The sequence below is a fragment of the Oreochromis niloticus genome, linkage group LG9 (assembly GCF_001858045.2).
Source record: "Oreochromis niloticus isolate F11D_XX linkage group LG9, O_niloticus_UMD_NMBU, whole genome shotgun sequence".
NCBI lineage: Eukaryota > Metazoa > Chordata > Actinopteri > Cichliformes > Cichlidae > Oreochromis > Oreochromis niloticus.
Window position 1 is genome coordinate 29140790 of NC_031974.2, and position 259468 is coordinate 29400257.

General features: G+C 41.0%; 5 protein-coding genes, 2 long non-coding RNA genes and 1 pseudogene across 15 annotated transcripts; 4 read left to right on the forward strand and 4 right to left on the reverse strand.

Moving 5' to 3' along the window:
- Window positions 1-4560: 4560 nt before the first annotated feature.
- On the forward strand, window positions 4561-6864 carry LOC112847958 (uncharacterized). The gene is made up of 2 exons (XM_025910614.1): window positions 4561-6543; window positions 6674-6864. The coding sequence occupies exon 1, from the start codon at window positions 4751-4753 to the stop codon at window positions 6290-6292; it is 1542 nt and encodes a 513-aa protein (XP_025766399.1). The 5' UTR covers window positions 4561-4750; the 3' UTR covers window positions 6293-6543; window positions 6674-6864.
- A 6518-nt stretch (window positions 6865-13382) lies between these two features.
- Window positions 13383-14474, forward strand: LOC112847767 (uncharacterized). The gene is made up of 2 exons (XR_003221530.1): window positions 13383-13475; window positions 14229-14474. It is a non-coding gene; the product is annotated as an uncharacterized LOC112847767 (long non-coding RNA).
- A 779-nt stretch (window positions 14475-15253) lies between these two features.
- odad2 (outer dynein arm docking complex subunit 2) lies at window positions 15254-40251 on the reverse strand. 4 transcript variants are annotated; one of them, XM_019363436.2, is made up of 22 exons: window positions 40126-40251; window positions 39237-39484; window positions 38736-38893; window positions 38144-38348; window positions 37880-37986; window positions 37292-37428; window positions 36963-37076; window positions 28140-28267; window positions 27541-27672; window positions 27265-27396; window positions 26984-27137; window positions 26402-26548; window positions 25859-26068; window positions 24753-24986; window positions 22437-22547; window positions 22171-22325; window positions 19308-19488; window positions 19148-19209; window positions 18402-18516; window positions 16652-16840; window positions 16219-16440; window positions 15254-15620 (listed from the first exon to the last, which is right to left on the reverse strand). In XM_019363436.2, exons 2-22 carry the CDS (start codon window positions 39458-39460, stop codon window positions 15495-15497), a joined length of 3243 nt encoding a protein of 1080 aa, XP_019218981.1. In that variant the 5' UTR covers window positions 39461-39484; window positions 40126-40251; the 3' UTR covers window positions 15254-15494. The 4 variants fall into 4 exon arrangements, with proteins under 4 accessions (XP_019218981.1, XP_005471707.1, XP_005471708.1 ...); XM_005471650.4 differs by having other exon boundaries at window positions 28140-28270; XM_005471651.4 differs by having other exon boundaries at window positions 28140-28270; window positions 39237-39478; window positions 40126-40227.
- Window positions 30255-32671, reverse strand: LOC102080643 (katanin p60 ATPase-containing subunit A1-like; annotated as a pseudogene).
- Window positions 40252-42779: 2528 nt separating the features above from the next.
- On the reverse strand, window positions 42780-108332 carry mpp7a (MAGUK p55 scaffold protein 7a). 3 transcript variants are annotated; one of them, XM_025910181.1, is made up of 20 exons: window positions 108042-108332; window positions 78632-78779; window positions 72100-72218; window positions 68448-68525; window positions 67354-67434; window positions 65160-65291; window positions 64913-64994; window positions 61710-61795; window positions 61140-61214; window positions 60653-60849; window positions 60050-60114; window positions 56796-56816; window positions 56669-56683; window positions 55880-55912; window positions 53023-53193; window positions 52464-52544; window positions 51146-51239; window positions 50175-50283; window positions 48385-48528; window positions 42780-44967 (listed from the first exon to the last, which is right to left on the reverse strand). In XM_025910181.1, exons 2-20 carry the CDS (start codon window positions 78666-78668, stop codon window positions 44788-44790), a joined length of 1800 nt encoding a protein of 599 aa, XP_025765966.1. In that variant the 5' UTR covers window positions 78669-78779; window positions 108042-108332; the 3' UTR covers window positions 42780-44787. The 3 variants fall into 3 exon arrangements, with proteins under 3 accessions (XP_025765966.1, XP_025765967.1, XP_019218483.1); XM_025910182.1 differs by lacking the exon at window positions 56669-56683; XM_019362938.1 differs by lacking the exons at window positions 55880-55912; window positions 56669-56683; window positions 56796-56816 and having other exon boundaries at window positions 108042-108330.
- Window positions 108333-108549: 217 nt separating this feature from the next.
- On the forward strand, window positions 108550-134113 carry waca (WW domain containing adaptor with coiled-coil a). Of its 4 annotated transcripts, none has more exons than XM_005471654.4 (14): window positions 108550-108659; window positions 108861-108915; window positions 110742-110772; window positions 111582-111774; window positions 118668-118759; window positions 119427-119542; window positions 119641-119756; window positions 125307-125558; window positions 128777-128899; window positions 129078-129229; window positions 129561-129685; window positions 132138-132333; window positions 132418-132545; window positions 132634-134113. In XM_005471654.4, the coding sequence occupies exons 1-14, from the start codon at window positions 108644-108646 to the stop codon at window positions 132701-132703; spliced, it is 1665 nt and encodes a 554-aa protein (XP_005471711.2). In that variant the 5' UTR covers window positions 108550-108643; the 3' UTR covers window positions 132704-134113. The 4 variants fall into 4 exon arrangements, with proteins under 4 accessions (XP_005471711.2, XP_019218486.1, XP_005471710.1 ...); XM_019362941.2 differs by having other exon boundaries at window positions 129081-129229; XM_005471653.4 differs by lacking the exons at window positions 108550-108659; window positions 108861-108915 and adding an exon at window positions 110300-110539.
- Window positions 134114-144966: 10853 nt separating this feature from the next.
- On the forward strand, window positions 144967-149578 carry bambia (BMP and activin membrane-bound inhibitor (Xenopus laevis) homolog a). Its single transcript, XM_003450243.5, has 3 exons — window positions 144967-145537; window positions 147331-147609; window positions 148461-149578. The coding sequence occupies exons 1-3, from the start codon at window positions 145462-145464 to the stop codon at window positions 148874-148876; spliced, it is 771 nt and encodes a 256-aa protein (XP_003450291.1). The 5' UTR covers window positions 144967-145461; the 3' UTR covers window positions 148877-149578.
- Window positions 149579-186797: 37219 nt separating this feature from the next.
- Window positions 186798-191726, reverse strand: LOC112847753 (uncharacterized). Its single transcript, XR_003221515.1, has 3 exons — window positions 191409-191726; window positions 187748-187849; window positions 186798-187291 (listed from the first exon to the last, which is right to left on the reverse strand). It is a non-coding gene; the product is annotated as an uncharacterized LOC112847753 (long non-coding RNA).
- Between the last annotated feature and the right edge of the window lie 67742 nt (window positions 191727-259468).

A 259468-nucleotide genomic window follows, 5' to 3' on the forward strand; every position in this document is an offset into this window, starting at 1 on the left:
TGATTTAATTTGATTTGATTTGAAAAATGAAGCCAAAACGTCTCTATCGCCCCCTGGTGTCTGGCTGCGGTATAGGTCATAAACCCCGCCTCCTCCATGTTAGCGGATGGGACGGGGTCAGACTAAAATAAATTTATTGTCCTCAGATAATTGTATTCCAAAGATTTTTTCTTTTGTTATCAATAGTTCTCATCATGCTGATTGATGTCCAAGGGGTCTCCTTTCCCATAAGTTTGATTCTAATTCCTACCGCGGTGATGTTAAATTGGGATGAAACGTCATCATAGCAGCTTTGACTGGCAGCTGCAGTCACGGAGAAACTTGCGTATCTCTGTTCGGGAATAGCAGATAGAGCGTAGGCTCTGAGAGGAAGGCCAGCGTTTACGCTACGAAAACACGACCGCCTGTTTTAACCTGACAGCCTGAGGTGTTCTTCAGTAAACTGGACTACCCGACAGAAGGACCCGAGGCCCCGCTGCACTTTTTCGGTAAGTTAAACGTGTTTGTAAGATAATCCGTAACTACCGTCCTTAGCTAGCTCCTGAGACCTAGTTAGCTAAAATGAGCACTCGGCTGTCAGGGTTCGTTTAGCTAATCTGTGCAGGTGAATGAATTTACTAAAGAAATCAAGAGAAACGCCCCGGGCTACTCAGTCACTAATTACTGTTACTGTACTTTTATTACAAGTATTATACTGTAAAAGCAACAGGCTGCACTCTGCTTCAGCTCCTGTGCAGAGCTGAATATCAAATATGTGCAAACAACAGCATGTTTTCAATCTCTTGCCACATCTGTAAAGACAGTAACATCTTTTTTAAAAGCTTGTACTTCAGTAACTCCTCATTAATCAGGAAGTGTGGATTAAAGTACTCTAGTGTACTGTAATACTGAAAAAAAATGTAAGAGAAGAACATCAGATCCCGAGTGTGTGAGGACAGAAGAATCAGCTTTATTTCAATTTTGAGGGATAAAATTTATATCTGAGTTTGATGGTTCTGTTCTCTTTGTGATTACAGGAGCTGCCCTCAGATTCAGACGTCAGCACCACCCAGTGACAGCAGACAGATCATCCAACATGTTCACATGCTAACTGCAAAATGAACTGATGAAAACAGTGCGAAGGTTAAAGTACCACACGTGCTGTAGTGAAAGCTGCAGCTTTATTGATAAAGTTAAAGACAAAAAAACAAAAGGATTAATCACTCGTGTAACAGTGTCACTATATATCAGCATTAACAGGACCTCAGTTTGGTGTTTCACAAAGCTGCTGATCTCAGACCTGCACAGCTTCTGCTTTAAACACTTGATGTACTCAGCTGCATGAAGAGCATATGAGATTTTCTCTGGCACAATTAAATAAAACCTGATGAAGGTCAAAGGTCGTCACTTGTATGTTGAACTACAAACTTGTCATCTGGAATTCTTTCACAGTTTTCTGCAGATAGTGTGTTGTTTACCATAAAGTGATTCAGAGTTATTCATACCAGAGTAACCAGAGAGGATCATATATTTTTAAATATATAACTTTCTACAGGACTGAATATAATATCTTTATGTAAAAGTCCGGAGCCTCTGGGGAGTATCCGAGTATTTATAACATTACACAAACCAAAGGTCTCCATCACAGTATTCATGAAATGGTGGATTTATCCATCTCCTGGATCGGGCCTACGGATGAGTGCTGAAGATTTCCCTGTGAGGGAGCTGCTGGTGAAGATCATGAGTCCTGCTTGATCAATGCGATGAGCTTCTGTCTTCCTGGGGCTCGTTCTTCGTACCTCACTAAGTAAGTTAGCCGGATTTGAATGTTGACGATTTCGCGTGATCTTGGATCGTTCGGTTCTCCGAAGCTCATCTGGGACTTGCTGTCATAGCAACAGATCCGTAAGCGTAAACCTGCTCGGGAGCAGGTTTACTTTATGTAAACAGGATTAGATCGCGGCCACTCAGGTATGTCCGCTGCAGTTATATGAAAGCAACAGCGATATTTCGCCACTGTTTTACCATAAATAAATATTATCAATGTAACTAAAGATAATGCAGCATTTGATTCTTTTATTGATTTCATACAGATACATACAGGTCATTTCCGGAAAAAAGGGAAATGTACTATTAATCATTCTATTACATGTAGTAGATCATGTCAGATGTAATTCATATTTTAGAGTAGTAATAGTAAATTACTACGTGCAATCAAGATGAGAGACCACGACTATAAAAGCGAAAGTGGATTTGGGAAGTCTGTCGCAGCCATGTCCTGTCCGTTTGTACGCGAGCAAGGAAGGTGCAAGATTGATAAGGAGAGTTTACAGAATTTAGCGTATATTGCGGGATAGACAGGATCCTTTAGCTCAGCGCGACGGTGTGCTCATAGAGAGATATCGATTCTCCCGTGAGGGTATTATTTACTTTCTTCCTCTCTCTCTCTCTCTCTCTCTCTCTCCCTCCATATATATATATATATATATATATATATATATATATATATATATATATATATAAATATATATATATATATATAAATATATATATATATATATATAAATATATATATATATATATATATATAAATATATATATATATATATATATATATAATATATATATATATATATATATATATATATAATATATATATATATATATATATATATATATATATATATATATATATATATATATATATATATATATATATATATATATATACTGTACTGTATATACTTACTCCCGACTTACTGTGCATGCTTCAGTCACCCCTTGCATGGGAACAGGTAAAAGTGATGGAGTGTTATGTCAAACTACACACAAAAAAACCCACAATGTCAATAAATGTCACAGTACAAAAAGGGGTGTGACAAGGGGGTGCAGGACCACCACCTGTCTTTATTTGCTCTGCCCTTTTCTTGGTTGCTGTTATAAACAAACAAACAGATTATTTCAGGGTCTCTTGTCATAGACTAAAAGCAATATAAGTGATAAATATTACCATTCTGTGGAATATTCTTATATTTCACTTTTACTTTTTCCCATGTTCTAGTGGGTCCTGTTGTGGCTCTAATGTGAAAGAGGATATGATGTAATATAATATAATGTGGTATAATATAATATCACATGATATAATGTAATATCATGGATCACTTACGAGTTTAATTTGTCAGCAACTTTCTGCCAGCCCTCTCTCCTTGCTTTTGCAGCCTTTGCAGTGTTCCCCTGCGTTTTAATTAAACTCTGAAACTCCTGATATCCCTCAATCAAGAGTTCTTGGTCTGCTGCCGTGAAATACTGTGCGCGCTCCTTCGACATCTTCGCCGACCAATCACAGGGTTGCCGATCAATGTTTCTACTATCGATGCGTAGCCCCTTTTAAGCCACCCAGTGATCTCAGATTACTTCATCCAGCTATACTAATCGTCAACAACAGGTGTGTTCGGAGAACCGGATTAGCGAGCTCAAAGTTAGCGCGATGATTTGATCTTGGATGTGTCATTTGATCTTGGATGTAGTAAGCGAGGTACGAAGAACGGGCCCCTGGTGTTTCTTAAATGATGCCTCTCTCAGTGGGTCAACAGAACTTCTGGCACAGGACAGCTGTGATGAAAGAAAGGGAAGAAGTTTCTCTAAACCTCTGGACCCAGGAAACCCAGCTTAGTCCTGATGGTCTCCCTCACTAGTTTCTCCCCAGGGTGAATGTAGCTGTTGATATAATATGGACTCTATTATTAAATGAAAAGAACAAATCAGACTACATTACTGAAACGTTCTGCTGCTGTTTTTAAAGTTTCCATGTTACCAGGATGTAGAGGGCTCTGAAGACTTAAACAGTTTTAGATCCATTACACTCACAGTCTTATGTTAAAATCTCAAAGGACAGCATTATATTTTTGATATTAACAGTAACTCTGGGCTTCTGTAGAGTGTGCAGATGATCTCATCGCTGTCTAAAAATGGATTAAAAAAAAAACATAAGAAGTGCTGAATCCTTCAATAATACAGACTATTAGAGTAGCAGGTGTGTAGCATCGCTAACTACCTAGCAACAAGCCTCCAACACAGTGCGTATGCTAGCGGCTAATCTAGCTAACAAATTAACAACAGAGTGATTTTAGAACTATAAGATGATAAGCTGTGTTTCTTTTTTTATAACAGTGACATGGTTGTATTTACCTTGATTAAAGGAGTCGTCAGTTGCGGTAAAACAACAAAAAAACTCGAGCAGCCGGGCTACGTAAAAAGTGTAGGGGGGCGTGTTTGCGGTCATGTCCAGCGGGTGTGTGGGCGGGAGCGTTACACGGTCGCTCCACCTCAAGTCACTACTGCGCAGACTCTGGCTCCAAACTTGCAAGATGGCAGCCTCCACATTGGCTTCATTTTTGCACAATGGGAGGAGGCGGTGTCGCGTCGTCCATGTTTTCTACAGTCAATGTTCTGCGCACTCAGCCAGAGACGCGTGTAGCGGTTGCTAGGCAACAGTTTCTCCTTTTTTCTTTGAGGGTGGGCGGGGTTAAACGCAGATCAAAGGGGTGATGTCACAGGCAAGGCCCTTAAGGCAATGTCTTAAATACCCATCAATAGCCTGACACACACGCTGCTTGTGTTTAGTTCAAATGCATTTACTCGCCTAAAGCCTTCAAAATTGCTTCTATTAACAGAATTTCAAACCGATTTCAAACACACCTTTAAAATTCAAATTATAACTTTAAGAAAAATACCTAGAATAAATTTCACGAAACAAAGACACACAACAAAAATGAAACATAAAAATAAAATGAAAAATAAAAAAGCCAGTGGTAATCTGGACAATTGCAAAACTGATGACACAGCAAGTGCTGTGAAATCACTTGTGGGCCAGTTGTTCGACAACATTACACCTGAGCAGTGGGACGAGTTTCTGTTAGGTCGCCCAGACAAGGTCACCACAAAACAGCTCATTACATTTGTAGGAAACATGGTGAACCTGTGCCCGCAGTCGACAGCTGCAAATCAGGGGTCTTCCCAGGGCACCCCTGCACTTGACGTCTCCTCTTCCACTGCTGGCAGAAAAACAGTCGAGCCAAGGAAGACTGCATGTGGCAGTGGGTTCAAGAAAAAACTTAAAAACCTGTGGAAGTGCCTTGGACAGTCAAGTTCTGTCAGCTCCGCAGACGGAGTTGAACGCGCCATAGAAAATCCAATCATTGTGCCATCTTGTGCCGTTCCTAAGGATTACGCCGTACACTCAGTCATTGACGGTGTAATTTTACAAGCCGAAAAAGCAGCGCACCTCCCTGCTGAAACTTACAAGAAACAAATGTTTGACAAACTCTGGCCTGAAGTGGAGTCTAAAGATGTTGAAATCGCAGAAAATGTGGAAACGGTCATTTTCTCTGACATCTGTAAGGAGCTGGCTATTCCAGAGCATGCTGTTTTCGCCGCCATGGTTTTAGACCAAAAACACCAAGAAACGATCGTTTCTACATTCAAAAAACACCTGGTGCCGTCATATGAAAATACATCTAGTTCTGTAAAAGCAGAAACTCCCGCTGTGGAAAAAACTAAAAACCCACAGAAATCCTCTGTTAAACATGAAAGCAGCGTGCCGGCTGAAAACAACTCTGAGGATAAAATATGGCTGAGCACACTGATTCAAACTGTGCTTTCACAGTTGACTAAAATATCAGTGTCCCCCTCTTCTGACTCTCTGCATGAACGTTTGTTGGAGAAGGTCTGGGCTGAAATCCAGAACATTAAAGTGCCTTTAGGCCCAGAAGTGCTGGAAAAGGTTGCCAAGGACATTTTCAGTGATCTAAATGAAAAAGTAACAGCTTTAGACGAAACACTGATTGACACCACAGTTTTTTTAGTATTCAAACAACGTCTATTGGCATTAACAGACACGTGTCAAGTTCAATCACGTGAAAAAGAAGAAGAATACAGGCTTTCTGTGGAAATCTGTATTGAGGACGTGGTTAGGCGTGTTCTTGGGAAGGAAGGCGTTTGCATCCCCTTAGACAGGCTTGAAGCCATCCAAAACCGGTTTACCACTGTAGTCTGGGCAGAAATCAAAGAAGAATATGTTAAAGTCCCATTGGAGAACTTTAAAAACCTCAGCAAGTTGGTTTACAAATCTCTTTGCAAAGAGTGGCCAGAGTTCATTCTCACGGTTATGCAGTTACAAAAGCCAATAGTTGAGGAAACAATCGTGGAAGTGTTCAAAAACCACGTAGCAAAATTATCTAAAAAACCGGGTTGGATGCGCCGGTTTTTCTCGTCTGCACGCAATTTGTTTTTGTTGGAGCAGAAGACAAAATAAGGTTTCTGTAGGGGAATCAACTGAAAAACATTTCTTAAAAACTAATTGGAGCCATTTTTAAAATCACAATGGCTCTTTAATCCATCGAGTCATTTATGAAAATCAGCTGACCGGTCGCGACAGATGGCCGTCCCCTCACTGAGCCCGGTTCTGTCGGAGGTTTCTTTCTCTTAAAAGAAAGTTTTTCCTCCCCACTGTCGCCAAGTGCTTGCTCAGAGGGGTGTGTCTGTTGGGGTTTTCTTTTTAACACTGTAAGGTACCAAACCTTACAGTAATGCATTGTAAGGTTACCTTACAGTGTATTACTGTAAGGAAACCTTACAGTGTTAAAAAGAAAACCCCAACAGACAGGTAAGGTAAGGTAAGGTAAGGTAAGGTAAGGTAAGGTACCAAACCTTACAGTAATGCATTGTAAGGTTACCTTACAGTGTATTACTGTAAGGAAACCTTACAGTGTGAAAAGACCATCATTTCATTTCATTTCCCTTACAGACTGAAGTGAACTGAATTGAACTGACAACATAACTAATTCAGCACTTCAAATTAACATTAATAAAAATGTTTAAATTTCATGCCCTGATTTCTGTTTGTTTTCATTGTCTGTTAGTTGAACAAATACATTCATACCAACTTCGTGTTTCATTTAAATGTGTAACCTATTTTTAAACCTTTCAAAAATCTGATGTGATATTTTGTATTTTGACTTATTTCAAAACACACATTGATTCATGTGTGGAGGAAGACAATTTAACATTTTTTAAAGGAGGGAAAAGAAAAGAGCCAGCTGAGTCTATTATTGTTACCAGACAAGAATGTATCTGTACCAAATTTTGAAATATTAAATCCAAGAAATTTAAATCATTTGACAAAGTGATTAAGTGAAGCATTTTGGATCTACTCAGTTTTGAATGATGAGATTTTACTTAGTTGTTAAAAGCCAGAATTGTGATTTAAATCATAATTCAATTCATCTCCCAGCTCTGTGATTATTACTGTTATAGGATTGTTAAAAGTATACTCATCACTTCTAGTAGCACAACAATAAACTGTGAAAAATGAATGAATAACATTGTTAAACTGGATATGGCAATTTTGTTTGTGTTGAGCTTATTCCTTGGTCATTTGGTGAAGACAGGATACAGAGCCAGAGGGCTCTGTGTGAACCTGTGATGACACAAGTGCTGATATTAAATTGTGCATTTTTATTTTACTATGAATGACAAACAGGAAGTTGGTACATGCAAGAATGAAATGTCCCCAGTAAATAGAACAGAATAGCCCTTTTGTCACGGTACTGGCTTAACCATCATACATCCTCTCTGTGCTGTGTGTGTTTCCTCCATGCTCCCTGTATTTTGGAATTCTCTTCCCAGTTTTGTTTTCTGCCTTTATGGTTTGAGTTTCATGTTTGAGTTTTTGGTTTTGTTTTCTGTATTAGTGTAAGAGTTTTCCAGCAATAAAGCTGCCGTTTTGAGTTTACTCCCTATGTCCTGGGCTGTGCCTTCCACACAGCAAACGTGACACCTTTACTGTCATTGTACACGTACAACGAAAGTGTGGATGCTCCACACCAACTGAAGGAATAAAATATTCATTGTAAGACAGCAGGAATTAAAAAAAAAAAAAACCAGAAATGTATACAAAAGGAGAGAGGGGCACACATTTCACTGTAAAATCTAATCCAACGTACGTCCACACGTACCCGGGTATTTTTGAAAACGCAGATTTTTCTATGCGTTTGCACCTTTCGTCCACACGTAAACGGCGTTTTCGGTCACTAAAAACAGAGATTTTTAAAAACGCCTGCCAGGGTGGATATTTTCGAAAACTCCGTTTTTGCATTTACGTGTGGACGAGGGAAACGGAGAAAACGCAGCGTCGAAGGTGTGCGCCTTTTTTGACGTCACACTGTGCGCCACGTTATTGTTTCGGTCAAATGAATTTCTACAATACTGTTACTGTTAATTTTACTCTCTGCAGTGTTTAAATGCTTACATATACACACACAGTTACTGTCCCTCCACACATAGGAGTCGGTTCTGCTTCTATGCCCCATCTTTGTTTACGCTTTCCCACCCAGGCTTCTAGACTTCTGATTGGCCAACATTTCTACACGGTTAGGAATATATCGCCACCTGTTGCTTTGGCATGCTCCTAGCAGCGTTTTCCTTCATTTCTGCGTTTACGTGTGAACGGGATTATTTTTTAAAATGCAAACGGAAAGTCTCCGTTTTCAAAAATACCCGTGTACGTGTAACGTGCCCGGGTATTTTTTGAAAACGCAGATTTTTCTATGCGTTTGCATATTTCGTCCACGCGTAAACGGCGTTTTCGGTCACTAAAAACGGAGATTTTTAAAAACTCCTGCCAGGGTGGAGATTTTCGAAAACTCTGTTTTTGCGTTTATGTGTGGACGAGGAAAACGGAGAAAGCGCAGCGTCAAAGGTGTGCGCCTTTTTTTCACGTCACACTGTGCGCCAAGTTATTGTTTCGGTGAAATGAATTTCTACAATGGCGGACTTAGACAAATTACTGTTACTGTTAATTTTACTCTCTGCAGTGTTTAAATGCTTACATATACACACACAGTTACTGTCCCTCCACACACAGGACTCAGTTCTGCTTCTATGCCCCATCTTTGTTTACTCTTTCCCACCCAGGCTTCTAGACTTCTGATTGGCCAACATTTCTACACGGTTAGGAATATATCGCCACCTGCTGCTTTGGCATGTTCCTGGCAGCGTTTTCCTTCGTTTTTGGTTTTTGCGTGTGGACGGGATTTTTTTTAAAAACGAAAACGGAAAATCTCCGTTTTCAAAAATACCCGTGTACGTGTGGACATAGCCTAAGTTAGGACAACTTAGACATTGCATGTACACAGTAATAAGAATAACCTGATTATTCGCAATACCAATTGTATACCCACTAAACATCAATTGCTACTAAATTGAAAGAAAACATTTTTTGCTTACACAAATTAGATGCAACTAAATCACATTATGTTTTTTTCTCATATTTATAGTACAACACTTAATATAAACATTGCAAGTATGATTCAAAAAGAATTAACAACACTTCTTGTAATGGAGTTAAATCCAACTTTTATTTTCAAAACAAAAAAGTATATCAGCCAACAGACTGGACACTGTTCTGCTGCACAACAAACAATATATTGCCACTATTAGAGCTTGTGATATTTCACTATATTTTAAATATATACAGTGGCAGTGGATGTCCTGGTGTCCTGCAAGAGCAAAAAAATAAATAAATAAATAAAACATTCTTTATAACACCAACTTATTTGATATGAATACTTATGCCATCTATTAGACTTAATTATTTTAAGATTGTCATTTGTACAAAGTCATGTGACCATTACTTTTAATTGTCCTAATATGGTTGTCATTTTGCAGAAAGTGCTAGGCGATTAGAAGCTTTATTTTCAGCTTTAGAAGTGCAGACATAAGGTGTAGGAAGCTGTCTCCACAACCACAAGTTCCTGTTTTTACAAGTTTAGCAGGACTGCTACTTCTGCCTTTGTACATGTTGGGGTGTTAAAAGGTCATGCTCTAAATGAAGTGACTAGCGATGTCGTTGAGAGGTCATGTTTCATGTAAGGTGTGTCAGGAAGTGACACACACACACTTTGCTTACACATGCTTGACTTAAAACTGTCACATGGTTAACTGAATTATGTGTAACCTCTGTTGTCAATAAAAGACTGAGGCGGACGCAGAGGTAGTCGGAGTTGCTGGGATAGGCAAGTGGAAGCACTGCCCTCCTGTGGTGTCTGTGTGGTTGCTTTCAATAACAGTTTCTGTTTATCAGCAAGGTTGACTTAAACCTAACACCATCCCTCCATTTTCTTCCACTTATCTGCAGCTGGGTCATGGAGGCTAGCAGCCTAAGCAGAGAAACCCAGAGCTCCCTCTCTCCAGCCACCTCCTCCAGCTTATCCAAGAGAATTCTAGCGTGTCCTGGAAAATGCCTAGGAGGCATCCTTGTCAGATGACCGAACCACTTGGCTCAATCTTACGTTCCCCTCTTTCCTCATTTGTGAACAAGACCCTTCTCAGTGTGGGGCAGTAACGTATCACTGACACAGATTGGGCACTCCATCCGTTTCTGTAGTCAAATGGACATGTCCATCTCAAAGTGGTAATCTATACTGAAAACTATGGCCAATAAGAACTAGGTTTTAGTTCCAGGGGGTCATTATGAAACCATAAGTAGGCTTTTAAAGCCAAGTACAAGTGTAGTATATCTTACTGAGGTTTTGTATATTTGGAAAAGGCAGAATAAAAGGCAGGAGACAAGTAAAAATCTGCAGCAATTCTGATATTCCAGTGTTTTAATACGCTAATGTAAGTTAGCTACTAAATTATCGTGTCATGGTGACATCGGAGATTTGAAAAGACTGAATGTTATTGTCATCATCTGGAAATATGCCTTATGCCTTAACGGCATTTCTACCTCTGTGCTTATAATTATGTTGAATTAGGTTGATTATGATTATGTTAAACGGCAATGACCTAAAATTACTGTAAAAAGGTATTCCAATGAAAATCAATGCCTTGATAAACTGCACGCAGGATGATCTTTGTTAGGAAAATGGCTAATTTATGATTACTTAAATGAGGCAAAGTATACTCAATTTGGTCTTTATTAGAACATAGAAAGTGTTTGAAAATTTAACAGTGTTTTCTGAAAACCCTCTCTCGTCTGATCATTTCCTGATAACATTTAAATTTACAATAATTGATTACACAGTTGTGAGGAGTAGATTTCTTCACAGTAGATGTCTTTCTAAAAGTGCTGTAACTAAGTTTAAGAATATAATCCACCCACTGTTATCATCTTCAATGCCCCATACCAACACAGAGCAGAGCAGCTACCTGAACACTACTCTAACAGAGGTCGTTTATTTTGTTAATAATTTTATCTCCTCACTGCGTACGACTGGTGAGTAGAGCTACAACAGCAACTCATAAAAGATCGCTAAAGTGAAATTACACAAGATGAAAAATGACAATATATGAAATTGCTATGAATTCATTATCATGTGGGCCCTTAAATGAAAGTCTTTCTCTGAGTCTGCTTTTCCTGAGCTGTAAAGTCTCACCTGTAGCTCCAGGTCTTATGAACCTGTACATGTCAGTGTGGTGCGGTGCTGCATTTCTACTTTTATCTCACAAAAAAGCTGCTCTCACTGTAATGTAACATACTTTAATCTAACCTCAAAGTCATGTTCTACAAATATTTTCCTTGTAATCCAGATCACTATGAACATCTTAAAGGATATTACTTTTTTTTTTCTCCTGAATTGCCCCTATGTGTTACACATCTCACTGTCTATCCCTTTTTTTGCTTTTTAGCCTGACCTGTCTCCCTGTATCATATGTATGGTCAGCTAGGTCTGTCATTTTAGCTGCAGGCAACTGCAACCGACAAATAAAGCTTATCCTTATCCTTATATCTGACACTTAAAATATCAGGAGGAGGGAAGGAAATCCTCAGATTTGTCACAGTGTCCCCGTGTCTCTCCTGTGGAACAAGTGTGGAACAAGTGTGCATATTTTACAGAAGGAGTGCTGAGACATACATCAGAGGATGTCAAGTAAATAATGTTAGTACACCGATTTCTCTGATGAATTTAAATTCCAAATATTAAAAAAGCGTGCTGATAGAGTTTACCTAAAGCAGACCGATGCATCATTAAAGTGCAGCTTTACAAACAAAACAACAGAAGCACTTGTGCAGACTCATTATGAACAAATATAGAATAGAATAGAATAGAATAGAATAGAATACCCCTTTATTGTCATTGTACATATACAACGAATTTGTGAGTCCTCCACACTAACTGTTCCAGAATAAAACATTATTTTGTAGACAGCAGGAATAAGTAGCAAACAACAGAAATATATACAGCCAAGAGGGATATATACAAGACAAGAGAAAACCCCACATTAGTAAACATCATATTCATTGATGTGCAAAGGTATGCGTCAGGAAATGAACATAAGTAAAACTGTGAAGAATGCGTGCAGACAGCAGATCAATTATGAGTACAGTGGATAAATAAATGTTATGTGACTCGTGTGCATTAATGCAGTAAACTTCAATTCTATTGTATTTTTAATTTCTAGTTGAATACTGAACTCTGTCCTGACAAGAGAAGCACCTTTGAGCTTTCATCATTAACCTGGCGCTAATTCCGCGCAGCAAAAGCACCGAAACAAAACACCCAAGTAGTATTTTTAAGTTCCAACCTGTGTCACCATTTTGACATTTAGTTTTCTATATGGGGTTATAATTGATAATAAAGAGCCATGCAAACTCGGCTCAGATCATTAAAAGTTAAGTAAACAAGTTGTATACATGTTTATCTTCCTCTACATCATCCCTGTCCCGAGTCTCAGTAACGCGGCTCCATTCCTGCTGCAGTAAATCACTGTGAGCGCAGTTACCTGTCCCGGGTCCTTCCTGCGTCTCTCTGCTGTGTAGAGCAATAATCCTGTTTCCAGTCACCCATTCCCTGCTCACACGTTCCCCTCCTGAGATCCTGAGCTCAAACCGCACGGACGACCGTCTCCTCCTCCGCTTTATCGAGCCTCCTGCGCCGCGCTGCCCGGGACTCTGAATATCTCACCCTGCTCATGTTTCCTAGTACACAGCCTGAGACTGTGATGGCTTACGCCTGTTCTGGGGCCGGGGCCAGCAAAGGGAAGGAGAGGGAGGGGAGGCATCACGCTGCAAAAAGTAGGCTGTCTAAATCACGAATCCACGGTGGCGTCTGAAATGTTACTCAGAGTTGTCAGGTTGTGAAAACACCCTTTGGCTGGTATTTTAATAGCCTTCTGTTTGGAACATAATACTGCAAAGCAATATTATAACTAGTCATTAGTGAAGCCTGAGTAATTATAATGATAAATTAGTGGATGTGTGCAGATTCTCTTCAGTCTTTTCCCGAAAGTAAGCGCAAAAACTGTGAAAGCAGAACAGAAAAGCATGACTAAAGCCAAATGAGCAGATATTATTCCATGTGTCATGTGCTGGTTTGTAAAAAAAAACAACGCAGCACCTTGGTTGGGTCATATACATGTAGTGTCACAGCGGTACAAAGGATGTGCAAAATGTGGGATTTTTCTAAAGGCAGAAAAACTCCAAATACTGCAACAAGGTCAGTCATTATGGTTTCTTTTCTTTAGCTCCTGCAAGATGTAGAATGAGTCTAACCCACTGTCTGCTACAGACACTTTACAGTGCAATAAACCTGTTGTGGATGCTTGTAAAGACTGTATCATGTTTTATCCTTGCAAGATCACACTTGGGTCCTAAATGGTCCTGTGTCAAGAGATTTTGTCCCCTTCTAGCAACCACTTAGTGCACTTTTGTATACAGCTGCCTATCAGTGTATCAGACCATCAAGGTCTAATGTTTTCCTCGTAATAAGAGTTATTCCATCAGATTCAGCACAAAGCTGAATCACCCATGTGTTCCTTTGGGGTTTATCCAAGGTAGTTAGTTATTCGAAGGACGTGACTAAGCAGCAAGAGCCATATGAAGGGTTCGAGCCCTGTGTAATTATTGTTTGTTTGTGTTTATTTACATTTAATGGGGGAAGTTAACTTTTACTAACAGCATGTGCAAACATACCATCAATGGCCCAGTCATGTTGCTCGTCTTATAGAGTGTATAGTTTGACTTCTCACCTGATGTGAACTCAAGTTACCTCCTATGACCTTGTCAATGTTGTCTAAATTTGTGGCTCAGCACAGACTTCACTGGGAAAGTTTGGAGGCTTGTAAATGGCATCTCTTTTTTCTCAATCCCTAATATTAATATACATCATAATATATAATCTGCTAATATTATTAATATTAGTAAGTAATCTTAATTCCTAAAAATATTATTGATATGTTTATTGTGGCAGGGGTGTGGTCTCTGGCTCCGCTGCAGTGGGCTCAAGGGGCTCAGCTATGAAGGTTGATGGGACAAGTGGACATGATCGCATAAATGAGGTCTCCTTCCTTTGAGTGACGCCGGGGACCTGAGACGAGAGAGCATGGAGTCTGGACTCAGCTGCAAAGCTGACTGCCAGGAAAAAGACCACAGTGCAAAACCACAAAGGAACATTTCTGTGCTCTAAATAAATGAAACCAACTAGGTATTCAAACTATGTGTGGGGTCAAGATCTTTCCCCGGTAATATTACTAATTAATGTTAATATTGACCTACATTTATATGCTTTCCTAAATGGAATTAACAAACTGCCTCTGTCATGTTAGTAATTACCGGCAGCTGAATATGATCTCCTAGTTTTTAACCTTGCTCTAAATTGCGCAGGTCACTGTGCATGTGTTTAGAAAACAGCACAACTTTTGTAAATCACCAAAACTAACCACACCTATCAGCACTATTTAGAGATTTTGCTCCCTGATTTTAGTAAATCTGGCCTCAAGTGTTTCAATTCTCATCAGGCTAGATTGTCACTGTTCTTTGGCTGCTTCAACATTACCGTAATTTACCGCACTGGTTCCAGAAATGTTAAGTCAGATGCTTTTTCCAGACAGTTCACTTCTGACACAGATCGAATCCCCAGACACCATCATGGCTACTACCTGTGTGGTACTTAGTGGGGTCTCCTGGGAGGTGATGGAGCTGACAAAACCTCTCAGATCCAGTTCAGGTCCACCCCAACTGTATATGTGTCCCTTCCTCTGTTTGTTGTCAAATGCTGCATTGGAAGCACTTGACTAGTATTGTCTACCACCCTATGGCAAGTCACACCACCTCCCTAGTAAAACATGCTTTAAAGTTTTTTTTTCTCAAAACAAACATATTTTCTTCTTAAATCGGTCCAAATACTCTGTTGTAGGCACCTGAACTTTAAAGTTGGAACTCAGGATCAAAGTTCCCTGCTAAAATGGAAACAAGAACGCAAACAAATACACACTCATCGATCAAGGTAAAACAGTTTATTCAAAACCAAGAGATAGAACATATCTGAAAGACAGTTCAGTGAACAGTTTTGCTATTCAAGGGGAGAGTGTAGGTATTTTGTTTTTTCTGACAATTAAATGGTCCAAACTAAATTTGATAAACCTGGAAAAACACAGTTCTTAAAAGTAACACATTACATAACTGCGCTGATCATTTTTGTATAGTCCCTCTTGCATAACCAGGGGTGTTGCTGTGATCAGTTTCTAAAAGTGAATAACTCAGCGTTCCTGTTAGCCATGTACAGTAGTCGGATGCTGCGCACACAGCCGGCAGCAGCTTCCTGAAGCTCCTCGTCATCGGATCCCATCATGTGGATCAGTGGCTGTGGAAGTATACAGGACAGAGCTGACAACCAGCAGAAGAATGTATTCCTAACAAATCTCATTTACTAAAGAGTGTTTCTCAAAACTGAATTAAAACACCACAAAAACATCAAACTTCGAAGCATGAAATGCATTATAATACACCACTCCACACATCGGTGTTGTTAGTTAAAAACACAAAACATGAAGTGAGCCAGCCTATGGGTGAAAACGCTGTGAACTTACAGGATAAGTCCAGTTAAAATCTAAAAAACTGCTGTTCTTCTTCTACTTATAACCACATTATTTTGTGGAAAAAGTCAAAAGCAGCCTGCTCAGTGTCGAGGAGTGTGAGTAAAACATTTGCCCTCCAGTTTCATGTGATTTAAGTCCAAAAATACATTATGGAGTAGTGTTGCAACTCTTAAGTGGTACATTAATAAGGGCAAACATAGAGACAGATTAAAAAGGGTGTTATTTCTTGAATTGGCACATATGTAACACCCATTTTTTAAAATCTAATACAAATTTAAGTCTAAATGGAGGACACAAAAAAGCAATTTGAATGTGACTGAACTTTGGAGTCAGAAATCTAGGTACCACAGCACTGTAACTGACCTGAACTACTTCTTTTTCGTGCATGGTAATACAGTTGTTGGGATTTCTCGACAGCTGATACAGGGCCATGGCTGTGCTCCGCTGGACCGAGCCTTCTTTCGACTTAAGGTAACGCACAAGTGGTGCCACAGCTCCAGCCTCACCAAATGATGCCCTATTGCTGCCCCACATGCAGCACTGCGCGATGGCATCAGCAAGATGGTGACGGAGCCTGTCATCAGTCTGGAGAGAAATAGGACGGTATTGAATCGTGGAGAGCATTTCTTTTACATTGCCCAGAACAAGTTGTATCTACTAACACACTCCTCATTAGCTGGATTCACACAGCAGTGAGTGGTTACAGAGCACCTAAACTCAGCGTAAAGACAGTATATGAATACTGACAACAACACTAAAACCCTGTTGTTTTTCTCCAGCAGTGAGGTGTTCTTACTGTGTTAGTCAGCTTGGCCAGCGATGGGACGACCCCGAAATCAGTGAGGATTGCCAGATTCTCCTCGTCTTTGGCTATTTTGCAGATGGCAGCACAAATACTTGCCAGCACCTCATTGTTTGTTGAGCTCAGCAATTTAACAATCAGTTGGAATCCACCGATGAGCGAGCGTGCCGTTTCTCCTGCATCCTAGAGTCAAAAAGTCTGTTATTGGCTGCAAACGAACACAGAAGATGATCAAGAGGGGAGCAGTCCAATGAATCTAGTCCAGTGAATAAAAGAAGAGATGCAGACTGGGACATTTGAGAATCGCAGACAAAACAAAGGAAAATAAGTACTAACAAAGCCCAACCCTGTTTCCAGAAAATATCAGGATGCTTTTAAAAATGTAAATAAAAACAGAATGCAAGCATTTACAAATCATTTAAAGAGAAATTATCAAATGCTGAAACTCAAACTTGAAACTTAATTCATGAGTTGAGAAGTGGGTAACAAGAAATTGGAAAATTTATGTTATCTTTAAAAAAACATCTTTAAAAAATTATTAGTTCATAAAAACTTGGTTCACTGCTTGATTAGGTATAAAAACAAAATCCCAAAGATGCTGTCTTAAGATGGGCACGGACTGACCTCTTAACAACAGAATAACATTTATCAACATGAAACTAAAGCATCTAATATCAACCTGGGTAAAAGCACCGGATGGTCCCTTTCTTCTTTAGTCTACAGGACGTGGTGCTTGTTTTGACCTGCTTTAACCTGCAGTTGTGGGTAAGACTGTGAAATGTGTTCAGAGACAATGATTTTTGGAAGTGTTCCTGAGGCCATTCAGTCCACAATAGAATCATGCTTGTTTTTAGTGCAGTGCAGTTCAATCTAGAGCCCAAATTTCACAAGAACTGATATTCAGCCTTGTCGCTAACACAATTTCTCCAGATTCTCGAACTGTACTGTAGATAAAAGTCAATTTCAAGGTTAAGAAGGTTAAGAAGGATTATTCTGAAATTGCTCCAATTGCTCCTTTATAGATTGTTAAACATCTGCCCATCTCAACTAATGGGAAACTCTAAACTCTTTTTATACCCAATCATGTTACATTTTTTCAATCAATCAATCAATCAATCAATCAATCAATCAATCAATCAATCAACCAACCATACCCAGTCCATAAATCACTGGGTATGGACACAGTGGGTACATCTATATTAAATTTACAGCATATCATAAGTTTATATGCTTTCTATGCGTTTAACATGTCATGGTTACAAATGAATATAATGTTATTCTGTGCATGTTTGCTGCTCTGTCCTCTGGGCTACAGGCACCCCAACTGTGTGCCTCTGGAGCTAGAAGTATGTTGAGAGAAGATTTGAGCTGGGAAATCAGAAGCCATGCCACAGGATATTACTCAGTCTTTCTCCCCGCCTGCTTCCCAATTCACCAGTCCCTTTGTGCCAAGGAAGCTTCTCTGCTTCATATTAGCCCAAGGTTCATGTAAGCCTCTTCTGACACAGCTCTGCCCCTGCTAACCTCCCAGCAGCAGCAGGTTGAAGGAAGAGCTTAGGAGACAAGCTTGATGATATAAGATGGCTTCTGTTTTGTGAGAGGGATAACCCTTTATTCTGTAATAACATGAACACTGCAGAACTCTTTGATTTAGAGGATAAATATGTGCTTCACTTCACAGAAACAGGAGAGACGCAAGAAGCAGTTTTAAGTCACAGAGAACTAAAGAAATAGAAATACGTACCTCTGCATTCTCAGTGCATGCACAAAGAGCCCAAGCAGCACTAGACTGAACATCTGCACTGGGGTTTTTTAGCAGCGACCACACCAGACGGATTCCATCAAGCTGGTCAATGATTCTGAAGAGAGAGAAAGACATGAAAGTGTTGTGAGAAAGGAGGGAATGAAAGAAAAGAATGAACAACCAAATAAACAAATGTAACACATTTTGCCCACTGTGTGAAACTCCCCACAGTAACTGGCTATATTTTATCATACTGACAATTTTTTTATTGGGCTTTTGATTCCAAACACATGTAATGGGTTCATTGTTAGTTAGCATTAATAGACGTGAATTCTGACATTAAGTTGTATTTAGGTTTAGGTATGTTAGTCTGACCAGCTCAGCTCCTAACAGTGACCGCAGGCCTATAGTAAAACACTGGGAATTAAACCACAACCACATCTAACACAGCAGGTACAATAAACAAAGCTTTTAAAACCTGTCATTAAGCTGGGGATAAAAGCGTAACCTACCTGCATAATTACCAATTTAAAAAACAGGAGATTTCTTGAAGCATCAATGCACGACCAGTTAATGATACCGTGTTTAGATCCTAGACTTGATGTCATTCTTTTGTAAAACTGCATGACCATATTGTCGAGAATATGTGAGTGTGTGAATATATGAGTCAGACACATCACATTTTAACAGGCAGTTTGCCTTGTGCAAATTGTACTTGTGATGTACAGAAAGCGACAGAGACTTACACCATGTTATCCTTATTTGTAGCACAGGCACCCACTGCTTTGGTAACATTCACAAGCAGCGCCTGGTTAGATTACAGGAAGATGAATCAGTACAGGATCAAGTTTTAAACATGGCATCACCCTTAATGCAAAAAAAATCAAAAATCAAAAATCTATATACCTGGTTTGGGCTTGTGAGCAACTTAACTAGTGGTTTGATGCCTCCAAACTCACGGATGGCAGCCTTGTTAGCAGGTATCTGGGCAAATTCTCCCAGGGCTCCTACAACATTGACCAAGACTTCTTCGGGCTGATCAGTTAGCAGACTAACCAAGATCTCCAAGGCTTTGTACTCCTGAAACCTTTAAGGAAAGAAGACAAAACTGGGGTTGTATGATATTAACTAATCACTTCATATAATTTAGCAATTAGTTATGTTAACCAAAGAATGTGAAACAACACTAAGTGTTTACTAGGTTGTGCTAGACTGGGAACTGTAAACATTTGTGCCATCACTGGCAGCAAAAATGTTCACAGATGAAAAGTCAGGGGATGAATAAAGTACTTCTTATCTCACTTTTTAATCCATTCAATAGTCTGAACCATGTCTGGACCACGGTGTGAAGTGGTTTGAACAACAGACGGATAACTATCACTATGTCTAGAACCCCATGCAGGGCATACTATTCAAACTTATTTAACATGGCCTTAGTTGCCGTGCATCTGCAAGACACACTGCAACCCACCTCTACTCACCTTCTCCTTTCATGCCGTTTCTGACTAAATCCAGCATGAAATACGAGGAAAATACATGCATATCCACAATGGGAAGAAAACCAAGTCAACAATAAATGCAAAATGTAAACAGCTAGCACACTGTGTGGCTCCAGTTTTGCCTTTTAACTGCACCATGGAATCAATGTCTGTATTATCATTAATCAAGAAAATGGCTAATATGCGCTGCTGTCCAGACCATGTAAATCATCAGTCACAGAAAAGAAAAAACATCCTGTTGTCTGCAGTGGGCCACAGGGTCTCATTTGACCATGAACTTAATGAAGGAAAAGAGAAGAAAGTCGACTCTGCCTCTCATTACTCCTGTAGCAAAACATATTCCAAAATGATTTTCATTTCAGTACGCCACTCAGCCTGTGACTGATTCTGAAATGAGCACATGCCCCTAAAACCCTGTTACCATTTACGGCCTTTCCTTTTTGACAGTAATGGCTCTGTCGCTTCATTCCAAGCTTTTGCCTGACCTAGGCATTTTAAGTGATTCAAATAAGCCTGAGAGAGTACGATAAAACAGATCCACTTACACATTCAAGTGGGCATTAAAAAGATTTGCTGTGCATCATGCTGGTTTCCTGGTGGCCAATTTCACCTTCATTAACATTCAACTGTGCATGTCATCCAAAAAACACAATATAACACAACACACGGGAACCAAACCACAAAATAAGAGAACTCTGTCAACCTTTGTGACAAGTTAAAGTTAGAAGGAGGACAACCAACGTGTTTTTTAGTGTTTGTAGTGTCACTAAATGTGCTTTACATAAGATTAATGGCATCATTTCTTCTCCCATGGAGGTTATGTATTTGAAAGTGTTTGTGTGTGTGTGTACATGCATGTCATTCTTTCTGTAAACACTAAAAATTGTTTTTATAATCCTAATAAAAATGTCTAAGGGTGTAGAGTGGGGTCATGCTTACCATCCATTAAAGTTTGGCTAACATCCTCCGAGGTCTCGAAAGTTGAGTTGATGATTTATTGGTCAAAAATTGGTAAAAAGCTTCAAGTGTAGTGTGTATTGTCAACATACAGAAAGTACCGTACAAAGACCTATTTAAAACTATGTCCGTTACTGCCATTGTTTGTATTGATAACAGCATATAAGAGATTCTAAATATCACATTACTTTGGACCTCTCACCTCTCTTTCAAGATCAAATGCTCATAAAATGTCTTTTATGTTGTAAACTGCTTAAAATTCTACTGCCATTGTTTGTAGGGGAACATTTAGGAAGTGATACTGGTATATGGGAATTCTAAATATTACTTTATAGTTTACATCCAAATATCATGTAACATTTGACCTCTGACCTCACTTAAAGAACAAAGAAAACGATATGATTATATACAAAATACAATACTGTTTCCTTGAAAGTAAATTCTGCCCAGAGAGTGAGCTGCCTTGGCTGAGGTTTGCACTGTCTGGGCGCTTCTTCTGTTAGTATCATCATTATTATTATTATTATTATCGGTAGCAGGATAACTGTTTTATAGTGTGACAATTCATTAAGTAAGGCAGAGACCCTGTACTGACAGCAAGTGTTTTAAGCTGCTAAATTACTGATGGCCAGTTAAGCTTTCATTGTGTCAGTTATGACATATGAAGTGCAGAAAGCCTTGTGAGTGCTACTGAACCCTTTTTCTTATTATTTTTAGAATACCACTGAAATCTGAACTACACATAAGAAAAAAGGCATTTTCTCACCTCAGGAAAAAGCTTTCAACTTCATATAGTATTTTTTTTTTTATCATAGCAATTATGTGACGTCTATGCAATCAGCATCCACACTGATCCTTTTGTTTAGCAGTGGAAAAAACTGAAATCTTACATAAAAGATCAGAGTTGACAGAATCCATACAAAACAAAACAGCTGGTTGTGAATGGCTGAAAACCTCTATAAAAATAACATGTGTTGATGGTATAATGTCCCTCATGCACAGAAGTCAGCAGGATGCGTTTTATATCCACCGCTGCTACTCATGTGTTCACAAACTGCTGTTAACAACATCATCCTGGCAGACATATGTTCCAAAAGGCATGGGCATATGTGGATGATTCAGTGTTTTACTGCTATCAATCTATTTCATCAAGTGATTAGTCGAAGTCATACTAATCTGTTACATATAATAACAAACACACAATGTATCTAAAAAGCTATGACTACAATGTTCTCTGTATCTCTTTTATTTTCTGTATTAAAATCTGTGTGTGTTAATGAGTGGTACTGCTCTGTTGTGTGAGGTATTCATACTTAGTTACATTCTCCTGGCTTATGGAACACTTCCATATTGCACCGGTAGCAGCAGCCAGAAGTTGCTTGTTATCTGCTTTGTGCAGCAGTGAGACCAGTGGCTGCAGACCTTTATACTTGCGCACCAGGTCACGGGTTTGCTTGTCCTCTGCACACTGCAGAGCAAAAGAGAGAAGTGAGAGCTATGTTAATATTGTTATAGAACTCTTTTAGTCCACATCCTTTATTCTCCAATGGATCCAAGACACAGACAAGAAACAAGGTACCTTAAAGATAGCACTGGCACAGTGCATTTGTAGCTCATCGTTGTCACTGCTTAGGTTTCTGACCAAATCTTTGATCATGCCTAAAGTCTGAATGTCAGTCCTGTAGCTCTCCTGCAGTGACACAAGAATAAACAGATCACATAACCATGAATGAATCCATTGGGCTGAAGTTTTGAACTTTATCTTGACTTTTATTATCATTACCTCAGCTCAGTCAAGCCCCCTGCCACTCAAAAATATATTTTTAACCTTATATCACTGGTTGTTTTACCTTCACTGTCTAGGCTGTTAGATGTGTAGCATTTAATAGAAGAACAGTGTTATAAGCCAATTTGGCACCAAAAGATACCTCAACTCACTATTTTGAGTTTCCACAAAATGGAAACTTGTCCGCCACACATTTTTCAATCCTTTTACATTAACATTAGAGGAGAATCTATAAAAGTTAGTGGAAATATCATATCCAACAATGAATCATTTGTTTTTTCATTGTTTTTTTTGTTTGTTTGTTTTTGCTAGTCACCAAATTTTTGTCAGAAGTTAAATATAATTTTAATCTTGTATTGTCCATTCATGTCCATTTGGTATCCTAGTAAATATTCACAGCAGTAGGACAACACTGACTGGTAATAAACTGTGGACAGTGAGAGAAAGACTAAGGGAACACTTTACCCTGCCTAGGAAAGGTTTTTCCAGGCCTAGAGAGGGTTCTCGAGAAAGAGCACCTGGTGGCTGGATGCAGCCCGAAGAGAAGACATCGGCCTGCTCTCCTGTAGGTCCATCACCCACAGGAGGTGCTGTAGGGTTAGGCTCAGTGTGTCTCAGGTACCAGCCAAGAGTGAAGGCCATGGTGGCCCGATTCCCGGCTATTGAGGCTGGCGACTGGGTCCCAGCCTCCCAGTCTCCTCTCTAGTGGTGAAGGAGCCTGAACTAGTGTGTGAGGTCGAGAAATACCGGCTAGATATAGTCGGTCTCACCTCAACACATAGCTCAACATATGGAAACAGTCTCCTAGAGAATGACTGGACTCTGTTCTAATCTAGAATTGCCTTCAATGGGAGGTGGTGGGCTGCAGTGGACATCCTTGAATTGGAGTTTTAATTAGTGGACAAGAGCGTTTGATCCCTGCGCCTGCAAGCCAGGGAACAGGTCCTGGATGTTGTTTGCGCTTGGAGTACCCAGTGTACCCAGAGTATCCACCCTTCTTGGAGTCGCTGGGTGATGTGCTTGACAGTGCTCTGTCTGGAGCTTCTGTTTTCCTACTACGAGACTTCCACACTCATGCCCAGTGAATTCCTTGCTACTTCCTTGCTACTAAACATCCCACAGTCAACTATTAGTAGCATTAGCTCAAGAACAGTGCATAGAGAGCTTCATGGAGTTTGGTGGATGAGGGATTGTGGTGTGGGGTTGTTTTTCAGGACTTGGGATTGGCCCCTTAGTTCCAGTAGAAGGAACTTAAAAATTTTCAGCATACCAAAGCATTTCTGACAAGCTCATGCTTCCAACTTTGTGGGGAGAGTTAAGGAAAGAATGGCAATAAGTCAGAATTGTTTTGTGCTCCTCCGGGGCGCTCCTATGTCACACATTTTGTTCACAATCTTTAAGAACAGAATTTGTATGAACAACCAAGTATCGGAAAGTTTCCAGCTTCGTGGCCCCCAGAATCTCATGTGGTCTTGCTGGCTGCAGGTGGTGGTCTCCAGCTCACACTGGAGCAATTCAAAGTCAAGCATGAACCAGTGGATATGAGAATTAACACCTACAAGTCTAAGGCCATGGCCATCAGCAGGAATAGGGTAAATATTTTGACCCCTCTAGGTAAGGGGCTCGTTGCTGCCCCAAGTGGAGGGGGTTCTTGTTCCCTTGATTGAGGGAATACAGGAGCAGAAGACTGACAAACAGATTACGGCTGCTGTACTCGTCCGTTGTGGTCAAGAGAAAGCTAAGTGTGAAAGCAAAGCTGTCGATTTACCGGTCAATCTACGTCCCTGCCCTCACCTATGGTCAAAAGCTTTGAAACTAGCAGAAAACCAGGAGAAACTAAAAACTAAACATTTTTAAACAACAAAAAAAACCATGTAAATAAGAAAGTTAACTCTGAAACTAAATTGAATTTTTAAAAGAGTTAAAATGAAATAAAAATAAAAACTAATTAAAAAAATGCAAAACTATTATCAGTTCTGTAAATGTATTTACAATAAAAAAGATTTACTAGCATTGTAATTTAATAAATATTATTTGCAGTATATTTTTTTACACTTTTAATAGATATTTTAATTTGACAACTTGTTGTCAATCCTAGGCCCCTCTTACCTCTGATGCACATTCCTGTAGGGTGCCAACCACTGGAATAAGCATTTTCTGAAGTGGAGACTTGAGCAGGCGTCCCAGCAGAGGGATACCCCCAGCCTTACGAATGGCCTTCTTGTTCTTGGTGCTCCTACTGCAGCTCCATAATGCTAAAGCCCCACAACAGGCCACCTCTATATCCTCCTCCTGGCTGGGAGTCAGGCTGGCTAAATTAGGAAGGCAGTCCAGCAGCTTTACCTGATTGGAGATATAGACACCCCCAAACTTACATGTAGATAAACACACAGATAAAGCTGTGTGCAGACAAGCAAACACACTCTAATCTGATGATCTCTACATACAAGATCTGTGAGCCTAACACAAATTCAAGAACTAAACTCAAAAATTTAGTTGCTAGATTTGGGTAATAATTAATGGTTCCAGATGGAAATTTTTGGTCATGATGGGTGGAATTAAAGTTCTGTTACTAGAATGTTTCATTCAGAGAGGATGTAAACACCAGAGACAGTAGGAGTGGAAAACTGTCAGGATAGATGTTGATGTTAGGCCTGAAAAGTCCAGTGTGACCATTTATAGCCATCATTCTGTGTTCATTTGATTTGGGGTTGAACAAAATAAACAAGACATGGCGGCTAGATTAGGAAGGCAGTCCAGTCAAAGATCCCTTCATCAATAATCACGAATGCAGGTCAGAGGATGTAGGAGACATTCTATCTGGTACCCAGCACCCACTTTCTAATTTAAAAAAAATGATGACCACTATCAGGCATCTACTGTGTAAAAAGGGAACATAATCCTTTGCTTCAAGGAAGCCAAAACAACAACAAAAATTTTACCCTTTGAACTATGTTAATATATGGATTTCATCAGAATAAAACTCAAGGTTTTCACGTTTTCTGAGGTTATTACAAAAAAGTACTACATCATAAACAAGCTGACCTGTGTTTTCAAGGAAAATCTGCCACTGTTGGACATTTTTCATTATTACCAGTACAGAAAAATCAGGTTAAAATCTGCAATGTTTTTTCCTGCTGCATTCCTCACTATGGGATTTTAGAGCTTGAGCCATGTCACACTCTGAACTTACATTTTACTGTGCTTACACTCACCAATTTATTGATACCACCATATAACCTGACATTTCTTCTTGCTCTGCGGAACTTGGCCACGTTAGCGATGGTCTCAGCAGCTAAGGCCTTCAGTTCCTTAACTGGTGAGTCCAGGATCTTCACTATGCTCTGCACACCTCTCATGTCAACAATAACTCGACGGATTTGTGAGTTGTGGCTGATGGTTCTCAGTATTTTTAGAGATCCGATCTAATCACAAGAACACACATTAATATTAAATATAACCAGTTAAAAATTATGTTTGTTTTATGATAAAGAAACTTATGCCTACAAAAGGTCTCTAGTAGCCAAAAAAGTAGCTAAACTTTCGACTAAAAGTAGATAAAATGTTTCAGTACAACCAAGTTCAAAAGCACCAACACACACATCTCATTAGGAAGGCTATAGAATAATTGCTACCCCATTGTTTAGACAGCATGCTTTCTACCTTGCACTCATGTTTCTGAAACTAAAACACAAGCTGGCACCAGCTCTGTTCATGCCAGCAGGCCATGCAGGTCCAACTTTGCCATGGATACTTACTTCGCATTTGTGTTCATCTGTATCCAGCAAGTTAAGGAGGACTTTAAGGGCACCTGTGTCCTGGATAGCCATTTGGCATGACTCCTGCATCAAATTAAAGTCCATCATGGCACAAAGAGTGTGAACAGTGACAATCTGGTCACCATCCTGAAACAATAATTTCAAACACAAATGAATTAAAAAGTAGGAGAGGAGGAAATAACATTAAGAATTCTATATTCTCTCATACTGCTCTTCCCTCTTACTCTGTTGTTTCTTTTCATAATGCTACGCATGCTGGAGCTGTTTCATTAATGCCACAGCCTTGTACTGTAAGTGTTTAGCGTTGTGCTGGTTAACACTGATAGAAAAAAAATGATTTGCTGAATTCCTGGTGTTCAGTTTGGCTCATGGTAGGTTTCACCATCTAATGTTAATGATATTATAAAATGACTACTGGGCAAACTCTATAAATAACTGTGCTGTGTGGCATCCAGACACAGACACACACATACACACACACACACACACACACACACACACACAAAGATGTTTATTTGAAATCTGAGTTTGCTTCTGTTGTGCAGAGTGAACTTATCATACCTTGAGATACTTGACCAGTTTCTGGATTTGCCAGTATTCAGAGGGCAGGTCTGTGTTAGTCTCTGGATGGCGATATGGCTGCTCCTCTTCCTCTTCACTCTCAGTGGAGCTCTCACTGAAAGGTTCCCCTGGCAGGGCTCCTGCTGATGTCTTCCTAAAATACAAAAGACCAGCTTCTGACTTTTTAATTAGACATACAATCAAATCCCTATATGTCTAACCTCTTGGTTGAATTTACCCCAATTGCAGATCTAGAGGAAACTCTTTAAAGGAAAACTTACAGTTTCTGGGAAGACACGTGTCCAGGTGAAGAAGATGCAGATAATTCTGCTTTCGTCTTGCTCTTGGCTCTTTGTCTTAGATTTTTGTGCTCATCTTCAGAACTCTTAAGGGTTTTATTTTCCTCTGTTTTACTATAATGAGGTGAAATAAGAGTCATTATGGCTGCTTCATGGCTACAATCAGATCCCTTGCACTTCTAACTTCTGCTTAGTTTAATTTACCCCAGCTGCAGAGCAAGAAGGAACCCTTGTAGGTTTTGACAAAAGATATCTTACCGTTTTTGGGAGGACATGTGTCCAGGTGAAGAAGATGCAGAGAATTCTGCTTTTATTTTGCTCTTGGCTCCTTGTCTAAGACTTTTTTTCTCCTCTTCAGAACTCTTATGGCCTTTATTTTCCTCTGTTTTACTGTAATGATGTGAAATAAGACTAATTATACCTACTTCTATTTTGAGATGGTCATTTTTCTGGCATAATCATTATTTAACAATTCAGGACAGGGTTCAGCATTTTTTAAGCAATTAAGAATAAAAAGACTTTTATCTTGAGCCATTTTCTCCTCAGATGGGTACAAATATCCTAAGGTAAAGCTGCAACAGCTCAGCCCATGCTAGATCTATTTATCAATCAAAGACCATATGTGATAGATCTTTTGGGGATTCTTTTCTCATACTTATTCCTAAGTTTTGTGTTTAGCAGAGAGCAAAGAGGGTTTCCCTTGAATTTCTAAACCATATAACCATGTTTTTATAACATCTGACTGCTAGCAGATACACTGAGCACATGTATTAAAGACTTGGCATCATGATCATCAAAGTTCATCTGCTCTTCAAGAAGAATACCTGCAATGCAATAAGTGAGGAATCATCACATACCCACATGTAGACAAGATACCACTTGGTCTTGGTTCATATATGTTCCTACGTGTTGTGTGCAGCTCAAGCTGTAGTTGCTCATTCACAGTCTTTTCCTTTTTTGTTGATAGTTCTTGAACTGCAGAATCCTGCTGGTAAGGGGGAAAGCAAGAAGGTGAAGAATGAGTGTAAATACCTCTTCAAATTTGCAACAAAACAAGCGAAATTTGACTGTAAAGTGCTTTGTAATCTGACTGTAAATTTCTCAAATTCTTGCTTATATAAAAAAAAGCTATTCTGATTAATCTGATTAGCATTTCTTTGACTTCTTGTCAATCAGTCTGCTGTATTTTCCATCCATTTTTGCACTGATTTGTTTTTATTTCAAACTCTATGTCTGACAAAGTGTTGGTCATGCCACTCATAGAAGATAAAAACCAAAAAAAGAGTAAAAAGTTATAATTAAAAACACAAAATTGAAATAAGAGCCCTTTCTCAACAATATATGGACTTATTTATTTGGGCTGTGTTCGTGCATGAGCTAGAGCCAAGCATGCCCAATTGCTTTTTTCATTGGCTTGTGTTTTATAAAACACAAAGTGCTATTGGAAACATATGTCAATATACAAACCCACAGTTTGACTTTACTAGGCTAACCAACTTTCTCCAATTCTACTATATGAGAAATGGACAAATTCGTACTTGTCTGCCTGGAACTCAAAAGTACTACAGGAAATTAGCCCTGTTGTTCTCAGCCAACTTTGGTGGTTTCTCCCATTGAGACTTGGGGATGTCTAGTCCATATGCGGCACAGATGTTTTCTATACACAATGTCAGCTACCTGGTTGTGCCTCTTAGTGCATACAGTCCCAACTTGCATCACAAAAATCCTGCGCCTACATAGTGAGTAGTTTCTGGGGCACCTTTGCGCATACTGTAGCTTGGGTCCTGTCAGCTATGGCAGACTCCTGCTTCTATGGATCTAGTGCTTAGGGCCTGTTCTTGTGCTTCCACAATCAGAGGCTCTGTGCTGTCCTTTTTTTAATTTTTGTTTTTGTTTTTGCTTCTAGCCTTTATTTGGACAGATGCAGTGAAGAGAGACAGGAAAGCGGGGAGAGAGAGAGATGGGTCGGACTCAGATCCTTCTTCCTGATCTACAATCCAGGATACTCACTCCGTGTTTCATCCTTGTGACTCTGACATTCACTAATCCTTACGCTCCCTCTTTCACGGACTTCAGGTGGAGACCTCAATGCACTGTAAGGAGTTTTTTATGTCTCGACATCAATGCCACCTATCACCTCCTGTGGCCAGCTTATTATTCCATCAGTACATATGCCCTATCAGTGTAACCCATATCAACTACACCCTGTCACGTGACCCACATCAGCTGATTTGAGGTCCCTCTCCTGATTTGCTCCTTCCATGTCGCGGCAACTATGAAAACCGGCTGTGGAGGGATACTTCCGGGTTCGACTCCTGCTGTGGCTGTAAGCTTATGGCGTTTAGAACGGCGTTGGAAAACAAAGCGTTTTCTCCCCTCAATTCATCTATAAACTCATTTCACCTCAGCGGTAAGTGTCCTTAATATCTACCAAAAACAACCTTTTAGTTGTCAGTAACCAGTCGATCGTTTTTGCAATTAAAAAATGATTTTGTTCGGCGGCGTTCCCACTGCGAGCAGAACTCCGGTTCAAAAACCGCTGTTTTTGAACACTTTTATTTACTTAAGCACTTTAATGGGCTTACTTTGAAACAAAGTGCAATTGAATGATTATTGTTATGTGTTGTGTTGCCTTGAATTCGGCTATGCTGTCTGTTAGACAGTTGTTTTTCTTTATTGTTGTTTTTGCATTTGTTTGTAGCGAACGCTACTGGAATGTATAGATTAAGCTACGTAGCCAAGATGATTATTAATTTAACTGTTGTACATTTGTTGATGATAATGATGATGATTCATGATTCGCATTGTTGCATAGACTTGCAGAAAAATGTATTTGTTTACCGGTAAACTGAATTGAACTTGATGTGCTAATGGACATTTTTCTGGCCTACAGGTCAGGGTTTTTTTTCCCCCTTTGAATTGATCTTCTTCATATTGAAGTGGCGAGCCAGTAGGACCATTCTTTGTTTTTTCCCCTCTTTTCCCCCACTTTGCCGTCTTTGGATTACGGACATATTTCCCCATTGTATGAAGCTGGACCCTAAGGAGGAATACCTTAAAAGTGAACTTTAAAAAGAAAAGGACCAAAAAGGACTCTTAACAAAAGGACTCTTGCACAGAAAATCACAGCAATTGATTTATTATTTAATTGTGGGCATTTATTTATGTTGTGTGTTGTATTAATTATTTTGTTCCATTTCCCCTTTCCCCCATTTATTCAATATATTTTTGGTACAAGATATTGCAGTCTTTGGTCTCGTCATTCACACCATCTAGGCTCCATAAAGAACTATTTCTTCTGCGCGTCAGTCAATAAACTCATCCATTGCAATAAAACTAGCCCTTAAATAACTTTGCGTTACACGTGGCGAGCCAGCCAGGAGCCTGATGTGTGAATGAGTGTTTTTTGTGTTATTTGATGTAATTGAATATTTGGTATTTTCTGTGGTTTTGATAAGGTCCCCGACAAGAAAAAAATGAAGTTTATTCAGGAAAGTGGGGTCAATATTGCACATTCTGTCATTGTTTCTGGTGCCACAAACACTGAGAAAGATGAGGAAATTCTTGATTATTTGAAACAATACGGTCGTATACAAAAGGTTATTTTCGTGGATGACTTAAATAGCGTGTTTTACAAAAACCTGATCGTTGAATACATTGATAGTTCTGCGTTAACTGCTCTTAATCCATTTTTCCCGTATACTCATCAGTCAAAGAATTACTCTGCTTTGACTTTTTGTGTAAAATCGCTTGCCGCGGAATGCACAGCCACAGCAGGAGTCCAGACCCCTGCAGATTACCTTGGCGAGCTCAAGCAACTTGCACGCCGCAGCAGCAGGGATTTTCCAGATATTCTGAGGGAAATGATGGGACAAATCAGTGAGCATCTGGAAGGAATGGAACAGGACAGTGACTTAGAAGAGGGAGCCTCAGTCCAAATTGTGGAGCCTGCACCATCTCTGCCTGGCCAGCAGGGGTCGTTGTCTGGACACTCCGCAATCCCTGAGACAGCTACCAGCAATCCCTCACCTGACCAACAGGGGTCACTGCCACAGCCACAAAGATTTTCACTGTCGCAGACTGAAATGAACCCCCCGGAAATACAAAAGGTAGTGGTGGAGCATGTCGTAAAAACAGACACCGTACCTGCATTCAGACTTCGTCCTTTCTCTGGGAAGATTCCCAAACCAGCCAACGAAACTGATTATGAGACCTGGAGATCTCACATTGAACTGCTGTTGGCAGATCCAAATTTAGCACCTCTACAGATCACTCGTCGCATCCTTGAAAGTTTGCTACCTCCGGCAGCAGATGTTGTAAAAGGGCTGGGCTCAAACACAATTCCATCCATCTATTTAAAAGTGTTGGATTCTGCTTTTGCCACAGTACAAGATGGAGAGGAGTTGTTTGCTCAATTCCTGAATACATTACAGGATCCAGGTGAGAAACCCTCTGCGGCTGCACATTGAGTCAATTTCATCAATGAAGATTGTGGTGGGAGCATAAAAACGTGCCATTTCAAAGAGAAGGCGAACTAGTTTCTCAGACTCTCCTCTGTACTTAGAGGTCAGAGTTGATGAGGAAACATTGAAGAACGTGGTTCTACATTCGGTAGTGACTGCTTTAGCCAGAAGTGTTTTCCCCGTGCCAGGAGGTCCCACCATAAGCGCACCCTTCCAGGGTCGTCTAATTCCTTTAAAAAACGCTGGCATCCACATCGGCAACACAACTGCTTCTTTCAGCAGTTTTTTTGCATCTTCCAAGTCTGCGATGTCATCCCATTTAATATTTGGATTTTGAGATATAATATCCCCCTCCAGAGCTTCCACGAGGTCTTTATCATATCCTGCCCCATCAAACCTCTATGCTTCTTTCTCCTGGACATCTGATTTATTCTTATCATCCTTTGCTTTGCCAGCCGCCTCCTTTGGTTCCTTCTTTTCTTTGCCCTTGGAAGGTCTGCCTCTGTTGCCGTTGGCCCCTTGGGGCAGGTGTCTCTGCTGGGCCTTCACAGCCACGCTCAGGCGGTTGTTTGCAGGTTTGCTGTCTTTATGGGGGTTGGTAGGACGTCTGACAGGACAGGGAGAGTGTCTCTGTTCCACATGCAAAGGTCTCATTTCAAAATCATCGTGGTTACTGGGTTTAACAGGAGCCGTGTCCAACTGAAAGTTCCCCAGAGTTGACATTATGTCCTGAACTTGTTGATTCTCTTCGATGATTTCCTGCCACAGCTGCTGCCACCTCTGCTGGAAACTGCTGTCTCGCACCGTGTACGCATATTTTTTGATTTGTTCAAGCAGCCCATGATAGAGAACACTGGCTGAGCTGTAGTTTCCCAGCAAGGCATATTCACGGGCCAGTTTCAGATTCTCACTAATTTGTCCCATCATTTCCCTCAGAATATCTGGAAAATCCCTGCCGCTGCGGCATGCAAGTTGCTTGAGCTCGCCGAGGTAATCTGGAGGGGTCTGGACTCCTGCTGTGGCTTGCCGCAGAATGCTATCAATCTGTCAATCCTTTCCGTGTCCGGGCCGGGTGAGGTTTCCCGTGTTGTGTCAAATTAAGCCGCAGGCTCCACTCCTGGTGGAATGCAATGTCCAAACATAAAACTGTTCAAAAAGAGTTATAAAAATATGATATTCTCGAACTATAAAGAAAAGGAAAATATTGAAATTAAGTGAATGTCTCTATTTTAAAAAAAAAAATAAAAATTCATGATGTAATATTATAGTATAAAGTATATCAGAAATCTGTTCACTATTTCTATTACAAATTATATCAGTAAGGAAGCTGACTAAATATTAACTGATAATTTATGGCAACAGGGTGGGATTAAATAAGTGTTTACTTCTTCCCACTCCCTTTCAACATGTAAATTAATCAGAATGGTTTTTTGTTTTTTTTTGGATGTATTTTGTATAGTATTTTTTTTTTCTTTCTCTCTCTTATTTTCTTTTCTAAATGTACCTGTATATTGTTCACATGTTGAAATAAAAATTACCAACCAACCAACCAACCAACCAAAAACCACCAATAAACAACTTAAACATAAAAAAATCACAAAGAAAAAAACAATACAGTATCCGCATCTGAACCAAAGAGTAAAACAGTGAAATGTGGATTATTAAATATTAGGTCTCTCTCCTCCAAGTCTCTGTTAGTACATGACTTAATAATTGATCAGCAAATCGATTTACTCTGCCTTACAGAAAACTGGTTACAACAGGATGATTATGTTAGTTTAAACGAATCAACACCCCCGAGTCATTCTAACTACCAGAAATCTCGAAGCACAGGCAGAGGGGGCGGTGTGGCAGCAATTTTTCACACCAGCCTATTAATCAACGAAAGACCAAGACAGACTTTTAATTCATTTGAAAGCCTGATGCTTAGCCTTGTCCACCCCAGCTGTAAAACTCAGAAACCAGTCTTACTTGTTATCATACATCGTCCACCTGGGCCTTACACAGAGTTTCTGTCTGCTTTCTCAGACTTTTTATCTGATTTAGTGCTCAGCTCAGATAAAATAATTATTGTGGGTGATTTTAACATTCATGTAGATGGTAAAAATGACAGCTTCAACATGGCATTTAATCTGTTATTAGACTCAATTGGCTTCTCTCAAAATGTAAAAGAACCCACCCACCACTTTAATCACACTCTAGATCTTGTTTTAACATATGGCATAGAAACTGAACATTTAACAGTGTTTCCTGAAAACCCTCTCCTGTCTGATCATTTCCTGATAACATTTACATTTACAATAATTGATTACACAGCAGTGGGGAGTAGACTTTATCAAAGTAGATGTCTTTCTGAAAGCGCTGTAACTAAGTTTAAGAATATAATCCACCCATTGTTATCATCTTCAATGCCCTGTACCAACACAGAGCAGAGCAGCTACCTGAATGCTATGCCAACAGAGGTCGATTATCTAGTTAATAATTTTACCTCCTCACTGCGTACGACTCTGGATACTGTAGCTCCGGTGAAAACTAAGGCCTCAAATCAGAAGTACCTGACTCCGTGGTATAATTCTCAAACACGTAGCCTAAAGCAGATAACTCGCAAGCTGGAGAGGAAATGGCGTGTCACAAATTTAGAAGACCATCATTTAGCCTGGAGAAATAGTTTGTTGCTTTATAAGAAAGCCCTCCGCAAAGCCAGAACATCTTACTATTCATGACTGATTGAAGAAAATAAGAACAACCCTAGGTTTCTCTTCAGCACTGTAGCCAGGCTGACAAAAAGTCAGAGCTCTGTTGAGCCAACCATCCCTTTAACGCTAACTAGTAATGACTTCATGAACTTCTTCACAAATAAAATTTTAATCATTAGAAAAAAAATTACCAATTATCATCCCACAGATGTAATATTATCTACAGCTACTTTTAGTACCATTGATATTCATTTAGACTCTTTTTCTCCAATTGAGCTTTCTGAGTTAACTTCAATAATTACTTCCTCCACACCATCAACGTGTCTTTTAGACCCCATTCCTACAAAACTGCTCAAAGAAGTCCTGCCATTAATTAATGCTTCAATCTTAAATATGATCAACCTATCTCTAATAATCGGCTATGTACCACAGGCCTTCAAGGTGGCTGTAGTTAAACCTTTACTTAAAAAGCCATCTCTAGACCCAGCAGTCTTAGCTAATTATAGGCCAATCTCCAACCTTCCTTTCATATCAGAAATCCTTGAAAGAGTAGTTGTCAAACAGCTAACAGATCATCTGCAGAGGAATGGCTTATTGAAGAGTTTCAGTCAGGTTTCAGAGCTCATCACAGCACAGAAACAGCTTTAGTGAAGGTTACAAATGATCTTCTTATGGCCTCTGACAGTGGACTCATCTCTGTGCTTGTCCTGCTAGACCTTAGTGCAGCGTTCGATACTGTTGACCATAATATTCTTTTAGCGTGATTAGAGCACGCTGTAGGTATTTCAGGTACTGCACTGCAGTGGTTTGTATCATATCTATCTAATAGACTCCAATTCGTGCATGTAAATGGAGAGTCCTCTTCACACACTAAGGTCAATTATGGTGTTCCACAGGGTTCAGTGCTAGGACCAATTCTGTTTACATTATACATGCTTCCCTTAGGCAGCATCATTAGAAAACATGCTTCACTGCTATGCTGATGACACCCAGCTCTATCTGTCCATGAAGCCAGATAACACACACCAATTAGTTAAACTGCAGGAATGTCTTAAAGACATAAAGTACAATAACCTCAGTTTTATCTTAATTCAGATAAAACTGAGGTTATTGTACTCAATTCAATTCAATTCAATTCAATTTTATTTATATAGCGCCAAATCACAACAGAAGTCGCCTCAAGGCGCTTTATATTGTACAGTAGATCGCACAATAATACATACAGAGAAAAACCCAACAATCATATGACCCCTATGAGCAAGCACTCTGGCGGCAGTGGGAAGGAAAAACTCCCTTTTAACAGGAAGAAACCTCCAGCAGAACCAGGCTCAGGGAGGGGCGGCCATCTGCTGCGACCGGTTGGGGTGAGAGAAGGAAGACACTTGTGCAACATCTCTAAAATTAGAAATTTCCTGTCTCAGAGTGACGCTGAAAAACTAGTTCATGCATTTATTACTTCCAGGCTGGACTACTGTAATTTATTATTATCAGGATGTCCTAAAAACTCACTGAAAAGCCTTCAGCTAATCCAAAATGCTGCAGCAAGAGTACTGACAGGGACTAGAAAGAGAGAGCATATTTCTCCTGTTTTGGCTTCCCTTCATTGGCTCCCAGTTAAATCCAGAATTGAATTCAAAATCCTGCTCCTCACATACAAGGTCTTAAATAATCAGGCCCCATCTTATCTTAAGGACCTTGTAGTACCATATCACCCTATTAGAGCACTTCGCTCTCGCTCTGCAGGCCTACTTGCTGTTCCTAGAGTATTTAAAAATAGAATGGGAGGGAGAGCCTTCAGTTTTCAGGCCCCTCTTCTGTGGAACCAGCTTCCAGTTTGGAAGTCTGTCGGGAGACAGACACTATCTCTACTTTCAAGATTAGGCTTAAAACTTTCCTTTTTGCTAAAGCTTATAGTTAGGGCTGGACCAGGTGACCCTGAATCCTCCCTTAGTTATGCTGCAATAGACGTAGGCTGCCGGGGGATTCCCATGATGCATTGAGTTTTTCCTTTCCAGTCACCTTTCTCACTCACTACGTGTAGACCTCTCTGCATTGAATCATATCTGTTATTAATCTCTGTCTCTCTTCCACAGCATGTCTTTATCCTGTTTTCCTGAGAGTAGTACAACATGCTAATAAAACTGGGAGTTGGTGCAGACTATTGACTGATTAGCAAAGTCTGATAAAAAGTAAAAAAACTGGATCTGACAACTAAGGGACACTGCAGGTTCATATACTAACAACTGCTCAATCACTGAAGTCATGTCCAGAAGCATACTCTGCTTTGCTGTCTATTTGGTCTTTAATGAAATTTTAGCCTGGATTACAGAATCCCAACTCTGTGTACAAATATGAATCACACAGCATCAGCCATAAAATCACAGGATTAGAGAGAAGGTGCTAGTCCATAAGACAAAGAGGCATTTGAGAACCCACACACTTTTGCTTTGAGAGTTATAATTCACAGCAAAAAAAGACACGCCTTAATGTGTTTATGTTAATTGCTATTATTCTACTCTACCTGGTTTATTTTCTCAGCAAAATGTGGAGATCTACTCTTCAGAAGTGTTACCAGGTCTTCATAAGTATCACTTGTTTGCTCATATCCATTCTCCTCCCCCTCCTGTTTTATGCCCTGTGAAAACAAAGTTAAATTAAGTTTTTTTATTCCAAAAACCACAATTTATTGTGGCTCACATGTCAGCTGTTGTTAGTTGAAGTTACAGTTGAGCTGAGGTTAGAACATATCTGAAAGCTTGTGTGAAAATATGATTATGTTTTAAATCATATTTACATAGAAATATAAAAGATCACAATGTGAACCAAAGTGCCTTTCACTCCTAGTCTTACCCCATTGAGAAAAATCCCAGCAGTGCTGCAGGTAATGTGGAGGGTTTCAGTGTCACAGGGCTCAATCACAAGGTAGCAAATGTCACCCTGCACCTGTCTCCACAGTGGGGCACGATAGCCATTTGAAAATTCAAAGTCTAAAAACAAAAAAAAGAAAGCCAACTTAATAGCCTTGGAAATGGTTAAAGGTACAGTCAGTTGATTTTTGAGTTTAATTCACAGAAAAAAAGAATTCAGCTTCAAGCCTCGTCTCCTGAACTCAAGTCAGGGCTCTAACCAGGGTTCATACGCATTTTTGAGTGTCAAATTCAAGCACTTTTTAAGCACTTTCAAGGTCCATTTTCAAGCTTTTCCAGCACATTACCAAAGGAAAAAGAATGCATGTTTCTATTTGCATCACCTCAGTAAGACCATGTAAAAAAAAAAAAAAAAACATTCTTAGGTCGACTTAAATGTACTTTGTTGTAGGGCTGGGCCATATCATACCGTTCACGGTATAATGTTGGGGCAACGATAAGAAAATGAAGTATCGCGATAGAACATGGGTAAAATGCGCATGCGCGTTTGAAATGTGGAACTGATTCAAACCTGATGTGTATCGCAGCGACTTCAACAGCCCTTTATCCCCTCCACCGCAGAACACTTGAAGGATTTCCACTTCATTCTTCACTGCTTTGGGGTTCAGCCTCACTTGTCTTTTGTGAATATTAAGGAAAACAAAACAATAATTCATTAGTAGTTACTTTTTTCAATATGCTTCACAGTCCAATCAGATAGGCTGTTTCAAATGTGCTTGAACATGCCTAAATGGAAATATTGTGGAGGATTGATGGAATACAAAAAAGCACCCACTCTGATATGTCTTTAAGAAGCGTGTCAAGGATCTGTTTGTCCATGTCTTGGAACAACTGAAACAGTTTGACCTTGACCTCCAAGTCCTTAGATAAGCCTTCCTCCTTCGTCCTGTCTACCACACTTACTGCATCGTCATGGGCTTCTATCACCAGGTCAGAGGCAAAGCTCCTACCAAGAATCTTAACCAGGGGCTCTCTGTTTTCTGAACAACAAAAGAGGGGAGGTTTAGCAATTCAAATTCAAATGCTATGAGTTGGATTCATTCTGAACTACAAAAACAGCTGGCTTTGACTGTACTTTGTTTCTTTTCAAAACTAAGCTAATATTATCTCTTCATAATAAATCCACTGGCAGTATGAAATAAGTATTACTGTATTCATCATGTGTCCATCTGTTAAAGAAATATATATTAGTTCATCTCTTGTTGGCAGTGGCCCTAAAGTAAATGCATATCTGTAAAGAATTACCAATGGCAGCATAATTGGATGGCTGTACAGAGTAACAAGGAGGACAAACAAATTAAGTCTGTGGGTTATGGAGGAATGCTGGTGGTTGGACTGCTTGGGATGCAAATTGGACTCAAATTTACCTTCTAGACATGCCCGAACCTCCGCCAGCTTCTTATCATGTGCCAGATGAAGCAGTTTAGAGAGCTGGCTGAAGCTGCGTACATAAACAGTCGGTGGAGAGAGCTGCAACAGTGGATGGCCCTCACTATCTCTTTCGTGGGACTGAACATCTGAGTCACTGAGTAGGAAATAAAACAAAACAGAAACTTTAATTGCCTGAAATGGTTAATGGAGATCTGAGTCTTCATTTTTGTACTTTTCCAGGTCCATACTATGAGACACAAAGGAAACCACACACTTAAAGTAGAGCAGACATTCTGATGAAATACAGTGGAACGTTCTCAATCTTACTGAAGCTGAAAAACAAATTAATTACGGTCCACATACAGCTTTGAGTATGTCTAAGGTAAAATACATTTGGACACAGCATATCCTGCAGCATTTGGTGACAGCATATCCTGCACAGACACATAATACTGAGAGCCAGCCAGCTGCCCGCCTCATGATTACGGTAGACCAACCTGATGTCGTAGTCTGTTTTGAAATCAGATGCCACTAAAGTGGTACTCCACTGGAGGGGCTCCTCAAACACATGTTCAGCTTCCTGTGGGTATTGGGACCTAAAGTGCTCCACAAAGTGCAGGATTTCTTTCAACAAGGACTCATTCATCGGTGTGGACACCAGCTTGGCAGTACTGGAGCTGACCATGGTCCACTGGGCAGCCCTGGTCAATGATATCCCCATCGCTGTGTCTGGGATACTCTAAAACTTAACATTAACAACAGAACCATTTGAAACAGCCTTTTAAGTCTTGGTTTGCTTGTTGGATATGACAGGAAATGAATAAATATTTCTGGATGGATTCATGGATATTTTAAAAAGAAGACAGAAGCTTGCACTAGTATCATGATGGCCATAATGGGTCATCAAAATAAATAAAATAATAAATAAAAATGGCAGCCTATGGTTCACATGTATTCTGGAAGCAAACATGCACTATATACACTATATAATCCCCTCCCTCCTCCCATCATTATTATAGCTGAATAAAATCTAGAGAGACAGACTCTTACGTCTGTGTTAGCTGCAGAACTTTAACAAAAGAAAGACATATCCAACAATCAAAACTCGCTAGAGGACAGGAATATAATAACAAGTAATGTATTATAATAACGGCGTTAACGAAACCCGTGAAGAGCATCAGCACACTTTTTTGGGACAGAAGTGACTACAGTTAAGCGTATTTTTATGCTACCGAGTCCCGTTATTAGAAAAGCCGATGGTCTTCAGCTAATATTAGGTACAACAACTGAAACCACACTCAGATATTCCTCATTAATTAACCTTGAAGCAAGTCTCTTCCACTGACTGTCATGAAGTTATGACTATCTGTTCGAGTACAAACTCACCGTGTATTTTAACTTGCTTTACAAAACCTTTACTGGTAGCTAGTCATCCACAGTGTCCATAGAAACAGCACCACTATCGGCTCTGGTAATTGCCCCTCCCATTTTCGTTGCCATGACACTGATAAACGAAACGGCAAGCGAGTGAAGTCAAAACTCACAAAACCAATTGCTTCAGTTGACAGATGACAGTAGAAAACGGCTTTTTTATATAGAAAAGGAGAAGAAGAAGAAGAAGAAGAAGAAAGATATTTCGAGGGTGTCAAGTGTTATTGTCACTTATTACTGAAGTTGGCAAGCTGTTCAGCTGCTGGTGAACATGTTAGGAGCCTGCAAGACAAGCCATGTCCTGCGACCCTATCACTTACTGTACTATTTTGTTATTTTAATGATCACAGAGGTGTGGTAAACTTTTCACGGATAATACTTGTGTTTAGTAAGTGTCATAAACCAGTAAACCAGTAAAATAAAAAGCTATGAAAAGTTCAGGATTAGCCTGTGGAAGGTTGGTATGTAACAAATGAGATAATTATAAAAATCACTCTTCTGTGTGATAGTTTGCATGTCAGAGATGTATGAAAACACAGCTGGTCAGATGATCACATTTAGGTCCTTGGTGATCTCATGTGTGTTGGGAAATAATTTATGATTGTGATTTTTTCATGAAGTTATGGCTATTGTCCCACATGTGTACATGCACACAATTCTTAAAGGAAAAACTTATAAACAGCTGGATGTGAAAGGATACATTCATTGATTGAATGCCGGGGCGATCGTGGCTCAAGAGTTGGCAGTTTGTCTTGTAATCGGAAGATTGCTGGTTCGAGCCCCAGCTCGGACAGTCTCGGTCGTTGTGTCATTGGGCAAGACACTTCACCTCCCGCCTACTGGTGTTGGCCAGAGGGGCCGATGGCGCGATATGGCAGCCTCGCCTCTGTCAGTCTGCCCCAGGGCAGCTGTGACTACAACAGTAGCTTGCCTCCACCAGTGTGTGAATGAATAGGGGAATTGTATAGCGCTTTGAGGGTCTCGAAAAGCGCTATATAAAAGCAATACGTTATTATTGATGACTGTTCTTCACAAACTATGGCTGTTTGTTCATTTCAGATCATTTAAGCTACCGTTGTAACTTTCTTTCTCCTAGTAGGGCCAGACTACATTACAACATCTACACTGCATGCTACATTTGTTTCTTGCCAGACAGCGAGAAAAGTAGCAAGAGAATGGGGGTTTAGGTTCAGTAAACGTTCACTTAGTTCAATTCTTATCAAACCTGCAAGCAAATGGTTTAGTGTTAGTTTCCCCGATTCCTGTTCAAACCACAGTCGTTGTGGTATCTGTTCTATAACAAACCCAACGCCCTACGTAGATGGCCGAAACTGAGGTAAGAGGGTTTAGACACAGTATCGTGGGTAGGGTGTTACATTTATCTCAAGAAGAAGATGGAGAAGAACACAACCCAGGGCAAGATGCATCGTCTTCAGATGAAGAAGCTAAACGAGAAACTTTTTTGTCGAAAAATGACATTATAACATGGTCCTCATCACCATAAAACAACCAGGGCAGAATAAACATGTCATAATGACTGCACCACTTCTTTCAGTGGTGCTAGTTTCAGTCATTGTGCAAAAGTACTGTTTATAAGGTTGGGAAAATCCTGCAGTCAGCTGAGACTGAAGTCGTCACTTAGAGGAGGGACAAAATATTCCTCCCACCGAAGATGCTACGTCCAGATGAACGGAACTTTTTGGGATTTACTTACTTGGATGTTTGAACATTCATCAAGACATAGCTGCCATAACAGAGGTGTGGGACAAGTGGGTAAAGGTTCTTCAGATTTTAGATTTTTAGGGAGGTTGGATCACTTTTTGACCCTAGGCGTGTACAGGACATGAGGACAACAGGAGAGCTAGAGTGTCTTCCTTAAAAGATGCAAAGCACCGGACCACTTGTGGTATTAACATTTTAAGAGAAAATTTGGTCAAATACACTTACTTAGCATCTCCTAAACCCATCACTGTGCAAGCTTTAGACAGCCTGGAGGTGCTGTTGCCAGTACATCTCTGCATATTAAAAATGAGTCACTGACCTTGATTGCTTTTGGAGGGGAAAAACTTATTTGCCCATTTATTTACTCCTGCGTTTAGCCTTGGGAGCGTGGAGGGTTAGTGCCACATTACTGTATGTGAAAGCAGCCTTTTTGTCTCCCCCTTTAATCTATTATCCTAATTATGAAGCAGGAATGAGTGAAAGACATCAGCAGCAATGTGTGGACTAACTGAGTAAGTGCCATTACCTTCTCCTCCTCTTACCCCACCGGTGGGGGAAGAGGAGTTAATGCCCAACACCATTAACTCTCCTTTGCTCTGCTCTACTCTCAAAGTGAGCACCATGGAAGGGACAAAATGTTTGGGATAAGTCAACCTGATTTTGATCTGTAAAGGATTTCTTTTGAACATCACGCGGAGGGCGGCTAAATCCTCTTCTTAAGAGCCCCCCTTTTACCAGCTCCACTGACTCCACCTGTTCATTACCTTTATTCACAAAATATGCAACATTTTGCTAAAGAGAAGTAGGGATTGTGCTAGTTAACATAATGTTGCCTTCACTCTTTGCTTGGATAAAAACATATATGAATTAATTTGGGGACATTGCAATTACAAGTTTAGTCGTATTTTCTTTAATAAAAAAATGCAGCAGTTATCAAGAATAATGTAAATTCATACAATGTGCCACTTAAACAGTATATCATTTACAGGGAGACATTAAAAAGGTATTTTCTGGAGACTGTACAAATGTGACTTTGATCTGTAAGATGGGCAGCAGGGGGGTGGGGGGGGGGGGGGGTAGAAAAACAGAATAAACAAAAAGACAAAAAATGTTGGGACAAAGTAAAGCAGACAAGAGTGTTAAAGACATTAAATTGTATTACATCAGAGCAGTATAACCATTCATGTTTACACTTAAAAAAAGGACACAAATCTAGTTTGTATATATCACAGTTGGTGGAAAGGGCGAAATAAATGATGCACAATTTGGAAAAATACAACCTGAGCTGGACGTTCAGCAGTGTAAGAGAGTATTCTTAGAGTACAGAAAAAAGAATAAATATAGAGTTTAAGGAATCATTTAGACAGTTTGGATAATATGCTTAATGCTTTTTTTTTTTTACTGAGACTTTGAAAGACTGATAGCACTCTTAGAGTTTTAAATGCAGCTAGAGATTGGAGGCAATCAGCTGAGCAAGCACAAAAAGTAAGTGATGAATTCAAAATGTTTTCAATATGAACTAACTGTTATTAATAGGGATGAACAATATACTAAAATCACAAGTTCAGAAAGACTAGCAGACATAGGCTAGCTCCTCCTAATTGTTTCCAATCTCCAACTATCCTAGCGCTCTACCTCCATGTACAGAGGACAACTTAACCATTTGCTTGTATTTTGTCATATACTAAGCAGATATTAAACACTGCTAAATATGCAAAATATTGAGGCCATCTCTGGGAGGCAGTGCTTACGAGCACTAGTTTCAGTTTGCAGAGGCTAAGTGAGGGGAAACCAATCAGAAGAAAGTATACTTTTAAGGAGCAGGAAGTTAAAAAAACACAACAGCACAACGCATAAATCAATAAATATGTTTTTTTTGTGAATTCTGGTGAATAAAAATGTAGCTGGAATTATAGTCTCCCCTTAATTTAAAGGACCTCAGCTTGTCCCAGAATCAACAAGAGAGCAAAATCTGGAGCTAGGAGAATTGTAGCAGTGGTGATAATAGAGCCAAATAAAGCCAAATAGAGCTGACAGAGCCAAAAAACAAAACTGGGGTGATGAACAAAAAAATGATAGATTGAGAGAAAAAAATGCTTCTAGTAAAAAGAGGCTGTCACAGAGATGGCTACAGCTAAGATCATGTTAACGTCATAAATGTATATAAAATGCATAAAAAGGACTACAAGCAGATATTAGAAAATATATTAATTTCTTTTAAATAAAACTACACTTATTGCCCTTTCTCAAAAGTGTACCTGACAGTGTTTTGCTTGGAATAACAGTCATGGAAGAGTTTAGATGTACAAAAGTCTAGTAAGACAGAAGGCAAGTATGTTTTCCTTTCTCCTCTTTTCCCTGGTGCTGTGCTCTATTACAGACAAACACATGTAAGTTGTCCACGAAGAAGAAATACATCAATCCCTTTGGTTTCTAATGGTCTAATGTTATAAAACCACTAAAGGAGTCCTGTTTGGCCGGATTACTGATGTGCTGGCAGGACTGCTGGTGCTACGGTGGTCCAAGCTCGCTCCACATTCCGGTTTGGACCAAGGAGCTCCAAGTTGTGGCCATGGTTGTGTGACCCAGACTGAGACCCTGATCAATTTCCAAGTCTTAGATTCTGGAAAGAAGCCTGCAGCCACAACCCGATCACATCTGGTCAGACCTGGAGCTTCCAGACCACAGCTGAGGTCTAAATCCAACCTGATCCCAGGCAGAAGCTTATTTTTAGCTCGATGCAGTTCAGGTATGGCGACACAGCAGCCAGGCACTGTTTTATTCCTGATTTACTTCCCAACACCGTCCGTGGCAAATATTTTTTTTAAAAGATAGAAAACCTGCATATTTTTGTCAAAGCGCTTCCCTTTTCTCCTTTTACAGTCAGTATGTCTCTCAGGAGTGAGTCCAGCTGACTGGAATCCAGTGTGTCTCTGTCTCCACTTTCTTTAGTGCCAACTGCAGCTCACTGAAGGCAACATCGAGGTCATCGTTGACTATAACCATCTCAAAGAGATGGCTGTACTGAGTCTCCATTGTCTGGGCCGTGTTCACCATCTCCTGAAAGTCTTCCTCCTGGGAAAAGAGGGAAGAGACAAAATAGATGGAAGTTAAAAACACAAAACAGATAAAAGCAGAGACCCTGAAAGGAGCATTTAATACAGTCTATCTGCTGCAAAGACAAAACACTTGTCATAGTAAACAAGAAGGGAAATAAAGTCACATGCTGTAAACACAAATTGCATAAACACAAAGCACCAGATATAAACTCCCAAAGACATGGCACCCACACATGAAACCTGGCACAGACCACGCACTAAAACTTGACCTAAGGAATTTTAATTGTTTCCTGCCCCAAATACACATGGTCATCCAAAATGAAATATTCTGAAAACATGCCAAAGTAAAATCTGACAAAACCTGACATGGTACAGATTTGGTTTTCAGTCTGCAATTGTTTTATATTTGAAGGCATCTGCCTGGAAGCAGTAATGATATGGTTCAGAGCTGTGGATTCAGTCCTGGATCTGACTTAATTTGATATTAATGTCCAATTGGATGGCAGGAAGCTACATAAAATCTTTACCTCCTAACATGGATGCTCGCACAGAAATACTTAAGTGCATGTAGAGTTTTCCAAGGCAATATGAAAACCAGCCATGCAGTGTAAAGAAGAAACCACGTACTTATTGTGAGGAACACTAAAATAACTTATTTTATCATATTGATGCATTTTCTATCATCCACGTAAGTAAATCTCCAAAAGTTGATTCTGTTCATTTGGACGTAGTGTTTTCAGTGGGAGAAACGTTTCGTCAGTCACTTGGATGACTGACGAAACATTTCTCCCACTGAAAGAACTTATTTTATCATTTTGGAAGTAAATACTGCATCATAATGGATTAGCTGTGTTGCTGTGACAGTCAGCAAAGCCTTGTCTGGTTTTCTGCCCAGCTGTCTACCATGTATCTGCCTCACAAGTGACCACAGTGCCCAGTGCCAGAAATACAACCCCCTTGACCTGTCCTAAACAAACCTGGGAAACTGTGTGCAGGTTATATGCATCCCTGTGTCTGTCTCCAGGTAAAAAGAACATTAATAACAGGAGGAAGCTGTTTAAGAAACAGCAAGGTGGGTTTGGAAGATGGATAGAAAATCAGAGAACTTAACAAGAAAAGATTGGTTTAGGACGATGCCTCTTCTGGAGGACCAAACTTGAGAAAAAGCACACCCGGGACTCGTTTATCCCCATTAGGTGGCCTAATTTCCACATGAAGTTATGTAGCATTTTGTGCCTGTTTAAGTACTTTGTCACAGCATAGATAAATTTCATTGCACAGCAACAAAATACTGAGTCATATTTTAAGTGAATGTTCCCTCTGTTTTAATTGTAATTCTTTTATTTGTAGTCTTTATACATTTGTTGCTTTTGCCTTACAGGACTATAAATCTTTACCCATTTCAGTGGCATGAAGCAGCACATGTCAGCCTTATTATCTTCTTTTAAAACCAACACATTGACCACGTTCTCTGCTGGACACCTGCTTTGTTGTTCCAATAAAACCCACCTGTCTTTGCATTTTAAAAAAGTGTCAGAAACCAAACAGATTTCCTCAAATCACTTTGAAATGCCTGTGGTTGTTTCAGATTGGGTGCCAGTTTCTATGCTAACCACATTGCAGCTGGGATTTTGCATTACATCAGATTGTTTTGCTTGTTTTCACATCACGCTTCCAGCCAGCTCGACTGAAACAATGAGACGACTGTTCCTCAGCCTTTATCATTAAAGCAGACCTGTCTCTTGCAAAGAAAAATACAGCTGGCGGTGGATTGAAAATGTCTGGGACGACTTGCCCAACAACAGCTTCCCTTTCTTTAATAGTAAATGTGAGATGGGTTTGGTTTTGTCAGTGTACATGAACATTTACACAGAAACTTTGTTTGCTACCTGGTTGAAATACAGCCCCCTGTCACACAGCTTTATAGAGGTATATTTGTATTACATGAGAGAATAACAGAAGCTAATAAAGGGACATTAAAACTGCAACAGACTGTTCACAACCAGATTGCTTCTGACAACTAAAGCTTATTGTTCTCAAGACCCACTGGGAAATAAGGAGCAGACTGAGACAGAATTATGTTTACCTGTGTGAATAGTATAAGCTGACGCTGTGTCTGTATCAAGGTTTAACAAGCTGACCTTCAACCATATATTAGCTGCATGTTCTAGTTGAAAGTGTATTGTACTCTAGCATTTTCCTCAACACTTATTACCCATAAATGCACTAAATTACGCCTCAATAAGTCGGATCCTATTGTATTTTGTGTGAATATGACTTGACTAACTATCAGCTCTGGGCATGTATGTTGTAACTTTTTTAAACAGAGTAACGTTTGACCTTCTGATTTGACGTTTGAGTTAAAGGTAAATCAACAGGTGAATCAGGTAAATCAATCCATGTGGAAATGAAACCACTGGTTATCGACTGATGACAAATTAGCTTTTTATTAGCTTTCAAAAGTTTTCTACATTCATAAACAATAACACCTTTGGCTCAGATGTCTGCTGGCTATACCAGAAGCCCTGAAATATTGCCAGTTGTTCTACAGAAGCCAACTAAAGTCCCGTGACTGTATCACTGCAGATTGCATGTGTGTGACTGGTAGTTCATCACAGCATAATTGCCAGAGACTGCTTATTTTCAGGTCATTTCAGATTGGGTCTGACTATTACCAGGTTTTTGTACTATTGTACTATTTGTACAATATGTACCAGTTTGTAATTTCGCTATGGTCCATTCTGGTGTGGGTATAGAGTTGACAGAGCTATGACTAGACATGTATCAGTGGAGTCATCAACTGATGTGGAATTAAGATCAGCTAATCTGCTGATCTGCTGGCATTGCAGCTGAGTTTGACTCCTGTCTGAAGTAATGCTATGCTTCATTTGACAACTTTAAGTAGGTTTAACTGCTATATTAGCTCAACCAGAGCTGTTGAAACTGAAGAGAAATATTTTTATTTCACAGTATCACGTGAACCATGCTTGAATGAAATGTACAGGATTGTATTTGTTCCTTGTTGGTCTTCAGAACGGCCATTTGGCCAAAGGCTGCACTTTGAAAACATCTGTTTGAATCAATCAAGCACCATGATGTACCTCAGGCAAAAAATACATCAGAACAAATCACATAAAACAGGTTGCGATAAGGTCGTGCGGACAGAGAGAAAAATACATTTAAACCCGACCCAGTCCTAGTTACACAGTAACAATTTCCTCTTGCTTTTCTATCTCAACTTAAGAAGGGAGGTAATATCTGATTAACATACCATATAAACTATCAGCCATGTACAACCCACACACTAGAAATGCTTAGCTACACAGTAGATGTTTAGTAATTCCCTGTCAGTGTCACCAGGAGGACTCTGTATTAAGCTCTTCAAATCTAAGCTTCAAATTTCAAAGTTTGAAGTTAAAGAATAAGTTTTTACCGTGAAGGGTTTGGTGGAGTCCTTGTCGTCTTTGCCTGATATAATTTGGGTTTTCTTTCTGGTCTCTCTCAGTCTGTCGACGGTCGGGGGCTTCACGAACACGACGAAAGGTTTAAACTCTGCTGTTCGAAGATGCTTTATTAGCTGAAAAGAATAAAAGCGGATGCAGAGAAAAAGGAGTTAGGCATTTGGCAGCACATTAAGACGTAATCACAAAGTGTGTCACATATGGTATAAACAGACTGTGAGAAAATGAATAGACAAAACTTTTAAAAATATAATCCTGTAAAAAAAGGTTGCCAATTCATGGTCCACTCCTAATAGTAATATTATGTGAATTATGGGGTTGTCACAAAGTCCTGTTTGACAGATTGAGTCTGCTGATTCCCAATCGAGGAGATATTAAAAATTAAAGTTTTTTGTCTATTTTTAAGCAAAAACATTTTCTGCCTTAAGTTAATCAAACATGAAAAGTGGAAGGTTTTTCTTCCCTTCTTCTCATTGTAAACCAAATACATTTCGGTTTTGCTGTAGAGAAAAGAATTAAATCTTAAATTACCTTTTAACTTATTGACCTCTCTAGAATGAAGAAGTGTTTGCATAAATGACTTATTAGTTGGACAGAACAATTAATAATGATCACAGAGCACATGACTTTCCATCATTCTGAGTAAATCTAGAACTGTGAAATCATGTTTATAGTTTTTGCCATTTAAAAATGACTCACAAACACCAATCTCAGGGATAAAAATTACACACACACTAACTCATCACAGCTTTTAGATTCTTTTGCAAGATAGTTGAGGATATATATGTTTTTATTTATGCCTGATCTTTGTGTCTGTCTCTTCTTTGTGGTGATAGTTTTCTGAAATAATATGCCAATCTGGTACCTCAAGGGCCTTTCACATAGGATGTGGCAAGTGCAGAGCTGCACTCTGAAACCCATTTGTTTCTATTGCTTGTGCCACTCAATAACAGTTTTAAAGAGCAAGTGCGCCGGTGAGAGTACTCTTGCATGCCAGGGTCAACATTCAACTGGGTTAAACTTGGTTAAACTTTGACCCCTGCGACGTACCTTCGCACGACCAATAGAAACAAAACCTACAGCCCTGCTAAGTTCAACCACACAATGAATGAAAACATGGAGGAAAAGTTGATTGTGTGTGTTTCCGAGTTCAACAAATTTCATGACACAAGTTTACATGCATACTGAGACTTTGGGAGGAAACAACACACTTTTCACTAGTGTTCACTAGTGGGGACAGTGCCAAAGCTTTCTTTTTTATGGATGAGAAATAGCAGGTCCATCGAGTTTACAGAGAGTTCATGCAAAAAAAACGATGTACAAGAGCGCAACAACCAGTGCAAGACAAATTTTAGGCCACTCGCTCCAGCTCGCAGTATGTGTGTCCAACGTGAAAGGCCCTTCAGAGGTATGAGAGAGATGAGATTTGATTAGAGGTGGTGTCTGGTGTCTGGTTCTGGCATGATCATCTGACCTTCTTGCTATGCTAATAGCAGTGGGTCAAGACCCACAACTCACAACAAGACGGATAAAAAAAACTTAATGGAGAGGCAGCAGCAGAACCACTGGGAAACATAGCTTCCATCATTCACTCAGTTGGTCAATAACTGAGAAATGGCATTACTATGGAGGTTTATGGTGACATAAGCCAAAGAGGAAATCTTCAGATAAAGTAACAAGGCAATCTGCTTCTGAGATAGGTAGTTGCCAAAACAGGCTAAGAATACAGTACAGGGATGGTGAGAAAGAATGTGTCACTCACATGAGGCTGGACATCCAGCAGGCACACTTTTTTCTTTGAGAGGATTGAGCGTATCGAGTCCAAACTTGTGCCGTAGTAATTCCCTTTGTACTCGCCATACTCAATGAACCTGAGACATGAAAAGAAGAGTGATGAGAAAAAGCACGAACGCACATCTTTGTTTGATCATGATCATTTTTGTGTGCGCATGGACAAAGTTTCAAATAATTATGTCAGTTTTTAGAAGAGTAATTACTCTGAGTTAAAGCCTCAGGCCTTGTACCTGAGCTAAAAGAGGTTCTTTTAGACTGATGAGACAAGGATTATTTACATATATTATCCAAGAAAGAAAATATAGAACTTGAAATGAGCATCAGGAGGACATTTTTAAACTAGTTTACATGAAACAAACAAACCTTTCACTTTTCCACTTTCTTAAACTATGTAAATTTGTTCTTTTAAGATTTTTTTTAATATATCCTCATATGAGCAGGATTTTTTTTTATTTTATTTATTTATTTATTTTTTAAACAGCAACTTTCAACTTTCATTTTTATAATTAATTTTCTACAATCACTGATTTCTGAGATTAGAGTTTTGAGAAATAGTGATGAACCAAAACCATTCATAGTCATTCTCTCCTTTGTAGTAAACATTAAAGAAAGGCTGTTTGAAATAGAGATGTACAAACATATAATCTATACACAGCAGGATATCCAGAACAGTGAAAAAGTACTTTTGTTTTAGAAAGAGGACGATATGATCTACTTGTGGATGTAAACTTTTCTAATTATTATCAGTGGTAATTTTCAGTGACTACTAAAAGAATATGTTTAAAATTTATTTGGCAGAATGGATGTACAGACAGACAACAGCAAATTAAAACCAGCATAACGTCTAAGGTGTTTGGCCAGAGTATGAATATCAATTGTTCATCTCTGCCGTATAAAGTCTGAATGTGTGTTGTGATTGAATTCATCAGTTTTGCTTACTTGTTGTTGTGAATGTCCGTATCAAAGAGCTGTTTGGAGATGAAGTGGTAATCCACACCATCGGTCTCCTGGTTCTTCTTGGGCCGACTGGTGTCTGAGTGAAAGAAGATGAAGATGGAAAGAGGGGGAGAGTGATTGCCTTAAACCCAGACTGTCTGACTCACTGCTGGGGCAGAGACCATCTGAACTGAGCCCCTCTTATTACCAACAGCTGAAGTCTAAAACGCAGCACAATGGGTCATGTCATTGCAATGAATAGTGCAATACTCCTTGTGTTTCTCCCACAACTTTATCTTACAGCAACAAGCAGAGAGACAGAGAGAGAGCTGGTGGTCTCCAAAGCTCCGGTTTTCAAATTAACAAAAAGGGGCAACACTTTCAGGCTTAACCCGAAACAACAGCAAGTGTTAAACATATCCATGTGTCCATTGGCAGCAAACATTCAAAAAGAGCGAGACGAGATACTTTCCGATTCTCTTTCCTCTCAATGAGAGCCAGGACCTGTGCCATACGTTTCCTATACGGGTCTGAATCAGACTGTCTGGGCTGTATTAAACAACAGCAGCACAGGTCACATTTGAGAACAATTAACAGGCTGTGTGGAAAAAAAAAGGCCACGCCAATGGGATTTTAATACCAGGGGCATTTCAAATGTCAGACTTTGCCTGGGGAAAGACAATAACGTCATAAAACTTGGTTATAAAAGTTTTTTCTTCAATAATTAAAAAAATCTCTCTATGTAAAGAAATATTTTGAATAGTGAGAAGAGTGAGAATAATACAGCCAGGTTTTTATTACATTTTATTTTATTTCATTTCATTATTCAAGATAAAGCACAGAAAAGAAGAAAGATAGAAACTTTAGTTTTGGCACACAAATGTTTAAAGGTTTCTTTGGGATGAAACAAAGAGAAAAGAGATGGGTAGTTGGTTGGAAACACCACATTTAATGGTCAGTGAATTAATATCAAGGCCAGGAGGGTGTCTGGCTCACTTGTAAACCTGTGTGTGAGCCTGTGGAGGAACCCAAACAGTCTTCAGTTCACTCCAAATCCATTTGCCAATACACAGCAGATCGAAAACTGGTCTGGAAAAAGGTTTATTGTGGACGGAAAGTATAAAACACACATTCACACATACGCAGAGATGAGAACGAAGAAATATGCAGAGAGAAAGACAAATGGACTATACTGTTCAGCCAACGTTTGGTGGGCTTAAATCAGAAAAGTGAACTTTTTTCCTTTTTTTTTTTTAAATTCAACCTTTATTTACACAGGTAGTCACATTGACACCCAACGACTCTTTTACAACAAACTTACGTGGAATGGTCACACTGAAGTGCTGGGGGTCAGAGATCAACAGTTTCTTCTTCAGTTCACTCAAGCCGACACCCGTGGGTCCTACACACAAACATCTAATTATAAACTCAGCCAAACTCCTCATCACGTTATTATCACATCCATAACATGATATGAGACATTCAAACTATCTTTCCTCTGTACTTGGTGGTTAGAGTCGCCGCAGAAAACACATTTTTCATCTTAACTCAAGACCTCAAACACTAATGATGAGAATATTAATTCAAATGTCTAATAGGATCAAATGATGAACTAAAGTCACTTATTTTTCTGCAAAAATAAATTTCTGGTTATTCTTATTCACTTCTTAGGAACAGATGATAGAGAAACATAATATTCAGCTTCTCTCTTGTAGAGCTGGGCCACCTTTGTTGTTTCTGTCGTCTCTTTGTGACACTGAGCTTGGAGGTGAGGATTTTCATTCAATTCTGTATCCTTCATGATGCCACATATAACAGCAACAGTGTGTGAGGTAAGCAGCGACATCAGAGTTTGAGAACTTAAATTTCTCTTTACTCACCTACTAGGACCACCAGCCTGTGTTTGTCTCCCCTTTGCCTGCGGTACGGGATGACTTCCTCGTACGTGGGCACGTCAGCCATGTCGTACATTTCACTCTTCTTCGCCTCGTACATGGACTTGGTAGTCTTTCTGTCTCTCCTGCTGAGACGAAAGCTTCTCCTGAACCCAGCTGGAGGTCAGCATGAGCCAAAAGAGGAGACAGAAGAAACAGATTAATCAATACAAAAAAAGAAAAGTCTTTGTCAGTAGTGTGTCTATGAGGGTGTGTAAAATCCAGCACAACCATATGTACACATACAAATACTGTGGACTTCAATTTATAGTTGTTTCAGGGTCTTGGCAAACACCTCCACACAAACATTACTCACATTTTCCCCAGGTGACATCAAACAGAGCTGAAAACTCAAAAAGCATCATAGGTCTATCATCATCCAAAATACAGTCCCTTCCTCCTCTTGCACCCACTGACACACTCACTAAAATAACACAGGTAACTAATTACACAACAACAACAACAACAACAACAACAACTATCCTGTCTTCCATACCAATGGAAACTGTATTACACAGAGAGGATGAAAATGAATGTGCTCCAAATATTAGAACAAGTCAGGTCTGGGTAAATGAAGCTTGCTCATTTGTTATGGAAAGCCTCATAAGATGATCCAAACACGATCAAGTTACTAAGAAGAAAGGAATTGGCACAAAGTTCTGATATCTACTTTGATGCAAAGCCCCTTCAGTAAAGTAGAAGTGCAAAAAGGTGAAGGAAAAAGATGAGCATATTTAACACAAGCTGAGACGACACACACTTACACACAGATACATACAGGAAGTGACTTTACTTCCACACATAAACAGAAAAATGAAAACCGAAAGTTGGTATAAAGATTGAAATCAGTGAATGAATCTAAGCGTCATCAGCTTAAATGTAAATTAATCTCTACACTTGATGTAACCTAACACTGACCACCACAGCTGCTCTGTGTCAGTCCAACACGGAGCTTTACTGTGAATTCACCACATTAATGCAAGCTAACCTGTTTATTCTGCAAACATGATACTATAAAAACACAAAGTTAGTATACTCACACAATGAAAATAGATCATTTGTCAAAACACATCATATACAGATGTGATATGTGATTAAAAATTATGACATGTAACCTTTAAATCTGCAGGTCATCAAATGTCCCAGAGCAGGCATCAGCTTTAAAAATAATCTCTATTCTTTCTCTCCTGTCCTGTCTTTCTTATCTTTCTCTGTCTCTGAGTGAAGTTAGCTCTCTTTCTTTTCTCTCCTTGTGAAATACAGCAGCTGGACCTTTAACTAGCAACACACTGTGAGACAAACGGCACACAAACAGTTCGAGTCTGCTGATGTTTGTTGAGCTGATAGAAATGTTGTAGAAACATTATGTTGTGAAGCAAGGTTACTCCCTTTATACTCATTCCTCTTCTGTAACGCTAGCTACAAGCTGACTAAAACATACAGACAAACGCACTTTTTCCGACTCAATTTCACCTGATACTGTTAAACCTAAAGTAACGAGCCTGTTTTAAAAATGATATTTGTGCAAAAATGTAGAGAATAAATGTAAATACTCAGGTAAAGTACAGATACCTGAAGGTTCTACTTAAGTACAATAACCAAGTAGCCTCTAAACAGTGCTTACTAAAGAGATTTCATTCTCAAGTTTGCTGGCTGTAAAATCAGGAATCTGTTCATCCCAAAGTAGTGCTTAAGAATCACTCTGGCAATGGACCTTACAGACGTTGCATCATTGAGAGGCATGGAGAGAAAACAAACCAAAAACTAAGGACAACAACTGCCAGCCCCCTCCCACTCCTTTATTTCCCCATGCAACCTCAGTAGCATTGCAAAAGCATCTGTAAGTTCTAAGATTTCAAACTTTTAGGGACAGGCCAACTTTAAATCATACAACCACATCCAACAGGCTTAAAAGCCATGCAGCAAGTACTCTCATAGAGAAGATGTTTTTATAAATTATTATTTTTTACTTCTTCTCCTGAGGTTCTCTCATTTCATTTAAACCTCGTTCTTGGCTGCTGGACTCAAGGTACTGGACTTTTTTGGGCAAAAAAATTGAATAATGTTTGGCAGAATTCAGCTTTGGGAGTGACCCTGATTGAGCCTGGCAGACATGACTCAAATGTAGCATTTATAAACTTGCGTGTGCTCTGGATATCCTGTGAAATCTGGAGTCTAAATGCTGTAATGTGCAAATGACAGTGGTAATAAAAACATGATGGGAAACATTTTCTGTACAACACAGGGAATTGGAAGCAGCTCTCTGGAACGGGTTGCAGAACCAAAGTGGGCCATGGTAATTGTCATTAAGTTTGACTGGAACCACATCAACAAGACCGGCCTTCATCCGGACCTCCACAATACAGCGAAGCACACAAACCTTCCTTTTAAGCCAACTCCAACCAGAACCTCTCAAAGAAGTCCTCAGACCCACAGCAGAGGCAGAACAGGATAACTACATACTGCAAATCCATGACATGATCTGCCAGTGCACTCATGCTGTCAGCAAGGGAGCACAAATAGCACAGCATAGTGAGAAAGTACAAAACTATTAAAGTCCAAGTGAATTATTTGCCCCACAAGTGCTCTGTGAGTTAGAAGAACAGGTCAAAGATATGAACAACTGTTCCGTCCCATGAAACATGTATGACTTAATAGTTCTTAAAAGATGATATATGAAGGATTCATGGAGAATAAACAAAACTTTAGTACTTGGCCACTGTCCTCACATTTATTGTAACAGTGAAATGACCACATCTGGCGGGAAGAGAAGGCAAGAAGACAAAAGAAGACAATCTCTCACCTAGGTGAAATCCACCACTATAATCAGCATCCTCTGGTGATGAAAAGAAACAAAGAAGCCAAAAGAGAACCACAACATCAAGTTAAAGAGAATAGTCAGAAATGAGCTGTGACCCTCTAAATATGATAAAGGGAAAAGGGAAAAACACACAGGTGCTGTTAGAGTGGTCAGAGTGGTTTGGGGTAAATTTTGGTTGAATTACATTTTAAAGTTTGTTCGTTCTTTTTAAATATTGGCCTTTTGCCCAGAATGACAGCCACGCATGTAGAGGTAAATTCAAGGACAGGTTCAATATAACCTCCATCTAGTGAGCAGCTAAAGTTGGCCAAAATAAACAAAAATGCTCTTTTTTACTTTACAGAACTAACAATATTGAAAAATGTTGATGATCCAAGCTAACTGACTAAGCCCAATTTAGCCTTACAGGCCACTACATTCTTGGCTGTGGTGTTGGATGATTCTTGGAGACAGTGAATCACTTTGTGCTGTGACTGAGTCCAACAAATATTACTTGTGACGGGATGATTCTCAAAAATGATGTCCACATTTATGAAAATGAGTCGGGGAAAGATGAGGCTTTGTAAAATGTTAAAGTCAATAAAATCTACGAGGAATCATTGAGTGTGACAACTAATGTTACTCTTAAATAGTGAATAGCTTTAATGGGTCAATTGGGGAGATGAGGTAAGAGGAAGTCCTCATTACACACAAATAGCATGAAGGGGAACCAATCACAGATGGTTTGGTTAGTAAAGTCCTACTCAGTGGAGGATGTCAGAAAAGTAGTACCTTCAATCTCTTCAGCTTTGAGTGCAAGAGAAGCAAGGAATGGAAATTAGGTAATACTAAACAAAATATTAGATTAGGAAAAAAAACATAACTCAGGGATGAGGAAGAAATATAAGAAAAAACCTACCAAACTCTACTGTCACATCATCTTAGAAAAGCAGAGCAAAAGACAACAGAGAGAACATTATAAAACATTTTAAAGCTGAGTGCCACATCCACAAACATCCTATGCAGATTCAATTCAGTCGTCTTGATGCACTCTCAATCATCCAGGAAAGTAAATCTCCAAAAAGTTGATTCTGTTCATCTGGACGTAGCGTTTTGTGGGAGAAACGTTTCGTCACTCATCCAAGTGACAAAGTTTGACTCTCATCATCCACTGGAGCATAAACTGGGTGTCATCAGGATGCTACAACACAGAGTGAACACCATCCCCACAGACACAGCGGCCAGGGAGGCAGAAGGACAGCACATCAAGAAGGCCCTGAGTAAATGTGGTTATCCCAGCTGGACTTTTGTCAAAGCTGGAAAGACACCTAAAGAAAGCTCCAGCCGATCCAGGAGAGAAGGACAACCGCTGCCCAAACGAAAACCTGTAGTGATCCCATATGTGTCAGGAGTATCGGAGCAGTTGAGACGCATTTTTTCTAAACACCGGGTCTCTGTGGCTTTTAAACCCCAAAACACGCTGCGCCATAAACTGGTCCACCCCAAGGATCGGGTCCCCCGACACAAACAGAGTAACATAGTGTACGCTGTTAAGTGCCAGGAGGATTGCCAGGATTTATACATCGGGGAAACCAAACAACCTCTGGCGAAGCGGATGGCACAACACAGAAGAGCCACCTCGTTAGGCCAGGACTCTGCAGTTTATTTACACCTACAGGCCAGTGGACACTCTTTCAAGGATGAGGATGTACACATCTTGTGATTGCAGCCATTCCCCAGCTCTCTGTGAATGGTACTCATGGCCATTGATCAGTGGTCTTTGGTCAGTGGTTGTTGATCAATGGTCATGAGAATTTGCATAATTAGATTAAGGAACTGACCTCCCAGCCCATTGTTCCTTCAGTGGGCTGGTTTCAGTCATTATGCAAATGTACTGTTTATAAGATTGGGGAAACCTGCAGTCAGCTGAGACTGAAGAAGTCACTTGGATGAGTGACGAAACGTTTCTCCCACAAAACGCTATGTCCAGATGAACAGATTCAACTTTTTGGAGATTCAATTCAGTCATTTCTCACAAAACACTGAAAAAGCTAACAATTCTATCTATTCAGTTTTGTAATGTTTGTGAAAAATACTGAGCTTGACCACTACACAGTAACTCCCAGTATCACTCTAATGTTATCACTAGTTTAACTATCTACGTTTAAAATAATAAAATAATTTGACAAAACAATCCTAACTCAAGTTCCACTTAGTTCTGAAACACTCATCAGGTCTTCCTGAGAGGAAGTTGCAGTACACTTAGCTGTCATGACATAAATTGATGGAACTCATTGAGGAAATCTTATCCTTAACTTCTTTCTTTTTTAAGGTTGGGTTTAAAAAGAACACTTACAGAAACCCTTCATAAGCCATGCTGCTACTAAAAGGTTACGAAAACATCAGTAAGTGGAGGTTGAGTTCAGGTTTTATGAGAATATAACAAACTTTTACTTTCTATTTGCTCCTATTTTGATAGAAAATATGTATATCCATTGTTACCTAGTGATACACAATCTGAGGTACATGTCTGTGGTGCAGTCACTATTTACAGGGGGGAAAAAAGCCATTTAGATTCATAAGCCTCCAAATGATTGATATTGTAATACTGATAGTCCTCTGTACCTAAGTATTTAACAGTATGAAGCTCACCTTACATCACTGCATTCATTTTCCAGAGTGCACCACAGCTCAGGGAGCTGTTCAGCATGTTCAGAATTAATGTCTAACCAAAACAACAACGACCTATCTGTGCAAGGTTGTTTCAGGCTAGACGCATCAGGCACGAGAGCGGCAACTGTCCTGAAGTGTGTGTACCTTTATCTGACATCTTGTTTCAAATGTTAGTGTTCAGGTCAGTTTTCCCACTGATGTTGCCCTCTTCCTGCTCTAATGTGGCATCTTAAGTTGGGACAGCAACCTCAAAATGTGGTTTTAAGAAGAATGAGAATTACGGTACTGTGAATAAGAGTTTAGTCACATTTAATGATCTAATTTAGTTGAAACTAAACCTTAAAGAAAGAATGTGATGACAACTGCCATAAAGATGTATGATTAGTCAACCTTTATCAAGTCCATGTGTGAGCTGCCAGGTATGTTTACATTGGAAAAATCTGGGTTATAATGTAATAATACTGTAATACTATTTGTCTTCATTTTCTCTTCCAAATAAATCCGGCAGTGATGAGAAGGAGTTGAACTCTGCAGTTGGAGTCAATCACGGACAATTGCTGAATAACAGGCCGCCATCAAAACTATCCTTGTTATTACCCTCATCTTCATCACCCCAAGAGTATAAGTGATTATGCAAATTAGAAGCCAGGCAGCCAAGTGACAATACCAGTTCACATGAACTTGTCTTTTATCTTTGCTATCTGCATTATGCACAGCTTTTAGAAAAATCAATCAGTTATCTCTTTAGCTAGAGTAACAGCCAGAGGGCAAACCCTCTCCTACTTCATATTAAAGCTCCTGCATAACTTAATTCAATTCAATTTTATTTATATAGCGCTAAATCACAACAGCAGTGGGCTCAAGGCACTTTATATTGTAAGGTAAACCCTACAATAATACATACAGAGAAAACCCAACAATCATATGACCCCCTATGAGCAAGCACTTTGGCAACAATGGGAAGGAAAAACTCCCTTTTAACAGGAAGAAACCTCTGGCAGAACCAGGTTTAGGGATGGGCGGCCATCTGCCGTGACCGGTTGGGGAGAACGAAGGAAGACAGGAGAAAAGACATGCTGTGGACTTAGTGGACAAATGGTAAATGGTAAATGGCCAAAGCGCTTTACACATCCAGTCATCCACCCATTCATACACACATTCACACACACATACACACAAAGAGGCTGTAGGAGACACATGGAACAGAGTCTGGATAGAAATTCAGAGGGAGAAACATTGAGCAGACAGGAAGGAAAATGAAAACAAAGATAAATCTAAAATGCTTCTTCAGACGACCAGCGTGAACTATACAACTACACGAAAGGCTCCAGTTGTGGAATCAAGCAGAAGGATGAGCCTGTTTCAGAAATGAACTCCACAAACTGTACCGACCAGCATTCCTCACTTTTGCCATTCTTCTCTTCATCCCATCCACCTGTTAAAGAGAACCGTCTTGTTGTGGTTTATTAGTCGCTAACACAGCAAATAATATATGCTTACATGATCGTCTAGTAGAGCTCCTCAGGGACGAAACAGTCGTAACAGGTCGCTGAAATGCAAGTCTCCTGAAAGCAAAAAGATGGATAAAGAAAGAAGAAAAAGGAAAGAACAGAAAAATGAAAACCATCAGTTTTCATGGCCACTCTGGGAATAAAAAACACTCTGGTATGCTACAGAAACCCTACTCTACAATATCCTTCATTTCTATTCTGTCAGCTGAGACTGGTGAAATCAAAGATTGAGGAGGTGAAGAACAGAACATCTTTCTATTGACAAAAGTGGATGAATAAACCTGAATATAAAATGTTCTACTTGATCCCTTACTCTTCACCCTTCCTCTTTCTGCCCGAGCCTCCTGAGTTCTGTGTAGGTCTGGTGTGTGTTTTCCATCCACTTGCAGTTCAATGTGGATCAGTACCAGTGCTATCATTTTCTGCCATTACTCACTTTGGGCCTGAAAATGTGTGGAAACCCAGACTACTTTGGCCGAGTGAAGCAAGAATACATGGAGTAAAGAGGGAGAGAAAGGAGATGGAACATCTACAACAGTGACAGCACTGAAGCCAATAAGGTCAGCCTTGTAAACAGGCAGGTGTTTCTCACCTCTCCTGGAACTGTTTGGATGGTATTAAGCCAGCACGTGGATTTGTGTCACCCTCGTGTTTGGCCTGCCACCAGGTTGCATCATCTTGGCTCATGATCTGTAGGATGCAACCCTTCTTGAAGGCCAAACCAGCTTCCTTACATGGGATGGTGTTGTCATCTTTTGGGTCGTAGTCAAAGAGCGCCTTCACAAACATCTGTACATCATCATGAGGGAAAGGCAGAAAAACAAAGAGGAGGATTGAAGACACAACAGGAACAAGTTCACTATTTTGTATATAAAATATGTTTTCTTTCTAAAACATTGTCATCATGGTTAAAGGTGATTCACCAAAGCTCAGAGTGATTATTCTCAAAAGATCACAGCAATTGATGGTAAACGCTGCAAGTGATGGGCAAGATGGTCTTTCAATGACTTTCCACTATCAAAGGGTCTAAATCACTTAACAAGTGGATAAACCAAATAACCGAGAAAGACAGGACCTACCTGTGGCTCCTTGATAGATGCCTCTTCCTTTGCACCAGGGACAACTTTAAAGGTAATGGCTCCTTGTGACTGTGCCTAAATAATGTAGGAACAGAAGTTGGAGTAATTTTAAAGGATAGTCTTCCTATCCTTTCAAGTATTTTACAAGATACCTAATCTAGTTACAGTGACATAACATCAAGCATTGATTTTTCAACAAAGGAAGGTTCAGTGGGATAGTATAACTATTCTTGACAGAATTAGGGAGTACAGGGCAGGGGTGTAAAGGAGGAGTGTTGAGAGCTCAAAGACCTTTGTGTCTGAGAAGGCCTTAAGAGTTTAAGATCCCAGGCTCATGACAGAGCTCATTTGGGCCTGTGACCAAAGCTGCGTGGAGGAACTACACATCATCGACCTCATCCACAAAGACCCTGTGTCTCAATGCATGTGATCCATCGGCCAATGGGAGGCCTGGGTCGTGGATGAGTTGATAAGGGGAGGTTTCTGTCATTATAAACAAAGGCTAGTACCAAGGGAGTGGAGCTGAAAAACCCTCAGTCTCACAAATGTCCATAGAAAGACAAGACTTACCAGAATACGAATGATTTCCTCTGGTTTCTTGTCGTCCACAGGGATTCCATTGACCTCCTTCAGTTCATCCCCTACATGAATTAAGCCTGCCACACATAAACAGACGTTGCTAATTTGCAGTCATTCTGGTATTCTATTATTTTAACGCCCTAATGTAAGCGAGGTACTAAATTCTGTGCAATTCAATTCAATTCAATTCAATTTTATTTATATAGCGCCAAATCACAACAGAAGTCACCTCAAGGCGCTTTATATTGTACAGTAGATCGCACAATAATAAAATGCCAATATATTCCACACTACAGACTTGTATGGCTCTTTTCCACTAGTATCTACAGTGGCTTGCAAAAGTATTCGGCCCCCTTGAACTTTCCCACATTTTGTCACATTAGAGCCACGAATCAATTTTATTGGAATTCCACGTGGTGTACACTTGAGAAGTGGAACGAAAATCATACATGATTCCAAACATTTTTTACAAATAAATAACTGAAAAGTGGGGTGTGCGTAATTATTCAGCCCCCTTTGGTCTGAGTGCAGTCAGTTGCCCATAGACATTGCCTGATGAGTGCTAATGACTAAATAGAGCGCACCTGTGTGTAATCTAATGTCAGTACAAATACAGCTGCTCTGTGACGGCCTCAGAGGTTGTCTAAGAGAATATTGGGAGCAACAACACCATGAAGTCCAAAGAACACACCAGACAGGTCAGGGATAAAGTTATTGAGAAATTTAAAGCAGGCTTAGGCTACAAAAAGATTTCCCAAGCCTTGAACATCCCACGGAGCACTGTTCAAGCGATCATTCAGAAATGGAAGGAGCATGGCACAACTGTAAACCTACCAAGACAAGGCCGTCCACCTAAACTCACAGGCCGAACAAGGAGAGCGCTGATCAGAAATGCAGCCAAGAGGCCCATGGTGACTCTGGACGAGCTGCAGAGATCTACAGCTCAGGTGGGGGAATCTGTCCATAGGACAACTATTAGTCGTGGACTGCACAAAGTTGGCCTTTATGGAAGAGTGGCAAGAAGAAAGCCATTGTTAACAGAAAACCATAAGAAGTCCCGTTTGCAGTTTGCCACAAGCCATGTGGGGGACACAGCAAACATGTGGAAGAAGGTGCTCTGGTCAGATGAGACCAAAATGGAACTTTTTGGCCAAAATGCAAAACGCTATGTGTGGCGGAAAACTAACACTGCACATCACTCTGAACACACCATCCCCACTGTCAAATATGGTGGTGGCAGCATCATGCTCTGGGGGTGCTTCTCTTCAGCAGGGACAGGGAAGATGGTCAGAATTGATGGGAAGATGGATGGAGCTTTGGCTCCACCTCTTGGAGTCTGCAAAAGACTTGAGACTGGGGCGGAGGTTCACCTTCCAGCAGGACAACAACCCTAAACATAAAGCCAGGGCAACAATGGAATGGTTTAAAACAAAACATATCCATGTGTTAGAATGGGTTAGGTTAAAGTCCAGATCTAAATCCAATCGAGAATCTGTGGCAAGATCTGAAAACTGCTGTTCACAAACCCTGTCCATCTAATCTGACTGAGCTGGAGCTGTTTTGCAAAGAAGAATGGGCAACGATTTCAGTCTCTAGATGTGCAAAGCTGGTAGAGACATACCTTAAAAGACTGGCAGCTGCAATTGCAGCAAATGGTGGTTCTACAAAGTATTGACTCAGGGGGCTGAATAATTACACACACCCCACTTTTCAGTTATTTATTTGTAAAAAATGTTTGGAATCATGTATGATTTTCGTTCCACTTCTCACGTGTACACCACTTTGTATTGGTCTTTCACGTGGAATTCCAATAAAATTGATTCATGTTTGTGGCTGTAATGTGGAAAAGTTCAAGGGGGCCAAATACTTTTGCAAGCCACTGTACTTTGCTCATCTTGACTTGACTCTGTTTTTTAGGGTTTTCTATTAGGTGGCAGCACCTGATACCTACTAGAGCGGTCGTTCTGAGCAACCTGAGTTGATCTGAAACTGTGATGTCAACAGACTCCATGTCACCATGTGATGCCAGTCAATTATGTCACTTGATGAGTCATGAGAGTGATTCCTTCACAAACATCAAAACTGCCCTTTTTGAAACACGGCATCCAGGGAAATGGGTGCAGAAAAACCAACAGTGTGATCGGACAGGTATACCAACGCCTCCATGTCCACTGTTGTGTGCTGGGTTTGTGTTGTATACAAATGACATCATGGGACTTTCAACTGAGTTGCTATAACGACCCTATGTAAACTGAGGTGCTACTCTGCTGCACTGCGGAGGACAAGAGGAAACTGCAGCGGGTGGTGAGGGCAGCAGAGCGGGCAATCGGTACTTCACTAACCCCCCTCAGAGACATCTATACTGGCAGACTTCAGCAGAAAGCCAGCATCATCATCAAAGACCCCACGCACCCTGGACACTCACTTTTTTCCCCCCTTCCCTCTGGTAAACGCTACAGGTCCATCAGGTCGAAGACAAACAGACTCAACAGAAGTTTTTACCCACAGGCTGTCAAACATGCCCTACCTCCACCCTGATTGGAGGATAACTGCACTGCCAACACTCATGGACATTACACCTTATTTATAAATCGTATTTCTGTTTATACTTCAATGCAACCAACACCCTTACCTCTTTAAACTGTATTTATTATAACATTATTTAGTATAGTTCCAACAGCACCCCCCCACTCAATGTGCAATATCATCCCCCCCCACACACTCAATGTGCAATATCACTGATCACACTGCACCTCTCAATGCACCTGCTAGTTAGATGGCATGTATGTGTATGTATATAGATGTAAGCGTGTATGTGGAAATGTGTGTGTGTATGCATGTACGGATGCAAATATGTATATATACATATATGTATGTAGGTGCGTGTATGTTTGCAGGTGTATGTATAACTTGTACATATCTTTCTTGTGTAAATGTAAATTTGTCTGTTATTGTGTAAATACTTACGCTCTTGTGTACTCCACACACATGGAGAGATGCCAAACTGCCTTTCACTGTTCTTGTAACAGTGACAATAAAAAGCTATTCTATTCTATTCAGTGACAGAAAATGACCGAAAACCAAGTAGAATTGAGTCAAGCAGGTACTGGTAGGAACACACACACACACACACACACACACACACACACACACACACACACTCTTATAAAAGAGAGAAAAAGGCTGCAACCAACCACTTCTGTCAGCTGGCCCTCCCTTCATGATCCGGGCCACAATGATGGCACCTGTGCTCTCATCACGTCTTATTGTTGCTCCCTTTAAAAGAAGAATAGTCATTATAACAGCATTTCTACCTCTATGACATTATAATGTACAAGTCAAACAGCAATGACCTAAAATTACTGTAAAAGGTATTCAGATGAAAATTAAGGCCTAGAGACAGATAGATACTGCACACAGGATGATTGTTAAGTTACTTACCAGTGGCTCCTTGTTCTTGACCAATCTTATGATTTTCACAGAATCTTCATCATCATCGATGTCTTCAGGCAGCGGAGGTAGTTCTGGGTCATACTTCTTTTGGGCAACTGCATCGTGGACAGACAGGAGGCTCTAGAAAAAGGAGAAAATAGGATTTATGGGAGGAAACACATAACAGGCAAGGGTTATCTGTCAAGCCATGAAGGCCTCAACTTTACCCCAGTCCACTTAGCTAAATAAAGTATGGCCATGCATGCTATTAAGAGTCCGATCTATCACTTCCCTTTTTAAGCAGGACAGAAAAACTGCAGACTGCAGGGAGGATGGTTATGAATTGGGTTGTCTCCCTCATGTGCTGGGTGATGGATTTGAAAGCATTCAAGGCCAAAGCTTGTAGATGAACAAGCGTTAATTGCCATTAGGCCCGTGCTCTCCCTCCATACATCTCTCTGATTAAAGGCAACCCAGGCTCGCCCTGCACCATTGCTCAGCAGGAGCTGCAAGTGGAAGGGAAGGTGGTGGTGGTGGGGGGGGGCAATGTGACCACCACAAAATCAGCACTTTGCAGGGTAAGGTGGTGAAGACTCAAAAGCGATATTCTCCACTGTTCACCAGCAGGCTCAAAGTGATGAAGTTCTCAGCTCAGATATTTCACACTTTCACGAGCAGACATAAAAAGAGACGGGACACAGACGAGAATGATGCCATTCATGAGACATTCATTCAAGTATTTAAAAACTGCGGGTCCGGACCAAGATGCAGCTGGACGTGTGGTGCTTTTTCCGTGGTTCAGGATGGGGGAAAAAAGTGAGAAAAACATCTTCCAACCAAAGTGCCAGACAAAAGTAGAGGGGTGGAGAGCAAGAGAAACAGGCAAGAAAGAGAAGGATATGGTGAGAAGAGAACCAGTGTGTTTTATGACATGGGAGCATGCTGCAGTACAGCATTCAAGATGTTGCTAACTGGGAGCAGATGAGAGGAAGAGACACAACTGGAGCTATGTGAGCAATCTTTGGAAGGCAAAGAGTCTGTGTTACCTTATTATAACTATAAAGAATAATTTCTTTCGATCAAGAGAATCCCAAATGAATAACATATGTAAAGAAAATCTCACAGCCAGGAAAATCTTTAAAAACGGTTGGTTTTAATCCTACTTCAGAGATAAAATGCCACTCCTCTCCAGGTTGTCTTCTTTGACTTGTGCTGCTACACCATCTGCCAAAATGCACCAGCCAGCAATGGAGGAAGCAGTAGCAGAAAGAACATTTTCCATTGTTTGGTGGGGAATTGCTTGGCTTACCCCATTCTGCACTGGAGCTGAGAGACCACTGCGCAACTACAACAGCAATTATATGTGTTAGGTGCAGGGGAAAAAACATAGTAATGAGCCTAATGAGTACCGGTTTGATGGAGGTGTGTGTGGAGTTGCTGATTCTATGTCTAACATATGTGCTGCCTGGTGAGATATGTGTCTGTACCTATAGCACCTGTAAAATCACATGCTCCACACTTGTGTCTTTGAACAGATTAATGTAGTTGGTTCTTAATGTGTTTGGAGAATTTAGGAAATGAATCATAATTACCAGCTCAGACATTGAAAAATCCACGTCTGGGAACCACCATCTCTTGAATCCCTGCTGTTTGACACTGATAGGTATTGAATATTTGCATGTACTGTAAGGTGTGTGTGTGTGTGTGTGTGTGTGTTATGTTGGGGGAGAACTAGAGAGCTGTTGTTTCTGGCAGAGCCCAAACAAGGATGACGACAGCGCATTAAAAACGGAGCCTGTCCAACTCTGCTTCTATCCTGCCGTCGTGAAGGCAGCTCTGTCTGGCTGAGACACCTGGAGGCCCTGATGGATGGCCCCAGTTATGCATTAGAAAATAAAAATGTGTAAATTTATTTTGTAGCTGTCTGCATCTGGCTCACGAGGTCAGCAACGGCAGCCAAGAAAACAAGACAAGGCCTGGATCTAACAGACGTGTTATTTTGTGTACAGCACGATGATTGTAACGGTTTAATGTGGCTGCTGTGCAAACAGCAAAGATCCAGAGCCAGAATTGCCAAATGCTTTGCTGTTTTTGGATGGAATAATACAATCCTCCACAAAGAGAATATGTGGTTTTAGTTTTTTAAAATCTACTCAGTACAAAATAAGCAAATCCAGCCATGAAGAACAGAAGCCAAACTCACCTTTACATGTGGGTTTGCCAGCAGTTTAAGAAGCTCTTTGACATCCTGACTGGCTGATTTGCCTTCCAGCTCATCAGACACCTGAAAAAAGTCAAGGACACAATGTTCACACAAATGTGCTCGACCATTAAGCATGCTTCTCTTTTTCAGGAGTGCATGTGAACATTCAAGATGTTTTACTGGCTTTATGCTTCAAGATGAAGACAACAGCAGTCTGCAGGACAAAATCACTGGTACAGGTTTGTAATTTACAGTTCAACTCTGCAAGGTGTGCCTTGTGTCAGTAATGAATAGGGGACTTGCATTTAGACAAATAAACATACTAGTTATGCTTTATTAAAGAAGATATGTTGGTGTATCTTCTATTTGTATCGTATTGTATTAACACTTAAAAAAGCAGCTCTTTCAGTTCCAGGATTTATCTGCAGCTTCATCTTGTCTTAAATTAGCTAAGGCCACGCTCCTCCATCTGTGCTCTGATTTATGGAAGATCCTCCTGGACGTGGTTGGAGTGTGGAAAAGAGCAGCAAGCCGTCCCACACAGTAAAAACTGACATGAAAGCCACTTGACACTGATGAACCCTTTCTCTGTGTTTGTATTTTTCCTATCTGACCCTGCAGGAATAAAATGCAGACCAGTGCTCTCTGATGGCACCAAGTGGTCTGTCCAAGTAACAGCAGAGTTTGTATGAAGATGTTTGGAAGTCAGCCACAAGAGGAAAAGGGTTTTCCAACAGGGAGAAGGATACAAGTTAGCCTAGCCATAACAATCATACAGTTTTAGATCAGTGGCCATCACTTGAACTATTTATTGATGATGTGGTGTGTCTCGTTTCCTTACACCAACAGTGTTAGCCATGCTGGTTTCACTGGAGCACTGGCAGTCACTTGCTGGGAGTTCTAGACAGTGCGGCCGGGGCCAGACGGGGGTTGAAGTGTCATTTGTCATTTAATGTTCGTCAATAAATTAAGCCTCCATTAACCGAAACCCATCTAGACAGACACTGTTTACCAAAGGTTGCTTTAATCGATTCATTTGCCTCCCAGCCAATAAAAAGATCAATCAGTTTAAACAAGTTTTTTAAAACACTTACGACACGTGCCAGAGGAGCAGCTCCTTCCAGGATGGGGACGGGCTTGCTCTCTTCATAGTGCTGCAGCCGTTCGTGAATCTGAAAGGACAGATTGTATTCATTAGTAAGGCAGAGATAGTAGTCAGCACATGTGGAAGAAAAAGCGTACATGCTAGAAGCCATGTGCACGTCTCCAAACACAGATGTAAGAAAACATGTACAACCTCCATCAGCACCATTTTATACATGCACAGAGTTCATTAAATCATGTCCTTAAATACCAAAAGCACACACAAAGATCTTTCACTCCCTCGATCCTCTAAGTATTTCAGTTAGCTTAGCCACTGCACAAACAATCCAGTTTTCCACCATGCATTCGATATGTCCCAGTGGCCCCGTGATGATTCCAAATCATTTCAACAGTCTGGTGAAATTGGCTAAACATTTCCTTATCAGCCTCAGTGCTGTGACTGCACAGTGTTGAGAGACAGAGCTGCGTCTGAGACAGAGTTGCTAAAATGGAAAGTAAGCCTGACTCTTGCGTTCACTCATTTATATACGCAAAACCACTTCATCACTGAAAAACCGATATGTGGAGCAGAGATGGAATAATTTATATACACACAAAGCACACATTCACACCCACGCACACATCGTCAAAGGCACAGTTCCACACTTGTGCTCCGGCCTACGCACACACAGACTCACAAAAAACACTACAGATATCTCATTTGTGATTTAAAAGCAGCTGCGCAGGAATGCGTTGACAGCCTACAGGCTGCTGTCAGGTCCCATCAGGGAACAGAGAGGGACAGCTTTTCTCCCAGCAGCCACTCCTGCATCTCTCCTTCCTCAGGCCCAGCATGGTGAAGGGGATCTGGGCCATGGGTCTGACTGATAGCTGGGCCCCAAGCCTGGAGCTTCCAGCTGGATGTCCTAGAAAGCATTCCAGGAGGATGGTGGAACAGAGGAGCCTCTGGCTGAGGAGAGAGTGACAGAGACGCTCTGGGCCACTTCTATATCTAAAGGGCCAAATCCACACACGCAGGAGTGCGCACACACACACACACACACACACACACACACACACACACACACACACAGCAGTGACAAAGTGTGACAGAAAATCACTCAGCAGGACAGAAAAAGACAAGAAAAGCAGTTTGTTTGCTGTCACACTGAACAGCTACAGATGCTGTGTGCAATTAAAACATCTGTTTTAGGAATGTTAGACATAGTTTTTACTCCTCACAACACAACTGATTATGTTATAAAGCTAGACGGTAGCAGTACTGTAAATACGGAGGAAAGCTCGTCAGAGTCAGTTGAATGTTCTGACACAATCACTGGACGGTATTTGTCCTCAATGTTTTCGGCCCTGGCAATAGCTCTGATTAGCAACAACATGAGCAGCGTTTGTAGATGAGTTGATTTGAGTCTCTTCAAGCTGTCATCTGTCTTCGATAATCACCAGGGACCAGCACCAAAATCCAAAACATGATGTCATTCAAAAACATTACCCAAACACCAAATGTCACCCATCAAAATGCACTTTTATAACTTTCCAGTGAAGAAAACGCGATGCAACGACGTGTGAAATGTCTTTACATCGTCTCTCCCCATCAAGATTCCAGTTTAAATCTTGGCCTTAAACAGCTACAGCCATTTCAGCTGGACTTATCCACACAGTCTGCCGAGATAAATCACAGCCTGTTAGGACTCTGTCTTGGCCAGCACAACAGTCATGTTTCAAGGTCAGCTTAGAAGTTCAAATCCTGCATAAAGCCGTTATTACTCAGCAATAAAACTCGGTGCATTGGGCATGCTGTGGACGTAAAAAAATTTTCCCCCTATGGACATGCTGATATATGTTAGGACTGCTGTTGATGCTTCGGTAACAATTTAGTGTTGGTGGTATGATGCACACATGACAACCTGTCATGTTGTAAACTTTTTTAGACCCCCAGTTATCTCAGAATAAATCCTGAGATAACTGGGGGGTCAAATCACACTATAACAGTATATAAAACAGTGCTGACTGCATCTTGTGAACATCATCTATAAGCCCTAACATTATGGCTAACTAGTTTTATTTTTCTTTCCACTGAGGTATTCGTTTTTACTAATCTGTCACTAGTTAGCTAACATGAACTAATGTAATGTTAAGGGTCAGGGTTGCACACTTTGGAGACCTTTCAAAATACCTGAAGACATAAAACAGTATTTAAGCAGGCTTAAGACCTCTGCCCAGAAAACTTCACATCACACCCTTTACAAGCTGAACATCTTTTTCAAAGTGACCTGGAGCAAAACCCTGCGACAGACTGGCGACCTGTCCAGGGTGTACCCTGCCTCTCGCCCTAAGACAGCTGGGATAGGCTCCACAGTCCCCCTGCAACCCTGAAAAGGATAAGCAGCAGAGAATGGATGGATGGAGGGGTGGATGGATGGACCTGGAGTAATGGCTGTGGGATCACTCGAGAGATTTTCCTTGATTACCAATACAGACATTTGAATGATAGAATAGGGACTGGTGGACCTGTAGCTTTCTTCTTGTTTTAATTGTCCCTCCAGTGTGCTAGACATGGTTCAAAACGTTTCTCAGTAGTCAACAGCATACTGAGACCTGTCTGCTGCAATATCGAGTTTCCTTCTTCCTTCCCCTGTCCCTATCATAACCTTGCATTTGGCTTCATCTATCATCATCTAGCCCCTTTTGGCTCATTTCAGAGGTGCTTGTTTGTGGACAACGTGCTTGATCCAGTAACTCTGGGCTGCAGTCGACCACTGAACTTTAATGAAAATATTTGGAAGGTAGCCTAAATACAAAGTAAGACAGTGCAAGGAAGGGGATATATTTTGGATTCAAGTGAGGCTTTCAAGCTATAAATAAACACCTGGCTCGTGTCATGAGAATATTTTCTAGCAACAAACAGATACAAATAAAAGCTGAGAGATGATATCGGACAATATTTCTTTCATCTCTGTAACATAATCGGATTAGGAGGGATGTGAGACGTCCCGACCATCTGGTGAGTACAGGTGAGGAGAGACAGAAAGAGCATATGTCTGGTTTAAGTCTTCATGTTGGTCTGAACTTCTTTCTCGTCTCTCTCTCCATCTGTAACACCTCCTCCTCTGGACCGTCTCTCTCCTTCCAGACAGAGTGACCAATAACTGGCTTTAATTACCCAGAATGGAAAGCTGATATGCAGGAAAACTACCCCATGCTTGGGGGAAAAAATTGTTCTCTATTTAACAACAAAAATCAAAGAAAGATTTCAGAGAAACCTTTGCCCCAATCTCTACAGCTATCTAGTTTAACAGGCAGTAACCAAACCACAGGCCCCTTCCTGCTGGTAGAGGAAGGAATTAGAAGATCTGGGCAGGTAGACGGGGCAATAGGCTCCGTAATGCATGAATAATAATTGCTTTGGAGGCAGGGGGGGCTCCTCTTTTCAAGACTTTATTTGACTAATTTAGTTGTCTGCCTTCTTGGCAATACACTTTGCATACAATCTACATGTGCAATTAAAGCTAGGCTTAGTTAAACTGAGGTATTCATATGTATAGCACTTAAATGAAATTACGTAAGTGTTTTAAGTGTATTTAAGAGTTATGAGTGCTCATTATATGTAGGCACAATTCCTATAACTCTATTTGTTTGTTTTACCTTAACAAGTGAGTGGAGACTTCTCTCTCCAAACATATCCTGAAGGAAGGTGTTGTCCTCAGAGCAGTTGACATGAGGTTGCAGCTGGGATGGCAGGGCCGCCAGCAGCTCATACAGACCTGCAGCAGGAAAGAGGAAGCAGGGGGTCAGTGTGGTAGTGGGAGGTGTGAGTTGTTGCATGCACAGCAAAAGACACAAGTGCTGTATGTGTGCATGAATACATATAAACCCAACACACACAGAGTCAGGCAGAAAGCAGATGCACACATAAAAACAAAACACACAAAGTCCTGTACTAGTGCCTTTAGGAAGGAGTACATACTTACACAGACTAGAGCTCTAATTATAATCTGTGGATGCTCTCCCTTTTCCCTCCATGCTGATTCTATTACACATTAAAAAAAAACAAGAACAAAAATGTATGGTTGAAACTTCTACGAGCGACAAAACAGACGATGATATCCCTCGCTTGCTTGCCACTGGAAAGAAGAGGAAACATAAAGGCAATAAACTATTTCCCTCCTCCGGCCTTTACTTCTTGCTTTTGTTCCAGCCCTTCCTGTTGTTTGAGGGACGCTTCTGTCCATGATTAGAAACAACTGAAAAAAAACAGGGAACGAAGAATCCCACTTCTTTTTTGATTAGTTAAAAAGTTCAATATGAAACTTATTTTTAAATAAAACAGACGGCACATGTGCACACATCTTCGCTGTCCGTAAACACTCCATTTACTAAACCATTTCAGCAACTGAATCTGAAGTAAGTGAAATGAACAGACGTTGCATTAATCCAGGTCTATGTGAGCCATGCACAGGTCATCACTATTGCATGTGTAAGGTTTGTTGGTTACAGTGTGAGACGCAGGCCTCATGGAACAAGAGGCCCGTGGCTAAATCTGAATCCTCTCAGAACAACATGCTGAAATCCACGAGGCCTTTCAGGGTTTTACTCACCCAGCTTATAAAAAGAATGAAGATTTCAAATTCAATTTAAAGAGAATCAGACTGGGGAGCTGATGGTTTCAAGATTAAGCAGGGGGGAGGTGAAGAGCACAAAACCAGTGAGTGAGTGGGGTTACATCCAAACACAACACAGTCTCGGAGCACAGCTGATGGAGAGTGGTAGCAGATACTTGTTTGCTGATCACTTCTCGTCCTCAGCGTGGCTGTGATCCACCAAACTAGGTGATGCATTAAAGGTCAGGCTTATACTGAATGCAGTCAAGCTGTATCAAAGACCCCTTCACTAATTCTCCAGAAAAGGCCCCCCAGTTTCAGACTCCACTAACACAACCACACGGTGCTTGAAAGCCTTTGAACTAACACTGATCACGTGAAGAAGTTCTAAACATATCTACAGCAGAGCCACTGAAACGTCAAAACAAAGACAAGTGGCTTGGCTACCTCTCTGAGAGTGTCTTTCATCAGAGCACAGGGCAACAGAGAGAAAGGAGAGAGAAAAAAAGAAACTCACCACAGACAGAAGCAGAGTAAGTCAGAGCTGAAAATGACTGATTGATGGTTGACGTTGACTGCTGCTGAGCGACTGACTGAACTAGGTTCTGACCAGGTTAGAGTCAGTGTGTGCTGGCAGCTCTGAACGTTTTGTGGGAGAGCTGATGTCATGCTCTCCTGCTGCTGCGGCACCAGGATACATCAATATGATATCCTGCCCTTTTCTCTAAACCCCAACACGATTCCTGTGCAGTATTAGCGCCTCATACCTCACCGTTTCTCTGGTGAAGAAAACCATACAACAAAAGAGGGGGGAAGAGAGACCAAGAGAGCTTTTACACATAATGATGCAGGCCAGATGCAGGTTCTGGAGTCCTCATCACCAGAAAGTTTGCTTTGTAGCTAACAAAAGCCGACTGAGGGCAGCTGGCCCTCTCAATCATTTACAACTTGGAACTCTCTACAGAACATCTCACATAATATATTCAAAAAAGGATTTAAAGAGACATGGGATGAGGTGATGGGTGTAGAAAGGGCTGCTAAGGGAGCCCACTTCCCTCTCTATACTGATCTTCTTACAAAAAGACAAACTGACGAAAATGAACTTGTTTGAATACAGGAAATGAACGCTGGGTTTTGACTTTCTCCCAGGTGCTCAGTAAATTATTGACCCTCCTCAATATATGGGGGGGTTTCCGAGGTTTGCCAGACTGCTGGGTGAATAGTGTTGTGACAACATATTTCAAACACTGCCTTCTGAACATGTCTGAGAGCCATGTTGACTAATCCACTTGAGGCTTGATTTACCTTCCTATTCTCCAGTTGCGAGAGGAGGAAAGACGGCCTCAAGCAACAGCTTTACTGACAAAGCAGTAGACTTGATAGTAAAAAATACTTATTTGAATTTTTCTTTTGCCAAACTCGCTGAAAATAATGGTTTTCAGTGAACTTTGATAAAAGAAATTACAGAAGAGGATGTACTGATGGATAACACAATGCCAAAATGTGTAACTGAATTCAGTTTAAGTTCAGTTATGTTTATGTCATCTTAAGGCACTTTATATCGTAAGAAAAGGGAGAAAGAGCCAAAGCAACAGGACAGTACCCTGTAAGCAAATATTTGGTGACAGTGGTGAGAAAAATAATCTTTTATAACAGTCAGAGACCACAGGCAAAGCCAGGATCAGAAAGGAGCAGCTATCTGCAGATTAAAGATTTAAGTCTACTTGTTCATCCTGAAGTCTCCAGCCTCAAATCAACACCTCCAACAGATCACTCCACCAGAAAAGTGCAATCACACTGAAGAGCGTGAATTTTTGTCAGGCATGTGTTTGGTGTTTTGCTGACATATTTGACATGCTTTGAGTATAAATGTGGGAACAGGGTGACAGCAAAAGTTGCAGACTGATGGATTTGGATGGAAAATCTCAAAAACCCATTAGGACTCTGTTATTTGTCACTATGATCTGCCAGTTTAATAAGCCAGAGATGGCAGGTGACATACAAGGATGTGTGCTGCATACAAATTCAGGAAAATACAAATCAAAGCGCAAACATTTTTAATGAAATGTATCTACAAATTGAAGTTTACAGACATACTTACAGTTTTTAGAGGTTAACATTTTTCAAGTCATTCAATTTATATGAATTATTATATAAACAATGTCTTGGCTTTTTGGCAACAAATCATAGGTATGGAAAATGTCATTTTTTTCCCCATTCATCAAGTCAGGAACTCCCTTTAAAAAACACACGTTAGTAATTTAATGTGTGTGACACCATCCCTACCATATTGTCTGTTTTTTTTCATCATTCTTTTAAAGTCAGGTGTCACAGTGTAACCAAAAGTACCATATTCTTTATTTCCTCCTGAAGTTTAGCTTAGATTCATTTCTCTTACCTCTGAACAAATCCATGGAAGTGCTTGTTTGTATAAGCCTTTGTGTTGTTGAACCTAACTTCCTTTACTCTATGTCCTCTTTGTCTATGTGTTATTGTCTGAGTTTATTCTCTCCTTTTTTTTTCAGTTGCTGCCTCTTTCATTTTAAATGTTGGTTCCTCTTTGTGGTTTCACTTTTAAAGATAGATTTGGCAGAAATGAGTTTCATTCTAATTAAGGATGGGAATCAATAACCAGTTCTTGTAGAGAAACAGTTCCCAGTAGTCCAAGTCCTTGGAACCGTTAGTATGTTTGCCTATCGATTCCACTTATCCACTTGCACTTGCTCTACAATCAGCTGGTGTTAAAGTGCAAATGATATCCAGGACAGAAACAACTGTGTTATGCTCCTAACACAACTTTGCTCTTTGCAACCATCTGCATGGACAACATGCTAATGCTAAGCTAGCCAAGAACCTAAAGTGATGTTAATGTGTTAATAGACCTCTCTGCATCGAATCATATCTGTTATTAATCTCTGTTTCTCTTCCACAGCATGTCTTTCATCCTGTTTTTCTTCTTTCACCCCAACCGGTCGCAGCAGATGGCCCCGCCCCTCCCTGAGCCTGGTTCTACCGGAGGTTTCTTCCTGTTAAAAGGGAGTTTTTCCTTTCCACTGTCGCCAAAGAGCTTGCTCATAGGGGGTCATATGATTGTTGGGTTTTTTTCTGTATTTATTATTGTGCGATCTACTGTACAATATAAAGCGCCTTGAGGCGACTTTTGTTGTGATTTGGCGCTATATAAATAAAATTGAATTGAATTGAATTGAATTGAATGTTAAAGCTGAGTGAATTCCACCCCCAGAGCCTGAACTTCAACAGATTACAAACAGATGAGCACAAACCTTTGAGCACACAGCCTGTAATTAATTTGCACAAATGTGATTTCTCTGAGATCCTACTTAACAATGGTGACAACAGCTAATATTGATAAATGGAATCAGAATCAATAAATTCTGATCAGTTCCCATCCATACTTCCAAGGATGGCTGGGCTGTCCCTTAGAGACAGGGTGAGGAGCTTGGAGTAGAGCAGCTGCTCCTCCACATTTAAAGGAGTCAGATTAATAAGAGATCTGACTAGGATGCCTTCTGGATGCCTGCTAGATGAAGCATTCTGGGCATGTCCTACCATGAGGTAACCCCAGAGCAGACCAAGGATTTGCTGGAGAGATTATATCTGTTGATTGGCTCTGTTGAAGTCTTGGTGTCCCCCAGATGAGCCTAATTTTTCTGACTAAAGATAAGGCAGCCAGGGTGAGGGAAGTCTGGGCTTCTCTGCTCAGGCTTCTGCCCCCGTGACCTTAACTAGGACACAGGGTGATTGATAGATGGATGAATGTTGTTCATCCTTCCAGTGGTAGGAAATTGTGATGGCGTAATACATTGCTAAGGGTGCAACAAATCTCAGCATACCACAAACCTTTCTCCCCATGCCATAACTGCCTTTCACTTTAGTTTATCTTAGTTTCTCATTTCTTCTCTCTCGTGCTTGGCCTCTCACTCGCCACACGATTCTGCAGAGTTTCATCATCATCATTTTTGTGGCTTATTTGTGGTAGCAGAGCAACCTTTAAAACCAGGGCATGTCAAATCTAAAACTACATTGCAGAAAGGAAATTCAATAAAATATTATCTATCATATGTCTTCCAGCTGGAAGTACAGATTGTAGTGAAACAGATTAAACTACAGTGGCGCACCAGCAGTCATCATATTTTTTAACATGTTATTTCCTTGTTACATTTTGAAGCTGTAGTTTCAAGTCATAGCTGATCTAAAAATATATTTGTCAATTAAATGTTTGCTTTTTTCTTGAAAACTATGAATTCTTTTTCCATCATCCTCACAGAACCTTGGCTCCTAAATCAACAGCTTTATTATGATACTAGGAGTAATACTACCGGTATTCTGTGCAAACGTTGGTAGAATGCCGGTTACTCCCTATGGCAGGCTAACCACAAGCATTTGTGTCTCCTCCCAACCTGTAACACAACATTCATAATGTTCATTAGGTTTCACCTGCTCACACAACTTCATGGGACCATCAAGGGGGAAAAGCAGAGGAGATGGGCTGAAGGAATCTTTACGTGTTTTATTTGGAAACCTGAACCCTTGCCAGTAATTGCCCAAAATGACTACAAATTTCCAGAACAATGGGACCTTTGGTTACTGGTAAACAGACTGATTCTTATATAGCGCTTTTCTACTTTCCCAGAGTACTCAAAGCAATCTTCTATACTTCAGTGCTGTTTAGCTAACATTCACACACATCCACACTCCGATGGATGCATTGGAGAGCAACTGGGGGTTAGTATCTTGCTCAAGGATATTTGGCATGCAGACTAGGGGGAGCCAGGGCTTGAACCACCAACCTTCCAATCAGTAGCTGACCTGCTCTACCACCTGAGCTACAGCCACCCTGTTACTCTGTTACAAATCTGGACACAGAAACACACACGCTCTTTATCCATCAGCGTAGCGTCATGTCTTTCCTCCTTTTTGTCCTCATGCTGTTCGGAGCTTGTCGGGTCAAGACCTCTGTGTGTGCGTGCACAGTGATGTAGCCGCCCATTAAGCCGGTCTGAGAGGAGGAAAGCGTTCCTGAGGGGAGAGGTGGTGATTTCTGCCAGCTGTCTCAGTGATGACAAGCCTGACATGTTCCTCATTCTGACATCACACACACGCACTCCTCACAACTGGAAGGCGAGAGCACGGTGTATGTATTTTAACATCATTTTGCTCCATGTTGTTAAACTGTAAATTCACAGCAGTATGCTTTTCATTTGGCTGGGCACAAAATGGAGTGAAAATAGACTTTGGTTTATTTTCCAACCACAGTTTTACATGGTCCACTCGAGTCAAGAAAAAGTACCCTGAGGCACACGAAGAGTAATTCTTTTCTACCTTGAAATTAAATTTGGGCTCCCCTTAAAGTGGTGGGCGCACCAGGCTATACTGACATTTAAATAAAGATGTATTCATTTTTCAGCTGAGGTCAGACTTGCATTCATACTCTTCTATTTGTATGCTGTGGAGCCACATAATAGCATGAATCAAATAAGTCCTTTTGCAATTTCTTCTAAAAGACACATATTAGTAGTGTTGGTGATGGTGTTCCTCGCCTGAGGGTCCGTTACCTGGCTCGTGGCCGGCTCCGGTGGCCAGGGCAGGCATGTCTCCTGCCGGCTGCTTCCTGGTTCTCCTCAGACTGTGGAAAATGGCGTCAGGAGCTCCTCGGAAGCAATCTCCAGCTGAATCTAAGGATGGGCTTTATACCATAGAGCCCTGCAAGAGAACAAGAATTTTGAGCCTACTTGTGGCAGAATAGATATATATGTCTGAGTATGTGTTTAGGGATTACACTGGCATCTGTAACCATGGATATAAATATATATTATACCAGCAAAGCATATATTTTTCTCTGTAGGTGAGCCAGTGCATGTGTGTTAACGGTGTGTTCACAATTTACATCTGGTGTTTACAACGCATTACTTTTTCTGCTGCGACTTTTCAGCTTATATATAACCCTGAATCACAACATAAGGAAACCAAGCAGCTAATGTACATCATTGTGGACAACACAATGCTCATTTTTGCTCATTTCCAACTCCGTGTCTTTATTCTTGGATTCTATCGAAGTAGTTTTCCATGATCAAACTAATCCTTTTTTTCTCCTTCTGTTCATCCTCTACATGAGTTCAAGTTTCAGCTACCTTACCCCAACCTTTAATGAATTATATTTATATAAGCTGTATCACAGTAACAGTCACATCAAGGCGCTTATTGTAAACTAAACACCCTACAAGAATAGAGAGAAAACCCCGACAATCAGACAACACCGTATCAGAAAGCACTTGGTGTCAGTGGGAACTACAAACTTTAACAGGAAGAAAAGCTCCAGCTGTGTACGAACACATGTAGAGTTTGAGCCTATGTAGCAAAATAGTACCAATCATGAAAAGTCTTAAGGTATGTTGCACTGCCTTTTTCTTCATTTTTTGTTGCGTCTAAAGGGGAATGACCACATTCTGAACTGTTAGTGTCTGTTTAGACCACAAGAAAATCTGATGGTCATGGGAGGAGTAAAGAGACACCTTGCCATGTTGATAAAGGTCAAGCTCTGCTTAGTTGCAATGAGCTGTCCCTCCATGTATCCATGTAAAGCCTGACATCTCCGAATGGTTCTCCCACCATCTACTGGGAACTGTTGCAACTGCAGGGAGTGTTCACCTTAAAAAACCCAGCTGGGGTGCAACCTGAAGCACTTTTCCTCAACAAAACACCTGTATGTGTGTAAGTCAGAAGATCTTGTCTGCATGCAAGAAAACACATCTGGGTGATGGAAATGTTTACAGACTGTTATTCTTCTTCTATTTTCAAAAACAAGCCTTTCTGCTGGACCTGCGGGGCGAATCGGTGGAACAATCTGAATCTCAGCTGGATGTTGATGAAGTTAGAGAGAGAAACAGTCAGGAGGTGAATGACTTACAGAGAAAAACACTTGAGTGCCTGAAACTTCGCACTGCCTATCAAGAAATGTAAAGTCTGTTTCAAGTTTAAAACTTGAAGATAGTTTCATTATTTAATCTTTAGCTTCTTCTCCTCTTTCTTGAGCAGACAGGACATTGGAAAATCACTGCTCAAAGCAAATGGCCAAAAGGCATCAAGAACTACATCAGGTAAAGAAACAGGAGAAAAACATGTCATCCTCTGAATGCTTTCTCAGGGTTCAGTGGGTGAAATGCCGTCTCCATCTGGGCCTGACAGGAAGAGCAACAACAGGACACAAGAGAGGTCAACTTTGCCAACAAAGGTCAACGCCATTGAATCCTCCCCAGGCACCCATTGGGATGTTGGATTTTCTGTCTGTCCTGTTCTTCCCACATCCAGTAACAGCGAGGCCAGCTACTGGCACTGGATTTTACTGGGCCACCATGAATGACACTCGTCTCCACTGCGTAACTGATGACCATCCAAAACCAGCCCTGTCACACCTGCTCTGGTTACAGCTCAAAGGAGCAGTTAGCTCCAAAGTTATCCAGCAGCTCCAGTGTCTGCTGATCAGCTTCAGCCGGATGGGTTTATCTACACTGGTCCTTAGCGATATGACAGAAAATCTATTCAGCAGCCTGTGCAACACATGCTCATTTTACCAACACCATTCTGTCAGATAGATTGAAGAAATTCATCTTGTGACATTTAAATCAAAGTAATCACTGCAGTGATTACAAATTTGATGAAAATATTTAATGTTAGCTTTCAGATTTGACACTTAGACACTCAATCCTACTAGATGTTTTAGTCAGTACCAAATATATATTAAAAGGATAAAACTGTTTGAGGTCTGTGTGATCATTGGTGATCCCTTAACCCTTTACCTCCAACTATCATCTAAATCCACTGCATAGTTTTTGCAGCATCCAAGGCCACAGACTTGCTGAGGTATTAAATTTGCAGACAGTAATCAACAGCTGCATGTTGAAGGGTACATTATGTTGTTTTTGCTTGCTCTTGTGTGTTCCCATAAAGGTCAGTTATGGTAGCAGACATCACACAATCTTCCAGTCCATAAAAAGAGGTTTCCAAATATTTGTCCTGTGATGATGTTTAGAGGAGGGAGGTTCTGCTACAGAGACTGAAGATGAGAGATGTACAAGCTCATGGGTTTAAAACGAGGTATAAGCTGTGCTTTTTATGGAAAACTGTGGTTGCTTCAAGTCAGTATGATGTAGAGTAGCTGAAATACAAATTGATTTCTTTCTTCACAGTTGCCCCAATACCAACACCCCAAACCACCACAATGTGCAAAGTCAGACAGACAGAAGTAGATAGAGTTACAGCCGATGCACACAAGCATACATGACACACTTGTAAGAGCATAATTGCAGCTTAACCAGCTGTGGTAAAAACGAACATTCATTTACACACAGTGGAACTCCATTTCAATGAGCTGTGCATAATTGCAGTGTATTAAAGCGTGGTCTTTGGGAATTTTCATCCACATGACATTCTGAAATGGAAAGAAAGAAATTGAGAAATCCTCCTGATGGCAGCCCTCTGCTGTTTTCTGGTTCTTCTGTGGAAAAACACATTGTTGAATAATGTCTTTCTCCTGCCTCGCTGCGGCCCTGCCAAAGTGTCACCACGTCCATTCCTATTAAGCATGAGGCGTGTGACGTTGGCGGGACAGGGTTGAGTTTTCTGGAGTGTGCCATGCGTCTTCTGCTTAATAGCCGCTAGCTTTATGAGGGATCCGGGCTGTTTAAAATAAGACTTGGCGGTACCTGGCACGGTTTGTGTTCCTGGAAGGACTAACTGCTATGGAGGAGGAGAGGAGCAGTAATAACAATGAGCAACAGGAAGAAGTCCATGCATGCGTATGGAAACAGATTAGCAAATGTGGAATATCGATGTAAACCAAGATGTAGAAGACTTCATATCAACAAGGGTGGTGTCCTTGTAAGCGGTTAATGGGATATTGTGAAAAGTGAGCTCTCATCTCTCGGGCTCAGGTGGGATTTTTTTGACAGCTCAGACAGAATCAGCACTCAACCATGTGTTCCTCACGATTGTCCAGTTTTTCCACATAAAATACTTCTGTGTATGTGTATGTACACACATGAACACACACACACACACACACACACACACACACACACGCACACGCACACGCACGCACACGCACACACACGCACGCCAAGAAAATCAATATACAACTCCCTACTGTATTCAATATTTCCTGTAGAAAACTACACTAAAGGTTTTGCAGCTGCACTCCAAAATGTAACACTTCCCATGTAATTTCAACTTAATAAAAGCTCATAGTAACAGGGTTATCGTATCAATCAGTATGAACTGTACAAATACTGATAGAAAGTGACAAAAGAACAAACAAAGTCACTTCGTCTACACAAAAATCATTTGACCACAGACACCTTCATGAGCACATGATTGAATACACGTGCAGGGCAAAAACAGGTTCAGTAAGCCAACCAGCCAAAATCTGGTCTAACCAATGACAAAGATGTACTACACAAGGTAACAAATCAAGAAGAAATGGCCTAAAGCTCTGCAGGGACTTACCAGATCACCTTCTTCCTTCAACAGAAACAGCTTTGTACACAGCAGCAGACACTCAGACGTGCACAAAAACACTAGAGCCTCCCATACAGGATGATACCCACCCACCAGGTGTGTCAGCTCACCTGGAAAGACCTGAAACTCGAGTTCCTCCTGCCTAAGGGTTGACTGTGCTCCACCCTCTTTTACTTTACACTACGACTCAATAGTAAACAGACAGAAAGGGTGTTAACCAGTTTGACCCCGGCACAAAAAAAAAAATCCAAGTCTTATCTTGGTGTCTTTCTCCGAAACTGGAAACCTTTATTTGACTTTGATTTTACACACAGCCTTGATTCCGTTTGGCTAAACATGCTTTTAAGTATACTATAGAGACATGTCAATCAAACTATATTTCCTTTTGTCATACACAACTGTAACTCCAAAAAGGTCCAGATAAAGTGCTTAGTAAACACAATACAGCATAGATGTCATTTCAAAACGTAATAACAACAAATAACCACTAGATGGTGCAATCAGCTCACTAAATATTTTCACTGCTCAGCCACCAGGAGCAAAAACTACTTTGGAGAATAGCTGACAGCTTACATTTACATTGTTGCTCAGTGTGTGTATTTTTGTGTGTGTGTGAGTGTCCCCATCATGACCTCAAGATGTGCCTCAGTGTGCCAGTAAATACAGGGATCAGTAATCTCATCCACTGCCTGCCAGGCAGGGCCCCATTATTCCTCCACAGAGGAGACAGTTTTGTACTTGATGCTCATTTAGTTAAGGTGGCCAACAAAGACACAAAATTATAATGTTTTTTAATAAATCAGATTACAATGGATTTGGAGAAGGAAAAAAAGGAATTAATTAAGAGTATTGTAGCGCAATAATTTTGCAAGACTTGATCAAGTTGCCAGTTGTACACATTATCTGAGCTTTTTTCATTGAACACATTTAATTCAACCCTGATCTGCCAAAGAGGCAATATAAAGAAAGCCAACTCTGAGCTTGACAAAACCAGATAAAGGGTCATTTCAAGCAGAATATTCTTTTTCAAACACAGCTTTGCAGATGCATGGCCAAAAATCCTTGATATGGCTTTTCCAGGTGCATTAATGTACCATTTGCCATTTGCCTCCAAGTACACTGAATGGGGACATCTATTACCTGCATAACCTTCTTACTAAGTTCAAACTAACAGATAATGATAATAAATGGGAGATTAATTGTCCATAATAATACAACAGGACTGCTATAATCCACAGTGTGTTTCTTTGTCCACAAACTTATCGTAGATCATCAGGGGTTGAACAACCAAACTTTTCCCACAGGTACATCTTAGGCTCCTGAAGGTTCTTATCTATATCAGATATTATTATATCATTATTTCACCTAGCACCCACTTAGCAACAAGCATAGCAACACAAAATACAAAGCAAAAGCATTGTATTTTTTTTTTCATGACATTCATCTACTTTATATCCGTATAAAATATCTGTATAAAATAATGCATTTTTAGCATATGAACTCTTTTTTATGTCATTTTGTTCTGGTTGGAATGCATTTTCATAGACATTCATTAAGGGCAGGGATTAGACAGCTGCTCCACACATCGCATATAGGATGATCTCTGTCTCATGTAGGATCAGTGGCGAGGCTTTCACACCTAAGAACAGTATAAGAATTGTCAAACACATCAAAACTGGTTTAGGAACTGATAATCAAGCTAGCATTAAGCTTCTGGAATGGCCTTTCTAAAGCCCTGACATCAAGCCTACCAAAGATTTGTGGAATGGCAGGAAGCAAACTAATTTATGTACTCTTTACCAATTTTGCTGAGAAGAGTGGTCAAATATATAGCCAGAATAATGCCAGAAGCTGGCTGATGCCCCGAAAAGCATTTGGTTAAGGCTCAACTTGCTAAGGGACATTAAATTTCTCTGCTTGGAGGCTGCTGCCCCCAACACCTGGTACCGAATACATGGTAGAAAATGGATGAATGGATACTTTTGACGATGTGATTACAGAAACCCCCCCCCCCCCAAAAAATCAAACTTGTCTGCCTAATTCTTACTTTAAAGTCATTAAAGATGTATGCTGTACCATCATTCCAACCTAGAGAAAGAACTGCCGAAAGAAATTAAAACCCCCAAATTACTATTACATATATGCCCACGATGAGTACATGTCAACTTTTGATTACAGTTCTATCTTAAAGACCTCATAGCATCAAATTATCTCAACTGAGCCCTCCCTGAACATGTTCACTTCCTGTTTAAAGTGAGTTCTTTCTCCCCCGTGTTTGCTTATAGGAGAGTGTCTGCTTGTTGGGGTTTTCTCACTAATATTGTAGGACATTTACATCACAAGCCCCTTGAGGTGGCCGTTGTTGTTAATTGATGCTGCATAAATTAAGCTTTACTGAAAAGAACTGTGTGTTACTGTGTGTTAAAGCTAATAAATATTTTAGCAGAAGAAAAAAATAATTTGTCCCATGAAACCTGAAAGATATGGTCCAAGTCTTGTGCAGTCTAATTGCAGTCTAATCAAAAAAATCTTTTTTTTTGATGACATTCACATGTTCAACATACTTTACATACTCCTAACAGAAGAAAGAGTAATTGCCGTATCATAAAGCCTATAAACAATGACTCATTAAAAATACAAATATACATTTGTTTCAAATGCTCCAGCGTACTGTCAGCTACTTGCTGGTCCTTAACACCTCCTCCTCCACCTCTTTGTTCTCCTCCTGTCACTCCCCTCTGGTTCCCATGCAGACATAGCAGATCTTTGTCTGTCTCTGACCCATTAACAAGGAGAGGAGGCCACAGCGACTATCAGTTGCCATTGACACATTCCACTTTCTCTCTCTCACACACACACACACACGCACACGCATGCACACACCTACTGTGTAAAACGTTGAACCAGTCATTAACCAATTACATTGATCCTAGACATCACATGGAGAACAAAAAGGCAAAGGATGGATAGAGCGGGAGTGGTGGTGCAGAGAAAAGAGGAGTAAAACACACTTTGCTTAATCAGATAATATCATTGATTTGAGTACTTCACTTAAGCCCCACAGGACTCAAAGTCCCTGAATGAAATTGTGTTTCTTTATAGTGAGAGAGATGCTAATGCATGACTCTTCTGCGCACACACACACACACACACACACACACACACACACACGCACACACGCACACCCCCCCATTCATTAGATGAACAAATAAAATAAACCTACAGTGAGAGGCACAGAGAGAGAACAGCAGGTAGCCATAAGCCTCTCTAATCTCTATGTCCTTCCAAATGCCAATGTTGCCGGGTAACCTACATCCTCACCAGATATTACCGGAGTTAAGTGCTCTACCTGGAGTGCACTGGTGGTGAGGAGGGGGTGAGAGAGAGAGATATACAGATAGAATAAAGAAAAGAGAGAGAACAAGAGAGTTTGACAGACAGATGGGATGAAGCCGATAAGAAAGCAGGAATGCGGCCTGCAGAAAGTTAAGTTAAAGTATGGTCTGCCTACTTTTCATGCATGTTGACACACACGCCCACCCACTGTGTGTATTTAACATATGAGTTAACAAAGCTGCAGTGGAAAGTGGAAGCGAGCCCATTAACACGTGCATAATTAATACATGTAGAAATCAAGAGGAAAGAGCAACAATGAGGAGAATATAAAAGAATATCACCTAAATAAAGGTAGATAACTAAAAAAAAGAAGTGTAGCATTTACTCATCCCAATGACACCAGCTGTATCCCACGGTCCTAGCTGCACTCTAATGGTGTTTGGCCCATTTTAGCTAAAAATAACTGTCACTGCCACTATAAATAATCCCTCGTAGTATCAACAAGCATTTGTGGTAAAATTCTAGGCACAAAGCAAGCCATGCCAAGACAACTTCAGAGCAAAGATAACTTGGGGTCGATAATATCGCTGCAGATACATTTACAGCCGTACAGGTCCATCTGTAAGGCTGCAGTAATTTGGATGGGTGTTTCATCCATTTAATAGGAATTCTGTCATAAACCAGAGGCCTGGAAAGTTTTCTTTATATGTAAGAGTTTACAGAATTGGAGAAATTTTGTCTAATGTTGTTGTCGTTAGCGACAAAAAGGTTCCTGCTTCAAACTTCCTGGTCAGTCGAGACTTTCCTGTGTGTTGTTTGTATGTCCTTGCAGGTTCCTCCTATAGTCCACACAGACATGCATTTCAAGTTAACCCTGGTGTAAAACCTGGTGTTTTTAATCATGTGACAATTTTTTTGGGGGGGGGGGGAAATCACGCTGATGATGTGGAAGTCTAAAATCTCACAAAAAACTGTATGTATCAAATATGGTGTTAAGGGGTTATATGATCTATGAACATTTTTATAGATTTTATATTTATGAGTTTGTTTTAGTAATGGTGTTTGTAGCATCTTACATATAACTGTTGTAATAATAAATTAATTAATTAATTAATTAATCAATCAAAAAAATACAGAGACATATAGATAAATAGAGATTTGACTGTTGATCCATGGCACCCAGCACTAATGTCCACATGTAAAAAATTCACTGTATTTTAAAAGCACCGAGACTCCAGCATGCAGTCTCTGTAGTTGCACCACTCAAACAAAAAACAGAAGAAATTAGTCAGAAGTCTGAAAACCTGGTAATTTTTGAGGACTTACAGCTTGACTAAAATCAAAGACATTAGTAGACAGCTGCATGGATTAAAACTGCAGCTGACGCAGGTCAGAGCTAGAGCTGGTAAGGTCATGCCACTGCAGTAACAAATATCACCACCATCGTGCTCAGGAGATGGAGAGATAAACACTTAAGTGATGGTTTGCGTGATGAGCTCAAAACTCCCACAATTCACTTAGAAAGTCATAAACCCAGAGTCCCTCTGAGCAGGTAGACATCTGCCTGCTCGTAGATTACAAAACTGCCATGTAAGTGAACGTCCGCTCTAAAAATAGGGCTTTTATTTCATTAATCCCCAGAGGTGGACTTTTTGGAAATGTTGCCTTTTAACTTGATAGTACAAAAATATCCTGAGCTTCGCAGACTCAAATGCAACTGTAACAGGATAATTTTTCATTTCGGGCTGGTTCAATAACTCCAGGTTACTGACTCTGGTGTCATTCTCTTGAAGACACAGCATTATAGCACATTCTGTCCCAATGCAAAAAGAAATTCCTTAGAATACTGTGAGCAATTCTTTTATAGCATACTGAGATGCATACGCTAAATTGACCAACAATAAAAACAACACTTAATCTCATTTTGTGATTTATCATCATAATGTTGATCACCTGCCACATGACTAAACACTACTAAAACTGTCTTTAATCTTTTTATGTTGTCACTATTTATCTACTCTGATAACAGAGCAGGATCCAAGTCCACCTCTCACAGTATAACAGGTGCTGTGAGGGTGGAGGCAAGAATAGAAGCTGGCACGCCAAGGGAATAACAACGGAAGATATATGGCCGCAGCAATCCTTGCTGCGAAACATCACTTGTAGCGACTGATAATCTGAGGGCTAAGCAGCTTATGTTGGAAAACTAACATTACTAGATGCCACCCAGCTGGTGGTGGAGCAAGAGTTGGTCAAAAACTGGACCCCAGAGTGAAAAGCACACGGCTGTGTGTCCAGAGCTCTGCTTTACTGCAAGTAAACAAAGATATTCAAGAAAAAAATAATCAAAACACATCTGAGAGGAATGTGTTGTGTAGCCATGTAACCACATCAGTGGTTTACAGTCACAAAACAAAAACTATTCACAGACTCCTTTAAACAGGAAGAAATGTGTTTTAACCACACACCAACAGCAGTTTTAACTAGAAGCTGTTATTATCTCAACTTTTCATCTATCTGGAGAGGGGGGGGGGGGGTTACCATGCCACCCACTGGAGCCACTTCCTCCAATAAGCCTCCACAGTTTGGCTATGGTCTTGCCCCCTCCGTGACACAAACACAGGTTTAAATCAGCCGGGGTGACAGTCATCCTACGTGCGTCCAACATAGTTTCTAACTGCCAAGGAAAGTCCAAACCACTGAGGAACCTCAAAGCTGCCAAATCCTCATTTCTACTCTCTCTGCGTGTCACACAGAAGCTATTCAAGGAACCAAACTAAAGGATGTCAGGTCAGCACTCCTGCCATGTGGTGGGGATTGTTTCTCAGAGCAGATAAAGATACACTGTTTGCAATAAGTTAGCTGTCCAGTGAAGGCATGAGTTGTAAAGTGAAATTTTAATCAGAAGTATTCAGAAGTAATCAAAAACTGTACAAATTTGAAACATGAGCTTCCAAAGATGTGCGACTAATGCCTCATCCATTCAGTGTTAACGGCTTCTGGGAATTCATTTGAAAAGGTAGGATGTACCTGAGCTTCCAGAAAACATTCCCAGAAAGATTTCTCAGTCTTAATAACAGCTTTGATGATGTTTACAACTCAAATGTGAGATTAGGAATACTCCGGTAGAGGCGCGGGAGATTTAGCAGGCCGTTTGCAACTGTTTATTTAAATGTTTCAACAACAGCTATGTTAACTCACTCACCATGTGAGCACGTCTGTTTCTATGGTTTTGTAATGGGTTCTTTTTGTTAAGGCACTTTCTGCCATGCTCCACTTTAGAAGACAGAAGCTTACATCCAACATGACAATTTATATCAATCAGTATTTCAATCATACATGTTTCCTTTTGAGATCCACACTCCACCTACAGTAACAGTAGGCATCAGCACTTATGACCTAAATGCATATTTAACTTGTTTCTGTGTTCTGCTGGTGCAGACTTAACATTATGAGTTCACTAGAGTTTAGTGCCCTGTAAACATAAAAATGTATTCAAATATCTGGTTCCTGGCTACAGGGAAATAATAACTTCTTTTTTAAAATACCACTGGAATTTGCAAAGAGACAAATAAAACCAGCTTTGACTAAAACCCAGAGTGCTTCTTTGCGCAAACGGGGGTTAAAAAGTCAGAAAACACACCAAACTCTTCTCCATCACCATGAGGAACAGGAGGCAGTTTCCTCCACCTCTGCCTCCTGTTAGTCATTTGTCCACTCACCCCCTCTGTGATCCCTTTCAGAGTAATGAAGCAAGGCCTCCAGATGACCCAGACCTAACACTGAAAATGAAGCAGCAGAGACCTACACTAAGTTCAGTAATAAATAGGAGGCTGTACAGAGTTCTTCACAGCAAACACAAACACATGGCAGATACTTTCCCATCTTAAAAGACGAAAGGTGGAAAAACCTGACTTTTCTTTCAAGATAAAAGCTGGCAGGAATTCAGCTTTCATATTTAGCTTTCACATATTATACAAAAACTATAAAATTGTTCTTGGTTAACCACAGAGTATATTTCCTTAAAAGTCCTGTGATACATATAGTTATGTAAAAACCTAGCACAGAAAGTATTTGATAAACCAGCAACATTTAATATGGAGACTGTAGGCAATGAAGCATGACTTTGTCAGCTAAGCTCTGCTACATGTTTCATTGCCTCATCAGGTGAAACTCTACACTGTTCCCACATTGAACAATGAAACATGAGAACGTCTGTCAAGCGCGCGTGTGTGCATGTGTGTCTGACAACATCATTATCAATTCATCGTGACAATGGATGTTGAGAGACACGCTGGGAAAACTAGCCTGCTGAGAGAACCGGATCATCACCAATAAGACAGGAAAGGATTTAGATGTGCGGGCTGTACACAGAATCCCTTTCCTCTCACGTTCATAATTTACCACAAGCCCAGTGCATAAACACACAATCTTTATAACGAACTGTCCCACGGTTAGGACACATCCTACATCTGGTAGATGAAGGCTCTTGAACTTTCATGATACAAGAATAAATCAATTCACAATAATGCTAATTGTGTTTATACAAAGCATTGGTCCCAAACCGTAATTCCCACTGTGAGGAAGAGACTGAGAATCGTTCCATAATGTTTGAGGTTGTCCAGCCTCAACTTGTAAATTTAGTAAACTTACTGAATTGGTATTAATGTGAGAGTCACAGGCTACTGAATACGCTGTTATTTATAGTGTCCCCTTTTCTCCTCTGTTATTCTTTGTGCTCCTTTTTTACTGCACATGCACACGTTGTGTGTGGAGCAGAGTTGACAAGAGGCAGACGAAGTGAAATACTATTAATGGAGTTGGCGACAACACGCAAGTGCAGTAAAAGCTTCCAAACAAGCGTTACAATGAGCATACTGAGAGTGAAAGTGAGTGAATGCAGGAGGGAGAGAGAATGAGAAACATGGTCTCCATCTGAGCTATTTGGTTGTATCAACACAGTTTATGCTAAAATTAAAGATTACTGCAAACAGACAAATAAAAGCTGTTGGTGTAGCTGGAATTAAATACCCCCATGCTGCTGTCACCTTGCTACATTAGCTCTCTTGCTAGCAGCCCATGTGCTGCTGCTGATGTGTCTCATGTGACAAGACTTAACAGTGACATCTGAGGCAATTTTTCATCTCAGAATCAAATCAATATCCAATCCAGTTATCAGATCACTTTCACCTATCGACTTTTTGGTCAGTATCTTCTCCCCCTTAATGGGCAGACAAATCTCAACGAAACTTTGCACGAACATTGTCACACATACAGCGATTAGTAACGTTTACATCAATTGTGCTAATATTATATAAATATTGTTAATATTATCTAAAAATAGCAAGCTGTTCCACCCTTTTCTGTGTTAAACACTTCAGGCTTTGAATATGCACGATAAACTGTCATATTTCAATATGTAGCTTCCAAACGTGGACATCCAGCTACAGTTCATTTTAAGAAGATTAAAATGATTTAATATGCTGAAAATCCTAGCTTTTTATGCCTGCTTACTGTCCCAATCAAAAGTTTAAGATCAATTAAAAAAATGGTAGACAGTAGATCCTCTACATGCGGCTGTCTTCACCACTTGGAGAAATGTTCCCACTCACCTCATGGAAATGCCGCAATGAATTTTTGAAGTGATCAACAATAACGGTGGAGCTACTCATTACTGAGTTCATGTTTGGAACTTTGATTTTTGTTTTGGGGGATTTACAGGTTTTTTGGTTGGTTTTTTTTAGGTGTGGTCCTAAACTTTTGATCAGCTGTAAAACAGCCTGTTCCAGCTTAAGCGTTGTTTTCAATTAATTGGATGCTCAAAAAATGTTTTGTCTCACTCTCATTTCTTCATGTTGCATGTTGAAGCTCTACCTGGAACCTTGCTAAGATCCAACCATGCAAAATATGATTTTCTTTGCCATTTTTCAAGTGGTTTTGAACTTTTGATTGGGACTGTAATTCATTTAGATTAAATGGAGACTGTGACGGATGTCGTTAACCTGGAGACAACATAGCCCACAATTTCAGTCCAATAAGATTTTATTTAGTTGTCCCTAAACGGTGAATACAGAGCATAACCAAAAAACATGACATGTTGTACACAGCAGTAACCCTGTTGAGGTTGACTCTGCTTTATTTCATACCAGATGGACAAAGTCTGATCGAGCAGATGGACAAAGGTGGTGAGATGGTGTGCGGGAAGCTTTGGTGGCAGAAAATACTGTATTAAACCAAAGCTGCTCCTCTGGGGGCAGCAAAACAACTGTCAGCCAGGCTGCCACGATCAGGGTAGTACCACCAGGGCAACAAGCAACTCGCTCTTAGTATAACATGGAAAATGAAAATGCACTGTAGACAGACAACGCAAAAACAAAATCAAAAACAAACAAACAAAAAAAACTCACCTAAAATGCTACTGTGTGTGCCACCACGTGAGTCCAATCCTTCCAGCAGGTCACGTTTTCAAAATGATATCATCACCAATACATCAGACATGAGCAGATGGCACAGATCTATAGAATCAATTGTGCTGTGTCATAAAATATCCACGGGCAGAAGCTTAACCTTGGAGACTGCAAATGCAGCTTTTTCCACTGCAGGGCGGCGTCTCACACAGACACTGGCTGTGAGAATGAGAGTATCACCATAGCCATCCCCTGGCAGAGTGACAGCAGCCATAATGGAGTGTCAGCAATCAGCACCTTCCAAATTACCAACACACACAGGTCAACCTGCGGTTTAATACAGCATGTGTGCATGGGGGTGAGTGCATGGGGGCGCCAAGGCTTACTGTCTCACTAAATCTTCTTTGCTCTGATGTCTCAGGCTGATAGAGACCATCACAGATTTTGGCTGTAATAGTTGGGAGTTTCCTACAGATTTACATTTTGCTTAGCTGGCGACAGCATTACTTTAGAGCAGATGAAGCAGTACCATCCTGAAGCGACCAGCTTTGGTCCATGAAAGTGGTGTTCAGGTACTTCTTACAATGGAACAAGATGTTTTTTGCAGATGAATGATACTGAGTGCAGACAGAATAACGACATGGCCTGAAAGCCGGTTTCTAGTCATAAAACGAGACTAACTGCAAAAATAAAAGTCTCCAAGAATGTATCATTGCATATGGCAATGGTCCTCCAGATGGATTAAAAAAAAAAAAAAAAAAAAAAAATGTAGTAACATGATTTGTCACTTTACTTGGGCAGGCCCATCAAAGTTAAGTCAATGTGTGGGAAAACACTGGTTTTGTAAATTAATTGACAATTCATATATAAGGTGATGTGAGATATAAATGTAATAATTACAACAATGTAGATCAGGGGTCTCAAACTTGCGACCCAGGGGTCACTTGCAGCCCATGTCATCCCTGCTTGTGGCCCGTATATTCACGTGAATGCAGTTTGGCCCTTGAAGTTACTTTTTTTGTTAGGGAGGATTTGTTTGTTGTTGATTGCAATGCTAAAATAAGTTCTTTAAAAAGCAAAAAATGATTTAATATGAAGGCAATATGAGCAGGAAGCACAAACATGTTGAGGGATTGGCTGTGTTAGTTCAGTGAGAGAGTTATTTGTAAAAAAACAAAAAAAACCCCAACAATTTTCACTAGCAGTCATAAAACTAACGTGTACACTTACATCTGCATTTTTATTTTGTCAAATATGAACAAAATGATAGCAGAACTGCTGCCATGTGTCTGGCCAGAAAGAGAGGACCAATTTATTTATTTGGTAGTTCAACGAAAGGCTTCAGTTAGTTAAGAGTGAGAAGAAAAAAAAAAAAAAAATTGCGTTCATGTAGGCAGTTTTGTCTGGTTATACAATATTTGAAATTTTTATAAAACAAACAAAACACTACATTTTGGAAGCGTTTTCTTGTTTGTTTGTTTATAATACTTGAAGACTAAAGTGGCCCTCCAATGAGATGAAAGTGCCAGCAGTGGCCCACGGCTCATTTAGGTTTGAGACCCCTGATGTAGAAAAGTGATTTCCAGGTAATCTCCATCCAGTTAAAGCAATGCAGTAACTCCTTGTTCATTTGGAACTTCAGAGCAGGACTGGTGGTTAAAACAATAATGGTAATGACTTTGTATGTATGTATGTGTGTATGTGTGTATGTGTGTATGTGTGTGTGTGTGGCGGGGGATCTTAACAACTATTTGGCTCTACAAAACATTTGATTCATTAGACTCAAGATCAGACATGATGTATCAGTTGATGTTGAATCAATTCACACATGTGCTTGTGCAGGTTTAGCAGAAACATTTTTTTTTTTTTTTTTTGAAATAGTAACATGCTTTAGGCAATGGCCGAACAATGCCAAATTAAACACATTTTTAGAAACCATGACCTCTAATTTTGGTATCACCTCAGATTGCCGAGAGCTTTTAATCTGCGGGACGGAAACCAGAGACCGCCGTGTATTTCAACATAAGCCTCTGTTTACAATGAATGTCTTGCTGCTGGTACTTCAGAACTGAATGAGAACAAAACCAAAACCGGGCGAGTTCTTACACGCAATTAGGAGCTAGACTCAAAGTCACTGTTGGGATTAAGGAGATAGACAAACAGGGGTATTCACATAGAATTTAGCTTCTGGTGCTGGGAAAGTGAGAGAATTCACCTGAGGCAGTGAACAGGGGAAACAGACCGGTGCAGCAGTGCAGCAGCTGAAGTCAGGGTGGTGGGTCAGAAGGCCTCCTGCACTAATTAACACATTCCTCGACATTCATGTTATGCAGTACGGGAAAATATTAGACTGATAAATGAAAAACAGCAGTGTTTATGACCTCTATTTTTCCTGGCAACGCAACAGATTTTGCCTTTGGTTACTGCAAATGAAAGAGGTGGTATAAGCAGGGAGAACAATGCCTCAATTGATTATCAGAGTGGTGCCCCAACTCTAAACATGACTCACCTCATTTAAAACCACAAGTCTTTCAGAGACCAAACTAACATCATGTTCGGGGGACTTTGACTCTCTCACTGATGTGCTTGAACTAAAGATTCAGACCATATATTCAGTGTTCCTGTGAGAATTAATCGGAAATAATCAGCTGCAGCTTCCTTCAGTGTCCTGTCACTGAGCCGTCTGAGCTGAGAGACAATAATGATCCCTTTTGCCTACGACAGCCGTTCTAAGTGGCTAAGCAGCACCTGTCAGCACCCTGCTAATCAGGTACACAGAGAATCCAACACACATATCTCCATTAATTTCTCCCAACCCTTTTCATCCCACTCTCTGAAGTGCTCTCATCCCCACACTCCTCCACATTCCACACACACAATGACGTACAGCCGGCACTTCCTCCTCCACTCTAGCAAAATGGGATCAGTTTCCATCGCAGCCTGGCTCCCATCGTCCTGTTGCTTTGTTACTGAAATCGGAGCTGTGTGGATACAGGTTACTAAGTCTACAATTATAAAAGAAAAAGGTTTCTCAAGGATTCAAAAAAAGCTTTACAAAAGGTTTCTACATGCTGTAAGCATGTTTTACTGTGAACTCAGAGAGGATTGTGTGATTAGGTGTAGGTCCTTTCTACCTTTCAGATTAAGTTACAAGGTTAGAGGGTTAAATTGAACTGAACGTGTAAACACTTATCCTGCCTGCTGAAGGGAATTCAACCTGTCTTGGCCTTAGTAATTAAACATGGTCTCTGTTCTAATCCTTAGTTTATCTTCCTTTGCGTTAATTCTTAGTTCTTGTCCTGCTTAGTTTTATGAGTGTTTTCTCAATAAGAAGGAAAACTGTCATTTGGTTACATCATTGGCCCCTCTCTATTCCCCTTCTTTGTTCCTTTCCTGTCCTCGTTATTGTCTTGATTGAGTTCACTTGTGTCTGATTGTCCCTTTAACTGTTATATGTAATAAGCCGTTTTTCCCCTCAGTCTTTGTCAGTTCAATAGACCTCATTCACTAATGTGTGCATAGAAATGTTGTTATTGGCAAAAAAAATAAGTGCATAAGCAAACTTACTGTCAGATTCATGAAATGCGCTCACTGGCCGATTTTGTGCCTGCCAATAATGGATATATTAGTGAATCAGCATAATTCTAAACCAACAGGATAGGGCAATCAGCATATTTTCACGTCTCCATTTCACTGTATGAGCAAACATATTTACCTCAAGGTGAAGGAAAGAAAGTGGCAGTGATGTTGTAAGAGAGAAGCCTGTTAAGGCAAGACAGCAGGAGAAAGACCAACTGAAGAAATTTAGACAATAGTGTCCTAGGAGGAAGCCACAAAAGGAACAGCTTTCCAAAGCTTCCAAATAAAAAGCAAAGCTCGGGCTCAGAGTCTGAGGAGGACAAGAAGGTCCAAGGTGGACAAGGGGGATCTGATCTGTCAACCAAATAAGAGAAAGTTACTAAAAAACATCCATATTCTGGGATATTCTGGACATCTGTGATAGTAGGTGAGGACAATAAACAAGGTTGGAAGTCAGTTTTAATGAAAGATAAGATTCTTGTTGCACATGGTCTGAGGCAGTTTTAAATCAGTTTGTAGAATATGAACAAATTAAGGTGTGAAAATAACGATGAATCGTAGATTAAACTCAGATTTGTGCATATCGACTGTGAATGAGACCCACTGTGTTTTATAGAATTCCTGCTGTTGCTTCCTAATTAGATTCCTAATGTCTGATGTTTATAGTTTTAGGCCTGTGATTGTTTGGTCAAAGTATAACATTTCCTGTTGACCACCCAACTGCCAGTTTATTTTGTATCTGCATATTAGTTCTTTCTATGAACTTCATCAGAGATGTCTGATAGGTACCAGTGGTTATTCTGTTCAAAAATGCAACTAAAATTGTGTTGAGCTGTGCTGGTGTATCACTGCTTTTTCTCATTCGACACACAAACCTTGTATTAGTGAAACCACATTTTGGGCTTTACTGGGAAACAAGTCATGCACAAATAAGAAGGAAAACTACCCAGTTCATGAACTCTGAGAATGCTAAACAAACAAATAAAACCACTTTCCAACTAAAGTTGGTATCAGCTGGCACACACCAAAGAGAGAAACCAACCTTGAAACTTTACTTTGGATCCAACATATTCAAACCATCTAACCACATATTTCTCCAAGTGCAAATGGGAGTTGCTATCACTGCAAACCTCTGACACATGTTGAATGTTTCTAGATAAAGATTTTTCTTGGAAATAACCTCATCCTTTGGCTGAAAAAGTCCAGATAATGGAATAGTGGAGGAGTACCTGGCCGTTATCTTTACTATAAATGCAAAGCTGAGAGAAGTTGCCTGGGTGGTGAACATGGCAGACCTCGTTGTATCTAGCTGAAACTTTTGTTTTAAAAATGAAAACCTAAAAAACCATTGACAGTCTCAGCGAGGCAGTGGACTGCTGAGTGCCACCAGTGATGATCCCTAATTCTATGGATGCTGGCCAGGCTAGATGTTCTAATACCTCGTTACACAACGAGCCATTGACTTCACCCATTCACACTCCCGTCTGTTCAAATCACATAGATGGACTAAAGCATTTTCTAAGCCTTATTAGGCTTCCCCAGCTTTAAAAGAACTGTTAGGGATGAAAGAGGATGTGTGTGAATCAATGGTGAAAGTCAAAAGCTTAATGATGTGGCAAAGGGCCTGCTTGGTGTCTGCACCCGGAATTTCCCACGTTTTATTGTGCAGAACAAGAGTGCACTACACAGAGTACACACTGCTGTCACAGATGTTATTGACAAGAAAAGAGCACACTGATGAGTGACCTTTAACACGCAAGCAAATTTACCAAAGTGTGCACAATACACTTGGTGATGCATACACACAGTTACTCACAAGCACTTTCACAGTTGCTTAGACACTCCTTAGTGTTTACTGATGTTGCTCTGCAGTCTAAATACCAGCAGCTCTGTTGAAGCTTTGAAAACTCAGCCCTATCTAAGGTCTGGGAAAATGTAAAAAGCACAGTTTTCTAACTAAGATTCTGATTAGATATAGAACTTTGGAGTGTCATGTATCATGCGAAGATACATGGAATAATGAGTTACAGGCAGCTGTAGTCATTGGCTGTGTACTAGGCCCCATCTACACTAACTGGAGTCACTGAACTGCTTTTCAACACTGTGTTTAATGTTAGTGCCTAATGACATTTTATTAGTGTAATAATTTGATAAATAGTATGACTTGCAGTGATGTTGTTACTAATGAATGATTATGTTACTTAGTCCTAATTAGCACCAATAGATGTCCTAATGTTTGTTTTAGTACACTTTATTGATGATAACTTCTACCATCTGGTGCAAATATGGTAAGATCTGGTTCCAAAAAACCAGCAGCAAAAATGCCAAGCTGCTGTGAGTCTCGAAACCAGGAGGTGATGTCACAGTAGTTCCTGTCATTTTTTATATCGACTCTATGGTCTACACACCTCTCCTCTATCAGTAGCTACTGTTTTCTGTTCCCTTAATACAGTTTTCAATCCAGCACCATTAGGAACTTGAATGAACTTTTCCAGTTAAGGAAATAAAGAAAGGAAATAAACAAAAGTGGTGTAAGTAACAACATACCTGAAATATCACAGGTCATAGCATTTTTTCACACTGCAGTTTGGTTTGTTGAAGTAGAAGCATAGTCAGCTGGATGTGGTTACAACGTTCACACATTTGAGTGCTGTTAGCGTTAGAACCCAGCCGTCACTGAAACCACTGAAAGTGTAGTCAAAACCAGTAAAACTAAAACAATCCTTTCCAGCATCTGTCTCACAGGTTTCTCATTTGATGGGGTTTCTACTGAAATACATTAAAGGTACTAATGAAGGAGGACACATGTTTAGGTTGTTGTTGTGAAAAGATTTCTTTAATACTTAAAATCTTATTGATATCCATCTTAACTGATACCAGTGCCATTACTGATTTTGCCTATAGGTCAGAGAAAGGGACGTAAATTGGATTCAACAAAATACGCTTAAAATGAACAGAGCGGGATCTCATCTGTTTAACTAATCAGATAAAGACTATTTTTGTCAGTTTTTCACAATTTCAGAGACAAAGTTTTAGGTGATTTGTATCTCAGTTTAAAAAAAGCCAACTTTCATCTGTTTAAACATTTTGGAAGCTTAACTTGTACAAAGTTCCCTTCTCTGCCAGCATCTGGAGGTCATCAAGAGAAAGGAAGGACGAACTTTTGCATTCTTGATCAAATACTAACTCTATAATCCAGTCTGTTCATAGAGATCAAGTTACAGCTTCATATTTATTTGTCAACACCCCAAAAAAATTGCATCACTAAATTAATTGGGACGACAGATTAATAAGTGACCAAAACATCTCCAGTAAATTCTTTTATTCTCCTTTAACAGTTACTTCACATAAACCTAACTGAGAACTAAAGCAGCTCTTCTTATATGCATATCATAGTCTTGTCTTGTTAACTGCTTCTGAGAATCTTGGGTTGAGGTGTATTGTTGGTAAATGTATCCCTGGCAGATTTCCTTATTATGTTTTGGAGATTTAACTTCACTGTCCTCCTGTATTAAAAAAGAATGAAAGAAAAAACCAAGCTGTTCTACAGTGGCTCACTGGCACACAATACTCCTCTGTTCACTGGATGCCAAATGGTCCAGTCATCACCCTTCATGCCACACCAACCCCTCTTTCGCTGTCTCTCAGGATTTTTCTCTGTCTTTCCCTGTGACAGAAGCTGCTGCTGATGGTCAGTCAGATTAGCTGAAGAGGCAACTCGAAAACAGACAAATAAAGAGCTGCTTTGTGTCTGTCTGGTGCCAATGACCCCGGAAATAAGAGAGGAAACTGAGTGGGCAGAGAAAGAGCCATTATAATGACCAACTGTTAAAGGTTGGGTTTGCAGGGAAAACTGGCAGTACCTGGGTCAGTACGATGTCCAATCATATACCTTTATTTTAATGTGCATCTCATGTTGTTGCAGAGGTTCTCAAATGATGGATCAAGGCACACTGGCGCACCATGCTGTTAGTCCAGCCACTTTGCATTAGTCATACATTACTACAATAAAAAAACTGTCCAGATAGTAATAAACACAAATGTAACTTCACTTTTAAAATGATTACTGTGTTTGCATTTATTTCCCAGAAGAGGAAAGTTGTATTTCTTAAAAATGTTTTCTAAAAAGCCTCTGACACAGGACACTAAACTCCATTAGGCAGTCACTGGGTGGTTGGAAATATTAAAGACTGTAATTAATAAGAAAATATGCGAGGGTGGAATTTTAGCTGACTGCTAGCATGAAAAAACCCCTTCAAAACTGAGGCAAACTTTTCTGTATGCATTCAGATAGAAAACTTGGCTAATACTAACATGGAATAAATGCCAAGCATCCCTCCTTAAAGAAACCTGGCCTACTTCAAAAGAGCATGCAATCTGTAATCCGTTTGGGAGGTCACAAATCTATTCACTACCCATGGGTCTACCTTAACACCACTGTGCTGCTATACAAGTACTTCTGAATAGAAAGCTGAAATACAGAAACAAGTTAAGGAGAGCTCAAGTGATGTAGTATAATATCAATCAAAACTCTTTGAACAAGTTGCATTATCATAAAGCAACCATGTGACCCAAACCCTATCCCCACGCTGCACATCTATTCAAACTCTATTCAAATCTAAATAGACTAACAGCTGCATTATGGTGCCGCCAGAGAGAGTCAACTGCCCCAACACACGGTGCTCCATGAACACCACACGCCTGCTGTTATCAACTGACAATCCAAAGCAAACTATAAATATCATACTTTGATTTCACTAGAGCAAAAAAAAGAAAAGAAAATACAGTCAAAGGTTACTCAGCAATTAGTGGTGAGCTAAGTTAGCGGTGCTTTGATATGAGGGTTCTGTGTCACAGGCGGCAGGGAGTGCTTACAGCTGTTTACATTTTAGGATGGTTCCCAAAAACCCCCCCAAAAAACCAACCTCATTTCAGCTGGTAGAAATGTTAGGCTGAGGCAGTCATTCCTGCTGGTTTGAATCATGTATGCAATGTGAAGGCAGTTTAGGTTCAATGTGGCAAAATTTGTTTAGATAACAGCAGCATGAAACAACAATGTATTAGTATTGGAAAACAAAGGGACATTTGACAAACGGACATGGGTGAAATTTACCAAACAACACTGCAGAAAACAACAGAAGCATACAATGTCACAAGAAACACGTTGTACATGCAGGAAGCTACAGTTCATATCAACCCAGAACAGTCATTAAAACACTGTAGCAGTCACAGCTGTAGTCACAAAACTCAGTGCTAAATAATTTAGTTGGACATTTCCGTAGCGTTTTTTTTCCAAGTCCTACTGTGGTGCGTATAACATGTAGGTTTTCCTATTGACTATTTGCTTGTGTAATCCTTATATTGAGAAAGAATTAGGGTTATTTTCTCTCCAGGTCTCACCAAACCTTCTCTCATAAAAAAAAGACTAACAGAGCTCAGAGTGTAGCACACTGCCCTGCTGGTTTAAATAGTTTATAATCCAATCCCTTTGTCTGCCATTATTTAGACTGAATAGCCTTTATCATGTGGGTCATCAAAGAGTAAAGATTGCATAATTAATAGTCCTATTAGACTCTTGTGAAGGGTTTATTCACAGTCAAATTGCCCTAATTGTGTTCAATGAGCAACAAGGGAGTAGACACACACAGAGTGGGGCTAGTGGGCTAAAGATGAATGAATGAATGCCTGTCTGACACAGGCAGACACAAACACACACACAGAAGCCTGAGAACATGCTTTCCAGCTCAGAGACAAAAACATGCATTCACACACACACACACACACACACACACACACACACACACACACACCTCCAAAGATTTACATGTAGTGGCGTGTAGTTGAGATTGCTACCCCTGCAGCCAGAAGTAGGTGGCAGGAGACAACAGCAACAAGTGTTGAGAACTACAGCTCACACTACTTGAGACACCCCACACACAAAAGAGGGGGGATTTACCCATGAAAACCAGCATTGCTTTCTGGAAAGGGTCCCTGCCAACTGACAGAAAACAGGCAACAGGAGAAAAAGAAGAGAAAAAACCTCTTAGCCTAATCAGCACCATTCTGGAGGTCTGTGCAAGATGCCACCCACAGTCACAGAGAGCACACCCAAGTACTAAGTCCCCTGCCACTCATCACATCAATGATTACAATGCAGCAAGGTCAAGAAGGTGAAGACATCTTGAGTGACATCAAAAAATGAAACATGCTTTACTTAAATGCAGCGATCCACTACAGAATGAATAGCTTTAGTTCTAGCAGGCCAATAGCAGCCCACATCAAGGGATACCCTAACTCATTCCCTTCTTCAAGTCAATTGGTGAAGCACATACAGGTCACATGATTTAAACTGTTATTTTAGCCTTTCCACAACTGCTGCAAGTCTGCAAACTTCTTTGCAACCTATCTCACCTCATGCTGTTTAATATAAATGATCGGCAGCTAAGAAAACAAGAGCAGTTGTAGGGGAACTCAGATTCCTTGCCAGAAAGCCCAAGGTAGCAGAAAAAAGGAAATACATTAACATTAAGTTCACTTAATCTCTTTAAAAGTGACCTTGCTCTACAGGACCCTTCACCATGTAAAAAAAAAAAAGAAAAAAAAAAAGAAGGCGATGTTTTAGGAAAAGAAGTCATGTTCACTTGTGTTATCTGTGTTATCTGATGCTCTCACAGCAGCAAGCAAGGAAGATTGTGCTGACATCAGTGTGTTATGGCGTGTTGCATCATAAATGGTGTTACATTACCCTTACATTAATTAAATCAAATGCTCAAGTTACCGTCAAGTTGCCATTGCTGTTAGAGGTAAAGGCAAGCAAGGAAATCATGGGTCACAGGACAAATGTTTGGTAACTAAGGGCTCCAAACACTCTAAATATCATGGCCATTAATACAGCAGTGGATACTCATCACTGACAGTTGACGAAGATCCTGTCATGCTGATGGTGTAAACTTGAAGCCTTCAGGTCAAATAGCAAAAACAAAAGTCTTCCTATTCAGATCCACAAAAGTCATTAAGTTCACATTTAAAGAGAGTTACATAAACTGCATTTGCTGTGATTTATTTAACTAAACCACCAACAAGCGCACAGTTTAGGCTGTTTTAGTTCTATTTGCCCCGAGCGCACTGAATAATTCATGGCGCTGCCATAAGCGGAACAGGCGTAGTAACATTAAGCAGGGGCCACGCATGGAAAACGCTCATCAATAAAACATTGTTTGACAAATAAGCCTGACATCACTTAAGGGTACCCTCTTCTGCGTCTAGCCTTCACTGACTGCACACAAGTTTACAGACATGCATCATGTCTTTACATGACTGTGCGACATTGTCTTTGAACTAATTATAAAAGAAAACCATGTATGTAGAATTTACCGTACATATTCCTGTTAGCGCAAAGGCTTTAAATGCAAATCAAATTAGGTAAGAGATGTAGCTGAACAGGAATGCAACTAAGCACGTGCATGTCTTAATTGCGTAAGCCCTAAATGAGAAGAAAACAGCATCCCACAACAAGATATCACTTTCCTACTAATCATGTTTAGACCTTTACACAGTAGCACATGGCTTGACATTCTCCCTTAGGAGAATTATTTTCTCCACTTATTTTCACTAAGTGCTGTCATTCATTCAGTCTCTGTTTTCTCCATCAAAAAAATGGGCCACAGTGAGTAAGGAGGGCTGCATGCCTGCACAGTGAGCGCAGCGTTTCATGTACACAGGCTGGAATGTGATGCAGTTGACCATCGGTGTCTGATAGCTGGCATCTGCTAGGTGGGCTCATTCCACCGCAGCACAGCAGAGGCTTAGGTGGTACTGAGAGAAACTCTACACCTCTGCAAGGCAGGGAGGGGCATGAGAACACAGCATCACTAATGCTCATCAACCATGACCCCTGCAAGGGACCCCGACGAGCACATCAGTTTAATGTATCCATCTGGGATTGGCAGAGCGGCAGAAGGCTCACAAGTCCACTGCAAACTCACAGATTACAGAAAGGTTGTCACTATAGACAGACCATGGATGAATGGTGTAATGAAAGAATGACTGGGGTGGGTGGGTGGATGGATGGATGGATGGATGGATCGATGGAGAGATTGGTGCATCATTGGATAACCTGTTCTCAGTATACATGCTGCTTGGATCATTACAACAACAGCAGTGATGTAGTAAGAACAGACTGAGTCAGAGAGGATCACTTCCACTGATGTCAGAATCGTTGATCTAGTTCCTGGAAGCTCGCTTTAACAATCTCATCACTTCTCAGCTGTCAATTTCACAACATGGGTTGCAACATGTGTGATCAAAATGTGCTTTATAAGACCCTTGACAAATCTACATGTGAGGTGTAAAAATATTTTGATCAGTCTGGCTTCAGACTGTATAAATGGATTAAGCTAGTGAAACAACATACTTGTATTCATATTTCATATGATTCCAAGTTTAGCAAATGGCTGGCTGTAAAGTAGGTTTGCCACGAGGCAGTGCTTGAAGACCTGAGCGAAGAGAACGCAGCGCTTGATGAAGAACAGTACTGCTGAAACACAATGACTTTTAAAAGAATCTACAATAACACCATGTCTTTCTTATGATTCTGTGGATTTTTTAGTCTTGTGCTTCACTTCAGTGCCAGAGGAGCTGCACACTGTACTCCAAAGATTCACAATTAGCGGACACCTGCCTACTGCTTGAATTAGACTTCATTTATTAGCTTTCATATTAAATATAAGCAATTCTTGGAGGTGTTTAAGAAGAAAACATTTGTGAAACACTAATAAACTTATTTTCCCAGCGTTTCTCTTCCAAGTCAAATGCTTACAGCTGTGCTTAGACTGGTGTATGAGCACAGCTGCTCAGACTTCCTTCTCCCATGACACCAGGCTTCTGCTCGGGGGATGCTGAGATGTTTCCAAGCCAGCTGAGAGACACAGTATATCCTGACTCTGCCCAAGGGTCTGTTTCCTCTTTGGCCATGTCTGAAACACCTCACACGCTGACCTTGTGATTCTATCTCAGATGGGAAACTTGTCAGCCTTGCCTTCGCAAATGGCGCCGTACGACAAGGGTGATGCAACATCCGCTGCTGCGAGCTAGATTTTGGTGTCATTTTAGCCTGTCGTGCACCTCTCAGTTTTTTGTAAGCACATGTAGGTTCTGCGGCTGCTTTTACTAACATTTTATTGCTCCACAAGTACAGAAGCTTGTGGATTCACAGATTATACAGAGGACAATATTGCAACAGTTTGAAAAAAATGAGACTTTGCTTCAAGTTTTAACTTATTCTCATTGTACAGCAGCGCTGACATGAAGGTTTTGTCTGAGTAGTGACACCTAGTGTTCAGGAAAATACTGCAGAAAGTAACCACGCCCTCAGTGCTGGTAGAACTGCTACAGAAATGTGGCGACATGTGTGTTGCAACACAGCCTAACAACAGGTATAACGGGTCCATAAGTGTGAGTCCAGGCAGGCATAAGTGTCTTTCAGTTGCTAACATTAGCTCATGGGCAGAGATAAAGCTCAGATTTTAAACTGACCAATCAAATTGACAGCTTTGCTTCAAGGCTCAGCTCTCTCCTCATAAAATCTGAATAGAATATGCAGATGCTGCACCAATCCATCTGTCCACTCTTTCCCCCACTTGTGAACAAGATTCCAGGATACTTAAAAACCTGCAGCATTAACAACAGGCCCAGGACCCCATTCTCCTGAAGCATCTCCCACAGGACACCCAAGAGAGTCACAGATACATGAGAGATATAGAGTGGTCAGGCAAACTCCAATGAACTGTCTTCACACAAGGCAATTTCCCATGACTCTGAGAGATGATAGTAATCCAAACTAATACTTGGATTAAGAGTCTTAAACCACTGTATCCCACCCACCCTTAAGCTCCAAGAAAATAGCCTCCCTGCTGACAAGGAGTTCCGAACCAAATCTCAGCTTTGTCTCCGGCCGTGGGCACCGCACTGAGCTGCTGATAGGTTTCTCATCAACATAGACCAGGCTGCTGTAGGGACAGGAAGCGTTTGTCTCTGTCAGCAGGTTGCCACGGTGAATTCTGGGAGTTAAGCCTTGTACGCATAGCATTCTTAGTTCCCACATCTCCCTCCCCCAGCTCAGTGACCATCCACGCCAGGAACAAAACCCTGGGAATGCGAGCTATGCGGAGCTGCAGCTCGGAGACACCTGTTCAGGCAACCAACACGGGTCAAACTCTCCTACACGGAGCCTCGTCTGAGTCACAGCATTTGACTCCACCCTAACCTCCGCTGCTCCCATATACACACTCCAGAGAACTATGTGCACAAAAAACAAAAGAAAATCATCTGGCAGCAGGCATTTGTACAGTCAATTTCCAGGATGCAAACATTTGTACCTTGACCCCTTCAATCATCACCTGAACCCACTAACCATGACAAACCTGATTTAATGAAACCCTCTGTCATGATGCCCGACTGCTGACCTCAAAAACAAGCTGGAGTAATGAACTTGACTAAAATACTTACAAAGTCTCCTGAGAGACTTTTCCTGCCCATTTGGAATGCAGACTAAAGGCCTCCTACCTTTTTCTAGACCAGATTTTTAAAAAAAACACAATAACAAAAAAACTGGGTTATTCCCAGTGAGAGCACAATAGGTGGCCAAAAAAAACTGTAGATTAAACCACACAGAGGAATGTCAGCTCTTCAGAAAGTCCCCTCAGTGGCAGTGAACCATGAGAAAAAGAAGGTCATCCTCTTACCATCTTTTTTTCCTTTTCACTCTCAGCCAAAGCACCACAATGTGGTAAAAGGATACGAACAAAATCACTACTGAGTGATGGGACACAGTTCAGGCACTTTACCTGCCAGCAAGCAGTGAGAGGTTTATTTGGAATAAGGCCACCTAGACATTGATTTAAATTTGGAAAATCCTTGAATTCAATGGGATGTTTGCCAGTGAAGTCCAGCTTTCTTTTTAATGAACTGTTTCCTCCAAACATCACTGCACTTCCTCTTTTACATGACAGCCACATCTGCAGTCAGTGGTTATGAATTTAACTTTCAAGGGAATGAGTGACTCAGAGGAATGAGAGGAATTGAAAACAACAGCTTAATTCAGCAAATTATACTGGTGTCTTGGGTCCCTTTGACTTTTGGCCACTTCAAGAAACCCATTATAGGAAGATACTTTCACTTCTGGACTATCAGGCACTCTTAAGTAAAGATGCACAAAGGGTGTGAGCTATAATTATATGAAGGCAGAGCAATAAGGATTATGAAGGAATTGTGTGAGACAAAACACACACACACACCTGCCTGATCATGATTATGCACATTCAAAATATGCAAAACCAGTGGCGGAGCTGGGAGGCGGTGGCAGCTGGCCAAGTGCTGAGTCTCCCGGTGTGGCAGCCCAGTCAGAGGCTTGGCGATGTCAGCCAGTGTCAAGCTCCGTGTCACCATACTTGACTTCGCAGGGCATAAGGGCTCTGTATTCCCTCTGTCCACACTACAAGGCGTGGATAGAGGGAGAAGGAGCTTTACATTGTAGGTGTGTGTGCTTGTGGAAAGGTTGCATTTATGCTTGCTTTGTGTGTATTTTACCAGGTTGGACTACCTGTGTCGTGTCATTAGGTTGTACATGTAGCCGTGCATGTTGCTATCACTAATAACAACTTATTACGGTCATTTCGAAACATTGTTGTGGGCCCTGCAACACAGCTGCGTTCACTTCCCCACGGAAACCCCACACGAGAAAAGCCGTCAGGTGAAATTTTTATTTTACTACTAAAAAGGCGATATTAGGAAAGAATTTCACATTTCAATGCGCATATAATGTCGGAAGAAGGGGACGAGGTTAACATTTCTTTCGAATAAATCAATTTTACCGTGTAAAATTTGGCACAAGTCCCACTTGTATATTTTGTAGGTTGGTAACAACTGAAGTTCGCTGTTAGGTTAGCGCATACAAAGCAACTCCACCTCTACTATACTGTCACACGGCTAGTCTTGCTACCTATAGCCTTACGCATTTCCCCATGGAACCACTGCAATATCCAAGGCAGCTTTTATTTTAAATACAAATATGTTAGTTTGTTTTCATTGTTCTGACAGCTGTGAGGATAAATAACGTGATGGTTCTACTCACTCGGAGTTCGGAGTTGAATGGCCACGGTGTAGCTACTCCACTGGTTCTTTGGAGGGCAAAACTTTTCACTGGTTTTGTTTCCCACTTTCAAAACCGTCTGTTCTCTCCTTTGTAGACCCCTTAACTCATCCCCGCTCTCTGCGGTGTTTGCTGAGCTTTCAAAACGTTACGCCTCAGCAGACAGTGCCACTCTCCAAGAATCGTAAAGTGCTCTGTCAAGGGGCTGACTTGGAAGCGGTTTGTATATTTAGACACAGCGTTAGCGGGAGGGCGTGCAACAACACAGAGCTGCTCTCAGATCTGTGCCGCGCGGGGCTTTCACCACTCAGGCAACCCCATTCGCTCGTTCATTGGTCAGTGTTCTATCGAGGCGTGTCCAGAGATTCATTCTACATTTTAATTGGCTTGTTTTTGTTGTCCGTCATCCACAAATGCCTTGTAAACTTGCCTTTCCGTAGTAAGCAAGGAGGCACAATTACAATTAAAAATCAGGTCGGTGAGGAAATATGTTCATGGACAAATAGATGGGAAATTTACAGAAGTGCGTCCAAAGCAAAGGTTATTTGTGCCAATTTAATCATAAGGAGTGAACGTCTTGATGCATGTTCAATCATCCAGGTAAGTAAATCTCCAAAGGTTGATTCTGTTCATCTGGACATAAGGAGTGAAGTAATTCATTTTCATTTATCGAACAGTAGCATAGTCGGACTTTTTTGTTTTGTTTTGCTTCGAGCCGTTAATGTTTTGTCTAATGTTTTGCCAGTTTTTATTCCCTGGATCTCAGTGAAACAGTTTGTAATCTGTATCTTTTTTAAATAGCTGGAAAAGAAATCAGAACTAGAAAAACCACAACCCAACAGAATCTAGTGTTCAGGTGAGTTTTTGTACCTTTCGTACTAGAGCCATAAAAGTGGTGTGATACCTCCCCCCTACCGGCCACATTAAGATAGAAAGCAACAAGCTGCCCAATGACGGGCCAGAAGTGATTTGATTTATTTCTGCTTTATTCTTAAAACAAATAAACAAATACGTAAATAAATATATTAATTAATTAATGGAATTTGAATATAGCTCAGAGACATCATACACATGGACACACGCAACACTGGGCGTGTGTGAACAAGTTGCTGAAATATGCTAACAATAGAAACACCCCCTGTTTGTGGCCTCTTGTCCCCACATTAAATTGCACTGTGAGCCAAAATGCTTAACTGCAGCTTCTTTTGTCCTCGGGCTTGGGATATGTTGTGGGCTGCATTGTCTGGGAACAATGGACTCCTGCAGCCCCCTTGTGACAGCTACTCAGACTTTAATACAACCTGGTCAAACTCTGTGTTGGGAACGTAGTACGCGTTTATAATTCAGTTCATAACGATTCCTTTGGGGATTTATATATTTATGTTTGGATTTGTTTTTTTTATCATTACTATATCCCTTTCATAAATTTTTAACAGACAGATTTTTTAAAAAGTTGACTGAAAGCAGAATAGTACAGTAATAAAAAATGGCCCCTGTTTCATTTGTTAATCTTACAAAGGAAAGTCTGTCATTCAAAATCTTCCCAGTCGTTTGTGGTATACCATAAACCGTGTTTTAGATAGTGCAGTTTTACTGATTGCTGACGCTTTGATGAATATTACCTGCGATGTCAAAGTACAACCACTAGATGTCAGGAGAGAACAAGTCACTGGTTCTCAGATCTGTAAACATGATATTTATATTCATAATCGTTTATTCAGTATGGAGGACCACAAGAGCCACGCGCATCAAATCCAAATTCTGGGTAGAAAATATCCGATGCAGCAACCCAGATTAACGTTTTTGCAAGTTTTGAGGGGACTCCAGTCGCTTTGTGGCCCGGATGTTGCCATAGAAAGGGGGTGTGTGTAGTTGCAGCGGTTGCAGCTAGGTTGCCAGGTCTGCAAAAAAAATTGAAGTTAATGTATACTCGTCATTTTTCCAAATACTTATCAGTGACGTCATAGTGCTGGCACACGAGGTGATTTTAATGCGCCATTAAAACATTTATGTGTAAGTTTTACATATCCAAATTCGGTAATGTAAAAGTAAAATTAACAGTATGAGCTTAACAAATATATGTACATGACAGAGAGCAACAAAAACTCACACATATAATGTTATTAGCATGACTGGGTAAACATTTTCTGACTTCACGAAGGCGTGCTCCTAGTGGTGGATTTGGCCTATCTGGCAACCCCGGTCTCAGCTCAGCTTCTCTGCTACGTTTGCTCGGCTGTTAGAGACACGGCTGTGAGCCAGAGTGGGAGATGGACTGAGTGAGGGCGCTCTTTCGACCAGTGCAGCCGATTTAGCATTGCAATACCCAGAAGCTAGGCTGAAAAATAACTGGCGATTTCAGGTCGCTGAATCAACACGAAAACATAGTGCAGTTATCAGTCTTTCACATCCCACTCCAATCACACTAACACGGCATTGATGGTAATGTATGCAAGGAAACAACCGAGACTCGGCGATGGGTAAACACCTCCTTTTAACCCTACTTATTCAGATTTTTTTTTCCTTTTCCTCATAGCTACGCTTTGACAATCCGCCATTTTTACTGAAACCAAAATAACTGTGTGGAAACTTGTATCCCTCACTCGCTGCGGGGCTTTCACCGATTTCTGAACATTGACATTTGAAGCTTAAAATTCACAACTGGTTCCTTTTTCTTTGCAGGTGCGACCGAAGAGATTCTCAGCCCTATCAGGTACTTGTTAGCCAAGCGTCTCCTGCTAGCTTGCTAGCAGCAAATAAGATTAAAATGGACACTCTAATGCAGGCTTCTGGAGAGCACAACAGGCCCCAGTCAGTGCGGAAAATAACACAAAAAGTAGAAAGGTTTGCTTAAAACCTCCATTGAAGCCCTGTAAATGTATCCTAACGTTAGCATTGCTAGTAAAGACTTGACAGAGTGAACATATTCGTCGAAGTCGGCTGTTTTGGAAAAGGTACGGGCGAGTTTTATTACAGCTGAAAGCTAATGATAGCTTGTTACTGTTAGCTTGCTTGCTAGCCAGTCCGATTAGGGCCTGACCGCAATCTGTCATTTTAAGGATATAGCCAGTTAAGCTTCCTTAATATCAAAGTGCTTGACATTTATACAGCAAACCAGTGTATTCACTACCTAATTCAAATTGCGATAGCCAAGTGAAATGGCGAGCTAATACTCGTAGGTCGGATAAAATGTTGTTTACTTCGTCATTTAACATGTGTTAGTTTGCATGCATACGTTGTTATGAGCAGAAATACGGGCTAAATTAACGTGGCTGTTAAATATAAGCTTATAGAAGGGGCGAAGTCGATAAATAAGCTGCTCAATTTATACATATGTATTTCCTCGTGCTAATTAATTTCTGCATCATTGAAACTATGAATGAAATGACATGACAGTACTTTAAAGAGCTGAGGACTGTACTCACCATGGCTGCTTTTAGAAACCTGCTAATGGTGATAACAGAAGCGTAGATCTATTTTAAGTGTGAGGTTTTTAGTAAGGCATTTGATTTGTGTTTACAGACTCTCAAATACTCATCCAAGAGCCATCCAGGAGGGGACCACCGGCATGACAAGATGCGAGACTCTTCAGACATCACCCCTCCCTGCAAGATGCTCAGGAGGTCTGACAGCCCTGAAAACAAGCACATCGACAGCACGGGGCACAGTAGAGCAAAGGGTGTCCACACGCACCGGGCCAGAGACAGGGATGGAGGTGAGAGCGGGGAATAAAATGAGTTTAGAAAGAAATAAAGCTGCTCTCTTTAATTACTCCAGAAACAGGTGCTCTTTCTCTTAGTGAGGCGCTGTTTTGTTTTTTTGTTTTTCTTACAACTGAGTGCTTCAGTATTTAAACTGCACCTGTCAGTTTTACACCGTGGGTGATCCGGCCATGGTAGTTTTTGAACAAACAAATTTAAACTAAACGCGTTGTTAAGCTGTCGCTATGTGTTTTAATTTTAACCACTGAGCATTAGTCTCTGCAGTTTGCATTTGATTGAATGAATGGTTATCGTGGTTTCCAACCTCACAGGTAGATGTTCTGTGAGTACAGTTAAAATTGAGACCAGAGTAAGACCACACTCTGCACAGACATTCAAGTCTTGAAGGACACGTTTTGTGGAGGCGAATAACTCCTTTTGTTGCCTCACCTTGGTCAACTGCTAATTTTAACAAGATTATTTCAGTACAGTTTTGTCAAAGTGGACTTTTTGGTAAACTTTGAGTAACTGGCACGCAAGCAGTTGAATCCATGCATGGAGTATTGTGGTGTTTTGAGCTCCTTTTCAGACATGCTCTCCTCTCTGGAATCTGAGTGTCAGCTGTCCTGGTCACTTTTCTGCAAAAAGTCACTACAGCAATCTAATACTACTCGAACACTAGTAACAGCGCCACAAGTTTGCATGCAAGCAGCCACGTGATGGATAGGTTCTCACAATATAAGGACAGCACGCGTCTTTCTTTTCCAGATGAAAACAGCTGTTTGCTAACTAGTCTGACCTTTAGGCATTGGCCACATTTCATTACATTCCAGCACCAAAGATCCATTTTGCATGTTTTTAAGTGTAGGAAGTGTATCCATACCCCTACAAACTGTGTGTCTTGTCTTTCCCTCATTGTTTGCTCTGCAATTTTAGTTATTTGAAATGTTTCTAAAATGCCGTTTCATGAAGTCTTTACTTTGACGAAGACAAATGCATTGACAGTTTAGGTTAACAAGATTCCCCATCATGAACCACAGAGCCAAAAATTCAGTGCAGGATTACAGGTGCTCCAATTAGATTTCTGCATATAAAGCATTTCTAATGTGGGAGAATCCACAATGACAGCAGTCTAATAATGTTCAGCCCAATGTTTGAAACAGTGCAAAATGACTAGCCTGGAGCACTGCAGAGATGCACCGACATCCAATCTGAACAGCAACACCTGGTCTGCTTTCTCTTTTTCTCTCTCTGTAAGACTGTAGTCTCCTACAGGCAAAGATGTGAAATTGAAAGCATTCAGACAAGGACTGCTAGCTGAAAATTTACATTTACAGCTGGCAAGGAACTCGCTCAGAAAACAGCAACTCAACACTTGAAAGGACAGTGTATGTTCTCAGTGAAGCTGATGGTAAGGCTTTGAATCCTTTGGCTTCTCAAATGGATAATGCTAACATTATTAGCGCTCCATACCAGTTAAATCTGATAAACATTCTAACCAAACTTGCCTTAAAAATTGCTTTAAAGTGTCATCTGCCCTTTTCATCTCTGCTCCTGTCCTACTCTCCACCTGAAACCTTGTTTCCTAAACTAAAGTTAGGGTTTTAACACTCAAAAACGTGCATAAACAATGTCCAGAATTTCCAGATATTGTTGCAGTTACTGATTTTTAAGCAAAAAAGAAATGCTACCCTTCCATCTGTGGACAGCTGACAACAAGCCGGTTAAACAACAACAACAGCTGGTTATAAACCAAGTTATGATAGCTGATGTTTGAGTGTCCTAAACATCGCACTTTGCCTCTGATAAATAGTTTGATCACATTCGCAAATCTTATGAGTGAATTGTTGGCCTCAAAGAAAGTTTCATTGAAACCAGCTAATAGCAGTGTTACTCTCACTAAAATGCTTACTGATGGAAAAGTTTTGGCGATCCTCAACAACTCACCTCAGTATCTCTGTCATCCATCAGAGGTGAGCTTCACTGAATCATCAACTCGTATCGTAATCCTTTCACAAACTTTTACAGCCTCAGAGTAAATAGTTGTGGACACTTCTTACTTAGCATTGTGAGGGTTAGTAGAAAGAACCAGTCCAAATTAGTAAAATGATGTGACAACGCGCAGATGTGTTAACTCAAAGAAAAATAGCTCACTGGACAGTTTGTTTGTATTTTTTTTTCTCCTATAGAAAGTCTAAATTTTGGTTATGGTTTCTGTTTCTGTGTTGTAGCAGTTTTTGTGTTCAGTTAGATATGATTTTGTCTCTGTCCCGTGGTTGAGTCAACACTTTTAATATGTCGATGGGGCATACTGACATGTTGGAGGTTTCAGTAAGGGAATACAATCGGTCTTAACTCCAGTATGATTTTTCCTTATTTGCAATTTCTTCTGAATAGCTGTGTCGCAGTATTGTTATATTATTTACTGAAATCATCTGTTTAGCAGATATGAACTTAATGCACAAATTCATCTTGCTTTTTCTGCCAGATTTCACTGGAATTGTGTATAAAAACAGTTGTCTTGGAGATTTCTATGTGTGAACTGTGATGCAAACCATTATCCTTCAGGTTGCATTATTTACACATCTGCAGAATCGGATAAGCTTTTTCAAAATGACTATTGCCTTCAGTTGCACATTAATTACTTCTAGTAACTCTGATACTGTGATCTTCACACAAGTGGTGCTCTTAGAGCGGCAGTTTAAAAGCTGTAATGAAAATGAAAAACTGCAATGCTGTAGAAAACAGAGGACCAGAGAAATGCAACAAGTTGCAGTTGATGCATGAACTGTATTGTAACTATTATAACTACTATTATAGGTACTCTCTATAATGACAAACTAGCCAAATATTAAAATGCAGGCTCTTTGTAAAGAAAACCTTATGCATTACATATCACTTGATATACTGTTGTCATGTCACTTATGGCAGTGTACAGAATGCCACGTAAGTACTATTAAGTATAATTTGTGGTCCTGCAAATGTGTCTCGCCTGTGTAAGCGTTCCTGTTTAGATGGCGAACTTGCTCCCATCCAGTCCTCCAAAACGCATAACTGGAGGACAAAGACCTATGTAGCCATCAAACCAGTTGATTGGTTGAAGAGTGGGCAGGAGTAGGAAAGGCAGTGAGAGTGTAATTCACCAAATCCTCAAAGATCAAATAATACAGCAAGAAAAACACCAACACAAGACTGTCCACGGGCCCATTTTTGTACACTGTGTCCATCAACAACAAACACTTTCTACAGGTAGAAGCCAGTCTGTAACTGGCAGAGGACTGCCTTTTTGCTACCTCCACTCAAACATAAAATTAGTGTTCTGTCAGTGTGGTGGGAGTGTCTAAAGAAGTGGCAGCATCCATGTAAAAGTGCCTCATGTCTGAATGAAAAGGCATTTAGAAATGCATGTGAGGGTTAAACATAGCTGTACATTAGTGAATCATGCGTTTACACTTGTAGTGTTATATTACTGTAACTTTCATATTACTAAGTTGATGAAATTTGGGGCTACCCTTGACCTGAAGAAGTGTCTGTCTACAGACTAGGAATGCCTTGATAGCAGAAATCTGGTACTCTCTATAACAAAATCAATCAGTGAAATTAATTTATTTCAAATGTGAAATTTTTAAACAAATTGAAAGATGTGATGTTCATTAAAATGCGATGTTGTGCCACAGAGGGCTGTACAGGGGTGACCTGACTGCATGTATCTATTCTGATTTATTTAATTGTTAAATGATTTAGTCCTTTATGGTGACAGAATTAGAAATGACTTCTTTCTTTCTTTTAATATACATATATGCTTAAGAAATATTCAATTTGTGTAGTTTCTTCAGGTCAGTGTAGCTAATTAATAACCAAAGGTGTCTCTTGTGTGCTTCATGTCCCAGTGATGTCCCATACCTGCTGTTTGGTGAGAATGATTCCTCAGTAAAGCATTTCATCTTTCTGGGCTTTCTGCTGTTTATTGTGGAATTACTGTATCCATGTCTAAGCAAGCTTGCAGAATAACAAGTAGATAAAAAATGCTGCCTGTTCTGTCATAATTGCTTTGACAGTGTTGGGTATTGAAAGCTATTTTTATTCTAGTTCTGGTTGGTTTGTAAAAATCAAACTGGATTTGTTAATCTTAGAGACATTTGTTGCTGCTATGGAACTATTTTTATGGTCGCTCATGCGGAAGTCGTTGCTTTAGTTGAAGATCCCTCATTAGACTTGGATTCTTTGAGTTGCGCTTTTTTCTTTTGTACATTTATTTTGTAACAAAAAAAAGGGTTCATGGTTAAGATGAGAATCCCAGTAGTTCAGCTCCTTGGAATTGTTAGTCTGCCTGCCTATTGATTTTTTCTTATCTGTTCCACTTGCATTACAATCAGCTGATTTTAGTTTGTGTCCGAGAGAAGCAAAATAGTGGCACAGTCCTCAGCATGTATATGGACATTACTTTTATTGCACCAAAGCACAATAGTGAAGTGCAAACTGCATCCAAGACAGAAACAACTGCATTATGCTGCTAACACAACTTTGACTTTTTGCAAGCACCTGCAGACACAGCTAATGCTAAGCTAGCGAAGAACCCAGAATGACGTTAAAGCTGAGTAAATGCTGACCCCAGCCTAGCAAACAGACATTGAACTTCAACAGCTAACAAAGGGATGAGGAGTGAGGCTACAGCCTGTTTCTACCTGTTCATATTTCCAAAGTAGAATCACTGTAGCGATCGCTTTAAGTCTCTTTGTGCTGGTTTTCATGTTTGCTTTGGGTTGCAAGCTTTGTGTTGATACATAAATAGTAAGAGAAAGATCATATATGCGTCCTCATAAAGACAGGGATTTGTACTGGTATGTGGGACTGTAGCCTCAGGTTTAAATTGTTTGATGGTAATTTTGAGATGAAGGGTTTCAGGTCATTTTACAGAGAAACAAAGTATTGTAATGTTGTGAAACTAATCACTTTCTTTAGTGAGTGATGTGTAATGGAGTACTTTTTTAAGTGATGACTGATCACAACAAAGAGGGGAAAAAGCCCAATGCTCCAACATGCACAAACATTTGATCACACAGGATGAAATTAATTTTGCACGAGCAGATGAGTTGACATTTCTTGACTTGGAGGAAAGAGCCAAGGAGGAAGAAAACCCCACCTTAGCCAATTACATAACTACCCGAAGATGTCAGTGAAGCTGACGATGTCCTCTTACACGTTGGTGACAGACATTAACTGCAGGTGCTTTGGTGAATTTGGCTTTCAGGCCACAGTACACTCTTTAGGTTTCAGATAGTTTGTGTTTGACCAGCTGTTTTGTCAGATTAGATGTGTGGCTAGCTTTGTACTCGAAATGTTCCAGAAAGCATTGTGTGTATGGGGGAGGTTTTTAAAAAATGTTTTTGTCTTCAACATTGAGAGAGATAACATGGTCTTGCGCTTGTTCTTCCTCAAACCCGGATATGCTCTGGTACTGAATTTGGTACAGATTGAGTTCATGTAAACTGATACTCAGTTGATCCGACAGTGTAATTTTGACAGAAAATTTAGATGTAGTTTAGTCATAATTTAGGATTCTAAATTCTTTGTTTTAGTTCACTAAATATCATAAGATTATCGTAGACTAAATCTAAAGTTGATTCAGTTGACTGAAATATATCCTGTTTTCAACCAGTGAACGTTACTCCACATGTTCACTCCGTTAACTCGTCCCGCCTCTCTACACAACTTAATTCTGATTGGCTCCCATCTCTCCAGATCATTTTCATCTCGTTTTTATTCGTCAACAAAAGTGTCAATATATCTCTTCATAGTTTTTGACCTCATGCATTAATTTTTATTTAATTATCATCTTTTTTACAGTACAATTGGGCAACTTTTGAAGGTATTTGGCAGGTGGGGTTTTGGTGGGAGGAGGGTATGTATAGTGTCGGGCATTGAGGCACCAGCTCAGGATCCCAGTATCTGTTTAATATGTCTGTTTTGGATATTCAGCCTTCAGTTGCATCCACATTGCATTGGACCTGAGAGGTCCAGTGAAATGATATAAACTGCTTTTCAGTCAGTTGTCCAGTTGCTTTTGAGCATCTGTAAATAAGAGACTATGGGTGTAATTTCTAAATGGATAAAGAGTGTTAGTATGGGATGGGACTGATCTGTCTGACCAGCCGTATGTCACAAAATTATCCTGGAAATATGCTCAAATTATTTCTTGGGTTGTAAACCTAAGATGCTAGTCAGCTTTTCTAATAAAAATTATTAAATGAGATGATTTACAAGCTAGTAAAGTTTATAAGCTGAAACTTTCATTTTGCACCAGTAGCACACTGTAGTGATGCCTGTGTGTCCACCGCTAGAGAATCTAGTCTATACAGAGCGATGCTCACTGAGTCATTCATCTCCTTATGCTGCATGTGCAGAAACAATAATCACCAGAGGCCTTTCTGTCACGCATACCTTGCCTGCTGTTCTGCCTCACTGACATATAGTTATATCACCAAAGCAGTTTAAAAATGTTATGGCATATTATCTCAAAATGCACACTCTTGTAGCATCCAATAATAGCTTGGTAAAGATGAAAGAGTTCATATCCAAAAGCAGGTTCGCTGTTTCCATCGGATTGTTGTACTTGTTCTGTTACCTGTTGAAGTGTTGGCTGTCTTCAAATGTATCAAGTAGGCAGATTAATTCTCAGATTTTTAAGCTTGTAATTATTTGATAGGCCAGCTGGAATAAATTATACACTGTTACATTAATGGAGCTTACTTGTTAAAGTACAACCTGGAAGTTAAGTTGGCCGAGAGAACATTGATGCTTGCCACAGACTGCTTCATCCAGGCACTCAGTGATGCCACTGAACTTTGTTTGTTTTTTGTGTGTTACTCATGGATCTCTCCCTCTGCTGTGCTGTGTTTCATTGCAGGGACCAGTTATTCTCCACAGGAAAATTCTCACAATCACAGTTCCCTTCATAGCTCCAACTCACATTCTAACCCCAGCAAGACCTCAGACACAGTAAGTATCGCCTCTTCCTTAACACAGGAAGCTATAACGGCCTAAAGTCTGTCTATCCTGTGCAATAGACTGAATTGTTTCCTGGCAGCAGCACCTGCTGATGTGTCTTTCACAGGTGTAAAAAGTAGTGTTGTTTTTTGGTACTTGCATTTAATCTAAGTTCCCCTATGACATTCTTAAAGCACATGTCACACATAAATCAGGGTAATCCTCCTCTTACACTCATATACTTGTGCTTTTATTTGAAGTTGTTTCTGCTTTGCTTTTCTCTCAGTGATATGTAAACTTCAAGTTTCTGCTCTTTTCTATCTGTTTGCCTCCATAATATTGAATTAAATTGTTAGGTTATTTCTAAATGTTGGAAATGAAGAAGAAAAAAAAACTTCAGTGACAATACAGCAATGTTTTAAAAAGCAACCCTTTTCAGCCTGATGCCTTAACAGCCAAAGCTGTCTCTAGAATGAGTCTTCCTTCTTCTTACAAAGCCGCTCTGCAAACAGCCTTCCTAGGCTTTCTGCTTTCACCCCAATATCTCTTGTACATTTCAGATTGTATTACAAGCTCTTGCATCAGAACCTGCCAACACACACACACACACACACACACACACACACTCTTTCATTCTGTCTCATTGGCTTCATGTTCCTAAATATATATTTCTTTTCAGCCTTATGAACCTGGTGATGACTGGTCAGAGCACATCAGTTCCTCTGGAAAGAAATACTATTACAACTGCAGGACAGAAGTGTCCCAGTGGGAGAAGCCCAAAGAATGGCTGGAGAGGTAGCTAAAAGTATTTCATTATATAGGCTGGACTTTGTCCCAGTATTGTCACATAAAGAATGCATGCATGGTTAATTTGTATTGTATGCGTTTCATAGAGAACAGAGGCAAAAAGAGGCAACAAAGACTGCTGTTGTCAACAGTTTTCCAAAGGACAGGGACTACAGAAGGGAGGCTATGCAAGCATCGGCAGCCCCTGGCTTTACTGGACCTAGTAAGTGTTCCACACACTATTAAATCATGCACTGTTCTAATTGGGTCTGCTATTTATGATCATACTATGTCAAAACTGCTTTTACTTTTTGTGTGCGTGTTTGTTTCTTTGCTTGGCATGGCAGATGTTTATGAGTAACAGTCCTTCTACACAGCTAAATAAAATACATTTAAAGATTATTACTGGTTCATCAGTAATGATAGTGTTGAGGTGCTCTCTGGTGGATCAATGCTAAGGAACTCTTTACCAAGCTACTGAGACTCCAAATGACTGAACAGTGTTGCTGAGGTTTTATGTTGTGTACTGTGGCAGTGAGCTAAAGCTAATTGAGTTCAAAGCTATTAATTTCTGCTGTGAAGTTAAGGGAACACATCTCAGTTTATCTAATTATAGTTGTTATTTTGACATTCTGTCTGTTCAACCAAGTCGGGTCGAGTCTGTTGTAGTCAGTTTGACACCAGATCATTACATTTCACAGAATTATTGACTGTGATTTGATCATAGTAATTTATCTGCAAAATCACTGCATTGTTTTCCTACTGGATAATATGATACGCATTTTTTACAATATTTGGGACTACTTTCTGAGCAGAATTCTAGAGGGAGCTGAAGAACTCCCATGGCAATCCTGTACAATCGTTCTATTTTGTTTGGATGGCAAAAGTTGACAAAGCGCTTTGTGTTTAATATCACTTGGTAAAATGGTTTAATGGTTTTTATTTCAACTAATTTACTAGTGAATGAAATGGGAGATAAAAATCAGTCTAATCACCAAATTTTATGAGTAGTAAATTGAGCACAGTGAGATGGAGTGTCCATTAGAACCACGTTCTAATAATCACATTCTTCAGTAACATGCATATTTTAAATGCTGTTGTGTGTAGGGCTGTGCGATATGACGAAATATATCTGATGACAATATGAAAACATCTATTGTTTCATATTATACGCCATCGTTTGTTTCGTGGTGTTGCAAATTACACTGTTTACTGCAATTTTTTTTTTTTTTTTTTTTTCCTCTACCACCCACACAAGAATCACGTGAAAGAGTATGGAGAGAGTTTACGGATGAGAAGCAAAAGAGAACCGTCAGGTGCTCAAAATAAACCTTTGAATCAAACGTTAGAACAGCCTTTTCCCCGCAGCACGCCATGTAATAAATACTCACAAAGAAAATGGCAGCCTTTACAACTTACATCTGAAAATATATAGTTTCATGCATCGGTCAAAACACTCGACTCCAGGTACACGACGCCCAGCTGAAAACGCTTCACAAGTCGAGTTGCCTGAGATTCACAGAATTTACAGAAAAAGCACTATTTTGTGATATATATCAGCCAAAGATATATAAAATCTCATATCGTTATTGGAATATGATATTTTGGTCAAATCACACAGCCCTAATTGTGCATCTAAAATATTATGGACTTTATGCTGTGCGCACATGCAGTATCAGTATGGCTGTAGGGTCTCTAGCTGTGCTAATTCTAGCAGCCTTCTTTTGTTTCAGGTTAGTGTCCACATGATTGTGCTGAATGTGTGCGTGTTGCTTTGTTTGAATGGACACAGTGTCAGAATATTCTGTTTCCCACTGGTCCATCTGACTTTTTAGCTTCTAAATGATCTTTTATGCTCACAAGTTCCCATCATAGCTACACTGGTGCTGCCATCTGCTGGGGCTGCAGCTGCAGCTAGTCGCTGTATAGCATCTTAGATCCAGAGATCAGGCACTAATAAAATATATTTAGGTTAACAGACTGCAGTTTCTCTTGTCAAGTATCAGGGGCAGCAGTACTAAATCGAGTAGTCAGCTACTCACAAACATCCATGATAAATATGTATTTGAGCACCGGAAAAACAGGGACTGTGAAGAGATCTTACGCTAGAGATGCTGGAACTACAGCCACATCTATACAGTTGTGTTACAGAGTGAAGTATCAAACAGTCTTTGGCTGATTACACTGCCTCACAGAGAGACCCAAACCCAACATCAGGGAAGGTTTTTATTTTGTATGAGGCTGTTTTGCAGAACTAGAGCTGCTGGTGAACCCAAATAATTTCATCTTTGCACACTAATCATCGATCCATTTTCTTTACTGCTTATTCGGTTCAGTTTCGTGTGAGGGCTGGAGCCTATCACAACAGTTCTGGAGCAAAAGGCAGGGTACAGGAAAGCTCACCGGTCTCTTACAGGTCTAACGCAGAGGCAGAGACAACCATTAGTGCTCACATTCATACCTACAGCTAGTTTCGAATCAGCAGTTGCCTCTGATGGGTGAAACTCCACGCAGGACACCAGGACGTCCTTCTGTGAGGCCAAAGTCGTGACCACTGCATGACTGTTTGTGCACACTTTAAATTTGAAATGCAGATATGAATAAGATCCGCAAAGTTTAAAGAGGTTTTTTTAAAATACTTGTTCACCATCATGTGAGATTTTGTGTTCTTTAAAAATCACAATCACACAATCTGTTACCGAGTCTGCCTATTGTCCCCGTGTTATTGGCTTATTTCTCAATGACACAGAAAACATATCTGCGTGTAGATGGAAATAGTTATTTGAGTGGGCCGTTCCTGGTGCTGTGTGTTTGAACAATCTGATAAAAGATTTCCTGGAGCGTGGTTGTCTTCTATTATTGTGATAGGAATTTAAGCAAGGCTGCTACAAGCTAGTTCCAGGCAAAATGTTGCTGAGCGTTTGTCAGTAGTAATCTTCTGAAAAGTAAACAAGCATGTAATGAAGTGGTGTACTGAGAAAAGGATGTCATTTATCATGAATAACCTGTTTCTGAATATCTAATAACCACTCCTTATACTGCTTCCTGATTAACAGAGGAGTACGTGACATACCTGACAGATATGTTCATTAAATCTTTCTGATTTACAGAAACGCAAAGTTATGTTGTGTAATATGTTAACATTTTCTAACCGTCCACAGACACCCAGTAGGCGGTAATTGCTGCTATATTTAAAGCGTGGTGATCACACACTTGCTCAATGCAAAAATTGCCTCCTGGAAGTTTTTGTCTTTACCTGGACAAAACTAACAGGCTGTAATAAAGCAATTATATGAAGGATGCTTACAGCTTCTAAAAATGAACAAACAAGCATTCATAACATACACGCTTAAAAAATCAAAGTGAACAACATGTGACATTAGGCTTGCCTGTCATTGCTTCTGGATGGGTTGTGAATTCTGATATTTGTCAGACAAAAACAGAGGTTTCCATATTGGTGCTTATCAGCCACAGGTCTCCACAGCACTACGCTCACTAATCACAAGCTTTCAGTCTATGAACGTCTGTATATCACTCTCACCACCTTTATAAAACTGTGAAAATGAAAGCGGAATCTCCTTTTAGTGCTTTACAAGGTAGTTATAGTTGAAGCGTGTTGAACCAGTTTATAATGATGCAGACTAAATTGGTCAAATAAAATGACAAAAATGAACCTACACAAGCCCTAATACAGTGCTGATCAAAACTTAAAGACCACTTGAAAAATGGCAAAAAAATCATATTTGCATGGTTGGATCTTAACAAGGTTCCAAGTAGAGCTTCAACATGCAACAAGAAGAAATGAGAGTGAGACAAAACATTTTTTGAGCATCCAATTTATTGAAAACAACACTTAAACCTGAAACGGGCTGTTTTACAGCTGATCAAAAGTTTAGGACCCCATGCCTTTAAAAGGCCAAATCTGTGCAGAAATGTGCATTTCATTGTCATTTTCAGTCATGACGTTCTGATGGCAAAGGGGAAAAAAAACTTTCCCTCTTTGAATGTTTTCGGGTTGTTGAACTGCCTAAGTAGGGTCTCTCGCAGTACGCCATCGCTGTTGAGGTGGGGTGCAGTAGACGGTCATGTGGAATTTCTTAAATGATCCTGAGGGTTATGGAACAGGACTGTGATTGGGACTGTATGAACACATGAAAGCATCATATAGTGGCATGCATCACTACAGCCGTCCATGTTACTAGTATTGTGTATTAGGGTTGGGCGATATGCAAAAATTTTCCAACCAATAATCGACGATGGGCTACATTTGAGCATTCGCAGACTTTTTGATAGGCGGAGCAATGTAATCATGCACGGACTGATTTGCGCGTTTACAACACAGGAGTCCAAACATGGACAACTAATTTCCCCCAAAAATTAGGGCTGTCAGCATTAACGCGGTCATCACGGTTAAAATTTTTCACGCGCTCAACCCATCTGGAGCGCAGAATGAACAAACTTTGGACAAACTGCCCGAAAAGCATTGACAGAGACATTTCAGGGATTTTGACTCAGTCTGCACTCCAGATGGGTTAATTGTTAATTGCGTTAGTCATGATGACGGCGCGTTAACGCTGACAGCACTAAAAAAAATATCAAGTTGCCCATTTGGGATGAAAGAGGTAAACTTAAGGATGTAACCAAAGCGGTGTGCCACTTGTGCAGATGTGTAGTGCGAGCAAAGTACTCAAACACAACCACAACTAACTTAAATACAGGCCATTACCAACTTGCATGAGCATGTACATGTCCACCATCCGGCTGAGTATGCTAGGCTATCACCAACTTCTGCAGCTTCATCAACAAGCATTTGGGCGCACTCTGAGGAGGGTGAATTTGCTCGCAGATGAAAGAGGGTGCTGTTAAAACAGCGCTTTTGTGGGGGGTTTTTGTTTTGGTTTTTTTGCTGTTGACTGCTTCTATTAGCTCCATCATTATTAGCAAACTTACTCATTTGCAAATAAATAAATAAATAAATAGCTATTGTAAAACGATCGCCGATGGGCTCAGCCTATCGTCGATAGTCGATATATTCGTCCAATCACCCAATCCTATTGTATATTAGTAATGCAAATGTACCATTCAGGGCTGATATTGGTCACGGTTCTTCTTTTCCTTCGTAGTCTTTCAAAAAGACAGTTATTAAAATTATTATTGTGATCATTTTTACTACGTTTGCAACCATAAAGGAAGTTAACGTCTCACTTTGTGAAACGTTTAACATAAACAACTAAATGACAAAAATTAGATTCTGAATTCTTGTTTTCAGATCAAGAAAAAATACGATGAATCATAAGGGTTCAGTTTTGTTTTGCCCCGTTTATGGGCAGTCATACTGTAACCAGTCATGCACAGGCCTCTGAAGGTGTTGGCATAGTGCTTGTGCTTCCATTGAAACACAATCTATAAGATCCAGCTGGAACAGCAGAAAGTCTTGTAAAGCCTGATCAAATGCCACAACACTGATTTAAAGTACTAAGACCAGAAACAGAACCACATGCAGCATTTACAATGCTGACTGCTTGACCAGGTGTCTCATTTGCAGGGATGTGTTAAATGTTGAAGCAATCACAGAGGCTTGTTTGCATTTATTGGCATATCAACCTGTGCTGGAAAGTGAACGATAGTTCCTGCACAGGGCTTTTTCAGATGAATGTTGTTTGGTTTTTTTAGCATAAGGTTTTGTTTTATGTTGGACCATAAATTATTGGAGGAAATGGATTTTGGACTTCCACTTTTGATGAAACTGCATCTATATCTTTTTGCTCCACAGAGTCGTCCCAGGTGGAAAAGCCTGCAGCAGCACTTGCCACCCAGTCTCAGTCGTCATCTGGCTCTGGGAGCTTGAATCCGTCATCAGGCCCACCTGGATCGTCGGCGTCTACAGTACCCGTGTCTCCAGTCCTTCAATCCCCAGCTCCTCCGCTCCTCCAGGACCCCACCCTGCTTCGACAGCTTCTCCCAGCACTTCAGACTGCCCTGCAGCTCAACAACGCCAGTGTGGACATGGCAAAAATCAACGAAGGTAAGAAGAAATATATTTAAGATCCACTTGACATATTCAACTTGTCCACATTCAGCTTGCAGCAAAGACGGTGATTGATGGCCACTGGTTACAAGAAGGCACTTGAAATTATTAACTACTGTTATCAGCTTCTGTTCTGACACCGTTGTTAGAGGCTTTGACATAATCTGTCCTGTTAGTCTGAGCACAGTAGAGTCCTAACTCGACATCGTCAGCGCGGTGCTGTTTGCATAGCTGATGTCTGGATGAACCTCACAGGGTTTGCTAGATGAGAACATGTCATCTGACCATGTGACACTGAAAGGAAAGATTCAGCTGTCAGAGTGGGATGAGATGCATTCATTGTAAAATGGGAACGACAGCACAGACTTTTCTAAGTCTAGAATGTGTTGTAATGTACCAGATGGCTGCTAGATGTCCTTAGAAGTCATCCTGCTTCAGTTTGATAGACTCTGTCATGTCCAAGATTCCAGAGTCGGGATGAAGATGATGGAAAGGGTTTCAATGTTTACCAGTGTGAGTCACTGTGGTACCAGCTCATGGTGTAAACCCTGGCATAGTAGTGGGAACTTCAATAAAAAAAAATTCCCCCCTCACCCCTGCGGGCAGTCTTTATCCTTCAAGCTCGGGTCCTCTACCAGAGGCCTGGGAGCTTGAGGGTCCTTTGCTGTTCCTAGGACTGCGCGCTTCTGGACAGAGATCTCGGATGTTGTTCCTTGGATCTGCTGGAGCTACTCGCCTAGCTTTGGGGGTCACTGCACTGAGTGCTCAGATTACCACTGGGACCACTGTTACCTTCACCCTCCACATCCTCTCAAGCTCTTCTCTGAGCCCTTGGTACTTCTCCAGCTTCTTGTGTTCCTTCTTCCTGATATTGCTGTCATTCAGTATCGCTATGTCTAGCACTATGGACATCTTCCTATGCTTGTCTACCACTACTATGTCTGGTTGGTTAGCCATCAGTATTTCATCCGTCTGTATCTGGAAGTTCCACAGGATCTTAGCTTAGCTTATTTTCAACCACCCTAGGGGGTGGTCTCCCATTTTGACCTCCAGACTTCCAGGCCATACTCGGCACAGATGGTTCTGTATTCTACGCCGGCCACTTGGTTATGGCGTACCATGTATGCCCTGCCTGCTAGCATCATGCACCCTGCTGTTATGTGCTGGATTGTGTCAGGGGCACCTTGGGTCTTGTCTGTTGTGGTAGACCCTAGCCTCTATGGATCTTGTGCTCAGAGCTTGTTCCTGTGCTGCCATGATTAGTGCCTCTGTGCTGTCTTTCAGTCCAGCTTTGTCCAGGCACTGGTAGGATTTCTGGATGTCAGCCACTTCCTCTATTTGCTGGTAATACATACTATGCAGGGGCCTGTCCTTCCATGATGGTTCTCCTGTTGCCCCTCTCTCTCGGGTTTCTGCTGCCTGAGGTATTCACTGAGCACGCGGTCAGTTAGGGCCATCTTCCTGATGTATTCGTAGGTGTTCGTTATCTCATCCTCGACTGTGGTACTGACACTCACCAGTCTTCCTTCAGTTTAGCATACAGCCTCAGGGTGCTGAAGTTGGGGTGAAACCCTCCGTGCATGGTCAGGAGCTTCCTGGTCTTGATGTCAGTGGCTTCTGAGGTTGTGTAGAGAATTTTTGATCAATAATTCAAATGTCTCTGGTAGCAGGTTATGAGTGGGGTGTATTTGTAGCAGCATAATAACTTTGGCTAAGGTACTTTTTATGTATGTATATAGGGCTGGGCTATATCATACCGTTCACGGTAATACCGGTGTAATTTTGGGCAACAATAGGAAAATGAAATATCGCGATAGAATATGGGTAAAACGCGCATGCGCAGTGCCTATGTTTACATACGCACATGGCGGCGACGCAGAATGAGAAGAGCGAAAGTGGATCGTTAAATGAAACGGATGAACCAGAATTGGTTTGTAAAAATGCTGCAACTTCAGTGGTGTGGAACTGGTTTAGCTTTCGTCCGTCAGATACACAACAAAGCACTATTTTTGGTTGAGCATGCTAGCGGGCCGTCGTTATTACCGTGTTGTTTGGAAAATACGGCACACTTAAAATCAATCCTTTGATTTTTCTGAAAATCGACAGTGCCCCTTATAATCCCGTGTGCCTTATGTATGAATTCTGGTTGTGTTTACTGACCTCGAAACGATTTTATGTGGTACACGGCGCTCAAAAATCTGTCAAATGTTTTAGTACGACTTTGCTAAGCTACGAACCCGCACCGCTTGATGGATTGTCGGAGCATTACGGCTATCGTAGGCAGGAGCCTCGCGGAGTGATACGTACTGCGCTTCAACATAATATTACCGTATTGTGTGTGTATAACCTCTTTTTAAGTTTTGTGGATATTATACATGGTTATGCTGAGGATATGTCGGCCAATTTCCACTGGAAATGCCTTTTGGTTAAACTGTCAGCAAGGAATTTGCACTGTTAAATTTTTATCTAACTTTAATGCACATAAAAAACAGCTGCTTGTTTAAGTGAAAATACATTGATGGGGTCTTTTGCACTAATAAAGTTGTGGAGTTATAAAGTATTTTGTCTAGTGTCAATTATATCGTCAGTTATATCGTTATCGCAAATTTTCAAATGTATATCGTGATAAATATTTTTGGTCATATCGCCCTGCTCTATATGTATATCAAATTTCCCTGTTGCCTTCTGTTACAAATGTATGTGAATGAGCTATATATGACGAGAGAGCAGTGTGGGTCTGAAGATTTAAGATTTTTCCCTCTCCTTATGTGTGACATCTCATTTACAAACTTGCAAGAGAAAAATATTTTTATATGTATTTAAAGACAAAAAAGGAACAAATGAGGGCCTGTTATGTCCTCGCATTTATATTCTGACAGGTGGGTTTCACTCTTCAGAGATGCCGTTGACAATCAAAGCAGCAGACATATGGACATGCATACTGTGTCGTATTGCACAGCATAGAGTTGATCTCGGTTAATGAACAGGATCACTTGTGCTGAATAACACTGATCACCACCATATCCCCACCAGAAACATCTCTGTAAACACACAACTGATAGGCTCTGCTTTTGTTTCTAATTTCTAAACCAGTTTATAGGAGACATATCTGAGTTTTGACTGTCAGACTTACTGCAGTGCAGTACCTAAACTATTCTTGTAGCAGGACTCGTGTCATCAGTTCTAACCGCGTGTCCATTTGCTTTTCTCTGTAGTTCTCACAGCTGCCGTCACACAAGCGTCATTACAGTCTATGCTTCATAAGATCCTCACTGCTGGACCGTCAGCTTTCAATATCACTACTATCCTCTCTCAAGCTGCTCAACTCTCCAACCAAGGTAAATGAAGCGCATACACAAGTGTTTCTATACCACCACTGTATGCTTATGTCGTCTCTTATGTGTGCTGTGAAATGACTGCGTCGGCTTCCTGTGTGTTTCCTGTGAGGTACTTAGAAGTTGTATTTGAAGTTGTTTTGATCCCCTAGACTGACTTTGTTGTTTTGTTTATGTCTAGCAGCTCAGCAGTCGAACCAGTCACCAATGTCATTAACATCAGACGCCTCATCGCCAAGGTCCTATGTGTCTCCGAGGATCAGCACACCACAGACCAACGCTGGTCCTCTAAAGCCCCTCCTCAACACGCAGCCTGTCATCACACAGCCAAAAGTAAGATAGTATAATAGTAGGCAGGTACTGAAAACTCCCAACTTAGTGAATATTGAATATTTCCCAAGGAAAATAAAAGTTCAGAGGAGAAAAAAAAATCAATAGTTTGCAATTATGATCATGAAATGCTTTCCGAAGAATGTTAAGCATTTGTACAGGTCTGTACAAAGTCTTTTGAATTTATTAAATATCCACCTACAGTCACGAGTGACACTGGCAGTCTGTTTCATGTATTGTTTGTGAGATAGACGGACATGCTTCAGATTGAGCCATTGTGTATAGCAGTAGTCTGTTCCAGTGAAATGACGTGCTGTTTGTCTTGTTGTTTTAGGTAAGCACGCCATCAGCAAAGCAGGCATCTCACCCCCAGGCCACATCCCAGCAGCCCCTCTCCAGCGATAAGCAGCACAGTTATGATGCGACCACATCTTCCCCACGCACCCTCCAGCGCCAAGGGTCAGTGTCTGAACAAGAGTTCATTTTATAAATCTCACTTTTTTGGGGGGGAGGGGGGTTGCTTGAAATTATGACATGAATGATGAGTAGGTGAGCTCTCAGAGAAACAAGGGATGTTTTTTGGGTTCAGGTGTCAATATGTGTGAGTTCATGACGCTTGGGTTGTCCCTTCTTGAGGGCAGAATTGGTTAAAAGTAATTAAGACACATCTTGTTAGAGTCATATTAATCTCTGGGCACTGATTTCATCTACATCTGCTATCAGAGAGTGGAAATTCTGCATTAGCGAAAATACACTCGCACTCAAAAGCTGTTTTCAGTTTTCATTTTGTGGTGTTGTTGCGCCCTCTGCTGGCTGTTGATGGAACAGTGAGTTGCTCTTTGATTCATTTCTAGGTCTTGATTTATTTTGTGCAACAGTCCTTTGATTGGAGGTGTTCATTACTGCTGTGAAGTGTATTTAGTGTTGGTGTGAACAGGTTTGAACATGACTTTCCTCTGAGCTTATCTCTTGTACATGGAGAGTCTTATTCAAAATCCAATTCCGAAAGTCAGAATCTGAGATCTGAGTTAATGCTAATGGAAAAGGGGCTTAAGCTTAATTCAAAACCTCCCAGTTTACAGAACCGTCCAACTTTGATGTCAGCTTGTTATGCTCAGCTTCTATTGTATTTTATATTTTTTATTTTTGCCCTGACATTGCCTCTTACTGGTTTAGGGGGGGAGAGGATTTTAGTTTTTTGTTTTTGTTTGTAAACAATAATATTCTGTTATCTGACATTGTTATAAATTAACGCTGACATATATCCATGGTAACATACTGAGTTTAGAGTGCAGCAGAGCAAAGTAAATATAGTTCAACATATTTATCCCATTTTTGTGCAGAATCTCAGGGGCCTTGAAACCATATTTTCATGTCACAGTCTCGCGTGAATCAGGCAATCAAGTGGACGAATTCAGTTTTTTGGGGGGGAGATCCATCACTCACTCCATCAGAAGTACTGCTTCACATCACTCTAGAGAGCTATTTTTGTACAAATTACCCAAAGTAAATTGCAGTGGCTTTAAATGCCTATTTGGGTAGAGTTACTTTTATGCCATGTCAAGCTGCTTCTTTTACTTAAAACAACAACAGAGTTGGCCAATCTGTCAGACTGTACTTCTGTTTTTTATCACGGCCCACCAAGGAGGCCCCAACCCACACTTTGGGAACTACTGTACTAGCATTATGAGTTAGCAAGTAGGGCTGTTCGATAACGATACATATTGGATGACGATATAAAAACGTCTATCGTTTCATTTTACGCTATCATTTGTTTCATGGTGTCGCAAAATAAACTGTTTACGGCAATATTTTTTCATCGTTTTGATGGTCACTGTAGTGGCTATATTAATTTCTTAAAGTTCTCTCTTTCTCTTATATTTAATATAACCACACTATGGACGGACAAGCGCCTGTTTTTATGCGTTGTCGTTAGCAACAACGACGGTAAAACTATCGCGTGTCCGCTTGTTTATTTTCCACATAAACCTTTCGCAATAAAGCTCAAGATCCTGTTGAGACTTTTCAAAATAAACTGAATCACGTGAAGGGGTATGCAGAGTATTTACGGATGCGAAGTAAAAAAGAGCCGCCAGGTGCTAAAAAATAAACCTTACACTCAAACGTTGGAACAGGCTTTTCCCCGCAGCACGCTGTGTAATAAATACTCACAAAGAAAACGGCGGCCGTTACAACCTATGTCTAAAAATGTTTCATGCATCGGTCAAAACACTCGACTCCAGGTACACGACGCCCAGCTGGAAACACTTCATGCAAGTCGAGCTGCCGGAGATTCACAGAATTTATAGAAAATGTTACATTTTTGTGATTTATATCGTTATCGGGACGAAAGATGTCTTATATCAGGATATGAGATTTTGGTCATATCGCACAGCCCTATTAGCAAGTTCAAATTACAGGCTGTTGACAGTGTTTCTTGCTCGAGTCAGTGTGCTTTGTGTTTATTGTGTTGTGTATTTAAAGTGCACATTAACACCAAGCAGAACAATTACATTTGTTGTACTTGGACCCTGGCAAACACATTCCAGGACAGCTGACCATCAGGCTGTTGCAAATCAGCACAGAACCAGATAGATCTGGCCTGACATCAGTCCGCTGCCTGCATGCTGCTCACAAGTGTCAAACAAAGGCCTGAAAATCTCACACTGCACACACAAGTGTGCAGTGTGAAGAAAGCTGGCACATTAATGTGCCAGCTTTCTTCTAGATCACCGTACTATGTTGATCTATCGATTGTAACTATAATACAGATAACTGAGACATCTTGTGAAACTCACGTTACCACGTTCAGCATTCTACCTCAGAGGGCTGTTGTAAACAGGATGATTGTCACATGTCAGTTTGTTCATGCACATCGCTCACATTCTCCCCAACACTGTGCTCACTGCAGCAGTCAGAGGAGTCCCTCCCCAGGTCCCAACCACGTCGCCTCCAGCAGCAGCAACGCCTCCAACTCGGCCTCCGCTCCCCCTGCCCCCTCAGCAGCCCGACCCTCCTGCTCCTTCACCCCCACCTTGGCTGCCCACTTCAACGAGAACCTTATCAAACACGTGCAGGGATGGCCCGCCGAACACGCAGAGAAGCAGGTCTGTACCACTGGCATTTCTACAGGTTTTGGCTACATCTTCATGAAAGCATCATTCAAATGATTTTCGTCTTAACTCTCACAGGCATCAAGACTACGTGAAGAAGCTCACACCATGGGCAGCATCTGCATGTCCGAGAACTGCACCGAGCTCAAAAACCTGCGGTCTTTGGTCAGAGTCTGTGAAATACAAGCAACATTGCGTGAGCAGAGGTGAGGGTCTGTGTTTTAGAAGAGTCCCTGTTAATGATGTAAAACACACCTGCACATAACTCATTGTTCTCTGCTTTTCTCCCCACAGGATACTGTTTCTGAGACAGCAAATCAAAGAACTTGAAAAGCTGAAGAATCAGAATTCTTTTATGGTCTGAGAACTTCTGATTTGCAAGTCGGAGCAGGTGTCGGAGAAGAGTGGGGGAGGGTGGGGGTGGGGAGACCCATTGCACATAGTCGGAAGCTGGAGGGAGAACGGGTTGTTCAATTCCTCTTGAGCCCAGTCTTAACAAACACATACACATATATGCACACGCACACACACACACACACACACACACACACACACACACACACACACACACACACACACACAGGAGCTGTAGTCAGGTTTGCTTTGGACCGTTGGGCTGGGAATCCAAGAGGGAGAAAGGAAGAGCTGTTGTGGGAGGATGAGGGGAAGGGGGGAGGGCAATTTACAAGACTTTGTTTTGTAAAAACCCGTGGCTGGCGGGTGGACGGGGAGGGGATGTAGATTTCTTGTAGATGTTATTATCTATGTTGTAAATATGTTTTGTAGATTGAAGCCATGGAAAGCCATGCCTATCAAAGCTTTTGACATCCAGACTAATCAACGCCTAGGCGGCTACATTCATTAGCTAGCCTTTTCCTTCATGTTAACTCGTCTGCAGACTTTACAGCTTCATTTTGTCAGTTCATAGATCGCTGAACCACTGAGCATGTGTGACCTGTGTGGAAACAGAGGAGGATGTTTGAAGCCATTTATTTACACAGAAGCCTAGCATAAAGCATAACACACTGTCGTCGATGTAGTTTGGGTTTTATTTTATTTTTTTTCTTCAAATCTACTCTGTCTAGATTCTCTTCCTTCCACCCTCTCGTGGTGAACTGTAACATGTACTTAGGCGTGGCAGACATCCCCTCTGTGTGGGTCTGTGCTTCCAGTGGTTCACTGATTCGTTTTGCAGCTTTCTGGTGGCCCTGCATTTCCCAGTCTGAAAATAAACAGTGCCTGATGGTGTGATGAGTGAGTGATGGGAAGAAAAAAAAAAAAAAAAAGAAAGACATGATGGCGTGCTGCTTTGGACCATTCCCGCTCCACTCCCCTGGCCTCTGCCCTGCCTCACCTCCTCCTGAGACATCACACCCCTCCTTTTTTTCTCCCCCACCCTCCCGCTGTTTCTGTTCCTGGTTTTTTTACATTCAGGTGTCATCACTGGTTCATTCCTTTGTACAGTTGCTAACAGCAGTGCAGTTTTAAGTAAACATAAGAAAAGGGTTTATTTATAAAGAGTTGTTGTGGTGAGAGCTAAATCACAACAATATTCACACTTATTTTTTTGTTTGTTTGTTTGTTTTGGTTTTTTGTTTTGTTTGTTTTTTTTTCTCTCTTCCCCATAGCACCCAAGGTTAGGAGATGTATCACAACTGCGAGCGGGTCAGAGGCAGGCGGGTGGGTGTGTATGTGGAGCACCTCTTGAGTTAGCGCAGGGTAACAAGAGGTCAAATGTGAAATGTATGTATTGTAATAAACATGTTAAACTAAAGCGAGCACTGGTTATTTCCTTGGAGTGTTAGGTTTGGTTCATTTGCTAGTGCCTTGTTGAAAGTCTTAAGCCTCATTCACCTGCTGAACCCACTTTGTTTTTTTTTGTTTTTTTTAAATCCCAAAAAGATGATCTTCAACAAGCATGTGACGCACACACTCGATTTTCTGGCACGTCCCCGTCCTCCCCTGCCCTGCCCCCCTCTCGTTTGTTTGCTTCCCACTGTTGAAGAGCAGGGTCCTCAGTTGCAAAGGCCTGTTTATTTCTCCCACCATAACTATCTATTGATAAATGAACTGCACCACACATTCAGTAAAAGGTGACCACATTGCTTTGTATATTGTTTCCTGAAGTATATTGACAAATGAAATAAAATATGCCTCTCCAGGGCCATGTTGTTCTTGGGTTTTTGATGGTGCTGCAAGCTTATTTTTTTTTCTCCTTTCATTTAACTCTGATGTGAAACGCCTGATGGTTAAGTAAACATGTAAACTGGGATGAGCTGTGCCTGTCTCATTTTGGTCAGTGATTGAGCCGAATTAACAACCCGCTGTGGCTGCGGCTCACAGTAGATGCTCTTAAATACCTCTGCAATCAAACACCAGTCAATTGCAAACTGGAGCTCAGCAACAAGATCACCAGTCAGCTGTGTGGTCTCTGATCCCATCTTGTGCTTTTATTTCTTTCATTCTTGCGGTCATTGCCCAACACATGGAAAAGCTAAATCAGTTGATCAAATATGTGACATAAAGTCAACCACATCAATAGGATTTTTTTTTTTTGGGGGGGGGGCAACGTCTATTGTAACTGTGTAAAATGTTGAAGGTTGGTAATCTGGGATACTACAATATTGATAATAATTAAAAACAAACAAAAAACCCCCCTGAAAATGTAACTGAGGACCAGTCCAAGAGCAGGATTTTAACTCTTCAGTAAATATTGGACTTTCTGTGGTGGATAATGCCTGAACCACCTCAGCTGGCTACTTTTGATGTGGAGGAGCAGCTTTCCTCTGCCCCTCCTGGATGTTCCAACTTCTCACCCTATTTCTACGCGGGAGGCTAGCCATGGAGAAAGATCATTTCTGCCGTATGTATCCGTGGTGTCGTTCTTGCGGTCATTGCCCAAAGCTCACGACCATAGGTGAGGGTAAGGACATACCTCAACTGGACCACTGGATACCATGAGGACCATGGCCTCAGACTTGGAGGTGCTGATTTTCATTCCCGCTGCTTCCCACTCGGCTGCGAACAGTGTGAGCTAGAGGTGACCACCTAATGAAGTCAATAGAACCACATCATCTGCGAAAAGCAGAGAGGAGACTAATAGACCATCCAAGTGGAAGCCTTGCACCACTTGGTTCTGCCTAGAAATCTTATTGTTGACTATGCAGACCAAGCTCTTCCAATAGTTTTATAAGAATGGCTCCCTTAGAATAACACCCCTTACTCCCGAAGAAGCTAGCACAGGACACTCCAAGAGACCACAAATCGTGTGTAGACTTGTTGGGCAAACTCTCATGCACCCTCAAGTATCCTCCAGTAGGTAAAGAGCTGGTCTAGTGTTCTGTGGCTGGGACAAAAACCCCATTGTTCCTTCTGAATCAGAGGTTTGACTAGCAGACGTACTCTCCTTTCCAGCACCCTGGCATAGATATTTCAGAAGCGGCTTAGGAGTGTGATTCCCCTATAGATGATGTTCTTCTCATGCCCAGACTCTGCTTCCTCTATGGTAGATCTGCCAGTGTGATTAAGGATGTCCTCGAGGTATTCCTTTCACAGCCTGACAATATCCTCAGTCAAAGTCAGCAGCGCTCCACCCGCACAGTCCAGGTAGAGGACAGGTTTTCCCACCGGAGTCACCTGAGGGTTTGCCAGAATTTCGTCGAGGCAGTCCCAAAGTCTTTCTACATGGCCTCTCCATCCATAACCTGTTGGGAGGCTACAAGGGTCCGAGACCCTGGTGGGTCAATCTCCAACTACCAAGACACGGAACATCACAAAAGTCTTTCCTGTAATCTTTTAAAGTGCTTAGCAATAGCAGGCTTTCTGAGGATCTTTCATCATTTTTCTTTATACATTGTCTGAATTTTCCATTCATTTTCAGTTATGTTCTTGGCGGTTTTTAGAGGATTTTTTTAAAGCCCCTTTAACACTTACTTCAGAATCATTCGAGCAATAAATACCAACAATAACCAAAGTCTAATAGTCATAAAACAATATTTTTACACCAACAAAGCAATTCCCAAAGAGCTATTAGCTGAACACTTGGCAAGTGCAAGATGAGAAGAAGTGGCAGGCCTAAAAACGCTAACTACAAAAGATGAACAGTCATGACCTTAAGAAACAGGAAAATATCCAGCAAGAACCTGACACAGGAACTTCAATTCTTTCATCTACTGTTCACTGAAGCCTCATCAGTAATGGTCTCAGTGGAAGAGTGGCTGCCAAGAAGCTGTTTTAAGGAAGGGAAAGAGGAAGGAAAGGCCAAGTTATGCCATCTTGCACATCAGTTCTTTGGGAGTAACTGACATTTGTGATTAAAATTGTCATGAATATGTATGGAGGGGGTCAGGAAAGAGGTACAACAATCTGTAAAACAAGGGTGGAGGCTCTTCCATGGCGTTGGGGATCCTGACAAAATTTATGAAATTATAAACACAGAAAAATCTGATTTTGATCCACCAGTTAATACCATGTGGAAAACATCTGAGTGGCAACAGCTTCATTTTTCAGCATGACAATGATCCTTAACACTGCCAATACAGTTAAACCATACCTGGACACAATAAACACACAATAGAACACTATCAGTCATGGACTGGCTTCCCTAAAGCCTGGATATCAACACTGTTGAAGTGGTGCTGGATCATCTTGGCAGAGAAAAGAACAAAAGGCAAAGAAGAGCTTTGCATGTCCTTTGAGAAGGCTGGAGAGCTCTTCATGAGGACTACATAAAAACATGCCAGCCTGCCCAAAGGGCTTCAGGGTGTTCTGAAGAATAAAGAGGTCATACCAAATACTGACTTTGAATTCATTCAGATTCAGAACTGAAAACAAGTTTGTTTTTTTGCTTTGTTTTGTTTTTTTTGTGTTATTTGTTCCAATATATGTTTACAATGTTTAATAAAACGCTGCACCTATTTCCTATTTTTCTATAAAAACAAAGAAATGAGGAATGACTCCAGACTTTGTGCCTTGCTTAGTTTGGACTTACTGCTGAAGCTCTAAGCTGCCTGCAGAGGGCAGCATCTGCTTTCTCATCTCGTTATTAAAAGCAGAGTGTGACGGCTCAGAGATCCTCTTTTGTCATAACCAATAAATTTTTTATGCATCTAAAATTATTCTTGTTTTATTGACAGGAAGACAACTCTGTTTCAACATCAAAGAAAGCTATTTTCTCATGAAATAACCCACCCTTTGAATTTCCTGCATATTTTTCCTTATTTGTTTTCATAAAATCTAAAGTAATTATTTGCCAGTCTTGTACTGTTCTTTAATTTTTTGATCTGCCTCTTTTAAAAATTATTATTATTATGAGTAGCATTTTTCTTTAGGTCTTGTTTGGTCCAAAGATGATAAATCAGACTTACAGAAAGGTTGTATTTTATATTATTTAAAGGATATATACATGTGACTTGGATTACTTTTTTTTAAACCTCTATATACTTTTTATTTTATCTATTTGTTTTTCATCTTAATTTTATCCTGTAGCATTTCCGGCCTCTCAGGACTGTTTTAATAAATCAAACTCAGTCAGCTCTGCACATCTGTATTAAAGATCTACTGTTTACTGCTACACATCATTTAAAGGGGGGGAAATGCACACAAACCTCACCCCCCTCTCTACTCTACATTGCTGTACGCTAAAAGTACGAGCAGCATGAGGAAAGTTGACAATGCAATTAAACAGGTAAAAATCAAAGGTGAATGTCATCAGCTTGCTGTCTCAAAGCAGTCTGGATAAACAGGGGTGGATCTACAGGGGTGGCATGTGCCACCCTAAAATGATCTCTTGCAACCCCAGTTTTGCATATCACAGTGCTGTTTATTAAAATAAGCTAGCATTAACACTTTGAGCCCAGCTACAATAAACATTGCCTATAAATTCTTAAACTAAATATATTACATAGTATCACATGGAGACTCACATGGAGGCTAATTTTTTGCACTGGCACAAATAATTTGTGTGGCATCTTATTGTTCTCTAATTTTTAGCTTTAGTAGTATTTTTAAATGGTTGTACAACAACGCCAGATGCAGTAACTGCATTTTTTAGGTAATAGTTGTATATAACTTTATTGGATGCGTTGTATGCATTTTTAAAATCGACCAATTATATTTGCATTTCAAGTTATGAAAATCATTCACTAAACATGTTTGTGGTTTTTACAGTAAAAACTATAACGTTTTCCTACTCAGTTTTTATATTTTTGTGTAATTTTCAGAAAAAATAACTGTAAATTCAGACATGTGAGATAGTGCTGAAGAGTATGATACCAAAAAAAGGAAAACAAAAAAAAAGTAGTCAAAAATGGCCAATGTATCCTGGACCCCAGATACAATGAATGAAAAGCTAGTTTTACATTTTTGGTAGAAAAAAAGTGTTCATGACAGTGCAGATTTCTGGCATTTTGTGTAAATTTAAGCATGTAACAATCTGATTATTTCTAATTTAAAAAAAACAGAGCCTCAGGAGCCTGAGACTGAAGTTAGACTTGGGTTTGGAAATGAACTACCCCATGTTGTGTAGCTCTCTAGATTTTATACTTATTGGACTACATACTTATTTATTATATAGGCTATACAGTACATAAAATCAAAATCCACATGTTTTATGTAACTGAAATGTTTAATTATGTGGAATAAAGAAAATAAGAAAGTTGCAGACTATATTTATATGAAATGTGTATTCTTACTGTATTTGATGTATTTTTACCTTATATAATGCATACTACAGAATGTAACACCTGCATGTGTGTGAAAAAATGGCTTTGATTTTGCCACTCTGTTTGATTTCATGCTACCCTAAGAAAATTTCTCTAGATCCGGCCCTGTGGATAAAACAGGCCCACCCAGAGTGCTGGGGAGTGTAGCCCCTCGGACCCAACCCAGAACAACAAAGTTTCTGTGAGCAGTTTCCTCGAGCCTCTCTTTCCACAGAAGGCTCTCAGGAGCAGACAATATTATGTTGAGGAGAGTAAACTAGATCACGAAAGAAGGAGACAGTCTGTCTGTCTGTGACTCTTCACAGATGTCGATATGGCTCACTTCAAAGTGAGAAGAGGAAGCACAAGAGGAGGTGTTAGAGGAAGGCTGTCTATCCGGATGGAAGTTTTCATTGAGCTGTTCATGAAATCAGTGATATTTGAGTGAAATCACTTGGGCCTCCTTAGGGAGCTTGGCTTAAAATGTACAAATTTTTAAGAGGGAAATTAGACCCCAGTTAGCCCTCTGCTCCCTCTGCCTCAGCAGCACTGGGGCTTTTATTAAGCAAAGCCTGTCCTGTCTGCAGCAGGTCACACCTACAAGTCTCTCCTAATGTGTGAAAGCAGACGCTACCTGTGGGGCACGATCACACCCTTAAAAGAGCACTTACATGAAACGCCCCTCTCCCCTCTGTGCCTAAATCCCTTTGACGCTCATCTTCTCTGCAGGAGAAGACACACTGTTTTGTTTTCTTACTGCTACTGTGTGGGGGGCTGGGGACAAGCTTACAACAACACCTCTCGCAGCTCACCTCTGACACCCCCACATCCATGTATAAAGCATATAAGCATGTGTAATTTGTGTATATACAGCACACAGAAAGGCACTCCAGAGGGTCATCAATATGGCCCAAAAAATCATTGGACATCCTCTTCCCTCCCTGAAGGACCTGTACAGCACTTGCTGTCTCAAGAGGGCACGCAGCATCCTACAGGACTGTACACACCCACGACACCGGGTGTTTAAGCTGCTGCCGTCTGGCAGGAGGTTCAGGCTGCTGAGGTCCCGAACAAACAGACTCAAGGACAGCTTTTACAATAGGGCAATAGCCCTGATCAATGCAAATAGCTGACCTGACTGGCTACCTCCCTGGACTTTTTTAGGGGGAGGTAACAATGTTTAAAACAATAACAATAATAATATTTATATTTATAACAAGGTGCAATAATAATTAATATGCAATAATAACAGTGTGCAATACACATACACTTATTCTTCTTCTTTTATTTACTAAGTTAATATACTGTGTTGTGTTGTTTGTGTTGCGTTGTGATGTGTCATATCGTGTCGTGTTGTGTTATATGTAGTGCCGACGTAGGACAGTTTTCCAATTTCATTGTACTACTGTACTATGTATGACTGTGCAATGACAATAAAGAGTTATCTTATCTTATCTTATCTTACTGTATATTCTGTGTATTTAATATCTCACTCTTTTTGCCTGTTTATGCCCTGTCCTTATCTTCAACGTCATGCTGCTCTGTTGTATGTTAATTGCCCCTTGGGGATAAATAGTCTTTCTGATTCTGATTCTGATATAAACAATTATGAAATGCCTTGCTGTTGCTATAGCGATCTCATTAGGATTATCTTGGCCTAGGTCTGGATCATAGACAGTATATGAACAGCTATGAACAACCAAAGCTGCCACACTATATATATATAATGTATAAAATATTGGTCTTGATAAATTTTAAAAGTTTAATGTGTATGTTATATACAAATATATAAATTCACTATACAGTCATCATGAATGTACAGTTAGGCCCATATATATTGACTGACACAAGTTTTGTTTTTTTTACCTGTTTACTGAAACATATACCAATTATAGTTATATAATGGACATGGATATAATGTGTAGACTCTCAGCTTTCATTTGATGGTATCCACATTCAAATTGGATGAAGAGTTTAGGAGTTTCAGCTCCTTAACATGTGCCAGCCGCTTTTTAAAGGGACCAAAGATAATTGGACAAGTGACTTATATGCTATTTCATGGACATGTGTGGGCAATTCCTTCGTTGTGTCAGTATCAATTAAGTAGATAAAAGGCCTGGAGTTGATTTGAGGTGTGATGCTTGCACTTGGAAGAATTTGCTGTGAACAGACAACATGCAGTCAAATGAGCTCTCCATGCAGGTGAAACAAGCCATCCTTGGCCTTCGAAGACAGCTCAGAGAAATTACTGCAATATTAGGAGTGGCAAAACCTACAGTTTGGTACATCCTGAGAAAGAAAGACAGCACTGGTGTGCTCACCAACAAAAAGACCTGGACGACCACGGAAGACAACAGTGGTGGATGATTGCAGAATCATTTCCAAAGTGAAGAGACACCCCTTCACAATGGCTGACCAAGTGAACTACACTCTCCAGGAGGTATCATTATCCAAGTCTACCATAAAGAGAAGAGTGCATGAAAGTAAATACAGACAGTTCACTGCAAGGTGCAAGCCACTCATAAGCCTCAAGAATAGAAAGACTAGACTGGACTTTGCTAAAATACATCTCAAAAAGCCAAAACATTCTTTGGACAGATGAAAAAATGTCCATATGTTCAAGACTTCAGGGTGTCAATGGCAGCAAGGGTTTTCAACCAAAGTATTAGAAGTTAACATTACATAATTTAATTTATTTAATTTGTCCAATTACTTTTGAGCCCCTGAAATGAAGGGGTTGTGTTAAAAATGATTTAGTTCCTCTCATTTTAATGCAATCTTTTTGTTTAGTCCTGAAAATCCGAGTTGTTTCATTTAAAATTCATTGTGGTAATTTACAGAACCAAAATTAGAAAAAAACCCTGATTCTGTCCAAATATTTATGGACCTAACTATAGCTGTGTGTACATGTTTTTTTTTCTGGGTACTACAGCTTCCTCCCACAGTCCAAAGACATGCAGTTACTGGGGTTAGGTTAATTGGTAATTGCCCATAGGTATGAATGTGAGTGCGAATAGTTGTCAGTCTCTCTGTGTTATCCCTGCATCAAACTGACACCTGTCCAAGGTTTACCCTGCCTCTCGCTCTATGGTAGCTGGGATAGGCTCCAGACCCCCCGAGACCCTGATAAACAGAACAGGATGGGTGCTATGCAGAGCTTTGCAGACATCCAAAAATATGTGGAACATCTGGTGATGTCGCCTGCTCTTTCTCTGTGTTTGTGCTATTTGACTTAGCCACTAAACGTCATGTTGCACAAAGAATGTTTTTTTCTGTACTAGAGGGAAACTGAAACAGGATTTATGCTTTTGTGTTAAATCTATACCATAGCTACTCCAAGCCCTTCTGAAACCCTGCTACACCATATCCTGATATACACTTCCCTGGATATGTACGAGGCAGCTTGTGCTACTTAAATAGACTATCTCACAGGTTATACATAGACAATTAAAACTCTTCCTTTCACACTCTTTCTATTTGTAAGTGCTTCACTCCCTTTCCTCTTAAACTTCCAAACCAATCAGCATTTGTTCTTTACATGGTAATGATGACCAGTGATTCCTTGTTTCTCTTTTCTTTTTTTCCAGATGACTAGCAGCTGTCTTTGTAGTCTCTGCATTGGTATAATCTAACTCGCTATATGCAAACAGACACAACTCCATCTGTCTTCTATGGAAATGTAGAATTCAGAGCTTGTTGAATAGGTTTAATTAAGACTAACCCTTAAAGGTACTTACTGAAAACTATTTTTACATTTTTAAAACTTTTCAAAATTAACAAAAGCCATAAATAGAATGTGAAGAAAAAACGTGTACAAGTGAGTCTGTATAATTTTTTATTTTACCAGCCAAGCCATTAAGAGCAGATTATTATTATTATTATTATTATTATTATTATTATTGTTAAAAATACAAAAAGAAGTAGTAAAGGTTAAAAGAATAGCAACACACACCCAAAAACATTTCAGCCCTCACTGGTAAATTACTACAGCTGATGGTAGAAGTTTTATTTAAATTGTCTGGAGGTAATTACAAAAAGGACCTTTAATATCTCGAAATTCGACCTTCGGCTTTTGAAGCAAATGTGTGAACCACTAAACCATGCCTACGGTGGCTAGGGCACTGTCACTTTGTAACGTAAAATTGTCCTTAACAGCTTCGACCACCAGGGGATGATAGTTCTCCATCAACCAAAAGTACAGACAGGCTTTAAGTGGGGGGAAATAATGCAGCCGTGATATTAAAGGTGAATTTCCCTTCATATTTGACTGAAAACGAAAATTTCTCATTTCTGAGACTTTTCCTGTTAGCAGGAGCTAAGGTCAGAGAAACAGCATTTCGTGGGGAGGAGAGGTGCCTTAGCATTTCTGCCCAGCATCACAAACTTTACGAGGACTTCAGGTGAATAAAGCTTCCAGAATTCTGAACTACTACCTTTGTCCCGTTGCACCCATTTCACGCACTCCACAGTTACAGATAAATGATGTAACGCCAGCCGTGGACTGGCGCCTCTGTGGAATTGCAGATAATTACTTTAATAGCAGTGTGTGTGTTTGTGTGTGTGTGTTCTCCTGTGTTGCCTGAGGCAGTATCCTCCTGTTGTCTGTTGGCCGCAAACCGCCTGCGGATGTTTTATTTCTGCGCTCAATGAGTCATTACATGAATGAAAGCATGCTAAACAAATGCGTGGGATTATTAACGCGCATCATCTGGTTGTTTGTTTTTTCTTCTTCTCCTTTTTAATACAGACACCATCTGCGGATGCTATAAAGCTTGCTCGCACACCTATGTTTTGCATTGCCGGTTGTTAATGGGTAAATGTGTGCTGTGTGCGTGCGTCCAGGGTGTGTGTGTGCGCGAGCCGTCTCGGTGGCGCCATGTGCTTTTTTGGATTGCTAATTTCTCTGACTGTCCGCTCTTTCCTGCAGCAGCAGTGTGATGGCCTGAAGGGGAGAGGCTCATCGCGGCGTCAACCTGGCTGCCATCGGGATCACCCTGCAGGTATCTGCGACTGTCCACACTGCACACACGGCTGTTTTATAATGCACTTACCTGTGCTCAAGGAAGAATCTGTCAGTACTCTTTATATAGCTTAGGGTGATTTATATCATGCAAAGTTGGAAAAGAAGTGGGGAGGATTACATCACATATCGGCTGCACCCATGTCACTGAAAACATAGATAATAGTCCAAGACCTGCATTATCATCAGGCGACAGTATGACTGTGTGCGGGACAGCTGTTAACCTGCTGGAGTGACTGCTGCCCGAACCAATGGCATCCACTACTGATAAATGGGATACGTTATTATGGAAATAAAGAAGGATGAATGAAAGCTTCAGAGTGATCAAGCTACAGAAGAATAAGCAGTGTGAGACCGGAAACAAGTTGATTATGTCTAGAAAATAAATCCTCAGGGGCTACCTGATTGGAACATAAGGAGCAAATAAATTCTATAATAATAATTCTTCAAGAAGACTGTGCAAAACCTCAAAAGATTCTAAAAGAATGCTGTTTTTTTTTAAGTATAATGTTTAAGGTTTAACATATTAATGTCACCATGCGTAACATTAAAATTTTCTGTTAACATTATCCTTCCATTACTAGTGTAATTGCATCTGCTTATTTATTTAGTAATGCACTAATAAAAAGGAGATCCCATTTGTTTTACATAGATCGATAAGAAAACATGCTTTATGTTTAGTGCCCATTTCATGTAATTTATAGATAGAATTTATTCACAGATTTTTTTTTTTTACCTTAATTTCTCTCATTCTCTTTTTTATAGTACTTTCCTTTTTAAAATATTTTTTTTTGCCTTATTTTGAAAAGAGCCACCGGATGCTTTGTTGTACGTCCTATCACTAACTTCTTTCTCGGTAGGCTGGCCAATCAGATTAGAGGGGGCGGAGCTCTGACTGACCACAGCTATTTCTGCTCAATCGTGCCTGTCCCTTGTAGTCTTTGGCACAGCGGAGTTGTCCGTGTTTAGTGTTTGTTTCTCAGTCGTGGAATACAAAAGTGATGCTTCGACGTGACCGGCTGCAGAGCGAGACAGATGAAGACCAGCAGTGACAACTTTATGACTCGGTTTCACTCTGTTCAACGGAGTATATATCTTTTCTTTTGTTTCTGCGCTTGAAGAAGAGGCTGCTGTATTTTGTGCGCTCCGGTAACAAATTCGCGAGGGTCTCGGTGGCTCCATGAGGGAGAGGAGACATTTTGGGGTGTTTTTTTTTTCCCTTTTTCCTTGGTGTTCCAGTCAGACTCGTGAGCTGCCGCGTTCCGACCCCACGAAGGCTTAATGTTTCGCCATAGCTTCATGTAAATCTTTTTTTTTCTCGCGCTGCTCTCTGCCCAGCGGACTCTTCTGCTGCTGCTACTGGATATATGAGGACTCTTCTTGCGCAGTAATTTGGTGTAAATGGATCGCCAGTCCAGTTTCATTTCCATTTGGCTACAATTGGAACTCTGTGCCATGGCCGTTCTTCTGACCAAAGGTACGTGTGGACTTTGCTGCGTGGACAGAGCGTGTTTGTTGGCTTCTTCAAAAGAGGATAAACAGTGTTTTGAAGCGATAAAACGAGGCTGAAGTTAACCCTCAGTCGATGGCTCCAGGCTTCTGCGGGGCAGCTTACGCTCGCGCCAGTGTTTGCGGGAAAAAACCCCCGTCACAATTAGCAAGAAAATGATTTAGGATTTGGTCATAAAGTTGTACTTTACCAATGAGGGAATCATAAACGTGTTTGTTTATTACTGTCTTTTTCGTAATAAACGTATTATTCTTCCAGTCGTCTTCAAATTTCAGTTAATTTTATTCAGTCATACCCCCCCCTTAAAAAAAAAAAAGAAAGAAAAGAAAACCTAATAACAGCAGCGGAAACCACAAAAACTACCTCTGCCCTAATTATTATTGTTTTTTTCTGAAGGCATGAGATGGCTTGTTTTTTTTGTTTTTTTCTTCAGTTAAAACCTAATTTTAATAAGACCTAACCTCTATACATTGTTGTTAATATAATAGTAAGACACTGATTAATCCTCAGCTGTGTAATACAGTTCTTAGCAGCTAGGCTACACTTAATAACTCCACTAATGTTGAAGCTGCCATTCATACGAGACTTAGCAGGGCTAGAAAAGCTTCAGTACTCCCCCCACCACCACCACCACCCCCTTCAGTCCACAAAGGGGCCTCTCCTTTCTAATGAAATATTCTCCAAATGACCTGCCTGGGCCCCACCGCTCCAATCATTCACAGGGAAAACACTGATCTGATGAATGTGCTTCTGCGCTGCTAAGTTGGTGCAGTCACAGACTTTCGGGCTTTTTAGCTCTCTCATTTCAGGTTTTGTTCCTGAGTCCAGCACATGAAAGCTTAAGGGAAGCCTTTATATGCGGAGCTCTGATAATTTTCCTCAAAATAAAGCAGTCACGCAGTATGTGAAGTGACATTCACATTGGTCGTCCTGCAGTGGTCCTTATACTTATAATAATAACAGTAACAGAGGGCATCAAAGGCAAACTAAGTTGATAAATATATGTTTCCGTGGTTCTGTTTTGTTCGGGCAGATCCTTGGCCCAGATTTCTGTTTTGAGAAAGGAGCCCTGGATGAAGTAATGAGTGGGCCCGTGTAAGAGCAGGTTGCCTTAATGATAAGGTTGCTGGAAGCTCCTTAGATGGGACCTCAGAGCTCCCGCACCCAACCACCACACCCATACCCATACCCCCAGGCAATTTTGCATGCAAACTTTGGATGGGGGAGAAAGTTTGCAGGTTAAAAAAAAAAGAAAGAAGAAAAATCTCTTCCTCTCTTTACTAATTTTCATTTAGGTTGAAAGAAATTGACGTTTGAGACAACCCACTAATTACAAGCTACGTGGTTCCTGTTTTAGAATACAGAGAAAAAGAACCATTTAAACAGGATGCTCTTAAATGAAGGTGTGACAGGTGAATAGGTTAAAAAAAAGAAAGAAAAAGAGTAAATCTGGAACATCCTGTGATCTCTTCAAAAAGTTACCAGGTTGTTTAATGCAGGGTTTAGTAGATACTTTTAGAGCAATATTTCAAAAATAAAAGCAGGGTATACCACTATGGGAAAAGTTGAACTACAGTTGGTGTAAAATAGTCTTTCATACAAGCCGGCATAAGTTTTATAAAAAAAAAAAAGCAAAATATAGGAGTTTTATATTCACACGGTTAGATGTTAAAGACAAAATAGCCATCGTGACTCTGAAACCTTGAGTGGATTAATGTCAGCACAGGTTTCCCTAATACTGCCTTTTTTCCCACTTTTAGGAGAAATTAGGTGCTACTGTGATGCGCCGCACTGTGTGGCCACCGGATACATGTGCAAATCAGAGCTGAACGCCTGCTTCACCAAGGTGCTGGACCCGCTCAATGCCAACTCTCCCCTCACCCATGGGTGTTTAGACCCCATTGCCAATGCTGCGGACATCTGCAGCAGCCAAAGGGCCTTGGATGCTCTCAGCGGGGCGGCAACGCTGGAGTGCTGCCACGATGACATGTGCAACTACAGGGGCCTACATGACCTGGCGCACACCAGAGACTCAACAGGTAAGGGAGAACAGGGTAGCGGAGCTGAACTACTGGCTGTCGGGATGTTTGTTTTTAGACTCTAGCCTTCGTTTTTAGAAACGATGGCACTCTGTGGAGGGATTTTACGAGTCCTCTTCAGCAAATACTCCCATGTTTTCCTCCATCTAGTTCCAGGAGCAATACATTGAGCTCTAAGGTTCTTTAAACACTTGATGTTTATGGATATTCAGACCACCCTTGCCCTCTTTCTGCCCCCCCCCCCCCAAGCTTAATAGAACTTTGGTTTGACTTTTAATGGGTTCCAGCTCTGTGCCTGGGAAGGCAGGGAGCAGCCCGTTTACCTTTAAGCACTTGGAAAGAGATCAGATATAATCTTTTTCTTTTTTTTCTTTTTTTTTTATTATATGTGCACCATGTAATTTTCCCACTGAGCAGGAATGTGCCTCATAGAATGAATATGCATGTTGGGCAGAAACATCAGCTTATATAGTCATGAAAAGGTGCGCGAAGAGTCAGAGAGGAAGGACGGCAGCTCTCCTGTGTGAACCCGAGCACAGCAGACTATAGTTTATTAGGTCAAATTAATTTTTGGCTCTCAGTTTGGGACAAGGTGACTCATTTGTTTTTGCCCCTGCTGGCCTTTCTCACTTGTGCGTTCGCGTCTGTCTGTCTGTCTTATTTTCCCTCTTTGCGGTTACTTTACTGGCATGACTGGCGAGTAGAGCAGCTCCTTCTCATTAAGCTCCAAACAGCAGTTCAAACATAATCACTTGCTTTAAGACCAGGCTCTATGGAGCAGTGGAAACCATATGAGCATGCATTTAACCAGATGATTTTATTTTATTTTATTTTTCCATGCGTGTGTGCAGATGGCCGCTACCAGCCAGACGGCAACAACAGGAACCTGGTGACTCGGGTTCAGGAGCTGACCTCAGCCAAAGAAGTGTGGTTCCGTGCAGCTGTGATCGCTGTGCCGATCGCTGGCGGTCTCATCCTGGTCCTGCTCATCATGCTGGCATTACGGATGCTGCGCAGTGAGAACAAGCGGCTGCAGGACCAGCGGCAGCAGATGCTGTCGCGGCTCCATTACAGCTTCCACGGCCACCACACCAAGAAGGGACACGTGGCCAAGCTGGACCTGGAGTGCATGGTACCTGTGACGGGCCATGAGAACTGCTGTCTGACCTGCGACAAGATGAGGCAGGCTGACCTAGGCAACGACAAGATCCTGTCTCTGGTGCACTGGGGGATGTACAGTGGCCACGGCAAGCTGGAGTTTGTATGACTTCCTGCTGGGAACTGAATGACTGACACCTCCAACAAACAGCCAGGACTGCCTCTCAATCGTTGGCTTTGGCTCTTTTGTACTTTAAAAAGACATTCCCACGTTTTTCGTCCTTTGGACTGTTGTGTTGTTTTTCATTTTGTTTTTTTTTTTAACCATTGGCGAAAAAATACGAGACTGATCTCATGCCTTGTGGTTTTTGCTAGAGGAGCACTTTACTTGAAAATGAAAGGCGAAGCAATGAGGAGCTGTATTTAAACTTGAGAGGGCAGGGCTGAGGTAGAGTGAGAGCTCTGTCACCGCTCCCTAGGATCCTGGACTGTTTTATTTTTACACTGAGCGCCGAAGGATTCCAAATCTGTCTTATTTGCACATTTGTAAAAAAGAAACAACAACAGCAACAAAAAAAACATCATTGCTTAAGACAACAATTCAACACTGACACCAGGGTACAAAATAAAAGGACTTGTGTGAGGAGTGAAAAAAAAAAAAATCAGTGTTTGACTGTAGGTGTGCGCACTCCTCTGTGTATGTTTCATGATTCAAGCTTAATGTAAAGATTCTAAATATATATATTTTTGTCTGATAAAACTGACCGGCGTGTGTCTTATTCTGGGTGAATGTCCAACATCTCTCTCTGTGATCAGACTATAAGCTTGATTGAGTGTGAAAGAACTTCCATTAAAAGTGACTTTTTATTTATTTCCTGATTCACGCTTCTGTTTTTGCTACGTATTCAGCTTTGAAATGTACCATCCGTGAACTTTACAGACACACTGCTGGGGCTGTTGTGAAGTTTTTAGTGACTATCAGATCTTGTTAAAAGCATGCGCTAGGGTGGCCTTTGTGTTTGTGTGTGTGTGTGCGTGTGTGTATCTAATGGAGCTAACAGTAAAGTCTTGTTTTACCATAGAGCTGCTATCTATCTCAGTTATTCCTGAACCCTCAGCAGAGGTCAGGTTTTCAGCTTCATATAACTCCCTCTTCACACAGGAAGTAGTAAAGCTGTTTTTGTTTTGTTTTCTTTCTTCTATACTCCACTCTAAATGCCAGTAAGAGTCACCCAAGTTCCCCCGTCTGTGTTCAGCAGAGTGTCCGTGAGGAGGGATTGCAATATTGAAGCACAAAGTCACTCCTACACGTTTAGTCCTGCTGCTACAAATGCTCACCAGAGCACCAAAGGTGTATCAGTTCACCGCTGAAGATGGGTTAGCCTAACCCTAACAAAAATCTTTTCTCTTCTTTGTGATACTTATTGAAACTACAGAGTCCAGCTGTTCTGAAACAAAAATGTCAATACGTATGTCTTTAGTAGGAAACAACAGACAAGCAGTGGATGGAAACTCAGAAATATACTTGCGGCATATTCATCTTTGGCTTTGCAGGATTATCATTTAAAAAAACAAAAAAAAACAATAGTTATTCCTTGTTGTTAAAAGGTTGGTTCACCCAAATTACAACGTGCTGTTCAGCAAAGTTCTTAGTTTGGAACAGAAACATAGGAGAGAGAAAGAGGCAGCACTCAAAGAAGCCTGATCTATGGGAGATGTCCACAATAACAAAGATTTTGGGAGAAGTATAATTCTAGGGGTGAAATGGCTTTTGAAAACATTCATTTGTGGTGCAGTGATCAGACTTTTTTTAAGTGGTTGCCAGATTTGACTTGTACATATTTTTATCTCCCAATGGCCAGTGAAATTAAAAGTTTAAAGTTAAAATAACTTTCCTAATAAGTTCCCGTAGGAGCAGAGAAGAGTGCCAAGGAGAGTAACTTAATTTTAGAAAGATCCTGTCCAGGATTCAGGTCTCTACCAAGGACCCCGATACAACAACAAATCCAATTCAGTTAAAACTGTGACAGCGTGCTATAAGCATTATATAGCAACTACATTAGAAATGTGACTTTTCTTTTTATTTTAGTAATTTAAGTGACCTGGCTCTTGATTGATTTTAATGCTCACAAAACAGCATGTAGCAGAACATAATGGAAGAGGTTAACCACTGGCAATGGTTTTAAATACAGCACATGCATTTAAAATTTTACATGTTTTAAATGTTACTGAACATACAGTTTCACATAAATTTGCTGACTGTGCCTGGAGTTAGCGCAGGCTCCAGAAGCACATCCCTAAACAGAAATTGCAACATGTCTTTGCGAAGCACTGGATAGCATAAAATAGAAATCCAGTTATTTACAATACATGAGTAAGTATATTTAATTAGTTTCCACTCCTGCCCTTTCAGAATAAAAGCCCTTGTGTCTGGCAGCCTAGCCTCTGTCAGTGCGCCCCAGGGTGGCTGTGGCTACAATGTAGCTTGCCATCACCAGTGTGTGAATGTGTGTGTGAATGGGTGGATGACTGGAATGTGTAAAGCGCTTTGGGGTCCTCAGGGACTAGTAAAGCGCTATACAAATACAGGCCATTTACCATTTTTTTGAAGGGACTGCGATGCCACGTGTGACACTGTCACAAAGTATCTGGGCTGTTGTGGAAGGGCAGCCTTTCTGCTCAACTCTTGCAGAACGTGGATGCAAACTGAAAGGAGCCACAGTCCAAAAGTCCAAATGTGGCAGTGATCGTGATGGGAACTTACAACAGGCTGTGTATTATGCGCCACATGTGTCACGCTGGAGGATGACAGGAGACGCTCAGGTTGAAAAGTTCACACCCTTGTGGTCGCTCTCCTGTTACCACAGCAACGCAATTAAGACATCCTGTAAGTATTTTGAAAGTGGAGGTCCGCTTGGCTAAAAAGTTTGTGTGTGTGTGTTGAGCACTGACCCTTGTTTCTTTCCATTAGGAGGACAGGAAAACACTATTAGCAGCTAACCACTTAACGGCAGCTTGCATTAGCGAGGCTCAGCCCACGCTCAGGGCCTCCCCCAGGACTATTACCCTTGTAATAATAACAATGTCCTTTGCCTGGCCTGCCTAATGTGACTGCTGTTTTCTTTAGCTTGATCCCACTTTGCTGCCTCACCCATGGGTGTCAGGTGGCCACAGGAAGGTTAGGAAATCACCTCAGGTAAGCCTTAAAGGAGGGTAAGCAAGTGGACTCCCCTTTTGTGCATCTGGCAGCATTGGGAATTAATTACATGCACACACACAGCTCCAGCTTCCACAGTACGAGGCATACACAGGCATGGTCATTAGCATCGGCCTTTTTGTGCAGCGCTAGGCGGTCAAGCTGTCTGCATTCACATGCAAATTTAATGAGGTGGCCGACTGGCCCGCATCAAAAGAGCCCCAATTTGTTTGGAAACGACTTCAAGCTGGCCCCCAGTGCCGACACCAGTACAACCGCCACCATGACGTTGTTGCCAGCTTCCAGTGGAAAATCTCACCGTCCTTCCCTTTTTATCTTAAATGCCACCTCCTGAATATTCTCCATCCTCAGGTGGGCTGCCTTCCTGCTGCAGGGTTAACAATCTGAAATGTGTGAACCACCGCCTCTGCATCCCGGAAAGCCTTATGCCTACTGTGGCAGCAGCGACGTGTGGAACAATATATGAAGTGTAAACACACGTGGAACCTGTTAACACCTGTGCGTGGCGATGGTTGCGTGCCTCCCGGGGTTCGTAACAAGCCCTGTTTTAAACCCTTGTTTTAGAAGGATCCTGTTTTTTTCCTTGGTTTTCTTCACTCCATATCCTCAGATCACTGTGTTTTCTGCTGCCTACCTGATCCACAGGTGGAACACACGCAATTGATGTTTTAAGGTAATCATGCCAAACAAATTGATGGCCATAGCTGATAATAAAAAAAAAAAAAAATCCAAAACAAATTATGGTCCTCTAGTATCCTGTTATGCTACACATCTGTTCGCTTCCATAACTCCTGCCTCATGTAAAAGCTACTTTCTGCCCTGAAACGTAAATTTCAAGGTGGCAAATGACAGTTGCATAGAGCAATTTTCAGAAAAAACTGCGGACTCCCCTTTTTTTAATGGCATTACTAACATTACCCTTGGCAACATGTATTATGGTAGCCCTAAAGAGATGGATACAACACTCTAGTCTGAAAAGTGAAGATAAACTGTGGAGGTGCCTTAAACTTGTCTTCTCCCGATCCTAGCAAGGGGACAAATCCTGTAGTTGCAAAACAATGACCCTACTGTTCCTTTAATGTGTGACCTTGCTAAAGATTTCGACAGTAAGTTTATGGTCTCATTAGCTAGGTTTATGTCATGTATTAGCTAATATGTTCATTATTTATGTAATGGTCCCATATAGAGTAAAGTGGCTACTTTGGGATTGCCATACGAGTACAAATTGTCATGCAGCCCTCGCACAAGATGAACATTCTTGAAAAAGCAGCAGCACCTGAAGCTTTAAAACAATGAGTCAGCAAACCATCTGCTTGCCGAGTGATGACACAGTGATTACTTCTAGGTCCAAGGGTCTACCTCGCTTGATGAGGCTCTCGCGTTTTCTCATGTGAGCTCATGACTGAGTTTTGTCCATTTTCTGCATATGCTTCTGCTGACTGGAAGTCCTGAACATTTACTTTTACAGAGAACACTTTAACCCTGATCCTACAGACAGGATAGTGAAATTCCCACAATTCCTCCAGATGTCCTGCAAGGGTTAAGATCTGGTCCACTGTTTAACGGCCAAGACACAATCCTCATTGCTCCACCCAAATCCAAGGTTCAAGGATCAGACAAAGCCCCCTATTCTGAGGCTGAAAAGTACAATACCCCAGAGCACACCCCCAGGTCCCCCTTTTTAAAATGGAAACTACCACCACTACCACAGTGTGCCACTTCACAGACACTGTCTTATACGTCCAAGTGACATTAAAGAGGTGTGTCAGCCAAGACACTGGTAGTACCCTGCCTTCAGGAAGCTTCTCAACTACCCTAGCTGATGTTTTCCCCCTGGGACTTCAGGGTCTGCCTCTGTCACATAGGACATTGGCTGAGATTTGAAGTTCCTCAGCCAAACTGCCAAACAATATCCCCAGTCCAAGTCTGGAGCTTTTTATACAGTCTACAGATAATTTAAAGATTTTCAAAAAAACGTTCCCATAGAGTTTTTATGTACACGATGAAGTCTAAATCAAAACCCTGCATTTAAGATCAATCAAGCTTCAGCTTTTCTTTGTTTTGGCCTAAAACACTTGATTAATTAATGATCTAAGCATCTGATTCTGCTGATGTTCAGGACATGAAAACAAGCAGGTGCTTCAGCCCTTACATACCATCATACAACAGGTTTTTCATACTCAACAGAAGCAACAATAAAGCTTCTATAAGATACCGAAGCAGCCTCTGCAAAGGCTCCACTGCAAAGTAGCTGCGGTCTAAATCATATCACTGATACTTGAAGGCTGTTTACCATTTCCCAACCACAAACAAATAGAGACATTCCGGAAAATAAACACAACTTGCAATTCCATAAGACAAATTTTTTTTTAAAAAAATGTCATTTTTAATTGAAAAATGTGCATGACCGCAGAGACAAATCATCGTCTGCGGTGACAGACATCCGCTGGAATAAGATGTGATCTAAATATTTAGCCAATTCATTTCCTTCCAGTGGATAAAGCTACAGCTTTAGAGCTCCTCCGCCCCATCTAAACATTTACCCCAGTGTGTTGTTAACATTTAGATATAAATCTGCCCCAAAAGGAAAATAATAATGTTGGGAATGTTTACAGGACAGAGCGGGCTTCTTGAAGTTAAATGTCGCACTCTGCAAATAGCAAAAAAACAAGAAAGAAAGAAAAAAAAAGGTTTATGTTCCTAAAAGAAGGATTTCCAGCCAAGACTATGAAGAAACCACAAACAAAATGGCTAATGAGCACACACTCAAAGGCATATCTGCAAACATTGGTCCTTGAACGGTCAGCTACTCGTGCGCTCCTTTAGATGCTCGACCATTAATGTGCCTTCTTGTTCAGCTGAGGTGTCTCACTGGCCCGTCTGTCAGCTGAGGGCCCCTGAAGACAGATGACCGAACAATGCAACCTTCCTCTCAATGACACAGCATCATTCATGGATACCAGTCACTCAGAAAAGCCCTGTGGTTATGAAAGCGAAAGCACATTTGCATGTCAGGATGATTTTTTTGCTGATTAAAGAAGTGCTAAAGGTAATTAAAAGTGGACAAACACACAGTTATTTTATTTTGAAACACAGCCCCACTGAGCTGATGAGCCTAAAAAACTGAAAATCTAGGTCACATTTATTTTGTGTATGGTAGTTTTTTAGTTTTAATTATTGTTTGATGAAAGATTTAGGAATGCTAGTGGGTTGGCTGAGTGTAATACTACCTTAAACAGTAATTTTCAAGAGTTGCGCCAAAGCCGTAAAATATTCTTTAAAAAAATATCCATAACCCACTAACAATAGGCTACTACTAAGAAATACTTCTAAGCTTGGAAGTAATTGTGAAGTAAGCTAGCTTAATCATGAGTAAGCAAGGTAGTCATACATGCTACCAACTTAGCAAATAGAAACCCACTGTTTAACTCACTTTACTCCTTTCTACTGATTCTGAAATATATAAGAAAAATAAATTACTGCCTAAGCTTTTAATATTATGTAATGATTAACATAGCTTGAAAGGAAACGCCAAAAAATAAAGAAATATGGCTGCTAAACTATAACTATACATCTGCTGCTCAGAGAAGAATTTTAGCAAATTAAAAGTTAGAATCCTGTACGTTTTCAAAATCTTTGTGCGTTTGATTATAAGACCTTGTGCAACCGCAGCATGGTAACATGAATCAGGAACAAGGACATCCCAGAGGTGTGGCAACTTCCTAAAGCTTGCGTGCGTGCCGAGGACCGACAAAAATGGCTCCCATAAAGCCTTTTGGCTTGGCACCGGACCAGCTTTCTCTACCTAACAGAGATGTGCACCTTGAGCTGGCAGCACATACCCTTGGGATTTGATGCTAGCTGGCTGGCTCTGATGTGTGTTCATTGTGAGTGTAGATCCCAGGGATTACTGGGCTGAAAGCAGAGAAGCTTGTGTCTCTTTGACAACATCTCTGTGTGAGCAGGGCTAAAAACCAATATCAGTTTAGGAAGTGGTCTAAAATAACATGCGGTTGGTGACATAGATTCTTCCAGAGTTTGTACTTTAAAGCTGGTGTTAGCGATGAAAGTTTAAATTCTAATCCCATACAGACTGCAGGAACTTATATTCAAAGATCCCCCCCATGTATCAGCAGGTATGTTCACAGTGGAAAAAGTGACAAGAAAGAAATAACTGTCAAATCTTGGTAAAAGCATTCTGTAGTTTTTTTTAACCAGGAGTCCATCAGTCACTGCTCAACTGACGGACTGAAAGAATTTACTGTGATAGTTTTCACAGAGCGCATTCGGCATCGTTCCACACAAGGCCAAAACCTTTAATCCTTTAAGGAATAAGTGGCTTTGTGTTGGACTGTTTTCTGGCAGGGTGCAGTGACTGGCTCGAGCACTGTTGACATAGACAATCAGTAGAAATTACACAAGATACAGTTTTTAAGTAGTTCAGTTTATGGTGGTAAGCAGATACTGTTACTTTTCGAATTTTAGACAAACTTTTGCCTCCTTTAACTGCCTTTAGCTAATATAAGCTAAGCTAAGCAAAGCTACACTATGCTGATTTTCTAATAGGGGCAAACTCTCATTCTTTGAATTTCCTGTTTTTACAAGAAGAGTTTGCGAGATGGTGAAGTCCAGATTTACTGTGGCCCTTAAGAGCTGCAGCCCCAAAACCTTAACCTTCACGCAGTGATAGGCAGTTTCCTTAAAGTTCTTGAGTGACAGGTCCAAGATTATAAACCCTATTCCAGTTTTTAAGGTTTTATAGGGTTTTGAGTGTAGTAAACTAACTTTGTAAGAATAAATTGCATCATGCATTTATGGTATTCATTTAGTTTTTACTCATCAAATGAGCTGCAGTAGTCTAGAACAGCGGTCCCCAACCTTTTTTGCGCCACGGACCGGTTTATGCCCGACAATATTTTCACGGACCGGCAATAAGGTGTCGCGCATAAATACAACAAAATAAAACTAGTGCCGGTACCGAAAAAAAGAAGATTTATTCATAACACACGTGAAAAGACCCAGGAAAACAGAGTTAACGATAAAAACGATAATAAAATAACGCTAAAAACCGATAAAAACCCTGAAAACCATACATTTTACACCTGAGCCTCAACTCTCGCGGCCCGGTACCAAACGACTCACGGACCGGTACCGGTCCGAGGCCCGGGGGTTGGGGACCGTGGGTCTAGAACATATATCTTCCACTATGCCCATGTAAGGTTCTGTTCTGTTTTGATTAACTCAGGTGCCATCGTGGAAGGCGTTTTATGAACAAAACTGACCTCCTCGTAGGAAAAACAAAAGGACATCGGTGTTGTTTAATTTAATCTATCACATGGTAAATTGTAAAATTAAATAACATAACTTTTTCATCTACAAGCAATAACTGCATCAGTCTTCTAGATCCAACTTGCTGATAAGTGAATTGAAGCCAGTTTTGGTACATTAGGCTCTCCAAAGACAGATGTGAATCTTTTAGTATGGCAGTATATATTTGCCAAAATACCGATACAGCTCAGATTCAACGAATTGAAGCTTTGTGCAATGCACCACACCCCTTTCAAAGGACACACATGATATCATTGTATGCTCATTAAAATATGAGGCTAATTAAAAGTTTAAAACTATGCTGCCAAGATTTGTCATTTTCATAAGAGTTGTTTATTATCAGGTGTCTAGGTGTAATTTTCACCCTCAATTTGGAGGACAAGTCTGGTTTGTAACTCACAAAGCTGCAGTTTTACAGAGAAACACATTAAAGTGCTGTTTTTCTTTCAGACCTAAATCACTTGTAACCAACTTTAAAGGCTTGTAGAAAGGTTGATCTACTGTAACTCAGTTTGATAAATGTCATTATCTTTCAGACCAAATACTGCGGGCCGACTGTGTATCTAAACATATTTTACCACTCCCTCTTCATCTAGTGTTTATTCTGGCGTTGTCAGAGTGAGCTGTCCAACATGTTGAGGAAAAATGCTCTGACGTGTATTTTGACAGAGAAGACCCACCACTTTAAACCACAGAAGGAGTGCATGTTAAATACAGTGAATGTGAAAAGCAACCAGAGCGCTAAAATCCCTGACGACATGAATTTATCTATTTGTTTATGTCTTGCTAACTTACATGCTGAGTGTTACTGCTCAGGCCATGTAAAATTTGACATTTAGGAGCTGCTGTGTGTGTGGGGAACACTTGGTAATCATTCTCTTCTCTGCACATTTTTATGACATTTTCTTGGGAATGTTTGTTTTTGGGGAAGATGTCTACATAAGGCATGAGAAATCAGAACAGCGCAGTTAATACTGCCGAGCTGAAGGAGACATCAGCATGTCCAAATGTATGGGAAATAAACACATGAAGTCTCCAGCGGGAAATTACAAAGCAACAGACACAAACATCACCATCACCTCTCCATCCAGACCAGCCTGCTTCCCTGGGGGAATGACTGGAAACTTATTAGCCAGTGATCCAGCACATGAGGCCCTTAACCTGCAATCTATAGCGCAGGCACTTTAGGGGTCAACCCCCATCTTCCCTGTTATGTCCTTGTCTGCTTCCACCAAAACATCCTCTGTGTCACTCCGTTTGTTGGTTTCTCAATTTTGGAAAGCTGAGAAACTCAGAATGTAAACTCATCTGATTTCATTTGGAAGATATGGTTTTATCTCCACTATAAGACAAAGCACGGGTACGAAATCTTTTCAGAATTAAAAAAATTTGCATCCAAATACAAGGAAGAAATGGTTACTTTTTGGCATAAATAAAGGTAATGTGGTTTTGGTAATGAGGCCATTGTCATACCATACATATTTCAAGGTTTGTAATTGTGTCTTTCATCCTGTCTTCCTTCCATCACCACCAACTGATCACAGCAGATGCCCCTCCATAAGGCTGGTTCTGACAGAGGTGTCTTCCTGCTAAAAGGGAGTTTTTCCTTCCCACTGTCACCAAGTGCTTGCTCATAGATGGCTGTTTGATTGTTGGTGTTTTTCTCTGTATTATTGTAGGATCTTGATGGTACAATACAACATGCCATGAGGTGACTCCTGTGATTTGGTGCTATATAAATAAAAACAAATTGAAATAATGTTATTCTGGGGAAAACAATCTTCCATCTTTAACTTTGTTAAAGTTAAAGATGGAGGATTGTTTGGGAAGGCCCCTGGTAAACTCAGGGGCCTTTCCATTTTTTAAAGGGGTGGCACTTGTTATTGTGAGTGTGTTAAGTCTGCTGGTGTTTTACAAATTGGTGAAACAAGTATTTACTTAAAAGTTTAATAATAATCATAATTATAGAGAAGTCAACAAGTACACAAGCTTAAGTATCAAAATGCAATCAAAGTACCTAAAGAGGAGGGGGTAAAAAAAGCTTGTTCCTGAGAATAAATAGGGATCACTTGAGATCACCCCAATAATAATAATATTAACGATCAATAGTCTGCACTTACATAAGTAAATGTGTATATTCCTGTTTTAATTGTTCCCATGTCACTGCTGCACTGTGAACCTCACTGACCCACACAGTTTGCCAAGTTTGTTGGAGAAGTCTGTGTCCTGTTTGGAAACCCGAGCGTGCAGGGGTAAACAGCAGGCCCTGTGCTTATCTGGCCGTCTGTCCCTGTATCTGCCACGAGGCTGCTAAAGCTGTCCAGGGTCTCTGGCATCCAGAACGGAGGCTGGTGAGGCAGGACAGGTTGTTTCTTCACTCTGCGGTGCTGTGGCTGTTTTTCTAGGCAGGTGTGGTGTGGCCAGTGGTTTTAGTGTTAAGTGACCTCATCTCAACCTCAGTGTTTGAGGCTCCCAGCATGATACCCTTGGAAGGTGCGCACCACTGCAACTGAAGACAGTTTTCAGTTTTCGTGTGTTGGCCACTCTTTCCTACCCTTTTCTACAACCTTCTTTTTTTAATGAGCTCCAGTGTGATACCTGATATCTCACCAGAACTTGCAAGTTCGCAACAAAAGAGAATTCTCCTAAACAAATGTAGAGAGCTCTTTGCTAAGAACCCCAGAGTGCTCCTTGCCTTCAGGACAGAAGGGGAAGTTGATTTCTAAACATAAATATGTCTAGATGTGTGCCTGTCTCTGGAGATTGCCACTGAACAGGTCAGGCTAAACAAACAGGGGGCTTCCTCTGTCTGTCTGTCTTCCCCACCGAACTGGGAATCAGGAGGTTCCCTGTAGTTAACAGAAACACCAAACTCCTATAGCCAAGAGTGTGCATGTGTGCGCTTTTATGAGATCCAATTACCCATCTACACAGACTTCAGAGAAATGTCTCACTGTGATTAAAAATATAAGCATCACTAATGAGTTCTGTTGCTGATGCCCCATACCTATAGGTTCTAAAGCACAATTCTGTGTTTTGTATGGTCTGCAAAGGTCATACAGATGATTGTTCACAACACAATTATTTACAAGCCAAAGCCTGAAAGCCTTCTCATTCTTTCTTTGTATTACCTGTGTAATTATGAGAGTGAATGATTTCAAAAAGATGTTTAACACACTAGGTTACCTTGCATTATCCAGTAGTCTTCAATAGAAGTTCTTCAATATCTTTGCACTACATGTGTTAGTTTGTGAAAGGTTGTATTTGAAGTCAAACAACAATCTTTCCCTAAATGTACTATCATCCATGCCTAAGCTTAAGCAAACAGCAACTTAAAACAATAATCATAAATCAACTATGTCAAAACTGATGGTTCCACAAAGCGGTACACACCCCAGTCTCCTGGGTGAAAGTGAGAAGCCCGGTGCGGTCTTTGTTGGATTGGTTCTGCCAGAGGTTTCTTCCTGTTAAAAGGGAGTTTTTCCTTCCCACTGTCGCCAAGTGCTTGCTTATTTGGTGTTGTCTGATTGTTGGAATTTCCTGTATATTACTGTCAAGTCTTAACCTTACAATATAAAGAGTATTGAGGCGATTGTTGCTATAATTTGCTATATCTGAATCGGAATTTAATTTTATACTTGGCCACTTAATACGCGACCATTGTAGCTGCTGTGCGCATTGAAAAATTCTGTTAAGAGGTGTATGCAGGTCTTTAAAATATGAAGCCAGGTGACGAGAGAAATATCAGTGTGCTAAAGCTGATGAAAACACCTAATACAACGCGTTTCTCACATAGAGTGTATAAAAATGATGAACCAATGCTGGAGTGATTTAAAATGCATATAAGTCTATAAGAAAATAACCCATAATTCCTCTGCGATCAAAGACCTTAGTAAACAATTTCCTGAAGAATTTATCATCTTAATTGATAGATTCAAATCTTACTGAATACAACATGCTGCTCATTTTGGAAAATACTGTTCTCCCACGGAGTTACAAAGGATCCTAAAACAGGGTATGATTTAGGGCGGGCCTACCTTGTGATTGACGCGTCACATGTGAGTATGCATTGTACTTGTGTTTCTCAGTCGTATCTTCAGGATGGTCTATTTGGGAGTGATGCTATGAAGTCCAACGCCGTGGATTTTTCATTTCAGACTTTTGCAAAACAGTGGAGCTCTAAGACGGCAGTTCTTGATAAACACTTGTTAATGTGAGTCTTTATTCTTTGGGGTCTTGTTAACCGTAAAGCACAGGGCCATAGTTGTAAGCTTGAGTTTGCTCCCTCACAGTCTGTGTCTGTGTGTGTGTGTTGGAGCAAAGGAGCAGAGGAGCCGGGAGAAAAAAAAAAAAGAGCACCAGGCCTGTCCTCTGTGCCCTACCCAGCTCTGCTATTCATCATCAGGTGGAAAGACTGTTTACTGCCGGGGTCAAGGTCCCAGGCACATGTTTACGGGCTTTCTCAGAAGAGCCATTGTTGTTAAAACGCACCCCAAGCACGAAATGGCCACACTGAAGATCATATCTAACAGGGCCCCTCTGCCTTGGAGGCAAATGAAACCCATTTTAACCAGTTTCATAAGAAAAAGAACATTTAAAAAGCCATTTACAGTTGCGGGATAAGACACTCGCCACGCTTAATTATCTATCTCCTGTGACTGTTTTTTATACCTGCACATTCATGTAAATGACTTTTTATTTGGCCTCTGATTTGCCCTAAGACAAGCTGAATTAAATCTAACATCATATTTCCACGGAAGCTCCCTGTAATTCCATAACCTGTGAGCTGGAAGTAGGAGCTCTGGCTTTCATTTGCTCACTTTTTTCAGTGTGGGAGGTTACGTGACCACTCGAACCTTTATAACATTAAAGCCCCCCCCATCAAGATCTTTGCGATAATCCACTCCTTCCCCCTCTTTGCTCTTTTTATTCCCCTGTGGGGTGTACAGGAAAATGCTTTTCTACTTTTTTCTCTTCTTCTTTTAGCCCATCAACACCAAACTGTTCCTAACAGCCTGCCTCAGTCCAGGAGTCTGCAGCATCCTGTGTGGTTAAGGCAACAGTGGTGTTCGTCATCTGTGGAGCATTAAGAGTGAGAAGCAGATTAAGGCTGTCTCCTCAACACTGGCCAGACTTCTGCAGTCTGAAGCCAGAGTTAGAGGCCAGAGCTGAAGTTAAAAAATTACTTCTGCAAACTTTCACATCAGTGGACGTTGTTTGCAGTCCACAAATGTTGCTTTGAATGTAAAAAGTTTGAAAACAACACATTATAAAATACCCAGGACTCTCTGCAGGCCTCACAGAAGGCTCTTTGTAGCAGAAAACTACCAAAAAAAGTTAGCTTGGTTACACTCATGTAAAAAAAAAAAAAAAATAGTAGTGTAGATTGGAGGAAAAATATATACAGCACTATGTGTACTGTACCAAACTACTGTACCGCAATCAAACTCACGAACTTTGTCTGTACCTGCTGTGTTACTTTCAGCCTCTATCATGTATTTAACTACTTCGTATTTACCCCATAGTATAGTTTCATCCTTCTTTATAAGGTCAGGTGCTCTGCTGCCAGCAGACTTATCAATATTTATGACTGTCAGATGCTCCTCATGCTCATAGCTAGACGGAGAAGCCCTGGGTTAACTTATTAAGTCGTGTGATCGTTTAGTCTGATAGCTAATGCAAAGGTAAGTGAAGCCAGATAATGCAAAGATATCCTCTGTATGTACATCTTGCTTATTGCAACAGGCCCCTGGTGGTGCCTATCAGATCCCAACAAAAGGGGAGAATCCAGCCAATCTAGTAGATCTCTAATATTAGCTGTACAGAGCACAGCACAGACTAGTCCAGTGGCTAAAATCATACAAATTTGCCCCATGTTGTGCTGTACATTAGCTCTGGGTGAAGAGAATATGGATTTTTGACTTGTATTTCTGAAGTTGGTCAAAGGTATGGCTCAAGGTTCATATTAGGACAGAATTCGAAAGGTCTGTTTTCAAACTCTGTAATTTCAACTAACTGAATTGCCAGTAGTATCCTATCTTTTCCTGGGCAGGGTAGTCTTTCCAGTGCTGTCTGGAGAGTGGGAGGGGGAAGATGTGGACATGGGCATGATGGCAGTATGGAAGGAGGAGAAAAAGGAGTTTATATGGCCGTCTGGGACAGGCAGACATAATTTAGACCAGAGGTGGAATCTGAGAGCCCTTTAGTCTAACAGGAAGCACTGGCTTAACTCCTGTCCCCTTTAGATGACAGGAGGCCCAGTCTAGCCTGGTATAGGATGGGTTTGATGGTACCTGGGTTAGCATCAACTCAGAGTCAATCCATTTGTGGTTCCTATTACTGTATAAGAAAAAATAAATAAAAATGGAAACACTTTTATCTCTCAAGATTCTTTCTCATAAAAGAATGAAAGAATTAGAGTATGAACCTGAGATTTTCTTGTGAAAAATTTAAAACAGGAACCAAAGTTACCTGTTTTACTTTGAATAGTAGTACTAGTTATTGAGAAACATTATGTAAGGTTTTTAAAGCAGCACCAACAGCAGCCTCTGTGCTCACTAGTGGTGAATGAAATTCTTCTGAGCGCTCTGTTAAAGCAGTGAAGGTACAAAACTTACAACAGCCCATAAATGGAGGACAAAAGATACTCATCTCAATACAAAACAACTGTTTTAATCTTCTCAGCTAATGCTAAAGCTCAGCTTGCATACTAAAAAATCAGCTCTTACAATAAACCCAGACATCCATGAGAAAGAGAATATATAAAGTTTAATGTGTTTGAAGTTAGCTCACCAGTTTCTAAAGATGATATACCATGTTCTGACTGAGAGAGTCCTAAAAAACTAAAAATTAAAAGTTGCAGAAGAATTAAACAGGATGTTGTATGTTTGTATGGTTACTAAAGCTAGATGTCGTGCAATGATGTGCCTGATGGTCAAAGCCAAATGCAATCATACGGCAGGGAAACGACACTGAAAATGGACCAAACTTCAGTACAGATCAAGTTTTTAGTTCTTTCAAAACACAAATTCATGCATTCAAATTTGTCACCTACATCCATGGTGTGACTCTATGGGCTCAAATTGTGGTCATAAATATTTTGTACTTGTAAATCAGTTTTGTACTTGTAAATCAGGATTTCTATGTGTAAACAGAATTTGTGTGTGGGTAAAAAAGATTTGTATGTGGAAAAAGAATTTGTGTGTGCGTAAAAAAGATGTGTGTGGACTTAGCCAGAAAATACGTGTGAAACTCTGCACTCAAGTTTCAAGTTACAACTATGAATTTTGACCCCTTTTTTCTTCCTTTCATTTAATTGGTCAATGTCATGTCAATCACAAATTTAACTATCCAATCAGAGAATAGATGGGTTTGGCTGTCGGAGGGGCGCTTTTTTGAACTGCAGGTCCTTGAAGGGTAATACAGTTTGAAGCTGGAGGATCTCTATATAAATATCCAATAGCTCCATAAAGCACCCCTCCAATAGCCAAACCCATCTGTTCTCTGATTGGATAGTAAAATTTGTGATTGACATGACATTGGCCAATCAGATGAAAGGAAGAAAAAAAGGGTCAAAATTCGTACTTGTAACTTGAAACTTGAGTGCAGAGTTTCACATGTATATTTTGGCTAAGTCCACATACAAATTTTTTTTACACACACACAAATTCTTTTTACACATACAAAGTACAAAACTGATTTACAAGTACAAAATATTTATGACCACAATTTGAGCCCATATGACTCTCCCATTTCACTACAGCCCAAAGGTGATTTATTGGATTGAGATATGATGGTTGTGTAGACCATTTGAGTACTGTGAAGTCATTGTCATGTTCAAAAAACCACTTTGAGATGATTTGAGCTTTGACACATGGTTTCAATATCCTGCTGAAGCAGCCATCAGATGATGATACACTGTAGGCATAAAGGGACAGACTTGGCAGTGGTGTTTAAAGGAGTCACTACTATGGTGCCCAAACACCACCAGCAGCCTGAGCAACACACACACGCACACATGCACCATTTGAAAACACTGAACTCCATGTCTATTTGATCTGATTTGTTCCACAGAGCTACGTGAAAGCATATTCTCCAAAACACAATTGAAGCCAAATATCCAGACAGCCCACCAACAGTACTCCATCTGTAAAACAACAGCAATAACAACCCCCCCCCAAAACAAAACCCACATCTTACTGTGAGCCAGTCACTGCCTCTCTATGAAACAGTGAGTGATTGACACCATCACTGATGTTCTTGTTAATAAGTCTATAAACACCATGAGCTGGCGAACTAACAGGCTGGTGCCATGTTAGAGCCTCCGTCTGGCGCAGTGAAAAAAACGAAAAACAAAGCATGAAGCCTGGTTAACTGCTTCTGTTTTTAATATGGGGTTACAGGGAAAATGTACTCCTAATTAAAATATATATATATATATATATATATCTTAAATATTTGTTAAACTGAGAGATGCTGCAGGCTAGCTGAGACATAGGAGTCCCGTGATCAGTCTTACGGTTTTTGCTCAAAATAAATAAATATATTACACATTAAACCCATTTTTAAGCCATGCATTCCAACTCTTATAAACTGCCTGTAAAAAGTCATGTGTTCCACTATTCATAGCATTACTTTTGTGCAAACATTGCCTGCAATGCATTGCCTTGTAAAAGCCAGTTAGCAATATAATAAAAAACCTTTTGATCACATGTCAACAGGAATGCCTGTCCTTAAAAGGAGAACAAGATCTTTAATGTTTAAAATCATCTCTGATCATCACTTCACAGACAAACCAAGCAGTGCTGTGGGCTCAGGTGGTCCGAGAGTTTTTACTAGATTTTGGATCACATTTATAATCTTTCATGCAGTAAATTTAGATTTATATCTCTCCACTCCTATGCGGATCCACCATTTTTGCACAAAATGTATATTTGCTCAAATTTAATGTGGCACTTGAATGATGTGCTACCTGCTCAATAGTTAATCAATAGCTGTGGAGTGCTGCACACTGAACAATAGGGCTGCACTGAGACTTCCAGCTAAACTCTCGATCACCCAGTCAAAGCTGACCTCCCTAATGTATGTTAATTAATAAGACACAAGATACAGTTCAATTTAAAAGTGACAACATCATACACCTCCCACCAACGGCAGCAGCACTGCCTGAAGTCAGCAGCCTCAAATGGGAGGACAATATGTTCCTTTACACCTCAAAAACTGCGCAGGAATGGCTTGAGGAAAGTGACGTAGATCCCGAGGCTTTAACTTGGCCTCCAGACTTCCCAGATCTGAGTCCGATCAAGCATCCACCAGATGTGTCGGAACAAGCCCGAACCACGGGGGCTCCACCCTGCAACCCACAGAACCCGAGGGATCTGCTGCCAAAGACCTACTGCCAGACACCACAAGACACCCCCGGGGGTTTTGTGTCCAAGCGCAAATGGGTCAGAGCTGTTTAAGTGGAACACGGGGAACTTTCTAATATTAGGCAGGTGGTTTTTAATGATGATCGGTGTCCTGTATATTTCCATGTAAAAACATGCAAACATCATCTCATGTCATTCTGAACATAACTGCACACTTCCAGTCCCTTTGTCATACTTACATCATGTCAGAGTGGTGAGCAGTGCATGTGTGTTTTGAGACACTTAGTCATTCTCTGGGTACCTCTGCTGTATATGTGTGCCCATACCAGTAGATTAGTGTCTTTGTGTGACTCTGTGTGTGTGTGTGTGTGATGTATCCGCTGTTGGCAGGAGCCTTCCGTTCTCACAGCCTGGTCCAGGAATTTTTCATCATCCGTTTCCCTGTTTTCATGACCAAGGGTGTGTGTGATGTCATCTACATGAATTTCAAACACTATGATGCTTGTTCCTGGTGCTTTTTTTTTTTTTCTTTTGCAGATAAACTGGCTGCACATTAATCTACGCATTTGCTACTTTTTTGTTTTTCAGGATTAAGCTAAAGTTATACTTTGCTGCTGTCCACGCTCTGCACCCCAGACCTTTAACCACACGGCACATTTGTTTATGTCTTACTTTATCCAAGCTGTGTCGAATTATGCGCAGCTGCAACAATCCAGCTGCACCGCAAGTGCCATTAAAGTTTCATCTAATCTCATCTAAACCCAATGAAGACCACATTGTCACAGGGGGGCGTTGTATGTAAAAAAGCACAAACTCCTTCATAGTGTCCTGGAGTAAAACATGACTTAACAACTGCAAGTGTTTGCGCAGGGCAAATAAATACATAAGGCGAGAGGGAAAAGAATGAGCATGCTGACTGGGACATGGCAGCAGCCCTGTAAAACTGCAAACAGGAACCAGATGAGGTGCGATTAGCGCTGACAGTCTGACGGGCAGTCTTTCCCCCTTTGCTGCTGCTCCTGAGGAGCGAAGCACTGTTCAGTCTGACCACAGAGCCCAAACTATGCTGGCAGGATGATAACCTAAAAGGTTCTCCCCAGTGATGATCATATTCAGAAAATCTGGTTCATTATGAGGTTCAGTTGTGCTAGATCAGCTTTATAAAAATACTAGTCTTGTTATCGGATTCTGCATAAGCTAGGATATGATGAAAAATTCAAGGCCAAGTTGTTGAATCCCAGTTGTGGTTTACAGAAACCAATTTGTCACTCATTCATAAGCATATGCCACATCACTCTTACCCCAAGAGTTTTCCCTTCCTGCTGCATTCATTCACACTGTGTAAGAGCCTCGAAACAGTCTGAAATGAAACATGAATTCATAACCACATTCTGGATCAATTTCCAGTTTTCTCTCAGTTCCCATGGCCTGGCTGTGGTGAGGTTTCTGAACTCTCCTCCTGAACAGTGCAAGCAGTTGCACAATGAAGAACGCTACAGTGAGGTCCAAGAATCAGGGGTCTGAGCTTGATGGACAGCGAAAACTGCCTCACGGCCAACCTTTAAGTAATTAGATTGAGAGTCAGACGCTGACACCGCCGGGATTGGACAGTTCTCACGACCTGTAGGGAGCTCTTCCAGCGACATGATATGTGAATGTGTAATCACATTTAGGATGTTATTACCTCTTCAAGGGTAGAGGCTGTGACTGACATGAGTGAGCTACACTGGGTTTTTATTCCCAGATACAACAGGAATATAGCTGATGTGCTGGGAAAAGCATTTTGGTTGGGATATTATTACCGCCCAATAAGAGTTTTTAATGGGATTTTATATGTATTCTATTTCTCTAGGCACTTAAATAAAGCTTCAAAGTCACACTACTGGCAGGATGTTGGGGTGGCGGTAATATCCTTCCATCTTTTGTTTCTTTTAAGTGACATTTTCTACTGATATCCAAGATTATTACATTAAAAGGAAGACGATCACTCTGGACCTCAATGTTAATGCCTCACTTTGTAGCAGAAAATCTTTTGGTTTATGACAACTGACTGGATTATTATTTTTAATCTAACTCACCTATTTAAACTATGTCCTAAAGATCTATAAAATTAAAGGGATCTAGCTTTGAACCATAGGGCTTATGCTCCAGGACATGCTAAAGAGTTGCCTGTTTAATTTTTCCCCTAGCTACATTTTGTTTCAAGCCAAAATTAGCATCCCATTAACGATTACCTCGATGCATTGTGCTAACCAAGCTCGCAAGCTGAAAATACTGTTACCAGATAATTACTCAGTCGTTGAATACATAAAGATCTGTGAAATACAATGTTTTCACATGCATGTAGTCCTGTTAAGAACAACATACACTTCAGGAATCAGCAGCTTGTTGAACAACTTTTAGCAGCAGTAACTACGCTGCATGACCCAGTTTTGACCGAGCTTTAGCTGTACTACATATGACCTCACATTTGGCTCTAGAATACTTTGGCACACAGAGGGGTTCACAACTGACTCAATGACAACAAGATGCCCAGGTGATATGTCTGCTGAACAAATCATCACACACACAGATGTACTTTATAGTTGGTATGTAGCGTTTGTGCTGATATGCTGGTTCTCACCGTGTTGCTGTGCATTGCAACCAGTCATCTCCACTTTGGTCTCGTGTATCCGATGCTTCAGTGTCTTTTCTAAAATTTTTGCTGATGTTTTTCCTCCTTGGCATTCTGTTGACACACACTTCAGACCAGCAAACGGCCTAAACATCTTCCTTTATACAGGTGCTCACACTTGGTGATGATCAGTCATTGGATTAGCAACACTTTGCTGCTTATCCGCTTAATTTCTGCAGAAGTGGTAAGGGTATACCGCTTTTCACATGCTCACATTTATTTAGAACCACCCATGAGTTGCAGTGGGTTACATCACAGTGCCCAGAGATATCTTTTATTTAAACTATGTGGAAATGAGACTGAGAGTTTAAACATGATGGAGCTAGTAACCCAGTTGTTAAGCGAGTTAGCTAAAAGAAAACTCTACACCTTGCTTGTTAAAGCACCAGCTTTCCTATGATATAACTCAGATCCACAACACTAATGAAAAAAGGATCACTTCTTCCTTTGTTTTTGCCTCATTAGTACTGGCAGCTTCTACCCCTGCCCTGCCAGAAACCATTGTGATGTTATGTCACCTTGTCTCTTATTTAAAGTGCAATCACTCCTAAATATATCAAACAATTAGAAGAAACAGCGTATTCTCATTTCCATGCCACCGTCACTTTTGCACAAGTAAGACAGAGTAGTCACCTTGACTTGGAGAGTTTGAATGGGTCATCGTTACCCCGAAAGTTAACCAAGTGCCTTTAAGGAACTGCTAAAGTAAAATATGGATGAAAAGGAACCGAATAATTAAGTGGCAAAAAAATGAGTGCAAGCCACAAAGATCCAAAGGAGATGCAAACCACAGTCTGCTGGTTGACCTATGAGTTAAAACACTGGTTTCTCCTCAACCACGTAATGCACTCTTTGTTTTAGAGACCTGCTAAATTCAAGTCAGTGTTATTATATGTATATAGCGTTAATTCACAACAACAGACGACTCAAGGAGCTTGGTGTTTTTAAGGTAAAAACGCTCCAATATTAGTAAGAAGCCCCAAAAATCACACAGCCCCTATGAGCAAGCACTTGGTGACAGTGGCAAAGAAAAACTCCTTTTTAACATGAAGGAACCTCCAGCAGAACCAGGATCAGGGAGCATGAGGGACGGACTGTTTGTCAGTTACTTTGGGGGCTCCATCAGACCGTGGAGCCTTTTCTATCTAAATGTGTCAGGGGCTTTTCAAACTTCACATTAGCTCTAAACACAGGATGCAGTTAAAGTTATCCCATTTTGTGAATGATTTTTTACATTAGTTATTTTCTTTGGATCTGCCGCCCCTCCCTGAGCCTGGTTCTGGCAGAGAATTCTTCCTGTTAAAAGGGAGTTTTTCCTTCCCACTGTTGCCAAAGTGCTTGCTCATATGGGGGCATATGACTGTTGGGTTTTTCTCTGTATGTGTTACTGTATGGTCTGCCTTATGTTATAAAGTGCCTTGAGGTGACTGTTGTTGTAATTTGGTGCTGTATAAATAACATTGAATTGAATTAAATCTTTTTATTTTTCAATTGTTGTTGATTAGATTTTGTTGCATGCTGTTAGACATGCTCACGTTTAGCAGTTCATTGTAGTTCTGCTCCAGTAACATCGTGACTGACAGTGTCCTGCTGAGTACTCTGTTAATGAAACTCATTCCCCTGCACGTCTGTCTCCATGGTAGCTTTACAACTCCACCAAACCAGCTCCTGGCTGCTGCAGGCTATAACACACATCTCAGCTCCAATCAGCTCCTGCAACTGTACCTGCTTCTCATAAAGCAGGCCTATTACTTTCTGTACAGTCAAGCTGCTTATCTACAGATTGGAGAGTGGCTGAACAGTCTTCTGATTCCTAAAAACCTAGAAAAACAAGGCAAAAAACACAAATAACATCTACCCCACCTCAAACACAACTATAAATTCACGACCACAATCAAACTGTTTTTCAGAGCAGATCGCTGAATACACACAACATGATTTAATTGGATGTCATTATAAAAGTAATTATGTCATAATAACTGTAAAATGGGGTTTGTTATGTCGATATCATAATGTAATCAGTGTGCGATTTTGACACAGTAATTACTCCATGATCACAAGAACAAAACCTATTAGAAATAATTACCAACCTTCCATAATTCACTGGCAGTCATTTGCTGTGGGTGAAGAGGTAACTTGGGGGGGGGGGGCATATTTAAAGAAAACAGAAGGCAGAGGAGGGCTAGCTGCCTACTTCAGGTAGACTGTCTCAGGCAGAGCAGAGACAGGAAGAAATGCCCAGCGGGAGGGCCGGCTCATTATGATATCCTGTTACAGCCTGAAGCAGCCTACCAGCTACAGTTTAGTGGATGTTACAGACTTGCTCGGCCTCGCTTTCCCTCTGCCCGCGTCTGTTTTCAGAGGAACAAAAATCACTGGTGCAAATGAAAGTAAGAGTAACAGGTCAAGCTCCTTTTTAAAAAATTATTATTATCATCATTGTATTTTTAGGATGGCTGTATCTCTCTTTTTTCTGTTTTCCAGCAACTGTAAACTCTTATTTGTTTTAACGCACCCCACCCTCCCTTCCTGCCTTCTGTTACTTCTCCATTTTTATTACCCGCGATGATTATACATCATTGAGCCGGCCCTACCTTTTCATTTCCACAGAACCAACTCCCAATTATGCTCATCAAAGTTGCAGGGGTGGGGTGGAGGGGGGGACTGGTTTTGGTTTGAGTTTCAAATGCCACTAGACTTCCTGTTGCTGGGAAAGAGAGCTTTGAAAGAGCTGCTGAAGAGATGTGTTTTTTTTTGTTTTTCCTTCCCCCAAATGATAAAAGCCAGTGTTTCCCAGACATGACGCGCATCTCCAAAATGACTCTTCAAATGACGCCGTAAAAGTCTCGCAGTGTGGCGAACACTGGCTTGTTTACACAGAGACACATGTTAAAAACAGGCTGAAAAAACAACAAAAAAAGCATCAACTTTGGATTAGAGTTGGAAAAACACCAGCTTTCCTATGATCTAACTCAGATCTGCAGTATTTATGAAAAAAGCATCTCTTTTGCCTCATTAATACCGCTAGCTTCAACCTCTGCCCTGCCAGAAACTGTTTTGATTTTATGTCAACCATTAGCAGAGGTGCTGAGAGGCTCCAAAATATAACGAGTTTTTTCGACAAAGCCGCAACTTTATGAGTTTTCAGGAGAGGACGTACCACACAGCGAGATGCTGGGTGAAGCATGTATGTGTTTCTGTGTGCATTAAGTAAATTTGAATAAATTCCACAGCCTGATTTGCTGCCACAGACGCCAAACCGAAGTGTAATTGCACCCAACTTTACGAGATCTAGTTGGCATAGTGGGTGATTCAGCAGAATGAGTGCAAACGTGGGTATGGTATAGAGATTCTGTATGTCTATGGGATACGCACCCACACTGACATGCAGGCATTAAATAAAAGGCATACATTGTGTGTCGTTTTCTGTGGTAATTCTGTAAAGGTTATGAGGGAGGCGTCGGAGCAGAACAAGATTTTGCCTGCCCCTGTCTGTGTTTCCCCTCATTTATCACCAAATTACAGTTCAGGATTTAATTAAATCAAGTCATTACTTGGGTTTCAATGGCATCTTACAGTCAGGAGAGGGGAGAGCAGGAGGAACAAGCTACCAAGCAGTTCTGCTTATGCAAATACACTAACCGACCACTCCATTTGGTACGCCTTTAAAACTGTTGTTTAACACAAATACCTAATCAGAAATCACATGGCAGCAACCCAATGCATCAACGCATGTAGACGTGGTCAAGACGGCCTGCTGAACTTTAAATCAATTATGAGAATGGGGAAGAAGGGGATTTAAGTGGTTTTGAAAGCTGGTCCGAGTATTTCAGAAACTGCTGATCTACTGGGATTTTCCTGCATCCATCTCTAAGGTCTACAGAGAGTCGTCAGAAAAAAGAAAACATCGAGTCAGCAGTAGGAAAAAATGACTTTTTAATGCCGAAGGTCAGGTAAGGTAAGCTGTTAGGAAGGTAACTCAACAGTTACTTCAAATAACCACTCATTACCAAATTAGGTATGCAGAAGAGCATCTAAAACACATCTGAAACCTTGAAGCACAGCAGCAGACGACCTCACCAGCTAAGAACAGGAAACTGAGGGTCCAGTTCACATGGGTCTATTTAATTTTGATTTCTGCTGTCCCATTTGGACCCATCTGGGCCCCTTAGTACCAGTTAACCATTATTTAAACATCATAGCTGACCTGAGTATTGTTGCTGACTGTGTCCATCCCTTTATGACCATGGAGTCGCCATTTTCCGATGGCCGCTTCAAGCAGAATAACACACCAGGTCACAAAGTTCATATCGTCTCAAAGTGGTTTCTTGAACATGTCAGTGAGTTTGCTGTACTCAAATGACCTTCACAGTCACTTGATTTCAACCCAATAGAGCACCTTTGGTATCTGGCGGAACGGGAGATTTGCATTGGGTTGTGCAGCCGACAAATCTGCCGCAATTATGTCAACATGGAACAAAATCCTGGAGGAATGTTTTCAGCTCCTTGTTGAACATATGCCACAAAGAATTAGGGCAGTTCTGAACTCGAAAAGGCAGTGATCTGGTAATAGCAAGGCAGACTAATAAGGCATCCAGTGAGCATAACTATATGATCTTTGCATGAGCTCAGCTAGCAGGGCCTGGAGCATGGTGGAAGGGATGCACTGGTGTGGGGTGAAGTATTCTCTCAGCACTATACAGTAGCATGAAGTAAATCAGGGTGGAGTCAGCAAGTATGTATCCCTCCCATGTTTGGGAGGAGAAGCCTTGTGCGACTTAAAAAGTTTCAGCACCAACACTGGTCTGCAAACATCAGAGAGTGCAGAATACATTTACATGCACACAGACCTGCCTGTTGAACGTTATTAATTAACCTGAAATCTGGTTTGATAACAGATGAATAGAACAGATGTAGTTGCATCTTTAACTGTCATACTGCTGTCTTATGTCTGTGCACATCATGTTCTGCCAAAATTTTGCATTTGCATTCATTTTTAATGTGTATTACAATATCTGTAGCTAGTTAATATGTATTCCTGTTGCGTGTATTTATATTAACTTTCATATAGACATGTATAATATTATATATACACTGTAAATACCAGTGAATATACCACATATTCTCTTTTTTTTTTGACCACTGTTTCTATTTTTGTTGCACCATGACACCAAAGCAAAACCTATGCTTTTCAGTGTTTAAAACCTTTAATAAACTAATAATATTTATTTTTGGTATTTTATTTTTTATTTTTTATTTTTTTTTTTTAGCATTTTTTCCCCTCAAGAACTGTAAAAACAACCACCATTTCATTTTGCAGTTCAATTTTTTTTTCTCGAACTTGAACAGTGAAGTTAAGATGATTAAAGCTGACACAATTAATTTGTATCAGATGAAGTACTTTCAGTATTTACAAAGAGAGCGGAGCGTTGGCATTGTGTGTATGAGGTGGGAACTCAGAGGTTTTTGTGGTTGAACCTGTTGCATTTATATTTCTGGGAGTTCCTTTCGCAAAGTGCAAAACATAGTGGGGAGAAAACTGATTTACTAATGTCTGCAGCACTCAGTTTACTGCTAACTGCATTGATAATTAACACTCTGCTTGATATTGAACATACGTGTATGTTAGCTATTCAGCTATTTATTGTAGCAGTATGCACAATGTCACTCCAGGATCAGATTTGGATAAGTATTCTTTGAATATGTATGGACAGGCAGAGTGCATGTTTGTGGCCTGATCTTCACCCTGCCTGCTGTTTCCTTTATGTCATTAGTCTGTCATTACATAACAACGTGCTCTGCTGTATTATGAGCTTGTAAAAGGGCCCAATCAGAAAATGCTGTAGTTTCTGACACCTCTGTTTGGACACATTTCTCTCGCTGGCGTTGTTTTCCACGCTCACAGCCAAAAGCACTTGCCTGATAATGTGCACCTCTCACTGGCCTGGGAATGGTTTACCTTGGTAATTAGTGTTTGTAAGCTGTGCCGAAGACATAAGATGAGGCACCTGGTGACGAGCCTGCATTCACACACTCGCAGTATATATACACACACACCTGGGAAGCTGAGGGAGCAACAGCTGGTTTTCAGTGCTTAGTTCAAAGTCTGGCCTGCATTTTTCCTGCTCCTCACAAACACAGAGCTGTGAGAAGGCAGCACACATGGAGGCCACTGGCATGTTAGGAACAACTGTAAATAGAAGTGAGAAATACCTGTAGAAGTGCTTGCTCTGTAGATCCGCCACACCTTGGAAAACATAAAGGCATTTAAACAATGACGGCTAACTTCTCCATAATTGTCCTGCACCAGAAGCTTTGTAGCAGACTGTGTAATTCCAGCATCTCCAGACCTGTCATTTAACCCCCGGAACTGGTTTTAACCAGCTCAACGGGACTTTCTGACTACCGTGAGAGACAACGGAGACATGCCGACTTAATGCAGCGGGTCTTTGCAGTTCAGTTGTGGTTTCTAGGTTGAATGAGATTTGTTGTTAACATTCACAAATATCTCAGTTCTGCACTGAGCATCAGGGTTGACATAAAGCATTTAAAGTCAACCTCTCGGTATCTAAGAACCACAAAGTTCCAACACAGGAAGCTATGTGCCTTTTTATGGAGGCCTCCACCTTTTGTGTGTATTTCAAGCACGACAGCCACAACCAATAAGACCTCTTTCAGGTTTCGGGAGGGAGTAATTATTTGGTACTTCTGAGGGGAAAAGCTGCTAGATGGGTGATGCTGATTGGTAAAGGGCATTAAAAAAAACTAAATAAAAATATTTCAAAAAGCTTTGTTGTTTTTTCTACTTCTCTTTCTGTTGTGCTTTATGCAGTTTCACTTGATTTTTACGTGTTTTTGCAACATTTTTCCATTTGCTGATGCTTTCTTATGTCGCAGTGCATTTGACCTTTCAGGGCCACCTTACCTATTCACTACGACTGAAAAGAAAGGAAAGCTGTTTCAGCGTTCAACAAAAAAGTGAAAAACTGAAACTTCATATTGTGGCAGGATAGTTTAACCAAAACCTTGGAGGCGTTGGAGAGAGATTAGCTTTTCTGCTTAATTTCAAAACTCATCACTGTTACCATACAAACTGACAGCTTTTAAATCATTAGACACCAACTGTGGACAAACATATATCCACTGCCACCCCCTCACAGACTTCCTGAGTGTCTGGGACAGCTTTTGTGAGTCCTATCACCCTGTCATTTGAGCTGTGCCAACCTCCAGAAGCCTCTCATCTTCCCTAGGTTTCTACATTCATTTAATCCTTAGAGCTCTGTTTCAGCGCCAGCTGATAATGGCCGGGCCACTAAACATAGATCCCTGGTGTTTACATAAATAGAGACATAGGTGAACATTTGCATGAATTGCAGATGGTAAAATTAGCAGAAGCTTGCATATAATGTTGACTTTTTAATTTGTATGGCCTGATTTAAAGGTTTGAGATTATCATTGGTTGACAATATAAAATATCAGGAGATTTGAGACTCTTACTCAGTCAAAATGAACAGAGACCTTATGTTATACTGATGCACTGACAGAGCTGGCAATGTCCACTCTTTTAATTTGCTCAGGCTTCAGTTTTTGCTATTAACCCACCTACCATGCCACATTGGCCTATAATGTGACTGAGTATTAATAGCATTTAGAAAATGACAGGCTTGTGCATGGCAGTTCTTCAGCCCATAGGAAGCTTCAGTGACGTTGATGCTCATAAGCTCAGTGTTTCCATTCCAACAGAACAGGGTGGTGTCAAAGTCCGAGGTGCCAAACATGATCGTTACAAGTCCATTACAGTCTGAAGCTACTCTCAGCTTAACATTATTACACTTAAACATCCAGTGATTTTAGAAGAGAGCCAAGCGTCTTGTGATTATACTAAACTAACAACTATGTAACATTATATGTGATTCATTGTGAGTGATTTAAAGACCATTGTAAAAGAGTGCGGTGAGACTAATAGCTATGGGATTGCTCTGTGCAACCAGACATGTGGATCAAAGTTGACACAGTTGGAAATACTTCAAGCAGTGATAACAAATTTTCCTGACACTTGCAGCTCAGATATTTTTCACTGTGTGAAAAAAATACCAAAAAACATACCAAAACCCCACAGAAACAAACACATGCTAACTTGGGATAACAGGAAGTAATCAGGTTTTTTTGCGTCTGAAGTGTAGAGCTCGGAGTAGCAACAAACTGATGATGCTTTCACTCTTTATTTTACATGGTGAAATGCATGTAAACAATATGCTGAATGCTTAGGCAATCTGTTCTTATTTTTATATATTTTTATATTCATATTTACTAGTTTATCGGGAATACAAAGAAATGTTGAGCTAGAACTTACTATATTAGGACAAGAAGTGCAAAGCTAAAACTAGCAAGCTAAGCTGTATTCATAAACTGTACAGTTAAAAGCACCAACAACACAAACATGGTCCAGTTCAGTCACAACAGTTGGAGAGGTGACAAAACATTTGTCTTACCATCCTGTAAAGATGTTTATGAAAGCTTTAAGTTCAGATTTTTAATTTGATTTTATTGGAGTTTACTAGTTTTTAGAGCCAGCCTAAAGTGGCCAGTAGTGGAACTGCAGTTATTATGCACATGAGGTTCATTTTTCAACCCTGGAGGCTGTTTTTTGGCTGTGATGCAATAACTTGGGGCACCAGCATACCCTCCCGTTGACTGCTTTGCGCACCGCCACACTATCATGCAGTCACTTTTATTTAGGCCCGACATTAAGGCACAGGAAGCTGCTGCAATAGCTGATGTTGGCACATCAGCTTTTTTCCACACACTGTCATGTTTTCAAAGTGTTCCGACATATCCCTCTGTATATCTGTATATCTCTGAGCTTCTGTACTGGAATACCATTAAATTGGCAGTAAAACTGAAGTGATGATTGGCTGAAGAGACACTTAAAAAACAGAAGCATGGCACCATGCAACAGGGAGTGACACCAAGAGCAAAACATCCCCATTTGATAAACTAAATACCACATAAACAGGCAACTTGTGGGATTGGTGTAAATGAAAAGACCAAGAGACCAAGAGACTGGGAGCTTTGGGTTTATGTAGGTTTGAGGAACCAAATCTACTTGTTATCTCCAAGAAAAGACCCACTTATTCGAACACATTTAAAAATGGTGCAAAGGAACATCCAGTGTAATTCCAAAAGTGACTCCAATGGTTCCTGACCAAATATCTATATCTCTCTATAATATATATCATGCAGGGAAATAACAAAAGTTCTTTTTCCTCCACCAGCATCTTTCTGTTGCACAAGGAGTCCTTGCTGTTTGTGCCTTAATCTGGCTGTGCAAATACTGACCGCAGAAAGATCCACATTAGGGACCTACCATGGAAAAAATTGTTTGACATGGTTTGACAATCATTTCATCCTTTATGTTTTATGCTTTAGCTTTTTTTTTTTTTTAGGTTGAACAATAGGTAAAAGTTTGGGGTATAACAAAAAAAGCCCTCTGCAACAGTAACGCTAATGCTCTGTTAGTGTTTCAGTAGTGCTATTAAATTTTGTGTAAATGAGCCATGGCAGAGACTTTGACAGAGAAGCTCCTCTAGAATGAGAAAGTGGTGAGCTTCAATGTCTTCATGAAGGTAATAACACCCTGTATATATATGTGTGAGTGTGTGTGTGTGTGTGTGTGTGTGTGTGTGTGTGTGTAGGTGTGTGTGTGTGCGTGTGTGCATGTTGCTGGTAGTTCATCAGAGTGGGTGACATATGTTAAACCTTAACAAGCAGCTCGTTCAAAGCTGACCTGCAGTGTTTTGTTTGTGCTGCTCAGGTCGCTGCTCTCAATCTTTGTTTGCAGAAGAAGGGAATGAAAAAGAAGAAGAGGAAGAAACGGATGAGATAGAAAATGGGACCTGGGAGGAGAGTGGGATAAGGTACAAATGCATTTGTCAGCAGAGGAGTAGTGACAGACAGAAGGCAAATATTTACCGTGCTGTCCGGTGGACTTCCCTGCAGGAGACTTGCTTAATGAAAGAGGAGGGCTGTTTAGAGGAGGCTGCACCTGGTCAATTAGCCACAGACAGTAGTTTGTGCACAAACAGTCTGCTGCTGTGGTGGTGGTTTAAATGTGAACGTAGGTGTATGTTTGTGTGTTAAATTGTCTTACACCTTTCTTCATTTGGAATGTGCGAATGGTGTCTTTGGGGGTCAGGCTGTGATTGTTTAGGCGAAGCACAGTCAGGGGAGGTATGAGGTGAAGTGTGTGGTGTAAGGGAGAGAGGGGGTGAAGGCTTTTCCAGCTCCTCATTATGTAAACAGTGTTTATGTTGTCCGCTAAGAACCCCCAGAGGGATGTTTAGGCTGAGGCCTTCATCAACTAATGCAGAAACCATTAGCACCAAGAGCGCTGACACACACACACACACACACACACACACACACACACACACGCACAAAGAATCTTCATTTTTTAAATCTTTCTGGCTGTTTGAGGGAGAAGAAGGAGCCACACACACAAACAAAACCACACACTGCAACAGATTACAAGATGATACTCATATGTACACTCATGTGTACATGTGTGAGTGTGATGAAGGGAAAGGAAAGAGCTGTTACTCCAAAACATCATCACAAAAAACTTTTAAAAAGAACATGCCATGTGGTTTCCATCCAACAAAAACAATGCCGTTCTCTTTATGTCAGTATCACTGCATCCAGCTCTCCTTTCCCTAAATTTAATCAAGATCATAGCATTAACAGTGCCTCCCTACAAGCATCACGACATGCAAAGTACACAGTATGTACTGTATGTACGGTTTGTGCAGTCAAATGAATGTTCTGGGTGCACTGATGGCTAATTAGAACTGGCGGCAAACGAGAGAGCGCAAGCCAATGTTCGTGAAAAATAGGAATAAAGAGATCGGGGAAGACACGAAATCACCCGAGGGTGTGTTCAGACATCAGAGGACAGTTTTTGTCTTTTTGTTCTCCTGTTTGTTTTGCAACTGTTATATGTTTAGCTGTGGTTGCTCATGTCGCCAGCATTTTAAGCAGAGCAGGGCATACTGAGAAGCATGCAGTAGGAAAGTCTACTTTGATCCAGCCTTTCTCTTTGGATGTAATCTCATTTTAATGTTTGTCAAATTATGTATTTGATATCTCGCTGTTTGTTTATACTGTGTCCATGTTGTGTCTCTATATCAAGTTATTCTTTGTAGTGAACTTAAAGATACGTATCGACAATAGGGAAAAACATAAAAAGAAAAAGAGGGAGAAATTCAGTTCTGTGACTGAAAAATTAACCCCATGAGACATGAAAAAATTGCAGATCTCGGGTTGGTAATTTGAAGCTGCCTCCAAAAGTTAGTTGATCCTAAGCGACAAATTTCAGACTCAAAAGCAAAGGTGGCAAAGAAGTTCCTCTTCTGAATATGCAAAGAAATGAGTAGAGTTCAATTTTCATGGTAGTTTCGTTTTATTTAAGAGAGACGTAATATCAATCATTCTGGCAGTCCCACAGATTTGCTGTGTGCCAAATTGAAATCAATCAGTCACCAGGTACACATACTCCTGATATCAACTCATTACATCTATAAAGGACATCTGTCCAACGAATCAGTTTCTTCCATTCCAATCTCTTTACCACCATGGTGAAGACCAAAGAGCTGTCAAATGACGTTAGGGACAACATTGTGGACCTGCACATGACGCTTGGTGGGAAGGTGTAAAATTGTTGGTGTGATTACTTGGACATGGTCTGGAGCTGCATGCATGATCTTGCCTCATGGGGTGAGGAAGATCATGAGAAAGGTGGTAGATCAGCCCAAAACTACAGGGGAGGAGCTTAACAGTTATCTGAATGCAGCTGGGAAAACAGTCACCAAGAACACCACTGGTAATGCACTACAACACAATGGATTGAAATCTTGCAGCGCCTGCAAGGCCCCCCTCCTCAAGAAGGCAAATGTACAGATCCGTCTTAAGTTTGCTAGTGAACATCTAAAAAGTGCTGTGGCCAGATGAAACCAAAATCGAGCTCTTTGGCATCAGCTCAAGTCCCCTGCTTTTGGAGGAAGGGAAATGTTGAGTATGACCTAAAGAAGACGAAAACTGACTGTGAGTGATCGAGGACATTGGTCCCTGTCTTCAGAGCAACAGGATTGTAAGTGGAAGTTCATTGCATATGGTTGCAAAAGTTTTTGTACTGCAGAGGTCTCAAAGCACTTTCTTCCCTAGTGTGACTGTAGCATTGTAGTGCAGAATTTGGTAAGCTAAGCTAACTATCTGCTGATTGTAGCTAGCTGTAGGTGAATGCAACAAGTGCTGCAAGAAATGATACACAGAACTATTAAAACAATCATACTGTAGAAGCCAAGTATTAGTCTTTCATTGTTCATGAATCTTACACAATAACAGTGATAAGACTTTTTTTGTGAAAATAAAAAGCATCAAAGTATGAAACTATTGTAGCTCTGTTTAGCCATGACTTGGCGTAAACTCAGCATGGGTGTCCTTGCATGCACAAGCTAAAAAAAACAAAATAGAAGTCCCCTGCACCAAATACATTTCCTGCAGTGAAAATGTTTTTCAAAGATGTCGTCAAATTCAACCACACAGAAGAGACGAGCGCTGCTCCTCAGCAGTGTCGATGGGCTTTACAGATGCGCCAAGCTGGATGTATTGGACACAACATTAGATTGCGTGTTGCGTCAGTAACCACATACATGCAAGCCTTTAACATGCATTCAGTGCAGTGTGACTCAGATGCAGCACCTGCAGAAGGGAGGCAAACTGAGCAGGATGGGAGTGGAAAGTGATTGAAGTGATGAGATGTGATTGGCTGAAAGGATGCCACAAGGAATACAATCCTCTGTCCCTCTTGCTGTAGTTTCTGTTATTGCTTTAAGTAAAGCCCGAAGGATGGTTGAAGCCTGTGTCAGTGGAAGTGTTTATCTCACTCTTATCAGAAAGTCTTCCTCTTTCCCCTAGTGCACCAGTTGACAAAGGATGCCCACCACGCTATGTTTAGTAATGAGGTCTTAGAAGTGAAGTGACTGACTCATCAGACCACAGACTGATTTACTCACACAGCACGCACACACAAACAATGTCCAAGTGTGCAGTCTGCAGCCCTCAGGTACTCTAAACACACACATGCCATATTGCGTGCTCTCCCTGTGTTTAGTCTTAAAAAGTCCCGGGAACGCCCCTCCTTTGAAGCTTCTAAGAAGCCCCAGCGTGCCTTCCAGCATCTCCCCTGCTCTGGGTTTAGAGCTGCACTAGCCTATAAGGATTCAGTTAGAGTTCCACTGTAAGAGTGTTCATATTTTGTCTTTATGGGCATGTAAAACATTCTGTTTACATTACAATGCACCACAGAAGAGTCTATTAGCTGTAACAGGCTACTTGGCAAACCTCCAAATAATGAATAAAATAAACAGTGTGTGTATTCATCACCCGTCACAACCAGCCCGGCCAAATGGAGTAACCGAGCAACACCGCGACACGGGCGATAAAAAGTGGCTTAAAGAAAAATTCAGTCTTGAATTAAATTAGCTCTGTAGCTCCGAGCAGCGCAGAAAGAACACATAAAACATGAGATTTGTCAAATGTGTTTTGCCGCTGGGAATGCTCTAGTTCCTCCAGCCAGTTTTATCCCCGGATTTCAGGAGAATACACAAGTGCTGTTCTTTCTTTAACAAGACATTTAAAATCTGTTACAGTATCTTTTATTGCTGTGCTGCTAGATTTAGAGAGAATCATATATTCTGCTTTGACAAGCGCTATTAACCACCCCCAACAGCTTAGTGAAACAGATAAGTGTGTGTGAAATTATAACAACTTTTTTGAATTGGAAATAACACAGTTTGACTTCTGACAATAAAGACTGGATTTTTTTTACTTCAATATTTATAATTATCTAATTAAAACTAATGTGCATAAGAATGCAAGATTCTACTGTTCTTAGAAACTACGACTGTCTGTTTTGTTCTAATATGCAACCATGAGAGAAATAAAGGTCCTCAGATGGAAATAAGTGTTTGCAGTTATGTGGTATGTTACTTAACCACCAAGCCATCATGCCACTTGGTAAACAAGCATCTGAATTTCCTGGACATAGTTCCTTATTCCCCACAAGCTGCATGTCTTTGGACGGTGGGAGGAAGCCGGAGTACCCGGAGAGAACCCACGCAAACACGGGGAGAACATGCAACATGCAGCTTGTGGGGATAGGTTAATTGGATAATCCAAATTGCCACTAGGTGTGAATGTGCGAGTGAATGTGAGTGTGAATGGTTGTCTGTCCCTGTGTGTTGGCCCTGCGACAGACTGGTGACCTGTCCAGGGTGTACCCCGCCTCTCGCCCTATGACAGCTGGGATAGGCTCCAGCGCCCCCCGCGACCCTGAAAAGGATAAGCGGAAGCGAATGGATGGATGGATGGATGGATGGATAGTTCCTTATTCCACAGAAAATTCCTGCTCCAATTTTGATCACCCAGGAACTATGAAGCCTTCACCCATCCATACTATATCTACACAGCTACATGTAGAGTACTGTGCAGAATTCTTGAGCCATGCAGTCTGATTTTATTTCTTGTAATGTAAGTGTTGTTGAGCAATAGTTCTTCATGGTTTCTGAAGGTCTTCCAAAGTTTTTCTTTGGACGACGGCTGCTTTTGTTTCTGTACATGAGCATTTTTTTAAAGCCACTTAACACTGAATAGAAAGGCACCCAACTTAAATGATGAACTGGTTTTGAGTTTACACTTAACAGAAAAGTAGCAAAGAAGCAACTTTTAAATGTATCTTTAAGGACTGTATTACTAGCACATATTTTATTCCCATTTCTTTAACTGAATCTACAAAAAAACCTAAACCTCCCATAAAACAAAAAAGACCAAACGAAACAAACACAAAAAAAAAATAATACAGTTGTCAATCTTGTCAAAGCCAATGGTATTGTGAATGCAGGAACGTGCCATCGGATATAGATCTATCCAGCAACACAATCTGTAAAGTGTCTGATTAGCAACAGCTTCCCTTCTCAGGACAACAGTGGTTGCACATGGATAGGAACACTATCGGTCATGGAATGGCCTCCCCAGAGCCCAGAATCTGGGACCATGGAGTTTAGTGAAGCTGTCATGGACCAAAACAGTAGAGCACAAGCTTGAAAAAACCCACCAGAATTACGAATTATGCCCAAATTCTCACATTGTCGTCTTTATTCTCAAAGCAGAGACGCAAACAGGCAAACGCTACACATTATTATCCTATAATTAGAGCTGTTGCAAAATGCAGCCACACCCATTGATTCAGTGTCTTCACCACACCCAGCTAACCTTCACTTATGTTGTGCTGGGTCTTTATCAAGCACAGTATCATTAAGTTTTTTTGTGTGGCTCCTCTTCTAGAAACTGAAACAAGCAGCCTTGAATGGGGCCTGTTCCCATAACTCAAACCATCAGATACTTCTGTGCAGCTGAGCTCTGATTATGATACGCTGGGGGCACACAGAGCCACCAGTGTGATCTCTGCGATGGCAGATAAGGCTCCCTGCAGTGAGACAGGCAGAGATATGAGAAAAAGGACAAACCCTGGAGGAAGACACCCGAAAATAAACCAGAGGAAAGCACTATCAGATAAGCACAAAGCACATAAACAACAAAAATCCCCCTTTTTTCTTCTCTGTCTTCAAAGTTCACGGATGCATGTGAATATATTTGTGGAGGCAGTCATGTGAGTGCAAACACACACGTCAATGCTGGTAGGTCAGCGTGTGTGAGGCAGGCAGATAGGAAGGGTTAAGGATCATTCCTGGAGGGAGCCAGCCGTTCCTCTGGTCTGTCTGGAGATAAGACCTTGAACACTTCTCAAAAAAAAAATTAAAAAAAAAATCCTCCCACTTCAGTCTATCGTTTCTATTCCTGTCTCCCTTTGTCCCTGTTTACTTAGTACTGCCAGGTGTCTGGGGGACAGAAGAAGGAAAGAGCAACTTTTATATTCTGTTTAACTCTTCGACACGACGCTTGTTTGAGATTAGATTGTGCCACATGCACCTCAAAGCATCCTGGAGAGTTCAGTGCATTTTTGGAAAAAGCAGGTATTAGATACATTACAGAGAAAAAGTATTCACAGACTTCCGTGCAGTCCGGTGAAAAACTATTTGCATCCTTAAGGCTTCCATAGAAAAGGGTAAGTAGCATCCACGCACTGCTAATCAAATGCACTTAATTAACTGATCATTAATAAGTATGAGCACCTCTATAGAAGCAGACGTTTTGGCAGTTTTGCTGGTCTATAGCACCCAGGTGTGTGTTATGCAACAATCAACAATCTTCCCAGGAGATGTCCGAGCAAAGTTACTCGAAGGTCAGACAAGAGAAGATCTACATTTACAGGCCTAGGTTAAATTTAAAGTTCACGACAGTACAGTTTGTAAGGGTTGCTAGGAGAAGGCCTCTCCTCCCTGAAAACCTTGACAACTTACATGGACATATCTTAAGCTTCTCAGTGCTTCTCCTGTACTGTAGGTTCCCGACTTTGTGTTCCTTCCTTTGATTACAGTATAGTACAGTATAACTTGCATTCAACTTTTCAGCTGATTAAGAAACTTTCTGCATAAAATGAGTTCAAAACTCAAACCCCGACTGTTTGATTAACTGATACAACGCAGCAGCTCCCCCCTCTTTTCTGTGCACCAGTCCCATTTGACAATGTCTGAGTTTATGCACGGTGGCGGCATAACAAATTCCTCCATGTTTTGTCAGTTAGCATGGGGACCTTCAGAACGGTGACCCCAGACTCACCTCTGTGTGCAGCGCTGGGCCGAGGGAACACGCTCTCCCCAATAATGAGATCATTACCAACAGTTAATTAAAAGCGATGCGTCTTCTAAAGCTTTGCCCCATATCGCATTGTGTCCAAACAATTACGTCCCTTGTGGACAACCAAGGATGAAAGGGTGAGCCAAATGGAGGAGAACGCCCATTGTCCTTTTCCTGAGAAACTGTCTTCTCTCGCTTTTTGCTTTTCAATGAATTCTTTGTGTGCGCGCCGAGTCCTCTCGGGTTCAGAGGGACAAGGCTGTGCACTCTGAGCTAAGTCTGGTAGGAGCATGTGCACGGACGGAGGCCTGGTGAGTGCGATGAAGCTGAGTGAATGTAGAGGGGCTGCCACAAACTCCTGGACACGAAAACATTAGCTTTTATTATTCAGTCACACTGAAACACTCACGAAAATATCCATGCCCAAAATGCTGACTTCAAGTAATTTGATTACATGTAAATTTTCCATGTAATTTGTTACATAAGCATAATGTAAAACCTTAAATTTAATGGCATCTGGTCAACAGAATTTACTTGATTTGTATACATTCAGATTATACTAAGCATATTTTCCTAATGATGACTTGTTGGAATAAGTAAACCTTTGATTTAATATTTTTATTTCAGTTGCATTTCCCTCTGAATGAAAAGCCAACTGCACATTTTGCAAAGAAATACAAAAATAAATAAAACAGTTTAACAAACATTTGAAAACTGCAAATAGGATGAAATCAGCTTGATTTCAAAAATGCAATTATCCAAAAATTTTAATTCAAAGAAAAGACCTGCGATTAATATCTGTAGCGTGACTCTGCACAGCATTATTGACTTTTTTAACACTGCCCAGCTTTTCTTCCCATTGAAAAATACATCATTTCTGTGTAAGGATATCTGACTCCCTGACTCCCTTGTAGAAAAAATAACATCCAACCAACAGCCATATTCCCCCCGTCTCTCTATCTGGCTGCAAGATAATGCCGGAGGACACGTGTTCCATACTCAGAGACTCTCATTCTCTTATCTGCTGGAAGCTTGCTGTTATTCACTAAGAAAAACCTTGGGAGAAGAACAGAAGTATGTCGAGGATATCTCTTGGTCCGGTGCCACTTCCACTATCACTGAGAATATGTCTGTGTAACCTTGAGACAACCCTGGAAGGCCACCATCTGTCCTGAGAAAAGAAAACTAGAAGAAAAAACATAAAGTGAAATGTTATTGGACAACTGCTACAGTGCAGGGGCTCTTGATCAAAGGCTGCACTGTGCAAGTACGTTTGGAGAGGCCCAGGCTTTGGGGCTTTATTTACACAAGGCTTAGATTAGAAGCTGAAGTATGTTAAAACTCAAATCACATAAATATGACCGCTTTTTGTGTTTTTGAGTCACTGCACATAAGTCTACTGTCAAGATATGGAGACGAGAGTGATATGATAGTGTCCAAACTCTGCAGAAGTGTGCTAACTAAAGTCAGGAAAGGATGTGGAAAGGTGAACTGAGAGTGAGCTCTACGAGGTTCAATGCAATGTGTGGAAAACTGGGGATCTCTCCTAAATGACACTTAACCTCTGTGGAAATCTTCTGTCAGCTGCAGGCCGTTTGTCATTCCTTACATATTAATCTGTTATACAACACTGAAGCTCACCTTAGCATCTTCAATGGCCCTGAGGGGTCTAAGTAGGATTGCCTCTTCTGTTCAAACAGTGCAATACTGCAACATGATCTGTAACTTTGGGAACTTTGTCAGCTGTAGAATGCAGAAAATGTTTAAAAAGCATAGGGTGCAACTCAATTAGGTCACGATAGTACAAAACATAGACAAAGCTTCCAGTTCATAAAAATAATCCCAATACGGAAGCACCTTAAATCTGCACCAGTTTATGAGCTCAGTCACCCGTTTAGGCTCATACTGAATAATAAATTAAGTCTATCTTGGCCCTGCTATGTTTTGAAAAAGGAGGCTTTTTGGGTAATGACTTGTGATTGACAAGAGGTTAGCCATTGAGGAAGCAATTTCACAGTCAGCCTCGCTCCTCCTTGTCAGAGCTGGCCCACTGTGCCTTTGACAAAAAACTATGAAGGTGAGTTTTGTGAAAATTGCATGCTTTAAAAATGTATCTGTGCCGGAAGGAATTTGTTACATAATCCAATTGTAAAAATGTGTACCCAATTTAAAAACGGTTTTAATCTACATCTTTTACCTGTTGCTGTTGCAGGACATATTTTATATTCAGTAGGCATGATGCCAAACTGCTTAAAATCATCATATTCAATCGTCTTTAAATCTTTCCAGTCCCTCACACCACACTTGTTACATTTGTCCAGGAACTTGACCATATAAGGCTTGGACTGGGTTGGCAGTTACTGGGTCCAAACTAGAAGAAGGCGTATAGACTTCTTAAATCTCCATGTCTATTACAAAACAACAAAGATACCTACAGAGCCACTGGAAGGAGCAAGTGTTTCATGTTGTTTCAGCTATAGCACTTCCTGTTACACACAGTACAAAACATTCAAACAGTGGCTGATATCAAAGGCATCTTATTTCCTTCTCTAGTTCTTTTTTTTTTTTAACCAGATGGGTTCATGCGAACAAGTGCTCCAAAACATCTGTTTGTAATACTGTTAATTCTGGGCAATGGGCAATGATGGACAGAATATGGAAAATGCTATCTGATTTGCACACAACAAAGGAAAAAATCAAAAACTTTTTTGTTGAAATTTAAAAAAACCCCAAACTTTACCATCACTACAACACGGCTGGCATTACTACTCGTGATGTTAGCTGTGCTAGAAGCCATGATGTTTCCTTTTTGTTTTTTCATGGTTCTCTTTCATTCAGCGACGTTCAGGCTCTCGGATGAAATCGAAACCTCCCTTTTCAAAGAGGCCACAGAGATTTACTTTCCAATTAAGCTGTTCCTTTTTGTTATTATTATTATTTTGTTTTAGCAGAGGACACATCCGCTTTCCATTACCTTCCTCCACAACATCCCTAATTGGACAAAGGACAGCGTGCCCGCAAGTCAGGAATATGATGTCACATGGCCTCATAACATCATAAACATGACAAGATGGCGTCCCTGGCAAACACATGTCTGTAAAGGACTCCTTCATTTGTTCTGTTTCTGGCCTGTTTTCACCACTCTAATCATTTGAAGACATTAGAGTTCAGCCATGTAAACAGACAGTGAGGTGTTGTGTAAATGTTATGCTCTCTGTGACACACCTCACACCATGTGTTGTGTTATTGTATCTGAATTAATTACGGTAAGAGCCCATGAAGCATAAATGCCCTTTGTTGTAGTGACAGAGTGGTTTGTTTTCATTTGGAAGGTGAATTATCCCCCCAGTAAGAAATGTTCAATATTGGTTACAGTGCAGAGCACTTTGAAGTTAAACTATAACCCTGTTCTCAGTATCTGGGAGTCCGCCTGTCTGTCTGCTAGTGGGAAAAGTGATAAATAGAGACAGACGGCAGGACTGCTGACTGCAGCAGGAGAAAATGGGTCTGAGTAGAAAGGGGACCTGCTGAGCTGTGTACAGCAGGAGCAGGGTTAATAGGTGAACGCACAGCTCGCTTTTACCTCTGGCCCAGAAGGCCGTTAATGTGCATTTTACTCTAGAACATGGCTGACAGCACGGTACAGTATGACGATACTGACGGCTAAGATAATCCTTCATCTGTGTGATTGATCTGGAGAGGCACAGCAGACGGCTCCAGCTGGAGATCAAAGGAAAGCCTCTCCTGTGCAGAAAAAGGGGGGAGGGTTGGAAGTGCGTCCCGCCCCCATCCACCAGTGCCAGATGTTCTCCGCTCTCCATGTCCCATCATGCTTGATAATTGCACGGCGCACCGTAGGCTCTGTCCATGCCCCCTTGACATAAAAGTAAAGTGCCTGGTGGGGCGCTGGGCTCAGCTGAGCTTTGGATTTGTCCTTCAGTCCCACAAAGGCCCAGAGTGGCCACACAGGTCCCCAGGGTAAAGGGGCGCGATCCTTGGCAGACTGGCAGCTAGTGGGACTGGAAATAAGGGCGGTTTGCGTGTTCTTTTTTTGTGTTGACACTACGTGCAAGCTTTAATTTCCCAAGTGTGTCTTTGCATGCTAAAGTCCAGCTAGGTTACATGCGCTTCCCTCCCTTTTACAGTGTGAGTCACCACCGCCATCACTGTCGGCCCCTGGAGCCTGTTCCATTGGCACCAATTCTCCTCTCTGTGTTGCCATCATTATAGGTGTCCCAGAGAGTCGTGGGGGCTGAAATTAGGGCGTGCAGGGCCAGATAATGACAAGGCAGACACGCAGCAGACATGACACTAGCTTTTACCGAGGCAAAGTGGCTCCATCTGTCCAGAGTCGACTTATTATTTTCCAGCACCCCCGCTATCACCGCCTTTTGGTCAGTGAACCCCGATGAGAGGCTCCTCTTACTGGGCTGTCTAGGTGAGGCAGGTGCCTCCTCTGTCTGTCCTCCAGGGGCCAGATCACAGATGATAAGTGTTTAAAAGGGTGCAGGTGGTGCATCAGCTGTGCACACTCAGCTCTTACAATCTTTGTATATTGCTAGGTTTTCTATTGTCATCAACCATCGGCTGATCCAGACAGCATCTTCATCCCTTCTGTCTTTGACCTCAGTGCACCTGTGCTACTGCGAATAAGCCCTGAAATAGACATGCACTTGTTTTTATTTGTTCATTCATAAAACTTCTGGCTTATCTCAGGCGGAGTGGGGGGTAGGGAGTTAGAACAGTAAGACTATTGAAAATGTTTCAGTGAATGAATCCAGATGTGATTTGCAGCTGTTTTTAAGTGATCTGATCCTATATTGTAATGCTTAAAATTATTCATAGCCTATACTTCTGACATGTATCCTGCTAAATGTTGAAATGATACACAATCATGAACACACTGAACACTTAACATAGCGTACCTCCCACAGCCCTGCCATGTGCTCACCTAAGGCCCATACCCATTACTCAAATGTCGATAAATTCCACCTACAGCAAGGGCAGGATGTGTTTACCTAACATACAGTGCTGTGTTTTGATTTCTCCCATATTGCTCCGCATTGTTTCCAAACTCCAGTTTCCCCTAGGTCATGTACCTTGTTAAATCACTAACAGAGGCCATAAACACAGCCTGTCTCCTACTCAGAGAGAGAGAGAGAGGGAGAGGGAGGGGGGAGTCAATGCAAGCTAGCTAAACTGTTTTGTGCCAGCTCTTGGCACATTCCTCCCTTCCAAGTCATGAATGAACACTAATATAATATAAAAACTATGTATTGCCCCTCCCATTGCTCCAACCTACCTGCGGGGTTGGCTCTGGAGCCTGTTTGACACGCGGCGGAGGTGTGAGGGAGCTAAGCAGGAGGCGGCAGCTGGAGAGGGACCGTAAAGCTCCCGTCTCCTCAGAGATCCCTCTGAACCTTTGATGGCGCTTCAATGTTAATGCTCTGAGCGCAGCCTGCAGATGCTGTAAAAGGGAGTCATTGTACAGGGTTGCTCTGGCCCGTGCGTGGTGTAATGCAGAAAGGAGGTATACGATCGGCAGCGTGTCCCTGTGGTTAACATGCAAGATTAAATGATATACTGTCATAAAACACTGGTCAGGAAATTCTAAACATATTACGTATACTGTGGGGAGGGCAAATATTAGAAACATGAGGCAAGAGTATGGATGGAGACATTGTGCATTTTATGTGCAAGCTACAGTCAGCACATTATGAAAATTTTTTTCATATGAAAGTTTTATTTGTTGTTCCCATGTCTGAATGAGCTGCTTTTCAGTACAATTCATACACTGACTTGACAGTAATTCTTTCAATACTGAAGCGAATACCTTCCATAGACTGTATATAAAAGATGGACACCACCCATTTCTCTGTGAAGCACTGTTGTGAGGCTTCAATATCAGCACCAGCATCAGCATTTATTTATTTTTTAAGTCAAAAGTAACCATACCGTGATCAGCCTATGTAGACTGTCTATTTTTGATGTTGTTTTTTAATGGTAGTCATAAAAACCCCAGAGATTTCTATAGTAGAAAGTAAAAAACATAAAGTTTTCTGATTTATAGCAAAGCGTTTTACAATTTAACATAAATTGTGAACATTGACATTTTTTTGGTGAATAGCAGAAATCAGGCTTTCTTCAGATGTCATTTTTTTGGGGAAAAACAGCGGCCAACAACACTGTACACAGCGGTAGACTGGTGCATAATAAGCAAGCAAATAAGGCAGAAAATAGAGATTTTTGATGGGAAACTAGTCTCGAAGCACACTGAGAGATAGAGCTGTGATTTTATAGTGGTGGAAGCAAGCCAGCAAAAGTAAGAGGTAATTCATTACAATGTTTTCAAACGTGAAGCATGGTGCAGTGGTCTTCTTTTGCTGATGGTTCAGTGAATTTTGGTTATAGAGTAACAAAATCTGGAGTTTCGGAATCTGTGAGCTGTTGGCTTTCCATGGGAATCCGCGGTTTGTGTTCTAGCTCTCTTCCACAGCATGTCTTTTGTCCTGTCTTCTTTCACCCCAACAGGTCGTGGCAGATAGCCCTGAGCCTGGTTCTGCCAGAGGTTTCTTCCTGTTAAAAGGGAGTTTTTCTTTCCCACTGTCACCAAAGTGCTTGCTCATATGATTGTTGGGTTTTTCTCTGTATGCATTATTGTAGGGTCTACCTTACAATATAAAGCGCCTTGAGGTGACTATTGTTGTGATTTGGTGCTGTATAAATAAAATTGAACTGAATTGAATTTTTAAAGGTTAGTCTTTGTTTAAAGATATATTACATTGTTTTTTGTCCACACTTTTATAACATTTATCAATTTTCTATGGGTTTTCCCATTTTTTTCATACTCCTTTAATTATTGCTTTTGTTGCCAGTAATCTTTTCACATACCCCTTTGGTGACTGAAAAAAATCACCCGTGGTTTGGAATATAAAACATATATAAAACAGATTCCATATCCATATAATTGTTTGTACGAAGCTGCCTTCTTTTTGATCCAGAAAAGCACATGCTGTCCCAGCTGCTCTGTGCTTTTAGGATTTCACACACCGCGGCGTCTACCGTTTGGCTGTCATATGTAAGGGGTGGCTTGCGGAGCTCGTGGTGCGACTGTGTTATTGAAGCGAGGGGAGTGAAAGGATCTGCGCTCTGATCTCACCATAATCACATTAGTAGCGTTTGAACTTTGTTTTCCTTCCCCTTCGGAGGGATTTTCTCCTCAAAATAAACTTTCATGATATGTATTTACTGAAGATCACAAACTGATGGACAGCAGACAGAAAACAAGGAAGGTTTGTTTCATGTCACACACCCACCACCACCACCTTTGTCTTTCCAACATCTTTCATGTTAGTTTTTACTCTTGCCTTGATTTTTGGTTGCTTTCCTGTTTCCTCTCCTTCTCTCTGCCTTTTTCTGCTGCTGGTTATCAGGTCAAAGTGTAGTGAAGGACACTGTAAGACCCTGACTTTTGCTTCAAACCTTACTTTATAATTCGTTATGTCCTCTCTGCATGCTTGCAGTTGCAGTGCAAAGTAATGATCAATGCAACTAATGTATCATGACTTTCTGTCTTATGTAGCATAAAGGGACCAAACATTATGGATAATTTAAAATCACTCACTGTTGGATAGACACTAACTGCATGGCAGCATTGCACTTCTTACTTACAACACCCAGTGCATGATGGGAACCTTGGAGGTAAAATCTAAAAATAAATTTATACCTAAAACTTGGACACAGCAAAGACACTAGACATTAGTAATGACTCTACCATGAGTCTGTGAAGTGACTGAACATGAAGCAAAAACAGCTGAAGAATCAAAGGGGTTAAGAGTTTCACAAGCTGGGCACTATAGTTGGAACAGTTTGTGGCCGACACTCACTGAGCTGTCACAGCTTTGAGAATTCATTGTTAAAATGCGAAGTCTTAAAAGTCACAAAGTAGAGCTTTTTTCTTTCTTTTAAACATGTTAAGAAGTTCAAGGCTGATTGACAGAAGCTTGGAAAAGTGAGCTTAAGAGCTGGAACCCACATTTTTCCCCCATAATGCTTTTTTTTAAATTTTTTTATAAGCAGCTCGAAATAGTGCAAGATAAAATATCAAAAGGCCACTGAGCGAAGGAGGACCGTGGATCTTCACTGTTATAATTTAGCCTTCAGTACAAGCCCAAATGGGTCTTCACTCCCACTTTATTTAAGAAAGAGAGAAGGGAAAAAATAAAGGAGTCAGAGAGCCAAACCATCCCTGAATGATTTAGAAGCCTCTCTGCTTGGTGTGGCCATAATTATGGCTGTGCGAGATTGAAGGGTAGGAGGAGATGCTGGAGCCCAAGCCAAGATTATAGTCTGCTTGGTAAAGAGAGACTGAAAGAAGGTCAGAGTGAGCAGAGTAGGGTTAAGAGATCCTGGGGGGGACAACAATGGATTAAAATAAGAAACGATGAGAGAGAAAAAACTACAGTAAAAGTCCTGACATGTTAGTATGCTGGTTATCCATCGGTGCAAAGGATTTTTTTTTTTTTAGGAATGTTTAGAATACTAATCTTTAAGGGGGGTGTATAAAAATGTTTGTAAGATTAGAATTTTCATGCCTGTTTTTTTGGATAAGCGATATTCCATCATAAACATAAGTACAATAGATTATATACTGTTCATCTGCATCCATTGAAGAATGTGCACTGTCACTTGGGCAGTGTCAAAAATATGTAGGTAACTGTTATTGGTCTTTCACTTTAGCCTTTGTTGCAGAGAAGACACAAGTCACGATAGACTTCAATTCATTTCAGTTTTATTTATATGGCTCCAAATCACAACAACAGTCCCCTCAGTGCTCTGTATTGTAACTTAAAGACTCTGCAGTACTGGAGAGAAAACCTCAATGATCAGATCACCCCCTATGAGCAATGATTTGGTAACAGTGGAAAGAAAGAACTGACTTTTAACAGGAAGAAACCTCCTGCAGAACCAGGCTCAGGGACGGGCAGCTGTGACCGGTTGGGGGTCTCACAGCAGACCACAAACAAAGAACTTGATTGTGTGAACTTATACATATAACCACAGAGTTATGTAATTAAGTAATGATGAAACTTTTTCTTTTCTTTAATGAAACTAATATGCACAATATCTCTTTCTCACACACAAGTGATCCAGCTTCTATGTAGTGCTTTTTGACCAGCTGTTTAACTTCAATATAAAATAATCTGAACAAACTGCTGTCAATTTAAAAGGCATGTTAGTCATCCCAAATCCACATCTGTAAATCTCCATGCAGAGAAGGAGGCAGCTCAAAAAGGATTGAGACTTAACATGTATGTGAAAATGCCTCAGTTCTGTAGCATGTTCTACGGTATCTTGGATAGCAAATTCCAATGTATGAAAGGTTAAAGTGAATAACAGCAGCCACAGTGTAGAGCTGCAAGTTAAAGTTAAAGAAGCAAGTGGTTGACACACTTTAGGATATTTTGTGAGTATTTTGTGACTGACAGTTTCAATCTAGTCCATTTGTCTTTTATTTAACAGGTTAGGTAACTGTAGTTGTTACTCTGAAATAAAGGTGCGTATTGAAAAGTTGGAAAGGAATGTATCCAGATCATCCCTGTTTGCTTTCTGCTGTCACAGGATTGTGAGTCAGTTTGTGATTAAATTGCTATTTGTGCTGCAAAATATTTCAAGATGTGTTTCTTAGCGTCTTGGCTGTAAGTGTGAAATCCCTCTGGGATCTTGCTTGCAGGTAAACATGATGTCTTTCATTCATTGTCCCATCGCGTCTCATCATTCGTGGGGATGATGAGTGGGACCACCCCTTCCAAGGCATCGAGCAGCTTTCTGCTGTCACTAACAGTCAGCTGAGCCACGACATGTGCTGTTTGCACGTTGGCTTGTAGCTGTGCACAAAGTTTGGAGGGGTAGTTTATTATAATATTTATTCCCACCTGGGATAAAGAAATAATTTGGTCCAAAACAGTAAAAAGGGAGTGATTTCAGTGGCTTCAGTTCATGCCCTTAGCTCGAGTGCACTTGGGTTATGCAGCAGGACACGCACCTCTGAACTGTTGGGAAAACAAACAAATTGGGAGCGGGGTAAATACTTTCACTATATTCACCTCGTTGAAAGTGTGTTGCAACATATTGTAAAATTTTAAATCTCTCCCTTCTTGCTGCATTACTGAGTGGGGATCTGTCATGATTTTACAACACATCCTCCAGAATGAGGGACACAAAAAATGGGAACTTTTTTTGGTCAGGAATACAGCAGCACGTGAAGCTGTGGCATGAGAATGGCTTCCCACACAAATGTCTTTTCCATCTCGAATTTAAATGAAATGGTATATTGTGCCAAGCCAGAGTTTTTAGGGAAAGTTGGATGGATGTTATCCTTGTGAGGGCGCTCTGTCTTTTTATCTGCGCATTCCTGATCTAAAATTGTGCTCTGTTACTCACGGCTATGTTACATCAATTAGAAAGAAATATGTTGAATGAATGAATGCAAGAGAAAAATGTGGGCACAGATTGGCTATAAATGCATCCAAAATACAACCTACACACACATACAAACACACACACCCATGCTGATTAAAACCAGTTCTCTTCAGGGTCATATTGTGATTGGTCGGTTGGAGAGCATGTCGTTTTGGTCAAAGGGGGAAGGGCTACATTCTGATATGGCCTCCTAATGAGTGCAGCTCCACACAGGGAATGGATACAGGCACTCACACATCCCACGCTCCCCTTTCAGGAGAGCCAACATAATTTATGAAACCCTAGAACCTCGTTTCCCTGACTTACTAGAGTTTCCTGCAAAGGGGAGAAAAATGGGAGATTGTCGGTGACTTTGATGGAATCCAGGGAGGCCACTTGATTCTGAGGGGCCTGGCGTTGTTTAGGCTTGGTCCTGCTGGAAGACAGTGACTAATTGATCTTATTGAGTGGTCAAATACTGCAGAAAGATTCCAGGGAGGGCATGTAGCAGCAAGCTGAGGGGACCTGAAACCTTGACAAATGTTAGAGAAGCTTCAAGAAGATGATCCTCAGATAAGCTGTGCCAGCGACAGCTGTTTAGTGAAAGCGCCATTGGGATGCTGGCTGACACACAAATGAATATAAATGTGTTATCTTCACTTAGTAAGAGTTTCTTTTTCATTTTTTGGCCATATGTTTCAAAGTGACAACCCCTACGTACAAAGTAATGACTTTCTTCACTTTTATTCCAAAATGTATGATATTCTGTTTGATCTGTTTTATAAATCATTTCTTATTCATATTTCACTGATTATCTCATATACAACCATCCACAATCCAGTCGTAGTGATCATGGCCAGTTGCTTTTGGCTGGTTGGTTTGTGTTGCCATGCTGAGATCAGTCAAACAAGATCGCATGTTTCAGACTGCTGGAAAAACACCAAGTAAGAGTGCACATATATCTGGAAAAAGGCCCGATGGGAAATATCCTAAATGCTTATTTCACTCATTTTAAATTTTGGAATATTGTCATACTATATTCTGAACAATAGGGAAACATCACTCTGCATGTATGGCCATTTGGTAGGAATAAAATAAAACTGGTGAAAAAGAGTGATCATGATCACACACACACGTACAAACAGACACACAAACATTGCATGATGCAGCAAAAGAAGCCGTTGGGCTTCTGGATGACACCTTATCTGAGTGACAGTTTGACGCCTGTTTGTCTATGGGAGCACTGCCTGCATTGTTTTCTCCAAATCAGCGTCTCTTTCAACACAATGGTGGCTAACATTTCGCCCATGCCAGTCCAACTCCCACTCTGCTCGGCTCCTTGAGCCTCTCATTTGGTTGGTTACCGTTGGTTTCTGTGGTGACGTGACTCAGGCAATACCTTCATGATAAAATTACACAGAAATGAGAGTGAGTCATGTAGAACTGATGTGTCAGCATGTCAGTATCCCAGGTAACACAGTAGTTAATTAAATATTCAACTGTAAGTCATATGATACAAAAGGGAGCCCACCAAAACCACCCAAGCTGATTTAAAATAAAAAAAATCTAAATCTGAAGACAGGATGGAGTGCATAACATTAATTTTAATATCTTAAATTTAGTCTAGTGTTTTTTATACATATTTTCTAACATGGTAATTAGATTGGCTTTTTTTCTTTCTTTTGCAGATATTGTTTTCTCGTCATTTTTTTCTCGTCTCATCAAAAAAGCAATCCTTATATGAAAACCAGTTTGTGTACTTCTAATTTGACCAACTGACCAATATTCGACGAGGAGTGAGACTGTAGAAGTTTAAAATCTTTATTAGAAACTCTGCACTGCAGGCCTACTTGTTGTTCCTAGAGTATTTAAAAGTAGAATGGGAGGCAGAGCCTTCAGTTTTCAGGCCTCTCTTCTGTGGAACCAACTTCCAGTTTGGATTCGGGAGACAGACACTATCTCTACTTTCAAGATTAGGCTTAAAACTTTCCTTTTTGCTAAAGCATATAGTTAGGGCTGGACCAGGTGACCCTGAATCCTCCCTTAGTTATGCTGCAATAGACGTAGGCTGCCGGGGATTCCCATGATGCATTGAGTTTTTCCCTTCCAGTCACCTTTCTCACTCACTATGTGCTAATAGACCTCTCTGCATCGAATCATATCTGTTATTAATCTCTGTCTCTCTTCCACAGCATGTCTTTCATCCTGTTTTCCTTCTTTCACCCCAACCGGTCGCAGCAGATGGCCCCGCCCCTCCCTGAGCCTGGTTCTGCCGGAGGTTTCTTCCTGTTAAAAGGGAGTTTTTCCTTCCCACTGTCGCCAAAGTGCTTGCTCATAGGGGGTCATATGATTGTTGGGTTTTTCTCTGTATTTATTATTGTGCTATCTACTGTACAATATAAAGCGCCTTGAGGCGACTTTTGTTGTGATTTGGCGCTATATAAATAAAATTGAATTGAATTGAATTGAAAATGAATATGGATTTAATCAGCTATAATAGCAGGGAATGAAAAGTTTAAGCACAATTATTAACACCAATAATGCAATAATTGTGCAACTGATAAAAATATATTAAAGGCAGTGAACTGTTTTTCATAGGCTGAACTGTTTCGTAATTATTTATACTTAATTTAGGTCAACATGGGACTTAAAGAGTAAATTAAAGAGAAGACATTAAAGAGTAAATTAATTGACTTCATTTTAAATTGTGGAGCTCTTTTCAGCTACTCAAGGTATTTTGATAAGCCCAGATAACATTTCTGTGTTTTTCTTCAGGGTACTGATAAAAAAAACAAGGCTCAAAACTACAAAAAATTATTTTAGTTTTAGTCTGTTGTTTTAATCTTGTTCTGTTGGTGAGAGCTTAGCTGCAGCCTGTGCTAACACATCAGGTACCTTCTCAGCATTATTAGCATGAGCCTCAGACAGCTAGCTAAACAAAACAACTAATACACAACAATTCAAATTAGTTTTGACATATTTACGTGTTTATTAGAAGAACCGTCACAGTTAGCAGAAGCAATGAGTTTTCTCTTTGTTAGACAGCAGTGCAGTATGTTTATTTTATGGTTTTGTGGTCTTTTTGAAGGTTTAGCAAACACATCTGTAACCAGCTGATAACTCCTACTATACAGCAAGATGGCCATCCAGTACAGCAAATCTACAGCACAGTTTCTATACCTAATGCCCATCATCTTCAACATAACTGGTTAGCTATTATTGATTTTTAAATTTATTTTTTAACATCAGTTAATTAGTTAACGGTATGTAGTAAGCAAACTAGGAAGCTGGATGTTGCGGTGAGCAATAAAAGCTGACTGAATAACAAATATAGTTGTGCACTGAAGAGAGAAATACGCACTACAAACTGGGTTAGAGGCAATTTTTTTTGGCTACTTTGCATCACGTAAGTTTGGGTTTATACATTTGTATGTGAGCCTGCATCACAATAATGAGATCAGAGACTGGCTGAAACACACACACACATAAACACACAAATCCTGCTGACCAAGATAACACCCTCCCGGGTGACTGCGGCTGAAGCGTGGCATTTTTCGAGGGAGGTCAAGCTGATTTAACAGCAGCAACAAACAAACACGGCTCGCAAAGCCTCCTCCTCCTCTTGCTACTTGTGCAGCACTTCGCCACGCCTGCATTGTGCCATTGAATGGCTAATAAACTGTTCAGGTTACTGGAGAAGAAAAGCTCTTAAGTCAAGAGAAAGGCCAACAAAGGGAGTTGTTGTCAAAAGGCCTTCGGCTGTGGAGCTGCTGCCACTCTGCTCAGCGCTTTACATCAGAACTGGCAGCGAGTGACTCACTGTGGACACACACATATATGCCTGTGGTAACATATTTGTGTATAAATGCACAGCCTGTTTAAGGATAGAGATAAACTGGCACACACCCACAGAGATGCTTCCTTTCACACACTCTCACACCTACATACGTTAGCGGAATCAGTTAAGTTGGGTGAGCAGGTTCCAAAACAAAGCTTCAGTCAGACACAAGTATGCAGCCGACCGTGCCATCAGCTACCGCTGACAGGCCTGGCCAGTAGCAACAGAGAGAGAGTATGATAAGAGGAATGAGAGAATATCACTAAGCAGAAGGAAGGCAGGGAGAATTAAAGAGAGATGGAGGGTGAATGGGTCCAGCGTGAGAGATACTGAGATGGTGGAATTAGTAGATAGTGAAAAGCCAGAGAGCCCCTGCAGGTTGTTCCGTGGGTTTTTGTCAGCCATTATGGCCCATTAGTGCTGTGTGTGGCTCTAGTTTCTGGCTGAGATTAAAGTCTTAGCTCAGGGATACCTGAGAGACAGCTATAGGCACTCCCATGACAGAGAAGCCATCACAGCACAAATGGGAATGAGCCTGAGGGGCAGTTAGAAACTGAATGAAGGGGTGTGTCCTGCCAACACGACCATCTTAACAATTAGCTTTTGCACTTTTCACTTCAAGTTATCAAGGTATTCCTCTGCTCTCAACCGACAACTCACATGATCCATGGCATTGCCAGAAAAAACAAAACAAAACAAAACAAAACTTATAACCGCTGCTGTTAACAGATTAAAAGGTTTAAAAGAGAATTCCCCATTGAGCACAGTGCAACACAAAAGCATGTTTTATTTATAGTAATGTGATTTTAAGTATATATCATTTACAGACAGGCTGAGAGTGCTGATGTGGGATTTTTATACAGACTTGTATTTATGCCTGTAGAGAAAAAAAGAAAAAGGAAAAGAAAAACCCCTTGCATAAGCCCTCAATAAAAAATATGAAAAAATGATCCAAAAGGTTTACACACACACAGAAAAACAGACTCTATCATAAATTTAAAGTTGCACATTTTTATGGACATCTTTATAGTACAGCTGAGCAAATGCATGGCCAAAAATAACCCAAGAAATCCAGTTACTGAAGTTACCACATTGCATATAAATATGTATCATGTATCACATCATGAATGTCATGAATTTGTTTACCCAGTGTTGGTACATTTGAAGGTGTGGCTTCTGTTTTTTGCACAGCGCACTTTGTTATTTTGTAAAATTATGCACTTTGGAGCAGGTCACTGTCACTGTCTACTGATCAATTAGCTGCTTGTCACCTGATGACCTGTCTGACCTCAGTGCACAAATGGTGAGGTGTTTTCGTGCCTGATCAGTTGATGAGTTTTTAAACTAAAGGTTTGTTTACTTTTCACACAGAGAAAAACACAAATGAACTCCAAGCCTTACCCCAATGCTGCTGCATCCCAGAATGCAAAGCTTACGTGGCTATGAGAAGGTGTTTAGCTCAGACTTGCGGTGTACACCTGGTCGTTCGGGTCAGACCATGATCACATCATAAAAAAGGCTCTGGAGTTTGTTTGGAACTGAACCAAGACCACCTCCTCCAAAGGTGACCTTTGGGGAGGTGGTTTTGGTGTGCATCCTAGTGCGATTACCAGGATCACAAACAAACCCCAGAATGGGGGAGGGGGGTGTCAGACTTTGAGGTAAACTGACTAAACAGATTAGGTGAGAGAAGATCTAAGTATTTTAGTACCATACTGTACAAACCGTCACCACACCGATGGCTGAATTGATATGTGTGGGATTGGATACAGGCCGTGGAAGAATGAATCGGATTGCTGCCTGGGAAAAGCGGAGAGTGACGAGTAGCTGACTGAGTAGAGAGTCCAGATGATGATCAGAAGTAACTTAATTTGGCAGGTTCCAGGCCTGAGAAGAAGGGTTGACAGATGTCAGAGGAATTGTTTCTTTGGTTAAAAACACTCTGACTAATAATCCAAGTACAAGCTGGCATATGTGGGTGGTGTGAGTTTGTGTGGGCAGGCTCTTTGCATGCAGTAGTGTTTATTTGTAAGGAGAACTCAATCTGATTTTGTTACGTTGCGCTCTGTACTTGACCCGTCTGCATGTGGTTCTTGTGTATAAGTGAATATGTACATGCGTGCATATGCATATAAACAAAAGGCTGAGCGCAAAAGGGAAAATGGTGTGTGTACACATGTGCATGTGAATATGAGTGTGTAAACAGTTGGTCCGTATGCTGAGGTAGTCCAGATGGCCCCGTTAGTGGTCATTAGATATGGCTGAGCAGCAGACGTAGACAGATGACAGTGGCGCGCTCTCTCTGTGTCTCAGACCTGGTTAAATGAGTGCGAGTGAGAGGGCGAGATGGCAAAGGCAGATAGGCTGGTGACTGATATATAAACATGCATGTAAAGCCTACTCACATACACACGCACACAAAGAGTCTCCTGCACACAACTCATGTAATGCTTTCTGTTCACACCTGACAGGAAAGAGGTGGAACCTGAGAAGTGGCAGAGAAATATACCCCATGCATGTGCAAAAATATAAATACACAAGTTCAGTTGCACAAAAGATGAGCACTTTGTCATTCTTTCCTTACACACAAACACACACAAAGAAAGCCTTCATCTGTGCTAAACCTACAGTAAGACAGTAGCGTGGTGTGGTGCAGAGGTGTAATTAGACTGTCTGCCTGCACAGAGACTTCTGTTAGACTACAAACACTCATCTGGAGACCTCCCCTCTCACTCCATCATTATGTCTGTATGCGTGCAAGAGTACACAGCGCTGACATTTTGTGTTTACACACATCGTTCAGGCTGAAAAACGTCTTTGCCTCAGATTTTTTTAGAGGGAGAAGCAGGAAATCAACCATCACTTATAATTAGCCAAGTTTAAAAATGAGAAGTTTGATCTGTTTAAAGATAGAGTCCTTCTCCTGTCCACTCCTGTCACTTTATTATTTTTTTATCCACGCTACCCACACACGCAAACTCCCCCACACACACACTGCCATTCCCCAAACACCCAATCCACCATCCCTCGTGGCTGCAGGGGGAGCCGGGCTCGTCACTGACAGCTCCTTTGTCTTGTGTGACCAGATGAAAGCCAATTCTCTCTGGCTCCCCCACATCCTGCTCCTGCTCCTGCACAGTAATCTTTCATAATCCCACTCCTGCAATTTTCACCCTGCAGCTCTCCAACCCCTCTTTCCTTTTGCTTCTGATCCTCCTTTTTTCCCTCTCATTCCCTCTCATACTGTCTCTGCCATTCATCCTGGGCATGCACGCAACTTTTAAGAATATCGTCTCACAACATGAGAAAAAATGTTAGTTGATATTGAACACTAAAAAAGTTCTGAATTTCAGTTCAATTGTTTTAGAAGCCAAAGCCAGAGTAAGTTTTAAAAATGGGCTGTTCACGACAGCCCATATTTACTGTGTAATGCTACACAGTAAATAGTCTAGGCTAGCATTAGAAGCCAAGTCCTGCTCTTTAATTTAACCTCAGTCAACATATGGATCAGGGACCTGCCTAATATTGTGTTGGTCCCCCTTTTGCTGTCAAAGGAGCCCTGACCCATCGAGGCATGGACTCCACTAGACCCCTGCAGTAGTGCTGTGGTTTTTGCACCAAGATGTTAGCAACAGATCCTTTTGGTCCTGCAAGTTTTGAGGTGGGGTCTCCGTGGATCGGACTTGTTTGTCCAGCACATCTCACAGATATGCCCACATAATTTGGGGGCCAAGCCAACACCTCAAACTCATTGTTGTGCTCCTCAAAACATTCCTGAACCCTTTTCCTTTGTGGCAGGGTGCATTATCCTGCTGAAAGAGGCCACGGCCATTGGGGAACACTGTTTCAATGAAAGGGTGTGCATGGTCTGCAGCAATGCTTAGGTAGATGGTACGTGTCAAAGTAACATCCACAAGGCTGGCAGGACCCAACGTTTCCCTGCAGAACATTTCCCAAAACATCACACTGCCTTCACTGGCTTTCTTCCCATAAATATGTCCTGGTGACAGGTGTTCCCCAGGTAAGCCACGAATGGGCACCCAGCCCTCCATATGATGTAAAAGAAAATATGATTCAGCAGACCAGGACACATTCTGGGATTTCTCTGTGGTCCAGTTCTGACGCTCACATGCTCATTGTTAGTGCTTTTGATGGTGGACAGGGGCACTCTGACAGCATGGGCACCCTGACTGGTTGGCAGCTCTGCAGCCCCATACACAACAAACTGTGGTGCACTGTATATTCTGATACCTTTCTATCAGAATGAGTATTGACTTTTTTGGCAATTTAAGCAGGTCGTCTGTTGGATCAAAACACAAGAGTCAGCCTTCGCTATCCATGTGCACCAATGAGCCCTGGCTGCCCTTGATGACCTTCTAAGCACAGCAAATGAACCCAGTGTGTTGAGTACAGATAGTAATCATAAAAACTCTTGACTGTCATTCCACAGAAACATGCACCTTCTTAATTTTACGCACTCCCTACCCTCCCTCCTTGGTACTGTGCCTCCCTCCCTCTCTCTTTACAGTAGAGGGGCTTTATCTAATCCCCTCAGTCTTATTTGGGGCCCCATGAAATTTGGGAACCATTACTAATGACACAGGTATGAAAATTACCCCCATGAACCCGCTGCCATTCTTCTCTACTGGCCTTCCAAGGCAGACTCATCTCTTTTGTCATTATCAAGCATACATACCTATGCATACACACACACACATACACACACACACACACACACGCACACAGGTTAATAATTATGATTTCATGTTATCTCACCGACCCTCACAACATTCCGTCAAGCCAGAAATAGTTTCCGACTTTAACTTTGCACATGTTTGTGAGGACGACTGTCCTGAAACACAGAGAACATGTTGCTACTCTGTGTCACTCACGCATGCGAAAACAGAAGCCTCGTGCTTCATTTGCTGTCTGTCAGTGAGGGCTCACTCATACTCCTGTTAATGAAAAACATCCCTCTTTTAACCAGCAGGCCAAAATTGGTTTTTCCACTAAATGATCTTTAGTTTTGGATTGCGTTACATCCATGGTTAGCATGCGGCTTTAATTGGACTCTTTGACTTGCTTTTTTAAAGCTTATGTAAGGAGAGCTGTGGCAAATTTGTGTTGACATTTTCAAGGAACTCTTATGGTGGGAAGAGTGCCGTAAAGAGGATGGGGAATTATATGTTAAAGAAAATAACCACTTACAAAATCTAGCCATTTTCTTCCGCTTATCCCATTCACAGTCACATGCAGGACTGGAGCCTATCCAGTCCTAACCCTAACCCTATCGAAGCTGTCACAGGGCAACCTGTCCAGGTCACAAACACATAGAGTCCCTTCCACATTCATGCACACAGCCAATTTCAGATTCAGTAATTAACCTAACTCCTGAAGTTGGAGTACATTGAAAGATGAGCAGACCTCACATGGAAAGCACAGAGGCTAGATTTGCACCCAGATCAGTGCTAACCACCATGTAACACATGAAAAACCACAAACATGTCATGAAGCTTGGAAGATTCATAGGAATTTAAAAATAAAATGAAATAAAAATGTTCAAAATTACACCAAATAAAGCCAAACTTCTTCAGATTTTGTCGTAGATACCAAGTTTTACTAAATTGTGGACTTCCCATAATTCAGCCTAAAAGTGGACATTTGTTTCCTACTAAAAACATGTTTTTCATCCTGCTGGCTTTCTGTAAAAAAAAAAAGAAAAAGATGTAGAGCTTACAAGATGGAACAGCCCTGGTGACGTCACTAGGACATCATGAGTAAGCTTTTCCAGAGCCAAAGATGACATTGTACAACTCTTTTCATTCACTGCACAGTGCTTCCCACCACCAATGAAAGTGTTGGAGTGCTTTTTAAGCAAACACTTAATAAAAGAGCAAGTTGTCTGCCAATCAGGAGGTTGGTCGATCGATCTAGGCTTCTACAACTCCTTGTGAAAGTAGTTGGGCAAGATACTGAAGCCCGAGGTACCCCGACACATCCATCCATCCCAGTTCGAGGGTGTGTAAATTTTATCTATCTATCTATCTATCTATCTATCTCTCTCTCTCTCTCTCTCTCTCTCTCTCTCCAAAAAACAACCTTGCTTAAGAAAGCTGAAGATGTGCAACATGGAGCCTAATAAGTAAAATCTGACAGATGATGAGGTATTGTGGTAGAAAGTGGTAAAGATTTCCTGTCTCTGTCTCCTCACCACAGTACAGCAGCTGGTTGTTCAATATTCAGGCCAGAGAAACATTCCTTCACAATAACATGTCTGGGACTCCACCACTTTACTACCACATCTAATGTATTCTCTCCCACATTTGTCTTCATCATTCAGATTAACATCATTGTCTGTCCTAAAAGTCCTGAAGCCAGGTACAGTTACATTGTGGTCCAGGAAGTTTGAATGGGGCAAAATCTAGAAAGAATAAACACATAATGTTCTTTGAATTCAGCTTTCATTCAGCTATGATGGGGATGTCCAACTGCAGGCCCCAAGGGCTGGTGTCCTGCAGATTTGAGATATATCCCAGAGCCAACACAGCTGATTTAAATGGTTAAATTACCTCCTCAACATGTCTTGAAGTTCTCCAGAGGCCTGGTAATGAACTAATCATTTGATTCAGGTGTTTTGACCCAGGGTGTTATCTAAAACCTTCAGGACACTGGCCCTTGAGGGCTGGAGTTGGACACCCCTGGTCTATCATATAACTGTACTGCTTTTGGGTGTTTTTTTGAGACTGAGGTTAAGAGCTGTAATTTATGTGGGCAGTGTTTTAGCAGTGTGTCTATTTGTAGGCTAAACAAATCAACATCCTGACCAATCACCTCAAACTACTGCTCCATATTAGGAGCTTAAAAAAGCTCCTAAAAACCATGCTCTAAAAATTACAAAGCTCCTGCAGTGTGGACACAGAAAAGGGGGTCACTATGTCCACCAGTTTGTGTTGCCCAAAAGCACCTGTAAGAGTTTATCCTCTGGGCCCCATGAATCCATTTTCTTTGCATATTGTTAAAAAAATGAAAAGAAAAGGTCAGATCATTAGTCATGGTATGAACCAACTGACCTATGCTGCTTAAGTGGGTAAAAAAATGTCAGTCTGTTTTGATTTCTGAAAGTGCTTTAGTTACAAACATTTACTTGACAGCAAAATCAAACAAGGAGTTTGGTAAGAAGAAAGAAAAAACATTGATTTTTTTTTAAGAAAAGTGCCACAGTCTAAATCTCAGTGGGAGTTTTTTGTCCCACCCCAGTATGTGCACAAGTATTTGCCCCAGTGACCGTGTGGAGGCTCTCTGTCTGCATTGTCCACAGACAATAGAACTGTACGCAGGGCAGTATGGTGCTGCAGTGACCGCTGTGACCTGAAGCTGTGGCACATCAGACTGCAAGCCAAGAAACTGCTGCCACCGTTGCACTGAGCCCACAGTGCATCAGCTCAGTTCCAGCGCTGAGAGACTGAACCTGACAGATTTCCCAGCATTATCATGGTTGTCAATTCAGAGGACTTTGCTCTCTATGTAATTAGCCAAAACAAATAAAGTTCAGATACCATTAGCCATTTCCTTGTTGTCTTAATAAATCAGCAACATCTGCTCCTTCTGCACTCCTTCGTTTGAAGTGCACAGGGGTGGCTAATAGACCCAGTCTGCTCCACATTCTGCTCCATATTCTGACTTACTGTTGTACACTCTGGTTCAACTGCTGCACCGCGGAGGACAAGAGGAAACTGCAGTGGGTGGTGAGGGCAGCAGAGCGGGCAATCGGCACTTCACTAACCCCCCTCAGAGACATCTATACTGGCAGACTTCAGCAGAAAGCCAGCATCATCATCAAAGACCCCTCACACCCTGGACACTCACTTTTTTCCCCCCTTCCCTCTGGTAAACGCTACAGGTCCATCAGGTCGAAGACAAACAGACTCAACAGAGGTTTTTACCCACAGGCTGTCAAACATGCCCTACCTCCTCCCTGATTGGAGGATAACTGCACTGCCAACACTCATGGACATTACACCTTATTTATAAATCGTATTTCTGTTTATACTTCAATGCAACCAACACCCTTACCTCTTTAAACTGTATTTATTATAACATTATTTAGTATAGTTCCAACAGCACCCCCCCACTCAATGTGCAATATCATCCCCCCCCACACACTCAATGTGCAATATCACTGATCACACTGCACCTCTCAATGCACCTGCTAGTTAGATGGCATGTATGTGTATGTATATAGATGTAAGCGTGTATGTGGAATATGTGTGTGTATGCATGTACGGATGCAAATATGTATATATACATATATGTATGTATGTGCGTGTATGTTTGCAGGTGTATATATGACTTGTACATATCTTTCTTGTGTAAATGTAAATTTGTCTGTTATTGTGTAAATACTTACGCTATTGTGGCTCAAGAGTTGGGAGTTCGCCTTGTAATCGGAAGGTTGCCGGTTCGAGCCCCGGCTTGGACAGTCTCGGTTGTTGTGTCCTTGGGCAAGACACTTCACCCGTTGCCTACTGGTGGTGGTCAGAGGGCCCGGTGGCGCCAGTGTCCGGCAGCCTCGCCTCTGTCAGTGCGCCCCAGGGTGGCTGTGGCTACAATGTAGCTTACCATCACCAGTGTGTGAATGTGTGTGTGAATGGGTGGATGACTGGATACGTAAAGCGCTTTGGGGTCCTTAGGGACCAGTAAAGCGCTATATAAATACAGGCCATTTTACCATTTTATTGTGTACTCCACACACATGGAGAGATGCCAAACTGCCTTTCACTGTTCTTGTAACAGTGACAATAAAAAAAAAAAAAAAGCTATTCTATTAATCTCTAGCAAAAACAAACACTGCACCTCACTACATGTATATATTTATTTTTTGCTGCTACTTGCTTTAAAGATCTACGGATGTATATTTGAAGAATTTCAAACCCACACTGAGGTTATGGTTACTTAATGATCCTGAGGAATTTTATGTTATGGGGAGATTTGAAAGGATTTGCCAAAACTCTTAAGCTTAACTAGATGTGGGTTTAGGGGGTTGGTTTTGGTGTTACATGTGGATGGTGGAGCATATATGAGTGTTAGTGTCGCACTATGTCAGTAGCTAAAAAGTAGATCACTTTCAGATGTTGTATGAGTGCATGATTGCTTTCCCCCAATTTAATTTTGGTCTACTACCACTCAAGGTTGTCAGACTTTAAGACGTCATTCTGCTGATTAACCTCTGTGCATACTGTTTGAAACAATGTCCTTTTATTCTTTGCCGCATCCTATTCAAATAAAACTTTTGCCAGAAGATTTTTAAAATAGCCACTTATTATATTAGATATGCAGTATATGCAGATACTGCCAGACAGCATGTTCATTCATATTTAACAAGTACACTTGTTTGGTGGCTAGAAAGTAAAAGGACCAGAACGCCAATATTTCTAATGCCATCACTTTGGTTAAAAATGGAAAATCTTCACAATACCAATAAATTTGATATCTCAAAGAGTAGGTGATCGCATAACGTGGGAACAACATGTGTAACAGCCAAAATTTACATAATTTATCAGTGTGTTTGTTGATTATCAACTAGATTAAAAGTTAGTTTTGCAGTGTCACGTGTCTATTATGAAATCTTTAAACTTGACTGAATTTAATCTACATCCTGAATTTTGTATTATTTACCAAGTTTTAAAAACTTCCACACAACCATGTTTTGGATAAAATTGTAGTTTGTTGGGGAGCGCCATTGTAAATGCTATAATTACAGAGTTACTAATCTCATTTCAGAATGGATAGATACTACTACGAAATATAACCAAATCTTCATTATGGCCCAATATGGATAAGGTATGGATGCAAAAAAGCAGTTTAACATGCACATTGTATGAAATATCCTGGTCAAAAATGAGTCCAAGATTCCTCACAGTGTTACTGGAATCACCTGGTAAGTCACCAGACTTATAGGGCTGAATGCAATAACCTGAATTTTATCTGAATGTAGAAGCAGAAATTAGAGATCATCCAGGTATCTGGCTTCATGGATAGGTAAAGTTGGATATCATCTGCATAGCAATGAAAATGCTATGTCTTCTAATAATACTTCACATTAACATCCTGGGGCCTTTATAATACTATACTATGATGCAAGTTCAGCATAACTAGTATTTCTTTTCCTTATCTGGTTTTCCTCACACTAATATCAGCAATCCTTTTACACAGTCACACAAAAGTGGTTATCACCAAAAATAAGAAAAAAACAAACAAAACGCAGACTCTGTTGGTGGTTACCATCCAGTTGGTAAGAACTGACAAAATCTTACCATTGTTACTATTAAACTAATGTGCTGCTTAAAAGTAAGGGGTCTGTTCTTTTGGTGTATAAGACAGTTGGAGCTGTATTATTTCAGCTGCTAGCCTGGAGAAGTTGAATGGTATAAGAGCAGATAGAAACAAATCTAAACTCACAATTCCATTATGCAATTATTTATAAGAAGAAAAATTAATAAAGAAAACATACAAAACACACAAAATGTGTTACAGCCAAATGGTCAAATGGTCAGAGAAAGAAAGGGACTTCTAACCATCTATATTTTTTTTATTGTTGCCACTTGAGTGATCTCTAAAAACTATAGACCCTGTTGCACACCAAGGTCCAAGAAATCTTCTAGGAGAGGAGGCGTTACTTTCCAGAAAAAACCTATTGGCCATAGGTGATGATTTTGTATTTGTGGAGCTCTTCCCTCAAGCCTAACCTGCTCTTTGGAGCAGGTTTAGGTATAGTGCATAAGAACATCGACATTATCTACCATTAGATCGTTACTGATTCTGGTTGATGGTTTTCACCCAACTGATATAATAATGTCTTATATCTAAAAATAATGCTCTTATTTGCTGAATCAATAGGAGATGCAATCCTCATTCAAACATAGTGTGCAACAAATACATAAAGTAGACACTCACAGACAACAGTGGTTATATTTATTTTACATAGAGCAGTGTCTAGAAATTGGTAGGGACATTTGCGTCTCTCATAATTGTATGTCCTTGTGTTTGTATGATTTCATGAATGTCTAAAATATAGCCATTTACTCCTTTTTCTAAAGTAAACTAATGACATATAGGGAGGGAGTAGTGCCTGAGTGAATAAGGGAGTGATTTCACAATTTATGTAGTTTTCCGTGACTTTTTTGGGGGGGTCTGTTTTTATTTATGAGTCACCGATTTCTTGATGTAGCACAAATAAAAAAAGCTTTGATATTTACCGGTCTAAAGACTTTCCACCTGGAAGGACTTTCCTAGATAACATCTTTTTTCCTGCATGGGATTAGGTATGTTCTTCATTTTTGGTCTGCCCACATTAACGACAGAATGGCAGCACAGTACACTGTCAGATAGACACTGCAGACTTCCTATATGGAGGAGATGCATGCGCTCGACCTGGTGTGATCCTGTCACTAATGAGACCTTATCAGCAGCAGTGAGGCTGCTTCTGCTATCTTTTACACACAGACGTGAACCAGCATGTTTAATGTGTTTTCTCCGATTAGATGTTTATCTCTTTAAACCAATCTGTTTTCCACCTTATCTCGCCCTCCTGACTACACATTAATCAAACACTCCTACTTTTAACCATAAATGATAATACCAATTGACAACTGCAGCTTCTGTTTTCAGCACACGCGCATACCTAGAGTTTCCTCTCCATACCTTGCTGTCAATGCAACATTCCTTTCCCAGAGTTTTTTGCCTTGCCAGGTATTCCAGCTTGCACGTCCAACATTCCCAGCTGTACGTCTGCCCACAGTGAAGCCATAACACCCCTGTCTCTGCAGCCATTTAGTGCTGGGAATGCTGCCTGTGTGTGGTGCAGGGCGGTGGGGGTGGGAATTACGTGTGTGTGTGTTTGTGAGTGTGTATCGTATCCAAACTTTTGCATGTGCGATGATGACTTCATCCTCAACCCAGTCCCAGGCGTCAGGGCATATTTTTAACAATGTGTGTGCGTGTGTGTGTGTCTAAGACTTGTGAATGAGAATTGTTGTTATAGAGCCCAGAGCTGTTTCGCATTACAAGGAAGCTGGGGTTAATTTCCTGTTGATGGACGCGGCTGACTTGCAGATAAAAACAGGTTTAACAGGGCAGGATTAAGCAGCCGCTGTAGAGCTCAGCTGTTTAGTAGGTGAGACTAGTAGGTGAAGTGTAGCATTAAATCTGAGGTATTTGGGCCAATACATACATGTAAGGGGTGAACTGAGAGATGCTGAAAGGATTTTCATATTGTAACATTATGGTTTAGGTTACAGTAGCCTGGAGTAAGGTTTACTTAAAGTAAAACTAGATTTTCTCAGCTGAAGTGGCAATTGACCTCTCTTGGAACCTCTCTTGTAAATATGCATAGTCTTTATGCATTTTGGTAGTAGCTGGTCACTAAATTCAATTTGGGATGCTGTGGTTGTCTGAATATAGCCATCTGCTCCATGTGTCAGTTTGATGAGAGAGTAAAAGACTAAACAAAGTTTTGAGGTTTAAAATTAAAACAATGACTTAAAAAAAGATTTCTTTGTATAGCTGAGGGAAACTGCAGAGCCGAGTGGTAATTTTCTCATATAAGTGAGAGTCATCACATTACAGATGTAATACCCAGTGCAGTTTTAAATTCATAGAAATTAATGACACATTAAGCTGATATCTGATATTTGTTGCTAAAATGAACAGTTCATATGAACTGAATTGGTTTGTTGACTGATTTTCTGCTACTTTACTGTATTATACTGGTAAAAAATGGCAAAAAATGGAGGTTTGCAACTAATCCTAGTTTATTTTATTTAGGCTAGAATACCCTGCGGCATGTGTAACGTATTGTAGGCTGTGTCTTGAGGCTTTGAGAGCCTCATTCATTAAGAAAAACTCCCAAATCAGCAACCAAACAGACACACAAATGCGCATGTAGTCTGTGCACATAGTTCATGGGAGACTTCCAGTCTTACCCGTGAGAGAAGACAGATTTAAGATACATACAGTAGTAGTTAGCACTCCCTCCACGTCACGCTCCACAGAACTCCTCAAGGGACCCTATAGGAAACCCATCCCTCATTTTCCCCTCTTAATAAGGGGCCGCAGTTTATGTGGCTGCGACAGAAGGTTTGTGTTAGCGTCGTTAGCAATAGCCACAGTCCCAGCCACTGCTGCCACGACCCCCCTACCCCTCCTCTCAGGAACACCTGGGACTCATTCTGACCTTGCAGGCCACACCCTTACTTTGGCTGTACCTGACCAGAGACTGGGCGCCCCAGTGCAGTCCTGTGTGGATTACCCTCTTCCATTAATTCAAAGTAGCTGAGAGAGAATGGAGTAACCGCAGTGTTTCTCGTAAGTTTACATTTTAGAGGCTCCTTCAATATGACAGACGCCTGATTGGACTAAGATGGATGAGTTTGGCCACTGAGGTGGAGAGAGGAACGCCACAGCATGAGGAGGAAGTGGGATGTTAACAGAAGTCTGAGTAAAAGTTCAAATACCAGGAGGTAAATGAAGGTGTACTACATATGGTACAGTAATAACAAGTGGACATACACAAACAGACATACACACAGAGACAGGGGGGCTTTGAGTGGCTGAGTAATCTCCTGTTTTCTTTACAGTATGTTGTAGTAACCACTAATCTTCTCCTGCCTCAGATAATTATTAATATGTCAATAAAGAGTATCTTATGTTCTTTCTCGGTCAACTCTCTCTCTCTCTCTCTCTCTCTCTCTCTCTCTATATATATATATATATATGTATAAAAGGTGAAAGTTGTTTATTTGTTCATAATATAAAATAAATGAAAGTTTATTGAAATATCGACGCATCATAGAGTGCCAGTGAGTCAAAAAGTAAAGAGAGAAAACATAATGCAGAAAATGCATTTCAAGTGAGTAAAGTAAATTTGATGGAGCTGGGCTTAGTACCCATGGCGGTGTCACCAATGGTGTAATGTCAGTGTAGCAAATGTATTCAACATTTAGTTATTATTACCCAAGAAAACACAAATGAGTAAATAACCAGCACAGTTTTTCCAACTAGCTTGCCCATAAACTCCATAAACATGGAAAAGTAAAAAATTAGGGCCAGTCCAAGTAACACTAAGCAGCAGTGTACTTTAGGTGTAATGTATTTCATTTCAGGTGCTGAAATACAGCGACTCAAACTGTATCAATTAAATTACACCCCTTTTCCACTAGTACTTATTCGATTTACTCAAATCGACAAGGGTTCCATTACGTGGTAGTACTTGGTACCAGGTACCTTTTAAATATCTTAAAGTGATCTAAGCCAATCCGAAAATGTGATGTTAACAGACTGAATGCCACCGATTGGCCATGTAGTGGCGTCATACTTCATTCGAGTCATTCGAGTGATTCCTTCACAAAAATTGAAAAACCACCATCTTTGAAACCCAGCAACAGGATATTAGAGGACAATGGCACCACCATAGTCCAGCGATGAGATGCAGATACTTGCCATCGGTTTATCAGCAGGTTTGCCAATGTCCTACATTGTTGTGTTGCTTGTGTCGCATACAAATGACGTCACAGGACCTTTGGTGGCATGGCTAACCGTACATTCTGGTGGTACTCAATTGTAATGAAGAAAAATTGAAAAGTAGGTACTAGTGGAAAGGGGTAGCTGTGCAAGTGTTAACAATGTGTTGATAAAACAATGCCTCCTAGCTAGCATCCACTGTTAGCAACAGAATTATAAGCTTAATGATTGAAAGATGCTAATTAAAATCCACATTAGGAATCATTAACTTTTGTCAACACAACTTTATGCCCACAAGCTTGTACCCTTTTTATTGAAGATAAGCCTTAAAAGAATAAAGTTGATTCAAGCTTCCTAAGTGATGCAAATGTGAGTCCCTTTACTGTCTTTGGGAAAAATTAATGGGAATCGGGATGCATGAAATAACTCTTTCAGTATTGCAACTTTATAACGCCCTGGTTACAAATGATCTTTTACAAGGTTTGATGTTACAATGCATCTTTTTTACATCAACTTTGTGGTAGTATTTTTAGATTCTAAATTTTCTCTATAAGGGATAGCCACACTCCCACTATGCTAGTCTTTGTGCCAAATCTCTATGTTTATAGCTTTGATGGTCCACTAAAGATTCTTGTGGTAATATGTAAGTGTGCATTTGCATCTTTACATGACAGAATATGTGTAAACCCCCTGTCTCCAACCCCTTGTAATGTTAACCCACAGTCTCCACCACAGTTGGCCCAAAGTCTGCCAGCCCCCTCCTCATATTTATCCCAACATCACACTCCACCCTCCCCTCTCAAAAGTCCCCTACTTCCCTATCCGCTATCCTCCTCCACTTCCCCCTCACATTCCTGAATTTCACTGCCATAAACAACTATTAACTTAATGGTTACAAAAATCATTAAAGAAGGAACATCTGTGCACCGGGCACAGCCAATCAGGGGAGTCAATAAGCAACCGAGGTCGGGAACGAAGAACGCGGTTGGCTGTTTAGAGCACTTGCACCTTGTTGCGTCCCTCCCACTGCCATGCACGCTCTTTATAGCCTGTTTAGTGAGGGGAAGAAACAGCAGGACGCGGCCGGGTAAAAAAAGAGAAGGCGGGGTGGGGGTTTTTAGCAAAGACACACAAACACATGGAAATGGTTAGCATCTCAGCAGTGGCAGGCTGCAGCTTGCTCTCTTTCATTCTCTGTTCTTTTTCTTTTTCATTTTCAGTCTTTATGTCTCAAAATAGGAACCAGATTGCCGCTGTGGCTGCTTAATTTGGGCCCCTTCAGCATTTAAGGATGTAACTGCAAATTGAGGTGGAAAATTATAAGAAAATATAAAAACTGATCGGTTTCAGTGCGGGCATAAATCACATAATTACAGAAGTGAAAAAGCTTGAGCTCTTTCAGTTAAGGGTATGCTTACACAGCTACCGCTCTATTAATTCCACTTTAAGCTATAAGGGAGTGACACAGTCTGTATATTAACAGACACAAGTAAATATAATGGAAATATCTATATCTGTGGTAAGTAAAATGCTCCTTTAATCCCTTGGCCACCTTTGAGTTTTCTGAGAATGAGGATCAAAACAAGAGGGGTAACATAAAATTAGACTGGGACTAGCAGGACTGGGACTAGCTAGCCCGTGCAGAACGCCTGTGGCCACCGCTGCTTTCCCTCAGTCCAGATTGAGTGTGACTCATATCAGGCGCAGACCCTTGTCTCCACTCTGTGAGTCTCAGCGGCCGAGAGGGCAACGCTGTAGCAAACCCCTTTGCCCTGAGATGAAAGCATTTTCCACTACACATAATGTGCATGAAAATAATACGCACATTGTATAATCAGAGCGCCAAAAGGCCAGAAATACATTTGCTGCATACAATGAAGCTGCTGTGCCGTTTGGTTTACTGCACAGGGCCCTGGAGCCAAGTTCAAGCGACATGGTGAGAGCTGTATTCCTGCACAGAGCCATGTCTGAACGAAGCTCCAGCGAGGTGTTTCCTCACACGCTACCTAGGGCCAAGGTGGGGGTTGAAATGGTGTTCATTTTAGCAACTGTTTTTTTATGACGTGACAAAGTTATTGGTGCAGGTGAGGACAGCACGGGGAGGGACGTAGGGCGGAAGAGCAGCGATGTGAGCGTTTGCATTCACGGGAGCGCCCATGAATGCAGGAGAACAGTTTTCTCGCCACTCGTGGCTGGTTTTCGTGTTCCCACGGAGTTGGAGCCAGGGTTTCCTGATGTGTCCGTCGGGAGTCGGGTACAGAAGACCAAACTGAAGAGGGTCTGGAAAATGGCGGCTGCTTTGAGTAACATAAACAGATCATAAAAAGGCTCTTCAGTTTGACTGTGGGAGTCGAGTGCAGCTCAAGACTCCCAGTTTATAGACTGGAGTTGGAGTAGGCATCACTTCAGCTGTCTCTCCTCTGATTTGGGTCACATCCAAGACTCAGAGAGTGATGTTTCTGTGTGTTTAGACGTTAGAGATCTCTAGTCACTTAATAAAACCTACATTCACTCACATTTGATATACCACGCAGGGACTGTGGCAGAAGTTAGTTCAATGTAGGGAAATTCACCGGGTCACTGCAACAAGGAGGCCTTCCAGGACAAATTACATCAGCTCAGTCTTACAAGTGGAGTCAGATATTTTGGCTGCTCTCTGACAGTTGCCACTTTTTCGAGACTGTCTCCACCTGTCCCGGCAGAGGTGTTGGCAGTGGTACCTCAAGCTTGGCGACAGGTCTCCAGCCGACCTTGGTCTTGCCTTGAATATTACAACGGTCTGTCTTCTTGATAAATAAATTTCTCAGAAAAGCTGTTGTGAGTTCACAGTATGAGCTCTGGAAGTGAGTATGGTGTGGTTTGGAGGCCTCGAGTGTTGATGCTGGCACAGCGAGGTGTAAAAGTTATGCAGGCACACCGCAAAACTGTAAACTAGGACTTCCTTGTTCAGTAGTGTGCCACCGTTTTCTGACATTGTGTGTGAAATACAGCAATTTGGCAATGTGTTTGGACTTATGGGAATTTCAGGGGGTAGTAATAACAGCATGAACACTGAAAAAGGAATTTGAAGTGAGACTGTGAAGCTTTTGAAAGAAGGAAAGCAAAAAGTAAAATTTATGAACGCACCCTTGTTCAGTTAATTCCTTTTTTTCCCTCTCTCCTTGCTCTCTAGCTTTCCCTCTCCCTGAGAGTGACTGATTCAAACCCTTTCGTCTCCTCTGGCCTGTAAATCCAATCAGAAGTGTATGCATGACGTAATGCAAGAATGAATTAATGATTCATAAATGAAAGAAACTGAATTAAAGCGAAAGAAAGGAAAAGCAGCAAACCCACTACATGTTGGGAAAAAAGTTTGGGGAGACAGATGCAATTTTAAATTGTCTTGCATGTTTGTTTTCATGTGTGTGCACTTTAGTTTGGGGTAGCTGGATATTATCTTCCATCTCGTTTGATCAACTCCAGTCAGCATAAGTGATTATCACTGGAGACATGAAATAAACGTGCTACTTTAAATATGTGGATGAAATGCAAAAAATGATCCAAAATAGATCAAATGCAGTCAAAAACTTTGACTTTGGATGGAGCACTTTGCCTACAAAAGTGTGGCATTATGTGTAGCATTTTTTTGGGAAACCGTAGTTGTCACAGGTCATGTTGTGCTGTTTGGATTTCTGCTTCCTCCAGTGTGTGGGACTCTGAAAGGCCACCTGTTAGGCTTGCAGCTTACTGTGACTGTAGTAGATGTTTTTATCTTCACTTTTCTTGCTTCAGCATTTTTACAAATGCAGGCTCTGGAGGCAAAAAACAAAAGAAATAACTCTGATAATATCATGAGGGTGATCTCACTTTGGATGTAACTGCAAATTGAATGGAGTTAAACTCTTTTGCCTAAATTTTCACACTTTTTTTAAGTGTCTCTCACAAGATTCCCAGCTTTATTATTATGTATCAAATGGTAAATGGTAATACGACTATTAATTAGATTTTTTAAATTATTGTTTTTTAGTATTTATAAGTGGTGGTTGAAGGCAGGTTGGATTTCATGTAATGATTTTAATCTTGGGCATTTTATCAAATGTTTAGTTTTGGCTTACACTGTAAAAATGCAGTACAACCCTACTATAGCAACTCCATGAGACTGCACCGTTTAGCTTTCGAAACAGAAATAACTACTATTAGATAGTTAATTCATAATAAATTATTTTGATGTAAGCCTTTTTTATATTCAGCTCAATTCCGTTTTATTTATATAGGGCCAAATGACAATACGAGTTGCCTCAAAGTGCTTTATACTGCAAGATATGGACCCGACAATATAGAGAAAAACCATCAACAACCGCTATGAGCGAGCACTTGATGAAAGTGGGAAGGAAAACTCCCTTTCAACATGAAGAAACCTCCAGCAGAAGCAGGCTCAGGGAGGGTCAGCCATCTGCAATTATGTAAACTACACATGTGAACATTTTAACTTCATTGTAGACTTGAGTATTTTTGATAGAGGGCCAGATTTAGCCCCTTAAGTTTTTTATTTTTTGCTTCTACTGACTGATTTTATATGCAATTCTTGCTATTTTCCCTTTAAGAAATATTTACTTCTGTGGATTTACCTGATGTTTGACTGTTTTGAACTTAGTCTACATGAGCCTCTGCCACTGTTCCATAGAGGAAGCTCCTGTCTGGAAAACAGTCAGCATAAGCTGGTTCATAAATATTAGTTTAAGGCCTCGGTCCGCCATGTTCTGCCATCTCCTCTCGGCAGCCAGGGTCAGAGGAGCCATAAAACATGATTAAGTGAAGGAGCTGTAGCTGTAAAGTTCATTCAAGCCGCTCATGGATGAAAAATGACAGTGAAATCAGTCGCAGCATGGGAACACGTCTGGGCTCTCGGTAATGATTAAACCCCTGGTTTGGATAACCAGTGGCAGACGGACGCAGAGCTGTGATAACTAGGAGAGCAGAAACATCTGCAGTGTGTTCTTTTTATCACATAATGAGATTTGCAAAGGAAGATTTAGGGTTTGTACTACAGTCTGAGCTATACAGCAGTTATCTAGACTGCATTAACATAACATTGCAGGACATGCCGGTCACAAATCATGTGGTGACACTGTCACATTTACCGTAATAAGCAAGATAATGCAGCAGGTTACTGATTGCATCATTTGAAGAAGGAACCCTGCAGCTGTGTTACTGGCCATAAAATAAGCAAGAGTATACAATGTATACCATTATATTCACGTGTCTCATGGCACTCTTTCAGTAATTAAGAAGACTGCACCTTGTTTGAAATTGTCCTCTCTGTAGAAACAATATCAGGAGTGGTTTGAACAAACTGTTACGACTTTCAGCAGTTTTTGTCAGTTTCATGTGGACTGCACTACCGCAGCTGCAGGTGCCCTTCAGCTGGACTTCAAGCAGACTTCAAAGCCTGGACTGTCCATTTATTCTGCAGTCACACTACAGGAAACATTATTTGGTAACTCTAAATTAGTGATATCAGCTTGTGATTGAATGGAGCCACGTTGGCAGTTACAGTCTGTTTGTCATAATATGACAATTATCTGTGATAAACTCACAAAAATTACAGTCTGTATACCCAGAAATTCATATTAACCGCTTACATTGATAAGCCCCTTTTCCATTAGTACCTACTGGGATCGACTCGACTCGGCTCGACTGGTTTTCCATTACAACCCAGTAGTACCTTGTTTGCACGCTTGTCATCATAGCAATTCGTCTGTGCGTCCCGCGACATAATTAATATGCAATATGAATGCTACAACAACAGTGGATGCAGCTTGGTCTGTAGCTTTTTGTCACACTCGGGGGAACATGGCGTTTTTTTATAGCCATTTCCTTCATTCCTGAGTTTCAAAGATGGTGTTTTTGAATTTTGTGAACGAGACGCTCTCATGATTCATCGAGTGATGCTACTGACCAGCCAATCAGTGACATGCAGTCTGACAACATCACATTTTAGTACCTGTTTGGATTGCTTGAAACCATGGCCGAGCAGGTACTGAAAAAGTACCTGGTACCAGGTACTATGACCTGATGGAAAGCCCTGGAAACCGTGGCCAATCTATCCGATAAGGTGCTAGTGAAAAAGGGACTATAGAGTCCTCCCAGGCCCTCATACATTTGAAACAGAAATTCCTCCATAAATAGTGTTTTTTCACCAGAACAGCAGTTTAACTTCAAATTTACAGTGTAACTTTGCACTTATATTATATATATATATATTACCACAATACAGTCAGTTGGCAACCAGTTAGCAAGCAGTCCAACTCCAGTCTATTGCAAAGAGACGTGTTTCAGACCAGTTGTGCTCATCAACACAGAATGATTCAACTGATTCATTGCAATATATTGAAAATGTGTCTACATTCATAAATTACGAGGCAATGATTTCCAGATCTTCACCAGTCTGTCTTGTAATGATCGCAATCAGCCCAACTCGGACCTCCATTGCTTGGAGACAGGTTGCAATGACTTGCAATCGAAAGTGGTCACGCACAGGCTGAGGGTGTTGCACGCTCAACAACTGGGCGCAACTGCTTGCAATCGGTCACTGAAAACTTAAATGCAAACATGTCAGTCAGTATGACTGACTACAGACCAACTATCAGTAAAAAAGCATGAGTAATGAGTGAATGGCCTTATAGACGGAGCTTTAGGTTTAGCGTTTGCATGCATTCTTCTCTTTACTATATTTTGTCATGTAAAGAAAAGGAGGTACATTTGCTGGGCAAGGAGGATATTGTCCAGTATAGCGTCACAGCACAGTAGGTTCAACAAAGAAAGCTTTTTGTTTCACTGTATCACACTGACATTTAAAAAGCATTTCATTGGAATGAGCTTCCTCTCGGGCAACATCCGTAGCTCTCTTGATCAAACAGACAGGAAGGTAATGTCTTTTGTTAGTGCTGCTGAATGACACTGACGCTGCCAGGAGTAATTATAGGTAATTGGCAGGACAATGAGGTGATGACAGCTGTGGAGCCGTTGCAACATAAGGGCAGGGATGGGCCCAGCCCTCAATATGGGCAGTACTCTTACCTCACTCCCCACCACTGTCATGATCGACTGGGCACAATTAAGGCACACAATAACCTTTTTGTGGAACCCCGTCCGGTGCATATCAACATCACATCTGAAGGACGGAATTGATTTTTTTTTTCCACATCACACTTTTTCTGTGTGTCGCCCTCGAGAAGCATTTATTTTAATCAAAGAAAAGAAAGACAAATAAATGCATTCACGAAAGGGTTTATAGGTCTGCAGGAACCTCAATCAAAATAAACCTTTGAGAGGTGTAAGAAAATACTTGGAGGACGGAGGCCTGGCTTTAATGATGATAGCTAGAATGAGGAAGTATTGCATGGCTCTTAAACACTATATTAGTTATTCTTTTCATTTTGTGTGACGGCTTGTTTCTGTGGTAGCAAAGGTTTAAAAAAGAAAAAGAAGAAAGAAACCGTCAGTTAATTCACTTGTCGTTCTTGGCACCGGTGGACCTTCCTTCCTCTCCACCCTCAAGTCAAATGAGGGATTTGGTGGTTAAGAAAAAAATGGAATTGGTTGTTGTTGGGAATTTCCTGTCAAATTTGCTGAGTGCTTCTTTTGCTCAGCAACACATTAACCTCTGTTTGCCTGTGGGAGGAACTGAGCCCAAAGCCATTTCAAACTAAAGACGAACCCAGTGCCTGGGAAAGTATTTCTATTTATTCCATTTTCTTTTTTTCCAGCTGGTGGAGGTTCCCTGTTCACACTTGAATCATGTTATGAGTCATGTAGTGTTGAAACTGGGGCAGATGGATGGGTCAACATAGCATTTAGATTAGAGATCACTGTTTGTTTCCCTTTGTCAGTATTTCTGTACAGATATGCAAAAAGTTAGATGTAGCTAATGAGAAAGTTGCTTTTCAGCCTTGTTTTGATTATAAATGAAGCCCCAAAAGTAAATCAACAGCAATCTCAACTTTACTTCAACTGAGCATTTTAACAATAGCAGACATGCTGAAAGCAGTCAGGAGGTGCACACAAAGATTACCTTGAATGATGGATCATCCAAATTTAGGGGTTAGGATTATAATTTTGTAACAAACTTCTTAAAGTTACACTTCTGTCTTTCTAGTAAAAAAAATAATAAAATGACAATTTTTTTCTAGTCGTTATTATATCGCCTACAGAGAAATTTCTAGCAGAAGTGTCAGTTAGTCTCCAATGTGAGAGAGCTTTTACTTTTCTAACTTGAAAATGAGCCGATAAACATATCAACCAGAATAATTCATTGTTAAGTTAAACATTTAATCTTCATTGCAGTTTTTAAAGGGACTTATTTTTATTATACTTATTAAATCATAGTATTTAAATGTGGGTCATTCATCAATTTCTTGGTCCAGTGTGGTAAACCTTCACCTGATATGACAACTCTGATTTTTTCCAGAAAAAACAAATGAATAAATTGTTGCTATAAAAGTAACAGGATGGACAGGGAGTGGCTAACCATGGCACACAGATTTTAACCTGCTTGTTGTGGTGAAAAGAGACACAGTGAGCATTGAGAGACAAAAAAAGAGCAATAGCAATAAAGAGTCATGAGACATTAAACGGACTAATACTGAAACTAATACACACAGAAATGTCAGCCTATTGAGAACAAAAATGGCAATATCCCTGCACAAATCATTCTTGTTTTCAATCTAATAAAAGTACATATTTTAAATCTGGGCTGTTTATCGAGACTTTGTGTATTACCCAATGGCATGGCAATGAACTTTGGTGGGACAAAGCCCCCATTGAACTTTTCCCTCATAGATAAAACTTAAAGTGAATCAGTGGCTTAATATGAAGACAGATAGGGGAGAAAGAAAATACGGTTTTGCTTTTTATTTTTGCAGAGGTCAACAAAGTTTAGAAACGGTCTATCGCAGGAGGGAAAACCACCACTGTAATGATAAATGATAAAATACTGTATTAAAAATATATTCAACAAAGAGGCGTACAGACGCTGCTCTTGAGTGCAAAGGAAAGAAGTAATAAAGGGTACTTTTACTCATTTAAAAATCTCATAGGCTTGATTTGCAATAGAAAGATGGTGCTACTTTAAAAATGTGCATATGGTAAACAGTCCAACGCATTCATTTACCTCCTTGCTGGCTTAAGTGTGTATCAAAGAATTTAACAGCTGCTAAAAGTATTCACTTCTCTGTTGTTACGGCACCATGTCATAGACATCCAACAGCAACATTGCCAAGATAGACTGATCACCGTGCATGAGGTGATAAGATTCGATAGCCTCTCATGGAACTTTTGTTTGGTCAAAATGTATACAAACTGTAAATGCCAACACCCTGAAACCTTCTGACACCATGTGAGAATGTTACCTTTTGTACATTTAACACATCAATTTAAGTAAAACAGGCCTTTTTGAAAGGTGGGAATCATATGGACACATCAGTAACTGTCCTAATTTGACTATCATCCCTCAGGGGAACAGATCACTGTAGCCTTGGAGACAGACGGGACAACATCATTGTGAGTGTGTGTGTTTATGCCAGACACTAAAGGGCAGACTCGTGGCAGAGTGCTATCTCTTCCATCAGTGCTTGTGTCTCGTCAGTGCAGGATGACGAACTGAAAGGTCGCAGCGTGTCGCCAGCGAAATGTCACCAGGCTGTTCCCATCCCGTTCACCCTGTGTCTCTCATGTAGCGTCACTGTAAACAACAGGCTCCCGTGTTGCAGCTGAGGGACATTAAAACATCAAACATCCTGGTGACCTGATCGTGGACAATGCTCCTGTTTATGTAATGTGGTGGCATGCGAGGGAATTTAAAATCGCTGTGACTCAGCAAACAGGACTGAAGCAAATAAAAAGCACTGTAACTGAGCTCTTTTATTAGTACACTTTGTTTACTGAAGTTGGCGCCTGGATAGTACACAAAAAGCTCTTTTGTTTGAGTTGACTTTTTTCTCCTGTTTCCAGCGTACAATACGCATTTTTGGGGTGAAGGAGAATGAAAACAGGGAATGAATAGGGGGCCTGTGGAGAGTTGTGTCAGAATGTGCTGATGATAAGCTTGGCATGGCTAATATTGAGCGCGCAGAGACAGAGCGTAGCTATCTGTGCTTTGCATTTTAGAGTCGTCTGTGGGAAAGAGACAGGCCTTAGTGTGGGAAATGGCCTTCTTTTGATACGGCGCTGAAGATCAGCAGTCCGCCATTATCTTCAATGGAAAGTTCAGCTTGGTTTGGAGAGGGCAAATGCAGAATGAGGGTTTTTGTCCACTGGTCTGACCCTGTGTCATCCTCATGGACTCAGCTAGTAAGCAGAGCCTTTGAGGATTCTTGATAAATTGGGCAGATAAGTGGTTTGATACAAATCTCCAGCCACAAAATCTGGCTCAATTAGATTGAAAGTGAAATTGATAAATGTGAGCAATGTTGCCGCTCATGAAACCAACTCGCTCGCCGTCTGCCTCGCCCCTCTTGTCCGTCTCTAGTCCTTCTGGCTCCAGGCCTGAGTCACATGGTTGACTGATCAAGTCGGGGTGTTGAAGCGAGCTCAGTGGGTGAAATGCAGAAGCTCTGATGGGCTGCTGCTAGGGCTGAAATCAGTCTAAGTAGGCCAAGCCCTCTCTTTGGCACGCAGAGGAGCACAAACGCACTTTTCTACCCTCCTCCCGCTTCCCTCTGACCTCCGTCCAGGCTCGGCCACAGAGTTCAGCATGTCCACAGGTTCACCTCTCTCCTAGCGAGCCATCATTGGCGGAATGAAAAACAAAAGGGATGTCTTGATTCCATGAATGCAATCTAAGGACCACAAATATTTTTTTTATCTATTGCACTGGGGTAAAGAAGTCTTCTGGTGCTAGCAGTGCTAACTTTAGCATGCCAAAATAAGCCAACCATGGATGGTGCAAAGTGCAACAAATTTCACCAGTGAAAAACTATTTTAGTGTTGATGAATGCGACTAAAGCTTACACATGTCAATACGGTCAAAGCTGAACTTGCTTCTACATTATAAAGGTTTGCAAGGCTAGCTGTTTCACTGTGCAGAAAGGCTGTTCCTCTGTTACTGTGAATAAGTGTAAGTTGTATTTAGTGTAGTTTCCTGCAGTTGACAGCAAACCTTGCATAGCATGAGGGAAGCTAACCTGCCTATTTCACACCTGCTACACCAACAGCTCGTGTTTGGGTGCTTGCAAATGTTTTTTACTTAACGACAAACTGTGGTGAACGTGACCTAACATGACCGAAAAGATCTGACAACAGGGATTTGTCTCCCTCTTGCTTGCTATTCATCTTCTTTATCCAAGAAGCTGGAAGGACCTTGGATCAGAGTAACACTTGTTGGTAAGCTTTTATTAGTTTTGGTAACAGAAAGCATTGTTTTATTGTTGTTGTATTTGTCCTGTGCTAGTTTTAATGTGTTATTTCGCTAATACTAATACAGTAAATGTATATTCTTGGATATATCTATTTATTTTTGTTACATGGTTTTGATTCTGTTACATGGTTACAAAATCAGGAAGGCTGTTTAAGTCATAGTTGATAGTTCCTTACGTAGAAAGAATAATTTCTGATTTTTTCCATGGGGAGGAAAACCAATTATTTCTGAAACACTGGTATTGGATTCATACTCAGTCTGCAGATACTCGTATCCAAGGTATCTCTATCAGTTAAGCACCAAGGAGCAGCCTATGACTCAACAGCAAGAAACATTAATGGCTACTGGCTATGCCAACTACCTTTAATTTTCCAAATAGTAGTGACTTTTCTTAGCTGCCTTTCATTTGAGTAGCACACACATATGAAAGGACAATATACACCTAAAAGCCAAAGGTTGTGGAGGAACAGGTACCTGTTGGGGGCAAAAAAAAGTTATCAGGTAAATAACTGCATGAACTGTGACCAAATGTATATTATTTTTATCAGTATTGATCATATTTACACTCTGTTCAGCTCTCCTTCCTTCCAAAGTAGGCAGAGATCAGATATATTTACGGGAGCTGTCACATCTGACACATCTGACACCTCCAGCAACGGAAATCCTTCACAAGGAATCAGAATACTTCAACAACACCTGCTGGAGTTTGGAAGAGAGGAAGGGTGAAGGAAACAGGAAACAAGGGATAGAGAGAGAGGGGAAAAAGGGCGAATTCTCAGGCTGCCCTTCCCCCATCCCCCCCCACCTCACCACCCGAACCTGGGCTCATTAACTCAATTCATAATCGACCCTTTCTGTCCCCCTCCCCTCCTCTCACCCCTACTGGCCGGGGGAGGTAGATGTGGAGGGGGAGAGGAACTGAGGAACTGGTAGCTGAGCTCATTAGGGCAAGGATCATCGCTCTTAAAATGCCCGCTGCTGCAAAGTAAAAACATCCTCACCAAAAGCATGCTTAAGTTTCCACAGTTTCGTGTCAAAAGAATGGCCTGACAGTCGGTGGACTGTTTTCTCTGTCTTGCTGACGTCTTTCAATTTTCCTTTTGCTTCCTCCTTTTTTCCCCTCTTGGCCGTCCAGGCAGCTTGAAGCAGAACCGCTAAATGGGGATAATTGGGGAGGGGAAAGTGGCCGGCCCTTGTCTGACCAATCTTCTCACACAACAATCAGCAGATTGTTCCCAGTGACACAACAACCTTGTAGTGTAGATTTGGACCGTAATTAGCAAGCAGCTACCGACATGCATGTCAGATATGGTTATACGTAGCGAATCGATTGAATCTTCCCTCCCCTCGCTGTTTTTGCAACAACCCAGCCTTTTCATACTTCTAGTTTTTCTGTTCCAAGCTGCAGCGGGTGCACTCATGGAGCGTTAGATCGGTGTTGCGAGGAGGTTTGTTTGCTGTCTCCGGAGATGAGACGAATAGTCAGTTGGAGGGGCCCCGTTTTTTTGTGTGCCTGACTGGACGCTGGTTAACCATCTAATGAGGGCAGAGTGAACGTGTCCACAGAGCCAGAACAGCAGGAGCTCACGCTGTCTGTTCCCCCCTCCCTGGATACTGTCCTAACACACACGCACACACACAAGGATGAACTTTTTCTGACACTTGCTTCATGTACACTCAAACATACACAGAGTTAGGGGCTGTTTGTCTTGCTTTTAAAGTCTAAATTCTCTGTTTCTTTTGCTTACTCATGTGAAAATAATCTTTGGCATGATTGCTGATTAGACACACACACGCACACACACACATGCACATTGTCTGAAGGGTTCACAGAGTGCTGACAGTTGCTCGGTGCTGTTTGTTTACTGTGCAGGCAACATCCAATACGGTGGACCAGATAAAAAAGCAATTTCTCTGCTAAGTGATTTTGCAGGCTCAAAAGTCTTCACACAACAATTGCTGGTGTTCGCATCATTCAACTGGATTCCACACTAATCCAAACAACATGATCATGAGCCGGATGAGCTAGTATGTCACTGACGTTGGCAAACAACAGAGCTACAGTTTAGATTGAGTTAGCTCTTTGATTATGTCCTGGATCAAACTGTCTGACAAAAATACTAAATGCAATGGTGTTTAAAATGAAATAAATGAAATACACTGTGAATGTCTAGAGTCTGCAGAACTTTAGATTTCTGGGTTGCAAACATGTAACTTTAACCATCATTAGTGACAAACTCTAGCCTTGTTCAAACTTGGGCCTTACCTAACCTTCTCACAAAGAGACAGAAACTTTTTCCTCATCCTTTTGTCACATAATGCAACCTGCCCTAGAGAAACTAACCTCTACATTACCACCTTCTTCTTTGGAAAAAGTTAGTACACTGTCTAAGATGTCAATGCAAACAAATTGTAATGGAAAATTTAAAACCTGAAATCAGTAGGGCAACATATCAAGTTTTACGACCTAGGCAAATTTTTGCAGGAACTGGGTTAATACTGGCTGCACGTATTGATCCCAAACCTGTATACTGTATGTCATTTAGCATTAGCGGTACTTTTACTGATGGAGGTTAGCGTTTATGCAGCTCTATGCTATAACAGATGCTGGCTTTTGAACTGTGAAGTGATATTATGCAGCATTCTGCATGATTTCTGAGTTCTAAATTTTTAGAAATGTCAGTTTAGTTCAGCATATTTTTACACATCCCATCAACCTGTTTGAAATGAGCTTGGGCTCAAAGAAGGTGATAGTAGCTGACATTTTTGCAAAGTGGACATTCCACACTAGAATATGTTCTGCACTAGATGACAACTTCTAGACAATCAGAAAAATAGATCTGCAACAAAGAGTAAAAGAGTAAAAACAAGACGGCAACCTCCTGCAACTCTTAAGGAGAGTTCCCCTGATACTGTGCAACACTCTCAACCTCTCGTGAAGCGACTGCACAATCGTTTCGTTCGTACCAGAGTTTCCACTGTTTTCCTTAGAATGACTATAACATCAGATACCAAGCAAGCTGACCAGCAAATCTCAGAGACATACCTGGGACTGATAACTATCATTACTCAGTCTCAAGTTGTAAATGCTACTCCTTACTGAAAGCTATGAGATTACTATAACATCTTACAGAAAAATAGATTGCTGCTAAAGTGCAACCTAATCCGCTTATAATCACAGCTGACCAATAAGCAGCTTTCAGTAATCAGCATTTACTCATGAGTTCATAAAATGAACCAAACCTATACACATACAGACTTTCTCCTCAGAGTCGACACTTTTACATACTCCTGTTTCATTTTCCCAAAATTCACTAACAACCTTTAATTTTGCCATCAACAGGCACCAGCACTCATTTCTCAGTGTGTGCTGTTATCATGCTGCTGGTGCCACTATTTATGCTATTTTACTAACTTTTAGAAGAAACAATGGTTCATTTTACCAGAGCTAAAGACATAAATAGTGGTTGTTTGGGGCATTCTTAATGCACTAAGCATTCTGACCAAATGGATAAGTCAAAAAGGTCACATGGGGCCATAAACCTGGAGTCATCACTTCATGATATTTAGAAGACATCTTTTATCATCGTATGTCACAGAGACAGAGAGCAGACATGGCTGACTGCTAGATAGCCATCAGTGGGTGTAAGCGATATCACTGAGCGCCGAGTATTGAGTCTCACGGCTAGGTCATCCTCGTGGCCTGCAGTGATGACAAACAAGATGTCTGATGGCCTTGAAGTGAGATGTGAAAAATACCTCAGACCTATCCCCGCCGAGAATTATTTGTACAAACTAAATGGGGAAACTATGGAAATAACTGGCCTCAAAGTAAGAGTGGACGACCGCAGTGTGTGTTTTGGATCTGTCGTCTGCGCTTACGTTTGAGTAAATGAAATTAGCAATGTGTGTCGCAGGTGATGTGAGGTCAGTGTTGCGTTTGTGTATTTATATATGTGTGAATATGTGCGTGTTTGTTTTGAGTTTCAAGAGGTAAGCGGGGGGAAGTCAAACTACCAAAGGGTAAGTCGGCGCAGGAAGTCTGATGTGAAAATCAAACATCCCATTAAGTTGTCAGAGGCAGCCAAGAGCAATAACACAGCAGATGGGCCTCCTCGTGCACTACAGGCAGATGGACGCAAGGATGGACACAGTCACAGCAATGTAGCTCCGCACACAAGTCACAAATCTGAATAATCACAGTGTCTAATCGAGACAAACTGGCTGTGCTATTTCTGACAGTGGAGACTTAAATACAAAGTTTAACTCATGCTCTTTTTAGCTTAACACGTGTTTTATGATGAAGAACCTTGTCGGCTGCCTGTGGACTGAACTTTATTAGACTGGATTCATGCAGGATTTATGGTCCTGTGTTGGTGCCTGTTTGCACAGGTCTTTGATTATGCATAGAGCGGGAGTCTGTGAATTCAGAAATGCCAAGAAAGCGGAAGAAACATGAAAAAAACATCAAAGATTTAAAAAACCTGCAGCTTTCATTGTTCATTGTAACATCGCATTTCACTTCACTACAAGGAAGTTCTTTCTTATCATTGCTTTGGCATTTACTACATTAGGAACTCTGACATGTAAATATTGTCTGCTAACTACAAACTATTGTTGGGGTTGTGATTTAAAAAAGAGAGATATATTAGCAAATTATTTTTTACTTGTCTCAAAGTAGCTTCCTGTTAACACCACTGTTAAGACCACACCATTATTTACCAGCTAGCCCAACTTCAGTAACCCTGCAAGCATTGCTGCTGGTTAGTTTTCTGTCTTCATTTGTGTCAGAAGTGATAGCAGGGCTGTACATCCCTCAGTCAGCAGGGTGCAAGATGCTAGCAGGCAGGGCATACATAAAACGCCATAACCAAGTGGCCGGCATAGTATACAGGAATATCTGTGCTGGGTATGGACTGGAAGCCTGGAGGTCAAAATGGGAGATGCCTCCTAGGGTGGATGAGTATGAACGAGCTAAGATCCTGTGGGACTTCCAGATACAGATGGACAAAATGGTGATGGATAACCAATCGGACATAGTAGTGATGGACGTAGTGATCGGCGTACCAATACTGAATGACAGCAACATCAGGAAGAAGGAACAGGAGAAGCTGGAAAAGTACCAAAGGCTCAGGAACAGCAAAGATCCCATGCCTGGATGTCAAACTTTATAGTTACACCTGGTCGCAGCCACAATGATAAGAAGATGAAGATGAAATAATTTACATAATAAATTAGACAATAATTTAAATAGGAAATTTATTATCCTAGTTTTTACCTCTGGTCGAAGGACTGTATGCAATAATGGCGGTCGGTTATTCAAATCACTACTCCTAGAGTATTGTCCAGTAATAAGTGACATCTGCACACAATCACCTAATGGGTTTTTGCTCAAAAATCAAGATCATAGTCAAAAATTGCTAGTCCTTGTAGATTATTTTGATTTTAGTGAAACTACAGATGACTGTTTGTGAGCCTCCTGGAGTTTTCAGTGGATTTTAATCCTCATTAGTTTGTACATTGCTGTCAACCGACGACAAGAAAACTATAGAGCGCCTTTAAGAAAATCTTTGGAAAACGAGTGATGCATTGTGATAAGGAAAACAATGCTCTTCTTCCCTGCTGCTCTCAAGTGTATTAAAGAAGATATTTAGGAAGAAAGAAGGGATAAACTGGTGATCACAGGCAAATCCACATTAAATCTACCGAATTGGCTGATTAAAAATAAAAATCTCTTCCAACCTCCAACCCTCTTCATACCTGACACCTCTGGGGCTTCGGTCACTCCCTGCCAGAGAGGCTGATGAGAGTCAAGCCCAGTGGTGGACAGGGCGAGCCAGAACACTTGCGGGGTCAATATCACATGTGACCGGGGTTTTGTGTTTAATGAGAACTGCTGTCACTTTGCGTCAGGTCAGTCAGCGGAGAAAGAAAGAGAGAAGAAATAAAAAGGCAGAGAAAGGGGATGCAGATGGATAGAGAGCTTCAGAAGAATACTTCAGACATGACATCGGCGATGTAGGAGACATAACACTATACGAAACTGTCCTCCAAAGTTAAAACAAACACCAATGTGACACCTATAATCCCACCTCTTTCTTTGTGTGACTCTCCTTGAGGCTCCCCTCCACCAACATTCCCCTGATACTCTAAAACCTCCCGCCCCACCCAGCTCTCTCTTCCCAGAGGCCTGGACCCTCATTAGGTCATGTGTACTCAATCCTGTTGTTCCTGCGTCCTGTAATTTCTACTGTTATGGGAACAAAGAGAGGCACAAAGCACATCGCAGCCCCGGGTCCTTGCACTCAACCTCATTCGCTTATTACTGTCTCCACAGAAACTCTCTCCTCATCACCTCCAGGCAACCCCTCCCACAGTGTGGACAGACAAACAGAATTTCTGTAGCACTTTACAAGTGACAGGTAAGTGCGTGTGTTGCTGTGTATGGGAAAATCTTCTGATACTGTGTGATTTTTCTATTTCCCCAGTGCATGTGGCCCACATGAGCATCTGTATATGTGTATGAAAAGGAGTGTGTGGCATTAAGTGTGATATTCTGAGACCTTTTCCTCTTTGAACTCTTGACAACTGGTCACTAATGGCGGACGCAGAAATATGAGGGTGTGGATCAGGTTTCTTGACACTGGCAGTGCTCCAGACGGCAATATTGGAATGAAGAGGGATTTTGAGTGAAAAATATTCACTTAGTGGATCAGCAAACACAGCAAGTCCATTATTTTTGATTAATCTGGCCACTGGTATTTACAGTGTCAGAGACTTATGATGAGTGTGTATGTTTTACATATTAAGCTCAGAGTTGCCTCAATGTTTCTTCTTTGTAAAGTCTGGGAGAGCTGTTTTTCTTCTCAAGCATCACTGTGTCTGTGGTTTCTGAACAGGGAACCATGCTGTTTTGAAGCTGAGACTTGAAGGCTGTAATTTCTCTTTTTTTGTGCCCCCCTGTGATCTCTGTGAAGGGAGGCCTTTGCGGTTTCTTTTTTTAACCAGTTTGGAGACTAAATATTGCATTCGGGATTTTAAAAAATATATATACATTTTAAAAAGCTCACTGACTGATTGCCTGTGTTGTTGTTCTAGAAGCACACCTTTAACTATGCGCTTTCTGTAGCTTGACATGAATGGATGTTCAGAGACAGGCACTCAGAAGAAAGGGCTCCCTCTGCTGAGCTCTATGTCCATAGCTCCCGCAAGCCCCCCTCAACCACACTCACCTGAACTTACTGCTCTTTCTCCTGCATCGCCACTTCCATTCATCATCATCAGTTAGCTCATTGCTGCTTTTTTCTTTATGCAGAGTTCGCAAGCAGCCAAATAACTCAGTATATATATATATATACATATATATATATATATATACATATATATATATATATATATACATATATATATATATATATATATATATATATATATATATATATATATATGTATTCCAATAAGAAAAAAAACAAACAAGTAAATGATCTATATACATGATTTTAATATCATGAGCATGAGAGACTATTTTCTTTCCAAATGCCTTCAAGTTGTGAAACTGTAGTTAAAAACACTGGAAGAGTTTCAGAATTTGAATTCCTGTCTGGTGTTCAAAACTTTGAAATTATTAAAATGTAAGAATCAGCACTGGAAATTAGTTTAAATATCTTTAACATAACAAAATGTATGGGTTTTCCACGAGTTTGAGCCTTCACTCCACTTAAATCTGGAACAACAAAGGAGGAATCCCCACATTTTTTAGCCTGGGAGATAACCCTAGGTCAGGCTTACCTGCAGCACATGGGATAAAGGTGGGATTAGGGCAGAGCTCAGGCTGTTGGGATAGTGTTTTTTTTTTCTTTAAAATGTGTATTGTGATGGGAGCACAGTTCCTTCATGCTTGCTCTGGTCCTTCTAATGTATTTTAGGAACCATTCCCATTTTAATAGCATGTTCTGTTCTTATCAAACAGTAGAATCACATGATTCTGTTTCCTGCTGTGCATTAACTCAGGCTAACTTTTGACATCAATATCCTTAAAGATCAGAAAACTCTTATGCACCCAAACTAGAAAAGTTAAAATTTAAATGTGAAACTGTTTCAAGAGACACTTTGATCGTTTTTGTCTTTTACTTTTACTGCTGTGTAAACCGATGCTACTTAAAACAATGCCAACACACTTGTTAGCCAATGCCTCTTTAGCATAAGCAGTGAATTTGTTTTCATTTTCATTTTTACTGAGCTGTTTACTCCTCCACCAATATGCTGTCCAACATTTCATTCATGTTAATAAAGTGAAGGGGGAAAAAAAGACATCTGTGCTAACTGGTTAACACTGCCTGTTAGCAAGTTGTTACGGCAAGCTTGTTTGCATAAAAAAATGACTCCAAAGATGGATTTGTAGAACTGAATTTTCTATCAAAATTGCTGCTAGCAGCAGCTAAATAAACCCGAACTATCATGCTACATTACTTTTCTGTTTTTCAAACTTTCGCTTTTTAACAGGTAACAAGACAACCTGATTTTGGTGCAAGTTTGAGCACTGATAAATCAAAATGACATTTTCCATAACTCAATTTCACAGTTCTAAAAACTTTTGTGTGTCCGTGTGTGTGTGTGTGTGTGTGTGTGCATCTTATATAGTGCTTTTCTACTGTACCTGAGGACTCAAAGAACTTCATTCCCCATTCACCATCATTTATAAAAGCACATTTTTATATGCTTAAATGCTTTCTATCATTTCTAACATTCACAGCAACTTGGCTGTTAGCATCTTACCCAATGATATTTGGCAATTAGTAGATGACCTGTTCTACCCTGTAAGCTACAGCCACATCACCATCAAGCAGAAAGTAAATCTCTAATATTAAAAATGTCATTTTTAAGAATATCCCCAGAAGGCCTAGTCATCATTAATTTTTCACTTAATGTAATGCTGATTAATGATTTCATCGATGGAAGAGCCCAAGTTTACATGGAAACTTCCACTGCAATGAAAAGAGATGCAGTCTCACACGCAGAATGATTCTCTTGCTTTCATCAATTACTGCTAACCACTGAGCCCCTATAAAAGCACAGTAAACACAGTATATTGATTAGCACAAGTAACCATGTAATTAAATCTAGCTTCTTTATTATGCAAATGCAGCGCTCTTTAGTGTTTTTCCTAAAACTAACTTGTTTAAGAATCACTACCTCCTAGTCCAAAATGACTAGCTCACATTCACTCAGCTTACTTTCACACCAGCACAGCATCATTGCAGTGCTCTGGATCAAACTTAAGAGTGAGAGAGAATGTGAATACAGACTTAGTGAGGCACACAGTACAGCAACTATGTGTTTGTGTGCAGCAGGGAGTGCAGGATGGGTATCAGCACATCACGCTGTGAGGTTGGTCTGCCGGCTGTCTGCCATGATAGAGACGAGTGGCCTGTACGGACTCGCCCTGTAGTCCCCAAATGAGCTGAGCTACACTCGCTATTATCTCCCAGAGGAATGCCACCCAGCTCAGAAGAAGATACTGCAATTTGAATAAAACAAAAAACATGTACACTCTTAGACAACCCAGAGATATTTTAGAATAAGAGAAGTAAAAGTTATGTGAACCACTTGTGGATTATCTATTTATCAGCTGTTACATTAAAGGATTTCAGGTGAATCTGTTATATGGGTTGTTCTGAAAGATAATCTTAAATGTTCCAAAAAGGAAAAGCTTTTAAACTTTGCTAATGAAGAAAAGTTGTCTTATTGGTAAGAGGAAAAATGCAATGGAACCACAACCTCTGAATGTACTGCTCCACTGGACTGAAACTGACTTTTTATTTTGGCTCATAAAGTTGAAATTTTGATTTCTTTCATAAATGGAAATATGTGCAGAAAATAGAGATGTACTGTTCATAGATTCACATTAAAAGATCTTTTCTTGTGTCCCACATCATGACACAGCAGAACAGGAGAACACTGGGAGGTGGGGGCAGAGAGACGGTGAAAGCAAATGAAAAGAGTAAAAGAGATCAGTGTAATTTAGATGTGATGTATTTTTAATGATGCTGCAGTCATAGATGGGTTAGAGAGCAGGCTGATCTGAAGAGGAGCGAATTGGGGAGGAGCGGAGACGAGGCAGTCAGGCCGCTATTGATCAAAGGAATGCTGGAGGTAAGCTGGCACCATGAGTGGGCCGGGGGACCCACACCGCTGTACAGTACAGAGGCTGAGAGGGGAGAGCAAGAAGTATGAGCTTCACCTGAGGCTCAGCAGTCATTTATATAGTTTAGGAACAGCAGAGGTGCAATATTTAAAAATAAAAGTCATGAGCTGTGTTGGAGTAATAACACTGAATAACACAGTTATAATGCATGCTTTAAAAAAGACATTGCAACATGCAAACAGTTCTCACTTTCTCTGTCATTCCTAACTGAGAAGAAAAAATTTTTTTTATAAAAAAAGTTTTACAATTTCTTTAAGGGAAAACAGTCACTGCAATATATGGTGCAAATATAGGTTAGAAAGAGTTTCATGCAATGAGACTAAAGGTGTAAAGTTTGCTAAAGTTGCAAGATTCACATATAAAGGCAAGTGTTGTAGTAGATATATGTAATACCAAATCATTATTTTAGGCAGTTTCCACTTTATGCAACATTACGACATTAGCGAAAAGGCCGTGAGAGCGACCTGATAGCCGAGTGCTTAGGTGGGCACATGAACAGAAAGTCACATGTTGTGTTGTTCGCTGCGTGTTGTTCTCCTGATCTAATTTCTCTACTTCTTGTCTCGAATGTTGAAGAAAGACTTAAAGTGGCATACTCCTGTAGAAGCTGTCTCTCCAGGTGTGATTATGACTTTTATCAGGGCTCCGCTGATGACGTCTAACAGCGTGTCAGTCAGCACAGCGACAACGGCCTGTGTACTGAGGACAGTAGCACTAAAGCACCTTAGGGTGAATTCTTGGCTCCAGGGAGGGGTGTCACATCCTCCTTTAATCATTAAAGAAGCAGGAAGACCACCTCCCAACCTGACCCCCACCTATCATCCACTATTACCATTTTAACCCCCCTGGCCTGTCTCTGCCTGTAGCCCCCAGCTACACATGCTCCTGGGCTAACCATCCCAGCCTTTCTCCCACCAGTGGAGACAGACCAGTGGCTCCACACAGTGCCTGATAATCAATGTCTGCCCCTCAGCACCCTGAGGCCCAGGCCTGCCTCTTTGGCTCCTATAAAGATGCCTGGTACACACACACACACACACACACACACACACACACACACACACACACACACACACAAAATGCAGTTGCAGACATAAAGGATGCATGCATGTGTATGCACACTTTAGTATGCATATAATAAGCACATTCACATGTACACACTTGCACACTGGTCCCTTGATCCAAGTAGGAAGGGTCCATTAATGCGGCCCGCTCCCTGCACGTCTCCTCCCCTCCCTCCGCTGTACAGACACAGACATTGACTGCTGGATCACAACCCCTTTACCTGAGTCAATAAAGTCCCTGCATAAAATTGATTTGGCAGGGGCAAAGAGTGGAAGTGGGGAAGGGGTGGTAGTGGTGGTGAGCAACAGGACTCTGAAATCCATAGATAGATTTTTGACTCTCCGTAGCCGGCGTTGTCAGTCATCCCCCCCTTCCCTGCTGAGAAATGGGAGACAGAAAGTGACTTGACGGGGAGAGGGAGCAGACAGCATTATCGCCAGCATGCTGATTACACAGAGTGTCTGGCTTCTGCACAGTAAAAATACAGATGAAGAAGAAAAAATGATACAACAGAGAACAGAGTCAGCTTATTTCTGCTTCCTCTTGTTTGTCTCCTAACGAATACTTCTTTTCTTTCTTTCTTTTTAAAAATTTTGGCTGCGTTTAACACTGTAGTTTCAGTGATATCAGATATGGGTTCCCCCATAAGCACTGCAATGGAAACTGGCCCTAATGAGAGCGCTGAGTGAAGGGAACAAGGTAAGGAAAAGTCAACCATCAGACGTAAACGACCCCCTCGCCCCTCACACACGGCCTTTTTCACAGCTCTGAAAACATTGTTGGGGCAATTTGGGGAAAACTGAAAGGTGGTTTGCACTTTCACCAAAACTAACAAGCCTTCTGAGTTACTGTTGATGAATGTTTCAAGAACTTTGCCCTGTTTATACGTTTCGTATTGCAGTAATATGAGTAATCCTCGAGCTATGTTCAATAAATGATGCAGATTTTTCTGAGTGGCGTTTTTTTCCCCTCACACAAACCAAATTAAGGAGAGAAACAAAATGGGTACAGTGTGAACACAAAGTAGTGCAGTTTTCCCATTTTTTGTGTGAAACTAATAAAAAGTTTAATTCATATCATTTTATACTCATGTAAGTTGTTTTCTTCCTACGCAAGAACAAGTAAAAAAGACAAAACTATCTTCTGGCGTCTGTACTGCACGCTTAGGAGGTAAAATAGACTCCTGTGAAAATGAAGAAGAAGAAGAAATAAAAAGTGCAAACATGCACAAGAATGTGGGAGTTTCTCTTTGAAACAAGATGCACACAAATGTGTTATTTGTGGTCTGCGTGTCTCCGTTGTAGCAGGGAATGATAACTGTAACGTTGAGAAATAAAAAAATATCCATATCACGTCAGTTATAAAATGAAATCAGCCTGTGCTACACATACAGTACTAGTTAATAGGAAAGAAGTGTGTGTGTGTTTTTAACAATAAGGAAAATACAAGTGCTTATACTGCAAATACTGTCTGCTACACTCACAACAACGTCTTGTTTTATTAGTGTCGACATAATAGCTCGGTGTATGTACAGTCCACATGCACAGGCGCTCTCTCTTGCCGCATGTTACAGTGACTTCATGACTGGCGACAGCTTATCTCTCCCCATGGATGGGATCAATAGACTGGCGCTCCAGCTTGTTGACGTGAAACCGCGGAGACCTGCTATCATATTCACAGTAGTCCACCTGCTTTGGGTAAACACGGGCCATCTCTCTGGGTCTGGACCCTCCCCCTACTTCCTCCTCCCCACGACAGGAGGCCTGCTACTTTATATTTATACCCTCATGTAACGGTATAATTCGTGCGTAGAAAAAATGGCATTCACACACAAGCTATCTAGCCATCTTGGAGACAGCCTATTGTGTAAACAGGTTAAACGACATGTTGTCTGGAGGAGCGGCGGGCTTGTCCTCTTGTCCTAACATATGGTTGTCAGCCTGATGACATCACTTTGGTTCCCTGTAGAGAAAGGTGTTTGGATGATGTCAGTGCATGAAGGACATGACCCGAAGTGACTGTCATAGTTTTAGTTGGTATAAATTCCAGGAACACTTTGTTTGTTTAATCCCAGTACAGTATTGACACAACTCAGCAGAAGTGGGACACATTGCGACAGATTTTGTTCAGTACTGGGTAAAAGTCAAACAACCGAGCTGCTTTGTTTTTTTATTTGAGACTTTGAAAAAAACAGCGTGATCAGGCAGGGAGTAGAAGGCAAAATCTTTTTTTCTTTTTTTTAACAAAGGAACAAAGAGCATTTATTGTCTTAAAGAATAATAATTCTTTCACAATGTTTGTCATCCATTAATTAAAATCTACAGAAACTCTATCGCTGAGCATATAGAGGTATTAAACCAATAAAATGTTGACTATAACTGTTAAAAGAATGAGTTAAATACACTGAATTGTTTATCATTTCACACCTCCACCTCCCTAATATGTCAGCAAATCTCACATAATTTGCCATGCTATGACACTATGTGTGTTACTTTTGCTAATAATTTGCTAATATATGTAAATGAGACTGGAGTGAGATGTTGGTGAGGACAATCAATGATAAAAGCAACAGCTTAGTGGTGGTGTGGTGACTGTGGTGTAGTTTGTTTATAGCCTAAAGCTGATGATGCTGATTTATTGATTTATCTATTTATACAGCACCAAATCACAACAACAGTTGCCTCAAGGTGCTTTATATTGCAGAAAACAGAGAAAACCCCAACAATGATATGATGACCAATGGGAAGTTTGGTAGCTTTAATAAAGATAAAAGTTCAGATGCTAGCATAGGTCATCAGGTTGAGTAGGTGCTCCATACACCACAAGGCAACTGAAGTGGCCAGGGTTCAACTCTCCCCCAGGGTTTTTCTTCTATCTTCCCAGAGTATTCAGCAATAAAGGCTCAAATACTCCAAACCAAGTCTAAATAACCATTGCCTAATCAAGAGGGTGTGTTGTGTATACAAAATGAGGAAGAACTTGATTTCTCTGTTTAAACTAGCTTGTAGGCTTTGCTCCATTTAAAAGCCCAAATGTTAATATTAATAAATCACCTAGAGTACATTACCGCATGCAAACTCATCATCACTGCTGTAAAAAATTTAGTTTTATGAAAAAGCATCATCTGATAAAAAAAAAAGCAGTATAAAGCCATGCAAACTTTTTTGTGTAAAATCTCAACACCCCCCACGGTGTCCCCTTAAATTCAGTCCAATCCCAAACCCTTTGAGTAAAGTGAGAAGACTTGCTGAAATCTTGAAAAAAAGCATTATCATCATAATTACTGTAGCAGCACTGAGGAGAGAGGCTCGTCTCGGGTCCTGCGTGTTCACCTCTCACAATAGGTGGCCACTTTGCTCGTATGAGGGGGATCCATATCACAGAGGCCATTGTGAGAGTCTGCACAAAAGCCGTAGCGAGTGATACTTCGTTACTCGAGTGCTCGCAGATCACTTTCTTTTGTCCATCTCCACCAGATGCCATTTTACACCTCTGGAAGAAATGTAAAAAAAACCCGAAAATCTTTGACAGTTGACGAGTGAGTTTTACTGTAACCCCTTGACCTGGCTGAACTTACTCTGAAGCAGACACGTCTGTTTACAGAGACGTGCACATGCTAACACCCTTTGTAAACACACATAAAAGGAGAAGAGCTCCTCTGTCTATATGCAGAGCATTTAATGACGCTCGCAGATGTCAACCAGAGTTTAACAGTTTGGGTGAGTGCTTACTAATTTATATGAGCACTCTGTGATTATGTTAAGACTTCTTTGACTGTGGATTTGGATGAAGAAAAGATTTGGACTGAGGACAAACTCTAAGGATGTTTTGGACTGTTTATCTACTGGATGGCTTTCTTGGCTCTTTCATGTCAAAACAGTCTCTCAGTCCCTTTAAATCTCTCCTTTTCTTGCAGAGGCAAAAGTAGAGGCTGATTTTAGGGAGATATAATAATACACTGTACAGTATGCACACCCATGTATACATATATATGATATACAATAGCCTTTGTACATTCCTCCCTACCAAAATGTTTATTAACACACTGAGGTCGAAGACAAACCCTTTTTTGAAAGTTAAAGATAAACCAAGACATGGCAAACAAAGGTGTGAACAGTGAAACAGTCACTGGAGGAAACAGATATCAGATCTTACCCTAACCCACACATGGTCAAAAAAACAGCCCCCACCTTATCTCTTTAGCCAGGGGTGTCCAACTCCAGGCTTCAATGGCCAGTGTGCTGCAGGTTTTAGATCTCACCCTGGGTCAACACACTTGAATCAAATGATGAGTTCATTACCAGGCCTCTGGAGAACTTCAAGACATGTTAAGGAGGTAATTTAGCCATATAAATCAGCTGTGTTGGATCTAATGTCCCTTACAAAAGTTTATACATACTATATACTTATACATCTTTATTTTTATGGCTATTTACATTGTACATTCTCACTGAAGGCATGAAAATTATGAATGAACACATATGGAATTATGTAGTGAACAAAAAAAAGTGAAATAACTCAAAAAATGTTTTATATTTTAGATTCTTCATAATAGCCACCCTTAGCTTTGCACACTCTCTCCTTCTCTCCTGGAGCTGTGTTTTTGGGTCATTGTCCTGTTGAAAAATAAACGATGGTCCAACTAAACACAAACTGGATGGGATGGCATGTTGCTGCAGGATGCTGTGGTAGCCATGCTGGTTCAGTGTGCCTTCAATTTTAAATAAATCCCCAACAGTGTCACCCCCACACCATGACACCTCCATGCTTCACGGTGGGAACCATGCATGTAGAGACCATCTGTCCCCCTTTTGCATCACACAAAGACACGGCGGGTTGAACCAAAGACCTCAAATTTAGCCTCATCAGACCAAAGCACAGATTTCCACTGGTCTAATGTCCTTTTCTTGTGTTTCTTGGCCCAAACAAATCTCTTCTGCTTGTTGCTCTTCCTTAGTCATGGTTTCTTAGCAACTATTTGACCCGAAAGACCTGATTGCTGCAGTCTCCTCTGAACCGTTGACGTAGAGATGTGTCTGCTACTCTGTGTGGCATTTATCTGGGCTCTAATCTGAGGTGTTGTTAACTTGTGATCTCTGAGGCTGGTGACTCGGATGGCCTCCTCAAAGTAAGGTCAAGGTCCCCCTAGCCAAATCACAACAAAAGTCGCCTCAAGGTGCTTCATAGGTACAGAGAAAAACCCAACAATCATATGACCCCCTATGAGCAAGCACTTTGGCGACAGTGGGAAGGAAAACCTTTTAACAGGAAGAAACCTCCAGCTGAACCAGGCTCAGGGAGGGGCAGGGCCATCTGCTGCGACCGGTTGGGGTGGCATAATTGCGTATATCTTGCTTCATAATATTTGATGTCTTCAGTATGTATCTACAATGTAGAAAGTAGTAGCAGTACTCTTAATTGTCTTATATATTTACACAGGAGCATGAAATGTCTGCTTAATAAGGTTTAAACATGAGTGAGACTGTGTTTGGTACTTTTGAGCTTGGATAAAAAACAGCGCTCAGCTGTCATATAATGTCTCTGTCATATAATCCTCCTGGTTTGGTTTGTCTGTGTTTACACTGATGCAGAGTTGCTGCACTTAATGTCTCTTTAACCTATCAACTCATAATTTAGTAATGTACTGTGAGGTCAGCATCAGTCATGGTCAGAAAAACTCAGTGCTTCTTTCATATAAAAGTTACATTCACGTGCACGAGAGGACGTAATTCAGAGTTTAAAGTATTTCTCAGAATATCTGAGGAATCATTCGTCTCAAAATATTTCAGTGTACCTGTGCATGACTCTTCGGTGTAACAGATACTGATAGAACTGATACTGCATGTTACTCGATTCAGTCTTAGCTGCTACTGCACAACTCCGACACCCTGTGCACCTTCTCTTCCTGCTGAGTCCAGCGCATTCCTGCACATTTCGGCCGCTCATCATACTACCTACCACTTCCTCTCTGAGAAATCCGCAGAAAAACAGCGAGACGGGCAAAAAGAGAAGATCATATTGACAATTATTTCTCTGCGGCTGGCTCCAGGCAAATTAGATTGAATGGGCTGGAAAACAAGTTACATCAATCCAATTAGGTTATGATCAGTGGCTGCTACTGGGCTGCGGAGGCCACAGCACGGGGCCGCTATGCACTGTACTACTGATAGAAAGTCGCGGAGAGGAGACAAGTCTAAGGCGAGAGACAGGCCTGGTGCTAATGTCTGTCCTAACTCAATAGAGAGGCTGCCTTGCTCTCTCTGATTGACCGCTCCATTAAAATGTTCACAGACATGACCACTGTGGAAGTGTGTGCGCACGCGCATGTGTGTGCGCGATGGTTATCCATTAGAGATCAGACGTAGCCAAATTCATTTTGCAGCCGGGCCTCACATCAATTTATCTTAATCATTTGAACCCCACATTAAACAAGCACAAACTGCAGTGACATTTGCTGCAGCTGTGGCTCTGAATGAGGGCTGCATGTGTGTCTCAGAATGCACACTATGCATGTTTGGGATTCTGCGCTCAGCTCCTCGTTGGACCGAGTAAAACCCAGGCGCCCTCTGCCCTACTGTCTCTCTCCACCAGATGGGATGGGAATAATGCAGTAATTACAGGAAGCAAGGCTCGACCGCTAAACATTTTTCTAACCAGAGGATCTGTGAGAGGGATTCTGCGTTTGGAGAGAGGGAAGAAAAAGGAAAGAGAGCGAGAAAGGGAGCCAGGCAGCCGGAAAGGGAGTCTGCCTCTAATTTTCAATATCTGGATTAAAGATCATTTACCCGTCTGACAGTTTGTATTGTAACAGACTGATGAGCTGTGGGCTTGTGTGTTCATAGATACAGTATAATTGCATGCATGTGGATGCCTTAGAAAAAATAAAGATGGCAGAGATGGAAGTCTCGTATTAATCAAGGTCAGTCCTTCAGCAGTGAAATCACAGGTAGCCGTTACACGCAGAGAGTGACCACACGAGTGTAGGAATCAACAGGAGTGACCCCCGATCGAGAACAGCTACTGATTCTTAATTGAGCACAATGACAAATGATAACTAGAAAAAGTTATCCTGTGAAAATGCCAGGTGAATGCGGAAATCATGTGCTGAAAACAGCTGAAGAAGCAGAACTATCTGCTGAAAAGAGGTGAAGAAGCTGAACTGTCTGCTGAGGTTTGGCTTTAGTTGAAAGGGTACATTGAAGAGTGTCAAGAAAGCAGAGGGAGACATGCAGCAACAGCCATGGGTAGGATTCAAACCACCTGCTCTCAGGGCGCCTGCTCATTTCAGTGAGGTAAAACGGCACTTATCCCAGAGAGAGATATGATGAGAGAAAAAACAGCTTCAATTTCAGAGTTTGAAATCTGACAGAAGAACAGATTTTCTATCCTCAAACAAACGTAATTCATGGGAAACAGATATCGAAAAAATTCTTTCACCCTGAGCGTCAGGAGTCTCTGAAGATAGATTGGCACAAGGCTCATGTCTCTTGAGGCCATGGTTTAAGAGATATGACAAGTTGAAATTTTAAAAAGCTTAAATTTTAAAAAGTATTAAAGTTATGAGCACCACAAGATATAGCTGGCATTAGCAGAACAGTTTAAAATTTGAATGGTAAAAATAGCACAAAAACTGTGTGAGTAGTTAAGTAGCAAAAACTAAAGAAACAGGAACTCAATAGTTCCTGTTTCTTAATAATAATAATGCATATCTTGAGTCTGAAGTTGAAAGTGTGCCTTTGTGGCATGTGAATGTCTACGACTTCTGTTCTCCTCCACCTTTATCTCCTTCACCTGTATTTGTGCCCGGTCTAATTAGATGGAATGGCATCGTACATATCAGGCCAGTATATTCAACATGGCAGTTTTCACATACTTGTACCAACTTCTATGTATTTTTAATGGAGGAATTCTAAGTTTATGAGAATGCATCAATTTGTGGAAAGATGTAATTATATAGTAATCAACACATATTTATCAGTACAATCATTTTTTTCCAGTTTCATTTTCAGCATCCATTCCTTGTTATTACTCTTAGCTTGTAGAGCTAAGCGTAGCTTTACGTAATCTTGAAGTAATCTTTTTCTGTACGACTATCAGTGTCAGATCACTGTGAACGAATTTTGGCCCATTCTCATTTGCAATGCTGCTTACCAGGGGCGATTCTAGGATCAGAGCTTTGGGGATGCTGAGCACCCAGAGAGCTGCCCAGCCAGAGCAAGATAAACTTTACTCGTCACGATGAGACTTCTTCCCTGTTTCTGTCAGTCCCTGCATCCTTAAATATCTCCAGTTGTTCCAAGTTCTCTCTGACTGTCTCCTTGGTACATTTAAACCCCTGTTCCTCATCGTCTGTTGTCTTCATCTACGTTATCAGTCATGATAATTTTACCATCGTTGTTCAAGTCCGCAAATTTCTTTATTAAATCATAAGATTCTTAAATTCATCAAGTCTCTCTGTGCCTGGGTCCTCGTCACAAAACATGACATCACTGTTTTGTACATTTTAACACAATTTAATTCCCACATTTGTGAAAGAAAAGCAAAACACTTTTTGTCTGTAACAAAACCATCAAATCTGATAAAGGTTATTTAAATGCAGGAAAAAGACTACTACTGCAAAAGAAGAAGGGATTGGAATAAAAAAAAAAAAAACCTACATATCCTAACCTTAATTACTGGGGGAGAATAATGAATGATGCTTATAGTGAGTAAAATGTAAACTCTGTGTATTTTTTGGACAGAGATTCACTTTTAATGTGTATGTTTAATACAATACAGATACATAAAAATACACGGCAAAAATAGAAGAATCCTTGAAATGTACAAAAAAATTATAAAAATGGAGGCAACTTTGCCTATGGTACAACGTAAACTATGTATAAAAAGATCTTTGCTGCAGATTTTTTCTTTTATTTTAACCTATGTGCTTCACCTTGAGGTTGGCAAATCTGTCTATCACTTTTTGGTGGTCAACTCTATCAAGCAGTTTAATAGTTTCTGTTGTGCCTGTCACTATTCCCTGTATTCCCTGTTTTCTCACCTGGTTCTTCCTGACCTTCTACTTTCTCCTCACGTTCCCCTCTTTCTCCCTCTTTGGACTGACAATCATACACAAATAGATTTTTTTTTTCATCTAACTGAATACAAAGATATTAATATGTTAAAAAAAATACTATTAAGATCACTAATAAAAAAAAAAGGCCTCTCTCAGTGTACTTTCAACCAAAAGGCAAATAACCAAACCACATGTACATCTAATAAAAGATATAAATATTGAAACACTGATCCAACATTATCCTTTATTGATGGATCATTAGATCTTACACTGTTACCTGAATGTGGCTTCTGGGTTTAATATCGGCACAAGCACATATGAGAAAATAAGGAGCTTCTCTCATTCCATTTCAAACAGGACAGTGGTAACAACAGTGGGCTGCGGACAATTTTAAGTTTAAGATTTTAAATAGGCTATATAAATTTCAATGGGAGCAACAGGACGGTAAAATGTCACTGATTTTACTACAGAGCAGGACGGATTGTAGGGTAGCAAACATCGTCGGAAAACACGTTTTCAACACTGCATGTTACCTGGGTGTAATGTTTTTCAGCTAAATAGAAACATGGTCTGACTACCTAACTATATAAAGAGGAACTGAAGGTTAAATGCAGCTAACATGTCCTGTTTTAAGCCAGGCACTCACACCACTCCGCTGCGTCTCAGCCACCATCGCTCTGGCAGAAAGGGCGCCAGAACCAGAGCAGGGGAGAGGCGAACTGGAACAAACCATTTTTGGGGGAGGGAGGGGGGATATCTATACTTTTGTTGTTAAAATATCACGCCTGAACCAAGTACTGTATGCTTTTTTATATTTTTGGTAGTATGTCACACAAACAGCAAATTTTGTCAAAAAAGTAAGAAACCTTTGGGGGTGCTTTGATTCATTTTGGGGGTGCTTCAGCACCCCCAAAATTGGGCTAAAAACGCCCCTGCTGCTTACGTTCACTAAGATGTGTGGGCTCTGATTTACTCACAGCTCTCTCTGCGCCAGGATTCCAGTCAGGTTGAGGTCTGGAATTTAACCGGACCGTTGAAATCACGATTCTTTTCGTTTTCCGCCATTCTGTACTAGATTTCCTTCTGTGTTTGGAAACATTCTCATTTGTCTAACATATTTTGGTACAAAGAATTCATGGTTGACTCAATAACAACAAGGTGCAGAGGTCATGTGGCTGCAAAAGAAGCCCAAATCATCACCCCTCCACCACCGCGCTTGACAGTTACTGTGACATGCTTGTGCTGATATGCTTTGTTTTGGCTAATGTGCAACTGTGCATTTTTGCCAGACAGCTCCGCTTTGGTCCCATCTGTACAAATGATTTGGTCATGAACTTTAAGTGAGGCCTGTAGAGTCTGAGAATTAGCTCCTGGATTTTTTGCTGTTTCTATGAGCATTACACAGTTTGACCAGGTGAATTTCCTGGGATGTCCACTCCTGTGATTTTGGCATTTCATTAAGAAAACTGTCAAAATTTCTGCTTTTATAGAGGTTCTCACATCTGCCGCAAGGCAAGGTTATTATCGTTAACGAAAACTAATGAAATAACGAAAACTAGAAGTGAAAAAACACTTTCGTTAACGGAAATAAAAACAAAAAAAGGAAAACTAACTAAAACTGTAATGAGTGTTCACAAAACTAACTAAAATTAACTGAATTTATAGCAAAAATGCGTTTAGTTTTCGTTGATGTGTGCGTGTCATACAATAGTCAAGGGTGAAAAAGAAGTTTTGTTTCCAGGTTTTTTTCTTGCTGTGTCTCATTATGCCAGCAGGTGGCAAGTACGTTAGTCGAGTCGTCTGTGTTGGTGCTCCGGCCACGCGCAGAATCATGTCAGGAAAAGTCTGGAGAAAGCGCCAGCTTCCATTTTGGGATTACTTTGAATATGACTGTGTTTTGGATAAAGCAAGTGTGTTGTAGTGGAGAGAGACAAATTATGAGGGACATTTCTAAAGGGAAAAAAATCCCACAAACCTTAAAGTGCACTTGAAAAGCTCGCACAAGAAGGCTAAGCTAGCTTACCTTGAGAAGGTAAGAGAGCACACTCAACCCTCATCCCCAGAAAACAGAAGCTAACCCCAGGCAAGGCAGCGTGATGCATCCCGAGACAACAGGACTGGGATGTCTACATAACTGTGTGAGTCAATTGCCTTAACACCCGGTGCTGCAAGAGTTAATAATCTCATTGCGGCCAAGATATACATTTTATAGTTGCCTGGTATCAATGGTTGTTCATCTGCCTTTATTTATTTATTTAAAGAACCCATAGGTGGGAATGTGAGTTGTCTGTCTCTGCGTGTTAGCCCTGCGATAGACAGGCGACCTGTCCAGGGTGCAGGGTATGGTAGCTGGAATAGCAACATACCCAAGGATAAGCAGAAGAGAATGACTGATATGATGAAACTGGGATTTTGTTACACTTTATTGCAAACACAACTAAAACTATAACTGAAACTAATCAAAACTAAACTGAAACTAAAATTTTCAAAAAAATAAAAACTAAACTAAACTAGCAAACAATTGGTAAAAACTAATTAAAACTAATATAAAATTGGAAATCTGAAGTCAAAACGAAATAAAAATAAAAACTAATGAAAATTGCAAAACTATTAAAACCCTGCCGCAAGGGTGTACTTAGTTTTTCACATTTTTTACCTTTTTACTGTTGTGCTCTGATGCAACATCATTGCTAAGTAGAAAATATGGCAGTAGGGCCTCTTTTTAGCTTTACACCTTCCTGAACCCCCCCGCATCACCACTACCAGCATCACACACACACACAAGTCACAAACTCAAAGCTTACGCTCTTTGACCTGGACCTTGTGTCCAGCATGACCCTGGGTGTCCCTGTCAGTGTGGCTCCACATGGGTCAGGAAACACTAGTCTACTCCCTCGCTGCTCCCCAATGACCTCTATGGTCCCCGAGGTGGCATTTCCTCTCAGATTAGAGCTAAAAATACTGCGACTGCACTCTCAGCCGCAGCCCTTGGTGATTGTGGCGGAGGGGAGGAAGGAAGCAGCTTTTCCTGCTCTCCTCTGTCCTGGTAAGTTATTTGTCGTCCCTCTCTCTGCCTGTTCCTTCTCTCATACTGTCTCTTCAATTATTTCCACTGCTGTTTTTTTTCTCTCTCTGATGGAAAAAGGTTTTTTCATACAAGCAAAAAACATGAACCCATTTCACCTCATCCAGGACAGGAACACCCATGACACTGGAACACTCTTTGAAAGCAGCAGTCCAGTAAGTGACAGTAAACAAGTCCATAAAGGCAGGATGAGGAGGGGTGGTGGGGCTGGTGGTGGGCTTTAACCTCTGGATCAGACTTGAGTTAATGTGCCATTAATGCCTGGACACACTCATATAAATATGACATTTGCAAGTTCGTTGCCCGGTCCGAAAGAAAAAGCGAAAGGAAAAAAAAGTTGGCGTGCATTAGCATCGGGCTAATGGGTCGCTGTGCTGGGTAAATACTGAGTTTGTGGTCCTGAATTAAAAGATTTCCCTTCTCAAACAGAGTGGCACAGCTCAGTCCCAGGACACGGCTCAACGGGAGAAAACAAAAACTTCCTCCAGTGAGCAAATATGATTAAGAAAGAAAATGAATTATAATTACATGTGCATACTTTTAGGAACTCGATTGGTAGGCAAACATGACAAAAACATCGACTTGCCTGAAAGAAAGGGTCGCTCCTGTGATTAGATTATTTGTAACATTTTACATAACATTTGTGCTCCTTAGATGGAAATCTCAGTTTGTAAGTCTGATGATCTTATGTCCAAAATGCCTGAATAAAGCCCACTGAAAAATAATGAAAACTATTTAAACGGCACTCACTGACATCCCCCATCACTGCAAAAACATATCAGTGGACTTCTCATTAGTGTTGTTGACTGTTGGCTTTATTTTGAAGCAGTGCATGCAAGAGCTGTTGAAGTGTGATAAATGCAGGGATTAGTGGCGTGATTTGCCTGACATGTTTACAACATAGCAGGTGCATGTAATGATAACTCTGATATTTATACTATTCAGTGTCCACACCCATGCAATCTTAAGTAGTAACTTTGATCCCCCTTGTGTAACCTGGCAGGACGGCGAGCTCTTTGAACTCTGTGTCACATGGAAATAAAGCCTGCAAGCGAATCGTTCAGCTATTAATATTGTGATTCGTTTTATCAACCTTTCCCCACCCCACACCCAAGGAAAATGAGCTGAACAGAACAGATAAATCTATCAATAATACATTTGTTGATTCATTTTTGTAATGTGGAATTATTCAAAATGAAAGCCTCAGAAACTGACTGTGCAAACCACAGACTGTGGGTGTGATGGAAAAAGTTCTGAGAAAAGGTCCATATGAATAGGCTGCTTTGGTGTTAATGAAATTAACAACAGCTGCACAAGAGGATCAGCAATGAGTTAAACCCCCAAAACTGGTGGTTTTACAGGTGAAGACCGCTCAGATTTTTTCTCTCCTCATCTTTTCTGACTATTTCGTTTCCTAGTTTTGGTATCATGAGGGATACCTGGACCCTACAGAGGTTGCATAGGTAGTCCAAATCTTCCAGGATGGTACATCATTACATCCCAGAAGTTTTGCAGTGTCTCCCAGCACAGTCTCAAGAGCAGGAGACAGACAGTTACTGTAGCAGAGCTGGACAGGACTGTAGAAGGTCCTTAACCAACCAGCAGAGGCATTTGCATCATGGGATGAAATTCTTAGATGAATATGATGACTAATTTAGCATTTCTGGTGCCAGCTGACTTAAGCCGTGCTCTGGTGTTCCCAGACATTTATTACTTTCTAAAATTATTCTAGGTGTCTAAAATTCAACTTAAATCCAGAGTATGTGACATGGAAATATCCATACCCTAAGCTTCTGTGTCACAGTGCTGAGCAAACAATCACGTTCTCGATTCCTAGTGTTCGGAATATAAAGTTTCAAAATGATGCTTTTGGGTCACATTTGTCTATAAATCATAACAATTATGGTTTAGGTTACGCTAAACTGCTCTCCGACTCATTTTCACACGTGACATTTCTCTTTAAGACCTTGTTAATACCTATGACTCATGTTTCCACTTCTTCAAGAAACTGAAAGCTTACTTTGTCGGACGGTGAAAAACTAACATACAGTAGGCTCTTGTGTGGACTGATTTGTGAGTGCAAAGTGGATTTGTCAGGCCACATAGCCAGGCCAAAAGAGAATGAATTCCAAACTTTAGCATGAACCCGGTTCTTATAACAGAGGCTAGAGTTGAATAAGACTGGATCTTGGACCCTCTGAACTTAAATTATTACTTATTATTTTGCTAGATTTCTACACACGCTCCCTCTGTCTGTCACTTCCTTGATTGCGCTCACTGTTTTCCCATCTCTTGTTCCTCCTTTTCCTTCAGTTCACACTGTTTCGTCTCTGCATTCACCACTGCTGTCTCAGCTGTGCCCCATATGATGTCTGTGATAAGTCCATTTTGTAATTTGCTGTGTTTTCAAAGCCATTATTACAGCTTGTTTATATACTGAAGCTGACTCTTGGCCTCACCATGATGGAAGACAATTAGTAGGAAGCCCAGTTTGTGGAGCCCTGTGTGGTACTATTAGGAAACAGAATAACAAATCATGGCAGAGGCAGACAGAGTGGATAATAGCTGGAGTCATGCACACACACACACACACACACACAGCTTTTTACTTCTTGTATCTCACTGAGGACATTCACCAACATAATTCATTCCTTTGCCCTTTACCCCTGACTTTAACATAATAATAATTATAATAATAACATTTAGAATACATGGATGTCACAGAAGCAGACCAGAATAAATATGTTCTGCCCCGTGTAACTGTTTTTGTTTTTATACACAAAACTGAACATAAAACAATCTGCTGGACATGGACAGCAGCATGATTGAGAGGTGACAAGATATCTGCTTTACACCGCGTCCCAAATTATTATGCAAATGATAATTTTCTCTGTTTTTCCTAAATAGTCGATTCAAATGACAGTCGGCATAATTTTCGAGTCATCGACCAATAGAGTATAATTCAAATGTTACTGAACAAAACTCCCAATGAAAACAGTATGTTTTTCAAAAATAAAAAACTTAAAATGCACTGTTCCAAATTATTACGCACACAGAGTTTCAAAAGATTTTATAGGTTGTAGAGAATTGAAAATGGTCATTTGTTGAATTTGCAGCATTAGTAGATTGAAATCAAAAGCTATTTCAATCAAAAACATCTTAACAGGTCAAGTTACATATTAACATAAGACCCATTATTTGATAGCAGTTTTACAATTCTTGCATCCATGGAACTTGTAAGTTTTTGGAAAGTTTCTACTTGAATGTCTTTGCAGGATGTCAGAATAGCCTCCCAGAGCTGCTGTTTGGATGTGAACTGCCTCACACCCTCATATTGTTTTTGCTTGAGGATGCTCCAAAGGTCCTCAATAGGATTGAGGTCGGGGAAGAATGGGGACCACACCATGAGTTCCTCTCCTTTTACGCCGATAGCAGCCAATGATGCAGAGGTATTCCTTGTAGCATGAGATGGTGCATTGTCTTGCATGAAGATGGTTGTGTTGCAGAAGGCACAGTTCTTCTCTTTCTACCATGGAAGAAAGTGGTCAGTCAGAAACTCCACATACTTTGCAGAGGTCATTTTCACACCTTCAGGGACCCTAAAGGGCGGGACCAGCTCTCTCCCTGTGATTCCGGCATGACTCCACCACCTCCTTGCTGACGATGCAGCCTTGTTGGGACATGGTGGCCGCCCACCAACCATCCACCACTGCATCCATCTGGACCATCCAGGGTTGCACTGCACTCATCAGTGACCAAGACTGTTTGGAAATTAGTCTTCATGTAGTTCTGGGCCCACTGCAGCCATTTCTGCTTGTGAGAATTGGTTAGAGGTGGCCGAATAGAAGGTTTATGCACAACTGCAAGTCGCTGGAGGATCCTACACCTTGATGTTCGCAGGGCTCCAGAGGCACCAGCAGCTTCAAATATGTGTTTGCTGCTTTGTAATGGCCTTTTAGCAGCTGCTCTCTTAATCTGATGTATTTGTCTGGCAGAAACCTTCATCATTGTGTCTTTATCTGCACGAACCCGTGTGCTCTGACTCAGCCACAAATCTCTTAACATTATGGTGATCATGCTTACGTTTTCGTGAAATATCTAAGGTTTTCATTACATGTCCAAGGCATTCAACTATTTCACGCTTTTCAGCAGCAGAAAGATAATTTTTCCTTCCTATATTGCTTGAAAATGGTGGTCTGCTTAATAATGTGGAACATCCTTCTCTAGTAGTTTTACCTTTAATTGGGCTCACCTGGCAAACTAATGATCACGGGTGTCAGAGATTGTTTTCAGTGATACAAAGAGTCCTGAGACACAATTCCATCCATGGGTTTAATTAAAAAAACAACTTATTTAATCTTTATGACACTTAAACACAATTTGCATAATAATTTGGAATGCGGTGTAATGTACTGGATATTCTTAAGTGGATTTGCAGGGCTCGAAAAATTCTTTATTATAACATCATTGTAAATCACGGACATGATGGTGTTGGACCCTTTAATTTGAATGTTAACGTTACATTTTGTAGATGGGACACAGGCGTGGTTGCTGAATAGCCCAATGACATTCCTACGTTACATTAGCTTAAACCTTTATGTAATGTTAGCCATTGTAAACAGTTGTGATAGAAATTATTTCACACTGGAAATGCCAGCAGAGCAACAGCCACAGTTGTTCTAGTCACCATCTCCCACATGTAGGGGAGACCGGGGATAGTTGTAACGTGGGTCAGTTGTAACACTTCCAATTTCTCCAATTAGGGCTAAGTTTCAAATGATGTGACTCATCCTGTGCATGCCCAATTCAGTTCTGCTATTACATGTGAAAAATCAGCACATTTTGTCAAACACAGACAATTTAACACGAAAAAAAGTAATTTGTATGCCAAAAAGTAAGTTTTTCTACTTTATTTCAATTTCTAATAGCATTATCTGCTTTGCAGTTAAACTCATCAAACTTAAATTATGTTATTTGTATGTCTATGGGGATATATTTTGTGTAGGAAGACCAACCAAAATTAATGAAATATTCAGTTGCAGAAAATTCCATAATTTGTCTTTTTTGGGGGGTTGGAATATGTTCAAAAGCTAGATTTCTGCATTCTGTCACACACACATAGCTACATAAATGGCTCTAAGTGCATTCATGTGTTGAATAAACAAAGATTACATATTAATGTTTTGTTAGTACCCTTATTTCATTGTGTTACATTTCACCCCAGGATATTGTAGCGGGTCAGGGCTGTTTTGGGGGTTTTGTTATTATAGTTATGTTTCTGTTGTCATGGTGATGAGTGACGCGCTCTCTCGGCGACTGTTTTTCCGGTGAGAGAGCGCCTTTTTTTGTTGTTATGTTGTTGTTGCCGCGCTGAGGAGGGAGGTAGCGGCAGTGTTCTGGGCCGGTTGTAAATAAACGGGTGCTCCCAAAGAAACCTCTGTCTCCTCCGTGTCTGAGCTCGCCACATTGGTGTCAGAAGTGGGATTAGCTCACCCCCGCCATAATGGAGAGAGACATTCGGAGGCTGGAGCAAGCTGTCGAGGAGAGCATCCGCTGCTTGGGAAGCTGGCGATTGAGGAGAGAGGAAGCGAGTGGCCATGTAAGTCCCCGACGGGTCCGACGGCGCGAGCGCACCGCGGCGGCGGCCCGTCGCGACAGACGCTGGGGCAATGCTTCATGGGCTGCCTCTGTCGACCGACACACCAATCCCCCGACAGCGAGCAGTGATGCCTGCAACGCCAGCTAAGGTACCGAAATACAACGGGCTAACCCCGCTAGAGCCCTACCTCTCACAAGTACGGCTAGCCGCGAGGCATAATGGCTGGAGCGACGAAGAGGCTGCTACACACCTAGCACTAGCATTGGAAGGAGATGCACTGCAGGTACTCCTTGACCTAGCCCCGTCAGAGCAGCATGAGCTCCAGGCCCTCACCATAGCAATCGAGAGGCGATTCGGGCAGCGGCACTCCACTGATCAGAGTAGAGAGCAGCTGACCAACCGGAGCCGTCAGCCGGGGGAGAGCCTGGGCACCTTTGCAGCGGACGTGTTGCTGCATGCTCGTCGTGGCTACCCAGAGTTCCCAGCAGCAGCCCGTGAGGAGCTTAGCCTGCATGCTTTTCTGCGAGGACTTTTTCCAGAGCGATTACGCCAACACGTCCGCCTGGCCATGCCTCAAACTCTCCGTGAGGCACTCCTTGAGGCTGAACGGGCCGAGCTGGTTTTCACCTCGCAACCTAACCAGCAGGTGCCCCCCCCAAACCACCCCCAAATCAGAGTCACAGACTGCGACGGGGAGGGGGAGGTTGTCGAGATATGCCAGCTGCAACCCTCGGTGCCCCGGAAGTGTCCTCGTCGACCGACCGACTGCTGCTACCGGTGCGATGAGCCTGGCCACGTGGCGCGCGACTGCCCAGCCCCTGCCCCGAAGACCAGGACCACGCAGCCTCAGGGAAACGGGGAGGGAGCGGTGTAGCGAGGGGACCACCGCTCCAGCTTCCTGCCCCCCTCCAAGGATGATGCACGGTGGTGGGCCGAGTTGGGCACCTCAAGGGACTCTACCTGAGCTGCTGTGTTGAGGACCAGCCATGCCAGGCCCTGGTGGACACGGGGTCTACCATTTCCCTGATACGACCTGGCATGCTCCCTGGAACGTCCGGGCCATTGGTGCAGGGTTGGTCGCCCACCGACACCCAGTTGATGACAGTGACGGGTGAGAGGGCTGATATGCGGGGGAAGAAACCGTTGCGGATCCGAGTGAAGGATCTGGAGCTGGTGCACGACTTCTGACTTGCTCACATTCAAGACCAGTGCATCATCGGCCTTGATCTGCTGACCCGCTGGGGGGCCTGCGTCGACACCGCAAGTGGGCGATCACTCTTGGCACAGAGACTCTTGCCCTCCAGTGCGGTCAAAAGCAGGGAGTGGAGGGGACCAGAGCCAGACGAGACAGGCATCGGGCCGCTGCCGCTCAGCAGATTTCAGGTGCCGGTGGCTCCGGGTCATCTCTACTCACCTCAGCCCCGGCCTCTCAGCCCGACAAATCTCCCTCGACCGAGACAACCGAGGCTGTTGGTGAGCTGTGGCAGCACAGCAGCGTAGGTCTCAACGTTGACCAGCGCCAGCGGTTGAAGTGCCTCCTGGACGGGAATGTGGACATCTTTGCCGCCAGTGACAAAGACTGCAGGCAGACGGGGCTGGTCCAGCACACCATCGACACCGGCTCTGCTCAACCCATCTGTCTGCGCCCACACCGGCTGCCCCTCTCAAAACGGCAGGTGGCGGAGGAAAAGATCCATGAGATGGCTGCGGCTGGGGTGATCGAGCCGTCCAACAGCCCATGGGCAGCACCCGTGGTCCTGGTGGGGAAGAAGGATGGCAGCCCGAGGTTCTGCGTGGATTTTCGCCGTCTCAATGCAGTCACCAAGAAGGACTCGTACCCACTTCCACGGATCGACGAGGCCCTGGATTACGTTACCGGCTCCAGCTGGTTCAGCTCCCTCGACCTACGCAGCGGCTACTGGCAGGTGGAGCTAGCCCCCGAAGCAAGGCCTAAGACTGCATTCACCATTGGACAGGGGCTGTGGCAGTTCAGGGTCATGCCATTTGGGCTCTGCAATGCGCCGGCGACGTTTGAGAGGCTGATGGAGAGGGTGCTTGTGAACATCCCTCGTAGCCGCTGTGTTGTGTACCTGGATGACCTGTTGGTGCACGGTGGCGACTTCGACAGTGCACTGTCTCACCTGAGCAAGGTCTTCAGTGCCATCCGTCGAGCTGGGCTGCGGCTCAACCCTGCGAAGTGCCGGCTGTTGGCGAGAGAGACTATGTTTTGGGCCATGTGATCAGCGCTCAAGGTATCGCCACCGATTCCGCAAAGGTGGCTGCGGTCCGGGACTGGCCGACTCCCTCGAATGTCAAAGAACTGCGGAGCTTCCTGGGCCTAGCCTCCTACTACCGTCGGTTCATCAAGGGGTTCGCGACGATAGCCAGCCCCTCCACCGCCTGCCTGACAAGGGCCAGCCGTTTGGCTGGGGTGATGCCTGCGCTGCGGCTTTTGCACAGCTGAAGGGGCCCTCACCAGAGCCCCAGTTCTGGCCTACCCCGACGCCCGGCAACCTTTCATTGTGGACACTGACGCTAGCAATGTAGGAGTCGGGGCGGTACTTTCCCAGCAGGGCGAGGCCGGAGAACGAGTGGTGGCATACTTCAGCCGTGCTCTGGGGCGAGCCGAGAGGAACTACTGCGTGACCCGGCTGGAGCTGCTGGCCGTAGTGCTAGCGGTGCGGCACTTCCGGCCATACCTGCACGGCTGCCGGTTCCTCGACCGGCCGCCGTGTCGAGGAACCGGCAAAAGTATGGTTTGCATCCAGACCCCAGTCTGTGGTTGGGTTGAAGCAATAAAAGCACTTTAATTAAGGCTGTGTAGAGAAGGTGGTCTTTCTTTAAATTTATTTAAATCAAGACTTGGTGTGGTGGTCTGCTTTAATACAGAAAAGGTTTACAGTAACACAGTGATTGCTAAAACAGAGCTTTAATACTTAAATCATAAATTAAGAGCATTTCTTAATGATAGCAATACAAACTTCTGAGTGAAATTACATTTCACAACATATTTGATGTTAGATTTTAAGAAAAAGCTTCAGGGACCAAAAGTGGCATGCGGCCACATTAATAACATCGCCATGTTTAGCCTGTGGTAAATGGCTTTAGTTCACTACATCATAATATTATAGAAGTAGTGATTTTACAATATTTTAAAAGTAACTCTTCCCACCTGGACGAATAGAGAGGAAACACGTTATACTGCTGAGCAGTCAGTGTTTACTCACATAGATTTTCACTCTTTGGATTAAATAAAGTCTACCAACATAGTTTTAACAATATAAGGGCTCCAGTCAAGCTGACTGAGTTCGGTTATTTAGTCTCACCTAATATAGCGTGTGTGTGTGACAGTCTCATGAAGCACCAAGGGGAATCAGGGGGCTGATTTCAGTGTCTCTGTTCTAATCACTAAACATGCAAACTGACCAACTGTCCTGTCTTGTTAGCCTGAGGTCTATTCCACTCACATATCTGTCCTGGCCACATCCCCAAAGAAGCAGCATCCGTCTAGGAACAACGGCTGTTTTTTCTCCTCCGGGACAGGCTGGTGCCAGGGAGAGCGCTGTGGGTAAACCTCTCACCCCCCACCACCCGGCAAACAAACCACAAACAAACCCGCCAGGGCCCCAGGCACCAATACAACCACCAGCCCCAGCCCCTCAGTCTGCCTGAGTCAGCTGGCTGGCTCTGTGTGTGTGTGTGTGTGTGTGTGTGTGTGTGTGTGTGTGTGTGTGTGTGTGTGTGAGAGAGAGATTGTTCAGGGTTAAAAGAAAAAAAAAAAGAAAAAAAACTTGCCCATACAGAGGTCTTTATAAAAATATCAGGAGCTACATGACTGGACTTTTTTGTTGAGAAAAAAAAAGATGTAATTTGGTTGTCAAATCTGTAATATTACAAAAAGACATTACTGATATATTGATAGCTAGAATGTGTACTTGTTCAAAGCTGTTTACTGGTATGAATTGAAGGTGAGCAGAAGGGCTACATACCTTGGATGCATGAACGTTCATTTCTTCTGGTCTTTGCACTCATGCCTATATTTTTTTTTTAGCATGTTAAAGCTTCCAAACAGCAGTGCACAGAAACAAATGAGGCAAAAGGCACCAGTTTTGCAGTTATTTGGTCAAGTATGATGTAAGTTTT

Excerpts from the sequence above, each read along its gene's own strand:
- waca (XM_005471654.4), top strand. Across the intron at positions 118,760-119,426 it reads CCAGCAAGACCTCAGACACA|CCTTATGAACCTGGTGATGA; the intron begins GTAAGTATCGCC and ends ATTTCTTTTCAG. Across the intron at positions 129,230-129,560 it reads CTGTCATCACACAGCCAAAA|GTAAGCACGCCATCAGCAAA; the intron begins GTAAGATAGTAT and ends TTGTTGTTTTAG.
- odad2 (XM_005471650.4), bottom strand. The coding sequence starts at position 39,460 with ATGGGGATATCATTGACCAGGGCTGCCCAGTGGACCATGGTCAGCTCC. Across the intron at positions 28,271-36,962 it reads TTGCTGAGAAAATAAACCAG|CAGGATTCTGCAGTTCAAGA; the intron begins GTAGAGTAGAAT and ends CCCCCTTACCAG. Across the intron at positions 27,397-27,540 it reads CACATGTCCTCCCAAAAACG|TAAAACAGAGGAAAATAAAA; the intron begins GTAAGATATCTT and ends ACCTCATTATAG.
- LOC112847958 (XM_025910614.1), top strand. The coding sequence starts at position 4,751 with ATGAAACATAAAAATAAAATGAAAAATAAAAAAGCCAGTGGTAATCTG.
- mpp7a (XM_025910181.1), bottom strand. The coding sequence starts at position 78,668 with ATGCCTGCCCTGGCCACCGGAGCCGGCCACGAGCCAG. Across the intron at positions 72,219-78,631 it reads CGGAGCCGGCCACGAGCCAG|GTCTGTATGAGCTGCTGGCG; the intron begins GTAACGGACCCT and ends TTCCTGCTGCAG. Across the intron at positions 44,968-48,384 it reads ACTCCACCAAACCCTTCACG|GAGGAAGACTTTCAGGAGAT; the intron begins GTAAAAACTTAT and ends CTCTTTTCCCAG.
- bambia (XM_003450243.5), top strand. The coding sequence starts at position 145,462 with ATGGATCGCCAGTCCAGTTTCATTTCCATTTGGCTACAATTGGAACTC. Across the intron at positions 145,538-147,330 it reads GGCCGTTCTTCTGACCAAAG|GAGAAATTAGGTGCTACTGT; the intron begins GTACGTGTGGAC and ends TCCCACTTTTAG. Across the intron at positions 147,610-148,460 it reads GCACACCAGAGACTCAACAG|ATGGCCGCTACCAGCCAGAC; the intron begins GTAAGGGAGAAC and ends GCGTGTGTGCAG.